Genomic DNA, 288358 nt, shown 5'->3' with positions numbered 1-288358 from the left:
AATTGTTTGTTTATTAGATTATTTGCACATTCTAGTTTAATATTTCCACCTTTGTGAATTATGTATCTGTGCTCTTTATCCATATATCCATTGTAATCTTGATCTTTCTTCATTGATTTGTATTTTTCCGATAAATTTTTTTTCTGATTTCAGTCTGTGTAAATAATGCTTTAAACTATTGTTTCTACTTTTCAGTTGCAAAATCTAAAAGATTTATAGATTAAATTGTTTCTACAGGAGTTAGAAGTAACTGAAATCATTTTTAGGGGATGATATTTGTCCACCAAAATATTTTACTAGATCAAAGTTGTACCTGTTTATAGGGCATTTAATGCTAAATAAGCATCACTAAATTCTCTTGTGCCATATTTTTTCAGGTGGACTTGTTTATTAAATTCTCTTAAATTCATAAATAAAATTAAATTCAATGGTGCCTAATCATTTTGTGTAAATATCGCTTAAAAAAAGAAAATCATTTATAAGTCTATGGATATTTTTAAAGAACTATTCACTTTTTGGATTGAATAAACAGTACCAAATTATACATATAACAGTTGAATATCATTTTTCTAGAAGAAGAATACTATTCTATAAGTTGTTATTCACAAAGTTTTATTAAAACATCTGTGAGTTTTCATTTTACATCAACCTAAACCCATCTCCCATGAATCTCTTTATAGATACTATATGACAGCTTCAAAGGTGTCATGGCAGCAATTAACTACCTCATAACTTATAATAATACCCACCCTTTCCTAAAACCTTGGATTTGAATGTTAATTAAGCAATTAGAGGCACAGGGGACAATTGCCAGATGATGCTTCCTGGTAGAGTTTATAGTCAGCAGACAAAAAATGATTAATTCTATTAAGACTGTGTTCAAATTAAAAAAAAAAAAAAAACTCTTAAGAAGCCTAAAATAAAGACCAAAACAGCAATCACAAAAGCAATCTAAAAAACAAGAGATTGTTATGTTGCAAGGGGGCTTTTTTCATTTTTATGGGAGTGTTGGCAAATGCCATTAATAAAACATAAACAAGAACTCTTTATGCAAGCTTTTCCTTTGTGAATCATTTTCGAACTGCTGAATTGAGCAAATCCTTCAAAATGGAACACCATATTAAAACCAAATCCGTGAGGCACAGATGGAAAGGCAAGCTCTTAGCATATGTTTGGATTTTATGGATGAATGGTTCATTCTGATGTGTTCTACCTTTTAATGAATTTCCCCTTCTTCATATAATCCAGACTAGGTCACCAAACTCAAATTTTTATTTTTCTGCAATTGATCACTTACTCCTTTATCGACTCATCCCTCAAAACCCACCCTCCAAGCCTAACCTGAGGAAAGGCTCTGGCACAATGACATCACCATGCAAGGTTCCAGAGGGTTCATTTACCAAATCTATGGATAAAATCTTTGTTTGGAAGGGAGAAGGCAGTAAGAGAGCTACCTATATGAAACTTTCGTACTAACTCATACTACCACACGAATTTATGATTTCAGAAATGTAATGACTTCAGCCCTCTGGATAATTTTGATACCATCTCCCAGTGATTGAGAATTTTTAAATAGAAGTCATTGTGGTTCTTCCATTAATCTCAATGGGTTTTAATCTCTTTTGGGGGGAGGTTGATGGAGTTCAAGTAACAGCTGGTTAAGCCAAATGCTTCCACAATGCTAGACTATTTTGGGGATGGTCTAAATCTCCATTGTAACCTGGCTTCTGTTGAACTTCTTGTACTCCACCTCATCAGAAAAGTTAACATCTTTCTGAACCAAAAGAATGTTGTTGTTTCTTAAATTTTTATTTAGAGTTTAGTTGATTTACAATGTTGTGTTAGTTTCAGTTGCTCAGCAAAGTGAATAACTGTATTCGTCTACATATATCCACTCTTTTTAGATTCTTTTCCCAAACAAGCCACCAGAGAGTATTGAGTAGCGTGCCCTGGGCAATACAGTAGGTCCTTATTAGTCATCTATTTTATATATAGTAGTGTGCATATGTGGAGAAAGAAATGGCAACATACCCCAGTATTCTTGCCTAGAGAATCCTGTGGACAGAGGAGCCTGGTGGGCTGCTGTCCATAGGGTCGCACAGAGTCGGACATGACTGAAGTGACTTAGCATGCATGCATGCATTGGAGAAGGAAATGGCAACCCACTCCAGTGTTCTTGCCTGGAGAATCCCAGGGACGGGGGAGCCTGGTGGGCTGTCGTCTATGGGGTCGCACAGAGTTGGACACGACTGAAGTGACTTAGCAGCAGCAGCAGCAGTGTGCATATATCGATTCCAATCTCCCAATTTATCTCTTCCCTCATTTCCCCCTTGGTAATCATTAGTTTTTTTTCCCTCTACATCTGTAAGTCTATTTTCTCTTTTGTAGGTAAGTTTATTTGTACTCTATTATTTTTTTTTCAGATTCCACATATAAGCATTTGGACACAGATCAAGCTTTCCATTTCCAAAAATGAGAACCATGACACTCAATACAAGCAAATCAATATGCCAGCAATTGGGGAGGGTGCTTAATAATTGCCTATTATAGTTATAAAATCAGCACCTCTAGACTAGAACAGAACAGAAATAAACAGGGTAAAATAAACACATCACAGTGCATCTCATGCAGTCAGAGGTAAGCACTATATTGAGATTTTTTTCATTTATTTATCTTAAGTAAACCCAAGATCCTGACAAACTGGAGTCCCAAGTGGTGCATGTTTCTATATCACTCATACAGATGTACAATTGTTCAGTTCAACAAACATTTATAAAATGTCATATCCAAGACACTGCTAAACAGTGGGCCCGTAGAGGTAAGACACGGCTTTGCTTGTGGAATGGGTTAATCAATGGTAGGGCCCATTAAGCCCCAGGTTATTGACTTTTGATGCCTCTCAAGTGAGGATAAGGAGAGAGATAAATCACAACATAAATAATATTAACAGATCACATTCATAGAATACTTACTTAGAGATAGACTTTGTCCTAAGAACTTTGCATATTCATCCCCCAAATCCTCTGAGGTTGAATTACTCCCACTTTATAGAAAAGTGTGGTGTGAAGAGATGAAATAACATGTTTAATGTCACACAGCTAATTAGGGGGAAATCTGAGATTGGAACCCAGCAGCCTAGCTCACTCTTGGTATTCCACTTCTCACCACAAGGAACGGAAGAGAGCGGACAAGCAGTTTTCCACTTTTCTTTCCTCTCCCGGTTCCCTAAGGTCAGGCAAAAATCCCTCCACTTACCTCTAGAGGAACAGTGAACTTGTGAATTCAGTTGCTTGATCACCGACACTCTCCACCCTCACAGGGCCTTAATATCAGCTTCATTTTGTGAATAATGAGTGAGGAAGAGTTGGAAGCAAGTCCTGAAAGTTTCCCTTATTCTCTGATTTCCCCCCAGGGAAGATGCTAACAATCCCATTTTTCACAGCTGCTTTTTGTTGCGCTTGGCTCATATATCATCTGATTTCTGCATCCTTTGCATGTCATTGTGTTTTTAAATTTGGCAATCTATCTGGAAACTCTCAAAGAAAAAATAAAAACAATCAGCCACTGTCCATTTTGTGTTTTCTCTCCCTTCCCTGGAAACTTGCCTTCAAAACTCTAATGTTTGGAGAAAGTATTTGGAGAATATACAGAACAATGAAAATTCTAAATACATGAACCAAGAAAATGAAGTGTGATTTGGGGAGAATTGAGTGTTATGGCCTGGGAGCGTTCCACTGGGATGGGGGCCGGGCTTCCAAATCTATGGACCAATCATTCCTTCTTTGCTCCTTTTCCTATGCAGCTTTCTCTCAATACTTGGCTTATAAATCAAACAGCTGCAACATTCGTTATTTTAGACCGCTAGTGTGAGTTGTTAAAAATACCTCCCCCCAAGGACTACTGCAAGACTCTAAGCCTCTCTGATTAGTCTTGGGCATATGAGTAGACCAATGACAATTTCTTGTGTTCTACAATTGCCTGGAAATTAGAAAGTCAATACTCAGCCCCTGCACACCCAGGCTAAAAAAAATTCTCCTTGACCTGGTAGACCTAGATTTCTCAGTCTCTACCAACGCTCTGCAGTGTTTGCTGGCCCTTCACTACTCCCTTTCCAGGAGCAATCCCTTAATTTCTAAGTCAGTACTGAAGAGGTTCAGAGGAAGGTGGGGAGAATGACTGCTGCTGCTGCTAAGTCGCTTCAGTCGTGTCCGACTCTGTGTGACCCCATAGACGGCAGCCCACCAGGGTCCCCTGTCCCTGGGATTCTCCAGGCAAGAACACTGGAGTGGGTCGCCAACTCCTTCTCCAATGCATGAAGATGAAAAGTGAAAGTGAAGTCGCTCAGTCCTGCCCGACTCTGAGCAACCCCATGGACTGCAGCCTACCGGGGCTCCTCCGTCCATGGGATTTTCCAGGCAAGAGTACTGCAGTGGGGTCCTATTGCCTTCTCCGGAGGAGAATGACTAACAATGACCAAAACTGAGCATCTACACTGTGTCAAATAGTGCGTTAGGTGTTGTTCATAAGGTAAATATCATTAGCTCTCTTTTTACAGATGAGAAAAATTAATCAAGAAACAGTTAAACAGTGTCAAAAGAGACTGGACTGAGCAAGCTCATACATCCTAGTTTACCCAGGCTACATTACTGGCTTGATGTTATTTTAAAGAATCCCCCACACACTTTGCTCTCAAAGATTAGTTACGTGGTCATAATAACCATCATCCTTGTTTGAAATGAATTTCTGTGGCCCCAGCAATTCTCTTGGGTTCTCATGCCCTTGTACCTTTTATTTACCTCCCACTTTGAATTTTAAGTGCTTCCAAGCAAACAGAAAATTTAGTGTAAAAATTATGTAGAACTTAGATGCTCCTATGGACACTACATTGTGTTTCCTCCTAATACTGGATTAAGCCAATCTTTAAAACTAAGTTTTAACTAGGTTGTCCTTCCACAGCTTCTGAGAGTCAGCCTATATAGTCTGCAAACATTCTATAGAACTAAGTACCTGCCTTTCAGTAGTTAGAATTCTGCTGCTGCTGCTGCTAAGTCGCTTCAGTCGTGTCCGACTCTGTGTGACCCCATAGACGGCAGCCCACCAGGCTTCCCGGTCCCTGGGATTCTCCAGGCAAGAACACTGGAGTGGGTTGCCATTTCCTTCTCCAATGCATGAAAGTGAAAAGTGAAAGTGAAGTCGCTCAGTCGTGTCCGACCCTCAGCGACCCCATGGACGGCAGCCTTCCAGGCTTCTCCATCCATGGGACTTTCCAGGCAAGAGTACTGGAGTGGGGTGCCATTGCCTTAGAACCCTGACCAAACCCTGGGTGTGGGAGGAGATAGTGGTGACTAAAATTAATTTCCTTTTGCTCTCTGAGAACATTGCTCATATGCAAAGACAAGAGCCTTGGTGCTTTTGGTTTAAGTCTGACTTGGTTCCTTTGCTTGGATTTAGAAAACAGGGAGAGGTGAAAATATGATAGCACTACTGGAGGGAACCAATTTTCTTTGTGTCACCAGAATGATGCAGGATGTGGTGGCTACCACAGTGCTCAGGAGATCATCTTTATATATGTGCTCAGTCGTGTCAGACTCTTTGTGACCTCAGTGAACTGTAGCCCACCAGGCTCCTCTGTCCATGAGGAATTCCCAGGCAAGAATACTGCAGTGGGGTGCCATTTCCTCCTCCAAGGGGTCTTCTTGACCCAGGGATTGAACTCGAGTCTCCTGCATTGCAGGCAGATTCTTTACCACTGAGCCACCAAGGAAGCCAAATGAGATCATGGGTTACATTTAAAATAATCCTAATATTTACAGAGGTGATAGACCCATTCCACACTCTGCTACCTAAAACCATCCTGGGAAACTCTTCTTTTCAAAAGAAGAGTTGTTCATACCCCATGACATTTGAGGAATTCATTCATTCATTCATTCAATAACTACTTATTGAAGGAGCTGTGGCAGTGTTGAGAATCCAGAGTGCTCTGCCCTGTAGAACATAGAGTCTGCTGGGAAACACAGACATTTATCTTGTGGTTAGATATAAAATCACTGTAATGAGAGCAAGGAAGAACATGTAGAGTGCTTTTAATAGAGTATCCCTGGGACTCTATGGACAGCATGAGAGTCTTCTCTGAGGAAGTGGCAGTTGGGTTGAGCTCTGACGGATGAGTTAACAGTTGCCTGGGTGAAGGAAGGGGCAAAGAGCATGCACTAAACTCTAAAATCAGGAAAGAGGAGCCCATTAAGAGACTGGAAACAAACCTGAGCCAAGGAAGTTGCATGTTTTGTCTACTGGTGCAGACTGCAGTGGTTGGATAGGAGTGGGGTGGAGTTGAGTAGGCTGAGAGTTTTTCAGGTAGCCTGTGCTGGAAGGGGGACTAAATTGTTACAGTTCCACCAGGTGAAAGCTGTAGGGAAATGATTTAATTTAAAACAAAGGAGAACCTCCTGAGTCAATACTGCAAAGGCAGCAAATTCTGCCTCTTAACCTGTTTACATCTAAGCTAGACCACAGCTTGGTTAGAACTTCTTAAGGATGATAAAAGGGCGTCAGGCCTGTTGAATATTTAAGTCCATCTCAGTAAGGTTTAGTGAATCACTTTCTGTCTATTAAAAATGTACAAACAAACAACAGCAAAAAGCAAGCTAGTCCACTGGGGCAAACATCTGGTGAGAGAACGCCATTAAAAATTCCCCAAGGACAAGGAAAAGTCTTGGAGATTCCTTTCTGATCAATTAAAAGACTTTCAGAAATCTCAGTTCCGGCTAGAGTTGTACAGTCCAGGGAATACAACATTTACATTTTAAGAAAGCTGTTTTCTTGGCTTTGCCCATCCCAAAGGATGTAAAAATGTGGAAAACTACTGACTGACTCTCCATGATTGTATGTGAAACAAGAGTCAGTAACCTGCTTATACCTGAAATGTGATAAGAAAACAAGAGAACAACCAGATAGCATCAATGTTCCCCCATAAAGTTGCAAGCTTTCATTCAACTGCTGAATAAAAAGATACAGATGGACAGAGAGTGGTGGTAGTGCAGCTCTGTTTTGATAAGTCCATTCCTTCCTTATAATTATTATTTACTTTATATTTTTGAATTATCTGGAATTTCTAGAATTTTATTTGATTGTGCGTTGATAGTGTATACAATTACTCTTGTTTGTTTACTCAGCCATTTTTTTTATAGAAGAATTCTTTCTCTTGCAAAAACAACAAGGAAGATAAAGAAGTTATCTTCTTCATAAAGCACAAGAATGGGTTTTTATAATCACAAGCTAAAGTTGATATGAAATATCTTAATCAGTGTTTATTGAGAATTATAAAGTACCTTCCCTTTTTGTGCATATATGCTTTAATCCCATGCAAAAACCTTGTGTGCCTTTTATAGAATCCCAGAAGAATTCCTTCAAGTCAGATGTTAGGTTTTATAGAAATATAGCATTTTCTAATTGCCTCTTAGCCACAAATATCTGAAGTACACCAATATATACACACACATACACACACAGACTAGCCTGAAGACATAGGACATACTTGATTTATACTGTTCTTATTTACTGTTGACCTGATCACCTCAATATGAGTGGGGGATTTTTTCCTCTAACATCATAGAAGACATAAGTTCAAATTATTTTTGGAAACAAGGAAAAGTGGTATAGTCCTTTAACATGCCAATTTTTTCACATATATATATATCTATATACACAAAATATCTCTTTTACTGAGAGAATTTCTTTAAAGGTCTCAGATATCTTGAAAATCTCTGGCCCTTCCCAGCAAACATGCCATAGAATCAAAAGTCCTTGAGATGGTTTTCCAATAACTTGCATTTTCCCTACAAGTTGGCATCTGCCTCAATCCCTATATGAAAGGCAAACTTTATTTTAATTAAACAGATCTTTAAAAAACCTGTCTACTATATTTCTAGCCCTGAGCTAGGTACTGAAAATACAATGATAAATGCAATTATGTTGCTTCCAGGTAGCTTGCAGTAAGAAGAACCTGGTAAGCACACAATAACTAAATGATTCCCAATGACAAATAATAGTAGCTAGAACAATGTGCGTGCCAGAGGTTCTTAATCCTTTTTGAGTCATGGACCATTTTGAGAACATGATCATGTGTATTGTTGCTATAAACAAATATTTGCCTGAATGCTTAGCAGTTTAACACGACAAACATTTATTATCTCACATAATTACTAAAGGTCAAGAATCTGAAAGTGGCTTAGCTGGATGGTTCTAGATTTGAATCTCTGATTAGGTTGCAGTTAAGCTATCCATTGGGGGCTGCTGTCAACTGAAAGCTTGACTGGGGCTGGAGGATATGTTTCCAGTGACGCTTACCCCACATGACTATTGGAAGACAGCCTCAGGGAGTTCGCTATAGGCTGCAGCAGAAAAACTCAGTTCCCAGCCATGAGCCTATGAGCCTATGAGCCTCCTCATAGGACTGATCATGACGCGGTGGTTGGCTGTCCTCAGAATAAATGATCCTTGAAAAAGACAGAGGAGAAAGCCTTGATGCTGTTATGACCCAGCACACAAGTGACTCACCATTACTTAACCAGTGTTCTGTCGGTCACACAGATCAATCTTGATAAAATGTAGAAGATGACACAAGAACATGAACACCAGGAAGCAGGGGCCTTTGGGTGCCATATTTAGAGTTGACTACCACAGTTCCCATGGCCCTCTTCCCAGAGAAATGAACCATAGACCCAGGGCTAAGGAACCCTGCACTAATAAAAGGCCAAATCCATAACCAGGTCTGAAGAAGCCAGAAAGTTTTTACAAAAGAGTTTAATCACAGCTTTGCAGAAAGAGTGATAATTTTATCAGTGAGTAGGGTAGACAGGCAAGCAGACAGTCTAGATTAAACAGAAAAAGCATATATACTGAAAAATAGTCCCCTTTTATTTGCAAAACCACAAGAGGCTCAATGGGGCTAAAACATAAGAAGAATGAGAGGTGTAGTCTGTGTCAGGTCACGGAAGACTTTAAAACCTTGCTGAAGAGGCTGGGTTTTACAGATCACTTTGGAGAACCTGTGGAGCCATAGAAAAACTAACTGATCTACCCAGCCCAATTTATATTTTAGGAAGATTTTTTCAGCCATAATGTGTAGATAAAAGGCAGAGCGATCAGTTGGGAAGCTATGACTCTTGTATAAGACCAGACACCATAGTGACAAGAGTAGAAGTAGGGACAGTGGAAATGGAAAGACAGATAGTTTCCAAGGGCTTGTTAGGAGGTAAAAATGTATCAGAATGGTCAGTCAGTTGATTTGGGAAATGAGAGAAAATAAGACATGAACAAAGCCATGGAGTTTTGGACAACTGAGGAAGTGAGAGGTAGAAGAGGCTGTAACTGGGGAGAGAACAAAGTATCAGTATGAACTGAGATGTCTGATAAATATTTTCCAATGCATGTACATGGGGAAACTATTCATGTGCAACCGTCAGAAAGTGAGTTTCCGTGGACATACCAGTTTAGAAAATACCATGCCACTGGAGATTTACAATGCACATCAATATGTTACAGATAAAAATTCTCTTACTGTTTTTTTTTTTTCTCAGTAAAGAGATACATATATTTTCAAGATAATTTTCCCAAATATATTTGATGATGGACTCTTCTTTTTGCTCAGCCTCTCTTAACATACTATAAGCCTGCTGCTGCTGCTGCTAAGTCACTTCAGTTGTATCCTACTCTGTGCGACCCCATAGACAGCACACCAGTCTCCCCCATCCCTGGGATTCTCCAGGCAAGAACACTGGAGTGGGTTGCCATTTCCTTCTCCAATGCATGAAAGTGAAAAGTGAAAGTGAAGTCGCTCAGTTGTGTCCGACCCTCAGCGAACCCATGGACTGTAGCCTACCAGGCTCCTCCATCCATGGGATTTTCCAGGCAAGAGTACTGAAATGGGGTGCCATTGCCTTCTCTGACGTTCTGATTAGTGATGAACATGTCATAAGAATTTACAGTTCACCTAAATCAGCAGTAAATGTCCATTGAAAATTTGCCACAAATGACATTGCAAGAAGGTAGCTAACCACTTTTTTTAGCTTCACATTAATCATAGTCAAGTCTTCAGGAACTAATCCTTATTTAAACTTTCAGAAAGAATCAAATTGGTATTTATTCTTTTAGCTATTTCAATAATTGCAGTTCCCACTTTTGAAACCAATACAGGTTTTTTAAAGTATACAAAAACAAAGTGTATACCTTGGAGGAAAATATATATCTAGTTGAAAAATTTACCCAGCTTTGCGTCTTGTACAATAGTTATCTGTTGCTATATAACAAATGTTAGTCCCCAGAGCATTGTCTCACTGAGATTTTGAAATGGAAAAGACATCATGGCCCTGATGACAAGTGTTGTATCAGCCCAGTGTTTTTCAAGCAAGCGTTGCTTTTGAGAGCCTGACAACAGGTTGACTCGCAGGTCTTCCCTGAGCTCTGAATCCCCATCTGTAAACTGAGAAGAATTTTTAATGACGCCAACTGCAAATCTAGAAATTCACAATGGTTCCCGAAGCTAAGCAGAAGGTGTTTCTTCCCTCATGAGTGCAAGCTGTCATGTCTGACTCTTTGCAACCCCGTGGACTGTAACCCGCCAGCCTCCCCTAGAATTTTCCAAGCAAGAATACTGAAGTGGGTTGCCATTTCCTCCTCCAGGGGATCTTTCTGACCCAGGGATCGAACTCATGTCTCCTGTATTGGCAGTCAGATTCTTTACCGCTGCACCAAATGACCCAAGGGAAAATTGCTTGCTTCTGATTTGTAGTGGTTTTAAGCTTCAAGCTTCAGGTGATAACTCTAAAGAGCCCAGCAGGTTACCTGGAGAAGTAAGAGTACAGTGGTTGAGAGGTATGGCTCTGGAGGAAGCCTTGAACTGGGTGAATTCTCGTTCTGTCCTTTATTGCTATGGAACTGAGCAAGCTTCATAAACTTCTCTCGCTTGTTTTCTAACCTATAAAATGGAGGGAATAATGTCTAGCTCTAGGGTTTGGGGAAAATGAAAGGGATAACTCATGTAAGCTTTCAATTAATATGAGCTATTGTTGTTATCGGCAAAATGGAAGCTTCCACATATAATCTGGATGACCTTAATACAAAAAATTACATAGATTTCACAGTGTTAATAAAATAATGACAACACCTTACTTGAAGAGGGTTTCAGTGTGTGCGAGTGCTTCCACATCTCTAAGCCCATTTGATGAGAAAGCGTACTTCTCAATAGAGCCATGTTAGCGAAGCTGTGTCCAGCCACTGATGAGAAAAGAAAATGCATAGTGAGCCAGGCGAGCTCAGGACCGACAGCCATTAGTGAGAAATAACAGATGGTGTCTCATTTTTGCTATAGGCAAAGAGCCAAATGACATGACTAAATAGAAAGACAGCCCCATAGGATTGCATTTGGGCTCCTACTGAGCACGAAGCCTGAAAGCCAGGGACATTTTTAATAACCTTTCTTTGACAAGCTTAAAGTCATTTAATGTCTAAACCTGTCATACAGATCCAGCCAGGAGAACAGGCCTCCTGAGAAAACCCCATAGTACATGGTCTCACCTCCCTGTGAAAAAAGAAAAATCTCATGCACATATTTAAATTAAAAAAAAATCACATTATACAGCAAGGTCACCAAATCAGAACTTTCCATTTAAATTTTAAAAAGTCACTGCCCCTCTCAACAGCAGCCTTCCAGACCTGCTCACCATTCTGTATTGCATAAAAAGTTGGGTTACTGTCCAGTCATTATTTAAACAAAACAATAGAGCACCTATGCGTACTTTAGCTGAAATTTTAGTTCAGTTTAATTAGAATGAAATGCATTATAAATTATTATGTGCTGAGCACAAAAAAGAAAAGAAACTCATAATGTTTTAGATATTGAGTTTCACTTTTTCATCAATACAAATGAAACAGTAAGTAATCACTTCTTTTTAAACAGCTTTTGAAATTAATGAAAAAAATCAGTAATTAACATGATTAAAAATCTTTATTATTCTGTCTATCCTTGTAATATTGATCAGCAGTACACCAGTGATTCTGTAAAAAAAGAAAAACATTCATTGAAGCAAATTTATCTAATAAATTGTATTTGTTTTCCAACGAATCAGCTAGTAAGAACATTAGTAAGGACATGAATTTGATTTTCCCCAGAGTCTGTGGCTCCATCTTGCCCCAGCTGTTTCATTTTCTTCTCATCACCAAATCATTTTATTACAATAACTCTCCATGCCCTACTTTTCTATAGTATTTATTTAAATGCGAGCACATCAGAGATACCTCCATGTTAAAGCATTGGGTTTAAGATTTACATTTAAATCACACCTTAGATATGTTTATCAGGAGGAGGGAGGCTGACAGAAAAAATAATTTTAAAACTATAATTTTGCCATTATTTAACTATACTATGTTAAAACTAATATGGAAGGAAAATAAAAATGGAGTTGATGTTGCTAGGAAAGCTCTCTGGAATGGGAAGCTGAGAGGCCACTGAGGAAGTAGGACTTATGCACTTCTTAGCCTGGATGGAATCTGAACTTCAGTGATTCTTGTCTTAACATAGGCTCCAAACATCTTCCAAATGTTCTAGAAACTCAAGATACTTATCAGAACCTTATTTAGAACAACTCCTGACAGTCACCCCTTAAGGACAAATGTTTCCTCCCTTGCGTCAGAGTACAGCCTCATGACTTCTGCCTTTATAAGCCCCTGACACTTTCTCTCACCAAGAACACTCTTTCAGTATTACCTGAATCTGTGTCTCCTAAGTTACAATTCCTACGACCCCAATAGAACTTTTTGTTCTTTGCAAGCCTAATGCTGATTGTTGTTCAACATTTATCTACAAAGTTTGCAAAGGGAATAAAATATCACCATAGTAAAAATAGTCACAGCAATGTCTTGGAATTCTACAGATTAATGGGATTCAACTTAAATAAAATAGTTACACTCATTGCTATTTTCAGAGAGACCCAGAATTAATACACATATTTTTCCTTTTAAATCTCTGATGTCAAAAACCTTTCAAACTTGAAATAGATGGCTATTTGTCAATTTAACAACATTGTGAATTTCACGGTAGAGGTACTTTTTCTTATTTCCCACCGCATTTCCATTAGTCATGTATGGATGTGAGAGTTGAACCATAAAGAAAGCTGAGCACTGAAGAATTGATGCTTTTTGAACTGTGGTGTTGGAGAAGACTCGAGAGTCCCTTGGACTGTAAGGAGATCCAACCAGTCCATCCTAAAGATCAGTCCTGAATATTAATTGGAAGGACTGATGCTGAAGCTCCAACACTTTGGTCATCTGATGCAAAGAACTGACCCATTGAAAAGACCCTGATGCTGGGAAAGATTGAAGGCAGAAGGAAAAGGAGATGACAGAGGATGAGATGGTTGGATGGCATCGCTGACTCTATGGATATGAATGTGAGCAAGCTCCAGGAGTTGGTGATGGACAGGGAAGTTTGGTGTGCTGTAGTTCATGGGGCCACAAAGAGTCAGACACTACTGAGCGACTGAGCTGACTGTGGCATTCAAGAATGATAGATGTTCAATGACTATTTGTTGAATATGTAATACATAATTAGCAGCAAAAGTTGGGTAGTAGTATATAAGCACAGTGAAATGACTAAAGCAAGATGGAAAATACTTTATCCTGACCATACCAGAATAAGTTCTCAGTTAGAAAGTGTGGGTCCCAATGATGGAAAGGAAAAAATAAGCTCATTTTCTTATCAGTAAAATTTCTTAAAAGCCTGGCCTTTGCTCTTTTCCCTCGTCTCCCCTTTTAGATGATACGTAGACCTAGAGCATCTGTCCCAGACTGCTGCATAATTCAGGACATCCACAATTATCTTGATATCCTGTCTCATGAATGTCCTCCCTTCTTACTTTAAGAAACCATATACTTATCCAGCTGATATGACTCCTTTCCACTGTAAGCACTCACGGTAGTTGTGTTTACATCGTGTCTTACACTGGAAGCCACCTCGTCAGTCTTCAGAAAATGAGTAATGATTGAATGTAAGTACTGCTCTTGTAGTCAGAAATATAAATATTAAAAAAAATTCACACTGTGAAGCTTGAAAAAACAATTGTTTAAGAATTTCCAACCAAATTATACATATATATACACACACATACACACAGAAGGCTAATTTTTCTGTACATAAAAATAAATATTGCAATATTAACTTAAAACATGTTGTTCCAGTAAGGTACAGTGACACATCCCATTTCAGGGGTTTGGAGACATATATGTGTGTGTACTTAGTCATGTCTGACCCTTTGTGAACCCCTGGACTGTAGCCCACCAGGATCCTGTGTTCATGGGATTTTCCAGGCAAGAATACTGGAGAGGGTTGCCATTTCCTACTCCAGGGGATCTTCTCCTCCCAGGGAGCGAATCCATGTCTCTTGTGCCTCCTGCTTTGGCAAGAGGATTCCTTACCATTGAGCCACCTGGGAAGGCCCTGGGAAAGAGAGATACATAACCTCTCAATGCTGAAAACCTGCAAAGTAGTCTCCAAATCAACCTTCTGTGTCAGTTGCTCAGCACTGAGTAAGGATTACTTTATTTAAAATAAGATAATAAATAATAAACAAAAAATAAATGCTTCTTCCTTGTCTTTTCCTGATGTTCAAAATCCTAGCTATTGTCTAGGCTACTTCAGTCCTTTATGTTAAAATATGCTTCCTCTAACGGGCCCCATAGGCTTCCTGGTGGCTCAACAGCAAAGAACCTGCCTGCCAATGCAGGAGATGCAGGTTTGATCCCTGATTAGGAAGATCTCCTGGAGAAGGAAATGGCAAAGGAAATGGAAAAGGAAATGTGCTTGGTTTAGCACAATGCCGGCTTGCAGAGCTTAACAATGTGGTTTTACTGAAAGCCAAACAAGAGCTAGATTCTATCATTTTGACTAGACTGTGGAGGCATTCTAGGACTTAAATAGGTACAGCAGGCTCCTCCAGTGACTGCTTAAATATATCAGGCCTATAGATCAATTGTTCATACTTGCCATTTCGGCACTGGATATAGTAAACTGCTATGACTGGTAAAACACAACTGGCTTGTACATGAAATCATCAAGTGTACACTTTAAATATCTTCAATTTGATTTGTCAAGTATACCACAATAAAGCTAGAAGACTGATTTTAAGTAAAAGAATGCCAGTTTTAAAAAGAGAAAAAATGATTTTATTCATGGAAGATTATATTTATTTTCTGACTTTTGCCTAATGTTCCTCTAGAGAAAAGTCCAAATCCATTTTATAAGCTCGGATTAAAGCTGAAATGATATCTGCATAGATAATGTAAAAAATTAATGATAATAAAACCTTATGCATATGTCTGTTGTTTTATAATAACAAAACAATTTATGTCTATTCTTTAGCATAGCTCTTCAAACTCCTTTTATTTAATTAAATAAATATTTGAGGCCTCACTGTGCTCTGTATTGCATGCTAGGGGTTCCAGAATGAAGCAGGGAGAGAAATGTCTGCCCTCACAGAGTATATGGCTCAGTGGGAGAAAGACAGGGAATGTGGATTAATTAATAAATATTCATGAAAGAGCAAATAAAATGTTGTAATTTTGGAATTACACAATGCTAAAGAAGAGAATTTTAAAGTCTTCAATTAAAAAAAAACAAGAATATATTCATTTGTGATGAAAGAGTTCATATGGAGAATGGGTATTTGCTATTACTATTTAGGTTAACTAAGCTCAGCTTTAAGTTGTTCTGACGTTATAGGCACCTCCCCTATGTCCTTCAAGATCTTAGGTTATAAAGTGGAGAATCCAAACTTGTATTAATGACAAAATAAAATGTGTATAAAATACTTAGCAAAGTTCATGGAGTAGAGTAAATGTTGATCTTATTGGATGTCTATGTGCCAAGCCTTCTCCTAGGTGCATTACTAATGGCATTTTATTTCTTATAACTACCCAATTAGGTGGATATTATTATTATCATTCCCACTTTAAAGATTAGAATGCTAAGGCTCAAAGAATTCAAGTAACTGGTCAAAGGTCACCAAGAAAATCGTGGTAGTGCAACCCATATCTGAGCCTTGGTTAGCCTGAATTCAGAGTACATGCCTGCCTTTCCTATTACACACTCTCCTTAGCACCTAATACAACCCAGATATTCCTAGATTTTCTCTTTTTTTCTCTCTGGATGTTTTAAGGGGCTGTGGAACTGATCATCATACTTATCACGTTTTCCTCTACAATGTGTCTCCCTTCTTGATATCCCCCGCCCTGGCTGTACTCTCTCGAGCTCTGTTACATTTCTCCCAATGCCCCAGTACACCTCATCTCTCTTCTTATTGCTTATAACTTGTAACTCTCCCTTTTTTAATAGTAACTTTGTTATCCCTTTCCTACCATTGATGTTCAGTTCAGTTCAGTCGCTCAGTCGTGTCTGACTCTTTGCGACCCCATGAATCACAGCACGCCAGGCCTCCCGGTCCATCAACAACTCCCAGAGTTCACTCAGACTCACGTCCATCGAGTCAGTGGTGCCATCCAGCCATCTCATCCTCTGTCGTCCCCTTTTCCTCCTGTCCCCAATCCCTCCCAGCCTCAGAGTCTTTTCCAATGAGTCAACTCTTCGCATGAGGTGGCCAAAGTACTGGAGTTTCAGCTTTAGCATCATTCCTTCCAAAGAACACCCAGGGCTGATCTCCTTCAGAATGGACTGGTTGGATCTCCTTGCAGTCCAAGGGACTCTCAAGAGTCTTCTCCAACACCACAGTTCAAAAGCATCAATTCTTCGGCTCTCAGCGTTCTTCACAGTCCAATTCTCACATCCATACATGACCACTGGAGAAACCATAGCCTTGACTAGACGGACCTTTGTTGGCAAAGTAATGTCTCTGCTTTACAATATGCTATCTAGGTTGGTCATAACTTTCCTTCCAAGGAGTTAAGTGTCTTTTAATTTCATGACTGCAGTCACCAACTGCAGTGATTTTGGAGCCCCCCCCAAAATAAAGTCTGACACTGTTTCCACATCTATTTCCCATGAAGTGATGGGACCGGATGCCATGATCTTCGTTTTCTGAATGTTGAGCTTTAAGCCAACTTTTTCACTCTCCACTTTCAATTTCATCAAGAGGCTTTTTAGTTCCTCTTCACTTTCTGCCATAAGGGTGGGGTCATCTGCATATCTGAGGTTATTGAGATTTCTCCCAGCAATCTTGATTCCAGCTTGTGTTTCTTCCAGTCCAGCATTTCTCATGATGTACTCTGCATATAAGTTAAATAAACAGGGTGACAATATACAGCCTTGATGTACTCCTTTTCCTATTTGGAACCAGTCTGTTGTTCCATGTCCAGTTCTAACTGTTCCTTCCTGACCTGCATACAGATTTCTCAAGAGGCAGGTCAGGTGGTCTGGTATTCCCATCTCTTTCAGAATTTTCCACAGTTTATTGTGATCCACACAGTCAAAGGCTTTGGCATAGTCAATAAAGCAGAAATAGATGTTTTTCTGGAACTCTCTTGCTTTTTCCATGATCCAGGAGATGTTGGCAGTTTGATCTCTGGTTCCTCTGCCTTTTCTAAAACCATTGATGTTAGGACACAAAATTTGGTTGAAAAGAGTACAATAGGATCTTAAAAGAATAGCATAGAAGTTAATAGGAACAATTTTTGGATTCAGATAAATATAAGTTCAAATCTCAGCTCCAGTGCCTTGCACATCTTCCTTAAATTTTCTTGCTTCAGCCTCTTTACCTACAAATGAAGATGGTTTTGTTATTGTAAGATTTAAATTAGGCAATACCTCTGTGTATTTGGTGTATGGCTGGCATATTGTTAAGAACTCAATAAAGGATACCCCTGGTAAATATTAGGACTTCTCTGTAGCTCAAATGGTAAATAATCTTCCTGCCATGCAGGAGATTCAAACCCATCCAGGGTTTGATTCCTGGGTTGCGGAGTTCCTTTGGAGAAGGGAATGGCAATCCACTCCAGTATTCTTGCCTGGAGAATTCCATAGACAGAAAAACCTGGAGGGCTACAGTCTATGGCGTCACAAAGAGTTAGACACAACTGAGCAACTAACATACACACACTGGTAAATATTATTCAGATATTTCTAATGAAATAACATAATAACTTTCTTAATAATAAAAATACTGAAGAAAAATAATATAAAATGTGGATAAAATAATGATAAGATTTGCTAAATATTTAAAGTAGACATATGTGACCAATTACAATCATGACGGTGTGATCACTCATCTAGAGCCAGACATCCTGGCCTGTGAAGCCAAGTGGGCCTTAGAAAACATCACTATAAACAAAGCTAGTGGAGGTGATGGAATTCCAGTTGAGCTATTTCAAATCCTGAAAGATGATGCTGTGAAAGTGCTGCACTCAATATGCCAGCAAATTTGGAAAGCTCAGCAGTGGCCACAGGGCTGGAAACGTCAGTTTTCATTCCAGTCCTAAAGAAAGGCAATGCCAAAGAATGTTCAAACTATCGCACAATTGCACTCATCTCACATGCTAGTAAAGTAATGCTCAAAATTCTCCAAGCTAGACTTCAGCAATACATGAACCGCGAACTTCCAGATGTTCAAGCTGGTTTTAGAAAAAGCAGAGGAACCAGAGATCAAATTAACATCTGCTGGATCATCAAAAAAGCAAGAGAGTTCCAGAAAAACATCCATTTCTGCTTTATTGACTATGCCAAAGCCTTTGACTGTGTGGATCACAATAAACTGTGGAAAATTCTGAAAGAGATGGGAATACCAGACCAGCTGACCTGCCTCTTAAGAAACCTATATGCAGCTCAGGAAGCAACAGCTAGAACTGGACATGGAACAACAGACTGGTTCCAAATAGGAAAAGGAGTACGTCAAGGCTGTATGTTGTCACCCTGCTTATTTAACTTATATGCAGAGTACATCATAAGAAATGCTGGACTGGAAGAAGCACAAGCTGGAATCAAGATTGCCAGGAGAAATATCAATAACCTTAGATATGCAAATGACTCCACTCTTATGGCAGAAAGTGAAGAGGAACTAAAAAGCCTCTTGATGAAAGTGAAAGAGGAGAGTGAAAAACTTGGCTTAAAGCTCAACATTCAGAAAACGAAGATCATGGCATCTGGTCTCATTACTTCATGGGAAATAGATGCGGAAACAGTGGAAACAGTGTCAGACTTAATTTTCTGGGCTCCAAAGTCACTGCAGATGGTGACTGCGGCCATAAAATTAAAAGATGCTTATTCCTTGGAAGGAAAGTTATGACCAACCTAGACAGCATATTGAAAAGCAGAGACATTGCTTTGCCAACAAAGGTCTATCTAGTCAAGGTTATGGTTTCTCTGGTGGTCATGTATGGATGTGAGAGTTGGACTGTGAAGAAGGCTGAGCGCCGAAGAATTGATGCTTTTGAAGTGTGGTGTTGGAGAAGACTCTTGAGAGTCCCTTGGACTGCAAGGAGATCCGGCCAGTCCATCCTAAAGGAAATCAGCCCTGGGTGTTCATTGGAAGGACTGATGCTGAAGCTGAAACTCCAATACTTTGGCCACCTCATGCAAAGAGTTGAGTCATTGGAAAAGACTCTGATGCTGGGAGGGATTGGGGGCAGGAGGAAAAGGGGACGACAGAGGATGAGATGGCTGGATGGCATCACCGACTCGATGGACATGAGTCTGAGTGAACTTTGGGAGTTGGTGTTGGACAGGGAGGCCTGGCGTGCTGTGATTCATGGGCCGCAAAGAGTCAGACACGACTGAGTGACTGAACTGAACATATTTTTCCACTGTGTTTTTATGATTCTGAACTTGGCTTAGATGCACACACTTCTCTCACATTGGCGTCAGCAAGAGTTCACAGGCCACTTTTCCAGGTTGTGGGGAAGAGATTGGAAAACAGGATAGCTAGCCTTCTCTAGTCTCCAACTGTCCTTACTTCCTCATATTCACATCCTTCACATAAAGAAGCTAGGTGGTTATATGTGGTTAGTAGAATACTACAGATGTGGTGAGCGACTTGCAAGGCTAGGTCATAAAAATGACAGCTCCCACCTAGGTCTCTTGGAATTCTTGCTCTGTTGCCATGCAATGAAGGCAATCAAGCAGTGCTGTGAACATGTCAGCAAGGATAGAAACTGAGGCTTCCTACAGACTACCGGCACTGACTTGCCAGAAAATAAATCCATCTTGAAATAATCCACCTGAAGTGAATCCTCCAACTATTAAACCTTCAAATTCTGTAGCCCTAGCAGACATCTGACTATAATCTCATAACAGACCCTTAGCAGAACTGACTGAGGTGCTCCTGAACCTTCCAGGTAAATAAACAATTATCATTGCTTTAAGATACTCAATGGAGTGATGTGTTATTGATAACCAGTACAGAAGAGGGTAATTGACCTGAGCCAGTCTTTGTGTTCCTTAATATTTTCTGCTGGAAGAAACTCCATTTCCTGAAAGATCATTGACCACTTAGTCAACAATACTAAAGTATCTTAAAATATTTCCAAGTAGTATGATCATCAGGTTTCTGCAGGATCTTGCTGCTAATCCTTCTAAGTTACTTTGATCCTCAGCTCCATTTTTCTTAGTTTTTATACTGATTAGGAGGGTTAAGCTTTCAGCATCATATTCTATTCATATCCTTTTCACTATCCAGCCTTTCTTGAGCCATATTTGCATGAAAAATATTTCTCACCATCTATGATTTTAATCAGAGTGTCTTTTATGAGGACATTAAAGTAAGTAAATGTGGGGAATATGTTACTCCAGGGCTTTCACATGTTTGATTTTGTGGTTATTTTTCCATTCCTTAAGGTTATGATTTCTCCAGCATGGGTCATACGGAGCTCTATTCTTACTTATTGGTCTCAATTATTTCTTGTTTATTAGTTTTAGATAATATTTTATCAATATTTCTTTTGGAATGACTGCACAACTATTTTCCACATACTTCTTGTATGGCTAGAATGTTCGAAGGCTAAAAGGTCCCGCAAAGACCAATTATAAGATGCATTAAGATTTCTTTCTGGGCTTTCTGGTGGCTCAGAGGTTAGAGTGTCTGCCTGCGTCTGCCTGCAATGCGGGAGACCTGGGTTCGATTCCTGGGTTGGGAAGATCCCCTGGAGAAGGAAATGGCAACCCACTCCAGTATTCTTACTGGAGAATCCCATGGACAGAGGATTCTGGTGGGCTGCAGTCCACGGGGTCGCAAAGAGTCACTAAATTTTATTTGATTGATCATAAGTTATCAGTATGGTACAGAAAAAAGCCACAGGAGACAAATTTTCAGAGCCCTGTGTGTCTCTGTACGAGTCGATTAACCTCTCTCAGCTTTCTCATCAAAACAATACCTGCCCTTGTAGGTTTGTAATGAGGACAAGATTTAAATTCAGTCTAGGATACTCCACAAATGAATGGCAGTGGTTATTAAAGGGAATCTTCCCATGACTCAAAGCAGTGCATATTTCCCCTCAATTGCCCCTCCACATGCAAAGTTCTTACCTTTTATTCTTTTTCAAGCGATTATGGTCTTTTAGAAACTATGAAGGTGTCTCTTTCAGTTAAACTGCTGGGAATCCCAGGTAAGTCACCTGTGTACCTGCTAAGTCTCTTGTCTTTTGCGACCCCATGGACTGTAGCCCACCAGGTTCCTCTCTCTGTGGGATTCTCCAGACAAGAATACTGGAGAGGTTGTCATGCCTTTCTCCAGGGGATCTTCCTGGTCCAGGGATCGAACCGACATCTCTTATGTCTCCTGCATAGGCAGGCAGGTTCTTTACCACTAGCACCGCCTGGGAAGCCCAAGGAATCTGCAGTGGCCCTATTTTAAGGTCTCTATAAATCAATTAAGAGGCTTATGTATAAGTCATCAGTCTCCTCAAAGAGTCCATCAAGCTCTGTACTATACCCTTCAGCTACACTGAACATTTATTAAAATCAGTATTGCTTTCTGGTTAAGAGCCCATGCATGTTATACAGTTTGACTTCGTAACCTCATATTTCAGGTTGGCCACTTACAAGCTTCATGGTAACTTTCTTTACTTTTCTGAAACTCATTGTGTGTGAAATGAAAATAATAGTACCTTCTTCACAGGGTTTTAAGAGGACTAAATGTGATGATGCATATTAATTATTCAGCATATTTCCCAGCACAAAGAAAAACTCAATAAATCTTAACTATTGAAGTCTGAAGAGTTTTAATACTGTGAGACCAATGAACTCTTACATCAGCGTAGCAATTTATTTGGCTCACTTTTCCACAAGTTAAAAAAAAAGCCTAAGCGATCCTTTTTCTTTTCTCATTAGATGAATACCTTCCCAATAAATCTCCATACAGCATAGGGTACTGAAATGTTTTATGGTGCAATTTAAGAAAAAATGTTGAGTCCTCTTAGAGCCCATATTGAAGTGTACCTCAAACCAAAGATGTATCTATCACTGCATCAAACTGTTCTTTTGGAAGAAGCTAAAACTAGATAGTTAATTAGATATGGTTCAAGTTTCTTCCCTATTGAAAATCAGTTCTTGTCATATGTCTTCAAATGATAATATGTCTTCACTTTTAATGGTATTGAGCACAGGCTGTTTGTTCCAGATGGTCTCTGAAGTTGATTTGTTAGAATTCATAGATTAGCAGACATATTTCAAAGCATTTCTATCCATAGCTCCTGTGTTAAACGAGTGAGAACTGGGTCAAGCTTCTGGGTGTTTTCCTGAGTCAACCACCAAGCCTGAGCCAGATTCCACCAGAGAAACCCTGGTGTCCTCAATCAGTGCACACCAAGCTTCCAAGGGCGAATATGTATCTCGTGTGGAATGCAGTTTATAATGTGACCAACCCTCTACTATGCAAAACTGTGACTAAATTGGTATCTGCAAACCCATGGCACTTAACAACTGGCTATAGATTTCATGAACGAACACATGGTTATACAATTAGTGTTGTTTATCTCCGATTTCATAAGCAAAATTTTCTTAAACAAATGAAAATGTGGAGATAAAAGAAGACAAATGTTTTCATAATTTTCATTCCATCATTGTCCCTGGGATTCTCCAGGCAAGAACACTGGAGTGGGTTTCCATTTCCTTCTCATTTATGACTAGATCATGAATTTGGGACCAGGAGAATGAAATAGGAAGATAAGCACCATTGGGCTCCCTGGTGGCTCAGATGGTAAAGAATCTGCCTGCAGTGCGGGAAACCTGGGTTCAATCCCCGGGTTGGAAAGATTCCCTGGAGGAAGGAATGGCTACCCACTCCAGTATTCTTGCTTGGAGAATTCCATGGACAGAGGAGCCTGGTGGGCTACAGTCCATGGCATTGCAAAGAGTCAGACACCACTGAGGGATTAACACTTTCACTTTGAGATAACTCTTAAATGTTTCTGTTTATAAACTTTTTCACCACTTTTTTTTTTTCAGCTGTGCCATTAGGCTTATGAAAACTTAGTTCCCCAAGCAAGGATTGAACCTGGACCCTCAGCACTGAAAGCATGGAGGCCTAACCACTGGACCACCAGAGAATTCCCTGTAAACTTTTGTTATCTAAGAAAAATCAAAATGAAACAAAAAGCCATAATTCTTCTACCATAATTCTACCAAGCCCTTATAACTTCTGTTGATATTTTTGAAATAAACATAACACATTCACATGGCTTAGAATTTCTTAGAGTACAGGGAATGGCAACCCAGTCCTGTATCCTCGCCTGGAGAATTCCATGGACAGAGGAGCCTTGTGGGTACAGTCCATGGGGTTGCAAAGAGTTGAACACACCTGAGGGACTAACACACATACTTATATATGTATACACATATAAATATAGTCTTACATGTATGTGTGTGTGTGTGTATATATATATTCTTAGAGCATATATTATTATGCTAACTGTATAACTTTTATTTTATACACCTAGGTTCAAAATTCAAATGCTTACAGAATTTTGGTAGGTAACACAAGTGAGTGACTTGAGACAGGTATAAGATAAAACAAATTTGTAGGGAGAGGTAGTTGACCATTCACTCATTTGTACCAATCGATAAATCTTAAACTGCTAAGGTTAGCTCAAGTTTCATATATTTAGTCGCTCATCCAAAGATCTTATAATGCATCATAATGATTTTGATGATTGATCTTTACGAAGAAGAGTAGTTTAGGAGCAACTTTTTCTGGAGACGAGGAATAATAAAGCCAACAATCATAATAGTTGAGATAAGAGATAGCTTACTCTGTTTCAGTTACTGGGCTAGTAGTGTCTCATTTGATCCTGACAGCACCTTTGAAGTGGGTATTACCGTTTTTCTTATTTTATAAATTAGGAAACTCAGAGTTAAAGAACTTGTCCAAAATCTGGTTATCAAGACCAGGATTTGAAGCCAGGTTAACTCAACTACAAATTCTAAGGTCTTAAAAAATAGATACAAGATCTGAACTCTCAAGACATAACAAATGTATCTCTCACTTTCCTACTCTGAGCCTGCACAGGTAAAATGTAGTTTTTTAGACAGAGTACTCGGATGAAGACTTTTGATTCTCATAAGTCCCACAATATGACGGGAATGATAGTCTATTTTATAAATTAATTTTAAAGATGTTAGTGAATTATTTAAAATGCTTTAATAATGAAAATGTTTGAATAAAAGTTAAGAATAATTTTTTCTTCAAAATTGACTATAGGTATTTAAAATAATTGTTTTGTAAAAATTATCAATACTTTAGACTACAAGGTGATCATATTTTAATTATCAGATTTTCTCCTACTGTCTGTTTTTTCCAAGAAATTACCTATTCCACATGGCATTTGCCCTTTTTCTGGTATAATTTTTAAAATTCCTTTCATGGACCTCTAAAAATCCTTTTCTTCTGTATTTAAAATGGAAGCCAATGTCCAGATTGATGACTTTCAGAACTATAAAATTGCCACTCTTACTAAGGCAATCTTCCATCAAAAATACAATCCACCCATTGAAAGCATCTCAATTTGAAAAGTGTAACTATTATACTAGAAATTTAATAAAAGGATGAGTAGTAATAAGGATAAAAATCTGGAGATGGATATGCAAAGAAAGGAATGGACACCCAAATTCAACAATGGAGAATCAATGCTGGGTAAGATGGAATGTTCATTTTGGGGGCCAGAAACACTGTGCAAGAAAAATAATTCCTGTTATGGGAAAAGCAAAACCCTGGGAGAGAATTTTCCAAGTACTTAAGCCAAGGTTTGTAATGTTACTATTATTTTCTATATAAATATATGTTCTGTAAAATAGATCTAGGGTGACTTGATATGAAGACCCAATTCATTAGCAATATCCAATACATAACAGATGTGACACAAACCCTCTCAGAGCATCCAATCACAGGCACATTTTATTTGTAGCATTGGCATTCACCAGAATTGTCAAATTATTAGTTTCGAAATTTTTACTGGTTTCAGTAGATGCAACAGAGCCAAGGGATATAAGTTGGTATTGGAACACCCTTATGGAATTTTCAACTGAAGCTCAACTGAAGATAATCTGGGAAGCTTCATATTAATTCATGTGCATAGGGATATATGTGTAAAACTTTCACAGAGAAAGTAACAGAACCTGGCTAAGAATCTATTTATTCATTCTTTCAGGGAATGTTTATTGAGTGGCTACTGTATGCCAGTCTTTGTTCTAGGGCCCAGAGAGATACACAAGGAACCAGTGACAAACGCATCTGTACTTTTAGCGATAATATTCTACTGGAAGGCAATATACAATTAAACAATAAATGAATAAGATAATTCTGACAGTGGGGAAATGCATGAAAAAATAAAACACAGTGATGCAATAGAATGTAAGTGGACTCAACGTATAGGTAGCTTGTTTCCAGAAGAGCCAACTGAAGTGAAGGCTTTGGAGAGATCTGTCAAAAAAGAGTCTCAGATGTGGGATGCACACATTGTGCTTCCTTCCTTTTGAGCCACCTCTGGTTTCGTGTTGGCCTTTTACCACTTTTCTTCCAGTGATCTTGTATGACTATCTATGATAGTTCTGATATTAAAACTTCACATGTATAGATCTGCTCATCCTTTATAATTCTCCTTTTTAATAGATGCATCCCTAGAGCAAAGCTCCACATCAAACAAGCTACCTTGAAGAATAAAGCCACCTTGTTCATTCACATATGAACAAGCCACCTTTATTCTTACTCTAAGACAGTATAAGTCTTAGAGTGTGACTGTTTTATGTGTGGGTTGATAAGGTCTTAATTATATCCTTTTGGGAATATGATATTTTTGCCTTAGTATGATACTACACTTATGATGAATATGAAGTTGTAGAAAATATTGTGCAGTTTAATTAAAAGGTTGAGAAATGACAGATTAACTTGTATAATTAGAAGAGCACTTCAATTTTTCAAATAGTGGAACATTGATACCATTTCACCCAAGGGGATTATAAATCCATTGGTTTACTTCCTTAAATTTTCTGATAGGGAACAAAGAATTCTTAATCAAAGGCAAAGTAAAAGTCTTGGGAAAAAATGAGGGCATGAATAATTGTATTAATGAATTCAATTGAGATATCTACATTTACCCCATATATTTCAGAATTGTGGACTAGGGTTGTTAGCCAAACAGACTAATATTGTGTCTGTTAATGTTTAAAAACAGATTCATGGCTCAGATTTGCATCTTAAAATATTACCCAGGTTTATCCAGCATTGTCAGTAATTAACATAGGTGAAATTCCTGCTCAAATAGTTATTAGAGAAATAATTAAGCCATGAAAAATTAAAAGGTGTTCCCAAATGCCCAGACTCATTACAGAACATGTAATGAATAGAAGACATTTTCATTAGTCATTCATATGCTTTTCTATAATGACTAAGGAAGCAGTATACTTAGAAATTGAAACATATTTCCTGTTCCTGGTTTCTATAATTTTGTCACTGACATTTTCTGTTACTTAAACCTACCAAGCTATGTATTTTTGTCAGGTATCTAAACTTTAACTTAACAATTTGACATTTTAACTTCCTTTAGAGAAAATGAAATAAGAAAACAATAGCTGTATAAATATCACTTTTTTAAATCATTAAAACATTCTTGGTTTTGTAGCAGGGTTCTCTGAGACTGGACCATATCCTGTTCTCTTGATTGACTCACTTGACATCTTTCCCTGTCTTCTTTTATAGTGCTTTCCTGTACACAGAGTCTGGAAAAGTGAAAATGGAATTTCTCAAACTCCTCTGAAGATGCCTTAGGGTTCCAGACCTGATATTGATTCTAAGGGGGTTAACTTAGAATCTTAGGGGGTTATCAAGGTCTCAGGCATTTATTTTACAGGTTCAAATCAGCAGGTAAAGCATGGATCTGAAGTCAACCTTTCCTGTAGTTTCCTCCTGACCTCCGTATCACTGCTAAGCAATGATTTTCTGGAGGCAGTGATGTGGTAGAAGCAATAGCTTCCTGATTGGATTGTAAATGAGGTGATATGGTATGAGAGCCAGTTCATGTAATGATTTCCTGATTCTCCAGCTTCCTTATCATGGAAGAGATAGAGGTTCCCATAATAAGCAATTTTTGCAACAATTTATTCTAGGAGTCTTTTCTGGGGAGCCAAAGCTAGAACTTGCTCCTCTAGCCCTTCTAGTGGTTTTATAAGAACCTAATATACTGTTTAAAATCTGTTTCTGCTCACAAACCCAGAGAGGTGTAAGTTTTTAATTTGGGCCAAGAGGAGAGATGAGGCTTCTATTTACATCTGTTAACTTAAACTCACTATTCCTGAGTTTTTAAAGAATAAAAATAAAGATTAATTTCTAAAACGTAAATGTTTATGACTTTAAAGTTAGAAGAAGACAATTTTCTTTTTATTTAATTTATTTTTCCTTTTTTTTAATTGTAAGGGGGATCACTTTATAATCTGCATGGTTAAGATCCTACTCAATATCTTTGAGTCAAACCCTGATTTTGGTGGAATTAATCAATTAATTGAAAGTACTTTAGACTGAGATGTCAAAAATTCTACTTGAACAGGCTGTCATAATTCTGAGAGGGAGTTCTCAGTTATCCTCCAATGCCAGGAAAAACTCCTGCATTTTCCAAATGAGAATATATATATGCATGTATTTACATATGCAGGCTTCCCAGGTGGTTCGGTGGTAAAGAATCTGTCAGAGCAGGAGACACAGGAGATGTGGGTTTGATCCCTGGGTTGGGAAGGTCCCCTAGAGGAGGAAATGGCATCCCACACCAGTATTCTTACCTGACAAATCCCATGGACAGAGGAGCCTGGCAGGCTACAGTTCATGGGGTCGCTAAGAGTTTTGCGACTGAGCACACATGTACATGTACAAATATATATTATTAATAGAATGTGTGGATTACAGATACTGATGGAGCCCTATTGACTAGCTAGTGGCAAAGTTAATGTGCCCAAATGCATGCTCTGCTGCTGAATAAGTAAGCTTAGTCTTATTTCTTCAGAGCAGATTCATCTCACTCTTTGATCCTCATTTCTTCTTTGCATACTGTATATAGTACTTCATTTCTTCTCACTCAGAGATCAGCTAGAGGTAAGTTTTCAATTGGGCTAAAACAAAAGTTGAAGACTCTTTTTAGATCACAAACCTAAGCTGATTTTCCATTTGAGCTTTATCAAAATGCTGCATTAAGTAATATCAAGTACTTCACATGTCAATAAAAAAGAAACACCTATTCTGCTATCTTTTGAATGTAGAGCTTAGCAACTTCTTGGGTCATGGACAAGAAAATAGTAATTCTTGAGTTCTCAGTGACCATATTATCAAAAATTTCACCTTCAATTCTAGACTGAGGAATGGAGAAGAGAGGTTTTGTGTTTTTTTTTTTTTTTTCATGACTCTTTTGGTAATCCAGTAGTTTTATGGACATCTGGTAACTCAAGCCTTAAAACTATAAAATGGAGAGAAATATTCTAGCAGTGTCCAAGATAAATATTCACACTTAGCAAGATAATATTTGCATAAATCCTTGACCTACTTGTGTAAGATAGTTTTAGAGCTGTCAGGAATTGTGCTTAAACCGCAAGGGAGTTTAGTAAAAGCAAGTACAGAAATGACTAGGACTCCATTTTTATTTTCTTGAAATAATCGCGTTCTCATTATTTTTAATGCTATTCTCTCTTTAAAATAGATATAGAGTTTCCATTTTGAGAGAGATGTCATGGTAAAAACAAGACCTCCTATTGTTTAAGTATGGTACATACCTGATTGGTCAAGTAACTTTATCAACTGTAAATAAATGACAAAATGCTAGTCCTTCAAAGCATAAATAATTCTGACCTGAGATTCAAGGTAAGATATCCTATTCACTAGCTGTTTTAAAATATTTTATAGAGGGATAGATACATGACTAATAGATTGGCGTGTGTGTGTTAGTCACTCAGTTGTGTCCAACCTTTTGCAATCCCATGGACTATAGTCCACCAGGCTCCTCTGTTCATGGGATTTTCCAGGCAAGAATACTGAAGTGGATTGCCATTTCCTTCTCCAGAGGATCTTCCCAACTCAGGGATCAAAACCAAGTCACCTGCATTGCAGGCAGATTCTTCACCGACTGAGCCACCAGGGAAGCCCTAATAGGCCGATAGCTCAGTTCAGTTCAGTCGCTCAGTCGTGTCCTGACTCTTTGCGACCCCATGAATCACAGCACGCCAGGTCTCCCTGTCCATCACCATCTCCCAAAGTTCACTCAGACTCACATCCATGGAGTCAGTGATGCCATCCAGCCATCTCATCCTCTGTTGTCCCCTTCTCCTCCTGCCCCCAATCCCTCCCAGCATCAGAGTCTTTTCCAATGAGTCAACTCTTCGCATGAGGTGGCCAAAGTACTGGAGTTTCAGCTTTAGCATCATTCCTTCCAAAGAAATCCCAGGGCTGATCTCCTTCAGAATGGACTGGTTGGATCTCCTTGCAGTCCAAGGGACTCTCAAGAGTCTTCTCCAACACCACAGTTCAAAAGCATCAATTATTCAGCACTCAGCTTTCTTCACATTCCAACTCTCACATCCACACATGACCACTGGAAAAACCATAGCCTTAGAGATAGATAATAGATAGGGGCTTCCCTTGTGGTTTGGACAGTAAAGAATCTGCCTGCAATGAGGGAGACCTGGGTTTGATCCCGAGGTCGGGAAGATCCCCTGGAGAAAGAAATGGATACCCACTCCAGTATTCTTGCCTGGAGAATTCCATGGACAGAGGAGCCTGGCAGGCTATAGTCCACGGGGTCACAAAGAGTGACACAACTGAGCAATTTTCACACAAGCGAAAGGTAGATAGACAGATAGACATAGAGGCTGCTGCTGCTGCTAAGTCACTTCAGTCGTGTCCAACTCTGTGTGACCCCATAGACGGCAGCCCACCAGGCTCCCCCGTCCCTGGGATTCTCCAGACAAGAACAGAGGAGTGGGTTTCCATTTCCTTCTCCAATGCATGAAAGTGAAAAGTGAAAGGGAAGTCGCTCAGTCATGTCCGACTCTTCGCGACCCCATGGTCTGCAGCCTACCAGGCTCCTCTGTCCATGGGATTCTCCAGGCAAGAGTACCGGAGTGGGGTGCCATTGCCTTCTCCAATACATAGAGGCTAAGAGAGGCTAAAGCCCAAGCCTCATCTTGCCCAGTTAGAGTCCTCCTACCCTCTGCAGTGATTGAAAGCAAACACGGGAGATCCCTAATGTGAGGAAGATCTGAGTAAGAAAGTGAGATGAATGAAAATCAGGTTTAAACTTTCCTGGATGGTAGATTTCTCCACTTCCTGTGTGACTGACTCCATAGCTTACAGTGACAACCCGGCTGAGAATCTTGAACATTTTCATTGGTTGACTCATTTGATCCCAACTCAGTTCTTAGCACCTTAAAGGCATGGATCCATATTAGCACTTCTCTCAAGTACAAAGCTTGCCCACAGTCAAATTTCAAGGAGAGTTTGTGAAATGAATGACATAGCTATCAGTCTGATTTCCATCTAGGTTGATGACATCAAGAGTTCTAGCCAAGTGCTTCTCAAACAAATGTGAATATGATTACCTGAGGATTTTGTTAAAATTCAGATTCTCATGGAGGAGATCTTGTGGGGGGCAAGGTTCTACAGTTCTAATAAGCTCCCAAGTGGTTTAGAAGTTGCTGTTCCTTGGACTATACTTTCAGAATCAAGGGTCTAAGTCACTCCTAAGGGGTTTATTTATGTGAGGTGATGCTGCATAGTGATTAAAACCATGAACTGGAGTCAGAAAGGCATGAGCTCAAATTCTTCTCCTGTATTTACTAATGGAGTAAATACAGGAAAATTATTATCTCTTTGTGCCATAACTTATACATAAAAATTCAGGAACAGTATCAACATTTTATATGGATATCATTTGGAAATAACATTATACACATAAGAATTTAGCAGAATGCCTGATACATGGCAAGTACTCAGTAAATGGTGGCTATGCATTCTCTTGACTTTTTCTCCTCTGCCTAAGATTGAACGTTCAGGAAACTCTTAGTAGGCTGACTGAAGTTAAACCTCACGCCTAATCTTGCCGACTCTGCTTCTTCCAACCCCCTGTAGAAATTTCTAGCAAATGCAGGAAGCCCAGAGTTGTAACGTAGGTCTTAGTGAGAAGGAAGATGAGTGAAAAACAAAGGCAGAGACACCAGATAGGGGTGTGTGTGTGTGTGTGTGTGTGTGTGCATGCTCAGTCATGTCTGACTCTTTGCAACCTCATGTCTGTCCATGGGATTTTCCAGACAAGAATACTGGAGTGGGTTACCATTTCCTTCTCCACCAGATATGGATAATTACTGAAAAAAGTAGAGTTTTAGAGTTTAAAAAAAAAAAAAGGGAGGGGTGCTAAAGAAGAACATATAGAGAGCCAATCTGTTTAATGGGGAAAATGGAAAATGAGAACAAAATGTTAAAACTGCTTTCAAAAATGCTTCTGTTTGTCATGTCTTAGATCAGGTTGCCCACAAGAAAGATCTTCAGTCAAGGATTCATGGGTAAATGGCTTAGTAAGGAGATGTCTTCAGGAAGACGTGTGAGAGGGTGGGAACTGACTGGGGAAAAAGAGAAAGCCATACAAAAGTGGGCTGGCTCTCAGGCAGTTTCACCAAAGGAAACTTCAGGGAATTCCTGCAGTGTAAACTTGTCTCAGAGATGTACTGATTCGAGGAGAGAGAGCTGGAGTTTTATTCATTGGTTTCAGGCTTCTCCAGAGAAGTGGGAGAGACATAAATTTAAATCCCCACACACTTCTAATTCTCCACAAGTGCTGGCAAAGCAGGCCCCGGTGCCTGAAAGCAATCTTCCAATAAAGAGCCACAGGTCTGAGGGGCTCGAAGCCAAACCATACAGAAGGAAGGGAGGGGACACAAAAATGATAGATGCCAGACTCTGAAATATTAAATTACAAGGGAAACTTTATTGTTTAGACCTTCCCAGGACAACTGCTAACAATGAAAGTATTCATCTCTGTGATTCTTCCAGTGCTTATGGCTTCTTACTATGAGAAGTTAAACAGAAATGCCAATGGTTCCCAAAATTTAGGATGATTTTTAGCAAGAGTTTTTATGTTGTTTTATTTTTTGTTTCATTTTTTTAAAATTACTCTTTAGTAGAGAAGCAGTGAAAGTAAGGAAGATAAGGCAAATGTCAGTAAGCACTCAAATACATAGAAATCAGGATGAATTATATATATGTATATATATATATATATATATATATATATATGTATGTATGTGTATATATATATCACTTATAGAAATTGGAATGAATGGTAACTATAGCCGAGTTACTTAAAACCTAGTATTTTAGATTAGAATGATGAATGTCCAAAACAACATGACTTGAAAAATTTTTTGCCTCTTTTGTTTGCAGTCCCACTTTCTGAAATTCATTAATGATCATGGAAAACATAGAACTGAATTGGTGCTCTAATGAATGATGTTCAAAATTGCTATGTGAATTTAAACTTCATAACTTGACTGGCAGAATCTTAGAGGCTAAACATAGAAAAAGTAGTGATGGTTTAGTCACTATGTCTGACTCTTGCAACCCCAAGGACTATAGCCTGCCAGGCTCCTCTGTCCATAGGATTCTTCAAGCAAGAACACTGGAGTGGATTGCCACTTCCTTCTTCAGGGGATCTTCCTGACCCAGGGATGGAACCCGGGTTTCCTGCATTGCAGGCAGTCTCCTGCATTGCAGACAGATTCTTTACTGACTGAGCCACCAGGAAAGCCCCTGGAAAGAAGTGTCTTAGGGTAAAAATAAACTTAAACTGAAATGTTCTATTAATTCAAGCACTCAACTCTAGCCCCATATTTCACATTGCACATAAACTGAACCTGAAGTGAGAAACTAAAAATAGTTGACTATGATTTTTGTACTTGTTACCAAAAATACTAAGATTGGAAGCAAAGGGGAGATTGGTTTTTCCCAAAGACAGGAAATATAAAATATTTTCTCCTGAAATTTTGAGACTTCAGTTACGTAAGGCACTCTTTAGAAAGTGAAAAGTAAGTTAAAGTGTTAGTCTTCAGTCGTGTCCGACTCTTTGAGGCCCCGTGGACTGTAGCCTACCAGGCTCCTCTCTCCATGGGATTCTCCAGGCAAGAATACTGAAGTGGGTAACCATTCTCTTCTCCAGGGGATCTTCCTGACCCAGAGAACAAACCTGGGTCTCCTGCACTGCAGGCAGATTCTTTACTCTTTGAGCTAGGGAAGTCCAGCAATATTTAACCCTCAAATAGCTAAGAAACCAACAAATGAAGTATGTGTGTATATGTGTGTGTGTGTGTGCATGTGTATAACACATATACTTGGGGTATATACACATATATATCTACAAGATCATATTTCTCAAATGAAAGAAGTAGAAAATGTGGCAGAATAGCTAAGAAAATCTCGATAAAAATAAGGCAAGCAAGCATCTTCCAAGATATCAACTCACACTATAAAGACATATCAATTAAAACAGAGTAGTTTTAGTAAAAACAAATAGATCTGTCAAGCAGAATAGAGAATCTAGAAGCATTTGCATGAAGATTTTAAGATATAAAAAGTTAGTATTGTAAATCCATGGAGAAAATATTGACTACTTATTGAATAGTGGGTGGATAATGGGAGCTCCATTTATACCCAAGGAAAAAATAAATTACAGATGGTATAAAAGTCAACTTTAAATGTTAGTAAGTTAAATATAAACAAAAATATACATAAGAAATATAAAAACCAAAAACTATAAAATTTTAAAAGACAGAGAAAGATGTTTCTGATAATGTAGGGGAAGCTTTCCTAAGTAAGCCAGAGACTGTAAAGAAAAAGCAGAATTGGCTTTTAAATACTTAAAACATTATTTGATTAAAAATGCTATAAAAACAGCGAAATAATAAGTCAATCTGGAGAGAAAGTATTCAGAACATTTTTAACACATAAAATACTAGCATTTCAAATATAAAAGAAGGCTAAAAGTGTGTGAAATAAAAATAGGGTATAGAGGATAAGATATTTCACAAAGAAGAAATACCTATGGGTAATCACCATATATGAGATGCTCAATGTCACTGATAATCAGGGAAATACATTTTAAAGTGAGAGGTTATCATGTAAGATAAGAATACATTCATATAAATTTAATAAGTTAGTTTTTATATGTTTTATTTAATTTTGAATAGATAATATATTCACATGGGTCAAAATCTATATAATAAACCTTCCCACCTACTTTCCTGCCAACAGTTTATCTTTTACAGACAATTGATTTGACAAATCCTCTGTGAATTTTTACAGGAATATTTTATACATTTACAAGTAAATATATAATGCTCTGTACTTTAATTTTTACCCAAACACAGAGAGGTTTCTTGTTCTTTTGTATGGCTTCATAGTATTCCATTGTTTAGATGTGACATAACTGATGGCTGAGTATAATGACACAATAAAAATAGTATATATAAGTTGTATCACATAGGTGCGACTATATCTGCAGCATAATTTCCTAAGAATACAGTTGTTGGGTCAAATGATATCTGTACATTTGTAAATGAGAATAGCCTTTTGAGGAGGAAATTTGGAGATAGCTTTAAAGTTTAAAATAGTTATGCCTTGGGACCCAGGAGCTATCCTGCAGATCTAACATTATAAAATAATGTCTGCAAAGGAATGTATATCATAGTATTACGATAACAATAGATTGGAAATCTAAATGTTCTTACTATAGGAATGGTTTTATATATTTATAAAATATATATAATGATCTATTCACATTACAGAATACTATGCAGTGATTAGAAGTAATGAATTAGGTCCATAGGAACAAAGATGGAAATATCTCCAAAATATACATAAGATATACATATATATATATATAAAATTAAGTGTAAAAAGCAACTAACTAGATAATATGTATCACATGATTTATATATTAAAAAAAATACACACCAAATTTTTAAAGGTGCTCACTCTGAAAAATGAAGAGAAACTGAGAATAGGTGACAGAGCAATGTGAAGCTGAATTTTATTATTTTTGCTGCTTTTATGGATTTAAATTGTTTTTGAAATTAAAAATGAAAATATTAAGAACACTACTGAGATGTGACAGGCAAGACCTTAGGTGAGCTCACTTGAAAAGTCAGCCTCTGAAATTCCATGCTTGGCTACACTCTGAGACCCTAAGGTAGAGACTGTTTATTGCACTCTGCTGATGAAAAGGTACATCAACAGATATGACAGTCAGCCAAGGCCAGCAAGAGCAGGAACACAGCCTACCTTGGCTGGGCCATATGGTATCCCCATTGTGAAAGTGTCTTTTCAGCTAAAAGTAATAAATTTCATCTTAAGCTAAAAAACAAAGCATAGCCACAACCTTTGTAAATTTTAAATGATAGAATACAATAACGTTGGCAAAATATACAAAAATACATTTTATATAAAAAAGAAAATGTGGAACTAATATAAATAAATCATGTTTTATAAGTTATTTGCAATTGACTGCTTTTTATGGATCTACCATATGAGCCTATCCTTACACCTTATAAATGTGAAAAATAACTAAATCAGCAGGAGGGGTTTCTTTGCCTCAATAAAAGAATCACATGCCAGGTAAAAAGAAAAATAATCACATTCACCAATATTGTTTCTGAACAATTGTCCCTGCTCAGTCACGGAACTCTAGCCCTACCATACCATTCACTTTACGTAAAGATATGAGTGATCTTTACTTATGATGTGACTCAGTGGAACTAAGTTGAGGACAGAGACTTACTGGCACTGAATCATCACAGAAATACTAGCGAAAATTTACGCGGACTTCCCAGGCAGCGCTAGTGGTAAAGAACCCGCCTGCCAATGCAGGAGATGTAGGACACTCAGTTTCCATCCCTGGGTCGGGAAGGTGCCCTGGAGGCGGGCATGGCAACCCACTCCAGTATTCTTGCCTGGAGAATCCCATGGACAAAGGAGCCTGGCAGGTTACAGTTCACAGGGTCCTAAAGAGTCAGACGCGACTGAAGCGACTTAGCACACATACAGTGTTAAAAACGGGTGCACGTGCACATGCTCCTGCTCCGTCATCCCTGTGGAGTAGTCAATTAGCAAACAGGGAACCCCCAAGAAGTTTCAAAATCCTTAGCTCAGCTTTTCAGGCAGCAGTTATTACCAATTAAGGAGAATTATCATCAATCCAGGTTAAAGTCAAAAATTTCATTTTCCATTTTTCAGTTTTTGCATCATAATACTTCTTGTAGATCAAGATATTTTGTTTTGCTGTTGATTTTGAGAGCTTCATAGCTCTGTTACTTTTGATAGTTTATGAGAGTAATGAGAAAATTACATTCAATAAAGAAATATTTTCATTGCATACCTCACATGGTTTTTTGTTCTTATACTTACCGAAAGTGAAAGTAGCTCAGTCGTTTCCGACTCTTTGTGACCCCAAGGACTATAGAGTTCATGGAATTCTCCAGGACAGACTACCGACCAGGGAAAGGTAGCCTTTCCCTTCTCCAGGGGTTCTTCCTAACCCAGGAATCCAACCTGGGTCTCCTGCATTGCGGGCAGATTCTTTACCAGCTGAGTCACAAGGGAAGCCCAGGAATAGTAGAGTGGGTATCCTTTCCCTTCTCCAGCCAATCTTCCCGACCCAGGAATCCAACTGGGGTCTCCTACATTGCAGGCAGATTCTATACCAACTGAGCTATCAAGGAAGCCCTCATACTTACTGAACTATGAGTTAAATGGAATGTAAAGAATTTAATGATTCACCCAGTATTGTATAGTATTCTACATTAAAAAAAAAAAAAAAAGCTGATCTGAATTTTAAGTTAGTTTTTTTTTTTTATACTCTCAAAATCAGAAAGATCAGTCTTTTTCTCGCTATATTGAAACTAGAAATTAGTAAGTATTTGCCATGTAAGATCTTTTTTTCCCAAGGCTCTTGACAGGGAAGCACCATTTGCAAATGTTTCAGTACAAAAGGCAAAGTTTAGTATGACAGTCCATCCTCTTCTAGACTTTATCATTTTAAAGCCAGCTTTTAAGTTATTTTCTTTTCCATTTTTTGGTTTGCTTTTCTTTTATTTCCAGTACTTACAGATAGGAACAAATAACTAGATTAACATTTTCATGCATTCCATTTATTATTTATGTGATTACAAATATTTTAATAAATAGAATTTTAAGAAAAGAAATCAAATAAGTAAAAGCTTACTTGACATAAAACTAAACACTTAGCAAATGTATAGCTTAGGGTCCTGGTTAAACTTCCATTGTCAAAACAAATTATTTATTAATTGCTGTTAACCTGATTAAAGTCTCATAGTTATGAGTGGATGAAATTGCTTTCTATAACTTTTAGTGACAAGAAACTTTAAATTTCATAATTTTGTATTCCACTGTTGGAATTTAGTGTAACTTAAGTGTTAACATAGTTTTATGAGTAAATGCCTGCACTATACAATGAACACACTTACGCATTTGCTAATTTCTTGTTCAGGGCCTTACACAGTAAGAGTTATGGTAAGGTATTGATTGACTGAATGAAAAATTAAATGCATGAATAACAAAATGAAAAAGGAAGACTGGGTTCGTTTGTCAAATAGATGTTATGTATTGATATAGTCATTTAATTTAAAGGATGATTAAGTGCAAAATATTATGCACTGATTTACAAAATTTGTGACGTGTACTTGTTGGGCATATTTACAATGGACTCATACTGTTTTCATTGTTATCAACACAGTTGCTCAGCAGTTTAAAGATTCTTAACTGTTTCACTAGAGAAATATATACTATAATAAATTTAATTATAAATATATTTTAGGAACTGCTAACTGTATTTTCTTGATTTAAAGTCATGTGTGTGCTATGTTTAATGCGGTAGTGAACTTTTCAATAACTGGTTTCATGTAGTTCAGGAAGCAGAGTAGTTGTAGAACCTGTCTCCAACTTAAATAGTCCTCACAAACTCTTCTCTAGCCGCCTCTTTATTCTAAAAACATGTAGCCAGAATTATGTGTAAACAACACTCACACTCAGCATTGAATCATAGTGATGAATGATTTGCATGGCTTCACCAAAAAGCTGTTTCAGCAGTTAAAATATGAAGAGATTTGACAAGCGGCATACAACACTGGAAAATTGGGACCAAAAATTTTTCTTAAATTCTACACTCTGTATGACTCACATGTACTCAGTAGAAATATGTCATCTCTCACATAATCATTGGTCTTCCCTAGAAAAATAGATGTATGTACCAGAAAAATGACTCAAAAGCAAAATATGTGTAGAACTGAAAAATAAGTTTTGTTAATTACATCTTTAAAAATTAGAAGGTAGTTCAAATAATCTATTATGTTGTGTATATTTTAATATGTACTCAGGTTTCATTTTAAATTTTATTATTTGCATTGCTAAATGGGTTGGTAGACTTTTCCAGACTGATAGGCACATTAGGAGCACAATTAAATCAATGCTGTGGAAATTCCTGCCATCAATTTAAGTAAAAATATCAAAGGTAAAGTTTAAAAGTTACAAAAGTTTAAGTTACAAAAATGTTACAAAAATCAAGTTGCAAAAATGTGCTTCATATATAATCTAGGATATGCATCACAGAAGATAAAAATGTTAATTAATAAATATATATGTTCACTAATGTACTGAAGAGTCTGTCACTACTTCTCTTAAAAATGGCCTAGAGAAATGTGACTTGATTCAATTATTATTTAGTTAATATATTTATTATAATACATATAGTCTGCATAATAAAATATATAATATATATTGAAATTTTTAACAAAACTACATAAAATATTACATTATATTTATTGTTGGAATTTCTTCATGACTTCAGTAAAGTGCAATTTTATTACAGAAACCAAAATTTATAAGATCTTATATCTTTGATTTTTTTTCTTTTTTGTGTAACTCTAAGAAATTAGAAGTTAATGGAATAATTAAATAGTCCTTGTAAGAACCTCAGAAGATATAAATTCTTATTCCCCATATTTTATAATTCTAATATAATAATTCATATAATACCCCCATGGTTAGGAACAAATCTTTCTGTCCACCACTTAAAATTTTAACAGGATGTCCCAGATTGAATTAATCTCTCTTCATCTATACTCTGATGTAGGTCCTTTACAATTCTACCTTAAAATTACTTATGCTAGGTCCCTCATTTGATTGCGTATTTCTGAAAGCAGAGAAATCATTCTCAAAGGTTGCAGTTGCATTGCTAGGTATTTGACACAGTATAGAAATATCTGAATAATGTGCCCACATCCCTGACATTTTATACTGAAACTGTTTCTTAAACATTGATACATACTGTACAATTCTCAAAAAATATTGTACATGTGTTATATTTATCTTTTGTGATTATAATGGTTTTGATAACAGTTATCTTTGTGAATTTAGAATTTAGAGACTTATTTTCTTTTTAACTTAAACTGGAAATACATGGCAACACTAGCATACTTGACAAAAATTAGTACTCCTTTTGAAAACAACTGAAACTATAATTAAATCCTAGCTGTTTTAGCTGTTCTTGATTATTATCCATACCATCCATTTGGATTGTTCTTGGATACTGTATGATCCAATACTGTATCATACAGGTATGGTTTTAGAATATCATTACATGCATAAGGTAGATATGATTTAGAACTGTGCTCTCCAAGACAGTAACTACTTAATCACATAGGACTATTTAAATTTAACTTAATTATAATTAAGTTTAACAAAATGAAAAATTAAATTCCTCAAGTACCCTAGTATATTTCAAGTGCTCACTTAGCACACGTGACTATAACACTGTAGTGACTACAAGACTGAATGGTGCAGGTTATTTGTGTTATCTTTGTCATTAGAAGGCATTTCATCATCACAAAGGTTCTATTGCTCAGCTCTGGACTAAAGAGTTGAGATAAAATCAAGTGTAAAAACTAAAAGATATTTTTCCTAAAGTTATGGTGTTGAATGTAAATAATTCAAGTTTTTCCTTTTAATCTCCTTGACATTTCAATGACAGAGGCAGCCATTAGGTAATACATAATGTTTCCAGCACCTTTCTGACAGATGTGACATGGATGTGATTATTTTTCTGTTTCTTCAGGGCACAACACGCTGTGAGATCACTGTGGTACTGTGCCACTAATTCCCAAGATTCCATCACTCTTTTAGATGCAAACATCTTACTGTAACTGAAAATCTAATTTTTCAGCTTGCTTGGTATGATTATTTTTCATCATTACTTGCTGCCAAAGAGCAAGGAACCTGGATTACATAAGGCTTACAGATACTGGGTGGTTTTAGCATAAGAAAAAAGGTGTATCTTTGCATACTCATTGTTCTTTCCCCTTTGTCCCACCAAAGCCTGAAAAATCCTTCTTGTTTTATGAATTCTCTTTACAGATGTCCCCTCATTATGGTTATTTCAAGCTTTTCTTTCTTTCCTTCCCATCATCCTTACGGCAGATGACTACATATCAATACTATTTTTCTTTACTGAGATCAAAGCCATTTATCCACTTGTGCGTTCTCATATAAGTTCTCTAAAACCTTTCACTTCAACAGTCTTGTCTTCTGTTCTCTCTTATCTCAGTTATTCTCATGCCTGTGTTCTCCCCTCTCTGATGTTCTAATCTTAGATGAAAAGGAGCTTGTTTTCTGCTCCCACATATCTTCTATCCACTGCCTTGAATTCTCTCCTCTCTTATTCTTTCACTAATGTCTTAAATTGAATGGCAAACCATTCAATATTATGGTGATCCAAGCCTCAGTGCCAACCAGTAATGCTGAAGAAGCTGAAGTCCAATGGTTCTATGAAGACCTACAAGACCTTTTAGAATTAACACCCAAAAAAGATGTCTTTTTCATTATAGGGGACTGGAATGCAAAAGTAGGAAGTCAAGAAACACCTGGAGTAACAGGCAAATTTGGCCTTGGAATACGGAATGAAGCAGGGCAAAGGCTAACAGAGTTGTGTGAAGAGAATGCACTGGTCATATCAAATATCCTTTTCCAACAACACAAGAGAAGACTCTACACATGGACATCACCAGATGGTCAACACCGAAATCAGATTGATTATATTCTTTGCAGCCAAAGATGGAGAAGCTCTATACAGTCAGCAAAAAGAGGACCAGGAGCTGACTGTGGCACAGATCATGAACTCCTTATTGCCAAATTCAGACTGAAATTGAAGAAAGTAGGGAAAACCACTAGACCATTCAGGTATGACCTAAATCAAATTCCTTATGATTATCCAGTGGAAGTGAGAAGCTATCCCACGTTGAAGGTCAGGAAGGGCGGTGGTGAGGAGATACCCCTCGTCCAAGGTAAGGAGTAATGGCTGCGCTTTGCTGGAGCACCCGTGAAGAGATACCCCACGCCGAAGGTAAGAGAAACCCAAGTAAGACAGTAGGTGTTGCAAGAGGGCATCAGAGGGCAGACACACTGAAACCATACTCACAGAAAACTAGTCAATCTAATCACACTAGGACCACAGCCTTGTCTAACTCAATGAAACTAAGCCATGCCTGTGGGGCAACCGAAGATGGGCGGGTCATGGTGGAGAGATCTGACAGAACGTGGTCCACTGGAGAAGGGAATGGCAAACCACTTCAGTATTCTTGCCTTGAGAACACCATGAACAGTATGAAAAGGTAAAATGATAGGATACTGAAAGAGAAACTCCCCAGGTCAGTAGGTGCCCAATATGCTACTGGAGATTAGTGGAGAAATAACTCCAGAAAGAATGAAAGGATGGAGGCAAAGCAAAAAGAATACCCAGCTGTGGATGTGCCTGGTGATAGAAGTATGATCTGATGCTGTAAAGAGCAATATTGCATAGGAACCTGGAATGTCAGGTGCATGAATCAAGGCAAATTGGAAGTGGTCAAACAAGAGATGGCAAGAGTGAATGTCGACATTCTAGGAATCAGCGAACTAAAATGGACTGGAATGGGTGAATTTAACTCAGATGACCATTATATCTTCTACTGTGGGCAGAAATCCCTCAGAAGAAATGGAGTGGCCATCATGGTCAAAAAAAGAGTCCGAAATGCAGTACTTGGGTGCAATCTCAAAAACAACAGAATGATCTCTGTTCGTTTCCAAGGCAAACCATTCAATATCACAGAAATCCAAGTCTATGCTGCAACCAGTAATGCTGAAGAAGCTGAAGTTGAACGGTTCTTTGAAGACCTACAAGACCTTTTAGACTAACACCCAAAAAAGATGTCCTTTTCATTATAGGGGACTGGAATGCAAAAGTAAGAAGTCAAGAAACACCTGGAGTAACAGGCAAATTTGGCCTTGGAATACGGAATGAAGCAGGGCAAAGACTAATAGAGTTTTGCCAAGAAAATGCACTGGTCATAACAAATACCCTCTTCCAACAACACAAGAGGAGACTCTATACATGGACATCACCAGATGGTCAACACCGAAATCAGATTGATTATATTCTTTGCAGCCAAAGATGGAAACTCTATACAGTCATCAAAAACAAGACCAGGAGCTGACTGTAGCTCAGACCATGAACTCCTTATTGCCAAATTCAGACTTAAATTGAAGAAAGTAGAGAAAACCACCAGGCCATTCAGGTTTGACCTAAATCAAATCCCTTATGATTATACAGTGGAAGTGAGAAATAGATTTAAGGGCCTAGATCTGATAGATAGAGTGCCTGATGAACTATGGAATGAGGTTCATGACATTGTACAGGAGACAGGGATCAAGACCATCCCATGAAAAAGAAATGCAAAAAAGGCAAAATGGCTGTCTGGGGAGGCCTTACAAATAGCTGTGAAAAGAAGAGAAGCGAAAAGCAATGAAGAAAAGGAAAGATATAAATATCTGAATGCAGAGTTCCAAAGAATAGCAAGAAGAGATAAGAAAGCCTTCTTCAGTGATCAATGCAAAGAAATAGAGGAAAACAACAGAATGGGAAAGACTAGAGATCTCTTCAAGAAAATCAGAGACAGCAAAGGAACATTTCATGCAAAGATGAGCTCGAAAAAGGACAGAAATGGTATGCACCTAACAGAAGCAGAAGGTATTAAGAAGAGATGGCAAGAATACACAGAAGAACTGTACAAAAAAGATCTTCACAACCCAGATAATCACGATGGTGTGATCACTGACCTAGAGCCAGACATCCTGGAATGTGAAGTCAAGTGGGCCTTAGAAAGCATCACTACGAACAAAGCTAGTGGAGTGATGGAATTCCAGTTGAGCTATTCCAAATCCTGAAAGATGATGCTGTGAAAGTGCTGCACTCAATATGCCAGCAAATTTGGAAAACTCAGCAGTGGCCACAGGACTGGAAAAGGTCAGTTTTCATTCCAATCCCAAAGAAAGGCAATGCCAAAGAATGCTCAAACTACCGCACAATTGCACTCATCTCACACACTAGTAAAGTAATGCTCAAAATTCTCCAAGCCAGGCTTTAGCAATATGCGAACCGTGAACTTCCTGATGTTCAAGCTGGTTTTAGAAAAGGCAGAGGAACCAGAGAGCAAATTGCCAACATCCGCTGGATCATGGAAAAAGCAAGAGAGTTCCAGAAAAACATATATTTCTGCTTTATTGACTATGCCAAAGCCTTTGACTGTGTGGATCACAATAAACTGTGGAAAATTCTGAAAGAGATGGGAATACCAGACCACCTGACCTGCCTCTTGAGAAATCTGTATGAAGGTCAGGAAGCAACAGTTAGAACTGGACATAGAACAACAGACTGGTTCCAAATAGGAAAAGGAGTACATCAAGGCTGTATATGGCCACCCTGTTTATTTAACTTCTATGCAGAGTACATCATGAGAAACGCTGGACTGGAAGAAGCACAAGCTGGAATCAAGATTGCCGGGAGAAATATCAATCACCTCAGATATGCAGATGACACCACCCTTATGGCAGAAAGTGAAGAGGAACTAAAAAGCCTCTTGATGAAAGTGAAAGAGGAGAGTGAAAAAGTTGGCTTAAAGCTCAACATTCAGAAAACGAAGATCATGGTATCTGGTCCCATCACTTCATGGGAAATAGATGGGGAAACAGTGGAAACAGTGTCAGAATTTATTTTTCTGGGCTCCGAAATCACTACAGATGGTGACTGCAGCCATGAAATTAAAAGACGCTTACTCCTTGGAAAGAAAGTTATGACCAACCTAGATAGCATATTCAAAAGCAGAGACATTACTTTGCCAACAAAAGTCTGTCTAGTCAAGGCTATGGTTTTTCTTGTGGTCATGTATGGATGTGAGAGTTGGACTGTGAAGAAGGCTGAGCGCTGAAGAATTGATGCTTTTGAAGTGTGGTGTTGGAGAAGACTCTTGAGAGTCCCTTGGACTGCAAGGAGATCTAACCAGTCGATTCTGAAGGAGATCAGCCCTGGGATTTCTTTGGAAGGACGGATGCTAAGGCGAAACTCCCATCCTTTGGCCACCTCATGGGAAGAGTTGACTCATTGGAAAAGACCCTGATGCTGGGAGGGATTGGGGGCAGGAGAAGAAGGGGTCGACAGAGGATGAGATGGCTGAATGGCATCACTGACTCGATGTACCTGAGTTTGGGTGAACTCTGGGAGTTGGTGATGGACAGGGAGACCTGGCGTGCTGTGATTCATGGGGTTGCAAAGAGTAGGACATGACTGAGTGACTGAACTGAACTGAACTGAATGTATGTCTTAAATCTCTAACTCCTTCCTGGTTCCTCTTCATATCAGATAGGTTTATGTGGTCACAAACAACAGAGATTGCCCTTTATCAGCCAAGGAAAAGATAACATATCGAAAGCCTATGAATCTCCCACAGACTTATGGAAACAGTTGAAAGAAAAACAAGAAAGGGCTAGAAACCAGGGAATCTCTAAAGATCCCGAGGATGAGCTCAAGTCTATCAGCACACTATGAGTAAAGTGAATTGAGTCCAACCTTTTTTTTTCCCCCTCAGATTTTGGCCTAGATGACAGCAGATTACCTTAACCAGAGCCCTGCAGGACTTTGTACAAAGAGAAAGTGTAGTTTCCCTAAAGCCAAAAATGGGGTGCTGTTATTTGAAGAGACACTGTATTTTAGAAGACATAAACCACAAATCTCTATTACGCTCTCCCTTCCATATATTCACTAACCTATGCTAAATATGCATATTCACAAAAATACATACCATAACACACTATTGCTTGCCTCCTACAACTTTTTTTCCATGATAGCATTTATCACGCATTGAGTTCTTTTCATGTGTAAACAGTATACATTATACTATTTATCCTTACAAGGATTCTGTTAGTAGGTACAATTATAAGCCTCGTATTTTTCAGATGAAGAAACCATATCTGTTCCTCAGTAGGGTTCCGAATACAGGGTTCTTAGCAAACAATCTGTAATATTTCTGTTCTTAGTAAGTCAGTCAGTGATCTGTGATCTGTTTCCTACCATTTTATTGCATTGGCATGTTCTCTTTAGTCTTCTGAAAACCATCTTGTCTCAATCCCTGAGGAATCACTGCTTCTCAGTTTAACAAAAACCCTTCTTTTAGTCCCATCCAAGGCAACTTTCATTCCTTTCAACCTTCTATTTTCAGAAGACACCTTGGACCATCTTCTTCTTAAAATATTCTTTCCAGTTTTCAAGACATCTTTTCCCTTCGTCCCCTCATCTTTCTGCAAGTCAGCTCCTAAGATCTTTCTTCTTTCTTTTAACATAACTCTAGCAGACTTTCTCAGCATATAAGATGTCAGTGCTAAAGACGAGAAGCCCAAGGCTAGGGACAAAACTTTTATGCCAACTTTCTTAGAGAGCTAATTCAGCCTTATGCCCATCATTTCTCAGTGCTAATTATGTCAAATGCTATATACGTATTTCTAACTCTTTAAATTCTAATTTCATATTATCAGCTGTCTACAGAACCTTAACCTCTCAACTTATATATAAAATATATCTTAACTGACTACCTTTTGGAACATATCTATTTTTATATTAGCATCATTAGACCACTAAATCATCTCAACTATTTAAATTATTTCATGAATTTTATCAAAATCATTGAAACTGCCTGTTAAATAATGCAATTATGATTGTTTAATTAATATCAGTCCTAGATTTGCCCCAGTCACTCTGATTTTCAGGACTGAATATATCTAAACAGTATACTTCCCTCAGCTTGCTTCCCCAGAAAAGCTTTACCATCTAGTGGAACTTATAAGGGAATTTAAGAATTATAAGTCCAATATCTGGTATGCCTTTTTGAGTTTTGAACATCTACTCATATACCCATAAGAACTCATCATTTTTAATCCCCTCAAAGGAAGGTAGCACCATACTGTAATCATAGATATATATCCTCGACTAAATTATTTACCTTTGTATTCCTCAGTTTTTATCCATAAAAGTGGATAATTAAATAAATAAGTAATCTCAAATAGTGATAAGTACTATTATTAAAGCAAAAAAGACATAGCAGAATAAATCTAGTATGCAGAGGGTAAGTTGTGGAAGGAGATTTACTTCATACAACCAATAGATTCAATCAACAATCAACTAACTCACATTCTTTCATCTGGCACACAAAAATTGTATGATATAATTTGCCAAGTCCCTTGCCCCAGTCATAAGCTTTGTTCATGGCATTGCCAAGAGTATTACCCTAGAAAGGGAAAAGAAAGTGTTAGTCACTCAGTCGTGTCTGACTCTTTGCGAACCCATGACTGGGGCCTGCCAGGCTCCTCTGTCCACGGAATTCACCAGGCAAGAAAACTGGAGTAGGTAGCCATTCCCTTCTCCAGGGGATCTTCCCAACCAGGTGATCGAACCAGGTTTCCTGCACTGCAGGCAGATTATTTGCTGCCTGAGTCACCAGAGGAGTCCATTAGCCTAGTAGGCCTCACATAAATCAAGTAACCTTCTTTCACGATTTGTTCTTAGTGAATCTTTGTTGGCGGCCACTGTGTTGGAGAAGACTCTTGAGAGTCCCTTGGACTGCAAGGAGATCCAACCAGTCCATCTTAAAGGAAATCAGTCCTGGGTGTTCATTGGAAGGACTGATGTTGAAGCTGAAACTCCAATGTTTTGGCCACCTGATGCGATAAGCTGACTCACTGAAAAAGACCCTGATGCTGGGAAAGATTGAAGGCAGGAGAAGGAGACGACAGTGGATGAGAAGGTTGGATGGCATCACTGACTCAGTGGACGTGAGTTTGGGTAAACTTTGGGAGTTGGTGATGGACAGGGAGGCCTGGCATGCTGCGGTTCGTGGGGTTGCAAACAGTTGAACACGATTGAGCAACTGCACTGAACTGAACTGGTTATTCTGTCCTTTTGCAAGTGTTCATTAAATCATCTGTTCAGTGATTAGTTATATAGACTTAAAACATATTCACAACCTGAAGGTGAGAAGTGTGTTTTATTTGGCGGGAATTTCTAGGACTTCTGTAAAATATCCCCCTACAATGCAGGAGACCTGGGTTTGATCTCTGGGTTGGGAAGATCCCCTGGAGAAGGAAATGGCAATCCACTCCAGTATTCTTGCCTGGAAAATCCCATGGACAGAGGAGCCTGGTGGGCTACAATCCATGGGATTGCAAGAGCTGGACACGACTTAGTGACTAAACCAACAGCATTTAGAACTTTGACCCCAGGAGGCAGCATCTCTCACCCTGAGACATCAGATATGCCAACTGAGCTATCAGGGAAGCCCTTTATATATTATATATTATTATTTATATATATCCCTGGAGAAGGAAATGGCAACCCACTCCAGTATTCTTGCCTGCAGAATCCAGGAGGAGCCTGGACAGAGGAGCCTGGCAGGCTAGAGTCCTTGGGGTCACAAACAGTTGAACATGACTGAGTGACTAGGCACATTTATATATATTATTAAATTACATATATATATTTTATAATATATATAAAGTCTTGATTTCCTCCTTCATTACTGAAAAATAATTTAGCCAAGTATAGAATTTCGGGTTGACATATCTTTTCTTTCAGTATTTGAAAATGTACCATTTCTTAGTAATAAAAGAAACCATTTAACAATTTTTTAATTTATTTCCCTTTTAGTCTCCACATATATACTTTAGTTCTTTCCATCATAAAAAAACATTGTTTTTTAAAATTTCTTTAACTGTTAAATGAAATAAAAAATATCCTTTAATTGCAATGTTGTAACAGTAACTGTAATATTCCTTTCACAGAACTAGATTAGAAATGGGTATAATACCTTTAACAAATTGCAGAAACTGCCGTTCTTCAAATCTCCTGCTTTAGCTAACGTCTATAATGACAAACTGTGAAAACATTCGAATCTATGGGGACCAATTTACTGGTGCAGTGCACAGGTCCAGTGCTTCTAGCTATAATTAGAAAACGGCGCCTGCTCTCCATTAGTTATGGTTACTATAGTAATTCCATATGCCTGCTGACTAGTGAACTAGATCGTGTATCTTCTGTAAATTGCTCTTGTTAGTCACTTGTAATTTATTTTATGTTTCCAACAACAATTTCAAACCAGTAGTGTCAGGAACACATGTTTTTGCAATTATTGGAAAAACAAATCAGAGAACATGTACCTTCAGCCTTATCCCTCTCTTGGCTATTAATGTTTACATACACTACTGAATATTTTTGAAGATCATCAAAGACTGTCAATTTGATTTTTTTAAAGCAAGAAAAGAAAACATACTCTCTTTCTGCCAAGAATGTTTCTTACAAAATTTTGAGATCTCTCAAGACTATAAAATAACTTATAGTCTTATAAGTTATAGTCTTACAAGTTCTGCATTGTTTTTCATATCTGCATTTTAGTAGTCAATTTATTAGTGATAGTTTATTTGAAATCTGATCTTAGCATCTATTGTGGATTCAAATTCAGTTAACATTTTTTAAGGTATCTAATGTGTCTGAGGTTAACAAAGAACATTTATTCATTCTTGTCCATGACTACTTCTGTATTCAGTGAAAACTAACAATATGCTGTATTCTTATTCCACTCTGGCACATTGTCAATGCTCATAAATACATGTATAGCTTCAAACAGAATATGTTACCAAATAAGTATTGATAATGTGTCAGATGCTTGGTATAATGATCATTATTTCAACATCTGCCCTCAGAGCTTTGAACAATTAAGGAGGATAAAAGATCCATTATTGATCTATGCATATATCTATACCTTCACATTGTTTTCCAGATGTATTTTTTAAGAAATAAAAAATTTGGTTTATAACATCAAAACATATATTAAAATGGTTTATATCATTTTAGTGCATTAAATCATAGATGTAAGTAGCTTATTGAATAAATAAGTACATTTTGCAACACAAATATCAAATTGAAAGGATATATATATATAAGAGGTGAGAAGCATTTTCGTAGTGATAAACAAATTTAACTTTAGAAAACATTTATTTTGAATACTGATGTATAAAACTCAAATATCAAATATATGCTCGACATTGAGATTATCATAGACTTCATTGAGAACATGATAATCCTGTTTGTATTATATGTATAAATATAAAATATAAACTAATTATTCACATTTTATATCCCTATGGTTATACTTCTGAATTACTACATCTAAAAAATGTCTACGATTTAGTTCTGGTCCTTCATGACATAAAAGAATAAAAGCATAATAAGATTTTAAAACACTGAAAGCTCTTTTGAACTCAAACCTTTACCCCAATATTGAGAGTAATGAAGCTTCAAGAGACAGTTGTATGCACATTAATTATTGTAATTATTCAAGCTACTTTCCCTTAGGGCTACCGTATTTCTAAGCCAAAAGGGTATTCTAGGTCCACTATGACAATTAGCATCTGATAAATGATGCTACTGCCACACTACTAACACAGGGATTGATTATTTCCAATTAATTCCTGAGAGAAATCAATGGTTTCTTCCTAAAGCATATGCATTGACTAATTTATGTTAATATGAATACCTTATATCCACAATGTGCAAGGGAAGATGGGACATTCAATTTATAAACTGGTTACTATTTTAGAGCTTTGATACACTATTTCAGAGCTCAAAAATGCATAAAAGAGGTATAACTGGGCAGTTTAACCACAGCAACTAAATCTGACATTGATGAATGTTGATCCAACTTAAATGCAGCAAAGAAGCTTTTAGAGATTTTTCAGTTTGATTGGTTCTAGTTTGGAAACATTACCATATACCCATCCCAAGAATGGGACCCCATTCTTGTTGTTTGGATTTATACTTGTCATAGCCAGCACTAAAATGGTTTATAGTTCTTAAAGATACGACCTACAGGGTGATGCTGTAATCAAATGTTTGCTCCATTCCTATGTATTCATAAATAGGTATCAAATACATGTAGATCAGCTGGTAAAGAATCCACCTGGAATGCAGGAGACCCTGGTCCGATTTCTGGGTTGGGAAGATCTGCTGGAGAAGGGATAGGCTACCTACTCCAGTTTTCTTGGACTTCCCTTGTGGCTCAGCTGGTAAAAAATCTGCCTGCAATGCTGGAGACCTGGGTTCGATCCCTAGGTTGGGAAGATCCCCAGGAGAAGGGAAAGGCTACCGACTCCAGTATTCTGGCCTGGAGAATTCCATGAACTGTGTAGTCCATGGGGTCACAAAGAGTTGGACATGACTGAGCTTTCACGTAATATATGCCAGTATAGTGTGAAAACCTTGAATATTCAAGCACAACAGTTTTGTCCTTACTAAACTTATACTCTAGTAGAAAAGGCAGACACACATGAACAACACAACTGTAGGAAAATGGGTGGTCTGAAGGAAAATAACAGGGTGAAACATGTCTAGATAGAGGATCATGGTGAGAGAATGAAATTAAGCTGTGAAGTGAAGACTAGGTGAGAACATTCTTGGCTGAACTAACAATATAAGAAGTTTCTAAGACAGGAAAAAGCTCAGCTTCTCTACTCCAAGAACTGAAAGAATTCCCATGAGGCTGAAGTGTATAGAAATTGGCTTAATATAGAATAGCTTATTACTATCAACAGACAGAAGAAGTATGGGTGTACAGATGCTAGTCTAGATAGACGTAGTAATAAAAGTCTGTGTAACTTTTCTCCCATTGACTTTAAATTTCTCAGTGAACATGACTGAAAATTGACTACTTGAGCTTTTCGGTGGAGAATGGACTGTAAAATATGCTAAAAAGCAAATAGAGAAGCCAACTCATTGTGGTGATCTGGCAGAGATGTGATAGATGGGTGAGCATATGAGTTATCAGCCAAATCAGGGCATTTTAGAGAATGAAAAAGCATACTGTACTTGTATCAATTATGCCAGGACAACAGGCATAACCCCCATCTGTCCTGGGAAAATAAGAGTCTATGGTCACCCTGTCCTATCCTAGAGTAATGAGTAGAAATTTAGATAAGGTGAAATATGTTAATAAATTGCCTATGAGGGCTAAGTGAGTGAAAGGATTCAAGAATAATTCCCAGGTTTCTGGCTATTTACTGAGAAATGCATAGGGATAAGCAAGCTTCTGCGGGGATATGAAGAATTCTGTCTTGCATATACTTGGCTTGAGAGGCTTGTGAGACATTGAAGTGAGGACATTCACCCTGAAGTTCTGATGAGAGCTCTGGGTTGCAGATGTAAATTGGGTGGTTGGAAGCATACGGGTAGTATTTAAAGCCTTGGAAAAGGGATGAGATCACCTGGGATGAGAGCATGTACAGGAGAGGAAGCAGACTATTACACTTTGAGAAATCCTGGGGAAGATTGATTCAGGGAGAAGGAGCCAAAAAAAATCAGAATGAGAAAAATATAGCTAGAAATGTAAGAGGAAACCAGGATAGAGGAATGTCACACAAGTTTTGAGAGCAGAATTTCAAGCCTAGTTTCAAAAAGTAGAAAGGGGTCAAAACATCTAATGCTACTAAGTCAAATTACTTGAGATCAGAAAAATGTCCTTTGAATTTGGGATGATAAAGATGATGGGTGACCTTGACTTCTTTAAGAGGAGTATTGAGGGGAAAATTCAGAGTGGCAAGAGTTAAAGAGAGGCCGTCTGCTTTTGGCAAAACTATGAGTATATGTTCAGTAGGACTCAACCGGAGAAGGAAATGGCAACCCACTCCAATGTTCTTGCCTGGAGAATCCCAGGGACGGGGGAGCCTGGTGGGCTGCCGTCTATGGGGTCGCACAGAGTCGGACACGACTGAAGCAACTTAGCAGCAGCAGCAGCAGCGGCAGCAGGACTCAACTGCTGTAAACATTTAGATTCTCAATAATATATGCTTCGAATGCTTTGTTGAAATTTTAAGAAATAAAGGAAATTTCCAGAATATCTTTCTCCGTCAAATATATATATCTCCAAAAGCAAAGAGGCGTGAATAGTATGCAAATCAGATTTATAACTTATACTTTGAGCAAGCCACAAGGTAGGGAAATTGAAGTCAAATTTCCTTGCTTTAAGCCAGAAACCTTGCCAAAGTGCCCCTAGGTTACATGTGTTCACTACTGACAGAAACCATTGAAAATGCCCTCTTGGGGAAAGAATACCCTATTTAGACATCTTGGTTTCCATAGATTAAACCAAACAAACGTGAACTTACAATATATATAAAGAAATATGTAAAGAAACAAATTATCATGAGTGAGAATCATAGAAACAACAAACAGGATTAGATCCCCAGGGACTTGAGGTTTTGAAATTATTACACTGGCCTTACTACAGAATATAAAATAACAATGTAAAAAAAAAATGGAATCACAAAAAATAAACATGTAACATCAGATTATACAAAATGACCAGACAGATTTGAGAGGGTAAAAAGCCAAAGAACACTTACAGGAAAAAAAATGTTTGTTGAAATTTAAAACATAATGGACTACTTAAACATCAGATAGATAAGAGTGGATTATAAGAATATACCAATATATTTACCGAGGATATAGGCAAAGTTGATGTGACAGCTACACCTCAAAGCAGTGATTTGGATAAAAGAAGGGTAAAGAGAAATGTATTTCTCTCTCTAATAACAAGATACATGGGACAAGTGGGCTCTGGTCTGCCATCCTGAACACTGACCTTATGTTTCTCAGCAGTTGTTCCAATCTTTCTCAGCCTTGTAATTCAAGGTAGCTCACCAGTACCACGTGACCCTTCAGCCAGTTTGACAAACAGAGCATTAAAGGCAAATGATTTCATATTTCTGGAGTGTGAACCTTCAGTTGTGCATATCAATTCTGCTTATACACAAGTGGTCAAAGTCTAGTGTTATGGCCACACATAACTAACTGCAAGACAGACTGGGAAGCTTACTCTCTAGCTGGGTGGCCACTTCTAGCGGAAACTTGGGGCTGAGCCGTGCCATGCTCAGTAGCTCAGTCGTGTCCAACTCTTTGTGACCCTTTGGACTGTAGCCCACCAGGCTCCTCTGTTTTCCAGGCAAGAATACTGGAGTGGGTTGCCATTTTCCTCATCCAGGGGATCTTCCTGACCCAGGGATCGAACCCACATCTCCTGTGTCTCCTGCACTGCAGGTGAATTCTTTACCGCTGAGCCATCAGGGGCTGAGATAGGATTACCAAAATGAAGATAGGGAAATGTCTTCTAGGAGGTAACAGCAGTTTCCACATACGCATAGAGTAGTAAGGAGATAAAAACTAGGAAAGAGAGAGATTGTAGGAATAAGAGTAGTGTAAGAAGATTTAATATAGGCCTAATCAGAATCACGAGAGACATTAGAAAAAAGTGCAGGAGAGGAAACATTGGGGGGAAAAGCAAGATTTTACAGCAGAAAGTCTCACTACAAAATAAAAGGTTCAGGGCCTCCCTGGTGGCTCAGTGTAAGGAATCCACCTGCTAATGCAAGAGACATGGGTTTGATCCCTGGTCAGGGAAGATCCCACGTGCTGTGGAGCCACCAACTCATGTGCCACAACTATTAATTAAGCCTGTGCTCTAAAACCCAGAAACCGCAACTACTGAGCCCACGTGCCAAACTACTGAAGCCCAAGCAGCCGAGAGCCCGTGCGTGCTTCACAGCAAGAGAGGCCACTGCAATAAGAAGCTGGAGAACCGCAACTAGAGAGGAGCCCTCCCTCACCACAACCAGAGAAAAGCCCGTGCAGCAACGAAGACCCAGCACAGCCAGAAATAAATAAACGAAGACCTACTGTAGAGCACATGCAGCTCTGCTCAATGTTATGTGGCAGCCTGCATGGGAGGGGAGTTTGGGGAGAGTGGATACCTGTGTACGTATGGCTGAGTCCTTTTGCTGTTTACATGAAACTGTCACAACATTGTTAATTGTCTATACCCCAGTACAAAATTAGAAGTTTAAAATTTAAGAAAATAAAAAAAATGTTATTTAAAAATTTTATAAATAAAAGTTTCAATTTATTATAACATTTCTGTATTTGTCTGCATGTCATAAACTCACTGAAAATATAATAAAATAAAATACTAACTGATTAAATTTCTTGAACCAAGATCATATTGGGGAATTATTTTAATTGAAGTATAGTTGATTTAGTATTGTATAGCTGGAGAAGGAAATGGTAACCCACTCCAGTATTCTGGCCTGTGAAATGCCATGGATAGGGGAGCCTGGCAGGCTACAGTCCATGGGGTCACAAATAGTCAGACACAACTTAGCAACTAAACCACCACCCCCATGGATAGTTTGGGAACTTCCCATGTGGCTCTGTGGTAAAGAATCTGCCTGCCAATGCAGGAGACACAAGAGATGTGGGTTTGATCCCTGGGTAGGAAGATCCCTTAGAGTAGGAAATGGCAACCCACTCCAGTATTCTTGCCTGGAAAATTCCATAGGCAAAGGAGCCTCGTGGGTTACAGTCCGTGGGGTCACAAAGAATCAGTCATGGCTGAGCATACACACACATAGTTGATTAATAATACATTTATTAGTTTCTGGTATACAGCAAAGTGTTTAAGATATACACATATATTCATATTCTTTTCTATTATGACTTATTACAGAATATTGAATATACTTCCCTGTGCTATATGATAGGACCTTGCTGTTTATTCATTCTAGTCCCAAATATCCCAATCCAACCTCCCTTGCCATTCCACCAGACAACCACAAGCTAGAATTTTTCCATTTTATAGATGAGGAGACTCTGACTTTGAAAGTGAATAAGCCAGATTAAAGTTATAATAGTAGATAATAACCTGAATTTAAATAATATTTGATAAATATATTTTCTCCCATGTGCCAGTTCCTGTATTGATTTTCACATCACCAATCTACCCCCTCCAAAAATGATTTGTGGAGTGAATATAAGTTAGAGGAGATCCAGATCCTTGTTGACTTTACCACTTAAAGTCATTATTTGTTGTTGCTGTTCAGTCGGTAAGTTGTGTCTGACTCTTTGCAACCCCATGGATTGCAGCATGCCAGGCTCCTCTATCATCCACTATCTCCCAAAGTTTGCTCGAATTCATGACAAATTGAACTGTAGTCTCAAATCTTTGATTAATAAAATTTGAAGTTCACAGCACATTCCCCTAACAGTTATATCAAGAGGTTCTGCTAAGATTATTTAACTGTAGAACTTTGTATACTATATGACAGCATACAAATGCAAAGCCTTATTTACTCAAATATTACACATTTTACTCAAAGTCAAATATTACACATTTTCCATTAGAATCAGAACCTAAGTAAGTAGCCAGCTCTTAGACAACAGCATTTAGATTTAAAACATTTTAATATACTTAATAAATATACAGCCAGCCTGAGGGAAGTTCTAACAGAGCATTGATATTTGTCCTCCATAATATTAACAAAAAACAACATACATAGGCAGTCATTTTATCTGTTGTTTCATAAGTATCCTGAATTCATTTATTCAATTTCCCATTCCTTCCTTTCACTTTCTTCCTAGATATAGATTCTGGAGTGATAATAAAATTCCTATATTAGTATCATCTTTTTAAGTCCTTAACTTTAAGTTCAACTTTGTCTGTTCAACATTCAGAAAACTAAGATCATGGCATCCAGTTTCATCACTTCAAGGCAAATAGATGGGGAAACAATGGAAACAGTGACAGACTTTATTTTTTTGGACTCCAAAATCACTGCAGATGGTGACTGCAGCCAAGAAATTAAAAGACGCTTACTCCTTGGAAGAAAAGCTATGACCAACCTAGACAGCATACTAAAAAGTAGAGACATTACTTTGCTGACAAAGGCTCGTCTAGTCAAAGCTATGGTTTTTCCAGTAGTCATGTGTGGGTGTGAGAGTTGGACTATAAAGAAAGTTGAGCACCAAAGAATTGATGCTTTTGAACTGTGGTGTTGAAGAAAACTCTTGAAAGTCCCTTGGACTGCATGGAGATCCAACCAGTCAATCCTAAAGAAAATCAATCCTGAATATTCATTGTAAGGACTGATGCTAAAAGCTGAAACATCAATACTTTGGCCACCTGATGTGAAGACCTGACTCCTTGGAAAAGACCCTGGTGCTGGGAAAGATTGAAGGCAGGAGGAGAAGGGGACGACAGAGGATGAGATGGTTGGATGGCATCACTGACTCTATTGACATGAGTTTGAGTAAGCTCCCAGAGTTGGTGATAGACAGGGAAGCCTGGCATGCTGCAGTCCATGGGTTCCCAGAGTTAGACATGACTTAACAACTGAACTTTGTTTGAAAATAAGATCAAGAATAGAAATTAAAGGGAATTCCCTGGATGCCCAGTAATAAGGACTCAGGGCTCTCACTGCCCTGCTGAAGTTTGATCCCTGGTCTGGGAACTAAGATCCCGCAAGCCATGCCAGGCACTGTTCTAGGCTCTAGGTGGGGGGAAATAACAGATTAGCTTCTACTCTCATGTTGCCTATTTTCTGTGTGCTCGGGTATTGTAGTTAATTTTCTTTAGCCTATATCTAGATTTATAACAATACAATCTTGCTGTGAAGACTAAATATGGTTACCTATGTAATGAACATAGCATGGAGACTAAAAATAAAAATAGATTTAAAATTTTTCTTTAGTCGATAACCATTTTTATCATTTTATCTTAAATAAAAGTGCAATGTAGCAGCAGAAATAGGGAAATAAGTTTACAAAATCTCACTCTTTAAAACTAAATTTTATGGTAATGAGTCAATATTACAAATTGTGTGAATAGAACTCTTCACTGAGTTATGTTTCCTGAAAAAAGACCTTCAGGTAATGAGCAGAAGGAATTGTCTTTACTCTTGTATCATGGCAAATTAAATCTAAAATACGGCCTACATGGATTAGAGCTAGAAAAGGGAATCAAATTGCAGGAAATACAAACTTGTTTAGTGTTAACACAGGATTATCTATCTGGGAAAGTGTACTTGCTAGTGGGACAGTACTGTCTTCCAGATTTCACTACAGAACAAAAAAATTCTATATTATACAAATTTTTTTGCTCAAATCAACTTGCTGATTTTTTACATTTCCTGAAGAATCTTGCAACCAACTAACCTGGATATGGAAGAAAACATCTTGAACAGGAAGTAGTATCCCCCCTAATAAAAATGAATACATTATTCTTAAATTTGGTGATTGGGAATCACTCTGCCAGGTGTGGAGCATCTGGGTAAACTCACAAAATTAGGTTCCTACATATACTAAACAAATATTCTAAACTGCCCCCATAGGGCAATCACCAAGGGAAAAGTGGGAGAACTTTATTTTTATACTCAACACTTAACATAAGGCAATTCTAACACCAAGGTTGTGATGTATTAACCTCAATGGCAGAAGCAGTACTAATTTAGAAGTCTGTTTTGATTCTTTGGCCATCAAATCCAGAGGCATAGATTTGCATTTTCTATGCTTTAAAAACTTTTTTCCTTGTCTTTAAGGCAATGCTTTAAATTATTGGTCTTTCAATTTGCAGAAATGAAAAACAAAATTTCTGAATAACACATGTTCCAACTGCCAATGCAGGAAAATGTAGGTTTGATCCCTGGGTCAGGAAGATCCCCTCTGGTAGGAAGTGGTAACCTACTCCAGTATTCTTGCCTGGAAAATTCCATGGTCAGAGAAGCCTGGAAGGGGGTCCTAAAGAGACAGAGGCAACTGAGCACGCAGGCACACAAGGCTGGTTAACTTATTAGAATGTCAGGTTAACAAGGCCAAAATCCAGGGTATAAAGTCCAACTAGGCCAGTTGGTTTTCCAAACTATTTCTGACAACACATGTTGTTGGTTAAAGAAATCTCTTCACTTCTGAGGACTTAAAAAAAAAAAACCCAACAAAAAACCTAAAAAAGTAAGGCATTAATAATGTAAAAACGGTGTCTTGTTGGTCACTGGAAAACTACTTTTTCTGGGACAAGCACATATATTTTCAGGATTATTAGAAACGCACGTTCTAAAACACTTGTTAATTCTATGGTTTTAGGTAGGATACTTGCAATGTTACCTCCTGTATCCAGAAAATCCATGGCACTACAAGGCAGTTACTTTACATATTTGTAATTAAGTTACAATTACTTTATTATATATTAGGACCTAAAATAATATTTTGGACACATGAAAGTACAGGAGATGTGGTGAGAAAACAGGAATTTTAATTTTGTAAACCATACATTCGAGTAATCAGTAACACAATGTTGCCCACAGAGAACTGGGGTCTGGGCTGAAAACTTCTCCTCCCCAGTGCAATATCACACACGACTCCCAAGAGCTAACAACAGGTCTGTCCAGATGCTAAGACCAGGGACTTCGAAATCTCCGTCTTGAGCCTTATAGGACTTCAGGGCAGTTAGAACTTCATCTTTCAGAGGCGGAGGGGCCTGACAGAGGCTTTGAAACCTGCTGAACAACTCCTCCCAGGGCACATCCTGGGGCTCAGTTCCAATCCAAAGGCCTTTCGGAAGGTCATAGTGCAGTTGGCGACCCCAGTTTGTGAGCAGACCCAGGTAGACAGGGGACAGCTCTGGATGGCGCCCCACCACGGAAGTTAAAAGCTCGGCTGGGAGGTTGCGGCAAAAGGCAACCACGATATCTGATTTCCCCAGAAGCCAACGAAGCAGTTCTTGACGCCCGTCTCCCGGTGTTTTGGGGCTGCCTACTCCCAATTCCTCTTCTTGGAGCCGGGGGGATGCCTGCGGCAGCAGCAGCGCGGCCGCCACCACCTTCAGGAAGTTGTTCTGGGGCAGGCGCTCCCACAGGCGGCTGAGAAGCCTGCCAGGACCCTCAGCTTCGGCTTCCCCCACCTCGTGCAGACGCCTCAGAAGCAGCTCCGCCTGCGTCTTCATCACTGAGTCCTTCTGAAGGACCGGGTTCTCGCTGTAGGCGTGGAAGCGCAGCATGTGGGCAGCGGCCCGGCAGCGGGCGAAGCGGGCCAGGCTGCCCTGGAGCGCCTCCTCTTCGGCGTCCGGAACGCCGGGGCCGGGAAAGAGCTGCTGGAGCAGGCAGTGAAAGGAGGCATCCCCGAGGGCCGGGTTCGCCAGCAGTCGCAGAGATAGCAGCTGGTCACAGTGCCCCAGGGCCTGAAAGTTCGCCAAGTCCGGGGCTGGAGCGGGCCCAGAGTCACCCTCCTGCTTCCACTGGTTTTGCAGTCGCTGCTCCAGAGCTTTGCGAATACGGGCGTGGCGGCCAAAGCGCCTGTGGATGTGGCGCAGGTAGCCAGCCCACTGTAAAGCCCTGCGAACGGTTGCGGGGTCCCAAGTGCTGACGTGGGTTGTGCGGGAGACAGCCAGAACCTCAGAGAAACGATCCAACTGCTCCAGGAGTGAGTCCATGGGGCGCCGCAGGGCTTTACTTCCGTCTTCACCGTGGCGACGGAGACTCTGCGTGCTGATTGGTGCGTCGGTCAAATGATACGCCTCTCTGCAATGCTATTGGGTAAAATGCCTGTCAATCTCACAGCGGCCTTAACCCGGGTACCTGAAATCCGGGAAATTTAAGCCTGAGCAAAGGCCTGTATTTCACCATGGATGTTGAGGGGATTTTTAAGCAAGGAAGATTGAATGAAGGGCTAGGACTGGAGAATTACCGGATCCACGTGGGAGATGCTGCTGCTGCTGCTATTTACGGAGGTCTCCGTGCTTCCTTTCGCTTTAGAAAAAAATCTCTAGTAGAAATTTCCTGAGTTTTGCGTGAGTAAAACTGTGTTAAGGTTTATCATAATTGGGGAAAGCCAGAGACGTGCTGTTACATATAAGAAAATGTTATTAAATGAAAATTTAAGTTCATTTCAGTTTAGTAAAAAGGTACTGACTCAAATATTTAATGCCAGACACTATGCTAAAGCCTGGGCCTTGAACTTATCTTTCTTTATTAGAACTTGAATTCTAGGTTAAGTGAAACTTCAAGATTAACAGTTTCTTAAATGTTAAAGGAATTTAAAATTTTATTTCAGAGTTTCACTGTTGTTTTTCGTTTTTGTAACTTACAAGGCAGAATAGCTAAATTGACTCTTATTTCACCCAACTAATTGAACTAAGTGGCATTTAACTGTGGGAGTTAAACATTCGTAAACAAGCATCAGAAAAAGAGGCTTTCACAAAAAGCCTACCTCATATGATCCTGGTGAGGATTAAATAAAATGATAAATCTTTAGTATTTTGGCGATCTTTTAGTATCCATTCTATCATTACCCTTACTCTCTTTGCATAATAAAGATGCAGTTTTGAGTACTGATTGAAGCTCACAGTGGAGGGGTAGGCCGATTTGAGCTAATTGTGTTAATCCAACCCTCCCTTAATTTAGTAATTAATTTAGGAAACCCAGTCTTAAGTGGACCAATGTTTAGTAGTTCCCAAGGACAGAAATTTGTTCAGAAATGGCCAGGTGAATCAATTCTAATCAGTGAGGCCTATATGGTTACTTTTCTTACTCTTCAGAGTTGGTAGATCATGAACATTGGCCAATATGAAGTGATAGTTGTATTGGACAATGCAGCTGTATACAAGCTGGGTATCAAGCATTCTTAAGAAATTGTTTCTTCTTCTTGATGCTGTTGAATATTTATATGAAGCCCAAAGCTACCAGATCCATCTCTTTTCCTGAACCAATAGAATTTCAGAATCACAAGGAATACATTGGATTATGACAACTCTCAAATTAACCCTGTTTAAGGTTATAACACTATATATTCCCATTTCTTTGGCCAGTTTTATTTTCAACTATTTAGTTGAAAATATATATTTTCAACTAGAATACATTGGATTATGACAACTCTCAAATTAACCCTGTTTAAGATTATAACACTATATATTCCCATTTCTTTGGCCAGTTTTATTTTCAACTATTTAGTTGAAAATATATATTTTCAACTATATATTTAGTTGCTTTCAACTAAATATACCGAAGTAATACCAGCTCTTCAGAACACCGGTGTGTGGGTCATATAAACACTCTCTGAACACTGCTATTATTGTTAATGTTATATAAGCCTCCGAAGTGAATATCTTCTCATGTCTTCTCCAAATTCTGTTCCTCCCTAATATAAAAGAGCAACCACCAACACTCTATGGTCAAAAGTGGAGAAAATTTTAGCAAAGAAACACACAGCTTGATGTTGCCATATTTATTGCTGGTCCTGAGAGATTTCTGATGCATTCTTTTCCTATGGACTATTAAGACTTGAAAAATCAAGTTGTGCCATGCTCTAGGGTAGGTTTCATATTTTTAGTTATTTTAAGATATGCATTACGTCAGAAATTATAGGACACTATGGAACTGGGAGACCAATGAAAACGTAGTATTCTGATGCCCCTTTGTATTACTCTGAACAATGTTAAATTCACATATTGACACTTATTTCAGTCCTCTGCTTGTGGAAATAATGTTTTTTATAGGAACAAGCAGACCTGGACTACATCTTCAGGCAGAGCAGACTTAGAGGGTTTTTCCCTCTCATTCTAGAATCAGTTTCATGGAAGGAAAGTGCTTTGGCATTTTGCAATCACTCTGAGGGCAAATACTATGGGCAGTGGTTACACCTGACCCTAACTCAGTTACTTGACTCAAGACTGAGTTTTGAGTAGGTCTCTCTATATTCTCCAGTAGCAACAATAAATAACAAGCTGACACAACTTTTGAAGACAGATTTCTTATGGAAACTTTACAAACAAACTTGGCGCTTTTTGTGACAATGCAAACTCTTTTTCTCAGAGGTGTTACTTATATAAAATCAAAAATTTCTTTGTTTTACTTGCTTCCCTTTCAAAGGGGGAAAGTCATCAAATGAATTTTAATGGACAGGGGACATTAGATATGTACAAGGTAATTTGACAATGAAGTCCAGGAACCAATGGCTTTATCTTGCATCCTATGTTCCTATACCTAGTCTCTGATCAGATTGTAGAATATATCAAATCTCAAAAATATTACATTTAAATATCTTATAAAAAAAAAAAACAATGTTGATCTTTTTACTCTTTGGAATTGTTTTCAGAAAGGTAACTGACTATAACTAAGTGAGTGTTTTTCTGGATCTTAAAGTTTTCGATCAGTGTACGGTGGGAAGGTTTACAGTTGTATGTCAGAAACATTGATCTCCTTTGGCCTTGGGGAGTCTGAGTGGAGTTTGGGAGACTGGAGTCCTTGCTTAGATCATGAGAGATCTGATAATCCACTCTTCAGTTCTTTGGACGCGGTCTGCCACCTGGGCATCTATTCAATGACTAGAGAGAGTGCACATCGCAGCCCATCAAGAAGTTAACAATGGAGTTCTAAATGTCCAGAGAGAAAGGGCAAACACTTGTGAGTTCAGAGGAAGGTGTTGGAGGAAGGATTAGTAGGTGAGATCTGTGGGCGTGGATCTAGATAGTGGCCCTAAATCTCTGTTTTCACAAATTTGAGACACTTGCAGTGGATGTGACTTTAAGTGGCCTCAAAGCTAGCAGCATAAGGACTGCCCTGACAATGCATGTTTATTCTGAAATTTAGAACTTCATTAAAACTTTGGGACACCTGACTTGAAGTTTTTTTTGGACTTGACATTCACTTCCATCATTATTGTAGTGTTTAACATTATATTCACAACATTTATTGCCTTTATAAGGAAAGGAAAAAAAGATCTTTTCTTTAAATACAACCACATTCCATATAAATTTTAAAAGGCTATAAAAAATGGTTTTACCTATTTCATCAACAACATTTCTAGTCAGGTGTCTTAAGAATAAAAAGAGAACTTTGTTAAGGTCTTGTTCAGGAATTGTGACTGACCCTTTCAAGCATCAAAACCAAGACTAAAAAAATATGAAAGAAAGCATGATTAATTTTCCTATGTGAAAATTTTAGTCTTAAATATTGTTAGGAAGTTTTGTATAAATTTAATATGTAGAATCATCTCTATTTAAAATATCATATAAAGAGAATGCAAAAAGAATTTTTTTCACCAAGCCTTTTGTATGTAGATCTTTCTCAACTTATGGTGGGATTGTCTCATTAAACCAGTCGTAAGCTTAAAAATATCTTAAGGCCATCCCCAAGAAAAAGAAATGCAAAAAGGCAAAATGGTTGTTTGAAGAGGCCTTACAAATAACTGAGAAAAAAGAGAAGCAAAAGGCAAAGGAGAAAAGGAAAAGTATACCCATCTGAATGCAGAGTTCCAAAGAATAGCAAGGAGAGATAAGAAAGCCTTCCTCAGTGATCAGTGCAAAGAAATAGAGGAAAACAATAGAATGGGAAAGACTAGAGATCTCTTCAAGAAAATTAGAGATACCAAGGGAACATTTCATGCAAAGATGGGCACAATAAAGGACAGAAATGGTATGGACCTAACAGAAGCAGAAGATACTAAGAATAGGTGGCAAGAATACACAGAAGAACTATACAAAAAAGATCTTAATGACCCAGATAACTGTGATGGTGTGATCACTCACCTAGAGCCAGACATCCTGGAGTGTGAAGTCGAGTGGGCCTTAGGAAGCATCACTACAAACAAAGCTAGTGAAGGTGATGGAATTCCAGTTGAGCTATTTCAAATCCTAAATGATGATGCTGTGAAAGTGCTGCACTCAATATGTCAGCGAATTTGGAAAACTGCGTTTAATACTCCTAACCTGCCAAACACTATAGCTTATCCTCACCTACCTTAAATGTGCTCAGAACACTTACAGTAGCCTACAATTGAACAAAATCATGTAACACAAAGCCTCTTTTATAATAAAATGTCACGTTTCTCATGACATTTATTGAGCACTATATATAAAAAAAAAAGAAAACATAATGGTTTTATGGGTACAGAGTGACTGTCAGAGTATTGATGGTTGACCCTCTTGATTGTATGCCTGACTGGGAGCTGTCACTCACTGCAGCTGCCCAGCATCAGGAGATGGAATCAGACCACATAGCTGTAGCCTGCAAAAAGATCACAATTCAAAGTATGAGTCTACTGAATGCATATCACTTTTGCACCATTGTAAAGTTGAAAATTCTTAAGTGAAACCATTGTAAATTGAGGACTATTTGTATGCATACGAAATTCGCTTTGGTTGACTGATATGTGCCATAACACATAAAGATTTTGGATAGCACTGCTCCAATATAGGCTTTCTAACACAATTAGCTAAGGAAAGGGGGCAAAATAAAGACCACTGCAATTCAAATTAGCTTGCCTTAAATTTTCTGCAAATAAGCCAGGAAGAAAATTGGTTGATTAGATATTTTCCTTTTGCCCTTCCCATATTTCCCTAGCTATGTTCTTTTCTTTTCCCTGTTCTGTGCAGAGAACTGGCCTGATCCTTACTGACACTGTCAGTCAGCCTTGTCCCCCTGGCCCTCTGGCTTGATGCTGAGTTGACCAATGAGAGACATTGACCATCAGAAAAAGGCAAGGGATGTAGCTTTTTTCTTTCTTTGCTCTCTACTAAGGGCTCAGGATTCTGGTTCTTTCATTTACAAATTCCTTGAGGCCTCCCTGAGCTTCTGATACATTCTAGTATTCCATGCAGCCCCAGGGACTTCCTGCTGTTGCTAATCCCTGGATGCTCTAACAGACCTTGTTGATTTCCTTAACCCTGACCTTGCTTCTGCTCTGTTAAATTACCTTCAGAATCCCTGCTGACTGTGCTGGTTTCCTGCCAAGGTCTTGACTGATACAGTCATCTGTGTTTTCAACCATTCTCATAATTAATATAAGTCTGTGAGTCATAATATTATCAATCAGTGTGTGTTTAGGGAATGATGACTAGTCTACTTCAGTGATTCCCAAATACCTGTCATTGCCAGACACTCCTGCCAATCTATGACAAAGTCATCATTATTATAGTGATATATGAAAAATAGATGACAGAACAAGGTGAAGTGTTTTCATAAGTATGCTAAATTTAAGTGAAGGGAAAAAGTATTTCTTAATAAGTTGATGTCTTAAGGCAATTTTGTGTTTTCTTTATTTGAAAAAAAATTTAAAGTTTGCAGTTATTTTCTTAAACATCTACTTTAGAAAGTTTATATGTGTTTATAGGTATCCATTTGTAGATATATGCATATATCTATGGGCTTCCCTGGTGACTCAGTAGTAAAGAATCTGCCTGCAGTGCAGAAGCTGCAGGAGATGTGGGTTTGATCCCTGGGTCATGAAGATCTGGAGGATTGCATGGCAACCCACACCAGTATTCTTGCCTGGAGAATCCCATGGACGGAGGAGCCTGGCAGTCTACAGTCCATTGGATCTCAAAGAGTCAGATATGATTGAAACAACTTAGCATACATCCATATATCTATAGCTAGATAAAAGATAGATAGATTGTAAGCCTGTGAAATAATTCTGAAAGTCTCCTGTCTGATGTGTGGAAAATGGAGGGTTTGCAGATGGACCCAGTTGTGAAGAACTTGGAATACTACAATAAGGAATAGGGTCTGTTCAATTGGCATTAAGATTCTGTTGACAAGTTTTAGAGCACAAGAATGACAGTCATATCTGTTATAAAGCAACATGGAGAATTGGTTGTAGCCAGCTGACACAAATGACTATAAATGGAGATCCACTAGAGATACATTGCAGTAGTTCAGGTGTACAAAATGACAGTTTCACTAAGGAAGTAGCAGAGGAAACATTTAAGAAGGGGTGGGGAGTGAGTGGTGCTCAGACTTGAAAATTCCTTCTGAAGAAGAATCATTAGATCTTAATGGAGGGAAGAATCAAAATTACTCTGCATATTCAAGTGATTGAGTGAAATCCCTTTACCTTTGGAGTGGAATGTGAATTGGTATTGATTTCAACTAAAGCCTACAAATGGAAAAGAAGGGGAAAAAAGAGCGAATCACGGCTCAGTGGAAACTCGTATGAATTTGTTTTTTAATCTCAGATTACTGTCTTTCCTCACACCTTCAGGATCCCCTGGGTTAGCAAATTAGGTAATAGAGTATTTTATTAGTGATTAGTGAATACTATGGTAACTCCAGAGTATATCTTGGTTGCATGAGAGTAATAAAAAATATGGATTGAATTATTCAAAAGGCAGAATTTAAACAAGAATTTCTCCCCTTCCTTAAATAATCTCTCATCCAATTCCTAGAATCTTAACATTTAACTTAATATCTCTTGGATTGCTAATATTCAGAAAGAAAGTAAATAATTAATCCCACTGGAAGAAACTCATCTGACTTATCATTATTATATTTTTTCCACTGCTTGGACACCCTATTGGAAAATATCAGTATCTAAGGGCCAATGGTGAGATTCATATTAACATAAACTGATTCTATATAGTTTTAACATTATATGTCAATACACAAATTGTGCACCATCCTCTGTATGTGTGTTTATGTGTGTATTTGCATAGAAGTAATTCCTGAGAATTGCATAGAAGATGTAATTCCTAAGAAGATACTTGAATTAAATAATTGAACTAAATTTATTTTTAAGATTTCATTTTTCTTTTACAACTGGTAATTTTTTTTCCTACTGTTTAAACCAGAAAGATAAAATATGAATCTGATTCTCTCTTTACCTTTGAGTTAGAATTTTGATTTCATGGAGGAGAACTGTAATAATGTCTAGGTGCCTTTATTTTTATCCCACAGTTATCAGTGTATTGCTATATAGGTACCTGCCAGGAAGGCCTTTTTTTTTTTCCTGGTTCAATAACTTTTTGTGTCTGTTGTTCCCATTTTCAAGTCTCCAAAACTTTTATGTGAATTCTTTCAGCACATTTTTTTCATTATTTCCCAGCCTTCTTTTTTTCTGGATGGCTGAAGTTTCCAGACATATAACCAGAAATGTCCTAAGAGAATTAATATATAAAAAAGAAAGCTAAGAAAAATAGGCCTTTTAGTACATGCAAATGCACAACTCATTTTATACTTTCTTTAAAAAGGTAGTAAATGAATTGATCTTCATAATTAATATTCTCTCACTGGGTAGCAAATATGGTGGAAAAGTAATCAAGAAACTTTTTAATACCTTCCAGACTTAATCTAAGTTCTTAGATTGAGCTAGTCTGCTAATATCATTAGTGTCAGGGAGTATTTTACCCACAGGTTCCTAACATTTCAAAACAAACTGGCTGAAATAAGACAAATAAGTGATTAAAACAAAATTCACAATGTCACAGAGACATTTTATGGGTATGTAAAAATTCTTTCTGGTAATGCTTTTATCATTTAGTTACCAGATTTTAAGCATAAAGAATGGCTTTAAAGGGAATATTCCCCTGGATTTGATGAAGCACTCCACTTAAGGGGCAAAAAGAATGTTTAAAGCAAAAGTGCCATAGTTAATATTTCTTTTCCCTTTTTTCTTTTGAGTGGATTAACGAATGGTGTTTTCTAGCAGTTTGCTTATCCCTATTTAAACAGATCCATTGGGTAAAACTCCCTATTTTTGGTTATCTTAGAATATGGTGTATCTTCACTTTCCCCCTACTTTCAGTAATTCTTGTATTCATGTGTTTTATTGATGCTGGACATGGAGGAGGGAATGTATACAACCGAACATCATCTCTGTTACCAGGATGTTGGTAAAAGTTGGATCCTTTTGAAGACGTTTCAGTGTTCCGTGGCTAATTCAGCATGTTAGAACATGACAGAAGTTCAGAACAAGACAAAATGTACAGAGGATTCTAAAGCAGAAAGTGGAAGGTAGTAATAATAGTAAAGACAAGATTAAAAAAATAATATGTATACACACATAAATATATATATGTAGTAGATTGAACTTGACTGTGTAATAGGAAGTATTGAGAAAATTTTCAGAGATACATTTTCCTAAATAATAATTAAAATATGATAAAGTTAGGGATGGCAAGCAACAATATAATTTAAGCAAATAAAGAATGCCAAACCTTATAGTAAGAAAAAAAGGTGTTAGTAAATATTATAATTTTTAAAGCATAACATTCTTAGTGAAGAGAAAAACAGTTTGGTGTTCTTATCCTTCAGGCAACCAGAGTATCAGTTAATATCTGCAATTCTATATAACAAGAAATGATTAACGTGAACATTATGTTCTTCTCCGGCTCTCTGATGTGATGATTTTACTTAGTTTGTTTACAGATTTTAATGAAAAGGGAAGGGGAGCTTAATTTAACAGGATGACTGAATACCTCTAACTGTGTGCTTTAAGATCCATTTACCTTTTATTGCCTGTAATGGCTGCCAAATTTCCCCTTATTCTTCTCTACTTTTTAGAGCCCAAAGGACACTAAATCTAGCACTAAACTTCTAACAGTCCAAGTATTTTCTACTTTAAATCTATGCATTCCTGCCTTTTATAATCTCATTAGGTATATAGTTGAGGAACATAAACTATGAATACTAATCTCATACCCAGATGATAAAACATTGGAAGAACGGCCAGCACAGCATTAAAAGAAATAGGCAATTGAACTGCCAAAAGAAAATTCTATTTTGAGAAAAGTAAAGTATTTGGAAACAGAGTCATAAGACACTTGACTATGCTAAATTGTTTTTCTGTGGCATCTCTTTTAGACAATAATCCCGAAATCAAACAGCCTGCTTTATGCTCTACCCATGGTAAGTGGCTTAGTTAAGTAGTATTTGTACACTGCCAAGTTTGCTTTCTTATGCTAAAATTTCCTTCCTTCTTTTTGTCTTCCTTCTTTCTTTTTGACTTTTTTTTTTCCATTTCTGCTCTCATTTGTTTCCATAGATGGTTAGAATAAGACTCACCAGCTTTGTTTAATACAAAGCGCTCAGTGAAAGGGTGCTAATATTTTAAGTAGTATAGGAGCTCAAAAGGTTTTCCTAAGTGGTGTGCTGTGGCAGATTCTTTAATCTGCCTGACAGTGCAGGAGATGCAAGAGACGGGTTAGATCCATGAGTTGGGAAGATGCCATTGAGTAGGAAACGACAGCCCACTCCGGCCTTCTCACCTGGAGAATCCCATGGACAGAGGCTCCTGGTGGGCTACAGTCCATGGGGTCACAAAGTCAGCCATGACTGACAGCATAGCATAGCACATGAGCTCAAAAATAGTTAGAAACCTATGCAGGCTCTATTTTATAATGTTTCCTTTAACATACACCTTAACTCTAATTTTACTAAACTAGCTTGTTTCTGTGCGTGTGTACTAAGTCGTGTCAGTCGTGTCCGACTCTTTGTGACCCTGTGGACAATAGCCTGCCAGGCTTCTCTGCCCATGGGAATTCTCTAGGCAAGAATACTGGAGTGGGTTGCCATGCCCTCCTCCAGGGGATCTTCCCGACCCAGGGATTGAACCCATGTCTCTTATGTCTCCTGCATTGGCAGGTGTGTTCTTGACCACTAGCACCGCCTGGGAATCCCCAGCCTTATTTCTAGCCCAGCACAGTCTTCTTCTTTCGTTTCTCAACTATTGTGGCTAGTGTTTCTTGCATCTGGAATCATTTTTTTTTTAATTTTATTTTATTTTTAAACTTTACAATATTGTGTTTTGCTAAATATCGAAATGAATCCGCCACAGGTTGTCTTCTCTTCTGCTTCACATGAAACACTTCCTTCTATGTTCCAAAACCCAAACCAAATCCTCCCTCTTTTATGAGCCTTTCCAGGTAGTTCCAGCTGAAAGTAATCTGTTTCACTTCCAGATTCTTTTTAACATTTGTGGTTGGATTGTTAATTTGTCATTTACCATTTACTGTCTTTCAGTAGAAGTTAGGTTTGTTTTATGATCCAAATGTTTAATGACATGAACCAACTGGATCCATCTCCATGCTGGTCGTATTGCGACCACCCGGATTGAATTCAGTAGTCATTCACTGTGCAGGTCCCTCTTCCACACAAAGGGCAAGAATACATAGGCCAATTACATTTTCAAGTGGATTTGTGCATCTCTGCTCCAGCTTTAACTTTTTGAATGAGATAAGTGTCTTTACTGGTATTTTTAATGTCCACAGTACTTTCTATAGTACCTTACAGGACAGAGGAATGCAAGGTGATGGGGTGGAAGAAATACGTACTTTCTATGAAGGGTAACTTCTTTTCATTAGACTTTGAGCTCCTATAAAATAGGGGCTAAGTTTTATACCTTTGGTTCCTAACATAACCACTGATACATGGTGTTCAGTAAGTGTCAAGTTCAACAAAGTTGGATTCAGGGATTAACACCTGGGATTAATCCTTTTTTTGCTTTTACATTTACCTCAGGTAAGGGGTTGCACAGAGTCGGACACGACTGAAGCGACTTAGCCGCAGCAGCAGCAGCAGGCAAGTTACTTCAACTTTTGAGTCCATTCATTCACAAACAGGAGATGATAATATTTGTCACAAAGTTGTTTTGTGACAATCATACAATACAATACAATCATGTTTGCAGGGCCCCTAGAACAGCTACTCAATACAATTGATATTAGAGAGTTCTCTTTCTTATTGAAATACTGTTATCTTTGTGACCCCATGGACTGTAGCCCACCAGGCTTCTCTGTCCATGGGATTCTCCAGGCAAGAATGCTGGAATGGGTTGCCATTCTCTTCTCCAGAGGAATCTTCCCAACCCAGAGATCAAACCCGGGTCTCCTGAATTGCAAGCATATTCTTTACCATCTTAGCCACCAGGAAAGCCCCATATATATTCATATATATATGAATTGGTAGAGAAATGAAAAGGATATTCTACCCATCAGGACTGGCAAAACAAAAAAAATGAGGCAAGCAAAATCCTTTTGGGAAATAGTTTATTCATTTTTTTCAACTAATATTTTTTGAACCCGTGCTATGTGCCAAATTATGCCCTTGGGTTAAAGTAATGAATATAATAGAATCTGTTAGTGATGTGACCAACAAGGGATGATGTGACCAAAATTTACAAACAGCTCAAGAGACTTAGTATAATCAAAACAAACAACCGAGTCAAAATAGAACCTGCATCAGCAAGACCCAGTCTAAGAGAGGAGAAAATTTCAAATAACCAATTGTTTCTTCGTGGACTTAACATTTTCAGTTTTTATGGGTATATACAAAAGAGTGAAATTGCTGGATCATATGGCTACTCTATATTTAATTTTTGAGGTACTGACAAACCACTTTTCCAAAGTGGTTGTACCATTTTACAGCAATTCCATCAACAATATATGAAGATTCCTTTTCTCCATATCCTCTGCAGCACTTGTTGTTATTCTTTTTGATTATAGCCAACCTAATGGGTGTGAAGTAGTATCTCACTGAGACTGATTTACATTTTCCGAATCATGTTAAGCAGTACTTTTGTGATTGTTTGGCCATTTGTATATCATCTTTGGTGAAATGTCTATTCAAATTCTTTTCCTGCTTGTTAAATGTTGTTTTTTCTGTTGTAAAAACTTAATTTTTACATTTTAAATTTTACATAACTTAAATTTTACCATTTTAACCATTTTTAATGCTAAGTATTTCACACACTTTCATCAGCCTTTTTGGAGAAGGAAATGGCAACACACTCCAGTATTCTTGCCTGGAGAATTCCATGGACAGAGGAGCCTGGCAGGCTACGGTCAATGGGCTCTCAAAGAGTCGAGTATGACGGAGGACTGTCACTCACTGAGTTAGGATTAAGATACTAGGTATGGCAGTTTTAAACACGGCCTGGAAATATTTGATAGTCTTCCATCCAAATATTTAAAGGATAAACTTGTGGCCAATTTGACTAATAATGTATGACAGAAAGGATGCCGTGTGACTCCTGGGGCTAGATCCTGAAAGGCCATGCATCTTCTACCTGGTTCTCTTTGACTGCCTGCTCTCAGGACATTCCTCTAACAGCATTCCCTCTGGGAATCTGACCATCATGCTATATAGAAGGCCAGTTTGCAAGGAGAACCCTTCATTCATTTAACCCCAGGCACCAGATATGAGAGTGCCAAAGCCTACCGATTATTCCAATCCTTAACCGTTTGAGTTTTCCCACTGTTGCATTGTTAGTCGCTCAGTCATGTCTGACTCTTTGTGACCCCATGGACTGTAGCCTGGCCCTGTCCATGGAATTCTCCAGCCTAGAGTACTGGAGTGGGTGGCTGTTTCCTCTTTCAGCTGTTGCCAGGAGAAAGCCAATTCTGACTCCATGTTGGAAACTGTTTCTTTGACTTGCTTTTCTTTATAACTAATGGCTTGTCTAGGGGACCCTGCCCCTCTGCTTAACTGTAAACTAAACTTGACTGTAAAACTGAAGTGCTTTTGTCCAGCTTTTCTTCCACACTGCCTCTCCCTCTCTGTTCTGCCTTTTGACATTAGTTCCTTGTTCCTTCTTTCTCTCTGATCTCTGTGGGACAGAGATGAGCCATCCAGGCAGAGCTCTGTCTAATATTTTCCATAGAATTCATTAGCAAAAGTATATGGTAGTTATTCTACATCACTAAATGTGGGGTGGTTTGTTATACAACAGTTGTAACTGGAGCCTTAGATGATACCCAGGTGAAGGTGCTTAAGTCAAAACCTGGCTGAACACTGTGAGGTCTGTGGTGACCCAAGGACGAAAGAGCAGGTAAAGCCAAGGAGGATCTTGGAAAGCAGGAATGGAAAAACCAGACCCTTATCGTCCTTCCCTCCCCCAAGTTGTAACTATTAATGAAACAGTATAACCTGTCTCCCCTCCTATCCCTTAGGGAGAAGGTATTTGCCCTACTCTTCCCCCACCCAGCACATGAGGCTCATCTAATCAAGAAATGACCCGCAAGACCCCTGTCCCACTCCTTGTACCCTGGGTATAAAAGTGGACTAAGGACCTCTGTTCAATGTCAGTTCTCCCTTGAGCAGGCCCGCTGTTCTAACAGCCTCTCCTATTCTAATAAACTTTATTTCCCTCTCATTCTGTCTCATGTCTGGAAATTCTTTTCCAACCCGTGCCTGGACCATGACAAGGTCATTATCACTTAATGGTCCAATAATATTTTAAACCCCTCTACTTGAAATTATTTAAGTGGTTTTCTTTCTAAGTAAGCGTAAAATAACCTGTAAGAATGTGTAGGTCAAAGTGATGAGAAGTAATTAATATAATTTTTACATATTTTTTTTCCTGCTAAAGCAGATTCCTTCTCAATGTGAAGTGCATTCCTCAATCTTTATATTATGAAACAAAAGAACAGACCATAAAGAGTTATGGTCAATGGAGTGTTTTATAACTCTTTCTAGTGGTTAGAAAATGGAAGTTTTCATCAGAGGGAAAAAATGTAGCTGTGTGATGTTTACCTCTGAATTAATAAAGCAAATCTGTTAGAAAATTAATTGAATTGAAACTTGAGTTACGCTATTAAGAGACCATCTAAAATCTGGGACTTCCTTGGTGGTCCAGTGGTTAAGACTATACCTTTCAATGCAGAGGGTATGGCTTTGATCCCTGGCTGGGGAGTTAAGATGCCACATGCCTTTCCCTCCCCCCCCCAAAAAAACAACTTAAAACAGAAACAATATTGTAACAAAGTCAATACAAAACCTTTAAAAATGGTCCACATTAAAAAAAAAAAAAAATCGCTATCAGAGCCTCATCCGCATTACTACCCTCTATTATCTGAATCCCCAGCCTCCCCAGACTGCCTCTCATTCCCTGAAGACTGTATATACTTCCACACCTCCATGTGTGGATTCAATTCGTCTACCTTATCCTCTAAGTGAAGTGAAGTCCCTCAGTCGTGTCCGACTCTTTGCGACCCCATGGACTGTAGGCTACCAGGTTTCACCGTCCATGGAATTTTCCAGGCAAGAATACTGGAGTGGGTTGCCATTTCCTTCTCCAACGTTATCCTCTAGGGTCACTCTTATTATAACTACACTTACCCTGATTCCAGAGACAATGCTGATCTTGCTTCTGTTTGCTCTTCTCTAGAATCTGCCTTCGGAGAAGGCAATGGTACCCCACTCCAGTACTCTTGCCTGGAAAATCCCATGGACGGAGGAGCCTGGAAGGCTGCAGTCCATGGGGTCGCTGAGGGTCGGACACGACTGAGCGACTTCACTTTCACTTTTCACTTTCATGTATTGGAGAAGGAAATGGCAACCCACTCCAGTGTTCTTGCCTGGAGAATCCCAGGGACGGGGGAGCCTGGTGGGCTGCCGTCTATGGGGTCGTACAGAGTCAGACACGACTGAAGCGACTTAGCAGCAGCAGCAGCAGAATCTGCCTTAACCTAAGTCTTCATTTGTCTGTTTCCTTCACCCAAGGAAGATTCTTCAAGGGAAATAGTTTGTCTGATTTGTCTTTGTAGTCCCATAGTACTCAACTTAAGTGCTTAATAAAGATTTTCCTAATAGTTAAAAAAGTATATAGGAAACCTTCTGAGATAAGTTTATGATATGGCAAGAAGCATTCCAAAAACATTACTAGAGTATCCACCCATTCTTTAATTCCATAATTGAAAGCAAGAATAAAATAAAAAATTACTGTATTTTGTTGAAATCATAAGCTCCCCAAATTGTGGAAATTGGCATTTGTTTTAGAAAAAATGACTGTCTCTATTTATGGAGACATCTGTATAGTTCTCATATATAATTTGGTTCCACTTATAAACTCCGCTTCCTTGAAAAAATTAATTTACGTTCTGGCAGGTCTCATAAATGCCGCCTCTGCTGGTTCAGCAAAGAAACCAAACCATAAGATGTAAATCATATACTTTTTTGGTACAGAGCCTAGCTGTATTTCCTTACCTTCCATGTCTCTTTAAGACTAACTACTGAAATTAGCAAAATTAGTGTAATACTTAAGACTGAGTATATGAGATTTTACAAATTAATAATTCTGAAGAAGAGTATTATGTAAACATCATGCCTCTAGTATATCTTTGTATTTTTTGTGCTCCTTGGATCATACTTTCTTCTCATTTCATAGAAATATTTTTATTTACTAGATGGTAAAAATATCTTTACGAGGTGTTGATCTAGGGTGGCCTTGGCCTGCAGTGGCTTGGAGCGGGCTTGGGTTCCCAGCGGAGATTGGGCTGGGTCGTGGCGGTGAAAGCACCAGATGGTAGCCATTAGACCAGTGGTCAGTGACAAGGGCCCTGGCCCTTCGGCTTTGCAGGAAAGAATTCCCACAAAGAGGGACAGTAGTGAAGCAAGTAAACTATTTATTAAGAGGGAAAAAGTTACAACATGTGGATAGACATGGGTGGACTCAGGGAGAGAGAGGTCATTGAGTTGCATCCTCCTAGTGGTTTGAATTGCTTTTATGGGGCATTTCTTCTGAATTTCCTTTGGCCAATCGTTCTGATTTTCCTGTTTCACAGTCCATATTTGGTACACCTCAGGATCCTCCCACATGTGTGTATGCATCTCTTTAGCCAGGATGGATTTTACCCAAAAGACATACGGGCAGAGAACATCCTTTGACATCACTCCCCTTTGGTCTCCGAGGAGCCTTTCTGTGCACGTGTAGTCTAGGCGGTCTCCTGACTTTGAGAAGAAGAAATGTGTGATATAGGCAGGGCCCAGCCTTTTCCCTTAATTGTCCTGCCAGTCTCGTCATGGAGTTTAGATCCATAGGGAATGAGTCTCCAATTGCTTTTCTCTGGCGTGGGTGGGGGTGGTGGTTACTCATCTACCTTCTGTCTTAGTGTCCTATTATCTGAATAAAACTGCGGATCAAATTTGTTCATGAACAAGAAACTAAAAATGTTTGAAAACAAATTAGAAATTTGTATTTCAATCGCCATCTATACTTTCTACAAACTATAAAACCATAGCGTACACTAGTTGTTGATGTCTCTTCTGATTCTGGTTTTAGATTTTTGGGTTCTTAAACTTGGCTGTTGAAGAAGGCAATGGCACCCCACTCCAATACTCTTGCCTGGAAAATATCATGGACGGAGGAGCCTGGTAGGCTGCGTCCATGGGGTCGCTAAGAGTCGAACGAGACTGAGCAACTTCACTTTCACTTTTCACTTTCATGCATTGGAGAAGGAAATGGCAATCCACTCCAGTGTTCTTGCCTGGAGACTCCTAGGGACGGGGGAGCCTGGTGGGCTGCCGTCTATGGGGTCGCACAGAGTTGGACACAACTGAAGCGACTTAGCAGAAACTTGGCTGTATTTTCTGAAACTTCAAGTTTACCATCATCTTGTGAATTGCAGCAACACATGTCATTAATGAGAAGAGTTGGGTAACTGCCTTCGCTATTGTTCTTAATTCAGTACATGACAGACACTAGCACCAATTAAGAAGATCCGCCTTAGGCATAGAACACTGAAAATGTTATCTGATGATGCAAAGGAGATTGATGTGGGGGAGAAATAGGGACGAAAAAATAAAACAGAATTGTATAAAGGAGAAATTGAATGTGAAAAGGATATTCATATATTGGAGGAAAAAAAGAAATGTGTAAACCAGGTAAACTATAAAGAATGACTGGAATTAAAAAAAACAAAAACTTAAAAAGCATCTAGAAGTAAATTTTATGCTTTGACAAATCCACAACAAAGGGTAAAACAGTATTAAATGAAAACCATCTCCATGTTTTATTCATAAGCCATAAGTGTTATAAGCTAGAGAAAATGGCTTTTGGTGGAAATAGTCCAAGGTAGTTCAAGTTACAATGGATATCATGCAAAGGTGTTGCTTATTACTCTCCCACTAATGATGTCTGTCACTATTGTATGTGTGTGTATGTGTGCACGTGTGTGTTATAGCACTTCCAAGCTTTAATGCCCAACATCTTCATTTTTATTTTTACCCTAGTAAGGTTTTAATAACTCATGTCTTCTTTTTTAGTTGTAACTTTGACAATGTATTCTGAAATAAATTACAGAAATTCATGAGCACAGGGGCTTATGATTGTTGTTTTTCTATAGTGAGGAAATACAGATAGGAGATAGACGGAAGGAACATTTTAAGAGAAAGGACAGGAAGTAGAAAAAATCTAGAAATTATTTAAGAGGAGAGGAATTCTAGGAGTGTAGATGTGAAGAAAGGGAAGTAGTGAGGATAAAAACAGAGTTCTCCATCCCTTTTTTCTTGTTTTTATAAAACGTAAGGATTCTTTTCATGGCAGGACACATCAAAACACCTTGACCCTTGGATAGACGAAAGTCAGAATCCTTTGTTGCAGCTCCAAGCGAGAGAAGGCTGCCAGGCAGAGCCACAGAAGCAGTTTTATCCTGGCACAGGGTGCCAGCAAGCTGGAGCTGTAGGGGGCAGCCTCTGTATGGCAAACTGCTGGGCTGAGTTAGTTTTTGCTCCCTGTGAACTGGCTCATTTGAAATCTTTCGTGGACCCCCAGGGTATTGGCGAGGGGATCTCCCCGGTTCTGATTCCTGGCCCCATAGGGCAAGTCCACTGTGGTTCAGAGTATGTGAGCCTAATAAGGGAAGTGGTCAGGGTGCAGACGTAATTGGCTGCTCAGAGGGGAACTGACCAGACTCTCAACCCAGAGCCTGGAAACTGGGTCAAGACAGCATAAAAACAGTCAATTGCCACTATGGTATATTTTCTTGGACCAGAAAGGGAAATGAGCATATCCATGTGTGTGTGTGCTCAGTCACTCAATCATGTCCGACTCTTTGCGACCCCGTGGACTGTAGCCTGCCAGGCTCCTGTGTCAGGTACACACACACATGCACACAAAGAGAGCAGATACACTCTAAATATAAAGAAGGGAAAGAAGAACAGAGAAAGCTGTAGGGAAGGAAAAAGCAGGTTATCTCCTGAATCACAAATTCTTTATGAGCTTATTTTCTTTCTTAACCTCTAGGTCACGACTCCTGTTTCTTCACACTCTTTCTTCCCCAAGGCATTGGTTGTCAAATGCAGCAGCCAATCATGTGAGCCTTATACCTTGGTCCATAATCATCCATTATTCCTAAAACATTTTATGAAGATTTAAAATCACAATGTAGGAATGAACTAGGTCTCCCCAAGAGTTCTAAAACAATTGGTAACTAAACAATTAGAAATGAGAATATTTTTACTTGTGTTCAGCAATTCCCCAGTCTTGTAGGTGAGAGCCTTTATATAATCTGATGTATTTGTAAGGAGGAGGAATAGAAACTGAATACTTGTGTGTATACATAACATTTGCCTTTAAAAGACTCCGTTGTTTTTGATTCACACTCTTACTGGGCTCCACTGACCACACAAGAGCTTCCTTTGAATATCAAATAGCAATATCAAATTTATGCAAAACTAGAAACCTAGTTTCCACCCCACTCAAAACAAGATAAGGCAAAACAAAACAAGATGACTTCTTCCAAAGTCTTTTCCACTTCAGTAAACTACAGCATTCCTTACAGAAGAAATTTAGGGGTCCTCATTGTCTGTTTAGCACACTGCCTCGTCATCCATCACTGATAAAATTTAAGTCATAAATAAATTCATAGTGGAATATGTCATGCGTGATGTATTGTAGACTGGGATTTGATGCTCACATAATTCATCTTCATTACAAAATGTTTAAACTGAGAGAAAAGAGTGTGAAGCAAAGAGAAAAGAATAACCATTCAAAAGATATCCAGGATTCGATTCCTTACTCTAAGTCCAAGTCACCATTACCTCGCACCTGGATTATTACAATAGATATTAAACCATTTTCCCGGAACTTAATCAAAGTCTTCCTGCAGTCTGTTCTCTACCCAGGAGTGAGTGACAGCTTTAAACTGTAAATCTGATCACGTCACTCTGTTCAAATGCTGAGAGAAAGGCGAGTTCTTTACAAGGCCCTATGGGATCTGGACCACTGCCCTCCCCCTAATCTCTCTGACTTTTCCTTCTACTCACCCTTTACTCATCTCTGCCATAGGAGCCTTTTTGATTTTCTGGAACATTTGATTTGCAGCATTCCCCTGCCTCAGTGACTTTGCACTGGCTGTTCCTCTGTCTGCAGTGGTCCTTAGGGAATCTGCATAGTGCACTTACTTCCTTTGGGTTTTGGCTCAGATGTCACTTTATCAGTGAGGCCTGCCATGACCACCTATAACATCTGCCATTTCTCAGCAATTTCCATCATGTTTACCCCATACTTTATTTTTCTGCAGAGCCCATCTATTGTCACTTGATATGTTGTATATTAGTTTTATTGGATTATTTGTTTAATTTCTGTCTTACTTTGGGAAAATATAAGTTCTATGCAGTTAGGGACTTTGCCTCAGAAAAAAACAAGGCATGCCACATTAATTTGTTGCTAGCAGAATAAATGATACTTTAAAGGGAAAGATGTTTCAGAAAAAAGATTCTTCTTGATTTTCTATTCAACATATGTAAAGAGATACAAGATATAATATTGATTTTCTATTCAATGTATGTAAAGAGATAAAAATCCTAGTTAATATATGTAAATGAACAGTGGCTACATTTGTTATGTTGGAGAAGGAAATGCAACCTACTCCAGGATACTTGCCTGGAAAATTCCATGGACAGAGGAGTTTGGGGGGCTATAGTTCATGGGACTGTAAAGAGCTGGACAGTGCTGAGCATATCCGCATGCATGCACATTTGTTATATCGCAAGATTAGTTGAATATTTACATTTATTTTGTATTAACATCTTTTGGTGCTTAAACATGTACTGAAAGTATATGTCAGAACTCAAGTCATCATACTTCATTTCAACTAGAATATAGTGAAATGTTGGCTTTCCTCATAGCTCAGTCGATAAAGAATCTACCTGCAATGCAGGAGACCCGAGTTCAATTCCTGGGTCAAGAAGATCCCCTGGAGAAGGAAATGGCAACCCACTCCAGTATTCTTGCCTGGAGAATCCATGGGCAGAGGAGCCAGCAAGCTGTAGTAGATGAGGTCACAAGAGTTGGACACGACTTAGCAACTAAACCACCACAGTGAAATACTACTTTCATTTTTTTTCTTTTTCTTTTCAAGTTAATACATGATTATTTTCATCCTAGCATCTTAATTTGCATGGAACATGATGGAATTTAGATTGCTGAGAATCAAGGATTAGAATATTTAAATCAGCACCAATGCTTCTTTCCATCTATTTCCCCTGTGATGGTTAATTTTATGTGTCATTCTGACTGGGTCACAGGGTGCCCAGATATTTAGTCAGACATTATTCTAGTGGCTCTTTGAATGAGATCAACATTTCAGTTGGTAGACTGAGTAAAGCAGATTGTCCTCCCTAATGTGGGTGGGCTTTATCCAATCAGTTGAAGGCATGAATAGAATCAAAAAGCCCGAATCTCCTCAGAGTAAGTGAGAATTTCTCCTACCTGACTGGACTTTGAACTGGAATATTACCCTTTTCCTGCCTTCAGAATCAAATTGAGACCTTGCTCTTGCTGGCTCTTGAAGAAACTGCTGGTCTTCAGACTGGAACTGCATCATTAGCTTTCCTGGGACTCCAGATTTGCCAGCTCACCCTGCAGATCTTGGGATGTCAGCATCCATAATCGTATAAGCCAATTCTATTTAATATGTGTCTTTCAGTCTCTAGGCTATTTAGTCTGTTTAGGTTGCAAGAGCCAATTAAATAGCTGTCTGCCTAGACTCCCATCTGTCCTCTCCTACAGCTAATTCCAAAAGATGAGATAATTTTGTGCAGAGTTTGAAACCTTCTCTTCACTTTTCCTACTCAAAAGCCTTTTCTCAGTGTCTCCTGCTGTGTTCTTTGTGTGAGTTCTTTCTCATGCTGCTATAAGGGATTTGGCTTAATTCTATGCGATGTGGAACCTCTAGCTGAGTTAGGATACCTGACAGAAACAATGTGAGTTAGTTGTTCAGTCGTGTCTGACTCTTTGTGATCCCATGATCTCAGGAGATCACAGGGGAGCCCACCAGGTTCCTCTGTCCATGGAATTCTCCAGGCAAGAATACTAGAGTGGGTAGCCATTCCCTTTACCAGGGGATCTTCCTGACCCTGGGCTCAAACCCCAGGTCACCTGTAATACAGGCAAATTCTTTACCAACTGAGACACCAGGGAAGCCCAACAGAAACAGTATCCTCTTTTAAAAAATGATTCGACTTTTTTTTTCAGAGTATTTTATTATTACTTTCAAACATTTGAACATAAATTCAGTTAATGTGTAGACTCTGCTCCCTCCTTATAAAGAACGAGAAAAGAAAGCAAGGATAGAAGGAAGAAAGAAAGAAATGAAAAAAGGGAGGGAGGAAGGAGGGGAATGAACCCAGACCTTCAAACCAGTCAAACTCAGACATGAATCTGACTCCTACCTGTGTGGTTTAATGGCTCATTTTCCCTATTAACCTATGATCTGATCCTGCAACTTCATCTATATAGAAAAATTACACAGAGGAGATAGAAGAATGGATGATTAAATAATGAATGTCCAAATATGGATTTCTAAAGGGTGTATAATGTAATGTCATATTCAGAGAAAGGATACATAAAATTCTCTGATCTTCTCTATTTTTAATGATGATAACTTCTTTATCCCAGAGAATTCTTTATAATGAGTCAATAAGATGATTTAGTTCCTTGGTTAATAATAAAATACCTAGCTTTTTTTTCTGAGCTTCTCAGGTGACTCAGTGGTAAAGAATCCAACTGCCAATGCAGGAGATTCAGGAGACACAGGTTCAATTCCTGGGTTGGGAAGATACCCTGAAGGAGAAAATGGCAACCTACTCCAATAATCTTGCCTGAAGAATCCCATGGACAGTGGAACCTGGACCTGACAGGCTACAGTCCATAGGGTCACAAAGAGATGGACATGACTGAGGACACAGCCTTAATGTCACACTTGCAATATGTCAGACAGTAAACTAAATATTTTTGGCTTCCCTGGTGGCTCAGTCAGTAAAGAGTACAGCTGTATTGCAGGAGACCCAGGTTTGAGGTATCCTTTAGAAGGAAATGGCAACCCATTCCAATATTCTTGCCTGGGAAATCCCATGGACAGAGGAGCTGTAGTCCATGGGGTCACTAGAGTCAGACATGACTTGGCGACTCTACTACCACTACCAAACTATTTTACATGTATTATTATTATTTTATATAATGTTCAAGAATGCTCAAACTACCGCACAATTGCACTCATCTCACATGCTAGTAAAGTAATGCTCAAAATTCTCCAAGCCAGGCTTCAGCAATATGTGAACCGTGAACTTGCTGATGTTCAAGCTGGTTTTAGAAAAGGCAGAGGAACCAGAGATCAAATTGCCAACATCCGCTGGATCATGGAAAAAGCAAGAGAGTTCCAGAAAAGCATCTATTTCTGCTTTATTGACTATGCCAAAGCCTTTGACTGTGTGGATCACAATAAACTGTGGAAAATTCTGAAAGAGATGGGAATACCAGACCACCTGATCTGCCTCTTGAGAAATCTGTATGCAGGTCAGGAAGCAACAGTTAGAACTGGACATGGAACAACAGACTGGTTCCAAATAGGAAAAGGAGTTCGTCAAGGCTGTATATTGTCACCCTGTTTATTTAACTTCTATGCAGAGTACATCATGAGAAACACTGAGCTGGAAGAAGCATAAGCTGGAATCAAGATTGCCGGGAGAAATATCAATCACCTCAAATATGCAGATGACACCACTCTTATGGCAGAAAGTGAAGAGGAACTAAAGAGCCTCTTGATGAAAGTGAAAGTGGAGAGTGAAAAAGTTGGCTTGAAGCTCAACATTCAGAAAACGAAGATCATGGTATCTGGTCCCATCACTTCATGGCAAATAGATGTGGAAAACAGTGGAAACAGTGTCAGACTTTATTTTTCTGGGCTCCAAAATCACTACAGATGGTGACTGCAGCCATGAAATTAAAAGGCGCTTAGTCCTTGGAAGGAAAGTTATGACCAACCTAGATAGCGTATTCAAAAGCAGAGACATTACTTTGCCAACAAAGGTCTATCTAGTCAAGGTTATGGTTTCTCCGGTGGTCATGTATGGATGTGAGAGTTGGACTGTGAAAAAAGCTGAGTGCCGAAGAATTGATGCTTTTGAACTGTGGTATTGGAGAAGACTCTTGAGAGTCCCTTGGACTGCAAGGAGATCCATCCAGTCCATTCTGAAGGAGATCAGCCCTAGGATTTCTTTGGAAGGAATGATGCTGAAGCTGAAACTCTAGTACTTTGATCAACTCATGCAAAGAGTTGACTCATTGGAAAAGACTTTGATGCTGGGAGGGATTGGGGGCAAGAGGAGAAGGGGACGACAGAGGATGAGATAGCTGGATGGCATCACTGTCTCGATGGACGTGAGTCTGAGTGAACTCCGGGTGTTGGTGATGGACAGGGAGGCCTGGCGTGCTGCGATTCATGGGATCGCAAAGAGTCGGACACGACTGAGCGACTGATCTGATCTGATCTGATCTGATATAATGTTCAACTAATGCCTATGAGAGGGGCTATTTGTTAACTCCACTTCACAGATGTGGAAATCGATAGAAAGGTTAAGTAATTTGCTGTGGTTTTCAGCAAGTGAAGAAGTTAGAACCTGACCTGTCTGTCTCCAAATCTGGACTTGGTTATTATTTTAACTGCAGTGACAATTATTAGCACAATTCGTATGTCTGTTCCTTGGCAGCTTCAGTGGGAATAATGGTCACTGAAATCTCTTTGCAAATGGCTCGAGAGTCCATGTGGCTATGGTGGTAACAGCAGGAGGGCACCAGTTCCTAATGCCAAGAGAAGCCCTGTGACCCTGACCCTTTCCTGCACAGTTCATTCACTTCGATTTAGATGTACTATTTTCTTGGCTTGTTGCTCACTCTACTCTTTGGTACTAGGAAAGTCCTTTGATAAGTTTATGACTCATTTCTCTGTTTCATATAAATCAGCAGTAGCAAAGATTCCATGTTTGTGTAAGTTACAGTCTCAGTAATGGAAGTTTCAGCAAGTTTTCTCATCTTTCAACAAAATACAGATGGTCCTCAGCTTAGGATGGTTCAACTTATGATTTTTTGATTTTAAGATGGTGCCAAAGCAAAATGCATTCAGTAGAAAGCAGGCTTCAAATGTTGAATTTTTATATTTTCCCAGGCTGGTGATATTCTGTTACTCTCTCACGATGCGGGGCAGCCACAGCTCCTCGTCAGTCATGTGACCTCCGTGTAAACAACTGATACAATCACAACCATCCTGTACCCATGCAACCATTCTGTTTTTCACTTTTAGCACAGTCGTTGATAAATTTCATGAGATTTTCAATACTGCATTATAAAATAGGCTTTGTGTTAGATGATTTTGTCCAACTATAAGCTAATGTAAGTGTTCTGCGCGTGTTTAATATAGGTTAGGCTGCTGCTGCTGCTAAGTCAATTCAGTCGTGTCCAACTCTGTGCGACCCCATGGACTGCAGCTTACCAGGCTTCTCTGTCCATGGGATTCTCCAGACAAGAACACTGGAGTGGGTTGCCATTTCCTTCTCCAATGCATGAAAGTGGAAAGTGAAAGTGAAGTCGCTCAGTAATGTCTGACTCTTAGCGACCCCATGGACTGCAGCCTACCAGGCTCCTCCATCCATGGGATTTTCCGGGCAACAGTACTGGAGTGGGGTGCCATTGCCTTCTCCCATAGGTTAGGCTAAGCTATGACATTTGGTAGGTTAGGTATATTAAAGTAACTTACAATATTTTCAGCTTAAATGACACAGTAACCCCATTATAAGGGGAGGAAAACTTGTCATCCTAAATTTATAATTATCAGGGTTAAAAAACAAATGGATAACTGTACCAATGTCTACTTGCAGTAGAGTCCCAAGAAATGTGACAGGAAAATTTCATTTATAATGTAAATGTGTCTATCCACAATGATGCAAAATTAATAGCTGTTGCCATCTTTACATTGGGATTTCCATTTAGTTCCCTTTTGATGGGCACAGTTCCCCCTTCTGTCTCATCAACCTGCTTGAACCTCATCAACCCTAGGGAGTTCCTGCTCTCTAGGGACTTACAATTTAGTACAGGAGATAGGTGCATAAGAACACAATCACGATACTACATCCTCAATGAGGTATAAAAGAAATAGAAAATATCCCAGAGCCCTGGACCCAGAGGCACAGCAACATTCGGCCAGGGAAATCAAGAGAACCACAAAGAGGGTGATGATTAAGCTGATCTTCATGGAAGAAGAAATCTGATTTCTTCAAAGGGAGAAAGTAAAAGGTAAAGATCATTTGAGTCAGCATGAGCAAAGGCATGGAGGTGTGAGGTGTACAGTGTTGGGGATATTGTGACGGATATTACATCATGTCGTCTACTGCTGAGAATATATGTATGCACATCTGTTCTGTTCTTTATAATGAAACCATCTGTTCATTGATGTTCTACCTCAATTTTGATTGATTTTCTCCTCAGCTTAGTTTTTAAGTCAGATATTTTTTTTTCAAACTGTGGGTTGTGAAATAAATTTAGTAGCTCCACGCAGCATTTCTTTTCAACTGAATGGCACAGAAAAGATTAAAACCAAACAGAAAAATATCAGAGTGCATTAATTGGGGAAGGTAAGTACTGTTTTGTGAAACATGTTTTGGTTGTGTTCTGAGTGTGGTTTCATATGTCTGTTCCATAATGTATTTCTTATTGTGGATCATGGTTAAAAAAAAAAAATTTTTTTTTGAAAGCCCCTGAAGTAGTAATATTTTCTATTACTTTTCACTCACTCATAGTATTGGTTATGATTAAACCTTGAGTCCAAGTCAACCTTGGTTTTTAATGAAGTGACAGGTGACATAGACTGACCTCATTTATAAACCTGGCACAGAGGCATGCATCTGTTTTACTGAAATCTACTTGCATTTAACCAGGTGAAATGATTCGAACTTGGAAATGAAACCATCATTTATAATGTTATTTTAACATTAGTTTTTTCTATTCCAGTTCCAAACTACTAAATTCAAAACAATATATAAAAATCTAACCAATTAAGTAGTAAGCCTCCTAACAGATTGGCTTCTTCTATAATGGTCATCTGTCCATTCAGCAATTATTTATTGAGCGCTTACTCTAAGGCTTAATGGTATTTAAGATGCTGGAGATGAAAGCGGTGTAAAAAAAACAAAGTTATAAAAATATTTCATTTAGACATTAAATTCAAACTTCTTTCAATTAGGATAGCATGATATTTTAATAAAAGATTTAATAGAAACAAACCACACAAATATTTGGAAAAATAAAAAACACAACTCTGACCTACACAAGAAGAATCACATAACTGTATATATTGCATAGGATATTTTTAAACTAGACAAGATACATGATATATTTCATGAAATGATTTCAGTCTATCCCCTGTGTAAAAATTAGAAGACATATGCTCATATATAACACACATTTTGCAAAAATATGGGTTTTGCCCAGTAGGGAACGGATATCTGTGCTACTGTTGTGTTATACTTATAAAGTTTAAAGTTCTCCATTGAGAGTAAGTTGCATATCAAACTGATAGTAAATCTTAAACTTTTCCTGAGAAATTTCTCCCATTTAATTTATCCTTTGTAGCTTTATATATGAACAGTGATGAAAAGTAATAGCATTGACTTTTTATCCCTAACAGTATTTGTAATTTTCATAGTAGGACTTATAAAATCCACTTTGTTTGTCTTTTGACATTTGAAAAATTTTATTTCAATGTAAAGCAATTGAAGGCCTATATCACAGGCCAAGACACTAGCTAGGTAGGCAAATATATTTTGCAGCCCTAATAAATTATTTCAATAAAACATAAATAAATGTTTTCACTTATTACATTGCTTTAAGTTAGTGAATCATCCACTTATTACATTTCTTCAGCACCATTGCATGTCTTTATGCTGCTTTCTGTATCATTTTTCTTACATCTAAAGCTATCACTTGTCATCTTTAAGTGCCCTTTTGAAGCTATTCATGGATGGGAGAACGTCTTGGTCACCTTTGGAAATTTATTTTACTTTAATCCAGTGTCTCTTCCCACATTATTTAACTTATTTCAAAATTCTCGGTAATCTCCATCATGTATTGAAGGTTTGTCCCACTTTTTAGAATAAGTGAATGTAATTATTTCCATGAGTGGGGAGTTGGGGTTGAGGAGTGAGGGGAAGTTAGCCTATAAATAAGGAAAAAAAAATAATTGTATTGATCACTTTAAACATATATGTATATATACACTCATATGCATATATACTTACATTTAGAGAAAAGGCATGGTTCCTGTTCAAGACAACATTGAAAGTTCAGACACCTGAAACACACAGTAACCCAGGAATTCTCAATATTAGAGTCTCCAAAACTGTGATAACTTAAAGAGGAAAAAAAAGTTTGTTTTCTTTAAATTTGGTTTGACTTTTTTTTTATTATTAACTAGATTGTCTTTAGTTTTTCTTATTAACTAGATTGTCTTTAGTTTTATTAACTAGATTGTCTTTAGGCAATGCCAAAGAGTGCTCAAACTACGGACAATTGCACTCATCTCACACGCTAGTAAAGTAATGCTCAAAATTCTCCAAGCCAGGCTTCAGCAATACGTGAACCGTGAACTTCCAGATGTTCAAGCTGGTTTTAGAAAAGGCAGAGGAACCAGAGATCAAATTGCCAACATCCGCTGGATCATGGAAAAAGCAAGAGAGTTCCAGAAAAACATCTATTTCTGCTTTATTGACTATGCCAAAGCCTTTGACTATGTGGATCACAATAAACTGGAAAATTCTGAAAGAGATGGGAATACCAGACCACCTGACCTGCCTCTTGAGAAATTTGTATGCAGGTTAGGAAGCAAAAGTTAGAACTGGACATGGAACAACAGACTGGTTCCAAATAGGAAAAGGAGTACGTCAAGGCTGTATATTGTCACCCTGCTTATTTAACTTCTATGCAGAGTACATCATGAGAAACACTGGGCTGGAAGAAGCACAAGCTGGAATCAAGATTGCCAGGAGAAATATGAATAACCTCAGATATGCAGATGACACCACCCTTATGGCAGAAAGTGAAGAGGAACTAAAGAGCCTCTTGATGAAGGTGAAAGAGGAGAGTGAAAAAGTTGGCTTAAAGCTCAACATTCAGAAAACGAAGATCATGGCATCTGGTCCCATCACTACATGGGAAATAGATGGGGAAACAGTGGAAACAGTGTAACACTTTATTTTTGGGGGCTCCAAAATCACTGCAGATGGTGACTGCAGCCATGAAATTAAAAGACGCTTACTCCTTGGAAGAAAAGTTATGACCAACCTAGATAGCATATTCAAAAGCAGAGACAGTACTTTCCAACAAAGGTCCGTCTAGTCAAGGCTATGGTTTTTCCTGTGGTCATGTATGGATGTGAGAGTTGGACTGTGAAGAAAGCTGAACACTGAAGAACTGATGCTTTTGAACTGTGGTATTGGAGAAGACTCTTTAGAGTCCCTTGGACTGCAAGGAGATCCAACCAGTCCATCCTAAAGGAGATCAGCCCTGGGATTTCTTTGTAAGGAATGATGCTAAAGCTGAAACTCCAGTACTTAGGCGAAGAGTTGACTCATTGGAAAAGACTCTGATGCTGGTAGGGATTGGGGGCAGGAGGAGAAGGGCACGACAGAGGATGAGATGGCTGGATGGCATCACTGACTTGATGGACATGAGTCTGAGTGAACTCCGGGAGTTGGTGATGGACAGGGAGGCCTGGCGTGCTGTGATTCATGGGGTCGCAAAGAGTCAGACACAACTGAGTGACTGAAGTGAACTGAACTGAGATTGTCTTTATTGTCTAGACAATAATTTACACTCACTGAACATTTTTTTTTTAATTTGTAGAAAATTGCCTTACAATTTTTTTGTTGGTTTCTGCTGTACAGCAGTGCTAGTCAGCCATAATTATACATATATATATATATATGTAATTATGTGTGTGTGGGTATATGTGTCTGTCTGTGTGTATAGATATGTATAAGTATAGCTATATGTACATATGATGTTTACATATATATATATATATCCCCTCCTGAGCCTCCCTTCCCTCCCCTCATCCCATCTCTCTAGATCATCACAGAGTGCCAGGTGTTCCCAGTGTTATTTAGCAACTTCCTACTAACAATCTGTTTTAAACATGATAATATATGTATGTCAATGCAACTTTCTCTATTCATCCCACCCTTCCCTTCCCGCACTGTGTCCAAAGTCCATTCTCTACTAGGTTCATCAGTAACATTTTTCTAGATTCCATAGATAGATGTTAATATATGATAGTTGTTTTTCTGACTTACTTCACTCTGTATAAGAGGCTCTAGGTTCATCCACCTTCATTACAATTGACTCAGATTTGTTCCTTTTTATGGCTGAGTCATATTCCATTGTATAAATGTACCACGACTTCTTTATCCGTTCATCTGTCTATGGACATCTAGGATGCTTCCGTGTGCTAGCTATTATAAATATTGCTGTGATGAACATTGGGGCACATGGGTCTTTTAGAATTACGGTTTTCTCAGTGTGTATGCCTAGTAGTGGGATTTCAGGCTCATATGGTAGATGTATTTCTAGTTTTTTAAAGAAAACGCCATACTGTTTTCCATAGTGGTTGCATCAGTTTACATCCCCACTTATGCCATTATGTTTCAAGAATGTATTTAGACACTTTTCACTCCATTAGGTGAGACATTAGCTTCCTTGACCTTCACATGAGGGAAGTTATCATCGAGTCACTAGGATTTCCTAACACAAATGTGTTTAGGTTGCGAACAAGGCAAGACAATTCCTGGGCAAAAAGGTTTTCTGACAGATTTTTATAAGTGACGGATTGGAATACATAAGTAGAAATTTGATTTTCAAAAACACAAAATAAAGATCAAGTGGAAAAAATCAAATGAAAATCCACTTTGCTGCCTCTTCAGAAATCTTTTGTGTTACTTCTCTTTTGTCACCAGAAGAATATTCAGTATTCAGTATCAACTCTTAGATACTAAGAGAGAAAATACATATTTCTCCTCGTATTTTTCTTTTGGCTTTTGCTCAAAGGACAGAGGGTCTGATATAATGGAGAATTTAAAATGTAAAATACCTGGAAGAAAGAGGCATAAAAGGGAGTAATTTGGATGATGATCCTCTCCCAGTGCTTCTGGAAGACTCCTGATTGTCCCAAGTTGGGTTTAACAAATTCCCTTAATCAACAAAATTATTGTCTTTGCACTTCACTTTTTAAAATATCAATGTTGAATGATGTGACAAGAAAATTTATATAGATAGTAGAAGAGAATCTGAGCTTTTGAAAATCTAGGTGTTAAACTTTTTAAACTTTTATTATATGCTTTGGATATACTTAATTTATTGGCTGGTGATATTTTGATCATGAAAAATTGTCAAGGATGTTTGATTTTACTTCCATTTTGTAGGTTTAGAAACTAACAGTTCTTTGTTGGGGCTCTAGGAACACTCATATCTGTCTGGTTAAATTTTGAAAAAAATATTATTTTGACAGTGATTACTCAAATTCATCAGTAATCCATTCTGTATGTTTTGTTGTTATTGAGGCATATGTAAGCAGTAAGGTAGGCCTTTTTATGATGCCGTTTCTCCTTAAAATGAGGAATGGCTCCCCCCCCCCGCTTTTATGGGGAAGCCCAAGGAGAAATACGGAGCTAACTGCAATACCCAATTGAACTAAAATAAAAAGCTTAGAGTTCAGTTTCACCAAACTTTTCCATCTGTTTTCTCCCCTTCATGATTTGCCCTGCTACTACAACCAAAGAACTGATTAAGTTTCTAGATGTTTTAGAGCAAATAACCATTTCCAGATGAAAGCAACAATAAGTGCAAAATGAATTTTTCCAATTATATTTAAAATTATCCACATCACTTGGCTGTTGTCTACGCACGGGTAGTTTCTTTTGTGTGTGTGAGGTGTTGGGGAGGTTGGGGTGGGGTGGTGGTATATTGTGCTTGGTCGCTCAGTTGTGTCAGACTCTTTATGAAGCCATGGACTGTAGAATTCATGGGGGTTCTCCAGGCAAGAATACTGGAGTGGGTTGCCATGCCCTCCTCCGGGAGATCTTCCCAATCCAGGCATGGAACCCAGGTTTCCCGCATTGCAGGCAGATTCTTTACTGTCTGAGCCACCAGGGAAGCCCAAGAACACTGGAGTGGATAACCTATCCCTTCTCCAGGAGATCTTCTCTACCCAGCAATCAAACAGGAGTCTCCTGCATTTGTAGGCACATCCCTTACCAGCTGAGCTTCACCGTTTTAAACATGGTATCCAAGACAAGTTTAGAATACCTGTGCCATACCATCCTTGGATGGAGATGCTTGTGAAACTGATGAACAGATGAACAATAACAACAACAAAAAGTGATCCTTTTCAACAACATTCCATGGAAAGGAGTAACTAACTGGAGGGAATTAGGACCCTGAGTTCAAGAGGTCACATGCCTACTAGAGGTGAAGGAGACAGACAGTTGCACGTCTGTCTGTCTGCTTCACAGGAAGACTTTTCATCTCAGAATAGTGCCCTAATAAACAACAGTTGGAGAAAATTGTCTGTGACATTCAACGTAATGCTGAGCCCAGACTGAGAGAAGGAAAGGTGGAATTGTATTTCCTTGTGTAAAGCGAAAACAGCGGCCATGAATAACAGCCTCTTATACAATCTGATATTTAAAGGGAATTGTAAGAAATCAAACTGTTCAATTTGGAACGAAGAGTGGCCGAAGTTACTGGAAAGCTCATGTCTCCGAGTCTGCAAAAATCACTGGCCAGGAAAGCAAAACTTTTCCAACACCCAATTTTAATATTGTGCTAAAGCCATTGACTCTGTGAAAAACCCTGAGTTAAATATGATCTCCACCCGCCCCCCCCCACACCCCCGCCTCTCCCGCCCCCTTCTCTCTTAGGTTAGTGTTTGGGGGACCTGGAGGGGGCTGGAGCTTGGCCCCAACCTCGGAATTGCTGCCAAGGGCTTGTAATACAATCTCTCCCCGTTTGAAGGGTAAATCAGTGTCAACTGCGTTTGCTGTCCACCAGAAAAAGTAAGCATTTGACTTCCGCTCGGTCTGCGTGGACTGATGAAATGTAGGAAATCTGTTTCTGGCAGCGGGGCGGGGGTAAAAATCGTTTTCCCAAACAGCACCGAGAGGAGCCATCAGAGAAGTATGAAGAGGGGCCGTGCGGCTGGAGCTGCCGCCGCCGCCGCCGCCGGGCTGCTTGGGTGCGGAGAGCTGCTGCAGCAGCACGCGCGCAGGGAGGGGGCCGGCCCCGAGACGCCGCGCGAGCCCAGCCCGCAGCCCCGGCGCCGCTGAGCGCCGCCAGCAGCCCAGCTCCGGACGTGGGGTGAGCAGGCGGGCGGGCCCCGCTCGCAGACGCCGCCGCCGCCACCCTCTTGCCGCCGCGGTGTGCGCACTCTGCATCCCAGCCCGGGGGACGGCGGGGGTGGTGGGGGCGTCCTGGCAAATAACCTCGGGGACGCGGGTGGGAAGGGTGGCGTGCTGCGGACTGCGGGACGGGCTCTGGCTCTGGGTGGGTGATCACTACAGCGGGGGACCCTCTGACTCCCCGGAAGCAACCATGTGTTCCTCATCCCTATTGTGGAGGAGTCCCAGCGACCGCCGCCTAGAGAAGCCCCCGCTGGGGGCGGCTCAGCCAACCAGCTACCGAAGTAGGGACTTCTAATTAGCACGATCGTAAATGCACACTTATGCAGTCTTGCAGAAGGGTCCTTGTCTGCTTGCTCAGCGTTGTCTCTCATGGAGGAGAGGAGGGCGGAGGGGGGATGGTCTTAGTGGATTGATCCTGAGTGTTTTACTTGAGTCCGGGAGGGAGGACGGGTTGGGAGGAAACAATGAGACACGCGTGATTTGGGGTGATGCTGTGTCCCATTGATGAATTTGACAGAGTTGAGCTTTTATTACATGGATAAACAAACGCTAGGTTAGCCTATGAATCAACCTCCTTTGGGGAGATTTTTGGATCCAAAGAGCAAGGTTTTGGAATCTGGAATTGTTCGGGGAGCCGAAGAGCCAGCTTGGCTTTGGAAGCATTAACTATCCTGGCAAGATTAAATTCTATACGCCGAATAAACTGCCATTAGCGTAGCCCAGGGACTTCCCTGGGGGATCAGATGGCAAGGCATCGGCCTGCAATGCGGGAGACCTGGGTTCGATCCCTGGGTTGGGAAGATCCCTTGCAGGAGGGCAGGGCAACCCACTCCAGTATTGACTGGAGAATCCTCATAGACAGAGGAGCCTGGAGGGCTACAGTCCATGGGGTCGCCAAGAGTCGGTCGCGACTGAGCGACTACACACACACACACACACACACAGCCTAGCCCAGACATTTCTACTGTCTTATAGAGGAAACAAAAGCAGAGGTTAACAGATTCTGTTTTCTACCTTATGGTATAATAGGGTTAGGGAAGAGGAGTGGTTGTCCATTAAACTCTTTGGAAATCAAAGCTTTTCCTCCCTACCACCCTTTTCATCTTCATCCTCTCAGCCCCTGCATCTTCATCCTCTTACAGTCAAGTGTTTGCAAAACTTTACTATCTCTCTTGTCATCTCCTTCCTCTCCCCAAGATCCCTCTTCAGCAAAGCCAGATCAACTCTGGGAGATCTTTGCCCAGGAAATAAGATCTGCATGTGTACAGGAACACCCATTAGGCTGCCTAGTGTTAAATAAAGGCTCAGACAGGTCGGAGGTGCCAGCCAGGCAGAGGAAGTCCACCTTCCCTCCCCACCTATCCCCTGAGATTCACAGAGGCCAGGCTGAGAACCATCCCACCTGCTCACTGCCTTTCTCTCCCAGCCTCTTAGCAGTGTGGACACTGATTAACTCCAGCTGGAATCTGGTTTGCCCAGCCTGTCTTTGAAATTGATCAATGAGTTCCTTCTCAAGGAATGCTCCCCCCTAACTGTGGAGGAGGAGGAGGTGGTGACTGTGGTGGTCCTCTCCAACATGGGCATCCTGGTTCTCAGTGCCTAAGACAAGGTAAGGGACAGACATCTGAGGCATGGGACAGGCAGCCTTTGCAATGCACACTGCAGGCTTTGCATAAGCTCCCTGAGTGGGCTCTGAAAGCTTGCATTTCAGCTTGTGTGCTGCTAAACTTGGGGTTTAGTTCTTCATTTTAGCCCTAACCACCATACTTTGTGATGTGGGCTGTACTTTGCTGGGAAATAAATTTACAAGACACACTTTAATCTGGTACAAAAAGTTATGTGATTGCCACTGAGTTTCCTAGTATGTTGGTAGGAAATCTTAGTTAAACTTGCAGTTATGGCACAATGTCAGCTCTTCTATTTAAGTATGTTATGCATAATTTTAGGAAGGCCAAAGTTACCTTGGTTGAAGTCAAACAATGAGATTCTAACAAATTTGTTTGCAGGGGGAGTTAAAACTGGAGCCTATGGTAAGGTTATTTTGGTATCTTTGTGGTTTTGATATGGTGGTACAGAGATCCTGCTGTTTCCTTTAATTTCTGCTAGACAGCTATCAAGATTTTCCACTCAGTGTTTTCTGACTAGAGAAAAGAACTGGAGAAAGGTAGAAAATATCTCTTGGCAAAAAGAGTAAGATGCTTGTGTAATGTTTCTGTCCTAAATCTTTTCAGAGTCAAGTCAGTTGAGTTTTTACGTACGCTCTCCCCTTACATGAGAGTACATATATATTCAACAGAATGTAGAACTCTGCTAACTCTCAACTACATTATAGTTATGGAAAACAGAAATCTTTTTTTATTGCAAACAGTGCACACACACACATACGTACACATACAACATCTTTTTATGAATTAAAGTTCAACTTAGATGAATTTGGATGTAAGTCCTTAAATATCCTAATTGATTAATGACTTTCAGATGGCTTTCTATTCAAATAAAGTCTGAAATTTATCTGGTAGGAGTCCAAGAACGAGCTAAATTGTTTGAAAGAATGGTTTAGTAGAATTTAAAAAAACAGCAAAGCTTTAAATATCTTTTATGCCAAGAAAATACAAGAAATTAATTCCCACTCAGTCTTAATTTTTTGGTTATGATTTGAGAAGGAATTATTATTGCAGGTGTACCATCATTTGGTTAAAGGCAAATCATCATGGGGCTGAACGGTAAGAAAGAGACTCCTGAAAGAGAGTTAGCATTCTTTGAGTGTTAGCATATCCTAGCAGGAGGGCTTGGATAGGATACCTTTAATGACTGTGACTAAATAGACTTGTTACTTCGGCCAAAACATCTTAAGCCTACAGTCCCTTTTAATTACCATGAATTTGGCTGGTAAGTCTAAGACCCATTTGAGTTTAAAGATTTCATTACGTAATTAGGAAAAGTAGTAACTAGTATCATTTTGCCTTTATGCTTGGCACTTTTCAATTTCAGACAAGTTGCTCACTCCCCTTAGCCAGAAGCAAAGGTCCATTTACAAGATCTAAAATTACCTTCCTGGTTAAATTTTGGACTTTTATTCTCTGTAAAATTTTGCATTCCTGACATTGGTTGAGAATATATAGCTTTGTAGAGCTATTATTGGTCAGCCAAAATGAATCCCATAGATGTAAAGAACTCAGAATGATGAAAGAGCCATCTAGAGCCATCCTTGGTTGTTAATTTTTTGAGTCTAACTTGAAAGAGAGCATTTTCTACGTTGGGAATTTTGAAGGGTGTTTGACTTAAGGTGTTTTTATTTATTTAATTTTCATTTTAAAAGAAATTGGCCTATTAAATTTGTTTTCTTCATGCTTTACTCCTATAGCACACAAAACTGACTAGATAAAAGTGAGGTCAATGCTCTAAATGAGAACAAAGGTGGCCTGTAGTGATAGGACCCTTGACTGTGGGTTCATTAGCACTCTGTTTTAAATGGCCACAGTGAGGCATCTGTGTGTGTGTGTGTGTTGGCGGGGGTGACATCTGTCACATTTAATTTAAAAGATACGGCATTCCTCGATCTTAATGGCTTATAAGTCTTTGCTGCTAAAGTGAAGTGTAATATGTTACCAAAATTTGCTGTCAAAAACACATGTAAATTACCCATCTTGGAGCTCAACATTTCATTCATCATCTTGGGGTCTTCATACCTCTCAATATGAAGAAAAGTTGGGATTTTCAATTATTTATGGTTTTATTTCACCAATACTTTATCTTTTTTTTTTGGCTATACCATTCCTTTTCCAAAATCTTAGTTCCCTGACCAGGGATTGAATCCGCCCCTCAGTAGTGAAAGTGCAGAGTGCTAACCACTGGGACTGCCAGGAATTCTTCATCAATACTTTTATCAGTTTTCATTTCTCCCCCTTATCCTTTGTCTTTTCTTAGTGATTTAGAGTTCTACAAAGTATCCCTATTTTGTTACAAAATTTCTTTTCTTTCAAAAATAAGTCAATGGAAGCTTTATTTTGGCGTCTTTCCTATGGTGATGATTTCAATTTAGCAAGTATTTGTTGAATATAAAATATATGCCAAATACTGACACAAATATTTCATTTTCACAAGTGTATGTGAGGTGTTAGCCTCCAATGTACATACTGGAGAACTCAAGTACAAAGAGACAAAGTCACAGGGCTAGAATAGAACAACTACTAAATAGCAAGGTGGTACAGCTAGTATTTGACTTCACAACTTCTGATTCCAGCTCTAATATTCTGTTAATAAGGCTTCTTAACAGAATTAAATATCAGACAGTAGGGGTATGTGTTTCACTTTGTTCTTATTTTTCTTTCTTTCCAATTTATTTTCCATGCAATAATGTGATTTTTTAAAATAACATCAACAAAGACTAGAGATAGATCAGAAACCATTTTGATTATAATCAAAGAACAGCTCTAGGTGGCAAAAAAGTCTAGGTAACTTTTCTTCAGAGTCAAAACTGATGTCTTCAGCTGGGATTCTGAAACAACAGACTAAACCAAGTCTTCAAACATGTGATATTTTACTTACGGAGTCATTAATTTTTTCTTCTTCCCCCTGGGCTAGTTCAAGTCTCATCATATTCATAATGATTATTCCAGAATCACGTCTATGGAAAGAAAGAAAAAAAATACACACACACACATTCTTTGAAGAATTTTGTATTAAATTTCTGCATGTTTTTCCCTTTATTTTTCTGAATTCCGAATCCTGAGGGTTGATTTATCCATTTTTCGATAGACCCATAAAGTTTGGAGAAGCCATAGAAGAAGCTTTTGAATCCTTACTCCTTTTTTTCAAAGCATAGATTTTGCTTTGTATTACCAAAGTTACTTATCAAGTTTTAAAATATTTAGATTATAGAAATTTTAACAGTAACATCTTCCAGTATTTAGATATGTTCTAGAAGAAAGTGTTTTCTTTCTTCAAAACCTTTTTTTTTTTTTCAAGTCAGTGTATTGTTCATCATTTCATTTCCTATCTTTAAAAGCTACCCCTTGGCATCTCTAGTGGTTTTCACATACTTTTGAATATATTCAAAAGATCAGAAGTGACATTTCCCTTGTAATCTGTTCTTTGTGAGCTAATTCAACTCATTCAGATGGATTAAACATTTGTTGAAAATTATAAAACATTTATAATCCTGTAGTGATCTTTTTATCTGGATAATTTAAATTTATTTGACCTTTGCTCACCCCAATTTAATCCTTTCATTTGGAAACTGCTTCACCATGGGTAATTCTTTCACAGTCCAAATTTTGGTCCTGCTAGTTGGGCCCATGCCCATCTTTCCTGTTCATATCTCAGCCTCATTTAAATCCAAGACCACCAAGTAGTGACTCACAGCTAAACCGTAGAGTCAAGCCAAGTTTGACGGTGTTTTAAAATGTGAAAAAAGGATCAGAAGAATTTGGATGAAAATCCTAAGTTTTTTTCAAAAGGGACTTAAACAAGAAGAGTTCCTTAAACAAGAGTCCCTATATATGAGTGACTTTAGATTTCTACATATTTGGCATATGTTTAATCGTTTAACTTCTATCATATGCCAATTGCCCACTAAACTTTTCTCCACCTTTGTCACCTGGGAAAATATGATTCTGTTTTTTTTTTTTTTTTCGTTTTTTAAATATAATTTTGATTATACACAAAGCAGTATAACAAGCATTGCTGAATTATTGTTTTGACTTAATAATCACCTGTAAATATTAAAAGATAGTTTGAATTACATTTCTGGCAAAATATGGGACAGACTGCATGAGAAATAAATGTGCCACTGTCAAGGAAAATAAACCTTCACTGTTTAGAAGTATTGAGGGGACAGATTGTGTCCCTCTGGCTCATTGAAGCTGTTACATGCCATTAGGCTTACTGTAAACTATCCCTTGATGAATTCTCTGCTGGACAATGAGCTTAAGAATTTGAGGTGTCTTCTTGCTTTTACAAAGCAGAATAGGACTCTGATGCTTCAATGGAAGTTGCAGAGCCCATAATAGCATGTAGGTAAAGTTACTGAACTCCCACTTCTCACTTTCAGGAGAGTAGTGGGAGAGATTGTGTCTTGAGAAGAAAGGCATTTTAGAGGTAACCCTTTTAAGATTTCAATTAGTTATTTAAATGTATGAATCATGGGCTTAAATGTGTTATTAAAATGCTTGTTTCTGAGGCTAGCTTAGCTTGTAGGGATCCTACACACCTACTGGGAGGTGTTTTGTTTTACTGGTCTTGGACCTATTTTTTAAAGAACCAGGGCAAAAATATTTTAGGCTTCTGGTTTAGTCACAGGTTTTGGAGAAAACTTTTAGGACTTTATATGAATAATCTCATGATAAATTGCAAAAGAAAATAGACAATTGCAATATCCTGGCACCTGTAATGACAATTTAATAGAATAGGGCAAGGGGTGATAAAATATTGCACATTTTCACTAGTTACCACTTTAGAGATTTACAGAAGATATTTTCAAAGAAAATTTATAGTAATTCTTTTTGTACAAAAAAAGAAATCAAAGCATAATTTGTTTGGAAATGAAATTGTGCTTTTAAATTATATACTGATGGCACTTTTTAGGTATTTGCAGCAAAATGTTTGGAAGACCATCACATTTTACATTTTTGTGAATACCAATGTCTAATTTTTTTTTAAAGCTGTCTTTAAAAGACAAAAATTAACCTAGGCTGAGAAGCGTTTGAGATTAATTGGAAAAGAATGCTATGTAAGGTTTCAAATTTTAAAACCAACAAGGCTATAAACAACTTATACCAGTAAACTTAAAGTACCATTAGTAATAAATATAGCTGAAAACCCTATTATAGCATATAAATCTTACTTTTTGCCAGTTGCAAACATTTTCCTTTTATTCAGTCATAATACATTTTGTTATTTTATAGGCACTATTTGCATATAGAATGGAGTTAAACACATAGTTAAACTTATGAGTTTATTACTTTACTGCCCCATTATTATATCTACAGTCTTAGGTCCTATAAATAACGCAAAAAATGAATGTAGTGTTACATTCGAGGCCAACTATATATTCATACATTTTTCCCCCTTGCAACCCACTTTGAGGACTGTGTTACTCATAGGTGAGTGAATTTATTTCTTGTTGTGTAGATATATGTAATTACTTTTATGCTAAAGATGATTACAAATAAACCCTGGTATGCAAAACTTACGAAGTGGGAAGGTACAAAGTAAGACAAAAGAAAACCTGTGATGATAGTTATTAGAATTAAGGTGTAATTCCTGAATTATAATATGGGTACTTGATGACACTATTATAAAATGTGTCATTCTGAAAACAGTAATGGTCTTACAGTATGAAGACCCAAGTTCAAAGCTGACTCTGCCATGATCTAACCCTATGATTTCGGTTGAGTCACCATTCCTCTTTGGGTTTTGTTTCCATTAACTATATATGCATACTTATAGCAGATTCATGTTGTTTTTGCCGCAGAAATTAACACAGCACTGTAAAGCAATTATTTTTCAATTAAAAAATTTTTAAAAAGTGCAAGCTCTCCTGTGTCCCACCCAACTCTTTTAAAGTGTAAGTACATGATCACTTGGCCATCTGTAAAGAACCAAGTGCTATGCTTAATCTCATAGGTAATAGTTTGAAGAGTAGTGATCATATGTCGATAAGAAATTTTCTAAATACTGTCATTGCTAGTATTCAGTCCTAAAATTCTGTGGAAATTTATGGCTTCAAAAATTAACCCAAACAATGGAGGTTTACAATTTGGATACCAAAATTTTAATGGAATTTCTTGCTTTCAAAACTGACTTTTTTCCAGATGTGATGTTTTCTACAAGCATAGAGCTTACTGTTTGATTTTTCTATTTGACCTTTGATTGCTGCTGTTTCTGACCAAATAGTTGGTCAAAACTGACAAGGGCCAGTACTGATAGAGCAAACGGTTGTTTCCTGGGGGTTAATAATTAATAACCTGACTTGTCATCCAAAAGTCTGCAGATCCTGTTCCTTACTGTGCCATTTTTAGCAAGGTTTTAACAAGAGAAGTCTGTATAAAAAGCAATTGCTCTTTTGTTTCCAAAACAGGTATTACAAGTGGATAAATAATGTGCACTGCTCTGAGCCCAAAGGTACGCAGTGGACCTGGCCTTTCTGATATGCATCAGTATAGCCAGTGGCTGGCCAGCAGACATGAAGCTAATTTGCTGCCGATGAAAGAAGATCTGGCCTTGTGGTTAACCAATCTGTTAGGTAAGGTTATAAGACCTCGTTTTGTCAGCAAAGATAACAAGTTTATTCCCCCTGCTCCTGTAATATCCTTCTCCTAAGCATGTGACAGCACCTTAGAAAGAAAAACTTTCATCAGTTTCATTTCGCATCTGGGATACCTGAAGCATGTGGAAAATTTAAATGAATTTCCCAATGTCTCTTACATTAACTGTGCTTAGTTATTCCAATATAATGTATTGGATTGTGGAACTATGTGGTCAAATTGCTTATTTTACCTACACGCTTGCTGATCTGATTTATTTTTACTTTTCTTTCATGCAACTGGCCAGTTTGGCCTATTCTTTCGACACTGCACAAGAGCCACAGTCTGTGAAATCTGGCTTCTAAAACTTGGTTTCTTTGCTCTCATTTTATAATACATCTTCTGTTGTTTAGTCGCTAAGTCATGTCCAACTCTCTAAAACTGCTGAAAACCCAGACTCTGGAACAATGACTCCTCTCCTTTGTCCAAATGAGCTGACTGGAGTCATCCAACCTTGACCTAAAATTTTTCTTTTCATTGCACTTTTATTTTTAAATACTTTTCCAAAAGGACTGTCTTTGAGAAAAATATTGCTTCCTGCTAAGGCTGCCTCTTTTTTTTTGTTTGTTTTGTTTCTACTGTGCTGGCATAGTCATAGAATATAATTTCAACCATGTGCAAAGTAGAATCATACAGTTAAAGGATCATCATATAAAACAATACTATTTCACTAGTAATTTTTCGCAGAGGCCAAAATTGATTTAAGCCCTGAAAAAAGGTCCTTATAGAGTTCATAAAATATAAGATTTGAATATTGAATATACATAGGATTTGCATGGTGCTTTATCATTCACAGAAAAGATTTCACCAACATGATCTTATTATTGAAAGGATTCCTTCAAGGTAAATGTTGTTCTCACTTTTTAGCCACTGAAATGAAAGAGTTGAAGAGAAGAGCGCCCTGCGGATCTGAAATTTAACAAGGTTTTGTGAGGTTTGAGCACACTTTAGCAAGATTTTTGTTTTTGCTCACCATGGCCCTGGATTTTTATGTTGCTTTTCACTTTTTAAGCCTTTATCCTAGAGTTTCCTTTTTCTTCACGTTTTCAACAGTTTTATGTCATCTAACCAGAGCTACCACATATATAAATGCAGGTGGTATCTTTTGTGAGGAAGCCTAATTAAGGGGTGAGAGGAGAAATGTAGAAGGCATCCTTAACGTCCATCACGCCCCAGAAATAACCTTCACTGTGCTATGGAACTGTATCCACCAGAAGGAAGGGCCATCTTTCATTTATTCAAGGGAAAAGCATTTATCTCCATTATACAGAGGAACTCAGTTTAACTTAAACAGATGGGTTTCCTCCCTCTTTTGTGTGTTCACTGATTATTGTTTTATTAGCATTTTATTGACTTCAAGCTGTTTTCAGATATGGGCTCTCACAAGCATGGCAGTGTATACAGTAAGGCACAGACTTGGCATAAACTGCATGTGTTTGAACCCCAGATCTGCCAATTACTAACATTACAATCTTGGGCAAGTTATTTAATCTCTGTGCTTCAGTTTCCTCATTTATGAAGTGGTAATGAGAGTAGGGTTGCAGTGAGATTAAATAATTAAAATATGTACACTGCTTAGAATAGCGCCTGACATAAACTCTATGTGTGGTGGTGTTATTCCATTTATTCAGTCTAGTGATACAATTAATTTGATTTGGTGAGTAAGTTTATTCATTTATTCAACAAATATTTGAGTATGCAGCAGCATAATGTATTATTTGAATAAAATGGACTCTGGAATCAGAATGCTTGAATTCAAATCTCATTTCCATCACTTGCTAGATTTGTGATATCAAGTAAGTATCTGAATGTGCTTGGGTTTTGTCATCTGTTAAATAAGTGTAATACTAGTATCGGAAAAGACTCTGATGCTGGGAAGGATTGGGGGCAGGAGGAGAAGGGGGTGACAGAGGATGAGATGGCTGAATGGCATCACTGACTTGATGGACGTGAGTCTGAGTGAACTTTGGGAGTTGGTGATGGACAGGGAGGCCTGGCATGCTGCGATTCATGGGGTCGCAAAGAGTTGGACACAACTGAGCGACTGAACTGAACTGAACTAGTACCAACCTCAGGAGGATTGTTGTAGAGTCAACTGAGATCATCCATTTTAGAACAAGGTCTGACATATAGTAACCAGCTAACTATGGTGAATACTAGCTTTTGTGTTTATTGTATTGCAGCACAGTCTTCTGAGTACTAGAGTGTGGAGTGGTGATTAGGAATAGGCAGATTCTCTGTTCTTATAGAGCTTGGAGTAGATTGAATATGAAATTAATATTAAATAAGTGACAATGAATAATTAATTGGATTTGCTATAAACTGTATAAGATATAGATTGTAATAAGAATGTAAAAACAAGGAGGTGGGAGTGAGGCAAATAAACAAGGGCTTGGGGGAAATCCTTTTTAAGGGCCTTCCCTGTTGGCTCAGACAGTAAAGAATCTGCCTGCAATGCCAGAGACCTGAGTTCAGTCCCTGGGTTGGGAAGATCCCCTGGAGAAGGGAATGGCTACCCACTCCAGTGTTCTTGCCTGGAGAATCCCCATGGACAGGGGAGCCTGGCAGGCTACAGTCCAGGGAGTTGCAAAGAGTCAGACATGACTGAGTGACTTTTGCTTCACATATTGGAAACTGAGATCTAAAGACTAATTAATAGCTAAGCAGACAAATCATGGGAAAGAGCCTGGATAGAGAGAAAGGTATGTGTTGGATAGGAAGGAGTTTGGTGTGTTGTAAGAACAGAATGAAAGCTTGTGTCAACAGCATAGATTAAAGGAGAGGGGCAGGGAGATATATGAGATTTGTTGGACCTAGAGCATGTGCTGCTTTGAAGACCAGGTTGAGGAGCTTATAATTTATTGCACGATCTATGAGGAGTCCCTGAAATGTTCTAGGCAGGGAGAAATCATGATTAATTAGAGTATAGCCTGATTACACGGGTATGTTTCAAAGTCCCATGATTTTTCATCAGAAGCATTTTATTTGGTGAATGTGATCGTTTACAAAGTAGCTTGATCAGTGTGAGCAGCCCAAGACAGCCTCGAAGAATAGAGAGTCAGTGTATGTGTAATGGAAATATCCTTGGACTAAAAGTCAGGAGACCTGGCTTCTGACTGGGAGTCAGGAGACCTGGCTTCTGGTTCTGGCTCTGGCACTGGGTAGGAAACTTGCCCAAAGTCACTCAGCTATCTTTTCTGGGCTCAGTGTCCCCAACCATAAAATGAAGGGATTGGAGCAGACGATCTCTAATGTCCATTCCAGTTCCAAAAGTCTAAGTTTCCAAGAAATCCATCTCTTAAGACCCAGTTTAAAATCATCAATAGGCACAAACAAGGAGAAACCAATTTACATAAATGAATAATCATTCTTTTAAAGAATGAGAAGGCTAATGTTTTCAATATTAATTGTTGGTAACACAAATGCAACCAATAGCTTGTGAAATTTTCTCAGAAAAAAAAAAATCTTAATCTCCAAGTACCACCTTCTGTTAACTTGAATTTATAAGAGTAGAAAATAATAAATTTTAAGTAAATATCCTCATGGTAATCTGGAAAGTAGACCAATAGCTTGAGATTATTTAAAATGATAAAGCATTCAGAGGTAATAAAATACATTATGTTCTAGAATGGTGATAATAAGGAAGGGAGAAAAATATATGGCTATGATATGTTTTTATTACACATGATAGATACAATTAACATTCATATATTTTAGAAAGGAGCCATTAAAGCAAATTTTAAGATAATTTTTACTAGTCATTTTGTCACCCCAGAAATATTTGCAAACTTTATTATACAACCTTCTTTCAATTTTTAATTTTTATCTTCTTGAAGGTTAGGGATAGTTGGTTGAAGCCTAGAGACAGAAGGTTGAAAGTAGTTTCAAAATTCATCCGATCTCCCAATAAAGCATTTGAATTTTTTGGTGAGGTAGAAATTTGCATACTAAATTAAAGCTTTTAATAAGATTTTACCATTGTAGTTTGGACCTTACTTGTAGAAAAATTTCTTCTTTCTTTTTAGTAATACTTGACTAAACTGTAACTTTTTTTCTTCTATGTATTTCAATAAATATTAATGATATTCTGAATTCATATTTTTTGTTCCTACATATCAAGTGTCCATTTAAAAGATGGAACTTCTTAAAGAACACTCATTTTGCGTTCAGGTTTTTGGGTGGATAAAAATTATTTGATAGAGAAGAAAGTTGTTTCACTGATTCATGCTGCTGCTGCTGCTAAGTCGCTTCAGTCGTGTCCGACTCTGTGCGACCCCATAGACGGAAGCCCACCAGGCTCGTCTGTCCCTGGGATTCTCCAGGCAAGAACACTGGAGTGGGTTGCCATTTCCTTCTCCAATGCATGAAAGTGAAAAGTGTAAGTGAAGTCGCTTAGTTGTGTTCGACTCTTAGCGACCCCATGGACTGCAGCCTACCAGGCCCCTCTGTCCATGGGATTTCCCAGGCAAGAGTACTAGAGTGGGATGCCATTGCCTTCCCCTCACGGATTCATAGACCAATATTAAAATTTATGCCATAAAGTAACAATAGCAAATTTGCAATAGCTAATTTTTAGACTAAAATTTGGACTTCCCTGGTGGTACAGTGGTAAAAGAATCTGCCTGCCAATGCAGGAGACACAGGTTTGATCCCTGGGTTGGGAAGATCCCCTGGAGCAGGAAATGGCAACCCACTCTAGTATTCTTGCCTGGAAAATTTCATGAAGAGAGGAGCCTAGTGGGCTACAGTCCATGGGGTAGCAAAGAGTCAGACAGAACTAAGCACGCACATATAGCAATGGCAGACTAAAATTTTTATATTATGATATAAACCTGTCTTATGATAAATAGTGAAGGTGAATAAATTGTCATAATAGTTAGGAGTTGTTTATAGGGTAGCATACCAGTCTGATTCATGAGAAAATCACCAGGTGATATTTACTGACTGCTCCTATATCTTTGTAGTCCAAGTATGGTTTCTAATAGCTGGCACTGTGGAGTTTTATGACCAATATTTAGAAAAGACAGCAAAATAAACCTGAAGCAAAAGAATCTTGCCTCTTAAACATTTATCTGACCATTATCCCTTGCTATATATTAAATATACACATTTGACTTTATTTTAGGCTTTCTGTTTTTGTTATTTTTGTTCATGATTTGTTAATTATGTCCTTCAGACATATTTGAACGTCAAATGATTATACAAATAAACCTTGGGGAAAGACTTGTCACTTTGAGTAAGCAGTATGTTATTAAATTAATAGTCCCAGATTATAGCAACTACTTATCATTTAAATAGATGAGACACATTCTATGTATTTCATGATTTGGGGGCTTAGGCTTCCCTGGTGACTCAGTGGTAAAGAATCTGCCTGCAATGCAGGAGACGCAGGAGGCACGGGTTTGATCCCTGGGTGGGGAAGATGCCCTTGAGGAGGGCATGGCGACCCACTCCAGTATTCCTGCCAGAAAATCCCGTGGACAGAGGAGCCTGGCGGGCTGTGAATAGGACATAACTGAAGTGACTGAGCATGCACGCACACATCATTGTTGATGGTCTCCTGAAGACTGTTGTTGACTTAACTTTGAACTAAATATAGCAACATGCTGCTGCTGCTGCTATGTCTCTTCAGTCATGTCCAACTCTGTGCGACCCCATAGACGGCAGCCTACCAGGCTCTGCCATCCCTGGGGTTTTCCAGGCAAGAGTGCTGGAGTGGGTTGCCATTGCCTTCTCCATATACTAACATAAAAGTTCTCAAATTGTTTATTTAATTTGTATTTCTTTAATCATTTGAAAATGATGGTCTACCTTTATCTTCAATTATTTAATAATACCACATGAATCACATGGGAGTATACTTTTGAAAAAAGATTTGTAGGTGTTAAACATCACAGAAATTGATATTGTTCTTAAGGATTTTAATTTGTTAGAGTATAGGTGTATATGTTTGGATATATGCAGGGACTTTGAGTAAATCAAAAGGTATATGACAAATCAAGCTAAGCTAAATTGATTTTACTTATAATTAGAAATGCATTATGACAGTTGATGTTAGAGTGATTTCCCCTTTCTTAGACTTTCCTAGATGCACATAAAAGAAAATTCAGTTGTTATATGCTTACTGTGATCGATATACTGGGTTGGCCAACAAGTTTGTTTGTGTTTTTCTGTACCATCTTATGGAAAAACCTGAGTGAACTTTTTGGCCAACCTATTTTAATATTTTTATTTTTTCAGTTATTTCTAAAAATCCCATTTTTAGCATTAAAAAGTTAAGCACCTATTTAGTGGAGTTGCTGCTGTCTAACAAGGTAGGAACAGCTCTCTTTTCTTTTTTCGTAAAACCATTTTACTAAGTACTTATCCTGCAGAGAGCTCATATTCTGGATGTAGTCAATAAAAATTCCTTAGGAAAGGTGGTATCTTATGCTAGTTCAGAAGTTTAAAGAATCAAGTTTATGTTCACAAGTTGACACCTTTCAGAGCAGTTACTCCCTAATTCTTTTCACCCAACTTTTCCAGTGGAAGCGACTCTGTCTTTTCTTGATACAAATGAGGGGTAGACTCTGAATCTGTGTGGAGCAGGTGCTGATCTGGGGTTTCTGGGTATAATCCATCATTTCCTATCTTACAACCTTTACATTTCAGTCTCAAGACACTAATTTGAGTTGATAGCAGACAAGTTGCTTTGAGTCGTCTAATTGGATAAGTAGACCATGATTGAGAGGTGTAGTGGAGACTGGAGTAGAATTTGATCATATCTGGATCACCCTTAAGATAAGATATACCGGTTTTCTTGTGCAGTGAATCAGGCTACGTATCAGGGCACGCGTGTGTTTGTGTTAAGTTGCTTCAGTCATGTCCGACTCTTTGTGAGCCTGTGAACTGTAGCCTATCAGGCTTCTCTGTCCATAGCATTCTCTAGTCAAGAATACTGCAGGGTTGCTATTTCCTACTCCAGGGGATCTACCCAACTCGAGATGGAACCTGCATCTCTCATGTCCGCCCTGCAGTGGCCAGTGGGTTCTTTACCACTAGCGCCACATAAAAAGCCCTTCCATATCAGAGCATGCCTAAATGGTATTCTCCATCATTCACCAATCTGAAAGGTGGACTGCTGTTCATTTCTCGGCACCACTATCTTCAACCCCATTCTGTCTTGTTTTTTTTCTGAGGGAGTTTCTAGAGAGAAAGATTCTGTGAAGTTTTCTACAAAGAAAAAGACAACTGCATTGAATGCACTATTATAGGAAATAGTCATTTGTATATTTAGCTAACACTAACCAAGCATGGTGGTTAAGAACGTAGACTCTATAACTAGACTTTTTGGGTTAAAGACCCAGATTCACTGTGTGAGCTTAAGCAAGTTATTTAATCTAAATACATCAATTTCATCATCTGTAAAATGGATACAATATAAACGCCCTGCGGTTTTGTGAGATTAAAAACATGAATTCATGTAAAGTGCTTGACATATAGTGAGAACTCAAATGTTAAATATCATTATTAGATGCTGTCATATTTTAGGAAACTGCTAACTTAGTAGGAGGAAAACATTATTTCCTAGCCAAATAAAAGATAAAGGTGATAATCTTTATGGAAATGATGGCTAGCACACATTTCTGGGAGAAATACACTTGTATGTACAAGTATGTGTGCTGATTTTACTTACCTGACAAAATATTTCAGTCGATGATTATCTCATATCATTGTGCCCTCATAGTTTAAGAGGAAGTGACTGATCACAATATTTAACCAACCTCCCTGATCTCTGTCTACTGGCACTGGTCATGACTGAACTGATGGTGTGAAGATCAAAGTCCAGAATTATGAACCCAGAAAGTAAACATATTTCTTCTAGACTTGGCTATTTTGGGTTAACCTTCAAGCCAATAATATAGACAACCCAGTGTGGGCTGGTACGCCACCATCATTTAATTGTATCTATTCATTACCCCTTCTTTCCCTAATTATGCAAAAAAAAAAAAAAGGAAAAATAGGATTGGGGAAGAAATAAGTCTATGATACTAGAATCCTACTATTTCTAGCATGCATCATCTAATGTCTCAAGCCAGCTACACAATTTATATTAAAGATCTGGTTCTGTGTGACAGAGATTTACCTTTGTATAGAGTTCCCTTGAGAAATTTAATTAGTAATTCATAGTCTATTCTGTTGGATTTGTTGTGATTAAATTCAATCAACTTTATATTCTGTTTTTAATATATTTTTGGTGATATTAATGCAGAAAGTATGATAATATATCATCCCATATAAGGATTATAGTTGATTTCTTAAAATTATATACTATATTTAAAGTATATATTTTATGATTCTTAATTGTTGGATGGAAAATATGTTATATGTGAAGGTTTAAAAAAATTCTCTGCTTGCACTTTTCCTTCATTTGAGTCATACATTTCAGCCATGAAGTATGTAATAGTGTCTGCTTTAGCCAAAAGAAAAAGTCCCACCTTTTGGAGCTATAAAATATACAGAATTGAAAGCTGGCACCTAATATATTTTTCATTAGGTACAGATGTTCAATGTAAAATTCCTCAAATATTCATGAAAAGCAGGATAACAAAAATTTTTTCAGGTATAATTCAGAAAAAATAAAAGTCATACCTTTTGGTAAATTGCTAATGACTTTTTAATGAATGTCATTTTTCTTTTTATGACTTAGAAGTTCTTTTAAATTTACGTACCCTTGTCACTTAACATTATAATAGAATCTTTAAGTTTAGGTAAAGTTTACCTTCTTTACCTTGACATATTAAAAAAATATTTCTAATATTTATTTTTTATGCTTGTTTGTAAAATAACTTTCTTATTATTGTTAGAAAATGCAATCCAATATGGTGAATATATAGTAAAAATTCTGTTATGCTGGCTTTTTGTATCTTGAGACTGCTACTTTAATTCCTGAATTGAGTTGAACTGCATACAATTTTGAAGTAGTAATAGTTCTGTATAGACTATCTCTGTGGTGAGTACTTAGAGCTACTGATGTTTTGCCACCTGCAGAAATCATTATCCTAACTGAGGGCTAAATGTGAACTATCCAGTAGGGAAAAAAGAACATAAAAAAAGTAATTCTTTTTCCTCTTTCACCTGCCCTTCCCCCCCAAACTATAAAAAAAATCATTTAAAACAGATGTTTCTTAAAGACCAAATGAATTAGATATTGTGAGTTTAACTTTAAGCCAGTAGTTTATCTCTTGTTCCAGTTGGTTTATATTTAAGTGTTTGCAGAATTGAACTACATACATTTTTCTCAAGATAAAATGTAATCTTATGACTCTCTGTGTAAAACTTTAAAATACCTCCTTTTTATTTTTTTGCCTTAACTACTTTTCTTTTTTTTAATTTTATTTTATTTTTAAACTTTATATAATTGTATTAGTTTTGCCAAATATCAAAATGAATCCGCCACAGGTATACATGTGTTCCCCATCCTGAACCCTCCTCCCTCCTCCCTCCCCACACCATCCCTCTGGGTCGTCCCAGTGCACTAGCCCCAAGCATCCAGTATCGTGCATCAAACCTGGACTGGCATCTCGTTTCATACATGATATTTTACATGTTTCAATGCCATTCTCCCAAATCTTCCCACCCTCTCCCTCTCCCATAGAGTCCATAAGACTGTTCTATACATCAGTGTCTCTTTTGCTGTCTCGTACACAGGGTTATTGTTACCATCTTTCTAAATTCCATATATATGCGTTATTATACTGTATTGGTGTTTTTCCTTCTGGCTTACTTCACTCTGTATAATAGGCTCCAGTTTCATCCACCTCATTAGAACTGATGCAAATGCCTTAACTACTTTTCACAAAAATAATACCCAACATTTTCTCAGAGTTTTACAAGAGTTTGTTTCTTCATTTGTTAATTCACATGCCCACTGAACAAATTTACTAGGTACATTCTATGTAAGTAACATTCTGCTTACCTCTCTAGGATATATATACCTCTAAAGGTTTTTAATGTACTGATGATGACAGGAACTTTATGCAAAGCATATCAGCCATAAAGGAAGTTTGATGAGTGTCAGACTGAGTGATACTCATAAGTATGAACATATAGAAAGGCAATCAATTGTGTGCTCAGAGAATCTCTCTGTATTTCTGATTAAAAGTAGAATTTGGCTAGGCAGATAAAAGATAAGGGGGTGTTGCAGGCAGAGGCCATGCCTAGAACAAAGGCATCAGAGTGGAAATGGCAAGGTCTGCTAATGGACCTGGGAAGGCAGGGTGCAGACCAGGAGCGAGGTATAAGGCAGTTCAAATAGAAAGGTAGACTAGCAACATATGAGAAGACTTAGTATACTGGATTACAGAGTATATGTTTTATCTTTTAGGTAGAAGAGAAGATAAGGGACTATGCCACAAAGATGAAGATTGACTCAGTGAGGATTGTGTTTAGCAATATCAACTTTGGTGGTGATTATATGTTCTGGAGACAGAAGTTGAGGACTTGAAGACTAGTCATTGCTCTTGTTGATAGAGTTTAGGTATCAGATTATAAATTTTTTATTAAGATTATGGTTCTAGAAACAGAAGGAAACTTGTATTCTGAGAATTACAAAACTAGGAAAAGGAAAGCGCTTTGGGAAGGGAGTTTTGAGGAACATTTAAGGAAGAGATTAATGGTTTTATAGAGCTGAGGGGATGAAGCAATCAGGAGAGATAAAGAAGACAGTTTCTTTGGGGGGTTGACAAAAATGTACTAACATTGACTGTGATGATAATTGTACAATTCTGTGAATATATTCAAATTCATTGAATTATGTACTTTGACGGAGAAGGCAATGGCACCCCACTCCAGTACTCTTGCTTGGAAAATCCCATGGACGGAGGAGCCTGGTGGGCTGCAGTCCATGGGTCGCTAAGAGTTGGACACGACTGAGCGACTTCACTTTCACTTTTCACTTTCATGCATTGGAGAAGGAAATGGCAACCCACTCCAGTGTTCTTGCCTGGAGAATCCCAGGGACGGGGAAGCCTGGTGGGCTGCCGTCCATGGGGTCGCACAGAGTTGGACACGACTGAAATGACTTAGCATGTACTTTGAATGTGTGAGTTGTAAGATATGTGAATCATATCCCAATAAGGCTTTTACAAAGTGAAAAAAAAACAGAAGAAAGAAAATATACTTTGGGAGCATGTAAAAAAGAAGGAAAATAACTTTTACCCATTGAAATGTCAGAGATGGAAAACTGTGAATTATGTTCATAAGACTGGTAATTGAAGCTATGGATGTTTATAAGGAGAGGCAAAAAAGCAGGGATATGAACTTGATAATTCCATACTTTAGGCACTGGGTCAGAAAGGGGAGGAATGGTTAGAGGGATAGTGATTTCTTATAGAGAGTTTATTACTTGCATTAACTTTACCTGTATTATTGTGTCGACTTAAAAAAATGGACAAAGTGAGAGTCGTGAGTTAAGTTTTATGTGGGGCAAAATGAGGACTGCGGCCGAGAAGACAGCACCTCAGATAGCTCTGAGAGACTGCTCTGAAGAGGCAGGGAGGAAAGGTCAGTACATATGTGATTTTGGTGAAAGGGAAATACATGCAATCAAGTACATATTTTTCCAGAAGGTTTCTGCTAGTCTCATGAAACTTTTTGCTAGTCATGAGAAACAGTGGCTACTGTGAAGGATTTCAGTGTTTTTCTAGATATGAGGGGTTTTCCCTGGTGGCTCAGAGGGTAAATAATCTGCCTGCAGTGAGGGAGACATGGGTTCGTTCCTTGGGTTGGGAAGATCCCCTGGAGAAGGAAATGGCAACCCACTCCAGTATTCTTGCCTGAAGAATCCCATGGATGGAGGAGCCTGATAGGCTACGGTCCATGGAGTCACAAAGAGTTGGACACAACTGAATGACTTCACTTTCCTTTCCTAGATATGAGGAGATAAAAGAATTGGGCTCATAAAGAGATCAAATTGAGACCAAAGGAAAACAAAATTCCAAAGAAGCCATTTTTTTTTTTTTCAGTGATCTCTTATCCCAGATATGTAACTCAGCAGTAAATGGAATTTTGGTGATTAAAACTGCATCAAATATGTTGGCATGAATGTCACATTTGGGTTGGGGAATGACTGTGCTTTTATAAGACTTCTTTTTGTTATTGCAGGGAAGGAAATTACGGCAGAGACTTTTATGGAGAAGTTGGATAATGGTGCCTTGCTCTGTCAACTTGCAGAAACTATGCAGGAGAAATTCAAAGAGAGCATGGACACTACCAAGCCCACCAAGGTAAAAGATCCCAAGGCAAAATCACTCACTGTCAGATGGCGGACTGCATTTGCGATAGCTTACAAATTGAGTTTAATTGGAGGATTTTGTTGTGAATGGATGCATTAATTCCTCTATTAACAACAAAACATGGAGGGTGCTTTCTAATTAGGTACCATGTTATTTGCACTCTAATTACAGATGATCCTTTTGGTTAAGTTTAATTAAATAGAAGGTTATGGAAATTGACATTAATAGGAAATAAATACTGTATAAAAACTGGTTGAATCTGATATATTGATTTAAAATATAGCAGAGAAATAATATGTCATCAGGCAATGAACAAAATCTAGCTAAGAAAGACATCGTGAATAGGTCTTTGTTTCCAAATAGAATTATTATGGCTGTATATTGGAACAAAATATCTGGAATATGTAATTTTTTTGCTCTTTTTAAGTAAGCAGTAGATTGAACTAAGTAACTATGGACAAGTTATTTTCTTTCTGACTGTTCAGATTTCTTTTTTGCACATTGTTTTAATACTTTCCCTAGCTATTATAAACACATAATAAAAGTGTGGTGTTAGATATTTTTGAAGGGAACAATGTAGATGAAACTTTTCTTAATTTTACATAGAGAAGGAAAAGGGTAAGAAAAAATGAGGTTAAAATAATATTAAGACAGCTTAAAAGAAAAAGAAAAAAAACTTTCTGCAACTCTGGCAAAAGAAAAAGAAAAGCTGATTATGTAAAGTTTCTTTATGATTACTGAACTAAAAATCTAAACCAAAGATCAAGCTCCCTGAATTAATATATTTCTTTTTGTAGCACTGTAGTTAGTTTGGGGATAAATTTTTCTTTAGTTTTTTATATCACTCTGTAAAGTATTACATAATATACAAAGCCCCTCCATTTTTTTTTTTTCCCATCTTAAAATCAGCTCTGTGAAAGTGTTAGTTCAGTGGCTCCCAAACCTTGCTGGGCCAAGGAATCACCTGAAGATCCTTAAAAACTATGGGGCCTGGCTCCTTTACCTGAACATCCCGATTTAATCCATATGGAGAGGGACCTGGGGGCTGGGGTATCTAAACAACTCTGCAGGTGATTCTGACGTGCAGCAAAGTTTGGGAATCACTGAGTTCATTTTTCTGCATTTAGATGCAGATTAGATGATTTGTGAAAGATCACCCTGCTAGTAAATGATGGAGCAAGAACTTGGCATAGTGGTCCTCTTTCCAAGACAAGTGCTCTTTCATTTTGGTTCTCTGTGCATAGCTTAGACATGAAGAAATTGCTTATGAAAATACAAATTTAATGTTACAACTGTTAGGACACCTATTTTTCTCTGTGGCTTCCATTATAACGTAATTGGTCTCTACTTCTGTTCACTAATGAGAAAACATGATGCCTAGAAGGACAATGTGTATAGAAAATTTACTCTCAAATAACAGAGGAAAAAAAAGTATTGTGCCTAGACTTGTTTGAAAGCATAACCTTCGTGTTGGCTAGATCCTGCAACCTCTATTTGTATTATGTATTGTTGAGAAAAGAAAGCTCATTGTCTCCTTATTAAGATCGTGAACTCTTCCAATTAACAAAGTGTAAACAAGGTACAGTTTTCTGGTTTTATTTTGTAAACTTCTGCTTTTTAAAACAGAAACTAAGATCCCTTAATAGAATTATAAGACTGTCAAGGGTAAGATAGCCCCCAAAGCATTACTCTATTGCACAAAGGCTTTGATATTGAACAGATTTTGCTTGGGTTCTAGTTTTATTATTTATTGAGTGGGTGTGTCTGAGGCTTGGCTTCATTATCTGTAAAATAGGATTAAAAAGCATGTATCTGTGCCTCCCAGAGAGTATGACACAAAAAAACTTATGATAAACATTACCTCTCTTCCCCATTTGAGAGAGTTAAAAGATCCTGATGAGAATTTTAGATTTACTAGAGGAAATCAGAAGAAAAAGTATTTTGTGAAAGTTTAGAGTTAGCATGTAGCTGTTATATCCAAATATAAGTATATTTGCCCCAAATCTCCATAAAAATATGTAATATTAAGGATAGCTAGAGGTCGAGTTTGTTAGCTATTTCCTTTGAAACATTTATTTCAAATTATATTATTTTTATAATAAGACTATAAAACATAAAAAGAAACAAAGGAAAATTTTCTTTCAAAGTGAGTAAAACTGCAACAAGATTTTATTAAACAACTTTCTTGACCCTAAGTCATTTAAGTGAATAAAAGTGTATTAAATAAAAGTGAATCAAGTGTATTTTGATTATGATAAACATATTTTAGCATAAAAGCTCAATCGTCATAATTAAACAAGTGTAGATTTTTAAAAACCCATTATGACCTAACTTTCAGTGCTTAGAAAGTCAAATTTATTCTGAGTTAGAAGTTAACACAATTGCTTTTGCCTGAATTGCCTTCTATGCCCTTGGCAAAATTCATATATTTCACAACTTACTTCCAAAGCAGCTTAAATCAAAATAGCATGTGCTTTATTTTATGAAAAATGCAAAGACAGCTAGTTTTTCTTTTTTTGAGTTTTATGAGAAATTTTCCAAAAGATGAAAAGCCAAATGGCTAATATCTTCATAGCTATTGTTCATAAATATAATTTTGTCACAATTCATGGTTTTTCAATCCATCTTTGTCTATAAACAGAAATAGTTGTTATTTGAGATTCTACAGCATTTTGTTATTATTAAATCTAAATTTAAACTAGCATAGACTTACTAAAACCCAGGTAGTTGAGTTTAAATGGACTATTTCCCTTAGGAAAAAAGGGAGACTTTCAAATTGAAGGTTACAATATTAAGGTCACAATATTAAGTTTGCTTACATGTGTAAGTAATTATTTTCCACCTTGGCATTTTGAAATTTAAGAACAACTGTGGAAGAGATAATGAGCTGACCAATTACTTTGCTGAATTAGTGAAACTATTATGTTTAGGAAGATGTTAAAACAGAATTACTTAAAAAAATCAACAACAAATTTGATCCCATCTAAAGTCACGTTGTAGGAAGTCCTTTGTAATTTTTTTACAGCAGCTTAAATCTCATGTTCTTATTCTCATAGTAATATTTTTACTTTTCCTGATTGATGGTTAATTTGGGAATTTTACAGCTGTGTAAACACATTAGAGTGAGTAAGTTATGTCTGGTATGTGTGAAGCATGTCTGTGTTAAGAGTGATTTAAACACTATTAATATTTGCAAGTAAATTGAATAAATAGGTTAGACAGTTTACGTATTTAATATTTTAGTTATAAATGCATGACTCATAGCCTATTCTGACTTAATAAAATACCCTGAATGAAAATAAATTATATCCTATGATTCTTTCCAAGCATCAGTGGATCAATTTAAAAAATAGCCACTCTACGTTTTTAGCTGTGAGTAGTTAATCTTAGCCTTTGGGTTTTCTCATTTTGCATGGGAGCAATGCAGAGATTTCACAAAATTAGGCCATAGTTGGGTAGAAGCATTTGAGTCCAGTGGGCTGCAAGTGAATGTATAATTTGGTTTTGATTAGTTTAAATATACCATAATCTGATCAATTCATTATAAAAAATAAATTTTAATAATCCAAGAACTGAGGAACTTTAACAGCAAAAATCTGAACAGAATTAACTTTCCAATATCCTGCTGAGATTTGAAAACCAAAACAAGTGGTAAGTCCACGGTTAGGTTTTATGCCTTTTGACCCTTAATTGCCTGACTCAACTTGGCATCTCCAGTCAAAACAAAATAATCATTACATCTTACATGTAATCATTATATTACATATGAACTTTCATGTCCTGGTCTAAAGAGTTCAATTGCAGGAACACTTTGTTATTGTATATTTACTGTTTTTCTTCTCAGTCATAACTTGCTGATTTGTGTACACGATTCTCTGAACCACTGGGGCATTGACATGGTGCAAAAATACTCAAAAGATTCAACCTCTCTTTTTCTCCTAACATTCCTTTCTGTTTGTCTCATTTATCTTAAGAGACTCTACCCCAGACATCAGAGTTCCCCTAGGTTCAGAGCTTCCTTTGACTTCAAAGAGCCCTGGGTGGTTAGATCAGGTTTGAAGTACATGAAGGGAAAAAGAAAAAAAAAAAAAAGAAGTTCTGTTACTTGGTAAATGCTGCATTATGCTCCAAGGAAGGAACTGAGCTTTCAGTGTCTAAATGTGGAATCCAGCCCTTGTTTACGGCAAAGGGGAAAGAACATCCTAGTCAGATAGAATACCCAGAGTACATTTGCCCATCAAGAATACCTGAGATCGCAGTACCTGAGGATGTTGTATCATCCAGGAATTAAATACAACATAAATATTAGAGTTTTTCCCCTCAAAAATCAATAGCACATTTTGTTGAGAGAATATCTTATCAAGATTGAATTCAGAGAAATTGAGAAATTTGTGTGTATGGCTGATATCTCGGATAGAACAGGAAAATTTGGTAGAAGTGATAAAAGGTTTTTGAAAAGAAAATCTCAGCTGTGATTATTGTACAGGAATCTGTATCTAGCTATGCAACTAAAATAACTGAATATTTCTTAAGAAATCCATGATTTTGAAATGCCAATATATTGCCAGTATTAAACCAACAGTAAATCATGACAAGAAGAAGGAAATATAGGTAGAATGATATAGAAATAAATGATTTTTGATGGGCTATCTTGCTGCCTGGGTTTAAGAAGAAAAAAACAGGAAAGTCAGTAATAAAGTCAAATTCCTCAGAGCTAAAGGAAATAAATATAAATATTGTCAAATTTTGAATAAAGTCAATTATTTCCTATTATAAAAGTTAAATTCTCTTGTCCTTATTTCTCTGAGTCCCTGAACACTGGACAAAATTTTCATTTCTAGCTTAGGGATAACGAAATGTCTTGCTTAACGTTTTTATCTTTGTGAGTTTTTTTCTGTTCTGTGCCTTCTTACAGGGCACGCATGCTTAGTCGCTCAGTCATGTCTGACTCTCTGTGACGCTACAGACTCTAGCCTGCCAGGCTTCTCTATTTATAGGGTTTTCCAGGCAAAAAGTGATACACATGAATGGGGCTTATGTGCTATAGCATAAATGTTGGTGTGTAACATGAAATGATATGAAAACATTCCTGACTATTTTTTCACCCATTGTCAACTAGGCATAGGAGACTTGATGTGGATTTATATATGCAGACTGAGGAAGAAAAGTAGTGTGAAAAGGTGGATAGGATAGGAAGTGAATAATGTGCTAATGGAATTTACCTGGCTCTTCAGGCCTGATTGAACTAATCCCATAGGTGACACTTTTACTCCATGGTAGAGTATTGCTGAGTACAACTGAAAATAGGACCAAGTTGATTATCTGGCACTGAGTTCGTTATAAACCATTCAAGTTTCATTGGCGTTAGTATCCTAAAACTGAGATTCAACCTCCATCAGACAACCATAGCTAGCTAGGAACCCTTGAATGATGTCCTTTACAAACAAGGCAATTTCCCTACACTGTCTACTCTACTGGACTCAGAAACTTTTTTTTGTTGGCAAAACTCCCTTCCTGGATACTCATGGAATTTATCTTACACCTGATAGAATGAATATATTTTATGAAGTCATCTAGATTTCCTCCTATTTCTGCTCTTCAGGATCAAATCAGTAAAATATCATGAGAGTGGAAGAGTTGATATCTTGTGGGATGTTGAAATCCTCATGGTTCCTATAGGTTATGTCACAGAGCTGAAGCTGATGTGCAAGACAGTAAGTGCTCTGTTATTTTTGTCAAGTATATGTAAACTGCTTCTGGAGTTTTCTATTTGTCAGGATTAAGAAAATTACATTTTCCTTACCAATAGTTGCATGCCAAGTCCCAGAATATTTATTCTTACATTTCAGTGAAAAGACCACATCTGGGACAACTACATCTGGATAGTAGCATGAATTCCTGAAATTTTTTCAAAATTGTGATATCTTAATTGGTCCTTCTATCAAATATGAATTTATTCCCTGTCTCAGGGAATAAAAATTCTGAAAACTGCTAAGAATACCCATACCAAATACACATTCAGGAAAAAAAAAAAAAATTAACCACTGATGTGTTCATAGGCACAATAGTCATAGTGTAACATGGACTTAGGTCAGGTACCTGTCTATCTCCTGATCCCCACAAGGCATATCCGTCTCCCTAAAGCATAGTAAACAGTTGAGGTCACTTTGATTATTAGAAGGAAGCTTTACAGTAAAGGCTTGAGATCGGCATTCCTTTCATTCACTGGGATCTGGGTCATCAAATTGGCTCTTATCTGTTAGAGCACTGCACCATATTATGATATTTAGCTATTGTCTTGTTTTGTTCTTTATTTATTCCTTTATTCTACTCTAAGATCCTTGAAAACATGGTTTGTGTTTCATTCATATATGGGTCGATTATAATAACTGGCATATAGGTGCTCAGTTGACATGTTTTGGCTGAATAAATAAGTGAATGAATGAATCAATGGACTAATGCAGACATTTACTTATAGATCCAGATGTTATTATGAGATGATTTTTTAATTCTTAAGACTTCAATTCTTATCAAGTTGGGAATTCCTTCCTCTGCTGGTTTTGCTTGGCGAAAAAGTCTTTGACCTATTAATACAAAATCATAGGGAACAAAATTGACTTTCTAAGGAATGGACAAAGCAGGAGATTGGAGGATTTTAGGGTGGTGCAGTGGAAGAACAAGGACATTAAAAGCACTGACAAGAGATGGCCTGAGCAGACTAGTTAGTAAGGAATGGTGGAGGAGGTTGGTTCTTTAGTCAATTGTAGGTGTTATTTTATATTCACATGTCACATTTATTATTTGAGTTCAGAGTGTTAGCTACAACTAAAAATAATGATACAAGGAACATATTAAAATATCCAAATGTTTTATTCACTTTGAGAATTTTATTTCAATGCCTGTTTATGATGTTTGCCATAGTTCCTGAAAAATAAAATAAAGATGAGATGAGTGATAACCAATAGTTTTATGAGTTTGTTCACCATTGAGTATTAAGAGGAAGAATAATTGTAGGGCCTTTCATGTGACAGGTTCTCAAGAGATAGTTTTGACCTGAAATGAAGTATTGTTATAGCAATTAAGGATTGTGTTTTTCAATCACAGAAGAAGCCATAAAGATGAAATTGCCATGTTTGTTTCTTATTTTTCTTTACATCTTTTTCTCAATAACTGCCCCTCTAGTCCAATAAAACAGTTGGTGAGCGAAATGGCACTATAAGAACTATTGTTTCATCTCAGCCCTTAATTAGCTATCTACCAAAACACTGTTTAACAACCAAGGTAAAAGTAAAGTTTCTGTAAAACTGTAAGAGGGAATCAGAGAATTTCAGTGCTCAGGAATAATAAGCAATAAATATTGCTATTGGCTTTCCAAAATTGTGTTATTTTACCAATAGATAACTCAAAAAGAAAGATAAAAATGGTCATAAAGGGTAGCAAGTTCACATATTATCAGCCTTTAATAATATAGAATATTATAAACTATAAATATTTCATAATAATTGAGTCCTACTTATGTATGTCATTTTAAAATTTGATAATTGGTGAGTTTATGTTAGGAACAGGAGATAATATTATTCATTTGGATATTTATGTATATATGTGTTGTTGGTGAGAAAGAGTATGGCATAAAGATAGACCCAAGGAATTTACTCTCAAGGAATATAGTCTACTCCAGGGATTTACTGTCTGTTAGGGAGAATATAAAGGGCTTCCCAGGGGGCACTAGTGATAAACAACCCGCCTGCAAATGCAGGAAACATAAAGAGACGGGTTTGATCCCTGGGTCTGGAAGATCCCCTGGAGGAGGGTATGGCAACCCACTCCTATATCCTTGCCTGGGAAATCCCATGGACAGAGGAACCCAGCAGGCTGCAGTCCATGGTGCCGCACAGAGTCAGACGCTACTGAAGCGACCTAGCGTGCATGCAGGGAGAATATATGTATGTGGTAGTAGATAGATTTTCAGATCAAGTAAAATATAATTTATTATTGTTATGTTTACCTTCTTTCTTACTTACCTATACCAGTAGGTGCTGACCTTTTTGTATGAGCAAAAACAAGTCATTTACCCCTAAGTTCTAATGTTCCTTTTACATTGGAGTTTACATCTGATGAGCTTTTTATGCTAAGAGATGTTAGAGAGGATGTTTTTAGCCCCATTGTAAAACTCGACAGAATTCCCACAATCCAAAATGAGGGGGAGAAGAAGAAAGGCCAGGTAAATTTGCCAAGTTTCAGAGGTTACAAGTTTATGTGGATCTGCTGATAAAGGCCTTTCCTTCAAATCTTTTTGGAAAACTGTTTCAAAAGTTCCAAGTGTAGGATACTATTTAGTAGTGTGAATGAGGGTTGCATTAAAGATATGTGAAGCATAAGACAAAAAATAAAGCATGTTGAACTGAAATTCCGGAAAACGTGAAAAAAAATTAAAACAGATCCTGGATTAGAAGGAAGCTCATACACACACACACACACAAGCATAGACATCCACATTTTTTCATCTGCATCAGAGCACCAACAGAATGTTGCCCCCCGAGCATAAAAGCAAACCTGATCAAATATTTCCATGATGATATCATCTATTCCACTTACATGCTCACATCCTGCATTTTAACCACATTCAGGCACATGGGCAAGACGAAATTGTAAAAAATAGTGTAATTGGGGAACTATTTTCATGATATTTGATAGCACTCATTGTGGTCACTGCTGTTTCAAAGCACTGTGGATATAGAATATTGTGTCAAGAAAAGTCACTCGCACCATATGGAAAGAAGAAAATTAATTAATTTAAAATGAGCTGTTACTAAATGCTTTGGAGAAATTCAGGTCATTTAACAAATCAATAATGATTATGCATGCCATTTATTAATGGAGAGCATACCCAGATTTTATAATAAGAACATTTTTAAGTGGCTGAAAATCAGGGGAAAAGGGTTTCTTTTTAATTTAAACATGTCTGGAGATTGCTAGGTGATTTAACATATAAGTACTCACCATATTGATGTGTGTGTGGTCCAAGAGAGGTGGGCCCGGTACATTACAGGCTAATGGCATAATGTTCTTTCGATGAGGTAACTGAGTTTACAGTATATAGGGCTTTTCAAATGTATCTTAAGCTTTTAGCGGCTGACTACATGAATGCCTTCTGTTGTTTCACTTAGTAGTTTGAAAATGCATTACATATCATGCATGAAGCTGTCCAGTATGTATTCAGTGTTTATATTACTTTGCTAGTCATGTCTAATTTCACACCAGCATAGGCTGCTTGTCCAATGAATAGCTTGCTAGCCCCACTGCTCCATATAAGAAATAAGTAGCAATTTGTGTATACATTTATATATGTATAATTACATACATATAAACTAAATTGTCAATTACAAAAGAGGAACAATACTGCATTTTGTCCCATGTTGTCATATTTGCTTTATTGTGTATAAAGACTGAAAAGTAAATGTCTGACCTTTTTCCCTCAGATTAAATGAATTCCCTGTGATAGGATAATGAAGCAAGCATTTGTTAAATTCTTACTCTGGGCCAAATAAGCTTTTTACATGGATTAAATCATCAGATAGTTTAAAACTTAAGTTACATCATTTCAACTCGTCGCTCAAAATTCTCCAACGGCACACTGACATACGTGGAGTAAAAGCTGAAATATTGCTAACAGTCTGTAAGGCACTATGCGCTCCGTTTCCCAGCTCCCTATCTGGTATGATTCCCTGTGACTTTCCCCTCACCCAACTTTGCTGCAGGCGTGCGAGCTTCCTTGCTGTTCTCTGAACCCAACAAGCAGGTTCCACCCTCCACAGGGCCTTTGCACTTCCTTTTCTGTCTCCTTAGGGTTGTCCTCCTTCACACGTGTGTGTGACTCGCCCCTCACTCCCTTCACATCTCTGTTCAGATGTCATCTCTTGGCTGACACCTAACCACTCTATATAAAGTACCTTAAGGTTGAGCTTCTAGATTTTTCAACAAATAGTTATTGAATGGTAACTGTGTTCAAGATGTTCATAACTAAAAAGGAAAACAGTAAAGCATTACTGTCACCTCTCAACGGGTTACAGTCTAGTTATGAAAATAAAATATGAATGTATAAAAATGCAGATATCAATGGTAAGTACTCAATAAATCGCATGTGTCAATGGTTTTCAAACTTTGTTTCACCATAACATATATTGCATTGGTGAAACTTTATCAGTTGCTCAATAAACATCTATTAAACAACTAAAATATGCAGGACAAGGTAACTTGTGGAGTGGCAGGGAAGGGAGAATAACTTTAAGCTAATAATTAAGCCAGCAGTAAATTATAGCTTTGTTACCTCTAAGTATGGGGAAGTCCAAGTTATATGAGCAAGTAAGAAGACCTAACCTAGTCTTGTAGAAATATTTTTCTATTATTCTGTAACAGGAATGGGCATTAGGCAGAGAGGGAATAGTGAATGTTTCAAGTAAAGAAAATAGCACATATGAAAGCCCTTGAATATCAAAGAATAACTTTGAGGAACTAAAGGTAAATGAATGTATGGATACTATAACTTAATAGTAGAGCATCAAGAGATGAGACCAGAGCTAAGTTTTGCTGGATGTTGTCTTCTATTTTAAGAACAAAACTATACCATTTCACTGTTTTAAGCAGGAACATGATCACGTGTTTAAAAAGATAACATTAGCAGTGTGAAGAATGGATTAGAAGAGGTGAAAATGGGACTGAGGACCCACTTAGAAAGCTATTGACCGTTTAGCCTAGGATGGTAGCAGAAATACTGGAAAGAAGTAGATGGTTTTGAGCTATACTCTTGGTGGGCGTGGTAGGATTTGGTGATGAATTAGATAGAGTAGATAAGGGAGACTGGTTCAGGATTTCATAAAGAAAGAAATGGATGACAGTGTTTTATTTTACAATTGAAAAAGCTGGGGAAGAGTTGAGTTGAGGGAAGATCATGGGTTTCTACATACTGTGCAATATGCCCCCATTGGTACCCAGGAAGTGCTGTGGACTCTCTGCCATACAAATCCTTTAATTTCTGCTCAAGAAAAATATAAGCAAATGAGTAAGAGGGGGACTCTAGTATTAACCTTGAATATGCCTTAATTGCCATAGTCCTTAAAAGATATTCAGTTATAAACCATTAGATCAGTAGTTTTTTTTTTTTTTAATCACAAACATCTGTAGACTTAACTCTTAAATTGAAACACATCATTGTACACCAACATCTACTGATACAGATAGGAGATTCTATAGGAGTTCAGGTAACAAGTCAATTTGTCAGCGTGCTCAGGAAGTTTCTGTGGAAGCAGTGAAATTTGAATCTCCCAGACCTGATGTTAATAGACGGACAGAGAGAAAAGGCAAATACAAAGTAACTTTGTGGTTAATGAACCAAATATTGAAGTTGGAAAGATATAAGCATATTCTAGGAGTAGTGAACACTTGATTGATGTGAAGAGTTCATGAAGAGAATTTGGCACATGGACTGATTAAGCTGATGAACCGCAAAGCTACAAGGCTTAAGCATTTGAATCATTTGCAGACAGTGAGCTGGAGACTGAAAGCACTACATTTAGAAAAGTTGATATGATGATGATGTTCAGATTTTGTTAGAAGGATTGGGGTTAAAGATAGGAAGAATATTTTGTGAAGTTTCTGCCTTTGTTCATACATAAAATATTAGAGTGTTTAGAGTAAGAATGTCAATACTATATTGCACAGAGCAAGATATTTGAATACATGTTTATTAGAAAACGGCAGTGAGCTGGATTGATTATTTATTGGCCACAGTAAGAAGGGATGAGGGATGAATCAAAGCAAAACTATGCTTTTTGAGGTTTGAAAAACTACGATGATGTGGGGACAAAACTAACAGAAGGAAGTTCTGTTTGGGAGAGAAATATAATAATTTGATAGTTATCTTGGATGGCAAGATATATAAGTGGAAATGAGGAATATTTTTGAGACCATGTCTATATGTTTTAGTGATCATTAAAACCCCCAACAGTTCACTGAAGCCACAGGCTGAGTTTTATATCATTTTTTAAAAAGGTTCCCTTTGTTTCAGTTTTCTGACAAGCATATATTTATACCTTACTACATGTCAGGCATTTCAAGAACTTTTCATATAAACTCATACATCCATCATAGCAACCCTGTGATGTAGACACTATTATTAATGCCATTTAACATAAAGTGAAGTTGGTTTGCATACTTGAAGTTACATAAGTAGTAAATAAAGATTCCAGATTCAAATCCAGGCAGCCTAGCTCCAAAGTTTGTGCTTGTAACCATTCCATTCTGTTGCCTTTTGCTGGGCAAATGCTTTGGCTACACTCAGACTGGTATTTATCCAACAAATTTTCCATAAGCACTATTTGAGAGATGCTGAGGATAAGATGGTGAACAAAACCATACACTGTTCCCTTCCTCCTGGACTAAACCGTCTGGGGGGAGACAGTTGCTTATCAGTTAATCTCATATGGGGACATGGCAGCAAGAGCACTTGAACATTGTGGATTTTAAGAAATTATAAAGCAGAATTGAGGGGTGGTGTTTTGGAGTAAGTGATCCATCATCGGGGATTGGGAGGTAATTGGACAGAGATGTAGAAAGGGCAGAGAACAGTTCTGTGTAAGGGCTGTGTGGTTGCAGGGAGAGTGGGGAGGATGGGAAGGTGGGAGCAGAAGCTAGTGTGGCTGTGGAAGACTGAAGGACCATGGAAGCCACTCTGGAAGTGGAAGCCTAAGGAAGGCTATAGAAGCCACTGTGGAAGCTGCTTTTCCATAGTGTGGCTACGGAAGAGTAAAGGACCGTGGTCCTAAGGTCAGTAGGTGGAAGCCAAGCTAATACAAACCATGGAAGCCGTATTATAAGCAGCTCTCTGTCTTTATAAGTGGGCTTCCTTGGTGGCTCAGACAGTAAAGAATCTGCCTGCAATGCAGGAGACCTGGGTTCAGTCCCTGGATTGGGAAGATCCCCTGGAGAAGGAAATGGCAACCCATTCCAGTATTCTTGCCTGGAGAATTCCATGGAGAGAGGAGCCTTGCGGCTGCAGTCCATAGGATCGCAAAAAGTCCAAAATGACTAAGTGACTAACACTTCTTCTCATGAATGTAAAATCTCAAACTTTTCCTATGTATTTGTGGGCTTATTTTATTAATTACAGATGTGGTGATATAACTGTTTTTCAACTCTCATCAGGGTATTTCGTGTAAATAGACTAAAAGTAGACATGTATTTGAAAAAAATAACGTTAATTGGAGATAAACTATGGTCTAGGATTGGTATTAGGCATTTTCCAAAATATCTTGTTTAATTATCATAAGAAATTACAAATGATGAACTTGAAGTTCCAAAGGTTAAATAGATTAAACAAGCATTCTTGATCACCATCTTATTGCTGATGATTTGCAGCCTTAAAACTTTCCTCTTTGAATTATTAAAAGTTTAAATCCCAGTGTTCCAAATTTACTGAGCATCTGTGGAGATACCATTATGGGCATTTACAATGCCCCAACTCTGCAGTCCCATAAATTATTTTTAAAAAGTCTGCTCCAAGAGTCTTTAGAAATCAGCACTAAAATAAAGAATTTCCTGGAATCCATCTATAAGGCAATCTTTGGACTTTTGAAAATGCTTTTCTTTATTGGATATCACATGGATGGGTACTAAAAAGCAGTTTTCACCAAAATATTAGAACCCTGTGAACTTCAAATCTGCTGCCAATAGTCATAAATTATCATACCTTAGAATGTACAGAACATTGTTGGAAAGTTAAAATTTAAGATGCATTTTGAAAAAGTTTTCCTGTCTATTTCCTTAAGGTAATTTCTTGATTGTAGAAAGGACACAGAAAACTGACATGCACTCTCAAAAACATTTTCTGAAGTATCATCAATTTGTTTGAGTTTTTATAAGTAATACTTAACAACTACTGTTAATTTTGTTGAGACTCTGAGAGACTATCACACCTGACAGTCTAACACTCCTCTCTAAGAAATCTTTCATATTCACAGAATGTTTCTCTTCCTTCCGTTCAGACCTCACTCTTTCAGTCTGAATACTATAGCTGTGATTTAGAGGTGTTCCAAGATGGAAGTGGCAAAAGAAAAGTGACTGTTTTTCACTTCTGTGCAAAAAAAAAGTGAAAGTGTTGGTCGCTCAACTGTGTCTGACTCTTTGCGACTCCATGGACTATAACCCACCGGGCTCCTCTGTCCATAGAATTCTCCAGATAAAAATACTGGAGTGGGGTATCCATTCCCTTCCCCGGGGGGTTCATCCTGACCCAGAGATAGAACCCAAGTCTCCTGCATTGCAGGCAGATCTGTTATGGTCTGAGCCATCAGGGAAGCCCAGACTTCTGTAGAATTGTCTAAAAAACCTTTTTTTATTCCTTCCTTCCACTTTGACAACAAAAGACCTAGTTAATTTTCCAAAGTGTGCATATAACTGATTTAGTACTGCTTAATTTAAAATGGTATTTATTTCTTTATTTTTAAATTATTCCCCACTATGAACATGGAGATTTTAAACTGGAAACCACATATATTTGCCTATAGATCTGATTGTTTAAATCTGGAGTATTTTCATATTAAACTATCCAGATTTCCAAATTATTCTGAAAAAATTGGAAGATCTAACAAGAAATTGTGACTGCATTTCTTTGTGGAAGCAATGACTTAGAACTAAATAAATATGGTTGCTCCTCCTGGACATAGCATGAGCTCTTCAGTTTTCCACAGTCTCCACCACTTCTTATAGTCTCTTAGAGCTAGTCACTTCATTCTGTTATTTAATCTGCCTGACTTCTGGGTATTTGAGTTTATAACTTGCAGTTGAGAGTGAAAAAGTTGGCTTAAAGCTCAACATTCAGAAAATGAAGATCATGGCATCTGGTCCCATCATTTCATGGGAAATAGGTGGGGAAACAGTGGAAACAGTGTCAGAATTTATTTTTCTGGGCTCCAAAATCACTGCAGATGGTGATTGCAGCCATGAAATTAAAAGACGCTTACTCCTTGGAAGGAAAGTTGTGACCACCCTAGATAGCATATTGAAAAGCAGAGACATTACTTTGCCAACAAGGTCCGTCTAGTCAAGGCTATGGTTTTTCCAGTGGTCATGTATGGATGTGAGAGTTGGACTGTGAAGAAAGCTGAGTGCCGAAGAATTGATGCTTTTGAACTGTGGTGTTGGAGAAGACTCTTGAGAGTCCCTTGGACTGCAAGGAGATCCAACCAGTCCATTATAAAGGAGATCAGTCCTGGGTGTTCGTTGGAAGGAATGATGCTAAAGCTGAAACTCCAGTACTTTGGCCACCTCATGCTAGAAGTTGAGTCATTGGAAAAGACCCTTATGCTGGTAGGGATTGGGGGCAGGAGGAGAAGGGGATGACAGAGGATGAGATGGCTGGATGGCATCACCGACTCAATGGACATGAGTCTGAGTGAACTCCGGGATTTGGTGATGGACAGGGAGGCCTGGTGTGCTGCAATTCATGGGGTTGCAAAGAGTTGGACACGACTGAGTGACTGAACTGAACTGAACTGAACTGAAATTACAATATTAGCAATTCTTGTTAGACATAAAATACCCTTGTGATCCTGGGCTAATTTACTTTTCTGGTCTCATTTTCTCCTCCACATGCATTCTATACTCATCATAACACCCATGTCTCTGTCAGATTTTCACTTTATGGAATGCATTGCTCTTCATTTTTTAGGTTTGGTGAGAACTTAAATCCTTCAATTTTGTAAAATTTTGCTTCTTTGTGAGGCTTTTTTATAATGATGTCTGATCAACCTCTCCCCAAAGTTAAAGACACATCCTAACATTTTCCAAAGAACCAAATTTAAGCTTCTGTTCAAATACTTAAACTTCTGTTGTATTTCTTACCATATAATACCGTGGTTTTAAGTCCGTTCTCAAAGAAACTGAGAGTCTCCAGAAATGAACCTTGGCCTTGTCTGCCTCCAGTACCTAATGTTAGAACTGGAGTAGAGTTGTGACTTAATAATGATTGGTTGAATTGAAGCAGATTAAATTTCTATTTAAAATTTTTAGAGAGCCTCACCAATTAACCGAATTTTCAAGTGTAGGACTAGATTTCAGGAATTTTTAAGCTAATCTCTGTCTACTCATATGTAAGCCATTAGTTGGGAGAACAGAAGCTTTTTATAGTAACATGGCATTTAGATAATGATTCCCATGTGGATGTATATGTAAAATTAGGCACCATGCAAATAAAAATGGAAAGAATCCATTTCTTGTTGAATTTCTTATATTTTCTCCACTGTAAAGCATCTGGTGCTTCTTAAATAACTGTCAATTAATAATAAATTTTTCATAGAATTTAATTTTTGGAATAGTTTTAGGTTCATAGCAAAATTGAGCAAAAAGTATAGAAGAACGGTACATTTGTTATAATCAATGAATCCACATTGATGTGTCATTGTCCGTCACCCAAAGTCCATTGTGAACCCATTTAGGGTTCACTCTCGGTATTGTACATTCTATGGGGTCTGACAAATGTATAATGACATATACATGCCATTATAGTCTCATTCATAATAGTTTCACGGCCCTAAAAACCCAGTGTGATGAATCTCACGATGAATCACTTGATCCTACCTCCCTCCTCTTAAACCCCTAATTATTTCACGTCTCTATAGTGAAAGTCTCTCAATCTTGCCTGACTCTTTGCAACCTCATGGACTGTACAACCCATGGAATTCTCTAGGCCAGAATACTGGAGTGGGTAACCTATCCCTTCTCCAGCGGATCTTCCTAACCCAGGAATCGAACCAGGGTCTCCTGTATTGCAGGAGGATTCTTTACAAACTGAGCTATCAGGGAAACCCGATGGTAACAAAGATAAAACTGTCTCTATAGTTTTACCTTTTTCAGAATGTCATATAGTTGGAATTATACAATATGAAATCTTTTTAGATTGGCTTCTTTTACTTAGTAATATACATTTAAGGTTCTACTGTGTCTTTTCATAGATCTTTTTTTTTTTTTAAGCACTGACTATTATTCCATTTTCTACATATGTAGCAATTTATTTCTCCACCTACTGAGGATATCTTGATTGCTTCCAAGTTTTGGCAATTATGAATAAAGCTGCTGTAAATATATATGTGCAGGTTATAGTGTGGACATAAGTTTTCAATTAATTAACATCTTAACATTTTATTGTCCATCTCATCTTTTAAACCTGAATTTTGAGCACTAGACCTTCATTTCCAGTATCATTTTATTTTATACCAGCAATAATTTCAAATAATTCAAGATACTTAACATCTTTTTCTAGCTTTTAATTTAAATAATTTCTTTATGATTTTACAGGGTGTATCAGGGGTACTTTACAGGGTGTACCAGCTGGCTCAGATGGTAACAAATCCACTTGCAATGCAGGAGATCTGGGCTCAGTCTCTAGTCTGGGAAGATCCCCTGGAGAAGGGAATGGCAACCCACTCCAGTATTCTTGCCTGGAGAATCCCGTTAGACAGAGGAGCCTGGTGGGCTACAGTCCATGGGGTCGCAAAGAGCTAGAAATGATTGAGTGACTAACAGTTTCACTTTCACCAGAATTTTACTGAGAAACCTTGTTTAATTATATTTTTTAATTTATGTAAATATTCTTATATTGTTACAGCATGAAATTTACACCGAATTTTGCTGTGGAACCTATTCTCTAGAGTGTAATGTATCTTGGAGAGAGAAAGGATAGGAAAGATTGATTTTGAATTCAATGCCATTAAGTTCAGTTGCTATTGTCCTAAATCATAGCTCACTCTGTCTGAGGCATGAAGTCTATTGAGGAGTCCCCAGACGAAGTTGACAGTACTAGAAACAATTTTTCCCATTTTTAATTTCAGTAATTTGGTCTTGAAGAATATATTTTCATCCTTTCTAAAGCCACTGGGTAGTTATGTTCATATACCTTGGTACTGTGAATGTTCAATGAAATAATTTTATTGAGAGTTTTTTTTTTTTTTTCAATAAAATATATGGTAAAACTAAAAGGAGCAAAGGGATACAGTGGAAACTTTGATTCCATCATGGAAAGAGTGACTTTATTGCCTGCATATTTGAAAGTACATTCTATATACCCTTTGGAAAAGGAAAGATATTAGTTCTTGGCAATTACCATTTCTTTTTTTATATATCTCTTCTGTTTTATATCTGAAATGTCTACTTGATGTAATCAAGGGGAATATTTTGTCTCAAACTTTTGTGAAAAATGGATTATTTAAACTACTAGTAAAGTTAAAAAAATAAACTACTAGTATTAAATTTTCAGTTCACTGCCTATGGAGAACTACAGATACCATTCTCTCCATTTTTTCTAGGTTTAATAGGTGAAAGAAAATACATAATTCTTTATTTTAATGCTACCTGGCTAAAACCTTGGGAAATAAATCAAGTGCTGAAATATATTAAATTCCAGGCAATAGTGAGCTTTCATGGAACAGTTAGAAGTGTGTGGGTATAAGAGGCTGAATGGTTTGATTTCAACTATGTATGAGCTCAGTTTTTCCATCTTGGAAAATGGAGATACTATTATATACCTAATTCATGGCATTACTTTTTGAGAATTAAAAAGGATTACATTATGAGAAATTACATGTAATTCTCATTACATTATGAGAATTTCATGATCTGTATGAAAGTATAGGTTTTGTGTGCCTGGAGCATGGAGGCACTCACAATGCTAGTTTGTTCCTTCCCCACCTACCACGTGTTTCAGAAAACAACAGTCAGGACTGCTTATGTGTGAAGCACTGTATCTGGCTCTGTGGCAGTAAAATGATGAAAAATATCCTGGTTCTGTAGGTGTAAATTATAAGTATTCTAAATATAGTTATCACTATTGCCCTTCTGAAGCTGTAACACCCACAGGGTGGTAACTAGGGCAGCACATGTTGTACTATGTAGCACCTAAGTCCACTCTTTCCAAATGAGAAACATGGTTGTGTATCTCAGTAACTGTATCCAGGGGAGCTACTGGATTTGAGGGGGCTTGAAATAAACGGGGACAATATTAGTTAGAGGGAAAGTAGTCAAGTGGTCAAATATTGGACTTTCTAAGCCTCCAAATAATGCCTTTATTTTCCGTATTATGAATTCCCTAATATGATAGCCACAAGCCACATGTGGCTATTTAAGTGTAAATTGATTAAAAAGAAATAAAATTTAGAAATTCGTCACAATCACCACAGCTCAAGTGCTCAATGGCCACATGCCACTAGTAATTACTAGTGATTATTACAATGGGTAGCACAGGTATAGAACATTTCTACCAATATTATCACAGAAAGTTCTCCTGGAAAACTATTTAAAAGATGAAATTCAAGTTTAGGGGAATGATACAAATAAATCGTTTGCCAATCTTTTCCTGAGTTCTTATACCTACAGTAGAAAAAAATCAAATGCTTTTAAGAAAATACAAGGGAAGGAAGTCATAGGCAATTCAATATATTTTTTCGTGCATTGATGGCAATGATAATAACCTTTATTGAACACATATTCCTTCAATTCAGTTCAGTTCAGTTCAGTCACTCAGTCGTGTCCGACTCTCTGCGACCCCATGAATCGCAGCACGCCAGGCCTCCCTGTCCATCACCAACTCCCAGAGTCCACTCAAACTCATGTGCATCGAGTCAGTGATGCCATCCAGCCATCTCATCCTCTGTCGTTCCGTTCTCCTCCTGCCCCCAATGCCTCCCAGCATCAGGGTCTTTTCCAATGAGTCAACTCTTTGCATGAGGTGGCCAAAGTATTGGAGTTTCAGACTCAGCATCAGTCCTTCCAATGAACACCCAGGACTGGTCTCTTTTAGGATGGACTGGTTGGAACTCCTTGCAGTCCAAGGGACTCGCAAGAGTCTTCTCCAGCACCACACAGACCACAGCCTTGTCTAACTCATTCCTTCACTTGAATTATATTATTTAATTTGCACTCACACGCACGTAGTCAATGAGATGCACTTTTTTCCCCTATACATGTTGAATAGAAGAGGAGACTGAGGAACAGAAACATTAAGTAATCTTTCAAAAACTATTGTAGCGAGAAAGTGACACAACTGGGTTTGAACTCAGGTAATTGGACTCCCAGTCCCTAGAAGGTGATTCACTTAAGAGGTAATGGATTGAATTAAAAGACTTTAGAAGTGAATTTAATCAGAAAATATTGATAAAACGTAAAAGTCACTCAAAATCTTACTACATATTTTGGAATTATGTAAGATGTAAATGATCCTCTATGCATCAATCACCTTCCTCAAAGGTAATAACTATTAATTTGATGGATATCCTACTTGAATATTCCATAAATTAATGTTATATAAATAAACACAGTGTTCATATTTATAATCCAACATATTTATATGCAATTTAACTGCATATATGGCCATCTACACTGTGTATGTGGAGAAGGCAATGGCACCCCACTCCAGTACTCTTGCCTGGAAAATCCCATGGATGGAGGAGCCTGGTAGGCTGCAGTCCATGGGGTCGCTAGGAGTCGGACACGACTGAGCGACTTCACTTTTACTTTTCACTTTCACGCATTGGAGAAGGAAATGGCAACCCACTCCAGTGTTCTTTTTTTTTTTTAATTTTATTTTATTTTTAAACTTTACAAATTTTATTAGTTTTGCCAAATATCAAAATGAATCCTGTACAGGTATACACTCCAGTGTTCTTGCCTGGAGAATCCCAGGGACAGAGGAGCCTGGTGGGCTGCCGTCTATGGGGTCGCACAGAGTCGGACACGACTAAAGCGACTTAGCAGCAGCAGCAGCAACACTGTGTATGTGTGTGTATACACACACATCATAAAATGAAATTGTGGTGTACATATGTGTTTGTATATTATCTGCCTAAGAGTATGTACTGAGCGTCTTATGGTTCAACAGATATACATTTATCTTATTTTTTAAAAATTATTGCACAGAGGTCCATTCTATTGTATTATGTATTGTGTTATGTATTGTATTATGTACTATTCAACCATCACTTTCTTGACACATTCATGTCTATTTTTTCTATTCAGTCAGCATTGCAAACAAATATACTTGTTCATATATTTTAAACACTCTTATATTTGCAAGATATAGTACAAAATATAAAATACTATTATATTTGTAAGATATAGTCTTAGGAGTAAATTGCTAGATTTAAGGATGTATGTATTTTAGTTTTAATAAATATTGACTAATTGATGTTCATGAATATTTTATAAAGGTGATATTATACTATGCTATTTTTTATTGCTTTTACAATTCATGTAGGAAAACATTTCTTTGAAAGCCACTACTTAACCAAATTGGTTAAGGGGTATTATTATATGTGGGCTTCCCAGGTAGCTTAGTGGTAAAGAATCTGCTAGTCAATGTAGGAGATACAAGAGAGGCGGGTTCAATCCCTGGGTCGAGAAGTCATTTCCTGAAGTAGGCTCCAGTATTCTTGCCTGGAAAATCCCATGGACAGAGGAGCCTGGAGGGCTACAGTCCATGGGGTTGCAAAGAGTCAGACACAACTGAGCAATTGAGCACGCATGCACATTGTTATATGTATCTATATCAGTTCAGTTCAGTTCAGTCGCTCAGTCGTGTCCGACTCTTTGCGACCCCATGAATCGCAGCACGCCAGGTCTCCCTGTCCATCACCAACTCCCGGAGTTCACTCAGACTCACGTCCATCGAGTCAGTGATGCTATCCAGCCATCTCATCCTCTGTCGTCCCCTTCTCCTCAATATATGTATATTCATGAAAATTTTTTTTATGTCTAAGCCTAAAACAAACTTAGCAACAAAGAGATGGATCTTGGATATTAGACAGACACACTCTTTGAGTGACTTAGTAACTGAATATATTAGTTATGTAACTATAATATCATTGGACAGGAAAAGCCTAGTAATATTTTGATATTTGCAGGCTTCACCAATACACAAAGACCACATTTCATTTTTTATAACCATCTTTGTAAATGACCTCAACAGTCAACAACATTTTGTTTATGTTTTCTTGTTCACAGAGAATAGAAGGAATAATCCTATATACGAATTTAAATCATAAAATGCTTCTCCCTTGATCTTTTTTGCTTTCAGAGGCAAAGCTCTGTCTAGCCCAAATCATCAAATACTTGGCTCAGGCTTTCACATCATGTAGAATCAAACCCTGACTTCATGGAATGCCATGAAAACTGGTTATATTCTATTATAGGAACAAAAAATACCTCACGCAATTCTTTATAACATTTGGTATGGTAAGGGAGCTTTCTAGGGCTAAAATTTTGGGGGTTAATAATAGAAAAATCTGTCCAGGTTCACACGCTCCCTTATCTTAAGCGTTTTCTTATCCTGGAAGAGAAATGATGCAGAATGTAAATATGTTTTCAAGTTCAGATAGCAGAAATCCAACCAGAATTATTTTTGTATTACATAATACAGCAATGATCTGTGATTTAAAAGGAAATAGTCTGGAAGAATGAAGGTAGAATGTTATTGTTGAAAGATAAAAATTTTTAATATTTCCTTTTCTTGGTATTGGTGATAGAGTCTTCTGGAGGTTAGATAATTCTGTTGCTCTCTTTTGACTTTATAATTCTTGTGTAATTCTTATTGTGTGTCTATGTATGCACACAAGAATGGAGGTGTGTATGTTACATTTTATCTATGTTTATATTCATATTTGTGTTTCATTCTTCTTTCACAAATGATAAATACAATTATACATACTTTATGAGAAGTACTGAGAATACACAGATGAAAGAGAAATCCCTCCCCCACCCCCACCCCCGCCATGAAAAACAGTAGAAGAGAAAGAGAGTGGCAGTCTGAACCAGGGAAAGGATTTATGTATATTTACTTCTAGATATTAAAAAGGCAAGTTTATGTTTACAGGCATAGGTTTTCATACTCTCTTGATTACCAACTAAGTTTCATTTGTGTTTCATATCCTTTCCTACAGCTATTCACAAATCTATTTACTGCTGTGAGGTCATACCAAAGCATTTTATTGAAAACATAAATGTGTCACTGTGATGACTGCCAGATATTCCACCAGAGTGAGATTTCTTTGTTTTTCAGAATCTACCCTTGAAGAAGATTCCATGCAAAGCCAGTGCACCCTCAGGCTCCTTTTTTGCCAGAGACAATACAGCAAATTTCTTATCCTGGTGCCGAGATTTAGGAGTAGATGAAACATGTCTATTTGAATCGGAAGGTTTGGGTATGTATATTTCTTTTAGAATTTTAGTTGATATGATATTAAAATTATTGTTTGTTAGTATAACTCTCAAGATTAACTTATTTGTGTGATTCATTTCACAGTTTGTTAACTTAAAAAAATGTAGTTTGTTGTAAACTTGTAGAGTTTTTGTAAACTTGCATTTTTGAAGGTAGAAAAATTCAGCCTCTTATGCTTGGTCACCTTGTGCATAAAATAACAGGAACATAAGTAGCAGAATTCTTTCCTGGCTAAAAATAAGCATATACAATACAAAATGGGGGGATTCTTGGAAAATGTAGGGTTAAATTTTACCATCAGGCTCTTACCTGGACTAGAAGAATAGCTAAATGTGTTCCTGCCATCAATCATGAGCACTTCTGTCTTTTCACCTCTAAAAAATTATGCAAACACTATCACTTATAAGCACTTTGTTGAAACATATTTTAGTTAAGCTTATTTATAGTTAGTGAAATTTGTTTTTTTGCTAGTTAAAAATTAGGCAAACAAGCAAGAGATTAGGGCAAATTGAAAATGATGGAATAAAAAGACAGGTGGGGTCTCAAAGAGTCAGGCTCAAAGAGTCTTAGCCCATACCTTAGTGCTTAGGCTTACCCAGATAATTTTGGGGTTTTTGTTTTGTTTTATGATTGAATTTTGGCAAATGCACTTTCAGACCACAGAGCCTGGTTTTATATTTCCCTGGGAGAAAACGTACATTGGACCATTTAGTGTTTTGACATTTCTTGGTACCCTTAAATGTTCAAATCTTTTATATAAGATCTACCCCAGTGGTACTCTATAATGGAAAATATTGGGATTAAAGACCAGTTTTAGTAAGGTGGAACTAAGTGAAGAAAGGAGACATTTAAGGGGTGGGGGAAATGCTTTGGTTCTTTTGCCTGAGGCTTTAAAAATCAATTTACATTGTAATTAACCTCCAATTAAAATAAATAAATTAAAACAAAACAAAACAAACAAAAAATTAATTTACAAAACCACATAATACCAAATGTTAACATCAAAGTAAGCTGAACATCCTTCAGAGAGAACAAGTATACAAATTACCTTCCTAGCATTGAGAATATTCTTTGCCTTGAAGCCTCACAAAACAGAATTCCTTCCCCTGCTGAGCCTAGGAAACGGATGGTATGGCAGCTAAAGTCTTACTCATTTTATGTACTTAAGGAAATTTGTATTTGTATGAAGAGGAGTTAATGTGGTACCAAAAAGACTGTCATCAAATTTCTGAGAAGTCTCTCAGCAGAGAAAAGAATAACATGAACTTAGACTAGGAGAACATTTTATACCTGAAAGAAAAAATAAACCGGAATAATTGCACAGTAGCGTACCCTATACAACAGTGTGCTAAGTGGATGCCCGTTGTATGAATGGACTTCGAATGTTCTTACCATTTCTTCACATCAAAGTAAAAAAAGAAAAAAACTTGGTGGAAGATATATATGGATATAGTTCTTTTTCAGGGCTTTGGTAATTTTACAAATAGATTTTAACTTTCAGGTTTATAGGTTTATGTGAGTGGAGGATTATAGGAAGGGAGTGAGGCAAAGTTATTTTGGGGAAAAACCCATGAAAGAGCTATTAAATGTCTGTGGGTATACACACACATATACCCATAAATTTTAAAAAAATGAGTTAGTTTTGTGTATTTAAAATACACTTAGTATTTTTAAAAATGGAAAAGACTGATGCTGGGAGGGATTGGGGGCAGGAGGAAAAGGGGATGACAGAGGATGAGGTGGCTGAATGGCATCACTGACTCGATGGACGTGAGTCTGAGTGAACTCCGGGAGTTGGTGATGGACAGGGTGGCCTGGTGTGCTGCGATTCATGGGGTCGCAAAGAGTCGGACACGACTGAGCTTCTGAACTGAACTGAACTGAAGTGTAAAAGAAGTACACTTTCAGGGGTGGACAAATAACATCATGATTTAAAATCCTGGAGTCCTCCTACGTTGCCACATGGGGAAACTGACTTATTGTCTGTTCCTTTGTTCATTGCACAGGTTTCCATTCAAGAAAGAATTTTTCAGTGACTTCTGTAGGCCAAATGGACTACTAGAAACTATGAATATAAATATGGTCTTGTCTCAATTTTTTTTACCATCCATAAGTTTTTTTTGTTACTTGAACTAGTAAATCTTTCAACTGGACTCCAAGAAGCTTGGATGACTTTTTAAAACCCCATTTGGGTAATAAATAGTACATTTTATCTTGAAACAATAAAGCATAATTGAGTTTATATGATAATTGTCCTCGTACATAAATACACACTGTGTAGCATATAAAATTATGTCAAGAAGAGTTTTTAAGTGGTCGAGTTCTTCACCCTATTTGACTTCATAAAAAAGAAAACCCATGGTAATTTACATGCAATAACTGTTAAGTATTTTGTTAAAATATCTTTGATTCTGCTTATAGTATAGTATAGTAAAGTCTATAGTATAGCTTTGCTTATACCTTGCAATTAAAATGTATTTATATAGTCAAGAAAGTTTAATAAAACCAACTTTTCAAGGCGATAAAAATTTTTAAATAATTTTGAATCCTCTCAGTACCAAACTAGATCAGATAATTCAGCTTTCTAGTTTGTTCCTTAATGAAAAGGTAAATTTGAAATTTCTGCTGCTTAGAATAGGACATGAGGTGATGTATTATAGGTCTTGTGGAGATGGAAGAAAGGAGCCAATACGATAGTATTGACTTCAGGATTATTCAGAGAAAGGAAACAGCTGTGTCCATAGATGTTCATGATAATCACGAAGAAGGACAATGAGAAAATCCGTTTCCCCAAGTAGAACCCATTCTCCTTGGATTTTTCTTATTATTCCCTGTGGGTGAGGAAGTGATTGAGCCACGGCTGATGGCCTTGGACGCTGCAGCAGAACTGATTTTCTTGCAACAGTAACACTGTGTACTCTGCTTAATGTCTTTTCACACTTCACTTTTTGAAAGGGAATTTAGGACAAGGGTTTCTTCTTTTTTCCCTACCTTAAGATTTCATTTCAGTAGCACACAAGATGAAGAGCAGCCTTTGTGTCCTAGTGTTTTGACCAGCAAATAAAATGAAAAGATGCCCTGATTAAAGGGGAAAAATCTGTTTGAATGAATGATAAGGTAGATCACTGTACTGAGTGTGTACCAAGAGGCTTCTGTCTTTAGCTGTTCAAAGGTCTTTGCCTGCATAAAGCATTCTTATCTTTGTGGCAACTGATACGTTACCCTCTGTGGCAGTGCTTTTTTTTTGGTACGATTATTTGTGAGAGGATCTTAATTCATGACTCACTCTGTCTGTTCTCTTTCCACGACAGCTAATGACAAGAAATCTCAGTGGGTGGGGAAAGATGCCAGGGATGAACTGGGGAGTATAGACAGCATCTGATTGCATATGTTTCTCTCATGCTTGTTGTTTTGATTCTTGGCAGATAGCTCTCTACGCCACATGATGCAATCACATACAGAGCATAACCTGCCGTTTATCTTCTAAGACATTCTTGAGAGAGAGCTTTTCCTCTGTCTAATGTCAGTTCTTAGATTATGAGTTAACTAATATCCCAGAATAGTATTTCAGAAATGAGTCAATAGTAAAATGGATACATGTCATAAAAAACTTTTTCATAAAAGACTTATAAAAGCCCAAAAGAGAGATAAAAATGTTTGATACCTTAGTGATAAGTCAAATGCAAATAAAAACTATGATAAATTAGTGATGATTAAGAATTGTATATTTAATGTTGAGTATAGAGGAAAGTCAACACTAAATATTCAATTCTTAATCCTCGCTAATTTTTCACAGATTGAATTTGCATTTGACTTATTACTAAGGTATCAAACATTGAGGAAAGTGCGATCTTCTATATATTGCTGAAAAATAATTGGAAAATTTTTGCCTTTTTTTGTCTTCTTGGGCAATTTGACATTATGTATTAAAGACTTCAGAAGTGCTCATGTTCTTTCATCAAGTTGTTCTACTTCTAAAAGTTTATTTGAGGGAAGTAGAGATAGGTAATGTCTATTGAAACATTTTTTTATGAGTTAAAAAAAATGAATGAACTGAAGATATTTGGTGGTAGCTTAAACAGACTGTAGTCATTCATAGATACCAAGAAAAATAATATTCATAATATTTTGAGACTAATAATATGGGAAAATTATGATATAATATAAACATGAGGTCTCAGCATCTACATCTAGTAAATAACAATAAAATGCTATATTCAGAATCTGAAAGTAAGACAAATAGTAATTGGATTGTAAGTAATATTTTCTTCTTCAATTCTCTATTAACACACTTTAGGCAGTAAACAGGTATGGCATGTAGTCTGAAACACAAACAATTTTACTCATATTAAGACAATTGCAATCTTAATTGCAATAAAATTGCATAGAGAATTATTTATTGACATCAGTGAATTTTCTACATCAGTGTATTATAAGGGCTGTTGGACATTAGGACCAGACATATATGACTTATTCTCAATTAAAAAAAATTGTTATGGGTCCTAAAATTGATGCTCTTGTATGATTTTTTCTAAGATATTTTAAGTAGAAACTATTTCTTTAAATGGATGATATTCTTGCATGGAGGATTTGTTATTTGTAATTTACTTTAGCCCACTGATTAGAAATTGCTAAGTGACCTTAATTTTTCCCCCAGATCTGTTTATTTTTCTTTACTTATGTACATTCTGGTTGAGCTGGAAAGTTGAGAAAAGTAAAAGGATGGGGGAGGGAATATTTGAAAAATGCACAAATTCTGCTTGCTGTAATTGTGTCAATATCACTATGTTATTGGATAATTATAGGATCTGGAGGCCAATGACTATGCTTCATCTATTTCTCTGAGAAAGAATCTACTCAGCAGGAAAAGGGTTTGCTCTCTGCTGTGCTAGCATGCAAATGTGTGTGATTTTTCATTTCTATCTTCTGTATTGGTGTTTGCTATGTAGCACTATCTTTTTTTGATGCATAACTCTGAAGAATAGGTTTTATACAATTCTTTGTTCTATTGAACATTGGTCAAGCACTGACCTACCTACAGTATTGGGTTTGATCCCACTACACAAAAGTAAAAAGGCTTGTGTGTGAATATTTAAACATTAACATTTTCCATTTTGTACCTACTGCATCAGAAAAAGAATTTATGCCTGCCTGCAAGTGTTTGATAAAGCATCCCATGTGGTGGTCGTTGTTGCTGTCTGTATTGAGGACTGGAAGAATATTTCTGTAGAAAGAAACCTACTTTTATTAATATTAATGTAGGATAACAATTTCAGGATACCAGATCAACTCTGGGTTATTTATATTCACATTGTTTCTTCCCAGGAACAATTTATTTTAGACTTTGGGTTTTGTAACACCTATCCTTATAAAGTACTTTATCAGCATCTCAATTCTGAATTTGAGCTCAGAAACTTTTCCCAAATTTAGCCATTTGCCCCTATGTCAGCACAAATGTAGTATGGTATCTGAGTGAGAAAACTAAATATCTCCCAGGAGTAATAGGTATATCAAGGATTTGATGGAGTCAGGGTTGAATCAGGAAAGTGACAGCCTTCTAGCTTTTCCAGAATCAAATTTTCACTGTGCAATATTCAATAATAATAGCTATATGTTCAGTAATGATAATCAAGCAGTGGATATGTGCTACCATCTCTAAACTCCCAACAACCACTAATTTTATAAATGGAAATGCTAGTTTAGGACCAAGAGAATTAAATAAATTGCCCAGTATTATACTGCTTCTCAGTGACACAGCTAGGATTATAATTCAGCTTCATTTTCCTCTGAAGATCATGTCCCTCCAGTATTACAGAAAGTTATGTTTTGTATGAGATAATTTTAGAAGTTCATATGATGATTTAAAGTAAAAGGAAAAATAAAGTATAAATGAAAGCAAAATTAGAAGAGACTCTTACTTGCTGCTCTGAGTGATAGTGACTTAACCCATTAATTTCACATCAAGTCTGGGTGTTGAGACAGAAAGGGCACTCCTTGCTCTGGGACTTTTTTTTGACTTGGTGGCAGAGGCAATTAACTACATTTTATTCTATACGTCTTCCATTCCTGATGAGATCATGAATGAATTCTCCCTTTTATATGAATTATATGGATGCTGTATCCTATTTTCACTGTGAACAGTGATTCTGAGAAATCTGGATACATACACACTCAGCATTCATGAGTTTGTGGGGTTTATGCTTTGTTGACTTTTCTTCTCTTTAGCCTCTCTCAGATCAGTTTTTAAGTCACCTATGTTGCTAGCTGCTTCCCACATTTAAATGCAAAGATCTCTGTGTGTGAGTTACAGGGAGTGACATGACTTCAGAGAGCCAGCCCTTCACTTTCTTGGCAGGCATCTTTTCTACCTTATAGATCCTGGAAGATGATAGATGCCATAAAACCCATTAAGGGCTAATCCAGTGCACAGATTATTTCTTCCTCCATTCATCATCATCATCACTGTCATCACCGTTATCCTAAACATTTCTAGAGCATGTTCCATGAATCAAATCACATTTGAATATTTTTAACCAGAATAGATATAGAATTATAACTGACCTATATGGTAATAATCATAACATTGATTAGTGTAATGATTATCAAACTTTAATGCACATATTCATCACCTGGAAAGCTTGTTTAAATTTAAATTTTGCTCAATAAGTAAGGGATGGGACCCAATAATTTGCATTTTTAGCAAGCTCCCAGCTGATGCCAATGCTACTGGTCTGCAGATCATCACTTAAGTACAAAGGTGTAAAATTTGTTGAGTGCTTGCCATATACCAAATGCGCTTACCCATAAAATTACCTCATAAGAAAGAGTAAGTAGAAAGCAAGTTTTAGAGATGAGATTATGTAGCCTGGAGTAGAACCCAATTCTTCTGATGTCTAGTTTACTGTGTCTTCTACTATGTCATTCTTTCTAAGTATGAGAACCTGTTCTCTTCTCTAGGACAGTGGGAAGCTATTAATTTATGATATTTTCACAATTTAATATTCACTCAAAAATATAATCTTTTCAAATTTCATCTTAAACATAAATCTGAAATATAGATTTCCTTCAAAACCAGCATGAATATTATTGCTTCTAATATATATTAAACCAAATAGATAATGATATTTTCATGTTTTCATTTTTTGTCCATCTGTTACAACTAAATAGCTATATAGCTAAACTATACATTCATGGTTTAATGCATTTTATCCTTGCAGATTCTGTGACATTGAAACTCTACCCCTTGCTTTAGCGGAAGGTCTCATTTTCTATTCCTGGAGCTAGCAGCATTCCATTTGACATTTGATGCCCATGAGATTTTTATAGAATCTAGGTTATAAGATTGAGTCTCTTGCCACATATTTTTGAATAGAGATTTATGTTACTTTTCCCAGAGGGCTTCTGCCTTATACATTTTTTCAAAATGGTTTTGATTATTTTAAAAGAAGCCTCCAGTGATAAAAACCTTTTGCATAAAAATCACCAGTGACTAAGACAGCTTTTATTTGTTTTAAAGAAAATTTGTTCAGAGGAGAGAAGGCAATAGTGATCCTCTCTTCTCATGAATGCATGGGTGCATGCTAAGTCGCTTCAGTCATGTTCAGCTCTTTGCGACCTCATGGACTGTAGCCCACCAGGCTCCTCTATCCATGTGATTCTTCAGTCAAGAATACTGGAGTGAGTTCCCTCTGGAGTCGGTTTCCAGGGGAATTTTCCCAACCCAGTGATCAAACTCACGTCTCCTGTGGCTCCTGCATTGCAGGCAGATTCTTTACTGCTGAGCCACCAGGGAAGAACCCTTCTACTCAGAGCTCAAAGCAAAAGGCCATATTATTGATGTGGCAATAGAATGAAAAAAAATTTTTTTTACCATAAGCCTCAGTATAACTAGAAATTTGCTTATATTTTTGAAAAGACAAATCAATAAAGTATAAAAAATTAGTAGTACATGCGACAACATAAAGTCTTTAGTTCAAATGCAATATACTAAAAGTTTTCATTCTAATCATCCAGATAAAGATATGCATCCATATATATATAATCAGCTTAGGTAATTTATTGAAAATGGGCTTATCTAAATTATTTTATTCCTAGAAATGGAGGAAAATTGATGGTAAGATGTTTAGTGTTTCATAAAATGACATGCTCTAATATAATTTTTACTTAAGTTTTATACCTAGCAAAAATCCATAATAATAATAGGATATATGCTTTATGTCTGTCTATATATGCCAGCCAAGTTGACCTACTTAACCTTAGATTTGATTAAACTTAGAATTAGCTATTTATGGTACAACATGACAAAATATTCAAAATATACTCATCATAATAACTTTTAAATTATACAGCTTAAATGATCAAAAGCAGGTTTTTTTTTTTTTTTTTAATTCTGAGGTTTCTTCTGCTTAGTAAGCTGGCTTTCACATGATAGGTGCACAGAAAAAAATGCTTACAGGAAAAAATGTTATTAGTTATTAACATTAATATTAACTAAGCCAAATAAAGATAATCTTTAAGCTAATAATATACAACAAAAAGTAATAATAATGAAGAAAGAAAACTAACTTTGGGAAGTCTTTCCTATCTGCCAAGCACTGGCTAAGAATAACAATGAATAATATTTTGTTTAACTCACACAAAAATATTGCAAGATACACACCATTATTTTCCCTCAGAAAACTGACATTTTATGATCTCCCCAAATGAGGAACTAGTAAATTTTAGAGCTCACAGGCAGAACCAGATTTCTGTGGCTCGAATCCCATGGCCACTATACTCTTTCCATCTGTTCATATAGTCTACAGTGCAAAAACCAAACACAATCACTTCTTTGGTATAATGTAGAACAGGAGACCTGGGTTCGATCCCTGGGTTGGCAAGATCCCCTGGAGAAGGGAATGGCAACCCATGCCAGTATTCTTGCCTGGAGAATCCCACGGACAGAGGAGCCTGGCGGGCCACAGTCCATAGGGTTGCAAAGAATCGGACACAATTGAAGTGCCTTAGCACACAGCACATTGCACAGATGATACTTAAAGACTCTTGAATTTAATTTTATAGAGTAAGGTAAGCATGTTTGCTCTTACAATTGAATAAACATTAACATAATATAAATTCTTGCATTTTCTAAAGATGCTAGGTAAGATTTTAGCCTTTATTCAGCTTAACTGTCACAACCACCATTATAACCACATGACACGGTCATGATCCATGATGGTTATCATCCTTGGTATTTTGGGACATAGTGTTTACTGAGTAACTAACTACTCTGTTCTTGTTATTGTGCTAGGTTATCCCCTCTGCAGATTTAACTCATTCATTGCTTACTATGTATCAAACATGATATTAGTATTTGTGGCCATCATGAACCAAGGCATGATAAGACAATATTATGGGTATGTTTTGAAGCAACTGCTTTATTAAAGATAACATTTCCAAGAAAACTGGGAAGTAAAACATAATCTTTCTATTATCATTTCCCTGAGATATGGTGCTGAGTGAGACATTTGTTCAAGTTTTATAAGCTGGTTATATTAAGGATATAAAAAGGAGAATCATGCCGTTACTTTTCAGTTTTCCAAATTGATTTTCTAATGAGTCCATGGTAGAACTGATATTTGAGTGTTGGCATGCAAAAGCTGTTTTACATGGATAGCCGGATATGCAATAGCAATGCATGCTACATACCACATTGTCATATTACCCACATGATTTTTTTCTTCAGAATTAATTATATTTTCCATAGAATATCTCTGTTTATTTCCAATGCTTATAGAGTCCTCCAATTAAGCACAGTAATTTGGTTAAAGGATCATGATCGTTGGGTCAGAGTTGCTTTATGTGATTGGTATTGACTGCTCATGGGCACAGTTTGGTCCATTCACTAATAATTTTCATATTTTGTCACTGTTACCATCGCAAAATGCATGAGATTATATCCAAGTCTCCTGAAGCTTTAACTACTTGCTTCACACAGTTCTCACTGAAGCTGAGTGTGTTAGCAGGGCCTTAAACATCTTCCTCTCCTCAACTTTCATGTACTCCCTTTTCCTATTTGTTATTTTGTACCACTGACAGGGTGGCGGTGGCGGTGGTTTAGTCACTAAGTTGTGTACGACTCTTGCAACCCCATGGACTGTAGCCTGCCAGGGTCCTCTGTTCATGGGATTCTCCAGGCGAGAGTACTGGAGTGGGTTGTCATTTCCTTCTCCAGGGAATCTTCCTGACCCAGGAATCGAACCCAAGTCTTCTGCATTGCAGGCAGATTCTTTACCAGCTGAGCTACAAGAGAAGCCCACTGACAGGATAAAAAGTCCAAATCAGAAGGAACTGATGAACTAGACAGGAAGATTGATTTTCATTTATTTGCTTTTGTTTTGTGATGTTTGTTATTGGTCTCTGTTTGAAATTGATTTCCATGTGGTGTTATAGTCCATATGTTTCATTGCACTGAAGTTGATTTAATATATCAAAAGTTGTGTCATTCAGCCAGAGTCATCTAACGGTGCACTTAAATTAGAGGTACTAAATATCTTTTTTAAAAGCCCCTTTAGTTAGAAGTAATATTCGACTTCCCCAACCTGGGTTTTATGACAGTTCACCAAGTGTTAGCTGAAGCTCAAATTTATATTATCAAGAATGGAATTACTCTGTAATTCAGATTTCCCATAATCAGTTCTTTTCAATGAGTATTGCTGATGATATTAGAACATATTTTAAAAGCTTTAAAGATTACATTTTATAGCAAGATAATAATTTTTGCTTGTTTAAAGCCAAGTAAAATCATATACTTTCACAATCTAAGTAAATGTATTTTTTTATTCACCACACAGCCCCAACAAATTCCATTCTGGTGTCAGTGGCAAATATTGCCATTGCCATAGCCTGTGGAGAGAAGAAATTAGATATTTAAGTTGGGGGGAGGGGATAGAAATAATGCTGGGAAATTAAATTATTATAAAATTGTGTATTTAAGAATTGAAGCAGGGCTTCCTTGGTGGCTCAGTGGTGAAGAGTCCACCAACCAATGCAGGAGACATGGGTTTGATCCCTGATCTGGGAAGACCCCACGTGCTGTGAAGCAACTGAGCCTGTGTGCCAAAGCTATTGAGCCTGTGCTCTAGGTCTCAGGAGCCACAACTACTGGGTCCAAAGGCACAACTACTGAAATCTGTGCGCTTGCTTAAAGCCCATGCTTTGCAACAAGAGAAGCCACTGCAATGAGAAGCCCATGCACTGCAACTGGAGAGTAGCCGCCACTTGCCACAGCTAGAGAAAAGCCTGCCCAACAATGAAGATCCAGCACTGCCAAAATAAATAAACAAATAAAAGAATTGAAATAATATTGCTATTTATACTAAAGTTTATCAGTAAGCTACTATTTTCTTTTATCAGTATATTGGGACCCAATGGACTGTAGCCCATCAGGCTCTTCTGCCCGTTGAATTCTCTAGGCAAGAATCCTGGAGTGGGTAGCCATTCCCTTCTCCAGGGGATCTTCCCAACCCAGAGATTGAACCTGGTTCTCCTGCACTGCAGGCAGACTCTTTACCATCCAAGCCACCAGGGAAGGCTCCCCCTAATCCACAAAAAAAGATGAAGCAATATTGCTATTTTTCTTAAAGTTTATCAATAAACTCGTATTTTCTTTTATCAGGATATTGTGTCTATGTAAAGAGCATTCTCAATACAATCTTTTCCCCCTAATATCTTTGTCTTTATTAGGTATTGTATATAATAACATTAAAAATTTTTTTCTAGTCTGAGTTTAAAAAGAAAAAAAAAAAGTATGAGCAACACATACTCCTCCGGTAGCCTCAACAAATGCAAGTATGACTTGTCAGCATTACTGAATGTGTCCAAAGAAACTGGTAAAACAAATTTATTAAGTAATCAGATTATATTAGACAATAAATAGTATTGCAAAGAACCATCTTCTGATTTGCTCATTTTATGGCCCAAACTGACTGACGGTATATATTTGTACATATTTACAAAATTCAGTCAGTTGAAAGTGTTTCCTTTTAAAATATAATCAAAATAGGAGAAGATATCAAGATTCAGAGAGCTCACCTTACATTATTGTTTGGAGGATAACAAAGGGCTGTGATATGTAATTTTTAATCCTTATTCATTGCATTATTTCTGCTAATATCACTGGTGAAGATAGAGTTAGAAGTTTTAAACAATCTTTGCTTCATAGTCTTCTGTTTGCTATTTTTAAGTATTCATCAACTACTTACATCAGAATTATAATCAAATATGTTTTCAATATTCACATACAAATATTGACTAATTGAAGAAAATATTTTCAGAGTGAGATTCCTGAGGCTCATGATTTTTGGTAGGGAAGCTAGGCAAAGAGTTTTGAAAACTGCTTTAGGACTTCAGTAGATCTAAGTGTACTGTGGGACAGGATGGTTTCTGTGAATATCAGAATGAAGACTAGCTCCCTTACTGGGACCCTGAGGTGTGAGGGGGGGGCGGTCAAGCATGTTCCCCATTGAGCTGCTGTCCAATCCCTTCTATTGTAAAAGTGTCCGCCTTCGTCTTCTTTTTCAGTCCTCCACAAGCAACCCAGAGAAGTGTGTCTCTGTTTGCTAGAGCTTGGCCGGATTGCAGCCAGGTAGGTCATACTACTGCTGCTATGTAAGATGTGGACCCTCTCAGTATCCAGGCAATTCAGAAGCTTGCTGGTTTTTCATTGCTGATATTTAACTTAGGTGTTGAGGAGCAACTTCTTCAAAGATGATCAGTATGAACATCTCGAGAACAACTATTCAAACTAAAAATGGACTACCAATATTCTTCACATCGTGACCTTATTGTCCAACTCACTATGTCTAAACATTTTCTAAATATCTTTTAATTGAGTATATTTTCCTTGCAACTCTTTCTTGGGAAATTGGAGAGGATATTGTACGTGAAGTCGTATGTGACAATACACTTCCCTTGGTGGAAAGTTGATTCCCATTATTCTCTCTCTGTCTCCCAACTCCTTCACTGCTTTCTTGCTGTTTAGTCTTTAATGATTGTCAGACTCCTCTTTTGTTCCTTTTTCCTTACTTTCCCCATTTAGCAGCCGATCCCTCAGTTCTTTTCAGTGTCTACTCCTGAGTAGATGAATAGGTTTATCAGTTCAGTTCAGTTCAGTTGCTCAGTCGTGTCCTGACTCTCTGCGACCCCATGAATCGCAGCACGCCAGGCCTCCCTGTCCATCACCAACTCCCAGAGTTCACTCAGACTCATGTCCATCGAGTCAATGATGCCATCCAGCCATTTCATCCTCTGTTGTCCCCTTCTCCTCCTGCCCCCAATCCCTCCCAGCATCAGAGTCTCTTCCAATGAGTTAACTCTTCTCATGAGGTGGCCAAAGTACTGGAGTTTCAGTTTTAGCATTATTCCTTCTAAAGAAATCCCAGGGCTGATCTCCTTCAGAATGGACTGGTTGGATCTCCTTGCAGTCCAAGGGACTCTCAAGAGTCTTCTCCAACACCACAGTTCAAAAGCATCAATTAATAGGTTTATAGTTATCTCCATATTTTGATTGGAAAAAGGCATAGAATATAATCCTGCATATGTAGAGACATCTTTGGAATATTTTTCTTCTAGAAAAGAAAAACCAAAAGTACTTGTAGAAATCATAACCATAGCTAAATAATCAGAGGAAGAGACTTTATTAGCCCAGCTGACTTGATTTGGTTTCCTTTCATCAAACAAGGCTTCTGACAGTTTTACAGAGCCCAAAGAATTATAAAAGAAGATATAAATATTTGAATAAATCTTGATGCAAGATAAAACTTCAGAATTAATTAGGTGATGTTTTCTCATCCAGTCCAGGATATATTTGTAGTGTTAAGATGAATTAATAAGATAAAGTAAGAGCTTGCTCTCTGTGTTAATTCTCAAAGGGAAAGCTATAAAGAAAATCACGGAAAATAAAATACAAGGTGTGTACATCAGGAAATTACAGCAATGGGCAGAAAACTTGCTGTCAATGAATAGCCCTTTTTTTTTTTTAATCCAACAGATCAACTGTAATCAGAAGTAATCCCATGTTCTTTAAAACATCATAGTCAACATAATCTTAACAAATTGTTCATAAGGTATGGATTGTACTTTGCCATAGTAATTGGATGAGAGAAGGATTGTTTTTATTTAAAAGCAATTCTAATTAAATAGAAATGAGGCTCCACTCAACAAGAAGTGAAAAAATCAATTTGAGATACTTAGGGATGTCCCTGTTCCCTGCTGTAAGTTTCCCAGCTTTGTTGTGTGACAGCCTCTAGAGAGGGTCCTCTAGTCTTCTATCCGCTCAAGCCTCTACTACTCAGGCTTAGTTCATAGTGTCTGACAGTCCTTAGGACCCCACTCTCCTTCTGTCACTATCTTGGGTTCTGAGAGGGAGCAAGACAAAGGTACCTGTTGCTTCTAAGACTCTGCTAAACCACTCCTCCACCATGCTTAATCCTGCTGTCCTGCAGGACAAAGAGCTTTGAGTCAGAGGGCTCAGCCTTGAGTCTTTGGGTTCAGCAGATATCCCTGAGAAAGATGATCTTACAAAATAGAAGTAGAGTCACAGATGTAGAAAAACTTATAGTTACCAGGGAATAAGGTGGGAGGGATAAATTGGGAGATTGGGACTGACATATATACTCTGAAAAGTGAAAGTGAAGTCTCTCAGTCCTGTCCGACTCTTTGCGACCCCATGGACTATATAGCCTACCAGGCTCCTCTGTCCATGGGATTTTCCAGGCAATAGTACTGGAGTGGATTGTCATTTCCTTCTCCAGGGGATCTTCCCGACCCAGGGATCGAACCTGGGTCTCCCGCATTGTAGACAGGCGCTTTACCGTCTGAGTCACCAGGGAAGTCCCATATATACTCTACTATATATAAAATAGTTATCTAATAAGACAGAGACGGCACTGGTACCCCACTCCAGTACTCTTGCCTGGAAAATCCCATGATGGAGGAGCCTGGTAGGCTGCAGTCCATGGGGTGGCTGGGAGTCGGACACGACTGAGCGACTTCACTTTCACTTTTCACTTTCACGCATTGGAGAAGGAAATGGCAACCCACTCCAGTGTTCTTGCCTGGAGAATCCCAGGGACGGGGAGCCTGGTGGGCTGCCGTCTATGGGGTCGCACAAAGTCGGACACGACTGAAGCGACTTAGCAGCTGCAGCAGCTAGTAAGAACCTACTGTACAGCACAGGGAACTCTACTCAATACTCTGTAGTGGCCTATATGGGAAAAAAATCTAAAAAGAATGGAGTTATATATATATATAAAACTGATTCACTTTTCTGCATGCCTGAAACTAATGCAACATTGTAAATCAACTACTCCAATAACAAATTCAAAAAATATAAGAGGGAGGAAGACACACAAAGTAGAATCTCAGTAAATGAGCTGCTAGCCCTGAAATGCTAGAGGAAAAGAGAGGTTGTCTAGAGTTCCTATGTATTAGATTAGGCAGAAAACTTTTTTGTGTACTTGTTTATTTTAATTATATCATTAGAATATTCTGAAATGGCATATTCCATTTTGTTACTTTGATAACCTAAATATGTGGGTCAAATAGGCCTGACTCTGAAAGTTGTTATAGGGGTAAAACAAATAGCTGAGAAAAGAAGAGAGGCTACAGGCAAAGGAGAAAAGGAAAGATATACCCATTTGAATGCAGAGTTCCAAAGAATAGCAAGGAGAGATAAGAAAGCCTTCCTCAGTGATCAATGCAAAGAAATAGAAGAAAATCATAGAATGGGAAAGACTAGAGATCTCTTCAAGAAAATTAGAGATACCAAGGGAACATTTCATGCAAAGATGGGCAAAATGAAGGAGAAAAATGGCATGGACCTAATAGAAGCAGAAGATACTAAGAAGAGGTGGCAAGAATACATGGAAGAACTATACAAAAAAGATATTCATGACCCAGATAATCATGATGGTATGGTCACTCACTTAGAGCCAGACATCCTACAGTGTGAAGTCAAGTGAGTCTTAGGAAGCATCACTACAAACAAAGCTAATGGAGGTAATGGAATTCCAGTTGAGCTATTTCAAATCCTAAAAGATGATGCTGTGAAAGAGCTGCACTCAATGTGCCAGCACATTTGGAAAACTCAGCAGTGGCCACAGGAGTGGAAAAGCGCAGTTTTCATTCCAATACCAAAGAAGGGCAATGCCAAAGAATGTTCAAAGTACCACACAATTGTACTCATCTCATGCTAGCAAAGTAATGCCCAAAATTCTCCAAACCAGTGTTCAACAGTATGTGACCTGTGAACTTCCAGATGTTCAAGCTGGATTTAGAAAAGGCAGAGGAACCAGAGATCAAATTGCCAACATCCGTTGGATCATTGAAAAAGCAAGAGAATTCCAGAAAAACACTTACTTCTGCTTTCTTGACTATACCAAAGCCTTTGACTGTGCAGATCACAGCAAACTGTGGACAATTCTTCAAGAGATGGGACTACCAGACCACCTTACCTGCCTCCTGAGAAATCTGTATGCAGGTCAAGAAGCAACAGTTAGAACCGGATATGGAACAGCAGACTGGTTCCAAATTGGGAAAGGAGTATAGTGTCATATACGTCAAGGCTGTATATTGTCACCCTGCTTATTTAACTTATATGCAGAATACATCATGCAAAATGCTGAACTGGGTGAAGCACAAACTGGAATCAAGATTGCCAGGAGAAATATCAGTAACCTCAGATATGCAGGTGATACCACCCCATGGCAGAAAATGAAGATGAACTAAAGAGCCTCTTAATGAAAGTGAAAAGCTGGCTTAAAATTCAACATTCAAAAAACTAAGATCATGGCATCCCATCCCATCACTCTATGGTAAATAGATGGGGAAACAATGGAAACAGTGACAGATTTTATTTGGTATGGGGGGGGGGACTCAAAAATCACTGCATGGTAACTGTAGCCATGAAATTAAAAGATGCTTGCTCCTTGAAAAAAGATCTATGACCAACCTAGACAGCATTTTAAAAAGCAGAGACATTACTTTGCTGACAAAGGTCTGTCTAGTCAAAGCTATGGCTTTTCCAGTAGTCGTGTATGGATGAGTTGGACTATAAAGAAAGCTGAGCACCAAAGAATTGATGCTTTTGAACTGTGGTATTGGAGAAGACTCTTGAGAGTTTGTTGGACTGCAATCAAACCAGTCAGTCCATCCTACAGGAAATCAGTCCTGAATATTCATTTGAAGGACTGATGCTGAAGCTGAAACTCCAATACTTCGGCCACCTGATGCAAAGAACTGACTCCTTGGAAAAGACCCTCATGCTGGGAGAGGTTGAAGGCAAGAGGATAAGGGGATGACAGACGATGAGATGGTTGGATGGCATCACTTGCCTTCATGGACATGAGTTGGAGCAAGGTCCAGTAGTTGGTGATGGATAGGGAAGCCTGATGTGCTGCAGTTCATGGGGCTGCAAAGAGTTGGACATGACTGAGCAACTGAACTGACAGAGGTAAAAAGAAGGAGGACCGCTTTCTGCAGAATTAGCTGGGAGTTTTCATTTTCCTGCTGTTTAGTGTACATCATTTACTTATTTTCTGGATTCACTTTTTGAATTTATGCTATTAACTGAATACTCTGTTAGGAATCCTGCTGAACTAAACATTTTTAGTATGATCGAGTCACCAAAGGAAAAGTTTGCCACCCAATGACAAAATCCCGTTAGAAATCACTTTTCCTCTAGCTCTGAGTGTGGCGTGAAAAATCCCTCGCCATAGTATTTAAAACAACATCTTGGTTAAGGAAAGGGAATCATAATGGCCTGGTCAATTTGAAGGTGACGTGTTTTGTGTATGCTTTTCCTCAAATATTTTAAAATTGAGACTTTGGGTTGCTCCATTTATTTTTTAAAGCCATGTTATCGGTATATGATTAACATACAATAAGCTGTACATATTTAAAGTAAACAACTTGATGAGTTTGGTTGTAAGTATACATCTATGAAACTATCATCACACTCTATGCCATAAATGTAGTATCACCTCCAAAAGTTTCCTCTGCCTTTATTATTATTATGTTCATTATCATTATGATTGACAAGAATGGGTGGCTACATTTCTAACCACACTAATGACCATGTGTACTAGTAAAAGCAGAGATTATTCGCATTATAAAAACTTTACTAATTTCACAAAGCAGCGATCGAAGGATTAAGACAACACATTACAGTGTTCAATTTGTAAATTTTGTTTTTTATCTTCCTTACCTACTTGAGTGCTATGAAATATTGTACACATACCATGAAAAAGTAGGCTGAGAGATTATTCAGGTTGTTATTTTGTATGCAGCATAAAGTTAAACAGCTGAATACCCAAATGGATAGAACGAACATTTAAGTATAAATGTCTGTGTAAATTTCTCTTTGGACACATTTGAAGATTTTATTAAAATCTTAGTGGAAGTTCAATTGTACTTTAAAAACAGTCACCCAGTACACCCAAACAACACTAGCTTAGTCCTGTGTTGAAGCATAATAGTTGAAGGAAAAAAAAAAGGGAAATTCATCATTCTCATCTTATTTTGGCCAAAATTTTTGTTTTGACATAGTAAACCTTTATCTAGATTATTGTATGGGTGCTTCCTTCCCCTTTTACTTTTCCATGATGTTGAATTAGGACAGCATTATTGAATTAAGATAGCATTAACCAAAACTAGAAGTGATGTTTGGAGAGCTCTCAAGAATCACATTAATTTGTACACACAATAGATGCAGTTTGACCCTGACAAAATCCCAACACAAAGTTGCGAATTTTGTGTTTTTTCTACTGATAGATAATGATTTTTTATGTTTGATCCTAAATATTTATTTCTCAGGATTACATAAATGTCATTTTAAAAGCATCAACATCACTTCAGAAATGATTAACTAAAAGTTTCTAATTCTCTGCCATATTCCTTGCCTGGGAACCCTCTGTGAAGCTCTCTTGAGAGCTGTGGGCTTCTCTGAGTTCTGAAATGGGAGAATGAGACCACTTATTTTTGCTGTCATGGGCAAAACTTCCCTTTATTTTTCAACTACAAAGAGGTATCATCACTGTGAAATCCCTCCATTAATATTTCAGAAAACATGTCAGTTTCTGTGTCTAAAATATGCATGTTTGCCTTCTGCAAAGTAAAACACTCAGCAAAAACAGGTCAGTAAAACCTCAAAAATCTGTTTAATGAGAGTGTTTTGATATTCATTATTTTAAAAAAATTACTAAGAATTCAGCCTTTTTTTAAGACTGAAAAATTAAGATTAGCTTTATGATAAAAGTAAAAAAGAACTTTTGTTAATTTTGTTTGGGGCTACTATTATAAATAGTCAACATCAGAGGGAAGCTTTTTATTTTTATTTTTGAGTGCTTCATTTTGAACAAAATTTATGACTGTTTAAAAGAAATATACTTTGTGAATATTTCCTCCTATTTTAATTTGTGACATAATGAAATGTTACTTAAAAGAAAATATTCTTACACCGGGGTTATTAGTTAACTCATCCTATTTAAAGAACTTGACTCTTACTGCTAAGAATAAAATTTATTTTCATTTGAGTGAAACTTCCATCCAGACTTTAAAGCAGAATAAAAATGGGGCAAAAACTATCTTGCAAGAATCTTTAAGTGATCTGTTATATGCCTTAAGAAAGGGGAATGTCTAAACTTTATCCCTCCAGATCTAATCGGAGAAGGAAATGGCAACCCACTCCAGTATTCTTGCCTGGAGAATCCTGTGGACAGAGGAGCGTGGTGGGCTGCTGTCCATGGGGCCGCATGGAATCGGATATGAGTGAAGCGACTTAGCATGCGTGCATGCGTTGGAGAAGGAAATGGCAACCCACTCCAGTGTTCTTGCCTGGAGAATCCCAGGGACGGAAGAGCCTAGTGGACTGCTGTCTATGGGGTCACACAGAGTCGGACACGACTGAAGCGACTTAGCAGCAGCAGCAGCCAGGTCTAATAAAATAGACCCCAGATGTGTTTTCTTTGAAAATTATCATCTAGTAAATAGTTTGAGTAAATTTTCTAGTTCAGGGCTTAGTTTGGGGGCTCAATTATTTCATCTAGACCAATCTCAAAAGGTATATCCTATGTCAGAAAAATGTAAAGTCTATGCCTAAGATCTCATCATGAAGTTATTAACCACAAGACCCTTTCCCTAGCACTTTTTTTAATGAGACTAAAAATGATAATACGACACTGCCCTTTCAGTATATTCCCTACTTTCATGTCACTGGGGTATACAAAGATTTGCTTTTAGCAGATCCAACCTTCTTGCTGTCTTTTGTTGACCCTTATTCAGTGTGAAAGCAACAGTTGCTCCTTCCCCTACAAGGTTGTGAAATCTTATAGTTGGGCAAGAATAGACAACAGTGAAAGTGAGAGTGGAAGACACTCGGTCTTGTCTGACTCCTGCGACCCCAAGGACTGACTATACAGTAAATGGAATTCTCCAGACCAGAATACCCAGGTGGGTAACCTTTCCCTTCTTCATGGGAGCTTCCTAAATCAGGGATCGAACCCAGGTCTCCCTCATTGCAGGCAGACTCTTTACCAGCTGAGCCACAAGGGAACCTCTAGACAATAGTAGTTGACCCTTATTCAGTTTGAAAGTAACATTTGCTCCTTCTCCTACAGAGCTTTGAGATCTTGTAGTTGAATGAGAATAGGCAACAGTGTACATTTTTGAAAACCTTTAGACAAAATCAAAATGTAGCATGGGATAGGGTTAATCATGGAAACCAGAGTGAAGCAGCTTTTTGGAGAGCCAAAAAAAGACCTTTTAGTGACTAAGTTGGCTTCAGGTGCAGGGGAATTTCATGATTTACAGCCTGTTGACATCTCCAGACAGACAGGAAGCCAATGAGTCGTACTTAAGTGTGTATTTCAGGATTGGCTGACTGTACCTTATACAGCTTGAAGTATTCAAAAGCCAGTATAAGCAGAGATTTGGGGCTTAGTGCTGATTTTCTATGTTCAGTGGCATAGCTAATTTTCAGCATTCCCAGATAAAGAAAAATCTCCAGGGCACAGTTTTCCATGTGTGGTGGTGTTTTCTACTTCATTGAAACTTTGTTTTGTTTCGGACATGGAGTGGAACCTGTTGGTACTTTAATAACATTTTTCATATTATTTCATTTTATTAAAATATTAAAAGGAAAAAAAAATTGTTCAACCCAACCAACCTGTTTCTAAAAGGTGGCATGAATCCACCTACAATTACAAATGAAATCGTATTTTCCAATTGACCTAATTTATATTTTCCAATATGATGTTTTCACTTATGATTGACTTTTAATTGGCTGTGAATTCTAGAGTGTTAAATTCCTCTAGCATCACTGCCCAGTTTATGTTATTCTCTTAAGAACATTAAATATAACAAAATGTTATACCTTGTTGGAACTAAGAATTTAAATAAGTCTAGAGGGATTAAAAAAGATTGCCTGTTGAAGTTCATCCAGTGAGTTAGTAGCAAAAATTAATTTATAACTTCTGCTATGCTTCAGCACTGAGATATTCCTGCTATCCCACAATTCTGAGAAAATTAATTTAAAGGAAGCCTATGTGAGTTTTTGAACTGTGGTGTTGGAGAAGACTCTTGAGAGTCCCTTGGACTGCAAGGAGATTCAGCCAGTCCATCCTAAAGGAAATCAGTCCTGGGTGTTCATTGGAAGAACTGATGTTGAAGCTGAAACTTCAGTATTTTGGCCACCTGATGCTAAGAGCTGACTCATTTGAAAAGACCCTGATGCTGGGAAAGATTGAGGGCAGGAGGAGAAGGGGACGACAGGGGATAAGATGGTTGGATGGCATCACTGACTCAATGGACATGGGTTTGGGTGGACTCTGGGAGTTGGTGATGGACAGGGAGGCCTGGCGTGCTGCAGTCCATGGGGTCATAAAGAGTCGGACACGACTGAGTGACTGAACTGAACTGATGTGAGTTTTTGGTAAAGGATACAAACAATAGTAACATAACAATATTGTAAATTTAAAAAATATTCACAATCTAAAAGCTGAAAGTTATGTTTTATGCAATGGTAATTTTAGGATTTCATGGCTGGGAGACAACATCTCAAGTGACTCTGAGAGAAGTGCTCCAAGGAGGCATGGGGAGGAGCCAGGTTATATATAAGTTTTACCCCAAAGGGCAAGTAGTCTGAACATCATGGGCTTACCGGTGGCCCATGGTAAAGATCCCGTCTGCCAGTGCAGGAGATGTAGGAGACACGGGTTCAGTCCCTGGTTCAGGAGGAGGGCATGGCAGCCTACTCCAGGATTCTTGTCTTGAGAATCCCATAGAGAGAGGAGTCTGATGAGTTAACTGCCCATAGGGTCGCAAAGAATCTGACATGACTGAAGTGACTTAGCACACACCCACAGTCTGAACATAAAACGATTGTTTTTAATTAAAGGAAGCCAGATATCTCAGGTTAAGGAATTTAGTGTTTTTCTTTTTTATGGGACGATGCAAAAGTCTGGGCTCACTGAAATCATGCCTTTCACATGCATCGCAGCTATATGGGGCCAGTATCCTGTTTTTCACGTCCTGAACTTCCTTGGGGTTTCAGTCTAATGGCTGTTGGCGCACAGGTAATCCTTTCCTTCCTGAGTGCCCTTAGGGCTCAGGAGCTCATATTAAAGAACTAGAATTGCTGATGATTGTGACATCCATGTTTACTGATACAGCAGGAATATCCCATTTCTCATAAAAAACAAAACTACATCTTAATTATGAGACTTTCATTATATCATTGGATGGCATAATATATTAAAAAAAACTTAAAACTTCAGCAAAAGGACCTCAATGTTGCAGTTTCCTGGTTTGCAAGCTTTGATACATCAGTTATCAATAGCCATTTCAGAGGTGGTGCCCTGTGTCAGACACTGTACTGGGTATGTAATGGATACTGTTTTTATTCCTTCTAACTGTATTGAAACACAGGAATTAGAATTTTCACTTTTTAGTGAAATAAAACAGAGACTCAGAAATGATGTATATCAAGATGCCCCAGTGGTCCAGACACATGGAAGACATTCAGTTTGCAGTTATTCTTTTAACTTTCCTCTTCCTCCCTCCTTCCTGCCTCCCCCCTCTCTCCCCCTCTTCTGCTACATCTTAAGGTGATTTGCTAAATGTAAAGAGTAGGTTAATGGCACAGTTATCTCAAGTCTGCCTCAGGGAAGAATGATACCCAGATCTCTAAGTGAATATTGTTGGTACTTGTCAACTGTATGAGACACTGGGTTGAGTAAAATGTAATTAGTGAGCTCTAGAAAGTTAAAAATGTATTTTAGTTTTGAATAAGGTTTAAAGTCTTCTAGAAGAACACTTTTTAGGGGTAAGGTACCTATTTAAATTTAATGTTGATATGTTTTATTAAAGTGATACACATTTAAAGATCCAAAACAATGAACTCTGATTCATCTCTGGAACCTGAACACATTGCTATAGGAGGATCCAGAGTTTTTTCCCCATTCAGACAGTAGCTATCAAGTACCTATTGTGAGCCAGGATTCGTACGACCTGCTGAGGCGGCTGTGAATCAGACAGTGGTCTCTACTGTTACAGAATCTGCAGTCAATTGCATGTTTCTACAAACGTCCTATTAACTGGCTAATCTGTTTAAAAGGTTTGAAATGTGATAGCGCCTAAAGTCTTTTCACTAATGATTTATGTAACTAAAAATTACTCTGTTCACTAGAAGCAGTTATCAAAACAGCAATTATTATTTGAGTTGTGCCAGTTTAAACTGTTTTGTACCAAATTCTGGTATGTTTTCCAGCTCTCAAAGAGCACTTGACGCGTATGTAATGTCAGTTAAATGAACAAACCATTAGAACGGGAGAGTGATAATCTAAACTTTTACATTTAACAGTGTTTTTTTAATGTACTATTCAGTCACGCTAAGGTACGGGACATATTGCCAACATATTTATTCTCTCTCTGTAGATTATTTACTTTGTAGGCAATCCATAGCCTATTTTTTTTTAATTGCCAAGTTACTTTTTCCTCTTCTTTTTAAAATGTGATCACCTGATTAAAATATCGGAGAAAACCTGAAGTCAAAAAACCTGTATCGTGTCTTTGTCCTTTTCCTAGCTAGTTCTGTATTTTCTCTGGGTCTGTTTTATTTATTCTATAAAACTGAAAGGATATAACTACATGAACTCAAAGATCCTCTAGAATTATCTTTTGTCTCCCCCACCTAGGCATTATAATATACAATTGATATGTATTGAGGAAATCAAATCAATTTCACATTTACTCTAAGGAAAATATGATTAGGAGAGAGGTGAATGCTATTAACAACTATATCTCTGTCTTTAAACTGCTGTGACATTTATAATTTACGGCATATAATTTTACCATATTGTCATTTTAAATTATTTTTTTTCTCTGTATTCATTTTCTTTCTCGCTAACAGTATAAATGCTTTCATTATGTTGTTCCTAAGAGGATAATCGATGATGCTATGTAACCCATTCTACATTATTCTGAGTCCATAAAGGTATACAATTAACAGTGAATTTCTTCTCTATAAATTCATTTAAGAACATTTATTTGGAAAGTTTGCTGTTTTCCACTTGACTCTGACTTTATTTCCATCATTAAAAAATTTGTATTCAAAATAGGAGTTCAGTTACAGCACTAATATCATTAAAGCTAATAAATCTGAAATTTGAAGACAAAATTAACATGGTAATTCATGTTATTGACTCATCAATGTACTACATGGAGTCTTTTAATTTATTTTTGTAGGTTCTTATGAGTCTGTTCATATATATTTTCATATATAGCTGTAACTAACTTAATTACAATGACATCTGCATTTTTTTAATACCAAATGGACCTTTGTACATGAAAGTCTGGCCTTAATTTTGGTGTTTTCTCTTGGATCTTTTGGTCTGATTTTAGCCATGACTTTAAACAGACATAAGCAACCCCTTAACCCATACCTGCTCTTTGTATTTATATTGTTGGAAGCTCTGACTGTGGCCTTCATTGTTACTTTCCGTGATGTACATATTGTCCTGCAAGATTGTATACTGACCCATGCAGTAGTTCCTGATTCAACTGTGTATACTCTGCAGTCTAAGAGAGACTGCAGCAAATTTGGAGCAGGCCTATTTTCTGGTTTGTGGATTTTGTTCTTGTCAGGAATCTTGAAGGTGTTTTGTTATGGTGAAACAGTGGAGCTGGTCGTGGCTTCTGTGTGTGTGCTCAGTTGCGTCCAGCTCTTTGCAACCCCAGGGACTGTAGCCCGCCAGGCTCCTCTGTCTATGGGGTTTTCCAGGCAAGAATACTGGAGTGGTTTGCCATTTCCTTCTCCAGGGGACCTTCCTAACCCAGGGATTGAAACCCATGTCTGCTGCATCTCCTGCATTGGCAGGCAGATTCTTTATCATTGTGCCACCTGGGAAGCCCCTTGGCTGCTGTAGGAGCCCTTCTTTTCTGCAGATTCATCATCTATGACACACACTCACTGATGTATAGGCTGTCACCTGAAGAGTATGTATTAGCTGCTATAAGCCTCTACTTGGATATCCTCAACCTCTTTTACACCTTTCCAAGTTTTGGAAGCAATTAATAGAAAGTGATTGAAAGCACTATATAGAAACTGATTCATTAAGTACTAAATTTTGAGATATAATTAACTATTAAATACTTTTAAGATTTTATTTATATGCTGTATACTATATTATAAAGTATAAATCTCCTTTTACTATTAACAGATTTTAACCTCATTTAGAAAAGAAAAAGTATAGAAGATAAATTCCAGAGAATTATTCAGTGTTGCAATAAAATTATGTTAAAATGTTAATGACATTTCATTATAAAATGATGTATTGAGAATTAAAAATCTACTCAACAGATATTTTGACTTAAAATTTAACACTTTTGGTTTTCTAGAGTATAGGTTTCCTCTAAAAATTATAGCAGTATGCCAGTGACTAACAAAACTTTGGCAAATTCTTGACTACAGTCATTTCCTAGGGTGCCTTAACAAAGTACCACAGATTGTGTGGCTTAAATAGAAATTTCTTTTCTTATAGTTCTGAGGTCAAGGTATCAGCAGGGTTGGTTTCTTCTGAGGTGCCTCTTTTGGCTGGTAGATGGTCATGTCCCTATATCTTCACATGGACATCTCTCTGTATTTGTCTGTGTCCAAATTTCCTCTTCTTATAAGGATACCAGACATATTGGAATAGGCCCCACCCTAATGACCACATTTTATGTTAATTACCTCCTTGTAAAGATTCTATTTCCAAATACAGTCATATTCAGAGGTACTAGAAGTTAGGACTTTACACTGGGCTTAATGTTTGTGTCCCCCCAAATAGTTCATTGAAACCTAATGCCTGCTATGATGATATGAGGAAGCAGGGCTTTGGGGATGAGGACAGAGTTCTCATGAGTGGGATTAGTGCTCTTATAAAAGAGACCCCACAGAGACCCCTAACCCTTTCTGCCACACGAGGTGACAGCGAAAAGGCACAGTCTATGAACCAGGAGTGTTTCCAAGATGGTGCGGTGCTGAGGAATCTGCCTGCAGTGCAGCAACTGTAAGAGATATGGGTTTGAGCCCTGGATTGGGAAGATACCCTAGAGGAGGAAATGGCTACCCACTCCGGTATTCTTGCCTGGAAAACTCCATGGACAGAGGAGCCAGGCAGGCTACAGTCCACGGGATCACAAAAGAGACACAACTAAGCAACTGAGGACACTGAGCACATATACCTGTAAACATGTAAACATATATGTGTGTGTATATATATGTATGTATATTTATGTATGTGTATGTATGTATGTATGTATATATATAAAAATTTTCTTCCTGCTTAAAAGGGTGACAATTTAAGTACCTACCAGAATGCCAGAAAAAAAATTAATGTTATTTTGAAAAGTTAGCAGTTTGGTCTTGTGGTGTTCATAATTGAATGTATGTCAAGTGCATCATTATTATAAGTTATGCATGTTTACTTGTCTGGTGTCTTTTAAAAAGGTATGGTGTGGAGCCTCCTGGTTTGATAAAATTGGAAAAAGAGATAGAACAAGAAGAAACACTCTCTGCCCCTTCTCCTTCACCTTCTCCTTCTTCAAAGTCTTCTGGAAAAAAGAGTACAGGAAACTTATTGGATGATGCAGTAAGTAAAATTCATCAGGTTTCTTACCAGTACTTGCTCCTTTTTGAACTTCAGAACTCATTCTATTCAGTCTCCTCTCTGTCTCACCTCTACCTATTCCAAAGTTACTGCAATTTCTTTTAGAGTCCTATGAGAAAATTTATATCCTGCAATTTGTTTCAAGACTCAAAACTGAGCCACTTATCTTATTTAAAGTACAGCATCACTTAATTCTGCTGAGTAGTACCTTAAATTTTAGGATAGTAAGTCCAGCTCCTGAAAATTGTCTTTGAAAACACTTAAGCCTTGATACTATTGGTTCCTGCTCCCTTATTCATTGATAAGAAGTCTGAAGGCATGGGATCTTAAGGACTGTTAAAGAAGGAAAGGCAAAATGCAATGGAGAAGACAACTGTCATTTACTGACTCTGCACCAGGGTGGGAGGTGGTCTGCCACTGTTCTTCAGGTGATCTTGTTAGGCAGGTTTTTTATTGAGGAATCTGAGACTTGAATTACCTGCTGAGAGGAAGAGAGAAGCTTAGATTGCAACCCTATTTTGTCTAACTCTCTGAGGTCACCCTCCCTCTACTTAACAGAGTCCTTGAGTCACCATTGTTGGCAGATTAGGAAATATTTTCATTACCTCCTCATACAGAAAACAGATTCTGGGTGTAACAGTAAACAGGATGAAGTAAAATTCCCTGGCTACTTCTGTTGTCTCTTAAGTCGTTCTTGGTCTTTAGTGGTGTGTCTGATTACATGTATGCATTTACTTCTCAGCACATATGTTTGGAGTGTGAATGTCAGAACTGCCTCTGGGTTTTGTGAAAAATGGAAACCTTGGGGATGTTAGAGTGAAGTATGTCTCACATACACAGATAAAATCCTTTGGTACAATATGTACAGTATGTCTCACATACACGGGGAGAGTTCTTAGAAGCTAGCACCAACCATGATGCCCTTTATGAGGAGTAGGCAGAACTGAAAAGGACAGCTGGCTCTTAGCTGAGAGTTTCTTTCCCTCGGGCCTGAACTGAAAAGATCTGGGGAAATGACTGATTGGTGCTGTTGGATATAGAAAGATTCCCCCACCTTTTATTCTCTTTTGTGTGACACTATAACCTATATTGCATATTTAGATGAACAGAAATATAACAATTTGTCTGACAGATTGAGAATTCCCATTTCTGCTAAGGGCAGCACATTATACACTTAGCCCATCAAGTTATCTTATCCGATACCAGTTTAATTTAGTATTCCTATGTTCAGTCCACTCAGAAATGAAAGGATAGGCAGGGCACTTCAATATAATTCAGTCGTGTCTGACTCTGTGCGACCCCATAGACGGCAGCCCACCAGGCTCCCCCGTCCCTGGGATTCTCCAGGCAAGAACACTGGAGTGGGTTGCCATTTCCTTCTCCAATGCATGAAAGTGAAAAGTGAAAATGAAGTCGCTCAGTCATGTCCAACTCTTAGCAACCCCATGGACTGCGGCCCACCAGGGTCCTCTGTCCATGGGATTTTCCAGGCAAGAGTACTGGAGTGGGGTGCCATTGCCTTCTCTGATAATGCACCTAAAAGGATGTTAAAATCACAGGAATGTTTTTAAAGATCAGTCACATGCCTTGCATCCTACTATTCCATTTTTATTTTGTAAGGTAGTTGAGTAACTTGGTATTAATAGTATGTAATGGCACATTATATATTGGTAAGAACAACTTTTCTTTTTTCTCAATTATACTTTTTTGATTAGACTTCATTTTTTTTTAAATTTTATTTTATTTTTAAACTTTACATAATTGTATTAGTTTTGCCAAATATCAAAATGAATCCATCACAGGTATACATGTGCTCCCCATCCTGAACCCTCCTCCCTCCTCCCTCCCCATACCATCCCTCTGGGTCGTCCCAGTGCACTAGCCCCAAGCATCCAGTATCGTGCATTGAACCTGGACTGGCATCTCGTTTCATACATGATATTTTACATGGACTCTGTGGGAGAGGGAGAGGGTGGGAAGATTTGATTAGACTTCATTTAGAGTAAGATCTTCCTTTTAGTCTTTCTCTTATAAAAGTGTTTTTCTGGGGCTACTCTGATCTTAGTCCTTTTCCTCTAAGCTGTTACCTTCATTCACTTTCTTTAATGCATTATAGTCAGAGGTCTGGCCAGCATCACCCTTAACCTCCTTATGAATGAATTAGTGAATCAAATGAATATTTTAGTCCTCAAATTATGAGACCACTTTCCGGTGTATCTGACCCTGTTGACCACTCTGGTCTCGTAATTCTCCACAAGTATTATTGCTACCAGAAAGATCAACCTAAAGGGAATTCAGAATTGATTAAATTTTTATGGGAGCTCTATAATGTCCAGGGTAAAGTCCGCACTCATATATGTGTCACATAAGGCCTTCATGTTGTGGCCGATTTTGTCTTTCCCAGCCTTTTTTACGCTCTGGGTTCATTCTTGCATAGTAATGTATCTATTGTAAACCTGTCCTCTAAGCCCAAATGCCCAAGGCTTATTTTATGCCCTGTGTTTTTCCTCATTTGCTGTCCTCACCCTGCTCACTTTTGGTTTCTACTTTTAGACACCCTTTCATCTTCTAAAATTCAGGCTGCATGGTCTTCTATAGAAAGTTTTCTTGGCATCTCTCATTCCCGGTAAAATTGACGAATGTGTCCTTGGTTCCTCAAGTGTTCTTATACATTTAGTGAAGTGTTTATCATGTTGGGCATAAATACCTGTTCTTCTCTAGGTACTGTCTTTGTTCTCAAAGACGAGGACCGTATTTTATTCAGCTATATCTAGTGCCATGCTAATAGGATACATTGTTAATGTGAGTAATCAAAGCTTGAAAAAGATTCTCCCTTTTTCTGTTTGTCTGGAATGGCCCTGTGCTCTGGAGAAAATGTGCATTTCTCAGCTCTGCTGTAACTTAGCAGAAGGAGGAGGAGATGTTGCCCCTTGGGCTGTTTACCTGAGCCTGGGCAAAGTAGCTAGAATGGTTCCCTTTCTTCACCAGCTTATGTCCCGTGTGGCCACCCCTCATCCTTGAGAAGGGGAGAAGGACAGGGGAAGAAGGTGGTGAAACAACTACGAAAGGGATTTTGGAAAAGTTTTACCAATAATCCAGTTCAGAGCACATACGTGAGTTAGGGACTGTCTTCAAAATGGCAAGACTCATTCTGTGGTTGCTCTCGCTATGCCAGGCTCTGTTCTTGCAACTGGAAACAAGGAAGGGGCTTTCGAGAAGCTTTAAACTCCCTTTACAGTTTTTCAGGGTTTGGGAACATAACCGTCTGTATAGTTAGGGGGTTTTCATCGAATGTAGGAAATGTGCTAAGTGGATTCTTATGTATTGTTGCCAGCTAGAATGCTGTGTGTGCAGTCCTCAAACCAGCATTTCTCAAAGAATGTTTAATCAAACACTCACACCACCAGATGGCCCATGGCATGAATAATTCCATGGGTAGGTTAGTTTAAGAAATACAGCTTACTGTAGTCCCTACCTAGAGTTTGGCAATGCATTCTGGCGTATGAAAGGCACTAATGAGTTCTATAATAAGATCTTGTTTAACCTGGAATTTTCCATGCTTCTTTGGCCACAGAAGCCTCTTATAGTCTCCTTCATACTACACTGGGGAAACTGCACTGAAATATTTGCATTCTGTTTAAGTGAGAGTTTTTCACCAAAGTGTTTTATTTCAGGGACAGTAGAACAGAGAGAAAAACCATTTGGGCCTCACTAATGGTTTAAATCAGAGCTTCATATGTCAAATATGAAAAGGAAATAGTTCATATGGCAACTGCTTCCCTGCATATGAGGCATAGATAGCCATTGGGGAGTTGCAATTCACATACTCCAACATGTGCTTTAGAATGGGGGTATAAAAATATTGCTTGCAAAGTTCCTGTCTTTATTTAATAATATTGAATATTTATACTCTAGAGATATTATTTACATCAAAAAAGAGGGAAAAAAGAATAAAGAAGAATAGTGAAGAAGAAAAAGAAAAAAGTGGAGAAAAGAGTAAAGAAAGAAGGAGGGGAAAAAAAAAGAGACACAGACCCGTGTTAAAACGTCATATTCCAGTGAATAGTTCCAACAATAACTGCCAGTTTAGAAACTTTCAATGCATCTTCACATTTCCTTGTTTGACTTAGGAGATTTGTGGAAAATTGGGGGAAAAAATAGGTGACCCTTAATGTGGGTAATACATCCCACCTTCTTTAATCAAGCAAGACATCCTAAGAGGAACAGAACACAGTGGAGTCATTCAGATTAATTTATTCCCCAGATGTCCTGATAAAGTGACTCAGCTGTGATAAAATGATGGGGTCAGATTTAGTTCCCTTGTGTTGAGCCTGTTCCCACACAATGAGTTGAATACAGTTCTAAGAAACCAGTCTTACTTTCTTCCTCTTCTCCATCGACTTCCTCAGTCTGGGGATGAGAGATAGTATAATTCTGAGTAATCAGGCTCCTCTTGAAATCCCATTTCAGCAGAATACTGGCTGGGTTCCTGGCCAAAAACAGAACACCTGCCAGACTGACTTACCCCAAGGTAATGTAAGAAGCACAGGTGTCATCAGTCACTGTTTACTGAACAATGTATTTCCATTACCCACAGTCTGGCCTTGTCTCTTCCATTTCTGCCTCCAGCTCTCACACAACTACACAAAAGCCCTTGATTAAAAAAAAAAGCAAGTGTATTTTCAAAGCTTAGGAAGACATTAGAGAAGGACAGACCACTTGAGAAAATGTTTCTTGTATTTTATTTCATTTGATACCAACAGTTTCTGTATTTTGTCTAAAAACACTTCAAGATGGAAATACTTTCCATACACACTTGTGACTGTCATTTCTTAGCAGAGGAACCACTTGAATAGCAATTTAATGTCTGCTCAATTACTAAGCTGCAGAAAAGCTATGCCAAACATGAGTTTCTTAAGGTTTGGGCCATGTGCTTTTATGATGCTGGTTGTTGGATATTTTTGGGGGGAAGTGGCCAAAGTCCTTCTCTTTTCCTCCATCCCTTCTCCTCCCCCTCCTTTCCTTCTTTTATCATGGAACTATTGTGGTGCTAAGAAAAGCTGTACTACTTCTAGCAATTGTTTTCAATAAACCCAATGTATTTACATATTTATTTATAGTTTTAAAACATGTTTATAAACACATATAAAAAGAGATACACATATTGGAATACTTAAAATGTCTACAACAGTACACATTCATTGGTCCTGTAACCTCACCTCCACCCCAGACTATGGTTCTGCATCATAGAAGGGAATGTCGTACTTCTTGTTCTATTATCACCATCTTGTTCAAGAATATCTCTTAAAAAAAATTCCTAGGGATAGAATACTATTAATACTGGGGAAGTGGGTAGATGTATCAATAGCCCAAGTATCGTGTGGTAGGAAAAACTCAGAACTCAAAGACATGGGCCTAATCACTAACATAATTAGGTATGTCACTTTTTCAATGAAGGCCATCTCTAAAATTCTTTGAATCCAGTTGATCTGTCACACTAATTCGCTCTTGTGTCCTGTCTAAGTCCCTGTGCTTATTTATTCAATGTGTATTTATTGAACACATATTATATGCCATTAAGGCATTGTGTTTTATTTCAAGGATTAAAAACTAGAATGAAGTACTATCTCAGTCCTCAAGTAACTCACAATCTGGCAAAGAGACATGAAGGTGAACCAGCCACTGAGATGCAATGTGCTGTAACACAAACAAGTAACAAGAATTGTAGGTTTATATGTTGACAGAATTAGGAATTCTAGAAGGAGCTGATGAAAATATATATCCTGAAATTGGTTCTCTTTTTCCCAGCAGTAGTGTTGGTTCTCCTTTCTAGGCATCCATGAGACATAATTGTATAGTTCTCTTTTTTTAAGATTTTTTTTTTATGTGGACCATTTTTAAAGTTGCTTCTGTTTTGTGCTTTGGTTCTTTGGGCCCTTGAGGCATGTGGGATCTTAGCTCTCTGACCAGGGATCGAACCCTCATTCCTTACCTTGGGAGTGCAGAGTTTTTAGCCACTGCACCACCAGCAAAGACCCCATAATTGTATAGCTCTTAAGATAAATTTTGCTTCAGGATCCCCCCACTTTTTCTAGCTTTCCCCTTTAATGTCTTATGCTTTCATACTTTCTGGAGCCTCACTTGTTATAGGGAAAGCAAGTGGTGTAAGTTCTTTATTCCAGCATGCAAGTGAGTTCCTGTGTTACCTTCCCACAGTTTTTGCTTAGTGGAGTGCTGATTGAAGTCAGACATCAAACTATTTGAAGAAATGATTGAATTTCTTTGATGACAAAATTCTAGGAATCATGTCTTTGTGGAAGTAAGGATTTGGATGAGGGGTATCCAAGCCAATTCCTCAGAATCTAAATTTATTCTATGCAGCTTCTCAAATGTAGGTTGAGCATGATTTAGATCTGCCGTCTATGGAAACTTTGACTCAATACACAAGGTATTATTTTGCATTGTCTGGTTGCGAAAGTGAAAGTCACTCAGTTGTGTCCGACTCTTTGCGACCCCATGGGCGATACAGTCCTTGGAATTCTCCAGGCCAGAATACTGGAGTGGGTAGCCTTTCCCTTCTCCAGGTGATCTTCCCAACCCATGGATCAAACCCAGGTCTCCCTCATTGCAGGTGGATTCTTTACCAGCTGAGCCGCCAGGGAAGCCCAAGAATACTGGAGTGGGTAGCCTATCCCTTTTCCAGCAGATCTTCCTGACCCAGGAATCAAACTGGGGTCTCCTGCATTGCAGGCAGATTCTTTACCAACTGAGCTATCAGGGAAGCCTCTATTGTCTGGTTGGTTGGTGACTTTAAGAGAGGACAGGTATGAGACACAACGTGGGAGGTTCCCAACAAAAGAAAACATAAATAAACCTCATTCCTAAGATCATGGACTATATATCGTCTTTAGTAGTCACGACTATTTATAAGCATTTTGCATTTATCATTTAGTATTTGTATTTTTTAAAGAGTAGGGAGAACCCCATGGACAGAGAAGCCCTGCAATCTATAGGGTCACAAAGAATCAGACATGACTGAAGTGACTTAGCATGCATGCACATGGAGATAAAACAGAGAAAATTTGATAGTCAGACATGGATTCTATAAAATACATATAAACTGTGAGATACTGCTATGAGAATAGGTCTTGGAAGATGGGAATTACTGAGGAGTGAATTGCCAGATTAGTCTGGATGAATTAAAGATGACAAAAAGAGTTCAAAATAGGGTGAAGCAGTAGTCTCATTTTAAAATAATAATAAAATTTAAACTCTCATGTATTTTGAAAATGGGTAAAATTAATATTAAAATTATGATAGGGAAGCATATGCACTATGTTAATATAGATGCTGTTCCAGCCATCAGTAGACTTTCTTGGCAACACAATGTACACAGTCTTCTTAATTCACTAAACATGAGACCCCAGCGCATCATCCCTACACTGCCAGTTGATTTGCTCCCGATTATCCTCCGGTATTATCATTGCCATCAGCCCGCTTAGGCCTTCGTGCAGTTACTGGCCTGCACAAAGTACCTTCAGGGCCTGACCTTTACATAGTTCAGGTTTAATATGATATTTCTGTGCTCACATCATGTCCATAGGCTGATAGAGAACACATTCAAACGCATTAATGGTTTAGGGGCCTTTGAACCTGTGAAACAAATTAATCTAAATGGAATCTGATTAAGCAGAATGAACTCGCCAGCTCTTCCATTTCAGGTGAAGCGGATTTCTGAAGATCCTCCTTGCAAATGCCCAAGCAAGTTCTGCGTGGAGAGGCTCTCTCAAGGAAGATACCGCGTCGGAGAGAAGATCCTTTTTATTAGGGTAAATTTTCACTTTTCACTTGACAGCTTGTTCTCCTGAGCATGCACAGAACTGGAGTTGGGGGTTACAGGGAAAATATGACCAGTAACTAAGCAGGAACTTCCCAGGTGGTGCTTACAATTGGGTTTGAACATGAGATACAGAAATTTTTATTATCATACATAATTACTGCTGAGGCCTAAATAAATACAACTTTATCTTTTTACATATACACCAAACAGATCATAGAATCAAATTGAATGAGGAAGAGAAGAGAAAACAAATTCCTTTTTGGTCTAGGCATTTAGTTTCAAAGGAACTAAATCTGCTTCAATGGGTAATAAGAAACACTATTCTGCCCTGGTTTTCCATATCTTAAGTCTGGGAAATGATCAACCCATAGGTCCTGATGACTTTCAAAATATTTGAATATGACTTTTGAAAAAGTTTGGGTTATGAACCAGGGTGAGGAAAGTCAAAACTCATTACAATAGAGTGATTAAATGATGACTGCCATTATTTTAGTAGTTTTCTGGGTTAGAATAAAGAAATAGGGGGCCTGTGTCAATGAAAGATTTGGTGGCCTCTGGCCATTTTTCAGTCATCCTAATTAAAAATCTGACAATTTTTGATTGTAATTATTGACTTAATAAAGTAACATTTCAGGCTGTGATCTGCTTTGTTAATCATCAAGAGAATTTAATCTCTCAAAATGTTTGTTGCTTTCCCTAAGACCAAGAGAGAAACAATCCCTAAAAAACACTGACATAGAAAGCACTATTCCTTAGAAAGTCATAATTGCACACTTCTTTTAATAATTCTGTATCTAACACATTTACTGCTGGTTTACTGTTTTCAGCATAAGCTAGAGTTAACAATTTCACGTCTAACCAAATTCCAAAGTTTGTTGACAACACCCAATGACTTATGTATGGATTATGATTATTATGTATTTTTGTTGTTGTGAACACATTTTCTCATTATGCTTTTGAGTCAGTACGATAACAACCAATAAGAATGAAAAATTAGGAACGTGTATGGTTTACTGAGAAAGAACCCAGAAGACGTTTCTGCAGATGATATCTTTGCTAAGCGTATGCTTTATGTGGGTTTGTAGAAACCAATGTATGATTGGATACTTTGCATACATGGCTAACTAATGTTTACTTATGTAAATGCATCTATATGCTTATGTAGATATGTTGATTTATATGCACAAGTCTCTAAAGGTGAAGGAGAAATCTCTACCCAATATAAAGGATTCTTTAGTACAAGGGGATATCTCCAAGGTTTTTAACTGTCACTTTTAGGCAAATATGCTAATAATCCCCTGCTACAGTGGGAATTCTTGTTTCTAGTTTATCAAAAACAATTTCTCAAAGCCCCAGATTTGGCATTGTACCTTCCAATGAGCAGCACTGTTTTTGAACTACCTAATCACCCTGATGCTAGGAGGAATTGGGGGTAGGAGGAGAAGAGGACAACAGAGGATGAGATGGCTGGATGGTATCACCGACTCAATGGACATGAGTTTGGGTGAACTCCAGGAGTTGGTGATGGACAGGGAGGCCTGGCGTGCTGCGATTCACGGGGTCGCAAAGAGTCGGACATGACTGAGTGACTGAACTGAACCGAATAGACCAACAAAGTTAAATGCAGTCGATTTCTGTCTGTGGTACAGATACAAATTTGCTTTCTTCCAAGGTTTAAATATATCAATTATTTTTCACTGTCTTTGGAGTGATGATGAAACCTCCTTGTTGACTTCTGTAATAACAGAGATTTAGGTATTTCTATTTAGCCATGCTGTGTATCTTTGAAATGTAAACAGATGGCTTTCAGCCTAATGTCATGATCTTGTGGAGGAGAGAGGTAAGAATTTTCCTTTGTTCTTTGTTCATTCACTTAGTTGGTAACTACCCAGGCCTCAAGTACTGAAAAATCACTTGGCAATATAAAGCTGTATAAGCTTGTAGGAAGGTTTTCAGAAATATGTCTTAGATGCCATGAAAATGTCTATACTATTTGATTTGTCAACCTCAATGCAACTCCATGTAAATATTTTAACGATACTATTCCATGTAAACAATCTAACAATAATTTTAAAAACTGGTCCTCAGATATGCAACAGTATCATCTGGGAAATGGTTAGAAATGCAAATTCTTGAGCCTGTCTCTGGACCTATTGAATCAGAAGCTCTGAGGGTGGGGCCCAGACACCTGTGCTTTAACAAGCCTTCTAGATGATTCTGATGCATCAAAAGTTTGAAACCACTAATCTAAAAGAGAGAACTAACTGTATGAATGAAAAGATCTGGTTTTTAACAGTATAATTAGAAATCACTTGCATATCTGATCATGGAAGTATATAACCATTGAGGTACTAGGAATGATTATTTTAAAGACTTCTCTGTATCATGAGAAAAAACTGAAGATACAATGTTAAGTGGGAAAACAGATTTTGAAATTGTATTTACATATAAAAATATCTGTGTATAAATCCACATAATCCATATGATTAAGACTTAAAGGGAGTAGGAATAATTGAAAATATTTTTTTAATTTTCAGAAGGCATTAAGTTATGAGTGAATGATTTTTTTCTGTTCTACATTTATTTCTGATGATATTAAAAATAAGGATTCTTTAAAAGAAGAGAAGTCAGCAACCTGATACAGTTGCAAATGTGAGAATAAATAAATGGACTTCTAAAATGTATCAGATTAATTAGCTCAGTGCTCATTTTTCTGATCTTTTATCTAAGCTTTTTATCTTCTGAACAAGAGTAGAGAGGTTTATTGGCACCATGGAGTTGTTTAGACCAGGGAGGGCTTTGCATTTTGTTGTGAACTTGTAGCATGTTTTTCCTTGGATGAAGCTCTCATCTTTCCTTATTGTTCTTTACTATTTTATTTTTCCATTGTGAAAACTTACACAAATTGTTTGCAGTTAGCCCTAGGAAATGTATAAACATATTAATATAAATGCCCTTCTCTTTTCAGACCCCATCAGTGAGCCATATGCTCAGTTTTCTCCCTGCTGAAGTTTTAATGACTAAAAACTTTATAGTCATTAAAGTTTTTATCATTTGATATCCCTTTCCTTCAAGGCTCAGTTTTTAGTGACATGCAAATAATCTAATACAATAAACTGACCTGTGCTAATGCATGAATTGGATGTAAATGACTCCAGTGAATAGAACTTCCATGGGGGGTAAGATCTTTACACTTAACACAGTAGTTCTCGTGTTCTGATAGTGGAGCATGAGGGCAAGCCAGTGGGCTCACATGTGGTGAAACAGCTGACTTTTTTTTGTGCTTTGGGCACTAATACAATGAATAATTTTTTTGCTTAATTACAATTTACCACTACCCTAAATAGCGTTGTTCAAAATGTGTTTCAAGGATTTATAGTTCTACAAGATGTTAAAAAATATTATTCATAAAGAAGAAGGGTATGACCATGGGTTTAAACAGATTTCTTTAATAACTCTTATTACTGATAATTGACTCTATTAGCCTCTGTCTTAGCACCTGTGATATATCTCACTTTAACTTCTCAGTGCAATGTTGCCATTCTCATTGTACAGCTGAGAAGCACAGAGGTTGAGTAACTTCCCAGATTAGAAGCAAATAAGTGATGAAGCTCAGTTCAGTTCTATCACTCAGTCGTGTCTGACTCTTTGCCACCCCATAAGTGATGAAAGTAGGGAAAACCAAAAGATTATTCATGTATGACCTAAATAAAATCCCTTACAATTATACAGTGGGAGTGACAAATAGATTCAAGGGATTAGATCTGATAGATGGGGTGCCTAAAGAACTATGGACAGAGGTTTGTGACATCGTACAGGAGGCAGTGATCAAGACCATCCCCAAGAAAAAGAAATGGAAAAGGCAAAATGGTTGTCTGACGAGGCCTTAAAAATAGTTGTGAAAAGAAGAGAAGCAAAAGGCAAAGGAAGAAAGGAAAGATAACTCATTTGAATGCAGAATTCCAAAGAATAGCAAGGAGAGATAAGAAAGCCTTCCTCAGTGATCAGTGCAAAGAAATAGAGGAAAACAACAGAATGGGAAAGACTAGAGATCTCTTCAAGAAAATTAGAGATACCAAGGGAACTTTTCATGCAAATATGGGCACAATAAAGGACAGAAATGGTATGAACCTAACAGAAGCAGAAGATATTAAGAAGAGGTGGCAAGAATATACAGAACTATACGAAAAAATCTTCATGACCCAGATAAACACGGTGGTGTGATCACTCACCTAGAACCAGAAATCCTGGAAAGCGAAGTCAAGTGGGCCTTAGGAAGCATCACTGTGAACAAAGCTAGTGGAGGTGATGGAATTCCAGTTGGCTATTTCAAAGCTGAAAGATGATGCTGTGAAAGAGCTGCACTCAATATGCCAGCACATTTGGAAAACTCAGCAGTGGCCAGAGGACTAGAAAAGGTCAGCTTTCATTCCAGTTCCAAAGATAGGTAATGCCAAAGAATATTCAAACTACCACACAATTGCACTCATCTCACATGCTAGCAAAGTAATGCTCAAAATTCTCCAAGCCAGGCTTCAACAGTATGTGAACTGTGAACTTTCAGATATTCAAGCTGGATTTAGAAAAGGTAGAGGAACCAGAGATCAAATTGCCAACATATGTTGGATCTTTGAAAAAGCAAGAGAGGTCCAGAAAAACATCTACTTCTGCTTTATTCACTATGCCAAATCCTTTGTGTGGATCACAACAAACTGTGGACAATTCTTAAAGAGATGGAAATACCAGACCACCTGACCTCTCTTCTGAGAAATCTGTATGCAGGTCAAGAAGCAACAGTTAGAACTGGCCATGGAACAACAGACAGGTTCCAAATTGGGAAAGGAGTACGTCAAGGCTGTATATTGTCACCCTGCTTATCTAACTTATATGCAGCGTACATCATGAGAAACGCTGGGCTGGGTGAAGGACAAGCTGGAATCAAGACTGCCGGGAGAAATATCAATAACCTCAGATATGCAGATGACACCACTCTTATGGGCAAAAAGTGAAGAAGAACTAAAAACTTCTTGATGAAAGTGAAAGAGGAGAGTGAAAAATTGGCTTAAAACTCAACATTCAGAAAACCAATCATGGCATCCGGTCTCATCACTTCATGGGAAATAGATGGGGAAACAGTGAGAGACTTTATTTTCTTGGGCTACAAAGTCACTGCAGATAGTGACTGTAGCCATGAAATTAAAAGACACTTGCTCCTTGGAAGAAAATCTATGACCAACCTAGACAGTATATTAAAAAGCAGAGACATTACTTTACGAACAAAGTTTCATCTAGTCAAAGCTATGGTTATCCAGTAGTCATATATGGATGTGAGAGTTGGACTACAAACAAAGCTGAGTGCCAAAAAATTGATTCTTTTGAACTGTGGTGTTGGAGAAGACTCTTGAGAGTCCCTTGGACTTTAGGATGGACTGGTTGGATCTCTCTGAAGGAAATCAGTCCTGAATATTCCTTAGAAGGACTGATGCTGAAGCTGAAACACCAGAGCTTTGACCACCTGATGTGAAGAACTGACTCATTTGAAAAGGCCCTGATGCTGGGAAAGATTGAAGGCAGGAGGAGAAGGGGACGACAGAGGATGAGATGGTTGGATGGCTTCACCAACTCAAAGGACATGAGTTTGAGTAAACTCTGGGAGTTGGTGATGGACAGGGAGGCCTGGTGTGCTGCAGTCCATGGGGTCACAAAGAGTTGGACACGACTGAGCAACTGAACTGAAGTGATGAAAGTAGGATTCAAAGGTCCAACTCCTGAATTTATACTCTTTAGCACTAAATAACAGAGAAGGCAATGGCACCCCACTCCAGTACTCTTGCCTGGCAAATCCCATGGTCGCAAGAGTTGGACACGACTGAGCGGCTTCATTTTCACTTTTCACTTTCATGCATTGGAGAAGGAAATTCTCCAGTGTTCTTGCCTGGAGAATCCCAGGGACGGCAGAGCCTGGTGGGCTGGCATCTATGGGGTTGCACAGAGTCGGGCACGACTGAAGCGACTTAGTAGTAGTAGTAGTAACACTAAATAATACTGATTTATTTATCTGGGATTATCTGAGATTTCCTGGGGGGCTGAATATATTAATGTGATATATTAATCATGAGAATGAGATGTATTATGTAACATTTTCTGAATGTATCTGAACATGGAAATGGTCCCTATGCCACCTGTTTTCCCCAGAGCATTATCCTGGGCTAGGAGGTCATGAAAACATACTTTGGGAAAGACATTATCAATCAAATCAATTAAAAAAGAATTTGTAACATAAAATTATATGAAAGTTTTCTGCAGTTTGCCAGAGTTAAAATCTATTTATATCAAAGTGTGGCTTCCCAGGTGGCATAGTGGTAAAGAATCTGTCTGCCAGTGCAGAAGTAGGAGACATGAGTTTGATCCTTGGGTTGGGAAGATCCCCTGGAGTAGGAAATGGCAGCTCACTCCAGTATTCTTGCCTGGAAATGTCCCATGAACAGAGGAGCCTGGCAGGCTATACAGCCCATGGAGTTGCAAAAAGTTGGACAAGACTGAGTACACATACATACACATATCAAAGTATTTCTAAGAAATGTTGACGTTATACTGTTCTATATGTAAATTCCATTTGGAAATTATGATTCAAGGAAATGCCTGGAAAACTTTAAAAGAAAGGCAGCTAAAATTTAATAAACATCATTTGCACCAGGCATTATAACAGGTGCTTTATGTACATTGTCTCACTGACTTCTCTACCACTGAGCTGGGAAAATGTTTTTATCCTTTTGTTATACATGAAAAGACAAAGACTAATTATGGTTAGGGTCTTAAGTAAATAGTATGATGCACAAAATCTAAGTTTTGACTCCCAAATCCATAACATACTCCATTCTAAGCTACCTGCCTATGACATGTCCATTAGATGCAGATTTTTATTCACAAGGTTAGTCCTGTAAAAAGGACTTGCACCTTTTTCCAATAAGTTTAAGGCTCAACTATATAGTAGTGTATTCCTGTATCATTTTTACTTTACAAATATTCAGATACAAAAAGTATTACAATTGCATAATCAGTAGTACTATGCAGTGTAAGGCAAAGGATTTAATTTGTTTGCCTGACTGTATTGTGGTAGTAATAAAAATTATAGTAATTATTAGGTGTTTACCTGTATGTCAGACACTATTCAAAATGGTTTATATGGCCTATATAAGACAATAAGATATCTTACTTTCCACCATTATATCTTATTTATTTATTTTTTTTAATTGAAGGATAATTGCTTTACAGAATTTTTGATGGGAGGGAGGTTCAAGAGGGAAGGGACCTATGGATTCCCATGTTCATACCTATGGCTGACTCATGTTGATATTTGGAAGAAAACATCATTATATCTTATATCTTTTTCAAGGAAGTCAAAAGATAATCTTTTACATTGCTAATATAGTTTTCTTGTCTTTTTACTAATTATTGATATTTTAAGTGGATTAATATTATTTTAAGACATTTTAATAGCAGATTTTTATAATTGGGTAAACCATATCAGTTTTCATTCTAACACTCTGAAGAGTCTGAATATTTTTTTCTTCATTTTTTAAGAAATCTGACTACTTAGGAAGCCTAAAGAAAAGGCAATGAATAATTTCACTGGAACTCAGCAAAGGGATTTGAAATGTTATGCAGTCACCTTCATTATACTAGTTTTGAATTAAGTCATCACAAATCAATGGAAAAGCCACACACATTATTATTGATTCTTTGTAATTTCTTCTTTACTATAAGAAATCTTCAGGGTTATACCTCTGTGTAGAAAACAACTCACTATAATAAGCCAAGCAAAAGAGGTACCAGAGCTCTGTTGCTATAGCAACCCAACCTGGCAATGTCTTCTGGGACTTGCTCTAAGGGAAGGGCCAATGATAGGGAGTAATGTGACTTTCTTTTCTGCTCTTATGACATATATTGATTTACTGTGAATAAAAAGTAACATGGTTCAAATTGCGTACCTTTCCTGGTAATGAAAAATGGGCTCTTGTATAAAAATGACAAGGAGTTTTAAACAAGTAGCAAGGAGTAAAACTTTCATTTATCTTAGTGGAAACATTGCATAAACAGCCCTTCCTCAGTAGTTGAATGTTGAAAATTCATTTTCTTGAATAGCAAGGATATAAATATTTCATATAATTTAGCAATTTATGGGAGCAGCGATTAGGATTTCAAAACTGTCTAATGGGTTATATTACTTTTAGGGAAAAAATGGTCAGGTTTGCCTCTGATACATGTATAAAATCTCAAAGCATTTATAATGTTCTAATCCATGATGAAAGAAACATGGCTGCTATTACGGCATGAATATTTCCAGACTGAGTACCTTTCTTTGCCCAACTGCCTCAAAACTGAACACTAATTCAGGTAAAGCAAGCAAGAACATTTAAAATGTATTCAAACACTTTAAGATTTCTTCTTAATAATGTCTTTGCTCCATTAAAGACACTCTCATTTCTTTGTAATTTATTCATGTTCAATGAGGCTGGCCCAATAGGATATAATTTACGCTTTGGTAACACACCTCTCAAAGGACTTTGCAAATGTTAATGTCTTCTTAACCTCTTCTTTCAGAGAAAAGTATATATCTTGGATGAATGCAAAATAAACAAATAGTGATTGACCACAGCTATAAAAAAAATCAGCTGAATGGATGTTAACCTTTCTGAAATTTATTCCTTGAGAATGAAAACCTTTAAACATAGAAAAACTATGTTCTAATCATAGACTTTGTCCATGATTGCACCCAATACTACATTTGACACTAAATTGGAAAACAATAAAAAAACACAACTTGATATCTCTTAAAAGAATTGAAAGAGTAATATATCTGGGCCATTCTCTATATTCCTATTTAAGTTAGAGAAGTATATCAAGTGTGAAGAACAATAAATAAATGAGTTCAAAACCAAAAACTCTTTTCCTTGAGAATTTGCCAATATTTGCCACTTAGCAGTGAGTAGATATTTAAAAAAAATATTATGTCTACCTTTTAACTGAACTGGTAAGCATTTTTACTTATATCCAACTGGATCAGCAAAGTTTACCACGCCTTTAAGTTGTACAATACATGCGTGACTCTATTTCACCTTGAATCATTTTCTTTTGCCATTCCACTACATCTAGAATAAATGGATAATATTTTTTACTAGCCACAAATAAAATTATGTAAACTTACAAAAACACTGGAAAAGTAAGCAGCTTCAATTGAGGAAATACATAGGACCTATGATTTTTATTCCCACTTTCTGCATTGCTGTGCCTTCCTGCCATTGAGATAAATTCATTGTACCAAATTTATCATGGATTCTTTTGTATATATATAGACAATAAGGAAACCAAGTATTAGGAAGTTAATTACTCCCCAAATGTCACACAGCTATAGGAGTTGAAATCTTTCTTTGAATTCAGCATATCTGATTTCAGAGCCTATATTTTTAACTATATGCTTTTCATTCTGTTTCAGACTATCTAGTCTTTGGCATGTTGTGCTGTGAGTATTCTGCTCAGCTTTCAACATCCACTGATAATTGACCTGTACTTAATGGTAGTTCCTAATTTGCTTATTCCTTTGCTGCTGTGGTTTGGTAAAGCATGGAATTTAATAGCCAATGCCTGTTAGAAGAGATTACCCAAGAAACAATCTTAGAAAACAATAACACCCCAACACACACACACACACAAATCAGAAAAACCAGGATGGTTTTCACATTGTTCAACATAGTTACTGATTTTTTTCCCAATATATTGACCAGATTTGAAAGATCTTTCCCAAAAAATGATTTATTTGGTGAGTGAACAAAGGGATATTCTCAAATTACTACAGTTATATATTTCCATTTCCAGTTTGCTTTTATGTTATCAATATTAAATCCCATTAATTTTGTTATATATGAAAGGATTTTCTGACCATGATATGGTGGGTTGGAGAGATGAAATTGCCTTTTCTACCTTTTAGTATTTTTAATAAAGCGTCTAAATTAGGCCCTTTATTAAAAAGTACAAAGTACTTTTTATGTACAGATTGTGACAAAGTACAATCTGAAAACTTTTGGCATAGCAGTTAATCATTTTGAAATCATTTTCCCTAAACATAAGTTTTGAGTAATTTTTTATAATACTTTTTCCTAATTGTGTTACTTGATGGAGGGTAGAGTATTTCTTTTGTATGGTTTGTAAAGTATACTGTGCTGTGTGTGCTATGCTAAGACACTTCAGTTGTGTCTGACTCTTTGTGACCCTGTGGACCATAGCACACCAGGCTCCTCTGTCCATAGTATTCTCCAGGCAGGAATACTGGAGTGGGTTGCTGTGCCTTCCTCCAGGGGATCTTCCCAACCCAGAGATCAAACCACTGTCTCCTATGTCTCCTGCACTGGCATTCTTTACCATTAGCGCCACTTGGAAAGTCAAATTGCACTTACTTATACATTATGTCATATTTTCACTGGGGCTTCTCTGCTGGCTCAAAGAATGGTAAAGAACCTGCCTGCAATGCAGGAGACCCAGGTTCAGTCCCTGGCTTGCAAAGATCCCCTGGAGGAAGGCATGGGAACCCATTCCAGTATTCTTGCCTAGAAAACCTAATGGATGGAGGAGCCTGGCAGGCTACAGTCCATGGGCTCCAAAGGGTCAGACACACAACTGAAGCAACTTAGCACACGTATTTTTCATTAATACTTTTTGAAAAAATCAGTGTGATTGTTAATTTATACATTTTCTTGATGATGAAGCTATAGATAACAGATATTTAACAATTTTCTCATCAGCTAGTAAGTGGCTGATCCAGGATTAAATTATATTTCTTTAAATATTAAATTCCATACATTTAAAACATCACTGCATTTTGGACTGTTTTCTTGACTATGATGGCTACTCCATTTCTTCTAAGGGATTTCTGCACACAGTAGTAGATATAATGGTCATCTGAGTTAAATTCATGCATCCCAGTCTGTTTTAGTTCACTGATTCCTAAAATGTCGATGTTCACTCTTACCATCTCCTGTATGACTACTTCCAATTTGCCTTGATTCATGGACCTAACATTCCAGGTTCCTATGCAAAATTGCTCTTTACAGGATCAGACTTTACTTCCATCACCAGTCACATCCACAGCTGGGTGTTGTTTTTGGTTTGGCTTCACCTCTTCATTCTTTCTGGAGCCATTTCTCCACTCTTCTCCAGTAGCATATTGGGCACCTCCTGACCTGGGAAGTTTATCTTTCATGTCATACCTCTTTGCCTTTTCATACTGTTCATGGGATTCTCCAGGCAAGAATACTGAAGTGGTTTGCCATTCCCTTCTCCAGTAGACCACGTTTTATCAGAATGCTCCGCCAATAGACAAATCTCAAAATCTCAAAAATGACAGAATGATCTCTGTTCGTTTCCAAGGCAAACCATTCAATATCACAGTAATCCAAGTCTGTGCCCCAACCAGTAATGCTGAAGAAGCTGAAGTTGAACGGTTCTATAAAGACCTACAAGACTGTCTAGAACTAACACACAAAAAAAGATGTTCTCTTCATTATAGGGGACTGGAATGCAAAAGTAGGAAGTCAAGAGATACATGGAGTAACAACCACATTTGACCTTGGAATACAAAACAAAGCAGGTCAAAGGCTAACAGAGTTTTGCCAAGAGAACCAACTGGTCATAGCAAACACCCTCTTCCAACAACACAAGAGAAGACTCTACACATGGACATCACCAGATGGTCAAACCAGAATCAGATTGATTATATTCTTTGCAGCCAAAGATGGAGAAGCTCTATATAGTCAGCAAAAACAAGACCAGGAGCTGACTGTGGCTCAGATCATGAATGCCTTATTGCCAATTTCAGACTGAAGAAAGTAGGGAAAACCACTAGACCATTCAGGGATGACCTGAATGAAATCCCTTATGATTATACAGTGGAAGTGACAAATAGATTCAAGTGATTAGATCTGATAGACAGAGTCCCTGAAGACCTATTGACAGAGGTTTGTGACATTGTACAGGAGGCAGTGATCAAGACCATCCCCAAGAAAAAGAAATACAAAAAGGCAAAATGGTTGTCTGATGAGGCCTTAAAAATAGCTGAGAAAAGAAGAGAAGTGAAAGGCAAAGGAGAAAAGGAAAGATATACCCAATTGATTTACAGTTCCAAAGAATAGCAAGGAGAGATAAGAAAGCCTTCCTCAGTGATCAGTGCAAAGAAATAGAAGAAAACAATAGAATGGGAAAGACTAGAGATTGCTTCAAGAAAATTAGAGATACCAAGGAGACTTTTCATCCAAAGATGAGCACAGTAAAGGACAGAAATGGTTTGGACCTAACAGAAGCAGAAGATATGAAGAAGTGGCAAGAATACACAGGAGAACTATACAAAAAAGATCTTCATGACCCAGATAACCATGATAGTGTGATCACTCACCTAGAACCAGAAATCCTGGAATGCGAAGTCAAGTGGGCCTTAGAAAGCATGACTGTGAACAAAGCTAGTGGAGGTAATGGAATTCCAGTTGAGCTGTTTCAAATCCTAAAAGATGATGCTATGAAAGAGCTGCACTCAATATGCCAGCACATTTGGAAAACTCAGCAGTGGCCACAGGACTGGAAAAGGTCAGCTTTCAATCCAGTCCCAAAGAAAGGCAATGCCAAAGAATATTCAAACTACCACACAATTGCAATCATCTCACATGCTAGCAAAGTAAAGCTCAAAATTCTCCAAGCCAGGCTTCAACAGTACATGAACCAAAAACTTCCAGATGTTCAAGCTGGATTTAGAAAAAGAGGAACCAGAGATCAAATTGCCAACATCTGCTGAATCATTGAAAAAGCAAGAGAGTTCCAGAAAAACATCTACTTCTTTGTTATTGACTATGCCAAAGCCTTTGACTGTGTGAATCACCAACAAACTGTGGACAATTCTGAAAGAGATGGGAATACCAGACCACCTGACCTGCCTCCTAAGAAATCTGTATGCAGGTCAAGAGGCAACAGTTAGAACCGGATATGGAACAACAGTCTGATTCCAAATTGGGAAAGGAGTATGTCAAGGCTGTATGTTGTCACCCTGCTTATTTAACTCATATGCAGAATACATCATGTGAAATGCTGGGCTCGATGAAGCACAAGCTGGTATCAAGATTGGTGGAAGAAATATCAATAACCTAAAGATATGCAGGCAACACCACCCTGATGGCAGAAAGTGAACTAAAGAGCCTCTTGATGAAAGTGAAAGAGGAGAGTGAAAAATTGGCTTAAAACTCAACATTCAGAAAACCAATCATGGCATTTGGTCCCATCACCTCATGGCAAATAGATGGGGAAACAATGGAAACAGTGAGAGACTTTATTTTGGCAGGGGCACTGCAAAATCACTGCAGATGGTGACTGCACCATGAAACTAAATGATGCTTGCTACTTGGAAGAAAATCTATGACCAACCTAGACAGTATATTAAAAATCAGAAACATTACTTTACCAACAAAGGTCCATCTAGTCAAAGCTTTGGTTTTTCCAGTTGTCATATATGGATGTGAGAGTTGGACTATAAAGACAGCAGAGTGCTGAAGAATTGATGCTTTTGAACTGTGGTTTTGGAGAAGATGCTTGAGAGTCCCTTGGACTGCAAGGACATCCAACGAGTCCATCCTAAAGGAGATCAGTCCTGGGTGTTCATTGGAAGGACTGATGCTGAAGCTGAAACTCCAATACTTTGGTCACCTGATGCGAAGAACCGATTCATTGGAAAAGACCCTGATGCTGGTAAAGATTGAAGGTGGGAGGAGAAGGGGATGACAGAGGATGAGATGGTTGGATGGCATCACCGAATCAATGGACCGGAGTTTGAGTAAGCTCTGGGAGTGGGTGACGGACAGGGAAGCCTGGTGTACTGCAGTCCGTGGGGTCACAGAGAGTCGAACGTGAGTGAGTGACTGAATTTAACTGAACTGAAAACATCACACAGTAAAATTCCCTTTGAAGTATTGTTTAAATTTTTGGAATAAATGAAACTCTTTGTTTTTTCTTCTGTTTTTGATTTAAGAATCATTTCCCTTGCATTACATAATAATGTGAAATTGTAAAGTTTGAGTTTTCTTTCTTCCTTTTTTAGTCTTCCCAACAAGAATATTTCTTGGTTGGTTTACATGTTCTATGCTGATATAAATATGAGTAATTTTTAAAATGAGTTTTACTAAGTGAAAGTATATGAAGCAATTTTACAGAAAGGGTGTCATGTTGTTAAATTATTGATGAGTCTTCTAGGAGCCAAAGAACAAACCTATGAAATATCTGTCATTATAAATTGTGTATCATCCTTCCAAGGGCCAAGTTACATAAACAGGATGCAGCTAGATTCATTAAGAAACATACTTTATAACTTAGCTATCTTGAGTTTGCACTGAACATAGCATGGTAGCAATTTTACCATTACAACATTGACTGTAATAAATTAGGACTCATTTATTTTGTGGTATCTTTTTCATAAAGTCAGTGAGTTAAGTTTCTGCAGACTCAGTCATGATAGACCTTGCCTTGTCTTTCCCTTCTAATAGTTGACATTTTGCATTTCAGTTCCTCAGTAAATCATGGAATCTTGCTTGGTTCTGGATCCAGAAGGTACCTTCATCATCTAACTGTCAAGACTTTTAGTGAAGAAACCTTACTGATTCATTTCAAATTTTTATTCACTAGAATGGTGTGTTCCACTTATAGTAGTAGTAACATTTTCATTTGAAGCTTGGTTGTATGTTGTTTAGGATATATTCTGTCATTTCCTGCCATCTTGTTAGAGGCATACTAAGACCTTGAGGAGATTCCTTATGTAGATTTGGGGAGGAACAAGATATAAGAATTTGGGTTTAATATTAACGTTAGGATATGTACTCAATTTGTTTTACTCTAATGAAAGTCCTAATGTTACCCAAAAAATAAATAAATCACAGTGAGTTATTTAAAGATATTTACCCCCGTTTCCCTAAAAGAACACCAGCAAGAAATTACTACATTATATGACTTTTCTCCTAGCTGTAGCTTTCTCTCACTTTCATTTCCTTTTATATACCAGCTTCTCTTGCCAACTTCTAATCTTCCTTCACGGTTCTCACACCTTGTCCTTCCAGCACTCTTGGCTGTTATGGAGAAATGCCTTCTCTCTTGCCCAGAGGTTTTATAATCTAGCTTGTATTACAGACATCACATTTTAGGGGGCTATAAACTCCATGGAGAAATTATAATTATTTGAAATATCACCATGTAAAGGACTTTCTCATGCTTTCTCTTTTTAAACTAGCTCTACAATTTTTTTTTCATTTTCACAGAAACTGACACCTGAGTTAACAGTCTCTAACTTTCACTCTAAACATAGTCATTTGTTCATATTTTTCTTGAAACCCAGCCTCATAAAATATGTGGGGCAGAGATAATTGGATAGTACCTCCAAGGCCTCATTTGAAGGCAGGTAAAGGGCAGACCTGGGATTTCAAATTCTCTTCTAACTTTGGCATTAGGCATAAGGACCCCAAGGACTCCATTCTAAATTGCAACACCCAGATAAATAGTAACACAGTAATTTGTCATCATCCACCAATGTGTTGCTGCTACTGCTGCTAAGTCGCTTCAGTCGTGTCCGACTCTGTGCGACCCCATAGACGGCAGCCCACCAGGCTCCCCTGTCCTTGGGATTCTCCAGGCAAGAACACTGGAGTGGGTTGCCATTTCCTTCTCCAGTGCATGAAAGTGAAAAGTGAAAGTGAAGCCGCTCAGTCGTGTCCGACTCTTAGCGACCCCATGGATTGCAGCCTACCAGGCTCCTCCGTCCATGGGGTTTTCCAGGCTAGAGTACTGGAATGGGGTGCCAGTTAGCCAACGATAATGTTACCCATCTGGTACTCTTCTTTTGATAATCATGGTCTTTTGAAATCCTCGATTAATAGAGAAATTATGAAAACATATAGCACACAGAGCTTTAGGAGTGTTATTGGCCTGTCCACCTACAGCTAAAGTAGGCTTCAGCCTTGCACAGAGGCACTTTGGACCACAATGAATATATCACAAAATCCTGCTGCCATGGTGATATTTACAAAGTATCTTTCTACCTTCTTCTAATTTCCCTATCAACCAACATGACAAGGAGCTGAAAGTGTTCTCAGACGCCAAGAGAGGAATGAGCTCTTAACCAATCTTGGGTAGCTCATCTATGTCCTGTATTTATTCAACATCTTATAACAAAAAGAAATCCCACAATGAGCACTGGAAGAATTCCAAAGAAGCCTGAATTTTTAATTGACCTACTGGCAGCAAGGATTGAGTGGGATCTTTCTTCATGTACAACATCCATAGATCTGATGGATAACACACACACACACACACACACACACACATATATGGTAGAGATGAAATATTCTAAGGAAAAAATGGAAGATAACCTTAAATAGTAAGTTACAGCCATAATAACATCTAATCATGGGAGGGGAAATGAATGTTTCCCAAGGATAACTTTACTTTGAAACCCTGATGCTTAGGCAGAGAATCTGGGACATGTCCTTCAATTATAACTGAAGGACTTTCAACCAATCACCTTTCAGATAAACTGGGCATCTCCTGGTGAATATGTGACCATTGTGAGATTTCTAATCTGCATAAATACACTACCTGCGTACATTTTAAATTTCAACAGAAGGAAGTATTAATATACTCACATGTCACACAATTTTCTGAGTGGAAATATAATGGTGAAACCTTGAATAAATGCAAGAGGTCAAGTAAGTAGGGAAGTCAGAACAAGATGGCAGGATATTCACCTAAAACAGGAAATTTTATAGAGAAAATAAAGACTGCATTTACATAACAATTTTCTCTACAGTTTCATGAAACCTTCTCTAGAGCCTGGTATATTTCAGTTGTGGAATCGAGACACAGACTTGATGTCTGTTTTGGGGAAAAATTATTTCCTTACGTGTATCTCTTGTTGTTAAAGTAAGAATTCAGCAAGGAACAGGAGACTGAAGGACCCCCAAAAATGGATAGTTCTAAACATTTACGTTTTAAAGTGTCTACCAATTCTTAGACTGTGTATGCCTTAGTTATCACTTCATGTAGAATATTAGGCATTAAACCTTCCTTTGACTCTAGGGTATGAAGAAATGTAAGAATAGTCATTATAACCTGAAAGTAAAGATTTTCTTTAATCTTGTCAAAAAAGATCACAGTTTGCATTTTCAGGTAACATTCGTGCGCCTTTCTGCTGTTGAGACAGAGAGCATTTTATGAACTTCCTATCTTCTTGTTTCAGTAGGGTCTTCATGGTTGTGACTATGTCTCCATAGCCAAAGCAAAGCAGACGTTGAAGGTAATCACTTAGATAGTTTAAGTAATGATTTAGTAATTTAAAAACTCAGGGGAGAACTTCTCCACATTGCTTTCGCGGTGGACTCTTGGCCTCCCATCAAGTGAGGGAAGTTGAGCATCCAAAAGTGAGTTTTGTACCTGTTGTTTTTTCCTTTTTCGGTGAGAATTTTAAAATGCTGGTTCTCCTTTGGTATTCCCATAATAGTTTATAAAAATGGCAACCGTAGGCTTATGGTGGGTGGGTGGCTGGCAGTAACCTAGTAATTTTTGTCTTTTCTTAGTGCAGTTTCCTTGCTCCAGTGTGTTCCTTTACTGAGCTTGTTATCAAAATTATTTGAAAGTATAAACCTGGGTTTAGTTTCTGTATGCAATGTCATTTTAGCCTTTGCCTGAAAATATTTAAAATAATATACTTGTGGAATAAAAATGAAATGCCATGTGATTTCAGATTGTTTCCATTCTATTCCCATTGTACAAATTGCCTTTTGTGATTTAACACATGAACCCCATGGATCTTTGCCAAATTTTGGCTCCTGACACCATATCCAACCTCCAGGTCATTCAGCAGGGTTTTAACTAATACATGTGATTTATTAGTTTATTATATGAAAAGTGACAGAGATAGCAATGGAGTAAGTCTCTAATTTGAAGCCCTGAAGCTATCAGTGTAGATATAAATATTGGCTCACTTTTCGTTTTTAAATATTAATAATTATGATCCACAAATAGCTTACTTGAGTAAATCTTGTCAATTTCACATAAATAAGTGTTAGAAAAGTCCCATTTTGTCAATTTTTCTTTAAACAGGATGGGTATATCTTGAAACTACATTATGAGAACTAGATTAGATCTCAACAATGTATTGTTAAATGCATTTATTGATTTGTAATTTATTTCTGCACTCATTCATCAAATACATGAGTATGTGCTATATGCAAAGAACTTTTAGAAATCTCAAGGATATTGTTTGTAAGGTGTGTTTCTTTATAAAGATCATGCTTAACTATATAAGTAATTGGTCACACATTAGTGATAATTCTATCAATGGCATATAACTTAATTGGTTATCCACATTAATAATTGGCAAGAAGGAGAAGGAAATGAATTTCCTTAGATCACTTCTAAAATCTCTTCAATGAACCTGAAAATATTCTAGAATATTAGGGTGCATGATCATGTTGGGTGGTAGAAAAACAGCAGCCATAACTTTCCTTGGACCTGTTGAAAGTCATTGTATAATGACTTTTGAAGCAAGTTAGTACTAAATATGAAACCTTAATCCGCTGCTCTGACCTGGCTATGATAGCCTTGACTGCCATCTATCACCATAATCAATTGAACCACTCTTGCTTGCTGGATGTGAAATTTCCCTTTTCATTCTTTAAATGTCTTGAAGAAGAAGGTATTCCTGACAAGTTTCTCTGTGTTCTTTGTTCTTTTCGTGACTTAAATTGCCACACTTCTCTCTGTTTCTCTCTTAAAAAAAAAAAACAAAACAAAAACGTTTCATAAGTGTTTTTTAAAAAGGCATGCGTACATCAGGAATGTAGTTCTCTGATAACCTTCATCACGGTGCTTCCTATTTTAGGGTGCATCTCTATAGAAAATATTTCAAGTTGGTATGATTTCAGTAGGCAGTGTCGATTTTATAGGAGGTTTGTAAAGGAGCTCACAGGTTAGTTCTTTGGGAGGCAGTTTACATCTCTTTTTGAGAGTTTTAGAGCAGTACAGAATTCTCCTCTTTCCTTTTCTTTACCTTCCCATTTTCCCTTGGGAAGAGGAGTAGGGAAGAAAGCAGACTTTGTCAAATTTTGGAAGTGGGTCCTCATCTTGGTCTCTCATTTTTCTTTCAATCTAAACACAAACATAGGATGACAACACTGACATTGACATTTTCTTAATCGAAGTGAAATGCACTATAATCACGCTTCCTGGAGTCATTCCTCAGAGACCCAGTTCAGTTCAGTTCAGTCGCTCAGTCGTGTCGAACTCTTTTGCGACCCCATGAATCGCAGCACGCCAGGCCTCCCTGTCCATCAACAACTCCCAGAGTTCACTCAGACTCACGTCCATCGAGTCGGTGATGCCATCCAGCCATCTCATCCTCTGTCGTCCCCTTCTCCTCCTGCCCCCAATCCCTCCCAGCCTCAGGGTCTTTTCCAATGAGTCAACTCTTCGCGTGAGGTGGCCAAAGTATTAGAGTTTCAGCTTCCGCATCAGTCCTTCCAATGAACACCCAGGACTGATCTCCTTTAGGATGGACTGGTTGGATCTCCTTGCAGTCCAAGGGACTCTCAAGCGTCTTCTCCAACACTGCAGTTCAAAAGCGTCAGTTCTTCAGCTCTCAGCTTTCTTCACAGTCCAACTCTCACATTCATACATGACCCCTGGAAAAACCATAGCCTTGACCAGATGGACCTTTGTTGGCAATGTCTCTGGTTTTCAATATGCTATCTAGGTTGGTCATAACTTTCCTTCCAAGGAGTAAGTGTCTTTAATTTCATGGCTGCAGTCACCATCTGCAGTGATTTTGGAGCCCAGAAAAATAAAGTCTGACACTGTTTCCACTGTTTCCCCATCTATGTCCCATGAAGTGATGGGACCGGATGCCGTGGTCTTCGTTTTCTGAATGTTGAGCTTTAAGCCAACTTTTTCACTCTCTTCTTTCACTTTCATCAAGAGGCTTTTTAGTTCCTCTTCACTTTCTGCCATAAGGGTAGTGTCATCTGCATATCTGAGGTTATTGATATTTCTCCCAGCAATCTTGATTCCAGCTTGTGCTTCTTCCAGCCCAGCGTTTCTCATGATGTACTCTGCATAGAAGTTAAATAAACAGGGTGACAATATACAGCCTTGACGTACTCCTTTTCCTATTTGGAACCAGTCTGTTGTTCCATGTCCAGTTCTAACTGTTGCTTCCTGACCTGCATATAGGTTTCTCAAGAGACCCTCTAGTGCCCAAAGCAAATGTTTGGAACTGAGCTTTACGTTTGGTGGGTACAGACCCTCTTGGGAGTTATCTGTTCTTTCACCCTTGAACACAGGCAGTTCTGAGAGAACAGGAAGAGCTTGCTAGGCTGTGACAAGCACAGTTTAGAAAGCCTGGACCCCAGGGCTGAAATACCAGGAGCCCAACAGATGCCAAGCTCCTAGTTCTTCCTCCTGGGTGCTGCTTGAGGTCCCATTTTGCTCTCACACTATTCCCTGCAGAATCTCAGCCCTGTGGCCCTTCTGACTCTTGCTAGGGAGGCTTGCCAAACTATTTTCATTTCTGAGTCTCATCATCTGATTCTTTTCCCAGTTTTCAGTTCTCTTTGCCTCATTCTGACCCCTTTCCACAGGTGGGACTTATGCTCTAGTCATCTTTGCTGTTTATACCTAATGCCATACCTTGATCTCAGTCTCAGATATCTATACCACCTTCAGATCTTGCTGGGTATGTACAGGCCTGGCGTTAGGCGCCTGCTTTGGGACTTGTTTGGTGTAAATTATTGTTCTCTCTGAAGCAAAATCACCTTTCCTGCCTCCTATTATTGGCACTTCTTAGATTGGTTTTCTTTACTCCCAAGATACCACATTTTTGACCCTCTACCCATAGCAGATTACAAAAAATGTGGCAAGCATCATTTTAGGTTATGGCACTTAAATTTTAGCAACATCTGGATAACCAGAGCTAGTGAGGGACAGGCTGATGTGCTTAACATGCCTCCACCCAGTGTTTGCTGCCCAGACATTTCTAGTTAAACACATGAATGCTCCATTTTTATTTTAATGCAACTTCTTATTGTTATCTCCAATCCCATTTACTCTAGTACAAGTATGTCTCCAGAAAAACAGGTGTTTTCTCGTATTCCTAGGCATTGGAGCTATTTATTACAAGTGGCTTGCCTTCATCCTCTTTGATTTCCTAAAAGTGAAGAGCTTTCAAAACACATCTTATGTCTTTAATTAACATACATTTAGTGTGCCATTTTCTTTATTTAAAATTTTTTTTTTATCTTGATCATTTTTAAAGTTTCTTTCATTGAATTTGTTGCAATATCATTTCCATTTTATGTTTTGGTTTTGGGTATGTGGGTTCTTCACTCCTTGACCAGGGATCAAACCCACAGTCCCTACATTGGAAGGTGAAGCTTTAACCACTGGACTGCCAGGGAAGCCTCTATAGTGTGTCATTTTAAACAGAGCACTTTTGCCATATTTTAAAAGAACAATTCCTGTATATATATTTTTTTTTGATAGTGACACAATTATAGATTTATCTAAGAGACAAATAATTGCTTGGGAGACGGGAGAATACTTAAATCTGTACTTAATCTATTGATTTGAAGAATTTAGATCACATTGGGTTAGACATCACAGTTAAGTTAGAGCTCTACCTTTCATGTGTCTTTCATGTGATACATTTTAGGGAGTTAGATATGGGGTGGTGTTCCCAATAGTACGTTATTTACCACAGGGTTTTTCTATCTAATCTGGACTTCAGAAATCCAGAAAAGCTATCAGGAGAAAGAAAAGTCTGAGCTGAGACTCAAATAATAAGCAAAGGTTAGCCAAAAAAAGGAAGGGAAAGTGTTTCAATCAGAATCAGAAAGGGAACAGCAAGCACAGGGGCTCAGGAGCACCAGAGAAAAGAGATAGGGAGGAAATAGAAAGTGATGAAGGGGGTCTAGAGAGAATAAGACTAGAGAGAATAAGGCATTACCAAAATTCTTAGACATTCGGCCTTCAGAGGAGGACAAGGGGAGGAGGGAGAGATGAGAATCTTGTGGCAAGGCAAGACATGTGAGCAGACACACAGAGCCATCTCAGACTACATGTATGATGAAGGCTTTGGCTTTCTCCTGAAGGAAATGTAGAGATTCTGGGGAATTTTTAGAAAGGAAGAGATAGGACTAGATTACATTTTAAATCGCTTAGGCTATAGTGTGGAGAATGAACTGAAATGATATAAAATTAGTGGAATACATCCAACCATATTGGCTTGGGGGATGTATGGGTCATGACAATGTCAGCTCAACCTGGAGACCGTCTGATAAGACTTCCAGAAATAATACATACTATGACCTCCCAGACAAAGCTCTCTATCTAGGTATGTAGTTATTTAACACTGAGACACTATTAAGTTCATCTTTGTACCTCAAACAGAATATTGGAAAATTGACATGTTGACATTGGCTTATTCTGACACGTCTGCCTAGCGTAGAGGCATTGGCTGCGTTTCAGGAGGTCAGAATTCCCACTTGTTAATAAAGTTTCTTTGGTGAGAAGTTTACGTAGAATAAAATTCTAAGCTATATCTAGAAAGTAAAAGAGACTCTTGGGAAATTGGTGTTTTCATAACTGTTGTGGTTTTTTTTTTTTTTTCTTTAAAACTTCTGGGTAATATCAATTGACAAGAATACAATAAATTAATAAAAAGGTACAGGCTTGTGTTCTTATCAACAAGTTTGTTTAGGAATTGTTACCCTAAACTCTTACTCTCCAGATGTTACCCAGATTCTCAGTTCCAGGTCTGCCTGGTGATTTATTGCATGTTTCATTTAGCATAGCAGTGCTATAAAAAATACCCTGCCCCCAGTAAGCCCAGCAGTGAGACCAAGGTATTTTCTATGAAAACTGTTCTTTGGGCCAAGAATCCTCCCTAGAGTATTCTTTGGCCATTTACACATTTCTATATATGAGTTTATTACATGCATACCCAGAAAGCAGTGATTCCAGATGCACAGCTGAATTCACATGGATCTATGTTAACACTATTTACCCTCCTCCTGTTAAGTCCCCAAGAATGGTCAGCAATAGCAATGAACCACCTATTAGGTCCCAGGTACAAATGTCACAGTTAAAGCAGTAAACAGAAACTCTCTTTTCATGTTCTGGGAGTGAGGAAATGAACAAGAAACTTATAAGCCAAGGGTAAGATCGTAAAAAGCCAGATATCAATATTTTAGGCTTTGGGGGCCATACGGTTTCTGTCACAGCTACTCAACTCTGTTGTGTTAGCACAAAAGCAGCCTTAGCCAATATGTAATGAGTGAATATGATGGCGTTCCAATAAAACTTTATTTATAAAAGTAGAATGAGGTTCATATTTGTTGTATTTTGGTGACTCTTGACATAGGTCAATAAATAAATTTAACTATTCTCATGGACTAGTAAGGAATGAGACAGAACACAATAATGTGGAAGAGAGGTACTGTGTGTTGCTGTTTTGGTGACAGTAGTTGGGAAGGCCTCTTTGTGATTGGGTTAAATCAATGTCCAAATGATTAAAGAGAAAATTGTCAATATCATCTATTTGTCTTTCTCTTAAAAGCATAGGTAAAGCTATTAAAGTTAAATCACAGATTACACATTTATAGCAGGTAGGGACCATATAGACCAGATTTACATGTACATAGACTCAATAATTGGAGAAGGCGATGGCACCCCACTCCAGTACTCTTGCCTGGAAAATCCCATGGACGGAGGAGCCTGCTAGGCTCCAGTCCATGGGGCCGCTAAGAGTTGGACACGACTGAGTGACTTCACTTTCACTTTTCACTTTCATGCATTGGAGAAGGAAATGGCAGTCCACTCCAGTGTTCTTGCCTGGAGAATCCCAAGGACAGAGGAGCTTGGTGGGCTTCCGTCTATGGGGTCACACAGAGTCGGACATGACTGACGCGACTTAGCAACAGCAGCAGGCTCATTAATTATTACACTGTTGTTGAAGAGAGTTTCAGGTATCTTCATGCAATGCCCCAGCCTTCATTAATTTATACTTCCTCTGAATTTCCATGACATTTATTAACTGACAATACTCACATAGTATTGAGAAGAAGTGACATTGGTTGGTATGTCTTTTGTATGTGCTGCCCTGAAGTGTATGGACTCTATTACATACTAGTTTCTATGGCTAGCTTGTTGTCTTTACATTATTGGCACACCATAACTATTAGGGGATTATTTCATGAGGATCACAAAAGTTAGAAAAAAATTGCAGCTAGAATTTGAACAAGAAATAGCTCACATTGGTAATTTGTTTTCACAGTATAATAATGATGGTGAAATATTAACAGAAGAAAAAGGAGGGATATACTTTGAATCTCCAGTGTCTCCTCTCTGTAGGGTCAGTTGTTACGTGTGTAGTAGTTGTTAAATCCTGAGCCATAAAGCACATCAGAGAGTGTAAGTTTATCAATAATACAGTATGATATTAGGCTCACTTGGTTAAAGCATGATGGGTAATCTGTCAGATAAGAGGCATTGCTTCCTGTGTATGAGGAGCTGGATAGGAGTCTATGATCTCAGACCTCAAAGATCCAGTTGGAAAGGGATCCAAGAGTTAATAGCATAGATAAAATAAGACAAAATAAAAGCTACCATAAGACAGAGCATGATTTCTGCTATGTGTTCAGTAATTCACTGGACAAAAATTTTCTAAGCACCCACAATGAGCTTGGCACTGTTCTAGGTACTAATGAAGTTGGAGACAGGTGGACCCATGTACACTGGAGTTATCTGGAAAACATTCTAAAAGAAGGTGGAAATTCTCCAGTGATTTGATAAATGAATGCAATTTGAATGTGGAAAGGCATGTTTTTGGAGAATAATCGGGTAAGAATGGTTGAAGAATAGGAAGAACTCTAGAGATGTTTGAATAGTGAGTGGGGCTATCTAACTGGAGATCATGTAGAGAGTTTAAGGAGAGAATAACGTGAGAAAGACTGGGGACAGCTAGGGAGGGCCTTGAATGTAAAAGCCAAAACATGTGCAACTTAAGCTAATAGCAACAGATAGCAACTGGAGATGTGACTCAGTAGCATGATAAAGTCGAAGTTTAAGGCAGTTAATCTGGGAGAGACATACGGAGAGGTAGAGATTGGAGCAGAACGAATGAGACTAAGTAGGGAGGCAACGAAAGGCAATGAAACTAAGTAGGAGGCTATTCCAATAGTTCCCAGAACGTGACCAGTAATAAAAATGGTGCAGAGAGAATCGAAAGAAAAAGGATGGACAGTATAGATAGCAGTTTAAGAGTGGACTTGATTGGATATTGACAGAACAGAGGGAAGAGTCAAAGAAGAAACTAGAATTTTGAAAATGATAATTTTCTTAATATACATTACTTCCCCCACACACACAAAAAAAAATTAAGAGAAGAAACATATATAGCTTAAAAGATTTTCTGAGGTCAAGTGATTCTTCCATCAACTGGCTGTAAAACCTTGATCAAGTTATTTGATAAAATCTCTGTGAGTCATCTGTAATGTAAATTATGATCATACCCATTTTAAAGAACTGACCACTCTTTCATTCATTCACCAGATACTCCACAAATTCTTTTTTAGGTCCTGAGACTTGAGTAGTAAGACCAGGTCACTGCCTTTAAGGAGTATATTTTCTAGAAGAGACAGATACATTGACCAGAGATGTATCAATACATTTTTAAACCAGGTAATGCTTGTGGTAAAGAATCTTCCTAATTCTCCTGCTAATGCAGGAGACGTAAGAGAGGCAGATTTGATCCCTGGGTCGGGAAGATTCCCCTGGAGTAGGAAATGGCAACCCACTCCAGTATTCTTGCCTGGAAAATTTCATGGAGAGAGGAACCTGGTAGGCTACAGCTCATAGGGTGGCAAAGAGTCAAACAGAACTGAGCACACACACACAACAATACAACACAACACAATTAACATCACCACGCTAAGTTGTTAGAGCTTAGAATTGATCAGGGCTTCACTATACAACTTATGATTGTAATCATTCACATTTTGCTCCACTAGGTTCTATTATATTGTATTGTACTTGATTATATTGTAAACATAATATTTTCAAAAATGACACTTTGCAAAATTTTAAGTGAAGAGTAATTTTTCTGTGAATTTTATGCAGGTGTTTTCTCTGATTATCTGAACAACATATATACTAGTTTCTCAGAAGATGATAGTTCTTCAGAATATAGTTTGATTCAGACAGTGTGAATATTAGACCAACAAAAAGACATGAAAAATCTTAGTGATTGATTCTGATATGAAAAGTAAAAATGAAACTCCTGGTGCTGGAGAATGCTCCAGCTTTTGCTTATACAGAAGAGTGGATTAAAAACCCACATTTCATGAAAATTAGAGGACTCTAAAGGTGTGTGAGGTGTAACTATCGAATGTAATAACCTGTGAAATAGCAGAATTAATTTTGGGCCAGCCAAAATTAAAATTGCCAGCCACAAGTTATTCAGTTCAGTTCAGTTCAGTCGCTCAGTCATGTCTGACTCTTTGCGACCCCATGAATCACAGCACACCAGGCCTCCCTGTCCATCAACAACTCCCAGAGTTCACCCAGACTCACATCCATTGAGTCAGTGATGCCATCCAGCCATCTCATCCTCTGTCGTCCCCTTCTCCTCCTGCCCCCAATCCCTCCCAGCATCAGAGTCTTTTCCAATGAGTCAACTCTTCACATGAGGTGGCCAAAGTACTGGAGTTTCAGCTTTAGCATCATTCCTTCCAAAGAAATCCCAGGGCTGATCTCCTTCAGAATGGACTGGTTGGATCTCCTTGCAGTCCAAGGGACTCTCAAGAGTCTTCTCCAACACCACAGTTCAAAAGCATCAATTCTTCGGCGCTCAGCTTTCTTCACAGTCCAACTCTCACATCCATACATGACCACAGGAAAAACCATAGCCTTGACTAGACAAACCTTTGTTGGCAAATGTCTCTGCTTTCAAATATGCTATCTATGTTGGTCATAACTTTCCTTCCAAGGAGTAAGCGTCTTTTAATTTCATGGCTGCAGTCACCATCTGCAGTGATTTTGGAGCCCAAAAATAAAGTCTGACATGGTTTCCACTGTTTCCCATCTATTTCCCATGAAGTGATGGGACCAGATGCCATGATCTTCGTTTTCTGAATGTTGAGCTTTAAGCCAACTTTTTCACTCTCCTCTTTCACTTTCATCAAGAGGCTTTTGAGTTCCTCTTCACTTTCTGCCACAAGTATTAGTTTCTGCAAAAATCCCCTGGTCAACAATTAACTGTATGCTTAGTCATGTCCAATTATTTGTGGCCCCATAGGCTGAAGCCCACCAGGCTCTTCTGCCCATGGAATTTTCCAGGCTAGTATACTGGAGTGAGTTGCCATTTCCTACTCCAAGGGATCTTCCCAACCCAGGGGTTGAACCTGGGTCTCCTGCATTGTACGTAGATTCTTTGCCACCAGCACCACCTGGGAAGCCCAAGTAAGCACATGTAACAAGGTAATTTGGGGTTTAGTGAACGTAGAAGGAAACACTTGATGTAACATAAAGCAATGGGATTAGGAGAGCTTATTTTAGGAAAAGCTCTAAGGGATGACCTCTCCTAGGAGATGATACTGGGAGTGAGACTTAAACATTAAGGAGGAGCCAGACTTGAGAAATAACAGGGAAAGCTGTTTAGAGGTAAAAGGAAAAGCAAATACAAAGCTTGGCTTATTTGAGGAGCAGGATAGCAATTTTTTTTTAACCTTATATTTGAACAGTTCTGGGAAATGGGAACACCCTGGATGTGCCTACCTAATGTGGTCCTGGTTGGCTGTTAGTCTATGGGCGGACATCACAGCAAATTCAAATGAGACACCCGCCCTCTAGTGTCCTCTGTGGATTATTTAATCCTTTTAATAAGCTTTCTCTCTTCTCAGTGCCCTGAAAGATGGTAAATGCATGTCGGCCCACACTGGCTCAGTGAAATGCATTAATATTTTCTGAAGTAGGAAACCAAAAATTCTGAGAAGCCAGATTCTGTCAAAGAAGAGAGTTTCGTTTATTTATTTATCTTTGTAAATGAGAAGGACTGGAAGCGGAGGGGAACAAGCAGAGTTCTGTTGAGAGGGATGACTTGCATATTTTAGTTGGGTCTGTTCATTCTTATATAAACCAGGGCAAAACAATGATCCCATTAAGTGTTATCTTTTCTTACTTCAGTGCTTATCCTTTTTTGGGGGAAAAAAAAAAAAACTAGAATCAGGGAATACTTTGATTCTATGGTGTGGGTTTAAATTCTATCTCCTCGCCCACAAGAAAATTGTGAAAAGCAGGACCTAGGATTTTCTTCTTTATGAAATCTAGTCATTTTTCTCATTTTGGGGCCCATCCTTGTAGCTTAGAAGGTGATGGAGAGACAACAAGGAATAGAATGAGAAGTTTTAGACCTTGACTCTCTTTTCACCGGTGTTGCCATTGTTCTGTTCTAACTAAACTGACTTCCCTTTTTTCAGCATTCTCTGCTGTTTCCTGCTCAAAAGCCTTTGGAAATATGGTTCCACTTTCTGAAATGCACCTCCTCTCTCTGTCCATCGCTTAACATCTCATTTTTTAGTTGTTATTGCTAATGTCTCATCCCCCAACAGACCTTCCTTCCTCCCCACACTGGGCCCGGATAGATTAAGTTTTTCTGTTAAGCACGCTGGAACGTCCCCTTCTTTCACCATTAAGCATCTTAGGTGTGATGTGTGTTGGAGTTGCTCACTGGTTCCTCAATGCCACATATTCTCCTATACTTATTTTTGCATATCAAAGCTGCCTAATCGATAGTTATCAAATGTATTGCACTAAAATAAACAGATATCATTAAGGCATAATGCAGATTTTTTGAAAGTTGAGGGACTCTGAAAACGAATCGGTGGAAAAGTAATTTTTGTAAATTGGCTGTAACAGAAACAAGCAAAACATCAATGACTTAAAGATAGTTTATTTCTCCATCATAAAAATCCAGCCCTAGTTTGATGACTCTGCTCCTCAAAGTTCTCAGGGACTCAGTTTTTCCAGCTGAACACCACTGTCGCTACTGGTGGGTCTCAGGTATATGGTCCTGGGTAGCTCTGTGTTTCCAGCAGAATCATGGAGGGGAGGATGAAGAAGGGACATTTACAGAAAATCCCTGACTCACTTGAGTCTTGTGCTTACATCTCATTGGCTGTAACTTAGATATGTAGTCATATCTACCTGCCCGAGAAACTGAGAAATTAGTCTTTATTCCAGGCAGTGGTGTGTCCAATTTAGATTTCTACTGCCTTAAAGGAAAGTAGGAGAAGGGCATGCAACCCACTCCAGTATTCTTGCCTGGAGAATTCCACGGACAGAGAAGCCTGGTGGGCTATGGTCAGTAGGTTTGCAAAGAGTTGGACACGACAAGTGACTAACACACAGAGGAAAATAAGAGTGTCGAGGGATCCACCATGTCTTTCCCAGGAAACTGGGATACACAACACAGAGATCGGGCATATCTGAATGACCACCTAGCACGTCATCAAGCATTAACTTGGCCTTGAAATTAACGCTTTGATTCTGTAATTTGTCGTGAAAATTAAAGGCCCAAGAGTTACTTCATATTGATACTAAAACGATCTGTTCTTCTGAGTGTGGTTTTTGTTTTTGTTATGCTATTTTAGTGGGATCCGTACAGGAGACTCTCACAACAAAGATGGTTGCAATAAAGTATAGGATTCTTTTTCATGAAATGTATTGACTTGCAAGCACTTTAATTCTAATTTAGAGCCAGATTAAATTCAATCAGCCATATAAGTCTTTAACTTTCAGTACATATGGTAAAGGAGAGCAAGTGTGGTTTAGAAATAAAGGAAAAATTACTTACAGCACTTTATATTTATTTAATGCTTGGCTATTTACCAAGCACTTTGAATTAAGGGCAGTTTGACCTTATCACAAACAATCCCCAAGGCTAGCTAGATGAAGAGATTAACAGACTAGAGTCAGACAGCTAATAAGTGATGGAGTCAAGATGGAACCATGTTCATGTCATATCAAGTTCAAGCTCTTCCTCCTGTCCCCCAGAGCATGTCAAAACCCGAGAGTGAACATGTGGAAGTATGGATAAGAAAGCAGGCATCTCCTAAATGCCTTGTTGGTAAAGCCTGCCATAGAAGAGGAGCATTTATTATAATATTTATGTGGATAGCCTGTATTCTTTAATCCTAGTTCTTTGAGAAGTTTCAGATGGAAACTTCCATGGTCAGGGCTTTTAATTACTTAATCACTGCAGCGAGCAGTGCAGAGTGACAGGGCATCCTGTCTTCTGACAAACAAGGGCCGGCACACTCACACCAAAGACATGCTGTGGTCCATACTCTCCTGTCACTAAGCAACCAAGAGCCGATTTCTTTGTATTCTGACTTATTCTCTGAGCTAGGGAGGTCTCCCACAAGGCCCTTCAAAGCTGGACCTTATGGAGAGCCAGGTGAAATGAAATTCAAGGGTACTGTGACTGTTCTCTCAGGATGTCTATTTCCTGACACGTGTCCCCGCCTCTGCTGTGGTAGCAGGTCATGTCTGAGTGCAGCTGCCACTGGCCTGATTCAGAATTTTTCAGTCACAGAGGTTTAATTAAAATTTCTAGCAAGGCTCATCTATCATTCCTCTTTTGTAATTTTTTTTTTTCTCTAAGAGACTAAAGCTCTTGAGGATTTATAGAGCCTTTGTTTCTATAGAAAGAAATTCGTAAGCCTTTGGCATCTCAGAGATTTTTATTGGGAACCTTAATGGAAAGCAAATCACAAATGCTGGTCTGTGCTTTCAGCTAAAAATGTGTGAATAAACTCCTTGAGGTTTATAATTTAATTCAGTGTGATGTAAAGTCCGAGAATATAAAATCAGCAGGAATTATTTTCAATAATATATAATGAAGTAGTTCTCACCTTGAGTTATTATGATTTCTCATGTCTTGTGCTTTTAGAAATGGGAGTTCATAGGCTAAATTCAGTATCTCAAAAAGCAGATGGAACCTGTACTTTCACCAATGTCAAGGGTACGTAAGCTCACCAAAACATAGACGTTAGGTCAAATTATTATAATAATCTAATAATTATATGAAAGTGAAGTCGCTCAGTCTTGTCTGACTCTTTGCGACCCCGTGGACTGTAGCCTACCAGGCTTCTCAGTCCATGGGATTTTCCAGGCAAGAGTACTGGAGTGGGTTGTCATTTCCTTCTCCAGGGGATCTTCCTGACCCAGGGATTGAACCCAGGTCTCCTGCATTGTAGCCAGATGCTTTACCCTCTGAGCCAGAATGGGGAGAATAATTATTATATAAATAATATTATTTGCATAAAAAATATAAATAAAAACTATTATACAAATAATAATAATTTGACCTAAATTAACTGTAATTTCAGTTTAGTTCAGCTGAGTCGCTCAGTCATGTCCAACTCTGTGACCCCATGGAGTGCAGCACACCAGGCTTCCCTTTCCATCACTTAATCCCAGGGCTTGCTCATGTCCATCGAGTCAGTGATGCCATCCAACCACCTCATCCTCTGTCATACCCTTCTCCTCCTGAATTCAGTCTTTCCTAGCATCAGGGTCTTTTCTAGTGAGTTGATTTTTTGGATCAGGTGGCCAAAGTATTAGAGCTTCAGCTTCAACATCAGTCCTTCCAATGAATATTTAGGACTGATTTCCCTTAGGATTGACTGGTTGGATCTCCTTGCAGTCTAAGGAACTCTCAAGAGTCTTCTCCAACACCACAGTTCAAAAGCATCAATTCTTCGGTGTTCAGCTTTCTTTAATGTCTGACTCTCACATCCATACATGACTACTGGAAAAACCATAGCTTTGACTAGACAGATCTTTGTAGGCAAAGTAATATCTCTGCTTTTTTTTTTTATCTCTGCTTTTTAATATGCTGTCTAGATTTGTCACAGCTTTTCTTCCAAGGTGCAAGCGTCTTTTAATTTCATGGCTGCAGTCACCATCTGCAGTGATTTTGGAGCCCTCCAAAATAAAATCTCTCACTGCTTCCATTGTTTTCCCATTTATTTGCCATGAAGTGATGGGACTGGATGCCGTGATCTTAGTTTTTTGGATGTTGAGTTTTAAGCCAACTGTTTAACTCTTCTCTTTCACTTTCATCAAGAGGCTCAGCAATTCCTCTTCGCTTTCTGCCATAAGCGTGGTGTCCTCTGCATATGTGAGGTTATTATTGATATTTCTCCTGGAAATCTTGATACAACTTGTGCTTCCTCCAACCCAGTGTTTCTCATGATGTACTCTGCATATAAGTTAAATAAGCAGGGTGATAATATACAGCCTTGACACAGTCCTTTCCCAATTTGGAACCAGTCTGTTGTTCCACGTCCTGTTCAAACTGTTGCTTCTTAACGTGCATACAGATTTCTCAGGAGGCAGGTCAGGTGGTCTGGTATTCACATCTCTTGAAGAATTTTCCACAGTTTATCGTGATCCACACAGTCAAAGGCTTTGGCATAGTCAATAAATCAGAAGTAGATGTTTTTCTGGAACTCTTTTGCGTTTTCAGTGATCCAACGGATGTTGGCAGTTTGATCTGTGGTTCCTCTGCCTTTTCTAAATCCAGCTTGAACATCAGGAAGTTCTTGGTTCATGTATTGCTGAAGCCTGGCTTGGAGAATTTTGAGCATTACTTCACTAGCGTGTGAGATGAGTGCAATTGTGCGGTAGTTTGAATATTCTTTGGCATTGCTTTTCTTTGTAATTTAGGTTTCTTTATACTAGTCAATGGATATTCTAAATAGGACTTTTGTTTGTTTCTGCTTAGTTAAAATGGGGACTAACTTATTTCTTAATGAATAAGTTTTGCAGATAAATTCTTTTTAGCACAATATGGGAAAAGTATGCAGATTTTAGAATAAAATATAAGATGGAGCCCTGGTCCTGTTTTGCCACTTTAAGGCATGCAACTATTGTGAGAATGAATGTTCTCATCTGTACACAGGGGATTAATGATGTTTATGACAGATTCATTTGAGAGGTAGAGAGGACTGTTAGCTAGTAGTGGTCACTAGTAGTCACTTAATAAAGAATGGTTATTTATCATCACCACCATCATCATCAAAGTTGTCTTATTCCACCAAAACATGAGGGTTTAAAAGAAAAATTAAGTAAAACAGTTTCTTAGTTGAAAATCAATTGGGTAGCACTGTTTGAAGATTCAACAAAGATAAGACTCAGGTGATCTGGGCAAAACCATCTTGAGCAAGTCATGGTATTGTTAAACCCTTCTTGTCAGCATCTGTGTTAAAGAAAGCATGGGATACTGATCTGTAAGGTACTTGGTAGCTTAGGTAGTTTATTTTCCTCACCACCCAACCAAGACTTCTCCTTCCCAGCTCTCTGTCTTACACAGACAGTGCTGTCTTGCAAATTCCTGCTCTTCAGTGAGCTTAAGTTGCCTTGTCTACAAAATGGATATAGACATATCTGCCTTCTGGACTGTTGCACCTTAAGAGCCTGGCATATAGCAGAACTTGCTTAAACTGTAAATGGCTTCCCTGGTGGCTCAGATGGTAAAGAATCCATCTGCAATGAAGGAGACACAGGTTTGATCTCTGGTTTGGGAAGATCCCCTGGAGAAGGAAATGGCAACCCATTTCAGGATTCTTGCCTTGAGAATCCTATGGACAGAGGAGCCTGGTGGGCTACAGTCTATGGAGTCGCAGAGTTGGACACGACTAAGTGACTAACACACACACAAACTGTAAGTGGCAGCTGACCACTCTATGGAGTCCACTCCGCCCTTCTCACAACCACAGTTTGCTAGGTTCTTTGCCATCCTGGCCATGCCCTCTGGGTGCTCTAGAAGCTGGCGCTGTCCTTCCTCCACTAGGCCTGGGGATCAAGCCTAGTCCTGCACACATGTTCTCACAATGGGTCTATTCCTCCGTCTTCACCTGCCTTTAAGGGCGTGTAACCTTCATTACTGAGGCATCTCTCTTGACACTCTTTCTCAATTAGTTGTTGCCTCTGAAATCATGGGTTAGAGTCGTTTGCAGATCATATTTCATCTCCTGGCCTGGCCACGGAAGGCTCCAGTAAACCTGAGATAGGCAAAAGCCTGGGGTTAAATTGCCAGAACAGCCTTACTCTTGGAGAACAAAAGGGTGGAGGGATATTTAAAACTCCAAAATCCTCCTGTTATGCTGTAAATGCTTCATCTTCAGGATTCTGAATGCCAAGGACAGCTTGTTTGGCCTGCGTGAGTTGTGGCTGTTTTCTCGTCTCAGTCCAACCTACTCTGTGTATCACAGACTTGCACTTCACAATATCTTTGCTGCTGACAGAAAAAAGCATAAGTCAAACAACCCACACACTCAGAAAATACATCCTTGCAGGCTGCGTGGATAAAGACGATCAGTGGCACAAGGTATCTAGTGCCCTCTCACCCTTCTTTATCCACCTTCTGGGTGGGAGGGTACTCCGTCCCCTGTCACACACTCAGTCTCTCTGATTCATTCTGACATAGTATCCTCATTGGAAACTGCTTTTCCTTACTCCTGACACATTCCTGCTGTATCAGAGCTATTCATAACAGGGCCTGCCAGAAGGTACTGAATCACCACCTGCTTAATATTTAAGAACAATATTACATACAGAACAGAATAACATACGTGCTGAGTAAAGGCCTTTGCTGATGTCTTGGGAATCGGGGAATGCCCCCGTCACCTCCACAGCTGTGCCTTGATACACTGTATGGATTACCAGGTTCTTTGGGGACTCTGCTAAGGGTGTCTCCACCTTTAGTTTCGTTACTCTAGGGCAGCTCTTGCAGTTTTTGCCCTGGGCTCTCTGCCATTCAAAGTACTGGATGTTATGCCACGTTCATTGGAAGATCTGTTAGCTTCCTGAGTGCCACTATTCAGGATGAGGAGTCTACGGGAATATAAATGACAAAACAAAGAAACAATTAACATGGATGGTTTTACTTTTATGTGGAAATTGGCATTATAATTCTGGAAGATGTTAACATGTCTAGAAATTGCTGTCATGCTGACATTGACTATGAGTTAGTTATATGTAGTTCAGAATAAATTCTTAACATAATGAGCATAATACATAGGAGTCAGTCTTCTTGAATAAGGCCTGCAGAATGACATAGTTTTTCATAGTTTGACCAAGGCAAACCAAAGCAAACAAACGAACAAAATAAACCCCATTCTCTCATCTTCCCAAAGGCAAGCCACCTTTGTTGAGCCACCTCAGAAGAGCTTGGAATGTTCTTCATTATATCTCATAGTTATGTTAAAACAATCACAAAGCTTCTCAGACCTTTATTTCTGAGTTCAGTTCTACATTTACATCAGTGGTGTTTTAAAAAAAAAAATGGGGAAAGGAGAAGTTTATCTGAGCTGTCAAATCAATCTTTATTTTTTAAACAACTGGTTAGATAGAAATATTGGTAGAGATAACTAAATAGTCTTGAGGTGGGTTTTTGAAGATTAACTAAAAGACCAGTCAGGGATTTCTTCACTCAATAAGTCACTCTAAGTCCATTCGTCCGCTTACTCATTCTCCAAAAGGTTATTGCTTATTCATTATTTGTGAGGATCTGTGTTCAATAATAGTAATTTGGAGTTAGTATTAATAATTAATCATATCTCAAGATGTACCTTGGACTTGTTGCTGAGGTCCTAGATTATAATCAGTGATATAGGGCAGAAATGATTCTAACTATATCTACCACTCTGCATGTGTGTGCTCTCGGTTATGTCCAACTCTTTGCGACCCCTGGCTTTCCTGGTGGCTCAGCTGGTAAAGAATCCACCTGCAATGCAGGAGACCTGGGTTCCATCCCTGGGTTGGGAACATCCTCTGGAGAGGGGCATGGTAACCCGTCCAGTATTTTTGCCTGGAGAATCCCCATGGACAGAGGAGCCTGGCGGGCTATAGTCCATGATGTTGCAAAGAGTCAAACACGACTGAGCAACTAAGCACAGCACAGAACTGTAGCCAGTGAGGCTCCTCTGTCCATGGAATTTTCTAGGCAAGAATACTGGACTGAACTGCCATTTCCTACTCCAAAGGATCTTCCTGACCTAGGGATTGAACCCGTATATCTTTTTATATGTTAAAATTAATTAATTAATTTTAATTGGAGGCTAATTACTTTTCAGTATTGTGGTGGTTTCTGCCATATATTGACATGAATCCGCCATGGGTGTACATGTGTCCCGCATCCTGAACCCCTCTCCCACTTCCCTCCCCATCCCATCCCTCTGGATCGTCCCAGTGCACCGGCTTTGAGTGCCCGGTTTCATGCATCAGACTTGGACTGGTGATCTATTTCACGTATGGTAATATACATATTTCAAAGCTATTCTCTCAAATCATCCCACTCTTGCCTTCTCCCAGAGTCCAAAAGTATGTTCTTTACATCTGTGTCTCTTTTGCTGTCTTGAATATAGGGTTGTCTTTACCATCTTTCTAAGTTCCATGAATATGTGTTAATATACTGTATTGGTATTTTTCTTTCTGACTTGCTTCACTCTGTATAATAGGCTCCAGTTTCATCCACCTCATTAGAACTGATTCAAAGTATTCTTTTTAATGGCTGAGTAATACTCCATTGTGTATATGTACCACAGCTTTCTTATCCATTCATCTGCTGATGGACATCTAGGTTGCTTCCATGTCCTGGCTATTGTAAACAGTGCTGCGATGAACATTGGGGTACACATGTCTCTTTCAATTCTGGTTTCCTCGGTGGGTATGCCCAGCAGTGGGACTGCTGGGTCGTATGGCAGTTCTATTTCCAGTTTTTAAGGAATCTCCACTCTGTTCTCCATAGTGGCTGTTCTAGTTTGCAATCCCACCAACAGTGTAAGAGGGTTTCCTTTTCTCCACACCCTGTCCAGGATTTATTTGAACCCACGTATCTTGTGTCTCCTGTATTGGCAGGCAGATACTTTACCACCGCACCAAACTTCTATGAATGTCACCCATGCATGGATATGCTGTTAATGGAAATAGACAAAAACAGGTTGCTGCCTCTGTCACTGAAGTCCCAAAATCACAAAAGGAATAGACCACAGATTGGATGGGATGTTAATGGCTTTAGTGGGCTGCAAACTTGTGTCTCCTTCAGTGGCAGACATCACCTTCATAACCTTCTCCACAGCTATTTGGCATTTTCAGTTCTGTCTTTGAGAACTTATCAAAAAGTGAGAAAAGGCATCTCAAACTACTGAAAATTTGACTCTCATAATCAGTACCCTATGGATTCTCAACACTTGCTGCATATTAGAATAACCTGGAGACCTTTAAGAAAACTCCCCTTCATGAGAAATGCTTGATTTAACTAGTCTGGGGTGGGGCCTGGTAATCTTTTTAACATGCACCCTAGTATTTGCCTTCATTTTCCCATATGAATTATTTTTCCCTAACACCAGGAAATGGGCACAAACTGTTTTTGCAACTGATGCAATACATTTGTAGCACTTATCTGTGTTTGGTGAGGAAGAATAGAAATTAAGATAAAATCCCTAACCTCAAAAAGCTCACAGACTTTGGGCTCTCTGAAATGTATAATATGAATCTCACTTCTGGTGCTCATTATGCTGTCTGACCCTGGCCAAGCTGTTTGATCTTTTTCATCCTTGGAAATTAAACTACAAAAGGAAAAAGCTAATACATTCCACATAAGATGATTAAAAGTATTAAGTGAGAAAATGCTCAACAAAGAGTGACAAATATTATTGGATTATGTTCAACATCACTATTATAAATGGCAGATGTATAATTTATATAATTACATATAATATATGCAATTTATGTTCATATATATAATTATATGTATGCATACTCACGTGTACACTTAATATTTGTTACATAGGGAAACAACTATTCAAGAATACAAAAGATTTATTCAGAAAACAGGGGGTTTCCCTGTGGCTCAGATGTAAGGAATCTGCCTGCAATGAAGGAGACTCAGGTTTGATGCCTGGGTTAGAAAGATTCCCCAGAGAAGGAAATGGCAACCCACTCCAGTCTTCTTGCCTGGAGAATTCCATGGACAGAGGAGACTGGCAGGCTACACTGTTCAGAAAACAAAGGCAGCTTAATAATTTTAGGTCCAGTAAAAGAAATACAAGGCATTGGTGAGAACTGTTGGGGGAAATCATGTTTACTTCTTTTGTTCCAAGAGAATTTAAACAATGCAGCACTAAATAGTTCTTCAGGGGTGAAGCCACGCGCTTATGTGCTGCTGCCACCTAGAGTCCAGATCTGACAACTGCAGTCTTGCTATGCCTTCCTTTCGTTGCCTGGTATTCAGGGTTGGAAACCGGCTTGGTACCTTGTTAATCATTTTGAAACAGACGTTAAATCACATTGGAGTGTATCTGTAGGAATTTGTTTCCCTTCCCTTTTCAAGTATGTAATAGTGAATACCTGCCGACCCAAGCAGAATGGGTTACCGGCTCCTTGCTGGTCAGGCGACGTGTCTGTCTTTAAGGTGTCAGGGCATATGTACAACATGAAATGGTGACTGTTTCCTCCTCGGTTTTGCATTTTAGCAAAGCATTGCTGATCTATAGGAAGAAGGAATGTTGTCACCACTTGTCCTCTGTCACCATTCTTGTTGTTTCTGTGTTGTTGTTCAGGCACTAAGTTGTGTTCAACTCTTTGCTACCCCGTGGACTGTAGCACGCCGGGCTCCTCTGCACACTGTCTCCCAGGGTTTGCTCAAATTCACATGCAGTTATTTCTGTAGGAAAGTGTGATTTAGTGAGTTTTGCATGTTGTGTGATCTGATGAGAATTTTTTTTTTCTTAAACAGGAGTGGTTTCAATATGATTTGGCTTCATGTGAAGAACCATATGATAGAGAGCAAGTTTTCTCAAATTTGACGCGATTGACATAGTGGACCAGACAGTTCCTTATTGTGGGGGGCTGTCCTATGCGTTGTGCCGCTGCTGCTGCCAAGTCACGTCTGTAGGAGGAGGTTTAGAAGCGGCTGTGGCCTCTGCCCCTAAATGCCAGTGCAACTCCCCCTCCTAGTGGAGAAAACCAAAAATGTCTCCAGAAATTACCAAATGTCCCTGGGTTAAGAAACAAATGCGAAACCATATTATGGTAATTACTTACAAATAGGTGATTTTTATGCGTCTTAGTTTTTAAAATATTTTTTAAACTGGAGTACAACTGCTTTACAATGCTATGCTAGTTTCTGTTATACAATAAAATGAATCATACACACACACACAAACACACACTATCCCCTCCTTCTTGGACTTCTTTTCCACTCCCTCCATCCCACCTGTCAAGGTCATCACAGAGCACCGAACTGAGCTTCCTGTGCTTTAAAGTGGGTTCCCACTAGCTATCTATTTTATGATAACTTATATATGTCAATCCTGATCTCCCAATTTGTCGCTCCCCCACCCCCCAGCGCCCCACACACATGTCCATTCTCTGCGTCTGTGTCTCTACTCACGTCTTGGCAATAGGCTCATCTGTACCATTTTTCTAGATTTGACATGTATGCCTTAATGTACAGTATTTGCTCTTTCTGACTCCACTCTGACAAACTCCAGGTTCATCCATATCTCTACAAATGACCCAGTTTCATTAAGTCTAGTGTTTGCACTAGTTGAAGACAGATTATATGATGCCTGGTGAATTGTCAGCAAATTCAATCCATCTATTCATTGATTTTTTTCATTCACTCGTATATTCAAGAGAGGCAGTATCATATATTAATAAGTGGTCTGAATTTGAATCCCAGTTCTGCTACTTTCTAAATTTTGTGATTAAATAACTTAACATCTCTAGGTTTAATTTTCTTCTACTCTAAACTGAAGACAGTAGCTATACCTAGTTCAAGAAATTAGTATGAAAATAAATGAGATGTCACATTTAAATTCCTTAGCACAGTGTCTGCTAATTAGTAAGTACTCAATAATTATATGTTATTGTTTAATAGATGTTTTTAGTTAGTGCTCTGTGCTGGGGATCATGCCAGTCACTAGAGAGGTAATGCTAGTTGACCTGTTTTTCCAAAATCGATTAAAGTTGTGATGGAGAAAGAAGTTAAATAAAGCTTTACATAACTATTTTGACTACGATTGTGATAGATGAAGAAGAGGAATGTGAACCTATTAGATGTCATGTTATCAGGAATGATGCTAACATGACAGATGTTAGAAAATCATCAATAATCAATAGTCAATAATCAATAATAATCAATAATCAATAGTCAGTAATCAATCAGCTGCAGTAGAGAAAAACCCTACTTCCTGAGGCCATATGATCACCCCCCAGACTAGAAAATTACCCCACTTTATACTGGGTTGGCCAAAAAGCTCATTTGGGTTTTTCTGCATACTGGCATGGAAAAACCTGAATGAACTTTTTGGCCAACCCATTACACCCAGTTGCATACTGAGTTATAAACTAAGGGACAGTTTAGAGTGAAGGTTGATTATAACACATTACTTATGACGAAGTGTTTTTCTAACTTGGCGTAATATAAAAGCATGGACCACAGAACCTCTCCCTGAAGTTGCTCTAAAGGAGTGAAATATTTGGCAAGGCAGTTTGCCTCCTGTCTTTCACTTTTTTCCTCTGTCAATGGGGAATGTATAGCATCCGCATTTCGCCTGGCTTGCATCATATCAGAGAGGAAGACAATTCCCATCTGTGCATCTGTGGTGTATTCTGGAAGAGGATAACATGAGTCCTGGCGGGGAGGGGTGTAGGGGGGAGGCAAGTTGAGAATGAGGTAACTGGGACACGAAGAGAACTCTTCTAGCAGGCGCACCCCTCCAGCCCAGGCAACCATCTTCAACTTGGACCATGCAATAGCTTCCAAACTGGCCTACTTCAATACTCTGTCCTCCTTTCTATGTAGTCATCACAGGGCACCTACAGTGAGCTTGTAAAAAATGCGAACATATTATCCCACCCCCCACTCAGAGTTTGTAAAAATCCTCCCTTTCTCTTCAGCTCAGTCCAAGCCTCAATTTCAGCTCCTTCCTAAATACTGTAAAAATCTCTTACCCAATCTCTTTTACTCCAAGACTTTACTGTTCTGTGGATCTGCTGGAGGTCTTCAGGTGAGAGAAATTTTGTCATGCCAGTAGCTTGCTTTAGAACCATCAGTCAGTCAGTCAGTTCAGTCACTTAGTCGTGTCCGACTCTTTGCAACCTCATGAATCGCAGCATGCCAGGACTCCCTGTCCATCACCAACTCCCAGAGTTTACTCAAACTCATGCCCATGGAGTCAGTGATGCCATCCAGCCATCTCATCCTCTGTTGTCCCCTTCTCCTCCTGCCCCCAATCCCTCCCAGCATCAGGGTCTTTTCCAATGAGTCAACTTTTCGCATGAGGTGGCCAAAGTATTGGAGTTTCAGCTTCAGCATCAGTCCTTCCAAAGAAATCCCAGAACTGATCTCCTTCAGAATGGACTGGTTGGATCTCCTTGTAGTCCAAGGGACTCTCAAGAGTCTTCTCCAACACCACAGTTGAAAAGCATCAATTCTTCAGTGCTCAGCTTTCTTCACAGTCTAACTCTCACATCCATCCCTGACCACTGGAAAAACCATAGCCTTGACTAGATGGACCTTTGTTGGCAAAGTAATGTCTCTGCTTTTGAATATGCTATCTAAGTTGCTGATAACTTTGCTTCCAAGGAGTAAGCGTCTTTTAATTTCATGGCTGCAATCACCATCTGCAGTGATTTTGGAGCCCCCCAAAATAAAGTCTTACACTGTTTCCACTGTTTCCCCATCTATTTGCCATGAAGTGAGGGGACCAGATGCCATGATCTTCGTTTTCTGAATGTTGAGCTTTAAGCCAACTTTTTCACTCTCCTCTTTCACTTCCATCAAGAGGCTCTTTAGTTCCTCTTCACTTTCTGCCATAAGGGTGGTGTCATCTGTGTATCTGAGGTGATTGATATTTCTCCTGGCAATCTTGATTCCAGCTTGTGCTTCTTCCAGCCCAGCATTTCTCATGATGTACTCTGCTTGTAAGTTAAATAAGCAGGGTGACAATGTACAGCCTTGACATACTCCTTTTCCTATTTGGAACCAGTCTGTTGTTCCATGTCCAGTTCTAACTGTTGCTTCCTGACCTGCATATAGGTTTCTCAAGAGGCAGGTCAGGTGGTCTGGTATTCCCATCTCTTTTCACAATTTTCCACAGTTTATTATGATCCACACAGTCAAAGGCTTTGGCATAGTCAATAAAGCAGAAATAGATGTTTTTCTGGAACTCTCTTGCTTTTTCCATGATCCAGCAGATGTTGGCAATTTGATCTCTGGTTCCTCTGCCTTTTCTAAAACCAGCTTGGACATCAGGAAGTTCACAGTTCACATATTGCTGAAGCCTGGCTTGGAGAATTTTGAGCATTACTTTACTAGCGTGTGAGAGGAGTGCAGTTGTGCAGTTATTTGAGCATTCTTTGGCATTGTCTTTCTTTGGGATTGGAATGAAAACTGACTTTTTCCAGTCCTGTGGCCACTGCTGAGATTTCCAAATTTGCTGGCATATTGAGTACAGCACTTTCACAGCATCATCTTTCAGGATTTGAAATAGCTCAACTGGAATTCCTTCACCTCCACTAGCCTTGTTCATAGTGATGCTTTCTAAGGCCCACTTGACTTCACATTCCAGGATGTCTGGCTCTAGATGAGTGATCACACCATCGTGATTATCTGGGTTGTGAAGATCTTTTTTGTACAGTTCTTCTGTGTATTCTTGCCACCTCTTCTTAATATCTTCTGCTTCTGTTAGGTCCATACCATTTCTGTACTTTATTGAGCCCATCTTTGCATGAAATGTTCCCTTGGCATCTCTAAGTTTCTTGAAGAGTTCCCTAGTCTTTCCCATTCTGTTGTTTTCCTCTATTTCTTTGCATTGATCACTGAGGAAGGGCTTTCTTATCTCTCCTTGCTATTCTTTGGGACTCTGCATTCAGATGCTTATATCTTTCCTTTTCTCCTTTGCTTTTCACTTCTCTTCTTTTCACAGCTATTTGTAAGGCCTCCTCAGACAGCCATTTTGCTTTTTTGCATTTCTTTTTCTTGGGGATGGTCTTGATCCCTGTCTCCTGTACAATGTTGCGAACCTCCATCCATAGTTCATCAGGCACTCTGTCTATCAGATCTAGTCCCTTAAATCTATTTCTCACTTCCACTGTATAATCATAAGAGATTTGACTTAAGTCGTACTGAATGGTCTAATGGTTTTCCCTACTTTCTTCAATTTAAGTCTAAATTTGGCAATAAGGAGTTCATGGTCTGAGCCACAGTCAGCTCCTGGGCTTGTTTTTGCTGACTGTGTAGAGCTTCTCCATCTTTGGCTGCAAAGAATGTAATCAATCTGATTTTGGTGTTGACCATCTGATAATGTCCATGTGTAGAGTCTTCTCTTGTTTTGTTGGAAGAGGGTGTTTGCTATGACCAGTGCATTCTCTTGGCAAAACTCTATTAGTCTTTGCCCGGCTTCATTCCATCTCCAAGGCCAAGTTTGCCTGTTCCTCCAGGTGTTAAACCCATCGGTGATCCACTTTGTCCCATGTGCATATAATTCAAGGTCATGTTACACTTGGTCACTCTACCTCACTAGCTGCATCTCCTAACAGTCTCCCCCTGATCCCTCTCACATTTTAGCCATGGTAACAGTGAACTGGCTTCCCTGGTGGCTCAGTGGTAAATAACCCATCTGCCAATGCTGGGCGGGCTTCCCTTTGTGGCTCAGCTGGTAAAGAATCTGCCTGCAGTATGGAAGACCTAGGTTCAATCCCTGGGTTGGGAAGATCCCCTGGAGAAGGAAAAGGCTACCCACTCCAATATTCTGGCCTGGAGAATTCCATGGACTGTATAGTCCATGGGATCACAAAGAATTGGGCATACGAATGCTAGAGATGTGATTTGATCCCTGGGTCGGTAAGATCCCTTGGAGGAGAAAATGGCACCCTGCTCCAGGATTCTTGCCAGGGGAAATCCAATGGACAGGAACCTGGTGGACTATAGTCCATGATGTTGCAAAGAATCAGACACAACTTATTGACTAACAACAGTGAACTACTGAGTGTCGTGTTCAGACCGTGCTGCTTTATATTTCTGTCCCTTTGCACATGCTTTTCCCTTAGCCTGCAATGCTCTTTTGCCCCTTCTTTATCCAGCAAAATTCTACTTTCCTTCAAGACTCAGATCATTTCCTGCAACAAATATTTGCAGGAACCCTTGCCCCTCAAGACTAGGTTGAAATTATGTATCTCTAATATGCTTTCATAACATCCTTTGCAAACCTTTATCAGAACAAGCCTGACAAAGGGATGTGGGAGATGATTAAAATTAAGTTAAGTTAAAAAGATCAAATGGACTCAGCATGAAAAGAAAAGAAAGATAGGTCAGGCAAGATTAAATTCCCTTCTTGAACACCTCTTAGGATATGGGAGAGACAGGGAAGAAAGGGAAGTAGGTTTGAGAGTTAAGAATTAATAGATGGTGAAGGTGCTGAGGCTGGTTAATGGAGTTTTATGAATTTGTACAAAGAGCTTGTAAAGGTATAGCAGGCACGGAGAGTTCTCTAAATGGAGAACTAGGCAAAGAGGGTAGAGGAGGGCATTAAGTGAAGATGTCACACTTCAAAGAGCACTGCCAAAGATAGTCCATCTCAACTTGTAGGTCTCAGGGCTGAGGTCTTAAGGCCCTCAGACAGTCATGCTTTTAATAACTAGTTAGCGGGCAAAATATGAGGCATCCATTTCTGAAGGCCACTGACATACCTTTAACATTAGTTACAAAATTCTTGCTTTTGATCTTGCTGTGGAAGAAGGTCGTTAGATGCTAGGGAGGCATAGATCACAAAATGACAGAAAAGAACTCTGCTGCTGCTGATGCTGCTGCTAAGTCACTGCAGTCATGTCCGACTCTGTGCGACCCCATAGACGTCAGCCCACCAGGCTCCCCCATCCCTGGGATTCTCCAGACAAGAACACTGGAGTGGGTTGCCATTTCCTTCTCCAGTGCATGAAAGTGAAAAGTGAAAGTGAAGTTGCTCAGTCAGGTCTGACTCTTAGTGACCCCATGGACCGCAGCCTATCAGGCTCCTCCGTCCATGGAATTTTCCAGGCAAGAGTACTGGAGTGGGGTGCCATTGCCTTCTCTGGAAAAGAACTCTGAGTGGCCTTAAAAGATGTTAGAACAAACCAAAGAGGGCATTTAAGACAGAAGATAGTGCAGAATCAGAGCGAGTTGTATCATTGCTATCATCCCTTAGACCTAAACTGCAGATAAGGGAATGGCTTCAGGCTGTCTACAGTGGTGACATTTTTGTTAACAAGTTAAAGACAGAGTCTGTATCTGAGGCCCTTATGTTGACACATACATTACTGGAGAAGAAAATGACAACCCACTCCAGTATTCTTGCCTGGAAAGTCCCATGGACAGAGGAGCTTGGTGGGCTACAATTTGTGGAGTCGCAAAAGAGTCAGACAGGACTTAGCAACTGAATAACATTACTGGAGGTGTGGGTGAATTTGAAACAAAGCATTGGGAAGGATAGACTAGTCACTGAGAAACAGGTATAACTGCTCCTTCAACATCATAATTTAACTTGGAATAAAAGGACACAGGAAAGGGTTTAATCAGAAAAATCATGGTTCCTCATTGACATGCAGAGAGAGGTAAAGCTGTGCAGGTAAGTTCTTGAGGTATGGGAAGATACTTGTATTGGGCTGACCAAAAAAGTTCGCTTGGGTTTTCTTCATAAGATGATACAGAAAAACCCGAATGAATATTTTGGTCAACCCAATACAACAGGAACATGTCATCACATGGCCACGGGTTGTTGAGGAGAGAGAAGGAAGTAGCCAAGGCATCCACATGGCTGAGGAATTGTTCTGTGGGTTCTGTGATGAGAAAATTCACATTATTTAAGAGCGATGGACTAAACTAGATGAAAAGTATTCCATTGTGTCAGCCAGGCCCTAGTTAGACAAACAATCTCTCTCTAACAATAGTTGAAGAAAAAAAAGACACGGTAATGGATGTATATATATATTCATATCAGATGGGATAAATGTGTTAAAATCATTGCTCTACCTTTTATTGCTGTAACACACGTGTACACACATCTCTCGTACGCATACATGCATGTATGAAAGACTTTTCAAAATCATGAGAAAATTATACAACTGAGAGAAGAGAGATATAAAATTATGGAAATGTGCAAAGAAAGATGGACTGGTGAAAACTGTCATGTAAACTGTAAGAGAAAAAGAGACACCTGAATTCTCGAAGGCAAATGAATTTGAGGGCAAAGAAAACATGCATGCTTTGGAAGTTCTTGTCTGAAAATGATGAATTTGAGCAGTGTCAGGTAATCCTTTCCTAGGGTATTAGTTATGTGTGACTTTTATCAAGAGAGTTTGCATCATTCTCCCTATGGGGATCTTGGGGTGACCCTAGGGAACAGTAGGCTCATTTATAAGTTAACATGTGACCAGTCCCTGAAGCAAGGATGGATAGACCCAGTCAGTGATGAATTGATTAATTGTTCTGCACTTGGTCTTTAGGAAGACTGAATAATTTGGAAGTGAGCTCTAACCTTCACCTCCTCCTATTGGAAAATGAAGGCTGAAAATAGAATATTCAGTAAAGAGAGATTTTTGAGTTCAGAATAACACAGTCTATTTAAAACATGTAGCAAGGAGTGTAACTGCGTGGAAGGGAAAGACGAAGGGTTTTTAAAATATCGTATTTACAGGGAGCTCAGCTTGGTGCTTTGTGATGACCTAGAGGGGTGGAATAGGGGGGTGCATGCGAGGCTCAAGAGGGAGGATATATATATATATATACATATATATATATATATATATATACACCTATGTCTGATTAATGATGGTGTACAACAGAAACTAACACAACACTGTAAAGCAATTGCAATCCAATAAAAAAGAAAAAGAAAGGTAAAAAGAAGCCCACCAGGCTCCTCTGTCCATGGGATCTCCAGGCAAGAATACTGGAGTGGGGTGCCATTTCCTTCTCCAGAGGATCTTCCCAATCCAGGGATCGAACCCGGGTCTCTTCAGCTCCTGTATTGCGAGGCGGGTTCTTTCCCACTGAGTCACCCAGGAAGTCCCTATATATTGATGAGATCGGTGTGTATTTTTCTTCTCTGCTCTTGAATAGTTTAAACAGCATGAAAAACTGAAAGGAAGAGCAATGCCTCTGTGTCTCTGTGCCTCAGAGAAGATTTTGGAGATAGTGAGGGTCACAGGCAAGGAAAAGTGAAAGTTGCTCGGTCGTGTTCAACTCTTTTGCCACCCGATGGACTGTACAGTCCATGGAATTCTCCAGGCCAGAATACTGGAGTGCGTAGCCTTTCGCTTCTCCAGCGATTTTCTCAACCCAGGGATCGAACCTAGGTCTCCCACATCACAAGCAGATTCTTTACCAGCTGAGCCACCAGGGAAGCCCAAGAATACTGGAGAGGGTAGCCTATTCCTTCTCCAGGAGATCTTCCTGACCCAGGAATTGGACCGGCGTCTCCTGCGTTGTAGGAGGAGTTTACCAACTGAGCCATCAGGGAAGCCCACAGGCAAGGCAGTGATTGGCATCTTATCAGAGTGGAGGGAGAAGCAGGAAGGATCAGGGATCATGGAGAGAAGAGAGAAAGCTTCTGGAAGAGAAATGCTAAGGCTTATACACGTAGACTTATAATAGTTCAAGAGTCAGCAGGAACAGGATAGGATAAAACAAACGATAGGGAAACAATGTGAATGTCAGAGCTCTTCCTTCCTGAGTTCACGTCACCATCTTATCTGAGGATATTATGATGTTGTTTAATGTTGGGAGAAATCCAAATATGAATAATATGAAAATAATTTTTAATGGAACATTGGAGAATCAAATGAAATGGTGGTGCAAAAGATTTTGCAAGTGGAAAAGTCCTAATGAAATGTTAGTAAACATTTGCAATTAGGTAGCCAGGTTGGACCCCAACTCTGAATCGTCTTCCATTACCTAGTACTCCTGAAGTATGTCAAAAGGGAAAAAAAAAAAAACACAATTAAATGTGCAGTAATTTCAGGTAAAACTGCATCTGTTTATAGTGAAGTATATGAGCCTGTCAGCGAGTTTGCAAGAGTATAAAGGTTTCATAGCATTAAAATAACGTGTGGATATTTTTCCTATGTTGGTGTTCTAGAAATTCTATGTTTCCCTTTTTGTTTTTGTTTCCTAAGTAGCAGAACTGAGGGTTTTAAATGAAATTTTAATTTTTTTGAAGAAACACACACACACACACATATAGTTAATAAAAGGGTGCTGAGTTATGACAGAAAACAGCAAAACTGCCCCATCCCTCTTCAGCCTTTCCACTCTTTTCTTCCCCTGAGTTCTCCCTATGGGCAACTAGCTTCACCTCTGAAAGCTATTTCTTCTTTTCATTTGTCTCCAAATTTCTAAACTATGTAATTAAGCTGTTCTTTCTCAGTTTTTAAATGTTAGACATTTTCTGTGGTCTACCCATAAACACCAAGGTAGCAAGAGTGGGAAGATGGCGATTTAGCAATTTTATGCTCCCGTTTCACTTTCATGCATTGGAGAAGGAAATGGCAACCCACTCCAGTTTTCTTGCCTGGAGAATCCCAGGGATGGCGGAGCCTGGTGGGCTGCCATCTATGGGGTCGCACAGAGTCAGACACGACTGAAGTGACTTAGCAGCAGCAACATGCTCCCCTTAACCCCACTTCACACATCTTCCTTTCCTCCTATTTGCTGAGATGATACCACACTGATGGTCAAATCAGTACTGTATTCGGTATTTGCTTTATTACTGTTACATAAATACTCTAGTGTCATGATTACTTTTCCTTTTTTTAACCATTTTTATTTTGCTTGAAGTTGATAATCTCTTTTTTTTTTTGGCCAAAGTATAATTAAAAACCCCTATCAGATCCCTTGAGAGGACCGGGAAGCCCATTACCATGATAATGTCACAGGCAGACACACCAGTTCATCTATTGGTTTCATTTCTGGCCCCTCCATGTATATCCTCCCACTGCAGGTCAGCCTCACAGCATCATCTGAGACATTTTAAAAACTTGTTTTGGTGTTGGGTTTCCTGTTTCCTGCATCACACATCTTCTGAGGATTACTCTCTTGTTTTCTTAGCATACATCCTAAGAAATATGTAATCATTCATTCATCCAGCGTATATTTAATCAACATATACTCTGAAACCTGCAGTGTTCTGGGCCTTGAGAATATATCAGAGAACAAAGCAGAGGATCCCTGGCTTCCTTGAGGACCTTATATTCCTGTGAGTGTGTGTGCGTGCATGTGTGTGCATGTGCGTGTGTGTGTGTGTGTGTGTGTGTGTAGGGTCACCAGATCAATTACAGGATGCTCAGTTTCATTTGAATTTCTGATAAACCACAATACCTTTTAGTATGAATATGTGCTAAACATTGCAGGGGACATACTTAGATTGAGAGGTTGCTCTTTTGAAATTCATATTTAACTGGGTGTCCTGTTTTTTTATATTCTAGCAATCCTAGTTGAGATGGGTCCAATAAACATAATAAATATGTAAGTCCTAGAGCTTATTTCCTGCTGGGGCAGGAAAGGAAAACTAGGGCAAGGTAAGGCAAGCCGGGAGTGCTGAGAGTAGAGACTGCAGGAGTTTTTATTTTTATTTGGACTTTTTTGATTTTTCAGTATCTTGGCCCAATTTATTTATTTATTTTTTACTTTGGCCTTGTGCCATGTGGGATCTTTGTCCCCTGATCCAACCTGCATCCCTCTGGAGTGAAAGCACAGTCTTCAGCACCAAAAGCATTTTGTATTGAGGTATAGCCAACAATATTGGGATATTTAAGGTGAATAGCAAAGGGACTCAGCCATATGTATACATGTACCCATTCTCCCCGAAACTCCCCTCCCCTGCAGGCTACCACATAACATTGAGCAGAGTTCCCTGTGCTATGCAGTATGACCTCATTGGTTATCCATTTTAAATACAGCAGTGTGTTCATGTCCATCCCAAACTCCCCAATTATCCCTTTCCCTTGAGAGTAATTCGCTTCCCTGGTGGCTCAGATGGTAAGGAATCTGCCTGCAATGCAGGGGACCCAGGTTCAATCCCTGGTTTGGGAACATCCCCTGGAGAAGGAAATGGCAACCCACTCCAGGATTGTTGTCTGAGAAATCCCATGGACAGAGGAACCTGGTGAGGTAGTCTGTGGGATCGCAAAGAGCTGGACACGACTGAGCAACTAACACTTTCACTTTCAGTGCTTTTCACTGAGTATTAGGGTAGGCTCATTGAGCAGATGAGAGATTAGCAAGGTCATAGAGATGCAGAGCTAGCCCTCCAGTCATCTAGTGAGAGTGTCTGTTAGACAGGAGGAACACTAAGTCAAGAGCGTGTCTGGAGAGGCCTGGAGTGTCTGAGAAATGCAAGGAGGCCAGATGGTTGCCTCATAGCGTCTGAAGGGCCCAGTGGTAGCACATGAAGTCGGAGCAGTAACAGGAGTCCAGGTCACGCAGGAACTGGGAGGCATTTGAAGGACTCTCTAGTGTGTTCCCAGTGAAATGGAGAGCCGCGCAGGGTTCTGAGTGGAGGTGTGGCCTGAGCTGACTTCTGTTTGAATAAGATCCTTCTAATTTCTCTGCTGAGAATGTACCGACAAGGCAGAACAGAAGCAGGAAGAGCAGTTGGAAGGTTATTGCAGAGATCCAGATGAGATGAAGGAGACTTGGGATGAGGGAGGTGGCAGTGGCGATGCTGGAAACAGATTGGATTCAGATTCAGGATGGATTTTTCCTTTCACATTTTATTGTGAAAAAATTTTGAAGCAACACCGAGAAGTCTATACCCATCGAACTACCATCTGGTTCTACAGTGAACACTTTGCTGGATTGGCTTTATCATCTATCTGTCCCTCTCTCCATCCTGTGCCTGAGTCATCCCCTAGTCCTTTCTGATTCAGTTCCTACAAAAATGAACCTGCAGTCCCCTGCTGTGATGATGTGGTCATTGGTACCAGGGGAATAGTCATAGCATAGCACATCTCGCGTGGGATGCAGTAAATCTGGGATCAGTTCAGTTCAGTCCTTCAGTCATGTCTGACTCTTTGCAACCCCATGAATGGCAGCATGCCAGGCCTCCCTGTCCATCATCAATGCCCGGAGTTTACTCAAACTCATGTCCATCGAGTCGGTGATGCCATCCAACCATCTCATCCTCAGTCATCCCCTTCTCCTCCCACCTTCAATCTTTCCCAGCATCAGGGTCTTTTCAAATGAGTCAGTTCTTCGCATCAGGTGGCCAAAGTATTGGAGTTTCAGCTTCAGCATCAGTCTTTCCAATGAATACTCAGAACTGATTTCATTTAGGATGGAATGGTTGGATCTCCTTGCTGTCCAAGGGACTGTCAGGAGTCTTCTCCAATACCACAGTTCAAAAGCATCAATTCTTAAATGATCCTTACACTGATTTTCAGCCGATTCTCCCCTTTCTTTTAGCTACATTTCTCTCCTCACCTGATGGAAGTACCTGATGATTTTAAAACCTGAGTTTCCTATAGTTTCAAGGCATGATCTGATTTGCTTCTTTTTGTCAGCTGTCATTTCGGGTTTTTAGTTTCAGCTCTCTCCACCTTTAGTCAGTTATGATTCACTTACCTTTTTTCCATCTTCTAAAACTGTCTTTGACCTTTCTTGTCTTCTATTACATCCTCTCAATGTCCTTTGCCCTGGTGGCTTCAAAACATTTTTATGCCTTGCCTTTCATTTCAATGGGGCTTTTAGAGAAAGGAGACTTGTGTTTTCAAGTATTTTGTCGACATAAAAGATCTGAATGTATTTAGTAATACTTTGTTTTCTGTTTTAATGGATCTACCAAAATACTAAAGATACATTAAAACCAGTGGTAAAGTAGTAATTTTTCCAGCATCTAGATTCCAGACACTGTTGTTCCTTTTCAGGACCTGGAGGACACCAGGCTGGAAACCAATGCTGTACATCATTGTCAGCAAATGTTAACCTTTGGCTCTCCCAGGACTGGTTCTAGTCTGTTGGCTTTTGGTAAAGGTGTTTAGAAGAGAGAATGGGAGTTCAGACTGAGTCAAACATGACCTCGTTTGGCTAATGGAAGGGGTGAGTTTTCATTGCCTCTTGGAGCCCACGTCTCCTTCCTGAATAGCTGTTGCATCCTTCGGGTGGATGAAGTCTAGTTTCAGTTGGAGACATCCCAGCCACAAATCCTCCCTCTAGACGACTGTGCATTTCCAGCGCCAGCATTTTCCAGTTCGTTGCTTTCACTGTGCTGAGTGTTCTATTAAATATTTATCATAACTTTGCCTTCCATGTCTGAAATGGTGCCACAGACTGGTAATTATATTGCGGCTAAGGATTCTCAATTTCATTCGGTGCAGAAGTGGGAAAATGGAGACCTTACATGATGAGGAGATAAGACCTGACAGGCAATTGGCAGTCAGTGCTCCTACACATATTTCCAGACAGACGCAGAGGGAACTTTTTGCCAGTCGATCATTACACTCATCTGCTAGTTGCTCTTCTCATGTTTGCTTCTAGAAAGAAGTTACTGAGAGTCATTTGTCTATATTGAGTCTGAGGATTAAACTTTTTACCCCTCCAGAAGGAAATCACAGAAGTAGGCCAGGGATTTTTTTTCTGGTCAGCCTTAAGAGCCAGAGGGTTTCAGATTCAAGGCCCTGTTCATGCTGGATGATTGGTTCTTACCATTTAGGATACTGCAACAGTTCACCCTTCAAATAAGGGTTTGAGAATTATATTCCCCCGATATATGTTATTACCAAAGACAAAAAAAAATCGCAAAACTGGGAATCAGAAGACTAGGTCTGTGTTCTCGCTGTGTACCCATGAGCTACCCACCTAACCTCTCTGAAAGTGAGAGTGTTAGTCTCTCAGTTGTGTCTGACTCTTTGTGACCCCATAGTCTGTCCATGGACTTCTCCAGGCAAGAATACTGGAGTGGGTTGCCATTCCTGTCTCCAGGGGATCTTCCTGACTCGCGGATCAAACCTGGGTCTCTTGCATTGCAGGGAGATTTTTTTACCATCTGAGCTACCAGAGGAGAACCTTTCTCCATTTGTGCAATGGAAACAGTAATATTAACCTCTCAAACCACTGGGGCAGGTGTGATAACAAAATGAAATGGTTTAATTGAAAGTACTTTGCAAGCTGTCAGAGGTTTCTGCTCTGCAGTTTCCTTTCAGAGTATGGGGCCCAGAACAAAGCCCTAAGTGTACAGTGTACCTAAGTTTCAGTATTTTTGTATGGGTTAAACATCAGGTTCAACTTGAAATAAATTCTTCCAAGCATGTATTAAGTTCCTTATTCTGTTCTGGGTCTTGATATGATCATGAATGGAGACATTATAAAATGGCAACAGCTATTCCTAAAGAAAAGAGGTATTGTCCAAGGGAAGAGTCTAGGTAAGAACCCAGACAATCATGACTCCTGGTGAAGCAACTTTAGGGGGTATAGTTTAGTGGTAATGAGTATTGCCTTTGAGGTAAGAGAAAGCCAAGTTCAAATCTAAACTTTGTCACTTTCTAGCTAAGTGACTTTGAGCAATTCACATGACTTTTCTGAGCTATCATTTTCTCATTTGTAAATATCAATAATAATACAAGATGCTTAGGGTAGCTCCAAGAACTAACTGAAATAAAATCCATAAGAAGTTTATCATCATCATCATCACTATTATAGTACTATTCTTTTGATAATAATTATAATAATAGCAGGTTGCTATTCAGTGTCACGCCCCAGGCAATGTCGCTACATGCTTACACATATTAATATCTTCATACAAAACACTCTAAATTATAATCATTTCACAGATAAGAAACTGAAGCACAGAGAGATTAAATAATGTCTTAGGGTTGTACAGCTAGTTAGTGGTATCCATACCTAGGCAGTCTGGTAAAGATGAAACAGAGCTTCTGCTCTGGTGACTGTTGTTCAGATCTCAAGTGTTATCTAAGAAAACAGCATAATAAACCAAAGGACGATTAGGTAGATAAAAATGAGACGACAAACATGACAAATGCTTTGTAAACAATAAAGAGATAATTCCGGAAGCTTGTTGATTGGGTAGTATTTAACCATTTCTAATTTCAAATAGCCAGAGAAGTTGAGATGAACCCCCAACCTTTGACAAAAAGGAGGCTTCACATGTCACCTGTGGTTAAGAAAGCCTCTGTTGCCCTATTCCTAGGTCACGTCGTCACTTATCTTGAAGATGGAGGTTTTGACCTTTCGTCATGACCCACTAGGGATTGCACACCTGCCATTTCACTCCTCCAGGTGTCAGCGTACCTTAGGCAGAGCACTGAATTCCCAGTTGTCCAATTTTCACCATATGCCATTTCAGTAGAATATTCGATGAAGACAGAGTCTGTTGTACTATAAATTAATTTAACACTCTTTCTCTGGAGAGCAAATGACTGCATTCTAAAAACAATATTTTCACTCAGGTTATGATGGCTTGTAAAAACACACCATGAACAGGGTTGACAAGGACGTTTAGGAAGCATATAACGTCCCACGAAGCCAAACTGATCTAAATTTAGGAGGATTGTCTCCTCTCCTCAGTCAGCATCAGAGATGGTTGCCTCTTAAAAGGATGGCTCAGATGGAGAGCAGTTCACAGACTGGGCAGAAATACGAGCCTCTCTGGTCACTTGATTAGGAAGGGCTTAATGAGAGCGACCTCAAACAAGTAAGCACTGAAAGAGAAAGAGGAGGGGGTGAAAATTTTATCAAGCAGTTTGTTACTGTAGTGAAAAATACTTTTAAAATACGCATTTCCAGTGTTATCAGAACTTGTTAAGGGAGGTAATGAAGAGAATCACATGCTTCTGGATTCATTCAGGACACTTCCTTCTTCTCTCCATCTTTCCCTTTCTGCTTTCTCTCCTCTTCATTGCTCTATTGACTCTCAGCACAATATCCCCTTTTCAAATATGATCCCAACTAGGGCCTACTGTATAGCATATGGAGCTCTCCTTAATGTTATGTGGCAGCCTGGATGGGAGGGAAGTTTGGGGGAGAATGGATACATGAATATGTATAGCTGAGTCACTTTGCTGTCCACCCAAAACTGTCACAGCATGGTTAATCATCTATTTATTGTTATTCAGTCGCTCAGTTGTGTCCAGCTCTTTGCGACCCCATGGACTGCAGCACGCCAAGCTTCCCTGTCCTTCACTGTCTCTGGAGTTTCCTCAAATTCATGCCCACTGAGTCAGTGATGCCACCAACCATCTCTATGCATGCATGCTAAAGTTTCTTCTGTCATGTCCAACTCTGTGAAACCCAGTGGACAGTAGCCCATCAGGCTCCTCTGTCCATGGGATTCTCCAGGCAAGAATACTGGAGTGGTTTCTCCAGATCTCCAGGGATCTTCCCGACCCAGGGTTCAAACCCATGTCTCTTGTGTCTCCTGCGTTGGCAGGCAGGTTCTTTATCACTAACACTACCTAGGAAGCCCAACCATCTCTATATTCCAGTATAAAATAAAAAGTTTAAATAATAATAGCAACTAAGAATTTGGGAAAAATAAAAGGGTTAATGAATATGTAAAAAAAAAAAATATGATCCCTGTTAAAGCTTCATACTCTTACCCCCAATCTGTCTCTCTCAAAGGAATTCTCTAAGCAATATTTGATGTGGATTATCATTCACAACCTGTTTTTTGACTCTTTCTGTTAAAGACAAAGCATTTTGTCTTTTCTTATCTTTCTGTGAATATCTCATGTCTTTTACATATTACATATGATAATAGTTGCCATATATACAAAGCTGAGGGCTTCCCTGGTGGCTCAGACTATAAAGAACCCGCCTGCAATGCAGGAGACCCCAGTTCAATCCCTGGGTCAGGAAGATCCCCTGGAGAATGAAGTGGCAACCCACTCCAGTATTCTTGCTTGGAGAATTCCACAAACAGAGGAGCCTGACAGGCTACAGTCCATGGGGTCGCAAAGAGTCGGACACGACTGGGCACAAAGCTAAATAGGATGTGACCCTTTAGGGTGGTCAGAAAGAAGGTCAAGAAATAAGACAATAAAGTATTCGAGGTACTTTGCTTGAGGTCTGTGCAGGAAAATCTCAAGATCCAAAGAAGGTAATCTACAGATCAGAAAATGTAAAAATATTGTATAAAGGCAGCAACACCTGGGTGGAGCATTAGCAGGTGTTAACATTGTTCATTCATCCACTTAACAAGCATTTATTGAGTGCCCTTTGTGTACTTTCCACTGTCCTAGGTCCTTAGGGTATAAAATTTAGCAAGGAATAAACTTGTCTGGCACTCAACCAATATTTGTTGGTCAACTGAAGAGACCTACTTTGATTCTCCTGGTGAATCTGTAACAATCCTCTACATGTAGAAAGGCATGAACCTTTTCAGGGTGTTCTAAGGAGTTCAGAATATTTGCTGGGTAAATAATTTGGAGGGTGGTTATGGACACAGAAAAATAGGGCCACACTTAGCTGCAGAGTTGTGCAGTGTGCCACGTGCCCAACAGAATGTGATTGCACAGGCACAGTGAGAAAGAACGCGGGAAAACAGTAATAGCAGGACCGTAAAGTGCTTGCTGACTCAGGCCGGTTGTTCTCATGGGGGCAGGAGAGGGACAGAGGTAAGGGAGGCAGGTATCAGACTCACTCACAAATTGTCTCTTCAAATTATGTGTAGTTCTGCCCATTCTAGATATGCAAGATTCTGTTCCGGCCCTACACACAAACACACTCGCTCAGGCCTGCTTGTACACTCACACCTTTGCTTGCCCAGAATTGTTCCCACAGCCTTTTGTGATGATGAGAATAAGTCATATTCCTCAGGGGGACTGGATCTGAACATGGCTGAGAAACACTGGAGACGGTGCAGAACCACCCCAGGACCTTGGCAGGGCAGGAGCTTGGCCAGATTTTCCTCTTACAAAGCTCGCTGTGGCCCTGGACTGGAGGGTGGATTGGTGAAGTGTGAGCGATGGTGAGGGCATTGCGCTGGAACGCTTTCACATCCTCCAGGTCTAAGGACATTGGCATTCAGACACAGACACTCCTGCTTCCCTGGGTCTTCAAGGTCACGGACACAAGATTCAAATCAGAATGAAAGAGATATGTTGGTGTTTCCCCTATGAGGTGGTGACACCTGAAGTGTTTCACAGGAATGGTGATTTAGGACAGAGGTGAACACACAAGCAGATCTGTGCTGGGGAATTTATGAAATAAAGCTATCAGATAGGGCACAAAGCATTTAACTTTGAACTCTGCTTACCTAAAAGACATTTTCTATTAGTTCTTTTTGTTGATGGTGTTTTTCTTGTTTTCTGTTTGTGTAATATAACAGCTCTATGTAGCCCAGTCACCTTTAACACAAATACATTACCAATAAATCCACAATATTTTCTGACTGTTTTATCGGGCCATTTTTTTTTTCATTTAGTAAAACATATGATTTTCTGTGATCCATACATAAATATCAACTGTGCCTTGTCAACAAAAAGTGAGTTGATGTAATTGTTTTTGATGACTAATGAATGTCCCCAAGAAAAAAGAAATATACATACTTTTTCTTGCTTTAAGTTCTTAATAACTACACATTATATGATTCCAGTCTGTTGCTCCAATAATTAGAAAGGAAAAATAATTTTCCTGAAGTCCTGTTATCACACATGATAAGAACCAGACCACTAGATCCCCTGCCATGAACTCAAAATTTGTAGGAAGCTTTTGCTTAATCATTTCTACAACATTTGAATTTTCCATTATGTTGTATGTTGATATAGGAGAATTAACTTACTTCCTTTCAACCCATTTTTTTTTCTCTTTAAGTATCTGGATGAGCTACAGAAGTTGTTGTTTATAGGATAATTTGTTACCTGACTGTGTTAGGAAGATAAGATTGAAAGGTGGTACTAGAAAGTGGGCTGTAGGTTAACATATTACAGTCTAACAAGATGTGTACTGAATCCAGTAAGTCAAAAGACTTATCTGAGAGTGTTACAAACCACTGCTGGGTCAATATATTAAGTGATTCTCCCACCTTTAAAGATTGGATTCATTTTTAGAATATTAACTTTTGGAAGAACAGATTGGGAGTAAAGGATATGTGATTTCTAGCCTGGCTCTCAGGAACCACCTATGTGACCCTCACTCTGCCAGTTGGTACATCTGTGAAATGAGACCATTGCCAATGACCTCAATGTCTTTTATCCTCCTTATTTCAGGAAGGTATATTTGCAGGTTATCTGGCACAGAGTAGGTGCTGTGATACTGTGACTCTGTGTCATCCGAGAAAAAGTTTCCCTTTCTCTGGCAGATGGCAAGAGGCCTCCTAAGAAAATGATACATAATTAAACATATTACGAGGACAAAGGCATAAAGCAAGATGTCCTTGATAAGAACAGGTGATCTTTTTCTCATTACTGGAAGAAATTATTTAAAAAACAAAAACATAACTTTGAGGCCTACTGATTGTTTTCCCTGGGCAAGGGATGTATGTCACTCAAAAACATCAAAAACTAAAATGTTTTATGATAACCCAGCTCTGCTTATAAAACTTTATTAAGGCCTTTGGGAAAATGTGGAGACAAGATTTTTGTTGTTTTGTTCTTTTTCCCTTCAGCATTGAGAGATGTTGCTAAGTTGATAATGAATCATCTTACCTTTGTTAGAATCAAGGGCACAGTGAGGAATGAGGCTGATGGTAGAAAACAGCAATGTTACAATAGGCCTAGTGTGCAAAAACAGCTGCTCTGCAACATGCAGTGTGGCAGGATATTTGTAGCAGCTCTGTTTTTCTTTACTCAAGAGAAATGCAGTAACAGACAACTAGACTGCATATTCAATCCACACGTGCTTTGGCACTGTTAATCAAAAGGAGTTATCTTTTGGAATGGGGAATGCAAAATTGTTCAACATTATGAAGCATCAGAAATAAAGGAACTGTAATATGTACATTGAACAGAGAATCAAAACCCAGTTCTTCTTATGCCAACATATACATATCTATAAATATATTTTATCCTATTACCTGTACTTGACACATATTAGGACTACGAAAGGCTAATTTTCTGAAATTAAATGCAATATTTATTTACAGTTTATTAGAGTAAAACTATAAATCATATTACATGAGCATTTAATCCACTTAAGTGATTTAAAACTATTTCTGGCATTGATAATTCCTTGCTTGAGCTAAATTAGTGACTTGGAAGTCACTAAGTAGATTGATCACACCATCGTGATTATCTTGGTTGTGAAGCTCTTTTTTGTACAGTTCTTCTGTGTATTCTTGCCATCTCTTCTTAATATCTTCTGCTTCTCTTAGGTCCATACCATTTCTGTACCTTATCGAGCCCATCTCTGCATGAAATGTTCCCTTGGTATCTCTGATTTTCTTGACGAGATCTCTAGTCTTTCCCATTCTGTTGTTTTCCTCTATTTCTTTGCATCGATCGCTGAGGAAGGCTCTCTTATCTCTTCTTGCTATTCTTTGGAACTCTGCATTCAGATGTTTATATCTTTCCTTTTCTCCATTGCTTTTCACTTCTCTTCTTTTCACAGCTATTTGTAAGGCCTCCCCAGACAGCCATTTTCTTTTTTGCATTTCTTTTCCATGGGGATGGTCTTGATCCCTGTCTCCTGTACAATGTCATGAACCTCATTCCATAGTTCATCAGGCACTCTATCTATCAGATCTAGGTCCTTAAATCTATTTCTCACTTCCACTGTATAATCATAAGGGATTTGATTTAGGTCATACCTGAATGGTCTAGTGGTTTTCCCTACTTTCTTCAATTTAAGTCTGAATTTGGCAATAAGGAGTTCATGGTCTGAGCCACAGTCAGCTCCTGGTCTTGTTTTTGCTGACTGTATAGAGCTTCTCCATCTTTGGCTGCAAAGAATATAATCAATCTGATTTCGGTGTTGACCATCTGGTGATGCCCATGTATAGAGATAATCACGATGGTGTGATCACTGACCTAGAGCCAGACATCCTGGAATGTGAAGTCAAGTGGGCCTTAGAAAGCATCACTATGAACAAAGCTAGTGGAGGTGATGGAATTCCAGTTGAGCTATTCCAAATCCTGAAAGATGATACTGCGAAAGTGCTGCACTCAATATGCCAGCAAATTTGGAAAAGTCAGCAGTGGCCACAGGACTGGAAAAGGTCAGTTTTCATTCCAATCCCAAAGAAAGGCAATGCCAAAGAATGCTCAAACTACCGCACAATTGCACCCATCTCATACACTAGTAAAGTAATGCTCAAAATTCTCCAAGCCAGGCTTCAGCAATATGTGAACTTCCTGATTTTGAAGCTGGTTTTAGAAAAGGCAGAGGAACCAGAGATCAAATTGCCAACATCTGCTGGATCATGGAAAAAGCAAGAGAGTTCCAGAAAAACATCTATTTCTGCTTTATTGACTCTGCCAAAGCCTTTGACTGTGTGGATCACAATAAACTGTGGAAAATTCTGAAAGAGATGGGAATACCAGTCCACCTGACCTGCCTCTTGAGAAACCTATATGGAGGTCAGGAAGCAACAGTTAGAACTGGACATGGAACAACGGACTGATTCCAAATAGGAAAAGGAGTACGTCAAGGCTGTATATTGTCACCCTCTTTATTTAACTTATATGCAGAGTACATCATGAGAAACGCTGGACTGGAAGAAACACAAGCTGGAATCAAGATTGCCGGGAGAAATATCAATCACCTCAGATATGCAGATGACACCACCCTTATGGCAGAAAGTGAAGAGGAACTAAAGAGCCTCTTGATGAAAGTGAAAGTGGAGAGTGAAAAAGTTGCCTTAAAGCTCAACATTCAGAAAACGAAGATCATGGCATCCGGTCCCATCACTTCATGGGAAATAGATGTGGAAACAGTGGAAACAGTGTCAGACTTATTTTTCTGGGCTCCAAAATCACTGCAGATGGTGACTGCAGCCATGAAATTAAAAGACGCTTACTCCTTGGAAGGAAAGTTATGACCAACCTAGATAGCATATTCAAAAGCAGAGACATTACTTTGCCAACAAAGGTTTGTCTAGTCAAGGCTATGGTTTTTCCTGTGGTCATGTATGGATGTGAGAGTTGGACTGTGAAGAAGGCTGAGCGCTGAAGAATTGATGCTTTTGAAGTGTGGTGTTGGAGAAGACTCTTGAGAGTCCCTTGGACTGCAAGGAGATCCAACCAGTCCATTCTGAAGGAGATCAGCCCTGGGATTTCTTTGGAAGGAATGATGCTAAAGCTGAAACTCCAGTATTTTGGCCACCTCATGTGAAGAGTTGACTCATTGGAAAAAACTCTGGTGCTGGGAGGGATTGGGGGCGAGAGGAGAAGGGGACGACAGAGGATGAGATGGCTGGATGGCATCACTGACTCGATGGACGTGAGTCTGAGTGAACTCCAGGAGTTGGTGATGGACAGGGAGGCCTGGCATGCTGCGATTCATGGGGTTGCAAAGAGTCGGACACGAGTGAGCGACTGATCTGATCTGATCTGATCTGAAGTAGATTGAATATCCAAATATAGAAGCTTTACACAGAAAGTGGATAGTGGATATGGTATAACAGATAAAAGGGTTCTTGTTCCAGTGTTGCCACTGATTTGTTTGTGATCTTGCATAAGAGTATCAGTTCTTCTCAGAGCTTCAGTTTTACTAAATGTGAAGTGCAGTAATACTGATACTGATACCTTATGTTAGACAAGGCAAGTAGTATGGAAGGATGCATGAAAAGTAGTACTCTATGATTACAGTATTGACAGTGCTCTGAGCTCACACCTGTGAGAGTCCAAACACGGGAAATATATCATACGTCATCACTGTTTGCTTTTAGGTTAAACAATAATGAATTTGTTTATGGACACCAGGTGGGCATTCATTTCTTTTTTTTTTTTTTATTTTCTTGAGACTGACCATGTTATAAAGAAAGGCATGGGATTCAAATCTCTATAATCAGGCTATAACCATCTATAGCTCTGTTATTTTCATCCCATGCTTAAAACTTGCCCACTTTGACCACTGGCTTTCTTTAGCAAAACGTAAGTTGTTGATTAGCTATAGGAAGAGTATGAAAGATGAGGTGGGCAGAAATTTAATTCGTGTGTTATTCATATTCAGAATGACTCTGTCTCAAGTTGGATCCACTTTCTATGGTCCTATGGATTCATGAAAGAATCTGCAAGCACTTTGTACCAAATCTTATACTCTAGGCTGAAAAGCATTTCTGTCTCTATTTTCCAGAATTCACTGATAGTTTAAAAATCCTTCTGACTGCTTATTTCTTTCTGGTGAAACAGACTGCTGATAGTCAAGTGAACTTGGGCATTCTGCCAGGGGCATCATGCCAATGATGTGTAGAGGTAGTTTGCAAGGATAGGTGCCAGGACTTCAACAATAAGCAAAAGCAGCTATGTTGGAACACCTCGGGTCAAAGTGTTATTTTGAAACTGGCCTTTTCTGTTTTTCTCTCAGGAACTCCAAGTTTTAAAATCAGGAAGTAGAGACAAAGCCAGGAACTTGTGAAATGACAATAGGCCAGTAAAATTACAAATGCCCTGACGGATTTTATAAGGAGGAACCCTTGTGGGAAGAGCACTAGACTGGGAGTCAGGAAATCATAGTCAAAGATCCGGGTCTCACTATCTTCATCCTACACAACAGGAACGTGGTGTCACTGGTGGGACCTGGGGAGGCACAGCAAGTGAAGTGAAAGTCATGCAGGCATGTCCAACTCTTTGGGACCCCATGGACGGTAGCCTGCCGGGTTCCTTTGTCCATGGAATTGCCCAGACAAGAATAGTGGTGTGGGAGGCCTTTCCCTCCTCCAGGGGATCTTCCCAACCCAGGATCAAACCCAGGTCTCCCGCATTGCAGGAGGATTCTTTACTGTCTGAGCCACCAGGGAAGCCTGACTTGGAAAACTGCTTCCCAAATGCCCTCCCAAACCTATACCCCCTTCCCAAGATTATATTGCCATTGTTGTAATATTTTGGGCAGGAGACCAGTCAGCAGGGTCTTTGGTGAACGAGTGGTACGCCCTCTTATTCTTACTAAGATCAAATCTTTGGCTCACTGTGCCAATCCTCCACAACTCAGATATGTTAAATAACCACATGTTTCACCTTTTCAATCTGTAGTCTTGTTAATCTGGAGCTCTAAATGGTTCATGCAGCTGAAAGTAAGGTTTTTGTTTGTTTTTGTTTTGAGGAGGTATTCTATGCTAACTAGGAAGAATGAGAAAAAGACAAACATAACTATTTGGTCACTCCATAAAATCTTTCCTCAAAAGCCTCAACAGTGGGTGACTGGGGAAGGTTTCAGTTTTTCTGAGTGCATCTTCAATTCCATTTTCCATTGAGTATTTGTGGGATCATTAACATTATATTCCAAAAGCAGATAACAAGGATTGACTATATAGCATAGAGAACTATGTTCAATATCTTAAAATAAACTATAATGGGATAGAATTGGAAAAAAGAATACAGGTATGTACATATATATGTATAACTGAATCACTATGAAATGTACACGTATATATTTATGATATATGTGTGTGTGTATATATATATATATATGAAGTGAAGTCAAGTCACACAGTCGTGTCTGACTCTTGACGATCCCAAGGACTGTAGCCTGCCAGGCTCCTCTGTCCATGGGATTTTCCAGGCAAGAATACTGGAGTGGGTTGCCATTTCCTTCTTCAGGGGATCTTCCCAACCCAGGGCTGAAACCCAGGTCTCCAGCAGTGCAGGCAGACTCCTTACAATCTGAGCCACCAAAGAAGTCATCAGATAATATCAGTCGCTCAGTCATGTCCGACTCTGCAACCCCAGGAATCACAGCACGCCAGGCCTCCCTGTCCATCACCAACTCCCAGAGTTCACTGAGACTCACGTCCATCGAGTCAGAGATGCCATCCAGCCATCTCATCCTCTGTCGTCCCCTTCTCCTCCTGCCCCCAATCCCTCCCAGCATCAGAGTCTTTTCCAATGAGTCAACTCTTCGCGTGAGGTGGCCAAAGTACTGGAGTTTCAGATTTAACATCATTCCTTCCAAAGACATCCCAGGGCTGATCTCCTTCAGAATGGACTGGTTGAATCTCCTTGCAGTCCAAGGGACTCTCAAGAGTCTTCTCCAACACCACACTTCAAAAGCATCAATTCTTCGGCGCTCAGCCTTCTTCACAGTCCAACTCTCACATCCATACATGACCACAGGAAAAACCATAGCCTTGACTAGACAAACCTTTGTTGGCAAAGTAATGTCTCTGCTTTTGAATATGCTATCTAGGTTGGTCATAACTTTCCTTCCAAGGAGTAAGCGTCTTTTAATTTCATGGCTGCAGTCACCATCTGCAGTGATTTTGGAGCCCAGAAAAATAAAATCTGGCACTGTTTCCACTGTTTCCTCATCTATTTCCCATGAAGTGGTGGGACCGGATGCCATGATCTTCGTTTTCTGAATGTTGAGCTTTAAGCCAACTTTTTCACTCTCCACTTTCACTTTCATCAAGAGGCTTTTGAGTTCCTCTTCACTTTCTGCCATAAGGATGGTGTCATCTGCATATCTGAGGTTATTGATATTTCTCCTGGCTGTCTTGATTCCAGTTTGTGTTTCTTCCAGTCCAGCGTTTCTCATGATGTACTCTGCATATAAGTTAAATAAAGAGGGTGACAATATACAGCCTTGACGTACTCCTTTTCCTATTTGGAACCAGTCTGTTGTTCCATGTCCAGTTCTAACTGTTGCTTCCTGACCTGCATACAAATTTCTCAAGAGGCAGATCAGGTGGTCTGGTATTCCCATCTCTTTCAGAATTTTCCACAGTTTATTGTTATCCACACAGTCAAAGGCTTTGGCATAGTCAATAAAGCAGAAATAGATGTTTTTCTGGAACTCTCTTGCTTTTTCTATGATCCAGCAGATGTTGGAAATTTGATCTCTGGTTCCTCTGCCTTTTCTAAAACCAGCTTGAACATCAGGAAGTTCACGGTTCACATATTGCTGAAGCCTGGCTTGGAGAATTTTGAGCATTACTTTACTAGTGTATGAGATGAGTGCAATTGTGTGGTAGTTTGAGCATTCTTTGGCATTGCCTTTCTTTGAGATTGGAATGAAAACTGACGTTTTCCAGTCCTGTGGCCACTGCTGAGTTTTCCAAATTTGCTGGCATATTGAATGCAGCACTTTCACAGCATCATCTTTCACGATTTGGAATAGTTCAACTGGAATTCCATCACCTCCACTAGCTTTGTTTGTAGTGATGCTTTCTAAGGCCCACTTGACTTCGCATTCCAGGATGTCTGGCTCTAGGTCAGTGATCACACCATTGTGATTATCTGGGTCGTGAAGATCTTTTTTGTACAGTTCTTCTGTGTATTCTTGCCATCTCTTCTTAATATCTTCTGCTTTTGTTAGGTCCATACCATTTCTGTCCTTTATCGAGCTCATCTTTGCATGAAATGTTCCTTTGGTATCTCTGATTTTCTTGAAGAGATCCCTAGTCTTTCCCATTCTGTTGTTTTCCTCTATTTCTTTGCATTGATCAGTGAAGAAGGCTTTCTTATCTCTTCTTGTTATTCTTTGGAACTCTGCATTCAGATGTTTGTATCTTTCCTTTTCTCCTTTGCTTTTCACTTCTCTTCTTTTCACAGCTATTTGTAAGGTCTCCCCAGACAGCCATTTTGCTTTTTTGCATTTCTTTTCTATGGGAATGGTCTTGATCTCTATCTCCTGTACAATGTCACGAACCTCATTCCATAGTTCATCAGGCACTCTATCTATCAGATCTAGGCCCTTAAATCTATTTCTCACTTCTACTGTATAATCATAAGGGATTTGATTTAGGTCATACCTGAATGGTCTAGTGGTTTTCCCTACTTTCTTCAATTTAAGTCTGAATTTGGCAATAAGGAGTTCATGGTCTGAGCCACAGTCAGCTCCTGGTCTTGTTTTTGCTGACTGTATAGAGCTTCTCCATCTTTGGCTGCAAAGAATATAAACAATCTGATTTCGCTGTTGACCATCCGGTGATGTCCACGTGTAGAGTTTTCTCTTGTGTTGTTGGAAGAGGGTGTTTGTTATGACCAGTGCATTTTCTTGGCAAAACTCTATTAGTCTTTGACCTGCTTCATTTCGTATTCCAAGGCCAAATTTGCCTGTTACTCCAGGTGTTTCTTGACTTCCTACTTTTGCATTCCAGTCCCCTATAATGAAAAGGACATCTTTTTTGGGTGTTAGTTCTAAAAGGTCTTGTAGGTCTTCATAGAACCGTTCAACTTCAGCTTCTTCAGCGTTACTGGTTGAGGCATAGACTTGGATTACTGTGATATTGAATGGTTTACCTTGGAAACGAACAGAGATCATTCTGTTGTTTTTGAGATTACATCCAAGTACTGCATTTATATATATATTTGTGCATACGTGTGTGCTCAGTCACTCAGTTGTGTCTGATTCTTTGTGACCCTATGGACGGTAGCCCGCAAGGCTCCTCTGTCTATGGAATTTTCCAGGCAAGAATACTGGAGTGGGTAGCCATTTCCTCCTCCAGGGAATCTTCCTGACCCAGGGATCGAACCCATGCCTCCTACATCCCCTCCACTGGCAGGTAAATTGAGGCACTGAGCCACCTGGGAACCCATATAGATCTGTAAATATACACACATATATTTACATATATACATATATGCATAGATCTTGGAGAAGGTAATGGCAATTCATTCCAGAATTCTTGCCTGGAGAATCCCATGGACAGCACAGCCTGGCTAGCTACAGTCCATGGGGTTGCAAAGAGTCGGTCACGACTGAGTAACTAACACACACACGTATATATCTGTATTCTTTATTCCAATTCTATATTCTATATATTTTACAGCAGGCATTTCCATGGTCTTGAAAGTCCTGGTTCAGGGGGGAATAACCAAGTGGGGAGAAAGGAGCTCTTATCTGAGGCAGCAAGCAGGAAATGGGACAATGAGGAGGCTATGATGCAGCCTGAGGTGTCAGCGAGGAGCCTCTAGACTCACTGAACCAACAGGGGATTGTACCTACTGATGGCCACAGCAGGGCAAAGCTGCAACCCAGGGATGCGAACCATGCATGATCCACTTGCCTGGAAAAAACAAAGCTTCTCTCATAAACTCTATGCTGACTCAGACAAGAAGTGGAAGAACAATGGGGGCTTGAAAAACAAAACAGAAAACAGTAACCACGCTAGAGCTGGAAGCTGATTTGAGATACTGCAGGAATTCTCAGAATTTCACTCATTCGCTCTCTTTTCATTCCCCAGATGCTGCACAACAAGCATGTTATGGTCCGCGTGGGAGGAGGATGGGAAACGTTCGCAGGGTATTTGTTGAAACACGACCCCTGCCGGATGCTGCAGATATCCCGTGTGGATGGCAAGACATCCCCCGTCCAGAGCAAATCTCCAACCCTTAAGGACATGAATCCAGACAATTACCTGGTGGTCTCTGCCAGTTATAAGGCTAAGAAGGAAATTAAGTGAAACCAGGTGGTCACTACGAGGGGACTCTCATAATGGCCTGTATCTACATCTCCAGTAGTCAGTTTAGTTCACATGCTCTACAAATTACTTTGGAAAAAGACAGAAAAATGTCATCATGCTGAAACATGCTCAAAGAGTAGCACTATTTATTTTGAATGCTTCTGTAGAAAATGACCTCTAAAAAGAAATTTTCAAATTAGATTTAAATTAGACAAATTGTAGGCTAATTATTATTTCTCAATATATGAACACAGTATTTAGAACACAAACTTAGCAATACAATTCTAGCTAAAGATAAAAATTATTAGAAGAAAATAGGATTTACAGGAAAATCAACAGAACGTGCCTGCCCAAAGTCTACAGAATAAAAGCACCCCAGACATTTTTTTAAAAATTATAATTGCAGGATTTTAAAGCTGATTTTTAAAAAGTGACAATTAGTGTGATGACGTGCTACTAAAAATATCCAACAGCACTATAAAGTACAGAGTATTCACGACAGTAATCCTTTACTGGAAAGGCCACTTTAGAAAAGTTTACATTCACTTGCAAGATTGCCTTAAAGTTTATCCCTTAGCTCTGACCAAATATCCGGGGTACTTTTGGAAGTTTTCTCAACACCCCTTAGAGAATGGCTTATGAGTTGTTTCACACAATCCTAGGCACGTGGCTGTGTTGAAACTGACTGTGTAATTCACACACATAAGCTGACATACATTTATATTTTGACAGAATAAACTGTACAGTCAAATGTCCATTGACTTCATGTTATTTCAAAGCATTTTCTTATTAAAATGTATCTTTAGTTAACCCTACTTTGCTGTGCTGTCTAGTAATTTTACTGTAGCTAATGATGTTACAGACTTATGTATACCCTTGTATACCTAGGACAGGGCTGTTTTGTACTCATAAACAGCAAGATATTGTCCTCACTGATTCAAGAATTAAAAAGATAAATGTTGAAACATTTCCCGTCTCTATTATCAATGCTTCATTCTGAAATAAAGATCATCTGCAAATAGCAACTTCCCCTGGGAATTACAGGAAGTGTTTAATTACGGTTACCTAGTACTTTTTCACTTTGGGCAGCTGAGTGGTGGTCGTGTTTGTTCTCTTAGCAGTAAGTCTAGATTTTATAAACAGTCCTTTGAGTGCTGCCCTGAATAAGCAGAGTTAATTTGTCATTTCTTCATTTTTTTCAGCAACAACAGAATCCACCCCTTTCTTGCTTCAGAAAGCCAGGGAAGAAGTATCTGTCACATGAATGATTTAATCAAAGCAGACACAAACTTTTTAAAACAGACTGTAAAGAATCTGCTTGCAATGCAGGAGACCTGGGTTTGATCCCTGGATCGGGAAGACCCCCTGGAGAAGGGAACAGTATTCTTGCCTGAAGAACGCCATAGACACAGGAACCTGGTGGGCTACAGTCCATGGGGTCACAGAGACCTGGACACAACTGAGCACACAGACATGGTTAGATTGGGTCCACCTGAATAGTCCAATATAATCTCCCCATTTAATGTCGTTAACTGAATCACAGCTACAAAATACCTTTCGCTGTGTTATGTAACACAGTCCCAGATTCCAGGAATTAGGATGGGTCCCATCTTCTGGGGAAGTGGCATTATTCTGTCTACACATCTACAATGGTCTTTTTAAGTGGAACTAAGAACACAGTCCCAACTGACATTGGGGTCTAGTTGCTAGCTGAATGGCACTGAAAAAGAATCTGGAGAAATAAGACTATATTCAGAAGGAAATGACTAAGTGTAGATGGCTCTTACTCACTGACTTCTTAGTGAAAATCACTAGATCCTTTTATCAAATTGTCTTGACTATCCTAAATCTTGCATTTTCCATGAGTTTTAGATCAATTCATTAATTTCTCTGAAAGAGCTTGCTGGGGTGTTTCATTTATTGATCAATTTTAGAAGACCATCTTGACAGAACTGTCATTCAATCCATGAACATGCAATGCTCTCACCATTCATATATTTTTTTAAAAAATCTCAAAAGTGTTTGTAGTTTTCTAATTCAGATCTTTTCATTTTTCCTAAGTATTTTTATCCTATGTGATGATATTTTATGATTTACAGTGTTTGAAGATTCAGATTGTTCATTGTTCTTGTGTGCTAAGTTGCTCCAGTCCTGTCTGACTGTGACCCTATGGACCTGCCAGGCTCCTCTGACCATGGGATTCTCTAGGCAAGAATACTGGAGTGGGTTGTCAGCCCCTCCTCCAGGGGAATCTTCCCTACCCAGGATCAAACATGGTCTCATTATGTTTCCTGTATTGCAGCGAGCTCTTCACCACTAGTGCCACCTGGGAAGCCTCAAGATTATTCATTACTTGTATTATAAAGACAGAATTGACTTTTTCTGTATAATGATTTGGACTTTCCTGGTAGCTTAGCTGGTAAAGAATCTGCCTGCAATGTAGGAGATGCGGGTTTGTCCGCCAGTCTGGAAAATCCCCTGGAGAAGAAATAGGCTACCCACTCCAGTGTTCTTGGGCTTTCCTGGTGGCTCAGACAGTAAAGAATCTGCCTGCAATGCAGGAGACCTGGGTTCGATCCCTGGGTTTGGAAGATCCCCTGGAGGAGGACATGGCAACCCACTCCAGTATTCCTGCTTGGAGAATCCCCATGGACAGAGGAGCCTACTGAGCTACAGTCCATGAGGTTGCAAAGTCAGACACAACTGAAGCAACTTAGCACAGCACAGCATAGAATGATTTGCATTTTGCTACCCTACTAAACGTATTAGTTTCAAAGTCTGCTATAAATGCAAATTGATTGTGTCAATGGCTTTTGAAAAAAATCAGAGAAAACTGTACCACAACTCAATCAACTTAAAGCAAATACACTTATCATGGGAATTTGAGATGCTTGCTTGGAGATGTCCAAGGAATCACCTTAAATATCAACTTGGATAGGCATGCATGTTTACTTACCTCTTACTGATCTGTTTATGCAGACATTATTTAAATCTAAAACCAACAAGAGTTACCTTTTCTTCTAAGGGCACAGCACAATTCTTATCAGTGAAAATAACTTGAATTGTTGGAGCAGAAAAGGAAAATTCATAGCTTATGGCCAATTCTTTTGAAGTACCAAAGATGATAGCTAGAACATTTACTCTTTTTTTTAGAAAATACTATATTTCATTATTAAAAATGCTGCTGCTAAGTTTATACATATGTGTCAGACATATATATCTTCTATCTTTACTTAACACAAAATAAAAAACAAAATCACAAAATAATAATCTGAGAAACCATTAAACTCTGCATGCCAGAGTGAAGTTCAAGAATAAAAGACTAGGAAAGCTTTCTATTTTAACTTTTTTTTCTCATTTTTCTCTCTTTTATAAATAGTAAGTATATTTTATTCTCATAGAACTCTATGAAGATTCTATAACTACTTTCCATGTAGAAATAAGATATCATTTAAGGTGTTATTAAATTGCTTTTGGTCATAATCCTCTATAAAAGCTAAAGTTATTCATATAACAGGAACTCTTTTTTCTCCTTATCCTAATGCCACAAGACTGCATATTGCTAGCAGAATATTATTGGAAATACTAAACAAATATTGGAATTCACATTACAAACATACTGGGCCCATATTGTTGCCAAGCATCACTTCCTCTGTAATTGAAAGTCTGTTTGTCCTGGCTTAGGTGGGATAATAGATCCATAGCTTGCAAAAATGGCCTGACCGTAGCATTAGAAAATGATGAACAAAAATCTCACCCATGCCACGTCTTAGCTGCAGGGGTGTTGCTTCACTCTGTGCAAAGTTGGGATTACACTTCATATATGTATATACACAGACTCACTATGAAGTTTATTATAGTATTTCTCTAAAAAACAGGAGACAAATAATAGCATTTCTTTTTTAGAGTATAGGAAAAGAAACTTGCCAACCCATAAATGATTTAAGATGTAGTAAAAATAAAAAAATTTGTTCAACAGAAACGGCCAAAGCCAGTTTTTTGTATAGGAAAATGTATATTTGTACCCTGTAAGCCAATACGGCATTCATAACAAATCCATGTGTGGGAAAATTACATTCCAAATACAATCAGTGAAACAAAAAAATCACATACAGATGTTTTAAAAAACATGCAGCATGTCAACACAGGGGCTGTGTGGTAATACACAACTTTTTGTTATCAGCCATAGTAACAGTTTGATGATTAGAATCAACAAGCAGTGGTTTAAGCACTTAATGTGATAGATAGTCAATACATATAAGCATTTTACTGTTTAGTTTTATTTTAGTAATTTGGGTGGGGAGTTTAGGTGACATATTGAGAATTATAATGCTTTCCTATTTAAATTATCAATTATGGAAAATTGGCTCTAAGCTAAGGTTTCATCAGAAACTGATTTATAACTTTGAGGAAGATTCCTTGAGAATGTGTGTGCGTGTGTACATTTTTTTTAAGTAGTCACTTACTGGTTTCCTATCAGGCATCCAGTCTCCCTTTTTCCTTCTCCTTCCTAACACTATTCCTAACATCTGAGTATCACCCCTTAAAAGGCATGCAACCCATGTGGTTTTGGGGACAGTCGATTACACCCAAGGAGGCAGGCCATGGTTGACTGGAAGGGCATATCCACTGTTACTAGAAGGCAATTCACCAGCACAGCATTCTTGGTTCAACAGTAAATAAGCATGGTATTTGGATATAAACTGCTATTAGAAATAGGGCATTATCCCCAAGATGTAAGCCTTTTGTCTACACTAACCCAAACTATAAGCTGTAACACTGATCAAACTGTCTTTTCTATATTAAAACAGAAGGAAGGATGCACACATTCTAGGAATGGTATAGTCTGGTTCCATACCCATTCATCTATTAATGTTCTTTTCTCCTTTCTGCCTTGAAAAAAATTAATCATGTTCATAGAGTCAAGAATTTTATTTCTAAAATACAATCCAATGACTTCACTATTCTTTCTGAACAAACATACCACCAATTCTCTAAAGGATAAAGAATATTGAACCTGTCTATAACTACATATCTTGCCTGGATAGTCACAGAATATTTCATTCTATAATCAAAGAAAGTGATTTTTTCCAATTGAGGAGTCAAGAGATCTATATTATAGTTCGAAGTCTTTAAAATTAAAATACATCATATACTGCAATATAACACAAGATTTGTGGGAGGGATGAGCAAGACAGTAGTTCAGTTTCCTTTCTGTAGGTTAGGTGAGTTGGTCTCTTTAATTTACAATCCTTATTTCATTTAATACCTGAAAATTGTAATTTAGAGCTCAGACCGTGGCCTTGTCATCCAAAAGAGCAACCAAATTAAAACATACAGTAATTCTTCTGTTTTAGCTTATTATATATCAAGAAACTCAAAAAACCAAAATTGCTATAATAAATATTACCAGTGAACAAAAATCTAAAAAAGTTTATGGCAATGCATCACACAGAATTACCCTGCAATATTTTTATGTTTAAAGTAGACCTTTTTAAATACAATACTTACATACTTCTTTCATACATTCATACTGGCCTTGGCAATTTCACATCTGTAAAAATCTTATAAGCATTCTTTAATAAATAAAAAATAAAAACACCTATAAAATTTGGACAAACACATTCGCACTAAGTATAACCCATCCATTCTTAAACTCATTCAATTACTGCAAAGATCTTTATAGAGTTGTATCCAATACTGTATATTGTACATCGCTGCCCTCTGATGGCATCACTAATATATAATTTTAAATTCAGCAAGCAAAAAAAAAAACTTTATTATAAAGAGAGTATGTTAATTTTATAAGCTACAGAAATAGAAATTAGGAGATATTTTATGTTCTCTAGAAATAAATATTAATTTCTTAGTAAGTTATAAAAATTTACAGTGTTCCTTCATATAAGCCCTTCAAATGATTTTTCAAGATTTTCCCTGATGATCAGTTTAAAAGGCACTAAGTCCACAAGTTTAAGCTGAAGTCTTCACATATAATTAAATAATGAGATATAAGGTTAAGCGCAAATTATAAAGAGTTAGATCATTTCATAAAGGAGGGAAAATGCAAGTGCAACCTTAAATATCTGAGACATATGCAGAATTTTTCCATGCAATATACAAATATATATTCACTATTTAGGTCCATGTTTGAACTACTAAAAAGTGGCAAATCACCCACCATCTACAGAAGAGCAAAGGTAGGGAAAATAAGAATTTAATGAAAGGTCTGGCCATTTTCTAACTCTCGCAATCAAAAGCATTTTCAGTATTCAATTTTGAAAAAGCACTGCACTTGAGAGCACTAAAATTACAAAGTCTGAATCTTCATTTATTCAAAGAGAAGAAATTAAATTGAGGATGTCCACTTGATTGTAGAGATTAGTTACTGGCAGTAGACTCTTCCATTCATGCTGTGCTTTATGAAACTGTCCACTAGAAAAGATAAAAATATAGAGGAAAGTAAATTTTGTTTAAAAAGTGAACAAACAGGTAAAAGAGGAATCTGGGCTATACAAATGTAAAATGATCTTTGTGAGGGCCAGTGACTAGTAAAATTTTATATTATAGTCAAAAGTCTGAAATAAAATATAAGAGGGTGTACACAGAGAAAGAAAGAAAATATCTGGACAGGTTAACGAGGGGCAGCAGCTAGGTCCCAAATACCTGATAATCAGTCAAACAAAACATCACAAGACAAAATAAAAACAATGAAACTACAAAGTAAAAATAAAGGAACTGGAATTCTTGTTTGAGGCAGGGGAGTGAAGAAGTGGTAGAAATTATTAAATAATGGTCTGGCAGAGTCTTTGCCTGGAGAAGGATATGGCAACCTGTGCTCCAGTATTCTTGCCTTGAGAATCCTATGGGCAGAGGAGTCCATGCGGTTGCAAAGAGTTGGACACAACTGAGCAACTAATACACACAAAGTCTTTGACTGTCTCAACTTGAGAAACTATTACACGTGGTATTCTGCTTAATCCAGTTTATTAAATTTTGCAATAGTAAGTTCTGAAAAAGCCATTGAGATAATACCAGACGTATTTACCAGTCTCTACTGTTTCAAGTACATTAAGAAACATTATTGGATGTAACATACTTTTAAAAAATGTTTATTTAAATAAAGTTAAAAATTAAAGATGAATTCAAGTAAATTTACTTCCCTTTATTTTAGGACTTCTTACGGATTTAAATATTGTGCTTTTTTTAATCTCCAAGGAAGGTATTCAATATATAACATAATATTCAGTGTTTTGGGGCTTCCCTTGTGGCTCAGCTGGTAAAGAATCTGCCTGCAATGTAGGAGACCTGGGTTCAATCCCTGGGTTGGGAGGATCCCCTGGAGAAGGGAAAGGCTGTAAAGTCCATGAACTATAGTCCAAAGAGTCGCAAAGAGTCGGACATGACTGAGCAACTCTTCACTTTTACTTCATTCAGTATTTTTAAACGTTTTTTTACCATGGCACTCTATTTTCAACAAAATAGCCCTTAGGACTAGTATTACAAACACTAGAGCAGTGATTCTCAATCTGGTTTGACATCAGACTCCTTGCGGAGTTTAAAAGTCCTGAGGGCCAAGCGCCATCTCAGAGATCATGATTGGTACAAGGTCAGAACCAAGGTCCAGCCTTTTGTGAAAGTCCCCCATGAGCCAGTGGCATCTGCCAGAACGCCTCTGCTGGTATATCCTGAACTGATGCTAGTTTGTGTCCTGATGCCATCGTCACACTGACTTCATAAAATAAGGCTGCCTTTCCAGAACACAGTAAGCATTACCAATGCCAACTGTCCTTGTAAGAGGCAGTTAGTTAGTCAGCAGATGAATATGTGGAGCGTGTGAAGACAGAGAGGGTCCTGTTTTCCTCATACTATGGAGTCAGGTTAGGAAGAATCAGCCTATACCACAGGACACTCAAGGCCTGAGAATAGGATAGAAGTAGCTCCGTCATGTCCAACTCTTTGTAACCCCGGGGACTGTAGCCTACCAGGCTCCTCTGTCCATGGGATTTTCCAGGCAAGAATACTGGAGTGGGTTGCCATTTCCTTCTCCAGGGGATCTTCCCAACCCAGGGATCTGAAAGCGGCCCCTAAATGGCCCCAGGCCAAAAGGTTTGAGGATTAAAGTTATTGTCTATCTCATATTTTCCCTTCTGTTATCCCTGAAAGTGAAAGTTGCTCAGTGGTGTTCAACTCTCTGCGATCCCACAGCCTATACCACCCATGGAATTCTCCAGGACAGAATAGTGGAGTGGGTAGCCTTTCCCTTCTCCAGGGGATCTTCCCAACCCAGGGATCGAACCCAGGTCTCCTGCATTGCAGGCTGATTCTTTAACAGCTGAGCCACCAGGGAAGCTCTGAGCCACCAAAAGTTTTGAACTTCACTGTATGCTATGAGCAATGCAGGTGGTCAAAGAAAAAAAGGTACTGAATTTAATACTGATAATGTCTCTCATTTTGCGCACTTCTGAAGGGACCAGAAGAAATCTAAGACCTAACTTATTTGTAATCTATAGGCTTCACTGCATGGAAACTTCAGCTTTAATTACAGAAGCTCCTTTCTCTCTTAAGAGTTCAAAAGCTGATGTAAAATTTGTTAGGTTGAAAGTGCAAGTCGCTCCATAGTGTCCGACTCTTTGCAACCTCATGGACAATACAGTCCATGGAATTCTCCAGGCCAGAATACTGGAGTGGGCAGCCTTTCCCTTCTTCTGGGGATCTTCTCAACCTAGGGATTGAACCCAGGTCTCCCACATTGCAGGTAGATTCTTTATGAGCTGAGCCACAGGGGAAGCCCAAAACTACTGGGGTGGCTACCCTATCCCTTCTCCAGGGGATCTTCCCGACCCAGGAATCAAATTGTGGTCTTCTACATTGCAGGCAGATTCTTTACCAACTGAGCTATCAGGGAAGCCCTTTGTTAGGTTGCTGCTGCTGCTGCTGCTGCTGCTGCTAAGTCGCTTCAGTCATGTCCAACTCTGTGTGACCCCATAGACAGCAGCCCACCAGGCTCCCCTGTCCCTGGGATTCTCCAGGCAAACACTGGAGTGGGTTGCAAAAGAAGTACCTTCTGACTATAGAAAAAAATATCCTTTTTTGTAACATTATATGTGACTTCAAGTCATTCAGAAATTTGTGTTTCATTTAGTGAAAAAAACTAAGAGTTTGAAGCAGGTTATAGTACAATCCAATTTTATAAAATTGACATATAAAATGAGATTAGAAATGATGTCAAAATGATACTGAATTTGGGTGATTTTTCTTCTTTGTACCCTTCCATATTGCTTAAGTTTTCTACACAGTTAAGATTGTCATTAATTATGTGAGTAGGCTTTCCAGGTGGCAAAGAACCCACCCGCCAATGCAGGAGACACAAGTTCAGTCCCTGGGTTGGGAAGATCCCCTAGAGGAGGAAATGGCAACCCACTCCAGTGTTCTTGCCTGGAATATTCCATTGACAGAGGAGCCTGGTGGGCTATAGTCTGTGGGGTTGCAAAGAGTTGGACATGACTGAGCACACATATACACACACACATGTACATATGAAGTATTAAGATATAGGGTTAAGATAAACAAGAAAAGTCTGTTTTCATTTTGGGAAAAAGAAAACAAATCTATTCCAATGAATGTTGAAATGTTCAAATAAACTGACACTTCTTCCAATCTATATTGTTCATGCTTTTAAATTCACATTTCTTTGATAATCATTTTCTGGAGGAAATTATTGAATGGATTGCTACTTGAGTTTTCAAAAATTCCAGGTAAATCAAATCTTCAATAAATTTTAATACTTACTCTAAGTCCACCTTCTGGTGGGGGTCCAGATGTAGCCATTTCTTTTTCTATTTTTTCCTTTTTCTTTCTCTTTTCTTCCACAGACCGAACATTCAGAATACCCCGAGATGCAGCCTTCAGAAAAATCGTTGATAAACAACAAAATTGTAGAAAAACAACAAAATTTAGTTTTCTGTGTCTGGAAGGTGTCTTTTGCTTTTTGCCTTTCAGGTTTTTCTTTCAATGTGGGGGCAGGGGAGGGGTTGGTCTCTTTTTTTGGCAACAAAGAATTAGACTATTTCTAAAACAGCTTTACATAAAACATACTACAATTTCTTCATTGAGTATTTTGCAACCATACATATTTCGCCCCTAAAATTACTTCACAACTGTCAGTGCTTTACAAGGCACGGTCATTTCATCTCAAGGAACAATGTTATTAAAGGGGCATCTCACATAATGGAAGACACGTGTATGGTAATTGTCATACATTAAATAACAAATCCCTGGAGGAGGCCATGGCGACCCACTCTAGGATTCTTATGGAGACAATCTCATGGACAGAGGAGATTCGCTGGCTACAGTCCATGGGGTCACAGAGAAGTAGACATGACTGAGCACACACACAAATGACATAAATGCATTAAATGAATTTACTGAAACACAGAAATCATTCTGAAAAATGTTTATCTTTAAATTTGTAAGATATCAGATATCATTTTCATTAGAGAATACTACCAGTAATAGACATTTACAGAGAACAAAGCACAAATTTAACCATCTAAGGTCGAATTTTATTTTACTGTTACCTCCTTCTGTCTTCTCTCCGCAGCCTCTGCAAGCTTTGCTCTTTTTTCTTCCTAGAAAAAATGTGTAAAAAATATGGTTTTAAACAAAACCAAACATGATCCTTGATATTTTATACTTTATCTTACCAGTAATGTAATAGTTTATAAAAATAGTACTGGCCTCAACTGTCCCACTAGGAATGCCATTACTTATAACATTTATAAAATACTCAACTTTGTGAATTTCATTTTCCCAATCAGTGTACCTTTAAGTAAGCACAAGGTGAGACATATATCTATATATACACATTTTATATCTCATACATACATACACAGATTGGCCTGTGAAATAATCTATTTGCATTTTTTTTTTTTTAAGCGCTAACAAACTAGTCAGGGCAATAATAAAACAAATGACATTGAACAATACAAGCAAGGAAATACACGGTTGATACTGCCAATTGAAAAGGAGTTTGAGGCAGCCTGGTATTTTCAGAAAAAGTTCATGAATGAAGAGAATGAATCTCATTGTGTAAGACAAGAAGGACTGAAGGATATTTGAGATGTACTGTTTCATGTTGAGACACCATGAATATTATTTTTCTACCTAGATTAATCACAAGTTATAAGTTATTTAAATATATAAGACCGTAAACAGCATTCTCTTGGGAGCTGTGTTAATAATTTCATTTTCCACAAAACACTCATTCATTCACTTATTCATTCTTTGGATACTTATTGAGCAACAATCATACCTAGGAACTATTCCCGGTGCTGAGAATACAGCAGTGAAATAATACAAAGAAATATTTCCACCCACATAGAATTTACATTCCAGTGAGGACAGTCATATATAATCAAATAAATATACATTTATTAGACTGAAGGAAGTGCTTCTGGGAAATACAAAGAGTATGGTCAAAATGGAAGGATGGGTTGATGGTAGAGTGGAGGATCTATTTTATTTAGAGTGGTGAAGAAAAGCCTCAAAGATAAAGTGACATTTAAGTATTCTGCCATGTGGTTATCTCTGGGGGTGGCGGGGAGGGCTTAACAACTGCTGGCACATTGGTTTTTTATCAACAGCCAGATAAAGAAAATTAAGAACATTTAAAAGCAACAGTAGCAAGGAAGACAAGGTGAATTTTCTCGTATCAACTTCCAGGTCGTTTTTTGCACTTAAGATCAAATAGCTGAAGAGTTAATGTACTTCCCTAAACAATTCATTTCCTTCAAAGAATTCTTAGCTAAATATTAATAAACCTAAAATTTAGGTTTTCTGTTAGCAATTTCCTGTAAGGATTATTAAGGTAAAAAGGCTGTTAAAAACAGAAAGCTACAAAAAGTATAAATGTACTATACCACAAACCACCTAGATACATCTGCAATTATCCAGATAAATAACGACTACTTTCTAGTACAAGTATGTCCCCAATATTGCATGGGGACAAATCGACATATTTTTAAGATGCATTTCTCGTTAAACTGAAAATTCAAATCTCAGGATGCCTTGTATTTTTATTCGCTAAACGTGGCAACCTTACAAATTGTATATTCTGTACTACATAAAATGCTTTTTAAAATAGAACGTAGATAAATACTAAAGAGAAAGTCACTAACACAATATCTAATAAAACGCAGAAATATACAAGACTTTATTGAGCACCTTCTTTAAACAGCTGGTACAGACACATAAAAATGCACATCTCCTACAAGATGAAACTCCTCAGTTCACGGAGAAAGAGGGATGTCTTTTCACATATTAACTTCATCTACCGCATCTCCAGGAGTGGTCCCCACAGCGCACCGTCCGCGTGCGCCTGCGTCCTACGAATTCCCGATTTTGCCGGCGGCGAAAGGTAAAGAGACACCGGAGCCGCCTTCAGAGGGAGAGAGACGGACGCGGAGACAGCCCCCAAATCCCGCAGGCAGGACGTCGAGGTCCCTCGGGGCGCAGCCACCCGTCTCTGCCAGCTGGGTCCCCACCGGCGGCTCTCCGGCCCGCGCCGCCGCGTCCAACGGCCCGTCCCGTGGCCGCAGCTCGGGCCTCCCGGCGCGCCCCTCCGGGAACAGGTGCGCGCGGCGCCGGCGGGCTGACGCGGGGAAGCGGGCAGGCAGCCTTACTCACCAGGTCCGGCGAGGGAGGCGAGGCCTCGGTGGGACAGGGAAAACACAGCCCCATGGGGATCGCGGCCGGGGATCTGCTCCGCGGTCCGCCTAAACCAGGCCGTGAGAACTGCGCGATCAAACGCGGGTCCCAGGTCTGCGGCGCTCACTCCGCCCCCGCCGGGCCGCTTGGTGACCGGGTTGCTCCGCCCCGCCGCTCCTCTCTGCCCCGCCCCTCTCCCGCAACGCCCCACCCCGCCCCGCGACACCGCCCACTCACACTCCCCGCCCTTCGACTCCGCCCACATTCACGCCCCGTCCCCGCGGCTCCGCCCACGCCCCACCATTCCTCATGGGCTCGGCTCCGCCCCACTGTTGCCGGGCTCAACTCTGGCCCCGCCTCGATCCCGCCCCTGCAGCTAAACCCCGCCCCTCTGAGGCAACTCCCCACCCTTACCTCCAGAGGCTCCGCTAGGACCAGGCCTTGGACTCCGGAAACACCTGCTGAAGGCAGCACGCGGAAGAGGGATGGAAAAGTTTGGCTATAGCCTGCAAAACTCTTTGTAGCTCCCAGTTGGCTGACCCTGTATAAATGAGTGACATGACTCGGGATAGTTTATGTTATCTCTTTTGTGAGAAGGGACTCTGGCTTCCAAGAAATTAAAGCCAAGATTTCAAGTTGATGTCAGCACGCATTTCTGTAAGTGCCTCTCAGTACTACTCCAGTTAAGAGGGCAGAACATGAAATTTATCACTATGTTTTAGAATTGAGCCGCGTGAATGCAGCATTAGTTGAGATGTCCATTATTTTCTGGTGCGTTGGATGCATTTTTCCATCCAAGAGTAGCAGTAATGTTTGAAATATTCAGAGAGATTTAGAGTGAATACTTTTCAAATTTAATAGGTATAAGAATCACTTGAGCATCAACTTTAATGAATTAAGGTAACAAATATCACAGCCAAATGGACATATCATTGGAAACTTGATGCCAGCATACTGGGTTCTTGATGTTAATTTTCTGTTAACAGCTTTATGAAGTCACCAAGTGGTTCTTTTAAATTATTTAATTTTTTTTACCCAGTTAATTGCTATGGTGTAAAAGTTATCAGAAAACTGTACTTGTCAAAAAATCCTTTCTATGAATCCTTTTGAATATGAAGTGCTTATTGTAAGAGCATCAGAGTAAAACAGTGACTAGACATGATTGAAGAGCTGATTACAATGCAGTTGACAAAGAAACTTGGTTACTACTGTGAGTTACAAAATTCAGCATGATTACTAGAATTATGGCTGTTAATATTTTACTTAGACATATTAGATTTTTAGGAGGTCCATAATTTCCAGAATGTCTATATTAATAACATTTACCCTTACAACATAAACTAAGTTTTATCATGACTCCTTTGATAATGCTTACATATAATTTCATGTACAAAGTAACCCTAATTCGTTTAATATTTCTCTTCATCAGATTTTTCAGATGTTATCTCTGAAGCATCCCAAAGTTAGCTAGAGGTCAAAAGAACTTTGATTAGAATTTGAAATTTGGAAAGTTTGTCAAAAATATCAAAAATGTTTCAAAACATTTGATCAAATATTATAGGATCATATGTCACTGTGGAACAATACTTATTCACTTAACCAAAGTGCCAATAAAAGATTTCAAGAAGCAAATGTTGCAAGTCATAACAGATTACTGGTTAAAGGTAAAAAAACTTTACAATTAGTTATCAAAAGAAGATCAATATTTTCCAAAAACTTTGTCTCCTTAATAGAGAGAAAGCTGAATTCAGGTTTTGTACCATTTTACCTTTCAACTTAAAACTCATTTACTCAGTTAAATTTATTCTACTATTTATCAGCCCTGACCAACACATAGAATGCCTTTCTAAGGCATTGTCTAAAGATAGCTTTCTATATCCATTTTAATTTGTCCCTTATTTTCTTTTCCTTTTAGAAATAAACAGCTTTAGGACAAAAATCCTTTCTTTTCCCATGTGTTTCCATTCTTTATACCTTCTTTTTCCTTGCATACAAAGATTTTTTCCTTATTAATTTTTAGTAGTAATTAGATACTTTAATTGTAGTAATTAGATATTTTAATTGTAATTCTTAACCTTAAAAACCTTAGTTTCTAGTGAAAACTAAGTAAGCAATTATGAACATGTACATTAGCAATTTATAGATAGGCAAACTTGTGAATATTAATTGTAATTTCTAAAACAGGTGTTCTGTAAAGAAAATATCTCAGTGTGGCACCAAATATATTTACTAATAATCCTGAATATTTTTAGTTTCTCTGTAAAAGGAAGCTTTTGTTCAGTAATGTTACAGTTTCTTATTTGGAAATGATCTGTATATTCAATGAATTTACATCATTGAATTTAACTAAGCAGTTTCAAGTTACAAATAAATCTGGAGAAATGATTTTAGACAGATATACTCAAAACATAATTATTCCTGAAGAGTTCACTTAAACTACCTCATTTACCTTTAATTTATTTAAAACTTTCATATCAAGTTATTTTTCTTGCTGACAAATTTTGTAGCAGGAATAATATGGTTTTATTTGATTTTGAGTAAACCTAGGTACAACAAAAGTATCATACTTAATGTTGATGACCCTAAAGAGATGTCTGTGTTAATTAAACTGACAAACTGAAATTTTTCGTCCATTAAAATGTAATCTAGTTCATTTAATTTATTAACTCTAGATCATGTGATTCAGAAGTTCATGTGGATAAGTTTCTTTGTATTTATGAGTATTTATATATGCTTAATTTCCTTTAAGCCAATTAAATAGAGCTCTTTTACAAATTAATATTGGCAATGCCACACCTCTACAATACAAACATACAGACACAAACAAACACCTCATAGTATCCACTCTAAAATTTTAGCCATGAATAAGTTACAATAATATAAAACCCATCAGTTATAAGACTTTGGATTCAAATTGTATTTCTGGTGGATGGAACAAATCGAGGTCACCTGTTTAGATGACTAATCTTTTTACTAATATTTATAGAAAAGACACTTAAGTGTCTTACAAACCTTAAGATTTGTATTTGTCCTGACAAGTCAAGTTCCAAGTTATCTTTTCCTGTTTTGTTTTTTCTTTTAGTAAGAATTACCTTCCTGAAATTTGCATTTTAAAAAGATGACTATGATTAGAGTAACTGACCAGGTAGACTATATGAAACTCAGAAGTATAGGAGAAATTCAACTTCCTCCTAGAAGGAACTTTGTTATTATCATACATTTTAATCCTGCATGTTATTATTGCCACAATACCTTGATTTTTTCTTAAAACAATCAATTATTTTTAAAAAAAATAAAAGAAGGTTAAATGATTTTGTATTCATTCATGTGTATCATTTCCAGAGCTATTCATTTTGTGAAGGTCCAAGAATCTGACAATTTTTCTTCTACTTAAAGAATTTGCCCTGCAAGTCTTCTAGTGATAGATATTTTGGGGGCTTTCCTTTTCTGGAAAAAAAAAAAAACAACAACAACTGCATTTTGCTTCAAATAACACGTAAGATTGACAAGATTTTTTTTTTTTTTTTTTTTTTGTGGGACATTGTTTGTTTTTTTTTTTTTTTTATATCCAATTTTATTTAAAAATGTTTTAAATCAGTTTTTTAAAGATGTCATTTTGGTTACATGATTTATCATGACCTTTGTGGTTTTCTTATGCTTATTTCTCAGCATTTAATGTGCTGCATGTCCCTGTTTTCTTTTTTCAATGTTTTTCAGCAATTGGATTATGAGATAATTTGGTAAGGTTTGGAATTCATTTTGCTTGGTGTCCATCACACTTTTTGAATCTGTGGGGTTAGTTTTTATCAAATTTGGAGACATTTTGGGCATTTTTTTTTTTTTTTTGCTTCCATCCTTCCCTACTCACATATCTCTAGTTATTCATGTCTTAGACCTCATGATAATGTCTCACAGATCAGTGAGCAACTAATCATTTTCCCAGTCTTTTTCTCGTTGCTTTAGTTTGAATTGTTTCTATTGCTTTATCTGCTGTATCTTCAATTTCAATGTCTTTCATACGTAGTCTCTCAGTAGTGTCCGACTCTTTGCAACCCTAGGACAGTAGCCCGCCAGGCTCCTCTGTCCATTGGATTCTCCAGGCAAGAATACTGGAGTGACCTTCAATGTCTTTTATTTAAATCTAATATACTGTTAATATCATTTAGTGGATTTTTAAAATTTCAGATATTTTCAGTGTTAAAAGTTCCATCTTTTTAGTCTTCCGTTCCTCTCCTTGCTGTGTTCACATTTTTCCTTAAACTGCTGAACATAATCAACATATTTATAATAGATGATTAAACTGATTCTTCTGATTCCATCCTCTCTTCATTTTGGTGTCTCTATTAACTTGATTCCCCCATTTTTAATGTTTTATAATTTTTTGCTCCTTGGCATGCCTAGTAATCTTGACTGGGCACTAGATATCGCACATGGATGGTACAAAAAGGGTAAACAGATCTGACCTTGCTGAGTTCACCCTATACACATGCAGCTTAGCATTTAACACAGACCAAATGCAGGTCATAAGACAGAACTGCCAATTACTTTCAGCAGTTTCTTACTTCCTGGATTTCTGCCCTACAGGTTCCAGTTACTCCGGACTGCCTGAATCCTTATCCCTGTTTCTCAATCAGGAAAACTCCTGTGTTCTGCTTATGATCCTCTTCCCTGCATAAAGGACTGCTCTGGAATGCTCCTCAGGCAGTAAATGGAGTTCATTTGGTTCTCTTCTCTTAGGGATCACAACCTGTTTTTGACTTTTGTCTATTTTCTGAAACCATTGTTTTTTAGAATTTTGTCTTATTTTATAGTTGTTTACTGTGGAAACATAATTCTGGTACTTCCATTATGCCCAGAAGCAGAATTTCCTGTATTTCACTTTAAATTTTATTTAAGAAACCACACATCAGTCATCGAATATAACATTCATGTTCATTCTATGGTTGGTTATTCTTTTATCAGAAAATAATTGTGATAATTCCTTTTTCATGTTAGAAATTACTTATATAAGTAAGTAAGCATTTTACAGACAGATATGGCAATGATTTATTTCTTGCATAAAAGTAAAAATTCAGTATTCAAATTTTACTAATAACTTAAATGAAAATTTTAATTACACTATAGCTTATTTGCAATATCAACATATGATACAGACATTAGTTATATTAAAACTCTTTCCTAGGTACAACCTATGAAGTAAATAAGATACAGGGTTATAATGTACAGTGCATGGAAAACAGCCAATATTTTATAGCACCTTTAAATGAAGGATAATCTTCAAAAATATTGAATCACTACATTGTGCACCTGAATCTAATATCATTAGTCAACGACACTTCAATACGTCATACTTCAATAAAAAACAAACCAAAACAAAACTCTCTTCTATGACTTGTTTAAAGATTCTAAACATCTTGTTTAAACACAAGTCATTATAAATAAACAGCAGAGGAAATGTTTTTTCCCCTATTATTAAAGCATAACTCTAAATCTCTAAATAAGTTGTAAATCCAGTTGCAAAAACGTAAGCATGAATACATCACTTACAAAGGCATATGCATATTATTATTTGTTGAAAAGAAGCACTCTCAAATTACCAGACAAAGTGGTAGTAAGATATCGTATTTAATAAAATTCTAGACCCTGTAGCTTAGGTGTTAGATGGTTGCACTGTGTTTATTTTGCTGAACTGGAAGAGCAATGTCTTTACTTTTTCGAATGACATCACATCACAAAATGCCACTTGATGTTAGAAATCTGTGGTCCGGCATGATTTCTTCCACACAGACTTCAACTTTATGTCCACTAGAAGAGATTAAAATACACAGAGAAAAATAAATTCAATCAAAACGTACAAAGCAAAGATTTATACAAACTATAAATTCTCTTGGAAAAGTCTTAAAAGACTTTCTTACAAAAAAATAATTGTATAAAGAATTAGAAATAATATTCTAAATCAAAACAGTCACATAGAAGCCAGATATAAGTCATGATAATAGAAAACTATTATCAAATAAATCACATGCCATGTGTGCTGTGCTGGGTCGTGTGAGTCATGCCCGACTCTGTGCGACCCCATGGACTGTGGCCCACCAGGCTCCTCTGTCCCTGGAATTCTCTAGGCAAGAACACTGGAGTGGGTTGCCATGCCCTCCTCCAGGGGATCTTCCTGACCCAGGGATCGAACCTGCATCTCTTACGTCTCCTGCACTGGCAGGCAGGTTATCACTAGTGACACCTGGGAAGCCCCAAATAAATCATATCTCGATAAACATGATATAAACATTTTTTTCTATGAGTCAAGCAACAAATGCTGTAAATGGAAAAAACTGTAAAAACCAAAAATAACAATTTAGAGAGAGGGCAGAGGAATTTCTGAATATAATGGATGTGATAGAGATGTTAGACAAGGATTTTTCTTTCCAAGTTTTATGGTCTGTGATTGACTGAAAAAGTATACTAATTTACCTGTTGAGTGTTTTAAGTCTTGAAATGTCCCAAAATGAAGTGAACAAGAGTGACAAATAAGTGAAAATGGAAAGCTTATGTATATCATTATCAGCAGGAATTTAATCTTAATACTTCAGGATAATTTTAGTATGTATGAATATGATAATTAATGATATAATTAGGAGAAAAGGTTTGTTACAGAGATAAACAGACAAAAAGTTTTTTCAGACATTTTCCAATTGGATGCTCTGGTGTCATCATGCATCTTCTGTCCTACTGGGCACAATCCATGTTTACGTAAAGCACTTATATGTGTGGACTCAGGCCTTTATTTTCATCTCAAATCATTTAAGTTGTACAAATACTGTTGATATACTTTTTTCTGAGGCCAAAGATTAAGTAGAAAGAAAAAGAGAAGATGGTATTAGTAGGGGTGCTACTTATAACACAACAATTTGCAAAAGATAAGGAGAAGAAAAAGTGAAAAATGATATGCTCAGTTGGTAAAGAATCCACCTGCAATGCAGGAGACCTGGGTTTGATCCCTGGGTTGGGAAGATCCTCTGGAAAAGAGAAAGGCTACCCAGTCCAGTGTTCTGGCCTGGAGAATTCCATGGACAGTCCATGGGTTTGCAAAGAGTTGGACACGACTGAGTGACTTTCACTTTTCAAAGCAGTATTATTCTGTACAGTCTGGCTTTGGTGCTAGTTTTACATTCATTATGAGCCATTACATTCATTACAATTTTGCAACAAGATCAGTAGAGAAATTGAGAACAAGCATTTATGTTCATTTATAATAATTTGACACTGCTACAGCATTTTGATTGTATGTTACAAAGTGATCAGTCCACAGTGGTTTGGAAATTAAACCAAACAAAATTTTAGTGTATACTTTGGAACATTGAGCCCCCTCATGTTCTTTTTGTGGAAAAAGGAAACGTTGATAATGGCCTACTACCGCCAAAAGAAAATAACTGGATGTTCTGAACATAATTTCAGAAATTTTGTATTAAGGACAATGAATACTAAGTGCCAGATCGAACTCAGGCTTTTCATGGATCACGCATTTTATTTTTTATATTTGTATTTGTGAGAGATATCAGTTGTCTCTGGAAGCTCTCTGGCTGGTAGGATAATTGATAAAGAACATTCGGCAGACATTTCTATAAGACACATCTGGCAGCTCAAGAAAGAAAAGGGAGTTTATTAACGGAAAGCCATAATGGTTTGAAATTGAGGACAAGTCACAAAAAGAGGAAACCAATGGCACGAAACATCTGCACTGGAAAAGGGATGGAAAGGTTAACCAAACTAATTGTGTCAAAGTGAATCAAGAGTTAAGGGGCTCAGAAGTCATACCCTGTAGCAAGGTGGTCTCAGGAATCATTGCTCCCTTCTCCCCCACATCCCACATCATTAAACTTTGCTATGGAATAACTGTGCAGACGTGAAGAGATGACTCCTGGGAAAAGACCTTGGTGTTAGGAAAGACTGATGGCAAAGGAGAAGAGGGAGGCAGAGGATGAGATGGTTAGATAGCCATCACTGACTCAATGGACATGAATCTGAGCAAACTCCGGAGATAGTGAACGCCACGGAAGCCTGGCATACTGCAGTCCATGGGGTCTCAAAGAGACACAACTGAGTGACTGAATAACAACAAACCTATGTTGTGCAAGCATATTTTAATGCATATCAGAGAGATCATGACCATGGGGGTGGAATTACAAACACAGGTGTATCAGCAAGAGAGGAGCTATGTAGATATTTAAGACAGTGGGGTAACTATATAAAGTTGCATATCCTGGGATCCTGTGTGGCAATACATAAACTCCCATGACTATGGAAATACAAAGGAAAGCAAAGCTAAGGGGCTGAATTTATATTCATAATATGCATTTACTCGAAAAACTGGGAAGAGGATGAGTTTCGGCCTGAAAAGGAAATGAAGGTATTTTCTTTCACACTAATTGTGCTCAGTTGGTCTGACTCTGTGACCTTGTGGACTATAGCCAAGCCAAGCTCCTCTGTCTATGGATTTCCCAGGCAAGAATACTGGAATGGGTTGCCATTTCCTTCTCCAGGGGACCTTCCCGACCCAGGGATGGAACCTGCATCTCCTTCATTGGCAGACAGATTGCTTACCACTGAGCCACCTGAGAAGTCCTTTTTCCTACTAATAGAACCTCAGTTCTCTACAGCAGCAAGAAAGCAACTTCAATTTTTCTTTTTCTTTTTTTTTTTTACCACTTTAGACTTTCTTTCAGCTAAGGGTGGCCAGTTTTGATCAAGGAAAAATAAGTGGGAGTTTCCAGTCTGACATGTACAGAGTTTGGAAATCATCACTCACATTCTCATAACCAGAAAAATGCTGAACACACTGAAAATCAACAACTTTTCTTAGATCCATCAGAGAACTGAGGTCCCAGGGTGAACTGCTCTGCTGACACCATACTGGAAGGAACACTTAAACTTTAACGGACAAGTTGCTGTGGCTCAGTATGGATTAGCTTGAAAGTTAAAAAACTCAGTTTGGTGGGGAGTCTTAGGGAGGCCCTCTTAGGGAAGCCTTCATATTTCACTGAGTGAAGATCAGAACTTTAGTTGGGTATTTTCCATACCGTATGTAGAAGGGTCTGGATTTGGGCATTTCCCCAGGTCAACTAGAGTTTGATAAAAGCCAAATTAGATAAAAGGTAAATTAGATCCTGATAAATCAGTTCCCTTGAGTGTGCCCTGTTAGGAGAACAAAGAGCCCTAAGTATTTCAAAATGGCAGTTTCCCCCTTCCACTCTGGAAGCAAAGAGATTTTTCCCTGATCTTCTATTATGTGATCATATCACTAGATGCAGAATGAGCATTCGACAAAATCCAACACCCCTTTATGATTAAAAAAAAAAAAAACCAGCAAAGTAGGAATAGAGAGGGATTGTCTCAAACTTAAGAAAGAACATTTATAAAACACCTACAGCTAACCTCATATTTAATGATGAGTAACTAGATGTTCCCAGCTAAGATCAGGAACTCTGATGAAAAAAAATTATCCAAGATGACCTAAATAAATCTGATAAACAAGGCTCATTTATAAAAAGACTCAATATTATTAAGATGTCAGTTTTTCCCAGATCTAGCACAATACAATCAAAATTACAGCAAGTTACTTTGTGGATTTTTATAAACTGATTCTAAGTTTTATATGAATAAACAAAAAGACCAAGGATTACTGACACAACACTGAAGGAGAAGAACAAAGTTAGAAGGCTGACACTTATGTTACTGATATTACTAATCTAACTCCAGGATTTATTATAAAGCTACAGTAATCAAGACAGTGTGGAAGTGGCAAAAGAACAGATAAATACTCCATTTAATGGAACAGAATAGATAGCCCAGAAACAGATCCATGCAGATACAAATAGTCAACAGGACTTTGACAAAGGAGCAAAGGTAATACAATATAGATAGGATAGCTTGATCAGGAAATGGTGCTGTAAAAATCAGAACGACAGCCACATGCAAAAAAAAAAAAAAAAAAAGTCAGTTTATACCTTTCATTGAAAGGAACTCAAAATGTATCATAGACCTAATGTAAAGTATAAAATTATAAAAATTCTAGAAAATAACACAGGAGAAATGCTATAAGACCTTGGATTTCACAATGAGTTTTTAGATACACTAAAAGCATGATCCATGAAAGAAATAATTGATGTTAAGCTTCATTAAAATTAAAAATTTTGGCTCTGGGAAAATACTACTAGAAAAAATGAAAACACAAAGGACAGATTGAGAAAAAATATTTGCAAAATACATATGAAAAGCTGGCATCCAAAATACACAAATGGCTCAAAACTCAACTATAAAAAATAAACAATTAAAAAGTGGGTAAAATGCCTGAATAGACACATTATCAAAGAAGTTATAGAGTTGGCAGATAAACATATAAAATGATTGTCAATATGCTGAGTTGCTCAATCATGTCTGACTCTTCAACCCCATGGACTGTAGCCCACCAGGCTCCTCTATCCATGGGGATTCTCCAGGCAAGGATACTGGAGTGGTTTGCCATGCCCTCCTCCAAGGGATCTTCCCAACTCAGCGGTTGAATCCAGGTATCCCACATTGCAGGTGGATTCTGAGCCACCATGGAATTGCAAATTAAAATAATGAAATATCACTACACAACTATCTACATGGCTAAAATCCGCAAACACTGATGACATCAAATGTGGGCAATGGTGAGGAGCAACAGAGAACTGTCATTCATTGCTAGTGGGAGTGCAAAATAATACAGCTACTTTGGAAGACAGTTTTGCCAGGTTTTTTTTTTTTTTTTTTCCCTCAAAGCTAAACACAGTTTTACCATATGATCCAGCAATTGTGTTTCTAGGTATTTCATGTAAAAAAATTTTACACATTTTTTATGTGTAAAAAAAAAATTTCCCATGAATGTTTACAGCAATTTTATTGATGATTGCTAAAACTGCAAGTGCCCATGATGTTTTTAAATAGGTGAATGGATCCATGCAATGGGTAAAAAGAAATGACTTATCAAATCATGAAAAGATATGAAGGAAACTTAAGTGTCTATTACTAAGTAAAAGAAAGCAGTATGAAAGATTGCATACTCTATGATTCCAACCATATGACATTCTGGAAAAAGGCAAAACTAGAGAGAGAGCAAAAATATCAATGATGGCCAGGGCCTTGAGACGGGTGAGGGAAGAGGGAAAGGATGAATGTATAGTGCACAGGAGATTTTTGGGCAGTGAAAATCTGTATGATAGTGTAATGGTGAATAAAAGATGTGTGTGTGTGTGTTTGTGTATGTTTGTATGTGTGGGGTGTCTATCAGCTTTTTTGAAGTATAGTTGACATGCAATAAATCACAAATATTTATTTGAAGTGTATACTTTAAAACGTTTTGACATGCATACACCCACAAAACCATCACTTCAACCTAGATTTTATATATATATATATGAAATTAAAAGACACTTACTCCTTGGAAGAAAAGTTATGACCAACCTAGATAGCATATTCAAAAGCAGAGACATTACTTTGCCAACAAAGGTCCGTCTAGTCAAGGCTATGGTTTTTCCAGTGGTCATGTATGGATGTGAGAGTTCGACTGTGAAGAAAGCTGAGCGTGGAAGAATTGATGCTTTTGAACTGTAGTGTTGGAGAAGACTCTTGAGAGTCCCTTGGACTGCAAGGAGATCCAACCAGTCCATTCTGAAGGAGATCAGCCCTGGGATTTCTTTGGAAGGAATGATGCTAAAGCTGAAACTCCAGTACTTTGGCTACCTCACGCGAAGAGTTGACTCATTGGAAAAGACTGATGCTGGGAGGGACTGGGGGCAGGAGGAAAAGGGGACGACAGAGGATGAGATGGCTGGATGGCATCACCGACTCAATGGACATGAGTTTGAGTGAACTCCCGGAGATGGTGATGGACAGAGAGGCCTGGCATGCTGCGATTCATGGGGTCGCAAAGAGTCGGACACGACTGAGTGACTGAACTGAACTGACTGATGTACATATACAGAACAAGAACTAATTCAACAGGTGTATACTTTTTCCCTTTGTCCTGTACCCTCTTCTTTTGGAATGCGGATGCAATCTCTACCTATTGTAGAAGCTTTTTTTGAGATGATGAGAGTAAAAGCCATGTGAAAATGTGAACGATCAAAAAGACGGAAGGAACCTGAAACTTCTTTGGTGGTTTTAAAACTCATCATATCAATCCTACACTGCCTAGATCAGGAGTTCTCCTTTTGAGGAAAAAGTACTATTTATTTAAACCATGGCAGTTGAGTTTCTTTTAGAAGGAGCTGAAGTTACAAATTTCTATCTAACAGTGCTATTCATTAGTGAGGTTTGTTTTCTTTGAAAAAAAAAAAACCAACAGAAAAAAAATCTTAACGATCAGAAATATAACCTACCTCAAATATTTCTACAATGAAATCTGATCCCAGAGATTTCCTGAATAAGGTCGGGGCTCACTACTAAGGCAAAAGAGGAATGGATGAGGAAATTTGGGGGTGTTCACCCTAAAAAATCTGCCTAAGACGGGAGGTAATAGTTTTCTTCAAATATCTAAAGGGCTTTTCAGTGGAAGGAAAGTCATTGGATTCATGACTGGTTGCAGATGACACCACCCTAATGGCAGAAAGTGAAGAGGAACTAAAAAGCCTCTTGATGAAAGTGAAAGAGGAGAGTGAAAAAGTTGGCTTAAAGCTCAACGTACAGGAAACGAAGATCATGGCATCTGGTCCCATCACTTCATGACAAGTAGATAGGGAAATGGTGGAAACAGTGTCAGTCTTTATTTTTGGGGCTCCAAAATCACTGCAGATGGTGACTGCAGCCATGAAATTAAAAGACGCTTACTCCTTGGAAGGAAAGTTATGACCAACCTAGATAGCATATTGAAAAGCAGAGACATTACTTTGCCAACAAACGTCCGTCTAGTCAAGGCTATGGTTTTTCCAGTGGTCATGTATGGATGTGAGAGTTCGACTGTGAAGAAAGCTGAGCACCAAAGAATTGATGCTTTTGAACTGTGGTGTTGGAGAAGACTCTTGAGAGTCCCTTGGATTGCAAGGAGATCCAACCAGTCCATTCTGAAGGAGATCAGCCCTGGGTGTTTTTGGAAGGAATGATGCTAAAGCTGAAACTCCAGTACTTTGGCCACCTCATGCGAAGAGTTGACTCATTGGAAAAGATTCTGATGCTGGGAGGGATTGGGGCAGGAGGGAAAGGGGACGACAGAGGATGAGATGGCTGGATTGCATCACCGACTCGATGGACATGAGTTTGAGTGAACTCCGGGAGTTGGTGATGGACAGGGAGGCCTGGTGTGCTGCTATTCATGGGATTGCAAAGAGTCGGACATGACTGAGCCACTGAACTGAACTGATTAGGCATACAATTGGTACTACATGTAAAAAGCTCATGGAGGCAATATAAAGTGTTACATGGAAGAAGTTTCAGTTTTTAAAAGATTTTTTAAAATGTGGACCATTTTAAAAGTCTTTTTTGAACTTGTTACAATATTCCTTCTACTGTTTATGTTCTGGCTTTTTGGCCATGAGGCACGTGGGATCTCAGCTTCCCGACCAGGGATTGAACCTGCAGCCCCTGTATTGGAAGGCTATGTCTTAACCACTGGACTATCAGATAAGTCCCTGGAAGAACTTTCAAATGCATATCAAAGGTATTAAGAAAGATGGAATAAGCTGTGGTTGGTGTAGAGTTTTCTGATGTTACAAGTGCTCAAGCCTGGATTGAAAAACTATTTGGCAGGAGATTTTGTTACTTAGTCTGCAAATAATATAATTGAGAAGATTTAAGTGGATAACTTTGTACAGTTAATAATACATGCAAAGGAATTCAGAACATCAAGGTTTCAAAGATCTTTCCTTTTTCCATTTTTCCATCCACTCTTTCCATTAGACCACATTATCTTCAAGAGACAACTATAAAGAAGACTTAAATAACAGATGAGAATTTGATTAGAGGAGTTTTTGGGGTTTTCACCCTAAAAAATCTGCCTAAGATGGGAGGTAATAGTTTTCTTCCAATACCTAAAGGACTTTCCAGTGGAAGGAAAGTCATTGGATTTATGACTGGTTATTAGGCATACAATTGGTACTACATGTAAAACACTCATGGAGGCTCAACTGCAGCCAGACTGCAGTTACCAATTTCTCAAAGGAAAGGGGAAAAACAGAATTTAGAGTGTTATATAAATGAAAAAAATGATGATGTGTTTTGCATTTAAGGATCTGTTAATTTCAGTGGAGCACTTACTAGAAGTCCGGGTTCTGGAACAGGCGCAGGCCTTGAAAACCGTTTATTAAATTTCCTCTTCTGTCTCCATAGGTTTCTCATATGCTCAATACGTTTAGCTGTGGACTTTAGGAAAAAATTAAAAGGAAAGAAAACTTTTACAGTATTAACAGAGCATGCCAACATTTTTGGTTTGTATCCACAAAAAAGATAAACACAATCAGTGGATATGGCTTACACAGCTACATAGAAATAAGGGAAAAACTTTTGCAAATGTGTGGTTTATAGATGAAGAAAACACTTCAGAGCTTCAGTAGAGTTTTCAAATGAAACTCTTTATTTTGATTTCCACTTCACTAACCGGGCACTATTAGACAGAAGGAAAGATATACCCATTTGAAGGCAGAGTTCCAAAGAATAGCAAGGAGATAAGAAAGCCTTCCTCAGTGATCAATGCAAAGAAATAGAGGAAAACAATAGAATGGGCGACTAGAGATCTCTTCAAGAAAATAGAGATACTGAGGGAACATTTCATGCAAAGATGGGCTTGATAAAGGACATAAATGGTATGGACCTAACAGAAGCAGAAGATATTAAGAAGTGGTGGCAGGAATACACAGAAGAACTGTACAAAAAAGATCTTCATGACCCAGAAAATCATGATGGTGTGATCACTCACCTAGAGCCAGACATCCTGGAATGTGAAGTCAAGTGGGCCTTAGAAAGCATCACTACGAACAAAGCTAGTGGAGGTGATGGAACCAGAAATCAAATTGCCAACATCCACTGGATCATTGAAAAAGCAAGAGAGTTCCAGAAAAACATCTTCTGCTTTATTGACTACACCAAAGCCTTTGACTGTGTGGATCACAACAAACGGTAGAAAACTCTGAAAGAGATGGGAATATCAGACTACCTGACCTGCCTCCAAAGAAATCTGTATGCAGGTCAAGAAGCAACAGTTAAAACTGGACATGGAACAACAGACTGGTTCCAAATTGGGAAAGGAGTACGTCAAGGCTGCATATTGTCACTCTGCTTATTTAACGTATATGCAGAGTACATCATGAGAAACGCTGGGCTGGATGAAGCACAAGCTGGAATCAAGATTGCTGGGAGAAATATTTATAACCTCAGATATGCAGATGATACCACCCTTATGGCAGAAATTGAAGAACTAATTAGCCTCTTGATGAAAGTGAAAGAGTAGAGTGAAAAAGTTGGCTTAAAACTCAACATTCAGAAAACTAAGATCATGGCATCTGGTCCAATCACTTCATGGCAATTAGATGGGGAAACAGTGGAAAAAATGTGATACTTTATTTTTGGGGGCTCCAAAATCACTGCAAATGGTGACTGCAGCCATGAAATTAAAATACGCTTGCTTCTTGGAAGGAAAGCTATGATCAACCTAGAGAGCATATTAAAAAGCAGAGATGTTACTTTGCCAACAAAGTTCCGTCTAGTCAAAGCTATGGTTTTTCCCAGTAGTCATGTATGCATGTGAGAGTGGGACTATAAAGAAAGCTGAGCACTGAAGAATTAATGCTTTTGAACTGTGGTGTGGGGGAAGACTCTTGAGAGTCCTTTGGACTGCAAGGAGATCAAACCAGTCAATCCTAAAGGGAAATCAGTCCTGAATATTCATTGGAAGGACTGATGCTGAAGCTGAAACTCCAATATTTTGGCCACCTGATGCTAAGAACTGACTCACTAGAAAAGACCCCAAGGCTGGAAAAGACTGAAGGCAGAGGAGAAGGGGCTGAGAGAGGATGAGATGGTTGGATGGCATCACTGACTTGACGGACATAAGTTTGAGTAAGTTCTGGGCATTGGTGATGGACAGGGAAGCCTGGCGTGCTGCAGTCTATGGGGTTGCAAAGAGTTGGACACGACTGAGAGACTGAACTGAACTAAACTGAGACAGATCTAAGACTCATGGATATATGTGTTTACTTTTATTTTAAAGGTAATGTTCATTTTAAAATCCCAAAGGGCTTTTCTTTATAGAAGTAAGAATACAAAATACATGCACATTCTTTAGTTTTCTTAAATGATGAACGTCACACAGAGTTTTATGTCCCCATTGCATGGCTGGCATCTATAAGTAGCAGAGACCTCGGAGATGAAACTAGAATGCTTAGAAGATAAGGTAACAGAGTAGTAGGCTGGAAAAGACAGGAATAATAGGAACTTTTCCACTGCCAATGTGAAATTGTACAATTGCTTTGAAAACCATATGGCATTATTTTTCATAACAATGGTAAGGTCCAATCCTTTTATGCTTGCCCAAATAATCAAGTGAAACCCTTGATTATGGGGGAAAAAAAAAGCATGTACTCTAAAGTTCACAGTAGCACTGGTCATCATTGAAAAATTTGGAAACAACCCAATATTCATCAACAGGAGAAAGGATCAATGAACTGTTATGTGTGCAACAATGAAATATTAATAGCAGTGAAAACAAAGGAATTATAACTATATACCACATTATAAACAAATCTTTGAAAACAATATTAAGAAGAAAGGGTAAATCATACAATGAATTTTGTGTGATCCTATGCTTATGAAGTTCAAAACAAAGGAGACAATATACTTTTAGGAGCATTAAAGGAAAAGATTAGATTGATAAAAATGAAATTCAAGGTAGTGGTTACCTCTGGGAGAGATGCTGCGCTCAGGTTGAGCACAGAAGCAGCCTCTACACGAGTTCAAGGATACCCATATATTTTCTTAAATTGGAGGTATATTTTATAATTTCATATGCTGTATACATATATATATATATATATATATACACACACACACATACACACACCCTGTCCGCATACAAAATGTTACATTAAAAAAAGGAGAAAAATAAACCATTTAGGTTATCCTAGTTAAGACTCATTCTGATACTAGTCACAAGATTCCAGAGTCTCAACAAAGATAACACAGAAGGGTCTAGCTAGTAAAATTTCTGTCCTATTAGGGATCAGCACACAGAAAGGAACGTGATAAAGTCACACTTTCGAAATAACCAGGATTATTTATTTAAATATTACCTGCCTTTCAGTGACTTCTGCAGGATGCCGCCAGCTCGAGCTTTCCTACATAACATGTAAGATTAAAAAATTTTTAAAAAGGGCATGAACAAAGGAAAAATTCAATTATTATAATAGGAAGACTGTGCTACTATTTTCTGTTTATAGATGCCTACTATCTCAACTGCAAGAGGCAGGATCAGAATAAGAATAGCAAAGTGAACACTGGGTGGAAGATGAGATTGTATTATGAGAAAAAGAAAAAAAACATCTATGAACCACACTACCGGGACTATTGAGATTTATTCTGGAAGGAGAGGGTGTACAAGAAAAACCAAACAAGCATGTTTCAGTTGGTACTGAACTTTGCCACGCTGGGTCAGTGTCATTCAACCAACAGAAGACAGCACGTGCTTGGCCCCGGCAGGCTGGAGGCGGGGCTTTTTCACCTCCCTGTAGGTCCTGTAGCCCAGGATCCAGTCGGCCTTCTCCCACTACCACCCCTCCCAACTCCCCGCTGGATTTCCCAACCCCAAACCACCAGTCGTCTTGCAAGGGCAAGCAGCGCGAGGGGCCAAGGCAGCCTCCGAGAAAGGGGAGGGCAGGCGCAGGGCCCGGGGCTGAGGGCCTGGGAGGACTCACAGGGTTGACTTGGACAGAGTCGTCCTCCCTACAGCACAGGCACATGCTGCAGAGCCTTGCAGCGCCGCAGCGCCCACCGCCGGCCCCCGTCCCAGTCCTCAGAGGGGCGCCCCCAGTGGCCCCCTGTGGCCCCCGCGAGCCCCGCCCTGTTCCATCACAATCCTCTTTATCCTACCCGCTGGGGGCCCGCCCTTTCCCTTAGAGGTCTTCCAATCGCAGTACAAGGAAGCTGAAGTCAGTACCTCACCTGAGATGGGCTAGCCTTCCGGTTCCTTTGCTTTGACATCCGCGTAACACCCTCCGGTTTTCTTCCAGACCTCATCGCTCTACTCTTGCCTCCAGGGAGTTCCCCTCCCTTCTTAACACATCTAGCTTACATTTCAAGGTCCCTGGGTTCAGCCTCAGGGTTTCTTAGTTCCATCACCTCATGATTCTTCTGTCACAGCTTCCCGTTGGATACATCCAAGTACTTGTCTTCTCCTGGTCAGTACCCAGGCAGAAGGGAGAACTCTTGAAGATAGCTGCAATGCACATTCACTGTCTCTGGCTTAAACTGGGTCCTCACCGCTGCTTTCCACTTCTTTTATGTTGCACTACTTCTTTGGGGGGCTTTGCAGCGTTTCCTTCAAACTGTTTGTCCTCTATTAAAATCTCGGAACCCACTATCTCCAGGTCACTTTTAGAAGCAGAACAAGTCTTGCTTCTCACCCTGATAATGCCTAACACTTCTGTAGAGGTTATGCTCAGTGCTCTTAGATGAACTTATGCATATGTAACTCATTAACTCTTTATAGTAACCCAACAGGGGCATATATGCTGATTATCCTCTTGGAAACAAAGCCCTAGTATGTTAAATAACTTGCCCACGTAATTAGCAGCTTCAGTCCTGTCCAACTCTGTGCGACCCTATGGACTTAATCGCCCGCCAGGCTCCTCTGTCCAAGGGATTCTCCAGGCAAGAATACTGGAGTGGGTTGTCATGCCCTCCTCAATACATAACTTGAACTTGGCCAAGATTATATAATTGGAGAGGGAGCTGGAATTTATATCCACGATCAGCCTCCAGAGCCTGTGCTCTAAATACTGTGCTAGGCCATCAACTACTTTTAAAAGATTAGACTAGACAATAAAATCAATTCTGGGCACGCAGAGATTATTTAGAAACTGGGGATGACTGCTGATGGGTCAACTGTCACTGCCAGACGAAGTGTCCCTGCTAGGGTAACAGGAGACGAAGAGGACAGGTCTGAGTCCCATCCTTCTGCGCTCTCACCTGCTTAACAGTCTCTGTCCAGTACCCACTATTAGCTGAACATACAAGGATCCAGCTGAATAAATTTCCAGATCTTTTCTTTCTTTTTTTTAAATTTGTTTTGTAATTGGGGGACATTGCTTTACAATGTTGTGTTGGTTTATGCTGTGCAACAATGCAAATCAGCTATCATTATACATATATCCTCTGCATCTTGAGCCTCTCTCTCCTCTCCCCATCCCACCCCTCAGCTCTTTTATTTCTAAAGAGAAAAATAAATATGTGAAGTCCCAACCTTGGCTTTACAAAGTAGAGTATGGAAGAGTGGGTTTAGAGCTGAAAGATAAGGGACCAGTAAGTAGCACAACAGCCCTTATGCCCTAAATCACTTTGCAGTCCTTCAACTCCCCACTATTCATATTGATAATCTGTATCACACTACAGACAGCCAATGCTCTGCACCTCACTCAAATCTCAAAATGTGATATTGTTGTTGTTGTTCAGTCTCAGTGATGTCCAACTCTTTGCCATCCCTTGGACTGCAGCATGCCAGGCTTCCCTGTCCTTCACCATCTTCCGGAGCTTTCTCAAACTTATGTCCATTAAGTCAGTGATATGACTAAGAGCAAAGGGGCAAAGAATATACTGTCTGAATCTGGGCAGCATATTTGCATAAAAATTGCCTTTGCCAAAAATCTATGCAATTTAACTGTAAAATAAATTATGAACACACCTGAATATTAAATGTCAGCAGTCTTCCTACATGCTCATATTTGTTTGGTACAGAGCTGCAATTCTCAAAGTAAACTCCGGAAATACTTGTAATTTTACATGAAAAAACAAAACAAGTAAACAAACCACACAACCTTTCTACCTAAAAATGAGTGCTGAGTTCAAGTATGTTTTGGACATAATGGTAAATGTAAGAGTCAAATGGTTAAAAAAAAAGATAAATAACTATCTTTATTGTTGGACTACTTTAAAACTTCTAATATGCTAGTGATTATGAATTACAGGTTCTTTACCACTACTGCCACCTGGGAAGCCCCAATATATTATACAGTATTTGTCTAATTTAATGCTTGTGGGATCACTTTGTGCCATCTACATATATATATATATATATATATATATATTGTGCCATGTATATGCATATAAAATCTTCCCCACTTATATGTGGAGGATTCTACATTAAATACAGTAGTTATTGCTGAATAACTTAATATTATTTTATATTACTTTAAGCATGACATACTTTAGTATGTCAAGGCTGTATGTTTTCATCCTGCTTATTTAACTTATATGCAGAGTACATCATGCAAAATGCCAGACTGGATGAAGCACAAGCTGGAATCAAGATTGCCAGGAGAAATATCAATAACTTCACATATGCAGGTGGTGACAACACCCTATGGCAGAAAGTGAAGAAGAACTAAAGAATCTCGATGAAAGTGAAAGAGGAGACTGAAAAAGCTGGCTTAAAACCAAACATTCGTAAAACAAATATCATGGCATCAGTTCAGTTCAGTTCAGTCGCTCAGTCTGACTCTTTGTGACCCCATAAATCACAGCACGCCAGGCCTCCCTGTCCATCACCAACTCCCGGAGTTCACTCAGACTCACGTCCATCGAGTCAGTGATGCCATCCAGCCATCTCATCCTCTGTCATCCCTTTCTCCTCCTGCCCTCAATCCCTCCCAACATCAGAGTCTTTTCCAATGAGTCAACTCTTCGCATGAGGTGGCCAAAGTACTGGAGTTTCAGCTTTAGCATCATTCCTTCCAAAGAAATCCCAGGGCTGATCTCCTTCAGAATGGACTGCTTGGATCTCCTTGCAGTCCAAGGGACACTCAAGAGTCTTCTCCAACACCACAGTTCAAAAGCATCAATTCTTTGGCAATCAGCTTTCTTCACAGTCCAACTCTCACATCCATACATGACCACAGATGTAGCCTTGACTAGATGGACCTTTGTTGGCAGAGTAATGTCTCTGCTTTTCAATATGCTATCTAGGTTGGTCATAACTTTTCTTCCAAGGAGTAAATGTCTTTTAATGTCATGGCTGCAGTCACCATTTGCAGTGATTTTGGAGCCCCCAAAAATAAAGTCTGCCACTGTTTCCACTGTTTCCCCATCTATTTCCCATGAAGTGATAGGACCAGATGCCATGATCTTCGTCTTCTGAATGTTGAGATTTAAGCCAACTTTTTCACTCTCCACTTTCACCTTCATCAAGAGGCTTTTGAGTTCCTCTTCCCTTTCTGCCATAAGGGTGGTGTCATCTGCATATCTGAGGTTATTGATACTTCTCCTGGCAATCTTGATTCCAGCTTGTGGTTCTTCCAGCCCAGTGTTTCTCATGATGTACTCTGCATAGAAGTTAAATAAGCAGGGTGACAATATACAGCCTTGACGTTCTCCTTTTCCTATTCAGAACCAGTCTGTTGTTCTATGTCCAGTTCTAACTGTTGCTTCCTGACCTGCATATAGGTTTCTCAAGAGGCAGGTCAGGTGGTCTGGTATTCCCATCTCTTTCAGAATTTTCCACAGTTTATTGTGATCCACACAGTCAAAGGCTTTGGCATAGTCAATAAAGCAGAAATAGATGTTTTTCTGGAACTCTCTTGCTTTTTCCATGATGCAGTGGATGTTGGCAATTTGATCTCTGGTTCCTCTGCCTTTTCTAAAACCAGCTTGAACATCTGGTAGTTCATGGTTCACGTATTGCTGAAGCCTGGCTTGGAGAATTTTGAGTGTTACTTTACTAGTGTGTGAGATGAGTGCAATTGTGCGGTAGTTTGAGCATTCTTTACATTGCCTTTCTTTGGGATTGGAATGAAAACTGATGTTTTCCAGTTCTGTGGCCACTGCTGAGTTTTCCAAATTTGCTGGCATATTGAGTGCAGCACTTTCACAGCATCATCTTCCAGGATTTGAAATAGCTCAACTGGAATTCCATCACCTTCACTAGCTTTGTTTGTAGTGATGCTTTCTAAGGCCCACTTGACTTCACATTCCAGGATGTCTCTGGTCCCATTAATTCATGGCAAATAGATAGGGAAACAATGGAAACAGCGAGAGACTTTATTTTGGTGGGGGTGGGGGGGCTCCAAAATCACTGCAGATGGTGACTGCAGCCATGAAATTAAAAGATGCTTGCTTCTTGGAAGAAAATCTATGACAAACCTAGATAGCATAATAAAAAGTGGAGACATTACTTTACAGACAAAGGTCTGTCTTGTCAAAGGTATGGTTTTTCCAGTAGTCAGGTATGGATGTGAGAGTTGAACTTTTATAAAGAAAGTTGAGCACTGAAGAATTGATGCTTTTGAACTGTGGTATTGGAGATTCTTGAGAGTCCCTTGGACTGCAAAGAGATCAAACCAGTCCATCCTAAAGGAAATCAGTCTCCTGAATATTCATTGGAAGGACTGATGCTGAAGCTAAAACTCCAATACTTTGGCAACCTGATGTGAAGAACTGACTCCTTGGAAAAGGCCCTAATGCTGGGAAAGATTGAGGGCAGAAAGAGAAGGTGTTGACAGAGGATGAGATGGTTGGATGGCATCACTGAATTGATGGACATGAGTTTGAGCAAGCTCAGGGAGTTGGTTATGGACAGGGAAGCCTGGCGTACTGCAGTCCATAGCATCACAAAAAGTTGGACACGACTGAGTGACTAAACTGAACTGAAGCATGACCTTGCAATGTCATAAATTACATCATTAACTCTTAATATCAATATTTCAGCTTTTTCCCACATGCAATTATTTGTCTCATTTTCTAAGCAAAATCTGCTGATCTTTGTTTTATATCTTAAATGGCTGTTTCATAATGCAAGTGCGATTAGCTTGTGAGAGTATTTCTGCACTGCAGCTGGTATTTTTAATTAGCTTTCTCTGGATATTTAATAAATATATACTGATAAATCAGTTAAAGTAATATGGCACTAATCAATGCTACATATATATATCACCTAAAACAGGATAATATTTATAAAATAGAATGCCTACATAATTTTCCTTTGCTTAAATATTAAGCATATTCTTTCATGTCTTTCAAATGAAATCATTTCAGGTTTGTGTCTTTGCAGCTTTCTTTGCTATCATCCCAAGTATTTCCAAGCTTGTTAGTTAGAAACTGAATTTATGGAAGAATTTAAATATTTCATTCACATTTTTAAAAAGCTTATCATGTTTGATGTTTCCATAATTAGATTTTACTTTGTAAGTTTATACAAATACAGTACAAATTCTTAAAAATATTAGCTCATAAGCTTTTCCACATAAATGAAACAACTTATGCAGAAATACAAATGGATTGTCCACATTGGACTATCTTGTCCTGTTATTCAAAGATTTTCTGTTTTGTTAGTTTTCTGGGATTCCAAGAGACCATGGAATCTATTTTGGGGCATGAAGAAACTTTATTATTTACTTTGATTTCAATATAACTACTTTTCAATTTGAGACTATTTTCCAAAGTACATAGGAGGATTTTGACTAATTCATATACATTAAAATTTCCCTGTGACTTTATTTTTTCAAATAACTTTAACGAAACAAAATTTTTTTAGGTCTTAAGATTCTTTAAACCCTGGAAATTTTTCTTATGATTAAAGTCTGTTACCATTCTGGGATAAAATGCTAAAGTAAATCAGGTGTTGACAGATTCATTGCTCTTTCTTTTGACCCTTCTTCCATTCTACATATATTTATATCCATTGAATGATTCTTCTGTTCCAGTGTCTATGCTTCACGCTGGAGTTTTAGTACCAAACAAGCCAGATTCCTGTATGAATGAGTCCCATGTTAAATAATACTAAGGTAGGGGTGACTCCATGGTGTACAATCTGTGTAGTCACACACTGGGACTCAGTGCTTAGAAAGATTGATGCTCGGTTCTTACTGTTTTAAAATTCTTAATTTTTAAGCCAGTGGCTCTGAATTTTCATTGGGCAATTTGTTGTTGTTCTTTAGTCACTTAGTCCTGTTTGACTCTTTTGCGACCCCAAGGACTATAGGCTCCTCTGTTCATAGGATTTCTCAGGCTAGAGTCCTGAAGTGGGTTGCTATTTCCTTCTCCAGGGAATCTTCCAGATCCAGGGATCAAAACTGCTTTTCCTTTATTGCAGGTGGATTCTTTACTGCTGAGCCACCAGGGAAGCGCTGCTGCTGCTGCTCTGCTGCTAAGTCCCTTCAGTCATGTCCGACTCTGTGCAACCCCATAGATGGCAGCCCACCAGGCTCCCCTGTCCCTGGGATTCTCCAGGCAAGAACACTGGAGTGGGTTGCCATTTCCTTCTCCAATGCATGAAAGTAAAAAGTAAAAGTGAAGTCACTCAGTCCTGTCTGACTCTTAGTGACCCCATGGACTACAGCCCACCAGGCTGTTCCATCCATGGGATTTTCCAGGCAAGAGTGGGGTGCCATTGCCTTCTCCAAGGGAAGCCCTAGGACCTGCAAATTGTATAGGTTGTCTTGAGCCTACTCTACAAAGTGGGAGAAATATCTATCAATTATCTGTCTATCATCAAATATCTGGGACATAGTAGCACTTAATATCATTTTTATTATTATTTTATGAGTGAAGTTTATAGTAGATTTTTCCTTTTCTGTACCTGTGTGTAGTGAAACTGTGAAATTAGAGACTGTAAATATGTCTATATTAAGTTACATCTTTTAAAATCCAACTTATCGCTTCATCCTATCCAGAGTCCTTTTGTTCTCTACAGTACAGCTCCTCTGTGTCATCTGCTCACTTGGTCACTGTGTTACATCATCATCCAAATTTTAATAAAAACTTTGCATGGCACAGGGTCAAGAAGGATACTGTACATCTCAGCATAGAAAGCTGCACTGATATTTTATCAGGAAGTATTCATCAGTACCTTTTGGTAGAATTTATTCAGTTATATATTCACTCAAATACTAGCTAGTTCTGATTATATTCATCTTGTTGGCATCAATATCATGAAATTTTTTTAATATATTATTGGAATCTGAATGTGCTTTATGCTACGAGTCCATATAGTTTGCTTGTTCAGCAAACTTGTCCCCAATTTATAAATTGACTTATCAAATTCTAGAGTTAATATTGCATAAATAGATCAATAAAAGGAGTTAAACTAGGGAGAAGAAAACCCCCAGCATTTTCGTTGGACTGTTTTTTATTTATTTCATAGTTTATTGTATTAATTTTCTACGGCTGCTATAAAAATTACCACAGACTTGGTAGCTTAGAACAACAGAAGTTTATTCTAGAGGTCAGAAGTCTGAAATCAGGGTGTCAGTAGGGCTTTACTCTCTCAAGGGACTCAAGGGTAGACTCTGATCCTTGGCTTTTCTGGCTTCCAGTGGCTGCCTGCACTCATTGGCTTGAAGGCACATCATCCCAGTCTTTGTGTTCATCTTCACTCATCCTTATCTTCTATGTGTGTCTAATCTTTGCCTCTTAGAGGATGCTTGTGATGGTATCTGGAGCCCACCTAGATAACCCAGGACAATCTCATCTCAAAATTCTTAATTTAATCACATCTGCAAAGACCCCTTTTCCAAATAAAGCATTGTTCATTAGGTTCCAACCCCCATAGGTGGCTCAGAAGGTAAAGAATCTGCCTGCAGTGCAGGAGACTCAGGTTCAATCCCTGGGTCAGCAAGATACCCCCAAAAAGGGAATGGCTACCCACTCCAGTATTCTTGGGCTTCCTTGGTGGCTCAGATGGTAAGGGATCTGCCTGCAGTGTAGGAGACCCAGGTTCAATCCCTGGGTGGGGAAGATCCCCTGGAGAAGGGAATGGCAACCCACTCCAGTATTCTTGTATGGGAAATCCCATGGACAGAGGAGCCTGGAGGGCTAGTCCATGGGATTGCAAAGAGTCAGACACAACTGAGCAACTAACACTTTCACTTCATTTTCCAAGGATTCTAAAGTTCCCTGGAAGGTTCCAAGGAATAGTACATGGGCATATCTTTGAGAACAATTTTTAGCCTACCACAGATAAAGTTTTGCCTTTTGATTTCAAATTACATATAGGATGGGTATCATATATCTTCATCCTTAGGGCTACCATATATGTTAACCTGGCCCTGGGTAAGGGTTGATTTTGCTTGCTTCTCCTTTGTCTCATGAGGACTTGCTTGTCCTTTCCACCATCTAGAGCTGGGACTCTTCACCTCTGTGGTGCAGAGCTGTTGAGTCTCCAGGTCACTGGGCCATTGCAAGGAAAGCAATTAATCAGTTACTGCAGTGGGAATGCTGGAAGGAACAAGTGACACTTTTTGTCCTTACTAGCTGTGAGAAATTGTCTTTGGCAGTTTCTTTATGACAGTCATATCCCATTTGGTATGACATAGATCATATGTCACTATTTCTGGTCTCTGAATTCCTTCTGGACCAAAAGATAAGACAGGTCTCTCTGACTGAGCCTGTGCATGGGGATGCGCTGGCAGAGTTAGTGAGCTGCTAGCTGGTGATGGTGCTGAATGAAGCTTGGGCCTGGCAGAGATAGCTACCAGGAAAAAAACCAAAAAAACAAGGTACCTGCAGGAGAGGAGGTAAGGGGCTTGGACTAGAGAAATTTCACAACGCATCGGAAATCAGAGGTTGGCAGGCACCTTCTCCTTATTTACTTTTATATTAATGTGTAGGTAATGAGTGAACAGAGAAGAAAGAAGAGAGAAGTCAGAATCTACAAGATACTCACTATAGGCAGGGAGGGACCTTATAAGGAGTCAGCTTTACATTAGCTTGGGTGATAAGAAAGCTATGGGTAGAATCTGGTGCTTTTAAAAGGTGAGGTTAAATGAAGGGCTTTCTTTGTGGCTCAGTTGATAAAGAATCTGCCCGCGATGCAGGAGACCCCAGTTCGATCCCTGAGTTGGGAAGATCCCCTGGAGAAGGGAAAGGCTACCCACACCAGTATTCTGGCCTGGAGAATTCCATGGACATACAGTCCATGGGGTCGCAAAGGTCTGGACATGACTGAGCGACTTTCACTTTTTCACTAAATGAAGAGAGATGGAATTTCACATTGAGGTTAGAAAGGGGAAAGCGAATCAACTGGAAGTCCCCAAACCAGTGATGACTGCTCTTTTTGTCACAGTTTGTCTCTCTCCTCCTTTCTCCACTTAACCCTCCAGGTTCTAGAGCTTTCAGGAGGGGATATGCCATGTACCCTGCTTCCATCTAGTCATACTTTCTCGTAAATTAAGCACTAGATCTGCAGTTCAGTCTCTTTACCTTTGCTGGTTCTTCTGCACCTCTCACGCCTGCCCCAATGTAAGGTCAGAAACAATGAGTTATCTTATGTCAGAATGCTTATGAAGTCTATTTCAGAGTTCCTTCTCACTAACTTTATCTTGAAAAACAAAAGTTTTTTAGGAAAATGAATTAGTGAGAAATTGGCCTTAATGAATTCCAGCTTTAGATACTTACTGAGGTCACCTAGCCACATCAGTAAAAACACAGAGATTTAGTGATGATCTCTTGAAGTCTTGAAGTACAACTTCAAATTTTGAAGTTCTGAAAGTCCTGTTAACAAAGCTTTTTTTAAAAAATCACTTTAAAAACTAACAGAATAAATGGCTATATTTTGGAGATTTTTAACACACATAAGAAGAACAAACGAAAAGAAAAAAAAATGACTATTGTAATGTTATATGAAAAAGTACCTAGGCTTTTGTAATGTTATATGAAAAAGTATCTAGGCTGTATATAAATTTGCAGTAACTTGTAATAGCATCAAACTAGGTTTTTATTTATTTATTTATTTATTTTTTAAATTTTATTTTATTTTTAAACTTTACATAATTGTATTAGTTTTGCCAAATATCAAAATGAATCCATCACAGGTATACATGTGCTCCCCATCCTGAACCCTCCTCCCTCCTCCCTCCTCATACCATCCCTCTGGGTCGTCCCAGTGCACTAGCCCCAAGCATCCAGTATCGTGCATTGAACCTGGACTGGCATCTCGTTTCATACATGATATTTTACATGTTTCAATGCCATTCTCCCAAATTTTCCCACCCTCTCCCTCTCCCACAGATTCCATAAGACTGTTCCATACATCAGCGTCACTTTTGCTGTCTCGTACACAGGGTTATTGTTATCATCTTTCTAAATTCCATATATATGCATTAGTATACTGTACTGGTGTTTTTCCTTCTGGCTTACTTCACTCTGTATAATAGGCTCCAGTTTCATCCACCTCATTAAAACTGATTCAAATGTACAAACTAGGTTTTTAAAATTGCTGTATTTTGAGGCACTGAGATGAAAGTAAAAATGAAAGTTATTGAAAATTGCTCAAAAAAAGGCTCTTGTGACAGTTAAGACAGTGATGCTGAAAATACATGTGAAGAAGTTGAATAAAACAGTTTAATAAAATGTGGGTATGGAAATTAGCAGTATTTCTAACTAATATATTTTTTTATGTAGTGTGGTTTTAAACATGGTTGTATAAGAAAATTAATGTTAAGCAAGAGGAGCTTGGCAGGCTATAGTCCATGGGGTCACAAAAATTGGACATGACTGAGTGACTAAACACCACCAGTACTACAAGTAGACATTGGGCTATGATAGCTGAATTTAAAAAATGGTTAAATTGATTTTTAAAAAGCTGATGGGGATATCTGCCCTCCTAAATGGTCTCTTTCTTTCCCTTAGTTTTTTGGCCACGTCATGTGGCATGTGGATCTTAGTTTCCAGAGTGGGAATCAAGCTTCTGCCCTCTGCAATGGATGTCTGGAATCTTAACCACTGGACCTCCAGGGATGTCCCTCTTTCTTTCTTAATGGAAATGTTTAACCTTTTATCAACTGTATATTACAATGCAAATTGTTTAGCAAGAACTGCAAACATAATTTCTTACCAGAAATAAACCAGTCTTTATTATTAAATCACCAGGAACATGCACATGTGCACACACACACACTTCAAAGGATCATGCTGTTAAAGGATAAACTGAGGCATATTGAAATTTTTATGAGTTTATTAAAGCAGGAATTTATTTTAATGGGGCAATGCCAAACCAGAAGTGTTTAAAGAGCCCTGGTTGATAGTAGCTAAGGGGCTAGGCTTACACAGAGAAAGTGAAGAAGCAAACAAAGATTATTTGATTGTCTACAGTTGAAAGCCTAGTTGGCTGATTCAGAGTGGTTGTCCTTAGTCTCTTGATTGTGTAACCCTGTGGTATTTACAAGCTTAGATTTTGGGTTGCCTACATGGGCTTCAGTGGCATTAGAGCCTCATCCAGCTATGGCCTCCTTGTTTGATTAACATTTTCTCATCTTTCAAAAATCTGCCTTTCATTACATACAGTCAGCCTAGAGAAACATGTAGGGACCCGCTTTTCTCAGTTTCTCATTTGTTTTCTGATTTACAGAAGTCTAGGTTATATGACCCTTTTTCTGGCTTCATCCTAAACAGCAGATCTTTGCACATGAGAGTATTCTGGATCTTTAGAGCATCAACAACACACAACACACAGAAAAAGACTTGTCATGCTGATGTGATCAGCTTTCACGTGGATGCATATTCAGTCGCTCAACTTTGTCTGACTCATCGTAACCCCGGAACTGTAGGGTTAGTCTCTTAGTTGTGTCTGACTCTTTGCAACCTCATGGACTATAGCCCACTGGCTCCTCTGTCCATGGCAAGAATGCTGGAGTGGGTTGCCCTTTCCTCCTCCTGGAGATTGAAACTGTATCTCCTGCATTGGCAGGTGGATTCTTTACCACTGAACCACCTGAGGAGCCTGATCAGCATTCCCAGCACAACTTAAATGATTACCTCCCCATCAGGGGTGTTCCTTACAGACTGAGAGAAATACTTCTGTTGCTGTCTCCCAGGCTCTCTCTGTCAATGAGACCCTGAAGAAAACTCAATTTCCAGCTTTTATGTTGTGTGTTTAATTTTCAGTTGACTTATTTATTGGGAAAAAAAGCACAAATAGTTTAATTTTAGAACAAAATTAACAGTTAAGTTTTACAGATGGAAAGAGCTCTGCTTAAGTACTTGAAAGTCTTAACATCGTAAATCCTAAGGAGGTTGGGATGAGAAAGATAATGCCAACACTGTCATCTGTGTGAAGAACGATTGTATTCATATTCATGATTACAAATCTTTTTCTTCATGTATTCTCTAGTTCTGACTATTGTCAAATACAAATTGGCACTTGCCATCTACTTCACAAGGGTTAAATCATGTGTTGCTATAGATGCAGATCTTCAGCACCCCCTGAAAGGAGTTCGGGGTGGAGAGCAGAAATGAGGCACTCTGTGCTCAGGAGAAAACTGCCAGCACTGGTCTTTAGATAGACATTTTCAGGAGCTGGTTTTATGAGCCCAATTCTTATGTCTCCTTATATCTGCTGCTGCTGCTAAGTCATTTCAGTCGTGTCCGACTCTGTGCAACTCCATAGATGGCAGCCCACCAGGCTCCCACGTCCCTGTTTTTCTCCAGGCAAGAACACTGGAGTGGGTTAGGGTCTCAGAGTTGGACATGACTGAGCGATTAACACTTCCTAACTTATGCTGATCACATCTATTGATTTGTTCAACAGTATGGCATATTTGGATACCATGATTTTGACATTTACATAGCACTTTTATAGAAGTTTCTAAATCTTTCATTTACAAATCATTTATTTCATATGGTGCTCATGTCATATGAACTTCATGAGCCTTGGGAGGAAAGAAAAGTGCATATAATTCCCTTTATTTTAAAATTAAATTTTTAAAAAGGTGAAGCTCTGAGAACTTAGAGAACTAACCAAGGTGTTTTAACTTATTAATTCAGTGTGTATTTTTTCAGTACTCTATTAGTATTCCTGTAGTTGCAAAAACAGAAGTACTGATGAAAGTAAAAAGGCTGAAAGGTTGTATTATTTTGGTTTACATGATGGAAATATACAAAAGGAAATTTGGTTCAATCAAATCATAATGATTCATTTCCAATGGCTTTGTTTCCCTAAGTGGGTTGCCCTTATTTTGTCTTGCTGTGAATAAAGGGAATCCCTTCTCCTAACTGCATCCTACTATGATTTGTGTTCTTGCCTGGAGAATCCCAGGGACGGGGGAGCCTGATGGGCTGCCGTCTATGGAGTCGCACAGAGTTGGACACGACTGAAGCGACTTAGTAGCAGCAGCATGATTTGTCCCACTACCTAAGAGGGAGTCCTCACTTCCAGCCTTTGAGGAGGATTCTAGCTAGTTTACATATAGGACCAGTTAAAAGAACATTTAAAATACACCATTAAACAACTCACAGGTTAAGGTTAAAACACATTAAATATGATTAGTATGAATAGATTAACGGAGCATCTGTTCTTTAACTCAGAAGTTTTAGCATTCTTGTTTTTAGGTTGAATCGAATCAACACTTTAGAACGGTGGCAACTTATTATTCCTTTCCTTTTGACTTTTGTGTCCAAGTATAATGAGTGAAATGTGAATCTCATGGTTGGTTTTAGAGATACCCACATAGAAAGAAGCACAGGGTGACAAACAGGAAGTGTGGCATTCAGTCTGTGGGTTTTTTTTTTTTTTTTTTTTTTTTTTTTAATTCTTCCAATTTTATTTTATTTTTAAACTTTACATAATTGTATTAGTTTTGCCAAATATCAAAATAAATCCGCCACAGGTATACATGTGTTCCCCATCCCGAACCCTCCTCCCTCCTCCCTCCCCATACCATCCCTCTGGGCCGTCCCAGTGCACCAGCCCCAAGCATCCAGCATCATGCATCGAACCTGGACTGGCAACTCGTTTCCTACATGATATTTTACATGTTTCACTGCCATTCTCCCACATCTTCCCACCCTCTCCCTCTCCCACAGAGTCCATAAGACTGTTCTATACATCAGTGTCTCTTTTGCTGTCTCGTACACCGAGTCTGTGGGTTTTTAACAAAGGAAATAAAGTAAGCTCTACTAAGAAGTATAAAGTTCTGACAAAGAAACATATTTATGGAGATTAGAAAATGTTTTGCTGCTGCGGCTGCTGCTAAGTCGCTTCAGGCGTGTCCGACTCTGTGCGACCCCACAGACGGCAGCCCACCAGACTCTCCGTCCCTGGGATTCTCCAGGCAAGAACACTGGAGTGGGTTGCCATTTCCTTATATCTAGAAAAACACTAAAACCCTTTCTGAGGATGACTGTCTCTTGTGACTAGCAGAAACCTTCTGCCAAGAAAAAAAAAAGTGCTGGATTGCATCTACCCTCCCCGCCCACCGCCGCCCCCTTTACAAAATCACATCCATACTGAGCTTTTCTCTTGCCTCTTTGGAGCAGTTTCTCATAGCTATCTGAGGTGCTGTCTCCTGGGCTGTCCTCCTCAGGTACCACCCAATAAAACGTAACTCAAAACTCACATTGCGTAGTTTTTTAAGTTGACATTTTTTGGAGAAGGAAATGACAACCCACTCCAGTATTCTTGCCTGGAGAATCCCATGGACGCAGGAGCCTGTTAGTCTACAGTCCACGGGGGGTCGCAAAGAGTCAGACACAACTGAGCAACTTCACTTGTACTTCACTATTATACAGTTTTCTACCCCAAATTGATATTTTGAGAGCACAAATAAAAATACATAGAATAGACTTGGAGATAGAGAATGTATCCAAATAGAACACAGATCTATTTGTTAGGTAAGAAAATAGTTATTTTAAGAGGTCTGATTCTATCTTGTCTTGAATTCTTATTTAATTAGCCTGCCAAAACTGTATTGTGTATTTAACATCACAGAAATAAATACATATTGGTCTTCTGAATTTTTATGCTATCACAGGAATGTTAAGAGTTGAATCAATGTTTCACAGAAGGCGTTTTCCAGATACCAGGAAGTGTGGGAAATTATTCCACTTTATCCTGAGAGAGAGGATGACCTTGCGTTTTTTACAAAAGGCAAAATAGATTAAATGCAATGTTTTTCATAAAGCATCATCTTTCAAACATCTATTATATGATAAATATAATCTGTAATCTTTATATTCATACTTTAACTCAATCAGCTTACTTTGTCATAACATTAAGTTATAGTGCTCATTGAATACTGAAACCCTTGGAAATACCCCCATTCCTGTCTATGTGCTAGAAAATGACACAATGAAACAGATGAAGCTTTACTGACCTGATGTCATTTTTAAGGAGCACTCAACCTGGTGGCTCAAGCAGTAAAGAATTTGCCTGCAGTGCAGGAGACCGGGGTTCGATCCCTATGTCGCAAAGATCCCCTGGGGAAGGAAATTGCAACCCGCTCCAGTATTCTTGCCTGGAGAATTCCAAGGACAAAGGAGCCTGGCTGGTTACAGTCCATAGGGTCTCAGAGTAGGACATGACTGAGCAAACACTTCCTAACTTATGCTGATCACATCTATTGATTTGTTCAACAGTATGGCATATTTGGATACCATGATTTTGACATTTACATAGCACTTTTATAGAAGTTTCTAAATCTTTCATTTACAAATCATTTATTTCATATGGTACTCATGTCATATGAACTTCATAAGCCTTGGGAGGAAACAAAAGTGCATAATTCCCTTTATTTTAAAATTAATTTTTTTTTAAATTTTATTTTATTTTTAAACTTTACAAATTGTATTAGTTTTGCCAAATATCAAAATGAATCCACCACAGGTATACATGTGTTCCCCATCCTGAACCCTCCTCCCTCCCCATACCATCCCTCTGGGTCGTCCCAGTGCACTAGCCCCAGGCATCCAGTATCGTGCATTGAACCTGGACTGGCAACTCGTTTCATACATGATATTATACATGTTTCAATGCCCTTCTCCCAAATCTTCCCACCCTCTCCCTCTGCAACAGAGTCCATAAGACTGTTCTATACATCAGTGTCTCTTTTGCTGTCTCGTACACAGGGTTATTGTTTAAAAAGGTGAAGCTCTGAGAACTTAAGAGAACTAACCAAGGTGATTTAACATTTATTATTCAGTGTGTATTTTTTCAGTACCGTTATTAGTATTCCTGTAGTTGCAAAAACAGAAGTACTGATGAAAGTATAAAAGCTGAAAGGTTTTATTATTTTGGTTTACATGATGGAAATATACAAAAGGAAATTTGGTTCAATCAAATCATAATGATTCATTTCCAATGCCTTTGTTTCCCTCTGTGGGTTGCCCTTATTTTGTCTTGCTGTGAATAAAGGGAATCCCTTCTCCTAACTGCATCCTACTATGATTTGTCCCACTACCTAAGAGAGAGTCCTCACTTCCAGCCTTTGAGGAGGATTCTAGCTAGTTTACATATAGGACCAGTTAAAAGAACATTTAAAATACACCATTAAACAACTCACAGGTTAAGGTTCAGTTCAGTTCAGTTCAGTTCAGTCGTTCAGTCGTGTCTGACTCTTTGCGACCCCATGAATCGCAGCACGCCAGGCCTCCCTGTTCATCACCAACTCCCGGAGTTCACTCAGACTCACGTCCATCAAGTCGGAGATGCCATCCAGCCATCTCATCCTCTGTTGTCCCCTTGTTCTCCTGCTCCCAATCCCTCCCAGCATCAGAGTCTTTTCCAATGAGTCAACTCTTTGCATGAGGTGGCCAAAGTACTGGAGTTTCAGCTTTAACATCATTCCTTCCAAAGAAATCCCAGGGCTGATCTCCTTCAGAATGGACTGGTTGGATCTCCTTGCAGTCCAAGGGACTCTCAAGAGTCTTTTCCAACACCACACTTCAAAAGCATCACTTCTTCGGCACTCAGCTTTCTTCACAGTCCAACTCTCACATCCATGCATGGCCACAGGAAAAACCATAGCCTTGACTAGACAGACCTTTGTTGGCAAAGTAATGTCTCTGCTTTTCAATATGCTATCTATGTTGTTCATAACTTTTCTTTCAAGGAGTAAGTGTCTTTTAATTTCATGGCTGCAGTCACCATCTGCAGTGATTTTGGAACCCAAAAAATAAAGTCTGCCACTCTTTCCACTGTTTCCCCATCTATTTCCCATTAAGGTTAAAACACATTAAATATGATTAGTATGAATAAATTAACGGAGCATCTGTTCTTTAACTCAGAAGTTTTAGCATTCTTGTTTTTAGGTTGAATCAAATCAACACTTTAGAACCATGGCAACTTATTATTCCTTTCCTTTCGACTTTTGTGTCCAAGTATAATGAGTGAAATGTGAATCTCATGGTTGGTTTTAGAGATACCCACATAGAAAGAAGCACAGGGTGACAAACAGAAGTGTGGCATTCAGTCTGTGGGTTATTAACGAAGGAAATAAAGTAAACTCTACTAAGAAGTATAAAGTTCTGACAAAGAAACATATTTATGGAGATTGGAAAACTTTTTGCTGCCGCTGCTAAGTTGCTTCAGTCGTGTCCGACTCTGTGCGACCGTAAGAGAGTCATTTCCTAGGCAGGTTGATAAGAAGTTTATGGGTCCCCAAGGCGAGAGGGGTCTAGAATTCTCAAGGAGGAAGAAAGGACACACTTTTTCCCCCTCTACATTCCTTAGGATTATATTACAATAATGTATCCTGCTTGAGTACAGTCTCTGGAAAAAACCTTCTGGCTAATCCTGTTATCTTAAGGTGTAAATTATGTAAGTAGGTCTAGTGAGGTCTTTACAACCTCCAGACATTCTTTTGATTCACTGTAAAAACTAATTAGAGAGTATATAACCCCATGGCTAACACTAGCAAGGGGGTAGTCTTTATACTCCCTTCTGATGCCTATGTCAGAAGCTTTCTCTATCTCCTTTATACTTTAATAAAACTTCATTACACAAAAGCTCTGAGTGATCAAGCCTTGTCTCTGGCCCCGGATTGAATTCTTCTCCTCTGGAAGCCAAGAATCCTGGCATCTTTCCGTGGTTCAGCAACAACCTTTCATCTTGGGGGCTCATCTGGGATTCTTCAGGACAAGGTAAGGATGCTTGGAGACCTAGTTCTTTGTTCTCCTA

The 288358-nt window shown here is 38.5% G+C and overlaps 4 protein-coding genes across 9 annotated transcripts; 1 reads left to right on the top strand and 3 right to left on the bottom strand.

The window, feature by feature from the left end:
• Positions 1-59036: 59036 nt before the first annotated feature.
• FANCF (FA complementation group F) lies at positions 59037-60291 on the bottom strand. Its single transcript, XM_061406188.1, has one exon. The coding sequence runs from the start codon at positions 60230-60232 to the stop codon at positions 59153-59155; it is 1080 nt and encodes a 359-aa protein (XP_061262172.1). The 5' UTR covers positions 60233-60291; the 3' UTR covers positions 59037-59152.
• GAS2 (growth arrest specific 2) lies at positions 60232-240528 on the top strand. Of its 6 annotated transcripts, XM_061406195.1 has the most exons (9): positions 92842-92967; positions 101092-101256; positions 113462-113583; positions 136691-136832; positions 149411-149474; positions 163875-164016; positions 171756-171863; positions 189189-189242; positions 239341-240528. In XM_061406195.1, exons 2-9 carry the CDS (start codon positions 101112-101114, stop codon positions 239557-239559), a joined length of 996 nt encoding a protein of 331 aa, XP_061262179.1. In that variant the 5' UTR covers positions 92842-92967; positions 101092-101111; the 3' UTR covers positions 239560-240528. The 6 variants fall into 6 exon arrangements, with proteins under 6 accessions (XP_061262173.1, XP_061262179.1, XP_061262174.1 ...); XM_061406189.1 differs by lacking the exons at positions 92842-92967; positions 189189-189242 and adding an exon at positions 60232-60529; XM_061406190.1 differs by lacking the exon at positions 189189-189242.
• A 5224-nt stretch (positions 240529-245752) lies between these two features.
• SVIP (small VCP interacting protein) lies at positions 245753-252455 on the bottom strand. The gene is made up of 4 exons (XM_061406196.1): positions 252244-252455; positions 250137-250187; positions 249349-249462; positions 245753-245991 (listed from the first exon to the last, which is right to left on the bottom strand). Exons 1-4 carry the CDS (start codon positions 252295-252297, stop codon positions 245977-245979), a joined length of 234 nt encoding a protein of 77 aa, XP_061262180.1. The 5' UTR covers positions 252298-252455; the 3' UTR covers positions 245753-245976.
• A 5415-nt stretch (positions 252456-257870) lies between these two features.
• CCDC179 (coiled-coil domain containing 179) lies at positions 257871-270309 on the bottom strand. The gene is made up of 4 exons (XM_061407690.1): positions 270177-270309; positions 269556-269600; positions 266530-266634; positions 257871-258069 (listed from the first exon to the last, which is right to left on the bottom strand). The coding sequence occupies exons 1-4, from the start codon at positions 270219-270221 to the stop codon at positions 258061-258063; spliced, it is 204 nt and encodes a 67-aa protein (XP_061263674.1). The 5' UTR covers positions 270222-270309; the 3' UTR covers positions 257871-258060.
• Positions 270310-288358: the final 18049 nt, after the last annotated feature.

The sequence above is a fragment of the Bos javanicus genome, chromosome 29 (genome assembly GCF_032452875.1).
Source record: "Bos javanicus breed banteng chromosome 29, ARS-OSU_banteng_1.0, whole genome shotgun sequence".
NCBI classification, from domain to species: Eukaryota; Metazoa; Chordata; class Mammalia; order Artiodactyla; family Bovidae; genus Bos; species Bos javanicus.
This window is presented reverse-complemented; position numbering and strand designations above follow the sequence as displayed.

Coding starts and splice junctions, on each gene's coding strand:
- FANCF (XM_061406188.1), bottom strand. CDS start 60,232: ATGGACTCACTCCTGGAGCAGTTGGATCGTTTCTCTGAGGTTCTGGCT.
- GAS2 (XM_061406195.1), top strand. CDS start 101,112: ATGTGCACTGCTCTGAGCCCAAAGGTACGCAGTGGACCTGGCCTTTCT. Junction 136,833..149,410: donor ATTTGAATCGGAAGGTTTGG/GTATGTATATTT, acceptor CTTCTTTTTCAG/TCCTCCACAAGCAACCCAGA. Junction 171,864..189,188: donor AGAAGATCCTTTTTATTAGG/GTAAATTTTCAC, acceptor TTGTTTCAGTAG/GGTCTTCATGGTTGTGACTA.
- SVIP (XM_061406196.1), bottom strand. CDS start 252,297: ATGGGGCTGTGTTTTCCCTGTCCCACCGAGGCCTCGCCTCCCTCGCCG. Junction 250,188..252,243: donor CGCCTCCCTCGCCGGACCTG/GTGAGTAAGGCT, acceptor CATTTTTTCTAG/GAAGAAAAAAGAGCAAAGCT. Junction 249,463..250,136: donor CGGAGAGAAGACAGAAGGAG/GTAACAGTAAAA, acceptor ATTTTTCTGAAG/GCTGCATCTCGGGGTATTCT.
- CCDC179 (XM_061407690.1), bottom strand. CDS start 270,221: ATGTGCCTGTGCTGTAGGGAGGACGACTCTGTCCAAGTCAACCCT. Junction 269,601..270,176: donor ACTCTGTCCAAGTCAACCCT/GTGAGTCCTCCC, acceptor CATGTTATGTAG/GAAAGCTCGAGCTGGCGGCA. Junction 266,635..269,555: donor CAGAAGTCACTGAAAGGCAG/GTAATATTTAAA, acceptor TTTTTCCTAAAG/TCCACAGCTAAACGTATTGA.